At 39.1% G+C, this 231,576-nt stretch overlaps 3 protein-coding genes and 1 pseudogene across 5 annotated transcripts; 1 reads left to right on the plus strand and 3 right to left on the minus strand.

The window, feature by feature from the left end:
• Positions 1-4,457: 4,457 nt before the first annotated feature.
• LOC134807195 (uncharacterized) lies at positions 4,458-111,219 on the minus strand. Its single transcript, XM_063781972.1, has 3 exons — positions 110,357-111,219; positions 94,300-95,702; positions 4,458-5,039 (listed from the first exon to the last, which is right to left on the minus strand). The coding sequence occupies exon 1, from the start codon at positions 111,079-111,081 to the stop codon at positions 110,764-110,766; it is 318 nt and encodes a 105-aa protein (XP_063638042.1). The 5' UTR covers positions 111,082-111,219; the 3' UTR covers positions 4,458-5,039; positions 94,300-95,702; positions 110,357-110,763.
• Positions 78,441-79,615, minus strand: LOC100615979 (FAS-associated factor 2-like; annotated as a pseudogene).
• Positions 110,903-176,038, plus strand: TNKS2 (tankyrase 2). Of its 3 annotated transcripts, none has more exons than XM_009458936.5 (27): positions 110,903-111,430; positions 123,706-123,930; positions 127,883-127,978; positions 130,016-130,052; positions 130,227-130,302; positions 130,684-130,778; positions 133,039-133,105; positions 137,749-137,935; positions 139,016-139,137; positions 141,655-141,746; positions 141,835-141,913; positions 144,587-144,758; positions 147,657-147,736; positions 151,312-151,457; positions 152,035-152,200; positions 152,921-153,140; positions 155,658-155,767; positions 156,491-156,679; positions 159,133-159,385; positions 160,262-160,344; positions 161,975-162,095; positions 165,803-165,900; positions 166,382-166,456; positions 168,198-168,303; positions 170,238-170,424; positions 172,763-172,919; positions 173,701-176,038. In XM_009458936.5, exons 1-27 carry the CDS (start codon positions 111,232-111,234, stop codon positions 173,761-173,763), a joined length of 3,501 nt encoding a protein of 1,166 aa, XP_009457211.1. In that variant the 5' UTR covers positions 110,903-111,231; the 3' UTR covers positions 173,764-176,038. The 3 variants fall into 3 exon arrangements, 2 of the variants coding, with proteins under 2 accessions (XP_009457211.1, XP_016774338.1); XM_016918849.4 differs by lacking the exon at positions 147,657-147,736 and adding an exon at positions 147,534-147,622 and having other exon boundaries at positions 110,927-111,430; XR_010146983.1 differs by lacking the exons at positions 147,657-147,736; positions 165,803-165,900 and adding an exon at positions 147,534-147,622 and having other exon boundaries at positions 110,927-111,430.
• A 42,590-nt stretch (positions 176,039-218,628) lies between these two features.
• On the minus strand, positions 218,629-220,505 carry FGFBP3 (fibroblast growth factor binding protein 3). The gene is made up of 2 exons (XM_016918851.4): positions 220,272-220,505; positions 218,629-219,921 (listed from the first exon to the last, which is right to left on the minus strand). The coding sequence occupies exon 2, from the start codon at positions 219,841-219,843 to the stop codon at positions 219,067-219,069; it is 777 nt and encodes a 258-aa protein (XP_016774340.1). The 5' UTR covers positions 219,844-219,921; positions 220,272-220,505; the 3' UTR covers positions 218,629-219,066.
• Between the last annotated feature and the right edge of the window lie 11,071 nt (positions 220,506-231,576).

Genomic DNA, 231,576 nt, shown 5'->3' on the forward strand with positions numbered 1-231,576 from the left:
GACCCAGTTCAACACCTGCTCATAGTCATTGCCAAGAAAGGATTCTTGAGCAAATGAATAAAGAAGTGAATGGATGAATGCCTATACTGCCTACACCCTGACCACCTTGATCTTGTTGCTCTGGGGCCAGATGAGTGGTTAGAATCTCTCATATTTCCTTACCCTCAAGGGAGGTGCCCCTGATTCTACTGTGGCTCTTCAGAAACTCTTCCCAGCATGAGGCCCTCACTCCAGACTCTTGACAGCTGAAAAAGAATTGTCCTAAGCAGTGAATCTCAAACTTTAGCATGTATCCGAATCACCTGGAGTGCTTTTTAAAACATAGACTTGGAGTACTTTTTTTTTGAGATGGAGTTTTGCTGTTGTTGCCCAGGCTGGAGTGCAGTGGTGCCATCTCGGCTCACCAAAACCTCCGCCTCCTGGGTTCAAGCAATTCTCCTACCTCAACCTCCCTAGTAGCTGGGATTACAGGCATCCATCACCTCATCCAGCTAATTTTTGTATTTTTAGTAGAGACAGGGTTTCACCATGTTGGCCAGTTGGTCTTGAACTCCTGACCTTAGGTGATCCACCCACCTCGGCCTCCGAAAGTGTGGGGATTACAGGCGTGAACCACTGCACCCAGCCCTGGAGTGCTTTTTAAAACATAGATTTCTGGGCCCACTCTGGAGTCTCTGGTTTAGTAGGTTTGGACCAAGAATTTGCATTTCTAACAATTTACTGGTCCTGGGAACACACCCTAAGAAACACTGTCCTGTTATTTTTTGACTGTTTAACAAAATCCATGAGGCTGTGGAGAGAAAGGGGGACATTGATACACTCTTGGTAGGAATGTAAATTAGTCCAGCCACTGTGGAGAGCAATTTAGAGATTTCTCAAAGAACTAAGAGTTGAACTACCATTTGACCCAGCAACACCGTTCCTAGATGTATATCGAAAGGAAAATATATTGTTCTACCAAAAGGACACATGCATTCATATGTTCATCACAGCACTATTTACAATAGCAAAAATTTGGAATCAACCCACGTATCCATCAAGAGTGACTGGATAACAAAAATGTGATACATGTACACCATGTACTACAGCCATACAAAAACAATGAAATCACGTCCTTTGCAGCAACATGGATGCAGCTAGAGGCCATTAACCTAAGTGAACTGAGGCAGAAATGGAAAAGCAAATACTGCATGTTTCACTTATAGGTGACAGCTAAACATTGGGTACTAATAAAGTGGTAACAGTGGACACTGGAGACTACTAGTGAAGAGAGGGGAGAGAGGGAGGGGAGCAAGGGCTGAAAAACTACCTGAAAAAAAACCATAGTAGTACTATGTCCACTACCTGCGTGATGGGTTCAGTCATATCCCAAACCTCAGCATCATGCAATATACCTTTGTAGGCCAGGCACGGTGGCTCATGCCTGTAATCCCAGCACTTTGGGAGGCCAAGGCAGGTGGATCACCTGAGTTCAGGAGTTCGAGACCAGCCTGGCCAACATTGTGAAACCCCCAAGACACAAAAATTAGCTGGGCGTAGTGGCATGCACCTGTAATCCCAGGTACTTGGGAGGCTGAGGCAGGAGAATCGCTTGAACCTGGGAGGTGGAGGTTGTAGTGAGCTGAGATCGTGCCACTGCACTCTAGCCTGGGCAACAGAGCAACACTCTGTCTCAAAAAACATAAAAAATTTTATATATATATATATACACATATATATGTGTACATATATATGTACACATATATGTGTACATATATACGTGTACATATATATGTATACACCTGGTTACAAAGGTATATATATACACCTTTGTAACAAACCTGCACGTGTACCCCCTAACTCTCAAATAAAAGTTAAAAACAAAGCACTGTTCTAAAGCATGGCTTTGATTGCATCATCCACTGCTTAAAAATCTCAGAGAGTTCCTTTTAAAAGTCCATGAACTAAAGCTACTAAATAAAGTCCTCACTCCTTAGTCTCAGGCCCTTCCAACACAGCCCAGTCCAACTTTCTAGCCTCATTTCCTGCCACTCCCCTCCATTCTCTCTAACCACACTGGGCTGCTTTCCCTTTTAGAGACTCTCCAGTGGCCCTGCCTCTGCACTGTTCCCCAGGCCTGCAGTGCTCTTTTCTCCCTCCCTCCTGATCAAGTCCTAGTCATCCTTGAAGACCTGATCCAAATGTCCTCCTCTGTGTCACTTTCTCCAAGTCCCTCCAGGCATGCTCTGTGGCCAGAACATACCGTACACAGCCTTGCTATCACCCTTGTGCGTTGGCATTGTCTGTTACATGTCTATTATGTTACTAGATTGTCTTTGCCCCTCCAGCCATGACCATGCTATTTATTTTCATTTGATGCTCCAAGCCCAGCACAAGGCTTGCCAAAAGGGGCAATTTAGCACACATATGATAAATAAGTGAATTCCAGACTGTGGTTGCCCCAGTTGATATCTGTTGCCTGCTCCACACGTTTACTGTATTAATCAACTATTGCTATAATAATGGTGCACAGCAAAACACACACACACACACATCCAATCTCCAACAATGAACATTTATTTTTCTCACTCAGCTAGGGCAGCTCTGCTTCAGGCAGCAATTTGGCTGAGCCTTGGTTCCAAATTGCAAGTTGGGTTCAGGTTTGCTCTACACACATTTCCTCATTCTGGAGCTGGGAGCTACATGTGTGCACACTGCACACATTAGATCTGCTAACATTCCACTAGCCAAAGCAAGTCACATGGCCAAGATCAATATCAGTGGAGCAGGGAATATACCCTGTCCTCCACAGTGTCAACAAAGCCGTGGCAAGGCATATAGAGGTATAATATTATAACAGGGAGCCAATCAAGAATTGGGAAGGAATCATTGGAAATAATAATCTAACCTACAAAATGTACCTTTTCCCATTTTGGGGTCGTCACTCATCTTTGTTCATTCTGCTCAGATGACATCATAGAACCTGCTGACTCCCCAGGGCACAACCTGAAGCCAGTAAACTCATTCTTGTCTTACTCCTTCATCCTTGAAGTTTCATCTACCATATGCCTAAAGCTGGAAACCCAGAAGGAATAGACCTAGCCATTGTATTTTTTATTTTTTTATTTTTATTTCTGCTCCCACTCTATTGGGATCAGCCATTGTATTTTTAAAAACATCATTTGCAAAGTCACTATATTCATTAGTGGAAACTCTCATTGTTAGAGAAATACCACTCCACTCTGTTATGGTGAAAACACAATTTCTGTTCTTTCACAAAATGCTACAGGCTGTGAAATTTCTCTTTACCCACCCAACCTCTCTATTCATAACCACACCTTCCTTGCACTAGAGGCCTATTCACTATGATTTTAGCTTTGCCTAATCTAAATGCTGACAAGCCACTCTCCCTAAACCAGTAAGTAGAGGGGGACCAGTAGGGATCTCAGATGATTTCCATGGAGGTGGGAGAGAAAGCAGCAAGCCCCTCCCCACCCCCTACATACATGTTCTATTGCTAAGGATTACATCACACTATAGGTCTTTTCCAGGACAGGGCAATGCCCTCTAAAAGTTTGCTGTGACTTGTCTCTGTGAGTTGTTTAGAGACAGGTAGCAGCACGTAGCACACCTCCAGCTTGTAAACCTCTCCTCTCCCCCTACTCAGTCTTCCCATCTGCTTTTAGAAACCAGCCAAGACATCATCCAGTATCCACACAGATTTCCAGAGAACAGACGGCAGATTCTATGTCAAAGCAGACAACACACGTGACATAGTCAAAAGATCCTAGCACATAGTCAAAAGATCCTAGCAGTTAGGAGATGGGGGTTCTGGCCCTGCCACTAACTGTGGTGACCTGCGGTAGGCCCCTTCACCTTTCCGCACCTCTGTTCCCTTTCTGAGCTCCTTTTTCTCTGTTTCAGCCCATTGTTTGACTCCTTCATAACTTAATAGAGTTTGTAATCATTTGATTTATGGATTTTTCTTTTTACTTGCTCTTAGTCTGTGCTCCCCACTAGAGTGTAAGCCCCTTTGGGTGATCTGATTATCCCATTGAATACCCAGCACTTGGTACATTGTCATCAGTCAGTAAATATCCATTTAAATTAATGAATGAATAAATTGATATCAAATGATCTAGTTTTAATATTCTATAACTTTTCATCTATTAAAGCAAAAACAAGTGAACATATATGAAAGAAAAATTAGCTTGCTTCGGTAGTTCCCAGGAACGAAATGGGGCAATGGATGACTAAGTGAACATTTCCTGTTCATCAGCCTCCTTCTTATAACACTTCGTTAGGATCGTAGGGAACAATTTATTATTTTTATATGTCTAACATAACCTGAGTAATTGTGAGCACAGAAATTGGAAAGTCTTTATCTTTCTGGCATTTTCTCGTCCTTCCTAGCATTTCTTTCCTGATTTGATAAATCGTTTTAATCAACACTTACGTACATGGTCTAGTCTACTCACCAAGTCTAGGCTAGTTTCTCCATTTCCATTATGCATTTGTTCCTTGGAATTTTTGCATTACTTCTACCCAATCTTGCCATTAACCCCAGAGAATTTAAGATCAAATTGAAACTTAAAAGTACAAAAATGTTCAATAGAGTCCTTCAGACCAGTCCAATTTTTGTGTTAGCAGAAACCATCTGGGCAAAGTCACTATAATGAATGCCATTAGCCACTGTTTCTCAATGTAATATTAATATTTAATTAAGACTATGCTGATGGTTGGTCAATGACCCTAGTCTCCATCCTCGTGCCTCTCCACAGCCATTGAACTTCCACCCAATCAGGCCATCCCAAGCTAGTGGACCAATCGCAGATCATTGCAGCTTATTTCTCCCACATACACACACTCTTTTATTTGGTGGGTTTGGCCAGAATTTTCATCCTCTCTTTGCTTATTTGTGTCCAAGCAGCTAAGATGATGTATCTGGTATTTGCTGTTCATAGTTGCTCCTGACAGAGAAGTGAAGAGCTGCGTTTCCTTGAAATGTCTTTTCCAGAAAGATATAGATTTGATCCTCTGTTCTGGCCTTCTGAGAACTTCTGGCTAGGGCAAAAACATTTATGTGATTTCAGATGTTTATGGCAAAAGTTAAACCAAACAACCGATGCTTTTGTTTAGAGTTTTGCCCTATGTGGTCAAACTGCCATGCCTAAGCTTCTTTCCCATTTTCCTTCATTCTTCCTTCATCCTACTCAGATCAAACCATGCCTTGTTCTTCCTACAAGCTTGGTGCTTTCCTGAATCCTTGCCTCCTGAATAGTCAGCCCTGAAGGTTCAATACACCTGTTGTCTCCTCCATAAAACTGTCTTAGATCACCCTAAATGGAAGTAATCTGAACCCCCATGGCACTCTTACTTCTCTTATAGGACTTTTCTTTCTCTACCTTGCCTTATAGTTTTTTATAAAATTGTTTGTCTCCTACATGAACAATAAATTACTTGTACATAGGAACTATCTCTTCTTCATCTTTCTCTCTTACAAAGTGATCAGTATTATTGTTTGGTTGGATGATGTATTAGTTAGTTCTTATACTGCTAATAAAGATATACCAGAGACTGGGTAATTTATAAAGGAAAGAGGTGTAATTGACTCACAGTTCCACAGCACTAGGGAGGCCTCACAATCATGATGGAAGGTGAAGGAGGAGCAAAGTCACATCTTAACACTACAGCAGGCAAGAGAGTGCGTGCAGGGGAACGCCCCTTTATAAAACCATCAGGGCCGGGAAAGATGGCTCACACCTGTAATCCCAGAACTCTGGGAGGTCCAGGTGGGTGGATCATTCGAGGTCAGGAGTTCGAAACCAGCCTGGCCAACATGGTGAAACCCCCTCTCTACTAAAACTACAAAAATTAGCTGGGTGTGGTGGTGGGCGCCTGCAACCCCAGCTACTCGGGAGGCTGGGGCAGGAGAATTGCTTGAGCCCACGAGGCAGAGGTTGCAGGCAGTGAGCAGAGATCGCACCATTGCACTCCAGCCTGGGCAACAGAGCGAGACTCTGTTGGAAAACACACACACACACACACACACACACACACACACTTCAGATCTCGAGAGACTTATTCACCGTCTCAAGAACAGCACAGGAAAGACCCACCCCCATAACTCAATTGCCTCCCACTGGGTCCCTCCCATGACACATGGGAATTATGAGAGCTACAATGCAAGATGAAATTTGGATGGAGACACAGCCAAACCATATCAGATAAATAAAATGTCTCTAGCTTGTGATATGAGACATCTGTTATACATTTGAAACTCAATACATATTATTAATAATAGACAACTTTATTATCCTTTTCTAACTCCAATGTCAGCAGGGAGCTGGAAAGCTAGTCAATGAACTAGAGAAGAACATAGAGAGAGTTGTTTGTCTCTGTGTACATTCAGGTGTCCAGGTATATTACAGGTTTATGGCAGGAATATTCATTCCACACTGAGCCAAGTAAGTGATAAACTGTCTACAAATAGAGGGCACCAGCACCTCCTACTGGAAGAAGGTAGGACATGCAGGTACTGATAGAGAAGTTTTATTGGAAAAGGTAAAGGATACAAGGTCATTTTCATCCTTGTTTGGTTGACTTGTACTTGTACTTGTTTGTTCAGGTATAACCCATGAGTTTGGGACACAGCGAGTGAGCATATATAGAACAGAATAGAGGTGGGATGTTTCCAGGTGCCTGGTTAAGCCTGGAAAAACATTACCCAAGATAGTCCATGAACGTATAACGAGACCTAAGAGCTGAAAGCACAGCCAAGGGAGTATTCTGCATTGGGATTGGAAAAGATGACAACATTCAAAGAACTAAAGGTCTGAGGAAAAGCTATATTGGTGATATGAGCAGCAAAGTTGGTAATCTTGGGAGTCACAAGCAGAGAAACAAGTAAGGTATGGATCAGTCAGGTAATTTTGGAAAAGTGCTTAGAGAAGAAAGTAAGATACAACCCAAGACCTCCAAGAACTCATTCACCAAGTCTTTTGTTATACTCAATGAAACTCTGTTTCCACACTCCATTCATCACTTCAGGAAGCCAAATTACTGCTTCATTTACTCATTCAAAAATATCTAAATAAAAAATATTATTGAGAGATATATCAAATATTTTATTTTAAAAAGATGCATGCTATTTCTGGTTAGTTTTTTTAAAAGTCAATTCTTCCCCTATATGCAAGCAAAATTCAATTGGATTTTTTTTTATTTTGGCCAAATAAAGTTTAAACATATATAAAAGAATCAACAAGAAACATCAGCTGCAAAATTTTTTAAATAGAACTGTTGCGAGAAGGTTCTACTCTGTTAGCCATGAAATCATACTATAAAGCTGACATAAGTTAATGTGGTCTTAGCACAGAAATTATCACAGATCAATTAAACAGAGTAAATAATCCAGCAATGTACACCAAGCTCTAAAACATTTAGTATATAATAAAGAAAGCATCACAAACAAGTGGGAAACATGAATTATCAAATACATGGCAGTTTAGAAATTAACTATTTGGGGAAAAGTCAGCCTTGAGCCTCAGCTCATGCACAGATAAATTCTATATGGATCACAAAAAGATGTAGAATTCAAACTTTTAAAACATAGGTGATTATGCCATATTGCTGGCTGGGAAATGATTTTCTAAACATAACAATGGGAAAAAACATAAAGACTTAGATGTAAGATCCAAAATTATGAAACTACTAGAAGAAAACATAGGGGAAACATTTCATGAAATTAGACTGGGCAAGAATTTTTTTAATAAGACCTGAAAAGCACAGGCAAGGAAAGCAAAAATAGACAAATAAGATCCATCAAACTAAAGACTTTCTGCACAGCAAATGAAACAATAAAGTGAAGAGACAACCTACAGAATGGGAGAAAGTATTTGCAAACTATGCATCTGACAAGGGATTAATATCCAGAATATATAAGGAACTTGAGCAACTCCATAGCAGAAAAAAAAAACCCAAATAATCTCATTTTAAAATGAGCAAAAGACCTGAAAATATATTTCTCAAAAGAAAACATACAAATGGCCAACAGATCTGTGAAAATATGCTCAAAACCACAAATCCATCAGAGAAATGCAAATTAAAACTGCCGTGAGACATTACCTCACCCCAATTAGAATGGCTATTATCAAAGACAAAAAAAAAAAACTAACAAGGATGCAGAGAAAAGAAAACTCTTACACACTGTGGGTAGAAATGAAAATTAGTGCAGCCATTATGGAAACAAATATGGAGATTACCCAAAAAATTAAAAATAGAACTACCATACATCCAGCAATTCTATTACTCAGTATATTTCCAAGGGAAATGAAATCAGTATATCGCAATAACTCCTGCACACCCATGTTTATTCCAATGTTATTCCCAAAAGTGAAGATATGAAATAAACCTAAATGCCCATCTACAGATGAATGGATACAGAAAATGTGGTGTATGTATATATATAATGGAATATTATTTAGCCATAAAAAAGGATGAAATCCTGTCATTTGTGGCAACATGGATGAACCTAGAGGCCATTGTGTTAAGTAAAATAAGCCAGGCACAGAAAAACAAAAACTGCATGATTTCACTCATATGTGAAATCTTAAAAAGTTGATTCCTTAAAAGTAAAAGGTAGGATAGTAGTTACCAGAGGCTGGGGAAGGGAAGAGAGAGGGATGATGGGGGAGGCTGGTCAATGGGTACAAGGTTATAGTTAGATAGAATACATTTTTGTGTTCTATTATACATCAGGAAGACAATAGCAAATAACAATGCAGTATATATTTCAAGATAGCTAGAAGAAAATATTTTGAGTATTGTCGCCACAAAAAAATGATAAATGTCTAAGGTGATAGATATGGTAACTACCTACCCTGATTTAATCATTATATTATGTATACATGCATTGAAACATCATATTGTATCCCATAAATATGTAAAATTATGTCATTATATATTTAAAAATTAAATTTTAAAAATTATAATGAATATATTTGTTTCCATTTAATTTTTTAATTACTATACTTCAAAATAATGTCATTGATAAAACTAAATCACAAGCTGGAAAAGTATTTGAAACAACAATATTCTTTTTAAAACTTTTTAGAATTTTGCTAACTCTTCATTCTGGTCTGAAACAATATTCTTTTTTTCTTTTCTTTCAGAAGACAAGGCCGTGGCTATGTTGCCCAAGCCGGTCTCCAACTCCTGGCCTTAAACGATCCTCCTGCCTTGGCCTCCCAATGTGCTGGGATTACAGGCACGAGCCACTGTGCCCAGCCCTGAAACAATATTCTTGATACATAAAGAACTTCTGTAAGTCAGTAAGAAAAACACTAACAATGTAAATATTAAAGGACATAAAATAGCTAATGTACAAAAAGTAGAAATGTTACAGTTAATAAACAGGAGAAATGCTTAACCTCACTAATAATAATGAAATGCAAATCAAAATAATAATGAAATATGTTTTAATAGTTATGTTTTTCAAATAACATTCTGTACTAGCAAAGTATTTAGGAAGAGATGCTCTCACATTCCACTGGCAAGAATATAGAACCTTTCTGGTCAGAAATCTGAAGACAAGTAGCATTTTAAAATGTTTTCATCCAGACTGGGAACAGGTGCCTTTGACATCCCAGATGCTCGGGCCTGGCTGGGGCAAGGTGCACTTACCATCCCTGAGCCAGTCTAGCTGCACAGTGGGGAAGTGTGAGATGCTGCAGAAGCTACCGCATAGCCCACAGCCTGACATTCCAGAACCTTGGGACACTCTGGAGCATCCACAGGGAAAAGATGTATGCCAAGAACTCAGCCTCGGCCTGCTCAAATACACACCATTCTGAGTTTCTATGAAGGTGGTTATGTCCAAGATTGCCCAGGACAATTCATTCCAATAAGGAGGAAAGAGTATGAGGGTTCGAGGAGCAGGGCCAGGGTAGTGTTCTGACCAGGATGGGTAGCATGGTGGGGAAGAGCATGGGCTGCCTCTGTTCAAGTTCTAGCCCTGCCTCTCACTCAGCTGCGTGACCCCTGGCAAGTTACTAATCCACAGCTGTGCTTCAGTTTTCTTGCCTATAAAACAGAGGTCAATACTGGTGACTTTAGTCAGAGTATCAAGTACAAGATGCCCTTTTCTGGCACAGATGGGAAATACTTGATAAATGTTCATCTTTTATTATTTTATTATTATCATTGCTCGCTTTCCGGTTCTGGAGTTGGGGAGACCTTTCCTCATTGAACAATCAAATATGCGCCTGCCAGGCAGAGACCACAAGCACTGCTGGGCTGCCATCAACCTTGTCTGGTAGCCTTCTTCTCCTACTCAGATACCTTAGAGACAAAACTTCTTGAAGCCCAGGGCCATGAAGTTTTCCTACTGCTGCAGGAACTCAGGCAAGCAGCCAGAGTCCCAGGCCTCTGCTGAGGCTGCGTAAGGCCCTAGTGAGGACAGCGCTGATTTGAGAACCAATGAGTAAATGCAGACAGCGGCCAACCTCCTTTCCCACCAGAAACCTGGGGGTCCATGACAGCTCATCCCAGCCAGGCCCTTGTGGAACCAACAGAGGATGGCTTAGCTCCAGGCCAAGTCATAGGCCATGGGCCAGGCCCAGCTCTCCTGGGGCAATTGGACCCCAAGAGGCTCTGCCTAAGACTGGGTCTTGCTGCATTCTGCCAGGGGCAGGCTTGTGTGGGGGCATGTTGTCCAGGAGCCCATGATAGCTTTCATATGTGAGGCTCCTTGTAGGAACAAAACAATTACCAACCTCTTGGCCCTATTGATGAGGGCACTAAGAATCTCTGTTCACAGCCTCCCCAAAACAATGGTGGCCCACAGGCCCACAATGATTTCTAGCTCTTGTAGAGACCCAGACAAATTGGGCATCTGGCTGTATGGGAGGGGAAGGCTGTACACATAGCTGTGGCTATGCTGCTGGAAAGATAGCGCTTGATCCAGGACAGATAATGGTCCTCTAGAAGCCCCCCACTCTCATCAAGTGAGCATCTGTCCTCGGGGCAGCTCCTTCTTCAGGCAAAGAGAAGTGACTGATTTAGGTTCTGCTCATTCTCCTCTCCTTGCTGCCCTGGTGCCCCTGGGACCATGGACCCTTAGAATAATGCCCAAACCCCTGGTCCCCAAGGCCAGGGAGAAAGCAGCACCTGCCCCCAAACCTGGGCTTAGGGCTTGAGCCACTAGGGCTTCCCAAGGAAGACATTTGCAAATGCCTAGATCCGAGAAGTCAGATGACTGAGAAAGGAATCCAAGAAGACAGGCCATCAACTTAGAGATTTATGGACTATGTTGAAATGAACTGAATTGTGTCCCCCTAAAATTCATATGTTGGTGCCCTAACTCCTGTATGATGGTATTTGGAGATGGGACCTTTGGAAGTTACTTAGGTTTAGATGAAGTCGTGAGACAGGTTTAGATGAAGTATTGAGAATGGGGCCCTCATGATGGGATGAGTGCCTTTATAAGAACAGACACCAGGAGGTTACTCTCTGCCTCCCTCTCTCCCCTGCCCCATCATGTGAGGGCACAGTGAGAAGCCAGGAAGAGGGTCCTCATCAGAACCTGACACCGTGGCACCCTAATTAATCCTCAGGCTTCTAGCCTCTAGAATTGTGAGAAAAATGTCTACTCTTTGAGTTGCCCGGTCTATGGTATTTTGTTATGGCAGCCTGAGCAGGAAAAGACACTGGTGCTCATAAACAGAAAACAGAGGTTCCAACACCACAAACAGGGCAAAAGAAAGCAGGACCTGAAAACAATGAGAGTCAGACATGGGGCGACAAGGCAGACCCGCTGAGTGTACAGCGTGGATGGTTCAAGGCAAAGCTCATGGAGCCAGACTCCAGCCCCAACATCTCCATTGGAAATGTTAGAATTCTTCTGCCAGCCCTGGCTGCCAGAGTCCTCAAGGGGCAGCTCCTCTGGACAAGAAGGATCCCAATAGCCACTCTTGGGAAAACAGCATTCAATTTGCAATACTGACTAGGTACCAATATATGCCAGGAGCCATGCCAGGCATTGGGGTACAGCTGTGAATAAGACCAGCCTAATCTCTGTCCTCACAGAGCTTCCCACATAGCAGGAATTACAGATATTACAGTAGAAATTACAGATGCACTAAGCATTGCAGAAAACTTCTGTTAGTGAATAGAATTTGAAAAATAGACATCAGACTTAGCAGCTATCCAACCCTAGGCTCACAAGAGGTAACAAAAGGCTATTTTGAAAAAGCTTGGGAATCCTTCATAACAGAGACTGCATGGTGGTAATTTACCCTAGATGTCCTCCAAGCTGCTCAATAATCCATTTCGATTTTATCATCCATGAACATCTAAATCCCTCCTGAACTTTACCTCTTTACTGTTCCATTCTATTTTACCATTGCTGACTTAACACTTCTCTTGAATTCATTCATGGAGTCTCAAGCTTTTTCTTTCTATGAGGGGGAGTTCTTATCCCATCAATGTATTCTCTCCCAGAACGTGCTCCTTTCCCTTCAGCACTTAGTTCTCCCCTGGACTTTTCCCAGCCCAATTATGTCATTCCTGAGATGGATGCTCATAAATGCCAGCAACCCTAGTTTTGTTGCCAGTGCCCATTGCCAGGATCTGCCCACGTATTCCCTCTGGCCAAGAGCAACCCCTTCTCTGCCTGCCCCTGCAGGCCGAGGAAGGCCACGGCCCCAGTGCCTGCCCCTTTGCAGAATGGACCCTTCTCATTCACAGCGTCTTACTTGTGCCCAGGTTTTGTAGCTTGCAGAGTTCTTTCATAGACAATTTCTCATTTGATACAAAAATCTTGAGAAGCAGGCAAGGTAGACATGAGTTTTCTCATGATTTAAAAAATAGAAGTTCAAAATTAATTAATTTATTAAATAAGTTGCCCAATGTCATAAAACTAGTAGTGGCAGATGCAGGAATTCAACTTGGGTCTCCTGAGTTGTACCTGCCCAACCACCCCCTTTCTTTAACCCCAAGGCTGCATGCTCTATCTCTTAATATCTGCCGCAGATCTCTTCCTTGTCTTGGTGCAAACCTTGGATTCAGAACACTGGAAGCTCCAGGTAAATAGCACTTCCTCCAGAGTCTCAGTCCCTGGGACCCACACCTGGGAGGCTGACCTTCCCCCACACTCTTCTCTACCTGGCCCCTCGCTTCCCAAGGGGGCAAGGGTGATCAGGCCATTTCTAACTCGCTACTGTTCCTCTGAATAGTGGCATCTCAGTGTTAAGTCCCAATTTCTGCCCAGCACTAAGCCATGCTTCTAACAATGCTCAATAAATGTTTGGCAAATTGATAGAAAATCTGCTGTCTGCGTATTTTCTGACTCACTGCCTCACATTGCCCTCTAACTCATGTATTCTTTAAGACTTGATTTTAGGCCAAATTTCTGACAAGCAATACCAACTCTTCCAATTTAGAGACTCCAATATGACCTATTTCTTGCTATAATCAGCATTCTTTTCAAAGGGTACTTACATGTGCACCAAATACTGGAACCCCCGCTTTATCCAATAGTGTGATCAAGGCTATGATGGAGCTAAAGGGATCCAAAGCTGCTTAATCCAAATGGATTGAGGGTGGAAGAGAAGAAAGATGGGGCAGGTAGGCTTCCAAGAAGAAAGTGCCTGAGCCGGTTCTTAAAAGTGAGTAGAACTAACCAAGATGGAGGAGAGGGGAGAACATTCTAGGCAGGAAATGTGGCACATGAAAAGACACAGAGTGTTAGAGATGATGGTGTGTTGAGGAACTACGAGTTCCTCACAGTTGAGCATGGCTGGAGGGCAGGTCGGGATAGGATGGAGAAGCGAGGTCTGGAGAAGGGCATGGACCAGGTAAGGAAAGGCCATGTGGGCCATGCTGAGGTGATCAGACTTCACACTGAAGGAGATGGGCAGCCCTTGCAGAATGTTAATGTGATAGAATCAGATTTGTGCAAACACTCTGGCTGCATAAGAACAGATCACACGGGAGCCAAATCTATTGAGAGGGTGCTGCTTTAACCTGCATAAGAAATAACTAACAGAAAATCAAATGATGTACAGAAGCTTAGAATGTCAATGCTGAAAGGGGCCTTGCAGATGGGTCATCTTATCCAAATGCTCCATTTTAGAAATGAAGTAAGGTGGTCAGAGAGGGAGGCCAAGAATTAAGTGCTACTCTGCTGCCATAAATGCCCATACCTGGCCCATTTATTAGTCCTCTCTCCCATCTGTGGATTTGCTTGCTAGGGCTGCCACAACAAAATACCACAGACTGAGTGCCTTAACCAACAGAAATTTATTTTCTCATAATTCTGGAGGCTAGAAGTCCAAGATCAAGGTTTTGGCAGGTTTAGCTTCTTCTGAACCCTCTCTCCTCGTCCTGAGAATTGGCTGCCTTCCGGTTGTGTGCTCACATGGTCATCCTTTGGCTGTGTGGGTCTGTTTTCTAATCCCCTCTTCTTACAAGTGCACCAGTCATATTGCATTAGGGCCCATCCTAAAAACCTGGTTCTAACTCTACTCTTCTAATTCTTCTAATGATTCTAACTCTTTAAAGGCCTTATCTCCAAGTACAGTCATATTCTGAGCTACTGAGGTTTAGAGCTTCAACATATTAATCAGGAGACGGGGAACAGAGTTCAGCCCCTGAATAACAGGAAAGTGTATTCACAGGTGCACAGGGCAGAGGAACATGACTCTAGCCATTTGGGAGTTAAAGGATGAATTCTCAAGCAGAAAGAGGAAGCAATGGTAATCCAGGCAGAGGGAAGAAATGAGCAGCGTCCCTCCTGGAACATTGATCATATGACAAATTTCCTTGGGTCACTGAACACACATCGAGGGCAGAACCTCACATCCAAGCTGATATCAACCCACTGTGTTCCTGCCCTGTCACACAACACAGTTTGCAAGATACCTCCTCAACGGGTCACCTTTAGCTTATTATTTACCACACAGCCAGGGGGAACCAGAAGTGAGGCCTCTTCCAGGTCACTAAGGAATGTGCTGTCTCATCATAGCGCTGACCCATGAGAGAGTCCCACCACTAAATTAGCACTCTGTGACTGTCCCCCTTGCTGGAATACTCTGCAGTCATTATGCTGTGATAATCCCAAATCACAGAAATGCTCACAATACAGTGTTAAATGAAGAGACACAATTCAAAGGTACATTATAACTTTCATGCTGTCAAAGAAAGGACTGGGAAACATTTCAAGAAGATGTCAATAACAATGGTTTATGAGAGTAATATGTAGTTTTCCAAATTTTTTTATTACACTTTAAGTTCTGGGATACATGTGTAGAATGTGCAGGTTTGTTACATAGGTATACACGTGCCATGGTTGTTTGCTGCACTCATCAACCCATCATCTACATTAGGTATTTCTCCTAATGCTATCCCTCCCCTAGGCCCCCATCCCCCAATAGGCCTCAGTGTATGATGTTCCCCATCCCTGTGTCCATGTGTTCTCATTGTTCAACTCCCACTTATGAGTGAGAACATGTGGTGTTTGGTTTTCTGTTCCTGTGTTAGTATGCTGAGAATGATGGTTTCTAGCTTCATCCATGTCCCTGCAAAGGACATGAACTCATCCTTTTTTATGGCTGCATATATTCCATGGTGTATATGTGCCACATTTTCTTTATCCAGTCTATCATTGATGGACATTTGAGTTGGTTCCAAGTCTTCGCTATTGTGAATAGTGCTGCAATAAACAATTGTGTGCATGTGTCTTTATAGTAGAATGATTTATAATCCTTTGGGTATACGCCCAGTAATGGGATGGCTGGGTCAAAACAGTATTTCTGGTTCTAGATCCTTGAGGAATCGCCATACTGTCTTCCACGGTGTTTGAACTAATTTACACTCCCACCAATAGTATAAAAGCATTCCTATTTCTCCACATTCTCTTCAGCATCTGTTGTTTCCTGACTTTTAACCAATCGCCATTCTAACTGGCGTGAGGTGGTATCTCATTGTGGTTTTGATTTATATTTCTCTAATGACCAGTGATGATAAGCCATTTTTCATATGTTTGTTGGCTGCATAAATGTCTTCTTCTGAAAAGTGTCTGTTCATATCCTTCACTTATTTTTTGATGGGGTTTTTTTTCTTGCAAATTTGTTTAAGTTCCTTGTAGATTCTAGATATTAGGTCTTTGTCAGATGTATAGATTGTAAAAATTTTCTCCCATTCTGTAGGTTGCCTGTTCACTCTGATGATAGTTTCTTTTGCTGTGCAGAAGCTCTTTAGTTTAATTAGATCCCATTTGTCAATTTTGACTTTTGTTGTCATTGCTTTTGGTGTTTTAGTCATGAACTCTTTGCCCATGCCTATGTCCTGAACTAGGTTTTCTTCTAGGGTTTTTATGGTTTTAGGTCTTACTTTTAAGTCTTCAATCCATCTTGAGTTAATTTTTGTATAAGGTGTAAGGAAGGGGTCCAGTTTCAATTTTCTGCATATGGCTAGCCAGTTTTCCCAGCACCATTTATTAAATAGGGAATCCTTTCCCCATTGTTTGTTTTTGTCAGGTTTGTCAAAGATTTGTCAAAAAGGTTTGTTTTGTCAGGTTTGTCAAAGGTTGTAGATGTGTGGCGTTATTTCTGAGGCTTCTGTTCTGTTCCATTGGTCTATATGTCTGTTTTGGTACCAGTACCATGCTGATTTGGTTACTAGATTTTCAAATTTTAATAAAATGATTTGGAAAAATATATGCTTAACAAAATTTGCAAACCTCTATCTGCAACAGAGTCACTTTTTTGCCCTACCCTTTGTTTCCTAGTACAGTGAAACCCTGGGTATTTTAACTCTAATGAGATTCGCTACCACGACAAAACATGTCCTCTATTCCATAATTATCAAGTTAAAAAAAAACCACCAGTTGCTGACTTTTAAAACTAGAATTCAAGGCAAGTTTTATAATATTCATTTTTGTTTACCTATCTATAAAATAAACTTATTCTAGACTATTAAAAAAAGAGACAAGCACATAGAAAAAAAGAAAATCACCTAACTTGCTACTTTACCTATGAATAAATCATAGACATTTCCCCATATCATTATTATTCTTACACATCATTGTTATTACTGTGTATTATTCTATTGTATAGATATATCTTAATATATTTAATGAAGTCTCTTTTGATGTAGATATAGGTGAATTTTTTTCTTTCAGTCAGAAATTAGACTGTAATGAAATGGAATGAGAAAGCATAAACCCATTTTTTTATAGGATAAATTTCTAGCAGTGAAAATGCAGTTAAACACATTGAAGATTTAGGATATATATTGCCTAATTATCTTCCAGAAATGTTGTACCTTCCAGAATTACTGTGAAAATAATTTACCAGCCCATAATTGCCATGATTTCTCTGGAACTTCCTAATAGATATGAATTATGTTGCTAATTCACTAGTTATCTGGTAGTCTTTTGTAATTATAGGGTTCATATTTTAGTCAACAGTTCCCCAATTTTATCTCCAGGAACAGCTAGGTAGATGCCATATGCTCAAATGATTTACTTACATCTAAATCGTCCTTATGTTCAAGAACACTTTTTCTGCATATCACCATTAGCCCTACTCCATCTGGGTTGGCAGTTACCAAAGTCAAAGTGTCCAGCCTCTTTTCTGAGGTGCCATTGCTAGAGTGTGTCAGAGGCACTAGACAATAATCATGTGTGAAAACACAACACTGAAAGGAAGGAAAATAAAGGTTAAGGCTTTAAAAAATATTAATAATCATAAGGAATCAGCCTAAAATGTAGTACTATCTTTATTAACTAATTAGGAAGCAGTAGGTTTATTTCAGTAATAAGAAAATGTCTTCAGTGTTTGGAACATATATTAATCAGGGTCCACTCAGGAAAATGGAGCCCATGCCAGGTGGTTCCATGGAGGTAAGTTAATTTAGAGAACCAGTTAAAAATGTTTTGGAAAAGTTGAGAGGCCAAACAAAGGAAAATGAGATAATTCAGGGATTCACAACAGCAGGAGGTTGCTACAACCATATTATCAAAATCCAGAAGCCAGGGCAACAGGACAGAAACTAGAAACTCAAGACACCCTCTGAATCAGAGAAATAGGAAATGGAATACTCTGATTTCTCTTTTTCTATTTTTCTCCAACTTCCCCACTGGGTTCCCCATGGATAAAACATAGACAGAAGCCAGTTGGCAAAGAAGCTTAGGAAATGCGGTGTACAGGGCAGCCCTCTTGGAATTTAGAGCAGAACAGAGGAAGTATTAGGTTGGTGCAAAAGTAATTGAGGTTTTTGCCATTGCTTTTAATGGCAAAAAATGCAAGAGTTCAAAGCTGCTCAGCCAAGAGCTAGAATTTGCCATGAGGAGAGCACTCCTTCTCAGCTCATGGAAGAGAGCCCAGTACCTTGGTCTCTCCAGATATTCAAATTTCTTATCCTTAAACTCTAGTCTTCCCATGAATGGGTCCCCCACACCAGACCCAAGCCCACTTGAACTTCCCACTCTTAATCTCAGTTTGCACTTTGACCAATGGTACTCACATTTCATCAACGGTACTGACATTTCATCATCTTTGTCCTTGGAGGCCAATCCAGATGCTGAGCAGCTTTGAACTCTGTGTGTCTCTTCAAAGGCTCTGGACTCTGTGCCCATGTCCAGACCTCTGACCTTTGCCTAACCCCAGGGATCTGTCTGCACTCCCCTATTGCAGCAGTTCTTTCCTCACAAAATCAATGGAACCAGAAATAGAAGTCTGAGTGCATTAAAGTTATAATAGTAGTAGCTAATGTCATGACTAAAACTCATGTATATCTATCAAATATAGGATGGAATAAGGAGAGGAGGCAGAATGATATGAGCAAAATCCTCATCTGATGCAGGAGGTTAACAGATAACATTTAAAACTGATAAATCAAGATGGAGATATATGTGTATATTAATTAGGATCTGGAAGTAAGTGACAGAACTAAAACCAGAAACAATTAAAAAGAAATAAGACAATCACCTTTGGGCATTGATGCTGCCAGAAAAAAGGATGGAACAAGGGTCTGTTGCATTTTATTATAAGTCCTCCATATTCTTTTTTTTTTAATCATCATAGATTCTGTGCTCAGTTTTTACACTCGCAGATCCCTCTACCTGGAATACTCTGCTCAGATATCTGCATGATTCATTCTCTCAGTTCTTCCTTTGGGTCTTTGCCCAAATATCACCTACTCAGTGGGGCCTTTCTTGAGCAGTCTATTTAAAATAGCAAATTCTCCCTCTGCTTTATTTCTCTAGATATCACTTATCATATTTTAACATCTATAAAATTTCCTTATTCATTTTAGTTCTTTTCTGTCCAGCCCAATTACAGAGTAATCTTCACGAGGTCAGGGGTTTTGTCTGTTTTCTTCACTGGTAAATGCCCAGTGGCTGAGCAATGACTGGCACTATTAACTGACTGTGTGAACAAATGGCACGTGTAAATTACTAGGTGCAAAAGATTGTAATGACCAACAAATGTTTTCAAAAAACTCTCACTTCTTTTTGCTTGTTTGTTTTGTTGTTTTACTTTGAGGTCATTCTTGGAGGATTAACTGTGCCTGAAGTTTTCTAAGTGGATTACTCTTGTGTCCCTTTTTGTCATTCAGAGATTCCTTTCAGTTCATCCTGTTGAAGCATCAGGCTGGTCAAGTGCAAGGAACTGATGTGACTGGGGAAAAGGAAAAGAGGTTTCCTGGTGGCACACTTTCTTACCCGTGAGGATACACTTTTCCCAAAAGGGTATAATCCAAGAAAGGAATGAGGTCAAGCTCCAGAGTAATGACATAATCAAAAGAGCATAATGAGTGTTGGGTCTTATTTGTTTGTTTCCTTAAACATTTCAATTATTTAAGTCTTAAAAACTAAATAATTAAAGGTTAGACAGCCTTGTTGACGTATGGGTCTTTTAGATAAGGGAGTCTAAAAACTGCACCTTTCAAAGACCTTATTAAGTCCATTGTAGTCAATGTGCTCTTAGCCCATTTCTTTTGAAAATACAAGTAATTCCTCATACCAGAATCCAGATAGTAGCAGCATCAAAAACAGGCCCTCTCTTCTGTCCCTTCAGAAGACTTCACCTTCTACTTTCCTGGTGAGTCCTCTCACTACCATGATTAAGTTGAGTAGAGGAGCCTGGAGTGCAGAGTTGACACACCAGTCTGGGTTCAAGACTGTGACCGTTAATTTTACGTGTCAGCTTGACTGGCCATGGGGTGCTGCCTTTTATGTATTTTATCATTTTAAACATATTTTTATAGTATCCTTTAGCTCACTGATCTCAAATATGTGGGTTACTCATTCCATTTGGTCTGTTAACTCTCCCTCTGGGAGTATTTCTTCCTTATGGGTTTGTATTTTTTACTGTGAGCGTATTTCCAGGAGGGATTTGGTCAGGGGGCAAGTGGGAGGTAGGTAGGAGGGACCTGTGTTATAGAAGAGTTGCTACAGAGAGGTTTGGTATTTGCTTCCACAAGTTGCACTGGGTTGTTACCTATGTTTATGTTATTTCTTAGCTTGAGAATTCTAGGACTACTTGGGTAAATATAAATGTGAATTCCGCTCACACAAGACACAAGCTGGGTCTCTGATTTCTCTAAGGCGGAGAGATGTTTTGGATCACTTCCCTGAGTAAGCAAACAAACTGCTTCTAGTTCTATTTTACCTACAGTGCAGCCATTTAAGTGTTCTAGCTCTCAGAACTAGTTTCCTGTCTTACAAGGGTCCAAGCCCACACCTCCTGTCCTCAAATGAAAACAGACATTCAATCCCTAGCTACTAGTCTCATGGGTCTACTTCCAGATTCATATCTTCCTGAGCCACTGTGGCATCGGCTCATGAAGTTACACAGCTGGCTTCACATTTCCTCATTGCTTTTTGCACCAAGAGAGTTCTCCCACTTCGTTGTAAGTTTAAAATTTAAATTTTTTGTTGTAATACTTTGTCTTATATTTATATGTGTTGGAAGTGATGAAAGAAGATAATATGGTGGTATTTCAGTCAGCCATGTCACCAGAACCCAGGATAAATTTTTTAAATATATTTTCCTATATGGAAAACATACATTATCTTGGCAAAATTCTTATTCTTATTTTTTCATTTCCCAAATTATTGTGGTTTATTTCCTCAGGTGAAATTCCTTTGTTAAGAGTAAGTACTAGATCCCAAATTGGGCACATGCTATACAATTTTATAAGCTATCTCTTTGTATATGGCTTTTATCCTGAAATATTAGACCATTATCATTTCCTGTATCATTAACAATGTATCAAAAAACTAATACTTATGACCTGCATTTTATTACACTGCGGTATCATCATTTATTTAGCAGTCCCTCTACATTAAACATGGGTATATTTTTCAGTGTTTCATATAAATAATACTATTTGGCCGGTGCAAAACCACAATTACTTTTGCACCAAACTAATATGATTATCTTCACACTTAAATATTTATCTACACTTTTTAATGTTTTCTTAAGACATATTCATAGCAATGTCTTTACTGGAGATTGCATTAACTCATTTAAGCCATTGAATGTACTACATGGCAAATGATTGTTTAAATTGTATCACTGCCAAGAACCTAACCAGCTAATGTGCTAGCAGGAAGAGAATGATTAGCAATTACCCTCCAGTAAACCACAATGTCATAAGATTATTGTTTGTTTTACTAAAAGTTGTCACATGATTACAGGTCATTAGGAGCCAATGATAATGAAAACCCTATACGGGTTTCATAAGTGTGTTTAAATTTCACAAGCTTTGTATATTCCACCAAAAAGCCAAATGCTTGCAAATGTTCTCCCAATCTTACTTCTCAAAGACTGCTCTTCATTTTCCTCCCCTCATTTCTGAATGTCTTCAAAGACCCATATCAAATGCTGTTTCTTTCAGGAACTTACCTATCCAGGAGAATAAAACATAAGTCTCACCTCTCCTCTGTTCCCCCAGCACTTACAGTACTCTTACGATGTTGAATAGAAACACTCTCTGCTCTGTCTTACGGTAGTCATGCTGACACTCAACTATATGCTTTGAGGACAGACTCTTGGTCTGATCCATCTTCACATTCCCCAAAACACCTAGAACTCTAACTCTGTCTTCAGCATAGAAAGGACTCTTTTAGTTCTTTTAGACTTTAATACACAAATGGTAACACTCCTAACTACACAAATCAATTTCATTAACAACTAACCAACAATATATATTTATACTATTCAAGTGTAAAAAACGGCTGGGCGCAGTGGCTCATGCCTATTATCCTAGCACTTTGGGAGGCCAAGGTGGGAGGCTTGCTTGAGGCCAAGAGTTCAAGGCCAATCTGGCCAACATAGCAAAACCCTCTAACTGTCTCTAAAAAAATTTTTTTTAATTAAAATTTAGTTTTTACTCATTTTCACTTAATTTTTATAATATAATACATATTATATATAATAATTTTCATAAATAATAATTTACCTAATTTTACCCAATTTTTTGAGGAAGTGTGTCTCTTGGAATGTAAATATTACCTTGATAAAAAGCCACTAAGTACTCCAATTTGAGAGATGAAAACCTAAATAAATCAATATAATTCAAGCAGAAATAAAGTAAAATTCAGAAATTCAGTTAATCTGGTTTTTGCATCTAACATTGTAACTAATGTTATTACACATGATGGCTGAGAATAAGCCTAATGATAATGACAAATAGCAAAGTCAAGTGATTTTTCCCGTTTTTGAATTTAGTTTTTTCTCTTGGAATTTTTACTTATAGTAATAATCCTTAACTGTTTCAGGAATGAGTCTGACCACCAAATGACTATCTTATATTTTTTTCACTGTTAACAATAAGTTTATCATGGCCTGATGGATGGATAGGCGATAAAGCAAATACAGCAATATGTTAACTATATCATTTAAATCAGGGTTGGCAAACTTTTTCTGTAAAGGGTCAGATTGTTAAGTACTTTAATCTTTGCGGTCTCTGTGGAAACTACTCAAGCCTGCTATTGTAGTGCAAAAGCAGCCAGAGACAATATCTGAATTAACGAGAAAGGTCATGTTCTAGTAAAACTTTATTTACAAAAACAGGCAAGTGGGCCAGGCACGGTGGCTCACGCCTGTACTCCCAGCACTTTGGGAGGCCGAGGTGGGCAGATCACGAGGTCAGGAGATCGAGACCACCCTGGCTAACACGTTGAAACCCGTCTCTACTAAAAACACAAAAAATTAGCGGGGCGTGGTGGCAGGCGCCTGTAGTCCCAGCTACTCAGGAGGCTGAGGCAGGAGAATGGCGTGAACCCGGGAGGCAGAGCTTGCAGTGAGCCGAGATTGCGCCACTGCACTCCAGCCTGGGCGACAGAGCAAGACTCTGTCTCAAAAACAAACAAACAAATAAACAAACAGGCAAGCAACTAGATTTGGCCCACAGGCCAAGTTAGGGTTTGCCAACCCCTAATCTAAATGGTGGGTATACAGATGCCCACTGTAAATTATTTCAACGTTTCTATATGCTTTAAAGCTTTCAGAATAAAATGTTGAAAACCATATGTCTATGACTTATCCAAAGGTTTTTAACTATTATGCAAAGGTTTAAATATTAAAAGCTTATAAATTGTCCCCAAGTTTTTGTTTTTGTATATGCTCTTTGTTATAGCTAGTAAAAGTTAAATATCTAATTTTCTGAAGTCTTTGGTTTTGATCAGGAATGACTGATCCAAAAATGGCTAGTCCTTGGCAATAGTAAGATAAAAATATTCCTCTCTGCTTTTCTCCACCGGAGTTACACAATGGTTTTCTACTTAATTGTGACCTTTCCATTTCTGCCAGGAAAGGGGAGATGGATGTTTGTTGTACTATTATTTTATAAATAGCATATGTACCTTTTTCCAGGCTTTCTTTTTAACATTCTGTTATTTAAAACTGACACTACCTAAAGTTGAGAGCAGTGACTTTTCAAATTAAGTTATTTCCTTTTGACTATTTCCATCTACATGGTACCTAATTTGACATATTTTCACTTTCTTCACAATATGGGCTTTTTAAACAACTTTTTTTCTGGAAACTGTGACATGATTACTTTAAAAATCAAACAGAATCTAAATTTGCATGTGTTCCTAATATCAGCTCTACTAGACACAGCAAGATGACAACCAGGCCATAAGACACCCTTTGGGATCTGTGTAGAGTTTGTGAATTGAAGCAGAAAAACATTCTAGTTTCATACTCACTGGCTTAGTTAATGATCCAAACCAAACATTAGGAGACAATCGTAGTGTCTTTGTTCCTGGCAGAATTTTTGTTCAGGCCTGTGAAATCTTTCTGGCCTTATGGCCAAACCATACCTTATAGAAAACAAAAAATAGGATCAGGGAGAAAAACAGTATATCATTAAGGATTATTATAAGATCATTTCAGCCACCACAATCACAAGTTCTTCTGTTGTGATTCTCAGTCCTCCTGGATGTTGAACGCTGCCTGCCTGCCAAAACCGAGGGTCCCCACAGAGGCTTCCTGACACTTGGCTTTTTTATTAGAAACACTCTGGGTAAGACCCAGTGAATCTCCCCAGAGGATCTGGCCCTCTTCCTATGCAGTCCTTCTGGAGAGTTACCATTTTAAATAAAGAAACTGAAACAAAGAGAAAATAGATCACCACACTGCTTCCCCCGCTGCCGGGTGAATCCCTGCTTCTGAACTCTTTTGTCTCTGTCCCATCACCACTGCCTATCACTGCTTCCTGATAAGAAAGCTATCTTACAAATGCCTACTTTGAGAAATGGTGCAAAGACTACAAACTCTAAAGTCAAATAGATTAGGGTTCAGCTCTCACAGCTGCCACTTACTGGTTATGAATTTGAGTCACGTTTCTTAATCCTACTGAAGTAGGCTGATAATGACTCCAACAATATGTCCACATCCTAATCCCTGGAACCTGTGAATGTTACCGTATGTAGTAAATTTTTGCAGGTGTGAGTTCTTAAGGATCTTGGTCTGAGTGGATTATCCTGATTACCCAGATGGGACCTAAATGCCATTACAAGTGACCTCATAAGAAAGACAGAAGGAGAATAGGCACCACACACACACAGGAGAAGGCAGTATGAAGATGGAGGCAGAGATTGCAGTGATGCGGCCATAAGCCAAAGAATGCAACAGCCCCCAGAAGCCGGAAGAGGCAAGGAAAGGATGCTCCCCTGGAACCTCCAAAAGGAACAGCCCTGCTGACACCCTGAGGTCTGACTTCTGACCTCCAAAACTGTAAGAGAATAAATGTCTATTGTTTTAAACCATCAAGTTTGTGGTAATTTGTTACAGCACCCACAGGAAACTAATACACCTGCTAAGCCTCCGTTTCCTCATCTGTTAAACTGAGATAATAATATATGCCTTGCTAGGTTGTTGTCATAACAAAAATTAACAAATGCAAAATATTAGCTCAATGTCTGGCACATAGTAGGCATACAGTACATAGCAGCAGCTATTATTTTTATTAGTATTATGTTCACTATTTTTAATATGGATAAAAGAGTATGGGCAGCTTATCCTAAACCCAGTACTGCTCCTTTAAAAATCAGTCAAACCAAACACCAAGTGGTATAATCTTCAACTAGGGAGAACTGCATATTTATTTATAGTTTGTATCAAAATAGTGCCTTTCATCAAAAAACTGACTTCTATTCTGTTGCCATATTATTATGAAATGCTCCATCTATTCATGCCAATAATTAAATAAGCCATGTTGCATTTTTCCAAGTATTTAATTGTATGTTTCACCATAAACTACATGTTTAAAATGGAAAATAAACATTTCCAGCTGTTTTGTGGACAACACATCTAAATTTGAACTGCTGAATTCTGGAAAACCACAGATCTTTTAAGTATGCTACAATTATTTCTTAAAGCAATGTCAACTCTTGCTTATTCAGGAGTTGAACATTCAGCTGAGGTGCAATTAGGGGAGAGTGGGAGTTTTATGTGATGGAAGATTGCCTCCCCAAACACAGAAGTGCAGTATGTAGGAGGTCAATCATTCATTTAACAAATGATTATTTAGTCATTGTGCTGGGCATTGGAGGATGCAAAGGTGACTAAGATAGAGCCTTTACCTTGAAGGCACTCACGGGACAGTGAAGGACATAGAAATATAAAAGCAGATAGATGAAAATTCAGAATGATAATAGTGAAGCTAACATTTACCAAGTATCTATTATGTGCCACGCACTATATAACCCTTTACATGCATTTTCTCATTTAATCTTCACAACCACCCTGTGAAGTGGGGTTTTGGTAAGGTTAGGTTGCCCAAGGTAACACAGCTAGTTTAAGAACAGCCTAATTCCTGGGTCCTCACTTTTAACCATTGCTGCAGAGGCATAAACCATTTAACATGATAATACAGAAAAGGAAGAAAGTTACTGTGCCTGGGGGAAGTGGGAGGGTTCCATCCAGAAATACAGTTGACTTGGATCAAGGATGAATGGAATTTAGGAGGACTTTGTTTTTAAAGGTGAAAAATACGCCAAAAGGCACTCCAGAAGGAGACAAGTGCCTGTGCAAAGGTGAGGCATCAGGAAAGGGCCATGTATTCAGGGCAACCGGAGTGCCATGAGTCTGGAGTGGTCAGGAGTATTATACTGGACACAAAGAAGAACCTCAAGTTACTAAAGCCTTTTGGGGGTGATATGGTTAGGCTTTGTGTCCCCACCCAAATCTCATCTTGAATTGTAATCCCCATAATCCTCACAGGTCAAAGTAGGGACCCGGTGAGAGATGATTGGATCATGGGGGCAGTTTCCCCCATGCTGTTCTCCTGATAGTGAGTGAGTTCTTCCAAGATCTGATGGTTTTATAAGCATCTGGCATTTCCCCTGCTTGCACTTCTCTCTCATGCCACCACGTGAAGAAGGTCTTTGCTTCCCCTTCGCCTTCCACCATGATTGTAAGTTTCCTGAGGCCTCCCCAGGGATGTGGAACTATGAGTCAATTAAACCTCTTTCTTTTATAAATTCCCCAGTCTCGAGTATTTCTTTACAGCAGTGTAAGAATGGACTAACACAGGGAGACACAGGATTAGATTTGCATTTTAGAAAGATGCTTGGGGATCCATGCAGGGGATGGGCTACACAAAAAACCAAGCCTGGAGGCTGGGGTTTCTAGTCTGATATGGGAATCAGATTACTACTCACTTATCTACTCCCATTGGAATAATTTAAAAATACAAAAGAAAACATGTTATATTACTGCTGGAAACAATGGAAGGCAACCATTCACATAGCAAAAGGCATTGTAGCAAAAGACATGCCTGATCTTACTGGTTAGTCAGCTTCATGTAAAAATGTCTGAAACAAATTTTAAGGTCATCTGGGACCCTCACTATGTTAATATTAGACAAAACAGTATTTATGCCAAAAAGAATTTTTAAATGAGAAAGGGGGTCATGTTAGATAGATAAAAAGGAGCCATACCGAAAATACAGTATGAATTATCATGCACCAAATAACATAGCATCAAAATAGATAAAGCCAAAGTTGCTAGCAATAAAGAGAAAAGTGAAAAATTAGAACTATAATAGGCTTTAACATACCCCTGTTTTCAGAATAGATCTAATTAACAAAAGCAAACATAGTTTATAAAAGTATAATTAAAACTTTGTGTTAATAAATATATATATCACACTTTGTATCTCATGAACTTTAAACTATATCACATCCTAGTGAACAAGAAAATCATAAGTTCTAAAAACTAAAAATTGTACAGTTTACATTTCCTAACCACAATACAATTAATAAACTAGCAATTAATTTTTTAAAATGAACAAAAAATAAACAATTTGGGGTTATAAAACACCATCTTAAGTAGATTGGAAAAGAAAAAGAGTATAAAACTGCAGTTAAAAATTCTTTAGGAAATAAGTAAAACATTAGTTATCTAAACTTTTCCTCAGAAAAGTACTCAGAAGGAAATGTGAAGTCTCAAGTATTTATAATTAAACAAACAAAAAAATAAAAATAAGTTAAATACACATCATTTCAAGGAGCCATAAAAAGAGCCACAAGATAAGCTCAAGGTAAATATGAGGAAAGAAAAAATACAGCAGCTGACAGCAGAAATAAAACAATTTAAAGTATTAAATAGTTTAAGAGATGGTTCTTTTTTCTTTTTCTTTTTCTTTTTCTTTTTTTTTTTTTTGAGACTGTCTCGCTCTATCGTCCAGCCTGGAGTGCAGTGGCACAATCCTGGCTCACTGTAACCTCTGCATCCCAGGTTCAAGCTATTCTTGTGCCTCGGCCTCCGAAGTAGCTGGGATTACAGGCGCCTGCCATCATGCCTGGCTAATTTTTGTATTTTTAGTAGAGACAGGGTTTCACCATGTTGGCCAGGCTGGTCTCGAACTCCTGACCTCAAGTGATCTGTCCGCCTCAGCCTCCCAAAGTGCTGAGATTACAGACATGAGCCACCATGCCCATCCAAGATGGTTTATTTTTAAAGAAGACCAATAAAACTTACCTCTGGTAAGTCTAATCAAGGTAAGGAGAATCTATACAAACATACAATATAAGAAATGAGAAAGGAGACACAAACGTAGATAAATTTTTAAAGTCTCTATTAACAAAACAATTCTGGAAATATGTATACTACAAAATCTTCTATGAAAAGGTGATAAACTTCATAGAATAATAACCAAAGAGAGAAATTTTTAAATGTGTCAAAATATATTCCCCCAATGATACCAGGTTACAGTCCCATGTGGTTTCACAGATTTTTTTTTCTTTCAAATCTTAAAGAGGAATACATAATTTATATGCTAAAGAGTACAGAGAAAGAAGAAATTTTTACCAATTCATTTTACCAGATGGTATAAACTTGATGTTAAAACCTAAATAAAAGTGAAAATATATAATTATTTAAGATATAAATAGAGATTTTAGATCTTACATAAAATTTGAAAATTGTAACACAGAAGTATATTTTTGGAAAATTTTCTTTCATAATTCAATTAACACAAATCACCATGTAAACAAACTAAAAACCTAAAAGTCATCTCAGTAAACATATAAAAAGCATTTGATATAACCCAACATTCATTCCTGCTAAAATACTCAGCAAACTAAGAATAGAAGGGAACTTCTTCAACACAATAAAAAATATCTATGAAACCTGCAACTAATATCAAACTTAATGGTAAAAGCCTAAATGTTTGCCACCTAAGATCAGGAACAAGACAAGAATGTTCACTCTTACCACTTTTATTTACCCTTGTACTGGAAATTCTAGCCAGTGCAATAGGCAAGAAAAAGAAATAAAAAGCATTCTGATTGGAAAAGAAGAAGTAAAACTGTCTTTATCCACAAATGGTATGTTTGTCTGTAAAAATCTGATGGAATCTACCAAAAAGCTACTAGAATGAATAAGTGAGTCTAAATGTTACAAGATACAAGATCAATACATAAAAATCAATTTTATTTCTGGACATACTAGCAATGAAAAATCAGAATTGAAATTTTAGAAACAATATTATTTATAATAGCACCAAAAAATGAAATATTTGAAGAACAAATCTGTGGATGTAGAGGACAAATAATGTCAAGGGCCTGTGTAGTGAAAACTATGAAACATTGAAAAAAAATTAAAGAACAAAATACATGGAGAGATATACCATGTTCCTAGATTGGAAGAGTTAATATTATTAAGATGCCAATTATCCCCAAATTGGTCTATAGATTCAATGCAATCCCAATCAATTTTCCAGAAGTTTTTTTAGAAATCAACAAGCTAATTCTAAAATTCACATGGAAATGCAAAGAACCTAGAACAGCCAAAACAACTTTGAAAAATAACAAAGTTAGAGGACTAACACTGATTTCAAGACTTATTAAAGAACTATGGGCCAGGCCCAGTGGTTCACACCTGTAATCCCAACACTTTGGGAGGTTGAGGTGGGTGGGTTGCTTGAGCCCAGGAGTTCAAGACCAGCCTGGGCAACATGGCAAAACCCCACCTCTACTAAAAAAAAAAAAAATTACACACATTAGCTGGGCATGGTGGCCCATGCCTTTAGTGCCAGCTACCTGAGAGGCTGAGGTGGGAGAATCACCTGAGCCCAGGAGATGGAGGTTGCAGCGACCCGAGATCATGCCATTGCACTCCAGCCTGGGCGACAGAGCCAGACCCTGTCTAAAAAAAAAAGAAAGAAAGAAAGTTTTGGCCTAGTGAGGATACTAAAATAAACCCCTATTCCAACTGATGTTGTGCCACTCACTGGTCTTTCCACACTGGGGTTTGTGGGAGGATCACCAGACAAGAGGTCAGTCCAGCACCTTCCGAGTTCTGGCTCTGCCACTTAGCAGTTGCTTCAAGCAGGCACTTACTTTCTGAACTTTGGTTTTCTCTTCATAAAATGTGAAGGTTGTGCTACATATGTCCATACCAAGACTTGTATATGAATGTTCATAGCAACTTTACTGGTAATAGCTAAAAACTGGAAAAAACTCAAATGTCCATCAACAGGTGAATGGATAAACAAAAGCGATATATCCATACAATGTAATATTAGCAAAAAAGGAATAAACTATCAATACATACAACAGCATGGAAAAATCTCAAAATAATTATGCTACATGAAAGAAGGCCGTATTTGTTCATTCTCACACTGCTATAAAGAAATACCTGAGACTGGGTAATTTATAAAGAAAAGAGGTTTAATTGGTTCACAGTTCTACAGGCTGCACACAAAGCATAGCGGCTTCAGCTTCTAGGGAGGCCTCAGGAAGCTTCCAATCATGACGGAAGCAGCCATGCCTTACATGACTGACCAGGAGGAGGAGAGAGAAAGGAGGGGAGATGCCACACACTTTTAAATGACCAGCTCACACAAGAACTCACTCACTAACTCAAGAACAGCCCCAAAGGGAAAACCCACCCCCATGATCCAATCACCTCCCACCAGGCCCCACCTCCAACACTGGGGATTACAATTCCACATGAGATTTGGGTAGAGACAGATACAAACCACATCAGAGGCAGACCCCCCAAAAACCTTATGCTGTATGATTACATTTATAGAAAATTCTAAAAAATTGAAAACTACGATGACAGAAAGCAAAACAATGGTTGCCTGGGGGTGAGACATGGGGAAGAATGTGAGGAGAGAAAGATTATAACTATCGTCAATAATAATTTAATTCTATATTTTACAATAACTTAAAAAGTGTAATTGGATTATTTGTAATGCAATGGATAAATGCTTGAGGGGATAGATACCCCAGTCTCCATGATGTGCTTATCTCACATTGCATGCCTGTATCAAAACATCTCATCTGCCCCATAAATATGTACACCTATGTATTCATAGAAATTCAAAATTTAAGAAAAGAAATTCAAAATAAAAAAATTTAAAGGATGAAGAAATATTTGGACCTGATAATGTTATTGATTTCACAATTATATACATATGTCAAACCCCATCAGATTTTACAGTTTAAATAGATGCAGTTTAGTTTATGTCAATTGTACCTCAATAAAGCTGTTTTGTAAATCCTAAATAAAACATTAGAAATTTTGCTGGGTATGGCATCTCATGCTTGTAATCCCAGCACTTTGGGAGGCCACAGCAAGAGGACTGCTTGAGCCCAGGAGGTCAAGACCAGCCCGGGCAACAGAGTGAGATCTCATCTCTATGCAAAAAGAATTTTTTAATATTTTTAAAAGATTATATAATACAGAAAATATATTAATATGATCAATTATGTTAATTAATTGAAATAAAAATATTTCACTTAACATTTTTAATTCTAAAAGAAGAATATTTCATAAAATGATTTTAAAAAGGTATCTCAAACTGATATTCAGAATGGTATTAATGGTAAGACACTAGATGGTTTTAAGACACTAGATGGTTTCCCATTAAAGCCAAGAATGTTCACTATTACCACAGGCTTGGGTTTTTCAAAAATTAATCTGACATTTCTAGCTAGTTGAATTAAATAAATAACAAATAAATATTTAAAAGGAGCCGATAGAAATGTCATTATTTATAGATGAACTGATTTTCTACTAGAATAGATTAAAATAAGTCCAGTGAAAGACTAGTGAAAGAAACTCCAGGAGGTAGGTGGTTTGCTGCAAAATGTATGCTAAAATAATGGTTTTCATATATACCAGTAATCACAGAAACATAAAATACTTAAGAATACATTTAAAATAAATATGCAGATCTAATATGAAGAAAACTACAAGTCTTTACTGAGGGGCATAATTGAGACTTAGGAAAACTGGAAAGATAGTCCATGTTTCTGGAAAGGGAAGGCTCAGTGCTGAATTTCAATTCTCTAGAAATTAATCCAAACAGCACAATGACAACTAAAATGCCAACAGGATTTCTCTTCAATTTGAGTTGATTCAAAATTTCATCTACATGAATAAACATACATAAAAAAGCAGCAGTATTGAGAAAAAAATCAATGTGGGGAAAGGTATCCAACAAACTAATAAAATGTACTAAGAAGCCACCATAATGTAAATATTAGGCTGGAATTTGGGTAATCATAGGCAGATTCAAGGAACAGAATTTAATATCCAGGAAAATCCTCGGGTATTATAATAGTAGCATTTCAAATCAACTGGTGTTCTAAGCACAAACCAAAATAAATCAAAATGTAAAATATAAAAATTTTAACAATATAAAAACCTTTAAACTTCTTTATAACAGAAAATATCACAAACAAAAAAGAAAAGGCAAACCTGGGGGGGGGGAGGAAAATATAATGTATATGACAGGAAAAGGGCTGGCTACTCATATATAAAAAGGTCTTTAACAAAATAATGTGCCTCATTAGGAAAACATGCAAAATAATTAACTGTGCATTAAATACAAATGATGACTAGACAAAGAATAAACATAGCATTACTATTAATCTAAGCAGTGTATATTAAAATAATGGGACTAAGATTTTGTTGAGACAAAGAGACTTTTATCTGTCAAATAGGCAAACCTATAAAAGCATAATAATACTAAGTATTTGCAAAAGTGGCTTTTTGTTGCATTTAGCCAATGGGTGGCACCAACAAGACAGGAAGTGGGAGATATTGAAATTTTTTATTTCCCACTTGAGATATAGTTTGCCATACCTGTGGTCCTCTACCTAAAGTCACAGTTCCTGTTAAATGGCCCCTTCCTCACAGTAACAACTCTCACCAGGTTCCAGTGAAAACTCCCTTGCCCTGCTTATTTAAGCCCAGGGGACTAGGATGCTAAAAGCTTCCTGCAATATCTAGACCCTGGATGTTTTCACACCTGCTGGTTCCCCTAACCCCTGTTCCACACCTCTGTAAATGGCCCCTCCATTAAACTCCCTTTAATGATCCTTGCAGTGTGATTTCCTGACAGGACCCTGACTGATACACAGCCAACCATATGAATGTATTGTTTAAATCTCTTTAAATCTCTCTCTGTCTCTCTCTCTTCTCTCTCTCTCTCACTCTGTGTGTGTGTATAAATATAAATGTAGACTTAGACACAGATACAGACACACAGAAAAAAATCAGAATGTATATAGACCAAAATGTGTGAGAATAGATAACTTTTAAATACACACTCACACACACACACACATATACATATATATATCAATTCAAGAAATGATAAAGGATATAAAAAGGAATTAGTCAAAAATAATGCTATTTCTCAGCTTCTTGTACAAAAAGGCAATTTAGACCATCATTATACACAAACTACTTAAAAATTGCATATAAGTGATAAAATCACACAGAACTAAATACACACACACATGAATACTGGCAAAACTGGTAAAATCTGAGTTAGGTCACTGGATTTTATCAATATTAATTTCCTGGTTGTAATATTGTACTAACAGTGTTGTAAGGTATTAACCATTGGGAAAAACTGGGTGAAGGGTTCACATGATCTCTCTGTATTATTTCTTACAATTGCATGTAAATCTACAATTATCTCCAAATAAAAAGTTATTTATTTATGTATTTATTTTTTGACAGAGTCTTACTCTGTTGCCCAGGCTGGAGTGCAGTGACACAATCTTGGTTCACTGCAACCTCCACCTCCCAGGTTCAAGCGATTCTCCCACCTCAGCTTTCCAAGTAGCTGGGATTACAGGCATCCGCCACCTTGCCTGTCTTATTTTTGTATTTTTAATAGAGACGGGGTTTCGCCATGTTGGCCAAGCTGGTCTCGAGCTCCTAGCCTCAAGTGATCCACCCACCTCGGCCTCCCAAAGTGCTAGGATTACAGGCATGAGCTACTGTGTCTGGCCCAAATAAAATGTTTGTTTGTTTTTGAGACAGAGTCTTGCTCTGTGGTTCAGGCTGGAGTGCAGTGGCACAATCTCAGCTCACTGCAACCTCTACCTCCAGGGTTCAAGTGATTCTCTTGCCTTAGCCTCCAAGTAGCTGGGATTACAGGCATGTGCCACCATGCCCGGCTAATTTTTGTATTTTGAGTAGCGATGGGGTTTCACCACATTGGCCAGGCTGGTCTCAAACTCCTGACCTCAAGTGATCAGCCCACTTCGGCCTCCCAAAGTGCTGGGATTACAGGAATGAGCCACTGTGCCCAGTCGAAACGTTTTTTTAAATTGCATATGAAAAAATTAAACCTTAGAGGAATAAAATATACATTAACATTTACCCAATCTCTAAAAAGGAATTTATAAGCTCCAGAGGAAAATGGAGAGGGGAAGGTTTGAAAAAGATGGATCAATTTGACATTTTAAAAGTTTAATTTCTACTGGCCACAAACAAGACTGAATAAACATGTATACAAAAAAAACAAAGGAAATAATTACAATGAGACCAACAAAAAGTTCAGATTATTAATATATAAAGGACAATGGCCAATAAGAAAAGGACATTAGGCCAGGCACAGTGGCTCACGCCTGTAATCCCAGCACTTTGGGTGGGCGGATCACGAGGTAAGGAGATAGAGACCATCCTGGCCAACATGGTGAAACCCCATCTCTACTAAAAATACAAAAATTAGCTGGGTGTGGTGGCGCGCCCCTGTAATCCCAGCTACTCAGGAGGCTGAGGCAGGAGAATTGCTTGAACCAGGGAGGCAGAGGTTGTAGTGAGCGGAGATCACGCCACTGCACTCCAGCCTGGGCGACACAACGAGACTGCATCTCAAAAAAAAAAAGAAAAGAAAAGAAAAAGAAAAGAAAGAAAAGAATATGAATGGAAAGTTCATAAAAGAGGTGACAATTTTTTCCTCTTTTCAAAACTTTGAAGCCTTATCTCTCCCAGTTCCTCCTCAAACCTGCACCTATTTCTTCTACTCAGAACGCTTATTCCTTCCCACTCCAACATTATTCCAAACCTCCACAAGCTCACCAACTCTCACTTTTTCTACTCAACTTCACAGGCAAATATTCCACATGGCAGAATCCCAGCCTGAACTCCACCATCAATGTGTGTGCCCCTAAACAATTGATGTTGCTGAAGGAAACCACACAGCTGTGCAGACTGGTGTCCCTTTAAATTATTGACCAGAAATTTCAATAGGGTACTCTACATTGCCCCACAAATCCCACTACATTCCCCTAATAAACTTGCTTTTCTACTCTTAAAGACGATAATTTCATTTGCAAGCATGTCTACAAACTCGATCCACTTCCTCAACTCTCATTCACTTTTTAATCTATTAATCTATACCCACATCTCCCGTCTGTCCCTTTTACTCACCCATGCTAGAAAAACTTTTCCTACTAAGGTTGTCAAATCCCATAGACACTTTCAATCCTTGTCTTACTAAGCCTCTCAAACAACTGCATCCTCATATCAAAACACTCTTCTGATTTCCATGAAACTTCAGTCTCCTTAGTTTCTTCCTTGCCTTCCTGCTTGCTTTATCTCATCCTCCTGTTTCCCTTCTCTTTCCAACCTCTGAAGAATGGAACTATCCCAGGTCCTCATTCAAGACTCTTCTCGCTCTATACTAGATGATCTCATTCATTCTCACTAATTCATCAATTGTATGTTACTAACTCCCAGATTTTTACCTCCAAATCAGGTTTCTCTCCCAGCCTCAAGATACATGTCACCAACTGCCTTCTTGACATCTCCACTTGGGTGGCTTATAAGCTTCTCACATCTAATATGTACAAAACAGAGCTCATTATTTCTACACCTGCCCCATCCAAGCCTGGTGTTGCTATCTTCCACATCTCAATAAATGACACCTCCATCAAATTAGTTGTCAAACCAGAAAACTGGAAGTCATCATTGAGATTTCCCTCTTTCTTACTCCCCATAACTAACCCATCACAGTTTTTGCTGATTCTACCTCCAAAATATACCTTAAACCCAAACTCACTCCAAGCCATCTTTGCTTCCCTTATCAACTACCGTCAGCCTTGTGACTGATCTTCTCACTTCCACTCTTCCCCTCCCCAATCCATTCATCACACAGGTGCCAGAAAAATATTTTTGAAATGTGAATCTGACCAACACTCTTCAGTGTCTTCCTATTAAAATTAGCATAAAAATCCGGAATCCTCACCATTACACTATATCATCTAGCTCCTTGTACATTTTTGAGCTCATCTCACACCTCCCAGACCTCCTATTTTCCTCCAGCCAAACTACTTTTCTTTCAAGTCCTCAAACATACAAATTCTTTCCATTTCAGGAAGTTCATGTTTTTCTCTTTACTGAACCACTTTCCATGAGTCTTAGCCTGTCTATTTATCCTTCTGTTCTTAATTTAAATGGCACTCCCTCAAAGAGAATTTCCCTGGCCACCACCACCCCCAATCTAAGTTAGATCTCACTATAATATCATCTTGTACTTTGCCCTCATAGAATTTGCCTTGGTTCATACTATATACCAGGGGTCCCTAACCCCCTGTTAGCAATGGAGGAGCACAGCAGGAGGTGAGTGGCAGGTGAGCCAGCATTAACACCTGAGCTCCACCTCCTGTCAGATCAGCAGCAGCATTAGATTCTCGTAGGAGCACCAGTCCTATTGTAAACTGCGCATGCGAGGTATCCAGGTTGTGCACTCCTTATGAGAGTCTAACTAAGGCTTGATTATCTGAGGCGGGACAATTTCATCCTGAAATCATTTCCCCTACCCATGGAAAAATTGTCTTCCATGAAACCAGTCCCTGGTGCAAAAAGGTTGGGGACCACTACTATGTACCTATTTATGTGATTATTTCTAGTGTATTTTCCCACTAGGGTTATGTCATACAATGCATGAGGGCAGGTGCCAGGGAATATTTGTTTGGCTCATCACTTTTAGACCCAGCACTCTGCCAGCACCTGGCACATGATCTTGTGTGGAGTTGTGTGTTTTCAATGACTGCATTAATGAACAAGATTCAGCTCAAGCTTCATTTCTATAACTCTTTTCTCCACCACCCTTGCTGCCTCTCCACCCTGGTAGATCTCAGTACTTGCTTCTTTATTCCCCGCTGGATACTGTACCTCTATCTCACACCTGACAAACAGTGCCATTGAACTTCTTGGGGTTCTTAGACAAGCCAATACTCTGTGTCCCTTCTGGACCTTCATACATGCTGTTCCTTCTACCTGAACACTCTTCCTTTCTTATATTCCCACTCCCTCCCTTTACCTAACTACTCCCTACTCGTCTTTTGTGTCTCAATTTAGACATCACTTCCTCCAGGAAATCTCCTCAATATCTCCCTCCATTCCAGGTTAGATCTGCATTGTAATTGTCCATTTGGTTAACTACATTCCCCTCTAGACTGTGACCTCAGGACCTGTGTATTTCTTGACTACCACTGTATCTTCAGAACCTAGCATAGAATTTGTCACATAGTAGGTGGTCAAAAAATAGTTGTTGACTCAGTGAATTGATACATGCTTAACAGTTGTATGTTGTTGAAAGAGGAAACTTACTAGACTATGTAGCATTCCAGTCCTAAATGCTTTCCTCATTTAGCCAAATGTTCCAACTCACATGGCCAGGGTCAATTAAAATTAGAGAATTAATTAAGAACCCACTTGAATAGTTCTCTCTCTAGGAAGGTGAGGGTAGATCTGCTTCTACCTTCTCAAACCAACACTTTACAATGTGGAAAAGAATTAGAAATAGAACATTATTTTTTGTTTGTTTGAGATGGAGTCTCTCTCTGTCATCCAGGTCGGAGTGCAGTGGTGCAATATTGGCTCACTGCAACCTCCACCTCCTGAGTTCAAGCAATTCTCCTGCCTCAGCCTCCTGAGTATCTGGGAATACAGGTGCACACCACCACGCACAGCTAATTTTTGTATTTTTAGTTGAGATGGTGTTTCACCATGTTAGTCAGGCTGGTCTCAAACTCCTGACCTCAGGTAATCCACCAGCCTCGGCCTCCCAAAGTGTTGGGATTACAGGCATAAGCCACCGCGCCCAGCCCACGAATAGAAAATTCTGCAATAACCCTCTACTGGCCCTGGAATCATACTTTGCTGCTGAAAATATTACCAAATTAACTCCATCTCCCACTATGGAATGGAAATGAAAAAAACAGATTCTCTAACTTGGCTTCAAGGATAGTGCCAAAGCTGTCTATGTTAACAACATTTCAGGCAAAAAGAAGTGGTTATGTAAGATAAGAGTGCCCAGTTTTCCATAAAATCAATTACCTTTTTCAGAAGAGCAACCTTGAAACTATCCAGAAATCGATTGATTAGATAATGCACATTCAGCAACTGCAAAGTCCATAGAAGGCTTAAATCACCAAGTGAAAACCAGTAAAGAGGTACCCTAAGAACAGAGTGCATGAGGTGGGAATGACTAAACATGTGCTGAGACAAACTCAGTCATCAATGGTATGGCATATGCTATTTTTTAATAACTATGTTGCAGTCATTATAGGAGATTGGCTCACTTGGCAACCATCTCTACCTTTTCTTCCTAGGCTTCTAGAAGCTAGAAATGCTAAATAATCACTCACCCATCTCTCTTGCAACTAATGATAGCTAAATAAATAGTTTTGTCTGAATAAGACACTGGGAAAGTATTTCCTGATAAATAAGGCAGATGTAACTAGCACTACCCCTTCCCTAGATCATAGATAAAAAGTCTGCAACAGCAGCAGCCATCTTGCAACCATGAGGCACCAAACCAATATGCAGAGGATGAATTGATAGAAGGAGCCTGGCAATTTGATGGTATCATGGAGTTTTTACACCTACCCTGAACTTCCTACATTCAGATTTTTTATTGTATAAGGAAAATAAATGCTTCTCTGTATATGCCACTATTCTTGCAGCTAAAAATATGTAAACGTAGTATTATGTCCACAGCAGTGCTACTCAAACTATGGTCTGCAAGCTAGTAATATCAACATCGACATACCTGCGAGCTGTTAGAAAGGCAAATTCTCACCTTTTCAATTCCCTACCTCCATCCCTACTGTTGGCCACGTTTTATTCCCTGCCTTCCAACCTTGCCTTTCTCTTCCAATTTTCATGATGTCATTTCTTAAATATTTCTCTTCTAACCTTCTTCCTTTCTGCCCATATTTTGATTGTCCAAACCACTGAGCCAGAAAAGGGAAATATTATAATAGGTGTGCATGATGACTTGCTGGTAAGAATAGAGTGCTTAAAATATTATGTGGACATTGCCACATACCTAATATGAACTCAAATTTTTAAAATAGGAAACCAAACTGTTTATTTTTCTCTCCCAATCTACTCCTCCCCTACTGTTTAATTTCAATTGATGGTATCTTAATTCTCCCAATTGCTTAAGTGAAAAACTTGGAGTTTCCCATGACTCCTCTCTCCTTCCCACACCCTACATCTAATCCATTAGCAAATTCTATTTGTTTCACTTTCATAACATACTCCAAATATCAAATATTTCTCACCCCCTCCACCACTACTGCCTTGATCTCAGCCAGCATTATCTATTGCTTGGGCCACTGTAATAGTTTCCTATTTGGTTTCTCTGCTTCCATCCCTGCCTCCCTACAATCTATTTTCCAGAGAACAACTAAAGTGATCTTTTTAAAAATATAAACCTCATGATATCACTCCTTTACTCAAAACTTTCCAATCTCTTTTAGTAGAATAAAATACAAACTTCCTAACATAATCTACAAGGCCTGGCATGATCTGGCCTCTGGTTATCTCATCACCATCAGCATTTGTATCACCCTCCAACTTGCTCACCCTACTTTAAGCATTGCCGGCCTTGTTGTTTCTCAAGCATGCCAATCACATCTCTCTTATTGTTCCTTCTGCCTGGAGCAGTCGCCCTCCAGACACATTTCCCCTCATTTGTTCAGGTCTCTACTCAATGATCACCCTATCAGAGGAGACTTTCCTGAGTGCTTTATCTAAAAAAACATGTCGCTCATCATATGCTGACTCTCACCTTCCCTTACATTACTGAATACATTACTGCTTGACTTTATATTCAACATTTATATTAAATATATAGTATAAATGTTTATTGTCCCCAGCACAAATACAACAAACATAAATTATTATTTACCAGTACATTCCTAGCATTTTTTAAAAGTGCCTGACACGCAAGAGGAGCTCAATAATTGTATTTGCTGAATTAATAAACTTCTGGTAGACCTCTGCCCAAACTTGAGTTATACTATGTTACCATTCTTTGCCATTTCCTCTACGTTTTCCAAGTTAATGGTTATGGCAAATTTTGTTCAACACTTAAGCCCCACTTAAATGACAATAAAATTCTGATTTGTTCAAGTAAGCATAGAGCCATTGATCTAACTCAGTCCCAAGCAATGAATCATGACTGGTTTAAACCAATCATGGTAATCTCATTCCATTTTGCCATCAATTGTTGTACAATAGACATGTGATCTGATTTCATCAAATGCGGTGTAAGGGGAAGTTTACTAAAGGATTTCCTTTCTGAAATAAAAAGAGAGTCTTGGAAGTAACTACTGTTTTGTACCTGTCTCTTCTTTTCTTCTTGGAATGCAGATGTGATGATATAATGTCCAGGGCTGTGGCTGCTATCTTGCAACAATGAAGTGACATGTATTGAGGCAGGCAAATAGGATCTGGTGACACGGAACTTAAGGCTAATTTGTCCTAACTTCTTAAAAGAGAAAGCACCAAGGTGTGGCGGCAGGAAATATAAGGCCAATTCACGCTGACTTCACAAAGCTGGATCAAAAAGAAAACCCCTGGGTCTGGCAGCAGAAAACCTAAGGCCAATTAACACAAACTTCCTAAAGCTAAACCAAAAGGGAAAAACCCCATTTTCCCTAGCTGAGTAGCAAAGGATCAAGGCTACTCTCCCTGCAACCTTCCCCCTTCCACCATACCTCAGATGGAAAGGGAGAGTGCCTTGGACTGGCCACCAAGCAGGGACCATCCCTTTACTGCATAGGGTGCCAATTCACCTCACCCTTCAATTAGCCATAGACCAAATCCTTCATACAGATCAGGGGTAGCTGAGAAGAACCTCAAATGGGGTACTTAAAACCCAGAAAACTTTGTAACTGGGTGTATTAGTCTGTTTGCATGCTGCTGATAAAGACATACCCAAGACTGGATAATTCATAAAGCAAAAGAGGTTTAATGAACTCACAGTTCCACATGGCTGAGGAGGCCTCACAATCATGGTGAAAGGTGAAAGGCTAAAGGCACGTCTTACATGGTGGCAGACAAGAGAGAGGTGAGAGCCAAGTGAGGGGGTTTCCCCTTATAAAACCACCAAATCCCATGAGACTTAATCACTACCACAAGAACAGTATGGGGGAAACTGTCCCCATGAGTCAATTATCTCCCACCAGGTCCCTCCTACAACACACAGGAATTATGGGAGCTACAATTCAAGATGAGATCTGGGTGGGGACACAGCCAAACCATATCACTGGGCCTTTGAGCTGCTTGCCCAGGCCCACTCCCACCCTGCGGAATGCTTTCTCACTTTAATAAATTCCTGCTTTCACTGCTTCTTTCCTGCGTTTCATTCCTCTGCTACTTTGTTTGTGTGTTTTGTTAAATTATTTATTCAAAATGCCAAGGACCTGGACAATTCTTCATTGAGACCCTCCACTGGGAACAGCATGAAGACTAAAAATCAACCCAGAGAGGATAGCAGAGTAGAAAGATAGAAAGACCCTGGTCCTTGATTACATCATTGAGCAATTAAATAAATCTGGAACTGCCCATTTCCAGACTTCCTATTAAGTAATAATAAATGTTCTTATGGTTTAAGCTATTGTTAGTTTAGATTTCCCTTTATTTGAAGCCAAATGATATCCTAACTAATTCAATTATTTTATTTATAAATGTATTTGTGAGGACAAATGTGTTTTTCCTTATGTAGAACATTCTGGGTATAAAAAGGGAGGGAAGAAGAAAAAGAAAAAGGAGAAGAGAAAGGAAGCAACAAACCCAACTAATTTGTGGATGAAATAACCCTGGAGGCAGAGTGAATTACAGGAAGGATAAGGAAACAAAAAAAAATTAATCAGTATTTTCCTTGCTCATCATCTAGTCTCATCCCCCTCCAATCTTCCTTTATCTGATCTTTTCACTAATGTAGAAGTATCATAAACTAAACCACTGCTCTTATAAATATACCACACTCTGGGTAACCATATGCACAGAGTCAAAATTTTTTTTAATTAAAAAATGAATAAATAAATAAATCTACCACACACTGTAAAATCTTTAATGGATTCTCATTACCATCACAGAATATTCATCTAGTTAACATTCAAAGGCTAAAATCCAATTACACCAATCCACTGAATTTATCTCCCACTATTTTTTAATCTAAACCCTCCAGTTCAAACAAAAACAAACCAATAAGGAAAAAGTTCTCCTTATTGCCCTCTTATTTCTTATTTCCTCTAAGTCATGAATCTCTCTATTTCCAGTGTTGGATGCCTCAATAGAGGAAATAAATGCTTAAGAAAATAAGCCAAGGGGGAGTGGGTGGTGGAATTCAACTATAATAGACTCATCCAAAATTTTACAACCAGAAAATCTGCAATAAACTGTTTTAATTTCATCATGCATGCAATTTTTATGTTTTACAATATTACAATTATTTTATTTTGAATTACATAAGACATATGTACCTCATAAATTTTTTTCCAAAGGTTAAGTCAGGCCCTAACCATTCAGAATGCATGTCTTCTTTCCTCCTAATCTTCAGAGATCCCAAGCCAAAATCCAATCTTCTCCAAGAAACATTTTCAGACCACAGTAGGGTCTTTTTTTATTTGAATTATTTATTTGAATTTTAATATTTTATATGGGTTATAGCTTATCTCTCTAATAGGACTAAAAGTTTGCTATTCACAAGCAAGACTACAATGAATATTTGTTGAATGGAAAGAGTACAGAACCCTGACCTGCCGGTTTACATGACCAATGTGCAGATGAATGTTTGAATATAAATGTTTAATGTTTCAAGAATTATCAGCAATCTATTGGGCCAAAGATACATTTCAGCTTAAGCTATACAGTAAGACCCTATAGTCAGCATCAATAAATAAACAAATCCTCTTTTTTGAAGTTCTGCAGGAGTTCACCAATTTTGACCAATTACACCTTGCAAAGTCTTTACCTAACAGGCAAGGGAAGATGCAAGAATTCATTTGGTCAGACATCAACCATCCCCACCTACTCTCTTACCTCCCCCTATACCCAGCACCACTACCACCTCATCACCAACTCAAAAATATGTGTTTTATTTTTTTTAACTTTTATTTTAGGTTCAGGGGTACACGTGCAGGTTACATAGGTAAATTGCACGGCATGGGGGTTGGTGTACAGATTATTTCATCAACCAGATAATAAGTATAGCACTTGATAGGTAGTTTTTCAATCCTCACCCTCCTGCTACCTTCCAATTTCAAGTAGACCCCAGTATCTGTTGTTCCCTTGGGACAGTATGTACTCAATGTTTAGCTCCCACTTAGAAGTGAAAACAATCAGCAGTTGGTTTTCTGTTCCTGTGTAAGTTCACTTAGCTCCATCCATGTTGCTGCAAGGGACATGATCCCATTCTTTCTTATGGCTGCATAATATTTCATGGTATATATGTACTACATTTTCTAATGCTATCCCTCCCCCCTCCCCCTACCCTACAACAGGCCCCAGTGTGTGATGTTGCCCTTCCCGTGTCCAAGTGTTCTCATTGTTCAATTCCCACCTATGAGTGAGAACATGCAGTGTTTGGTTTTCTGTCCTTGGGATAGTTTGCTGAGAATGATGGTTTCCAGCTTTATCCATGTCCCTACAAAGGACATGAACTCATCATTTTTATGGCTGCATAGTATTCCATGGTGTATATGTGCCACATTTTCTTAATCCAGTCTATCATTGATGGACATTTGGGTTGGTTCCAAGTCTTTGCTATTGTGAATAGTGCTGCAGTAAACATACGTGTGCATATATCTTTATAGCAGCATGATTTATAATCCTTTGGGTATATACCCAGTAATGGGATTGCTGGGTCAAATGATATTTCTAGTTCTAGAACCCTGAGGAATCGCCACACTGTCTTCCACAATGCTCGAACTAGTTTACAGTCCCAACAGTGTAAAAGTGTTCCTATTTCTCCACAGCCTCTCCAGCACCTGTTGCTTCCTGACTTTTTAATGATTGCCATTCTAACTGGTGTGAGATGGTATCTCATTGTGGTTTTGATTTGCATTACTCTGATGGCCAGTGATGATGAGCATTTTTTCATGTGTGTGTTGGCTGCATAAATGTCTTCTTTTGAGAAGTGTCTGTTCATATCCTTTGCCCATTTGTTGATGGGTTTTTTTTCTCGTAAATTTGTTTGAGTTCATTGTAGATTCTGGATATTAGCCCTTTGCCAGATGAGTAGATTGCAAAAATGTTCTCCCATTCTGTAGGTTGCCTGTTCACTCTGATGGTAGTTTCTTTTGCTGTGCAGAAGCTCTTTAGTTTAATTAGATCCCATTTGTCAATTTTGTCTTTTGTTACCATTGCTTTTGCTGTTTTAGACATGAAGTCCTTGCCCATGCCTATGTCCTGAATGGTATTGCCTAGGTTTTCTTCTGGGGTTTTTATGGTTTTAGGTCTAACATGTAAGTCTTTAATCCATCTTGAATTAATTTTTGTATAAGGTGTAAGGAAGGGATCCAGTTTCAGCTTTCTACATATGTCTAGCCAGTTTTCCCAGCACCATTTATTAAATAGGGAATCCTTTCTCCATTTCTTGTTTTTGTCAGGTTTATCAAAGATCTGATTGTAGATGTGTGGTATTATTTCTGAGGGCTCTGTTCTGTTCCATTGGTCTATATCTCTGTTTTGGTACCAGTACCATGCTGTTTTGGTTACTGTAGCCTTGTAGTATAGTTTGAAGTCAGGTAGTGTGATGCCTCCAGCTTTGTTCTTTTGGCTTAGGATTGACTTGGCAATGTGGGCACTTTTTTGGTTCCATATGAACTTTAAAGTAGTTTTTTCCAATTCGTTGGTAGCTTGATGGGGATGGCATTGAATCTATAAATTATTTGGGGCAGTATGGCCATTTTCATGATATTGATTCTTCCTATCAATGAGCATGGAATGTTCTTCCATTTGTTCGTGTCCTCTTTTATTTCGTTGAGCAATGGTTTGTAGTTCTTGAAGAGGTCCTTCACATCCCTTGTAAGTTGGATTCCTAGGTATTTTATTCTCTTTGAAGCAATTGTGAATGGGAGTTCACTCACGATTTGGTTCTTTGTTTGTCTGTTATTGGTGTATAAGAATGTTTGTGATTTTTGCACATTGATTTTGTATCCTGAGACTTTGCTGAAATTGCTTATCAGCTTAAGGAGATTTTGGGCTAAGACCATGGGGTTTTCTAAATATACAGTCATGTCATCTGCAAACAGGGACAATTTGACTTCCTCTTTTCCTAATCGAATACCCTTTATTTCTTTCTCCTGCCTGATTGCCCTGGCCAAAACTTCCAACACTATGTTGAATAGGAGTGGTGAGAGAGGGCATCCCTGTCTTGTGCCAGTTTTCAAAGGGAATGCTTCCAGTTTTTGCCCATTCAGTATGATATTGGCTGTGGGTTTGTCATAAATAGCTCTATTGTTTTGAGATACATCCCATCAATACCTAATTTATTGAGAGTTTTTAGCATGAAGGGTTGTTGAATTTTGTCAAAGGCCTTTTCTGCATCTATTGAGATAATCATATGGTTTTTGTCTTTGGTTCTGTTTATATGCTGGATTATGTTTATTGATTTGTGTATGTTGAACCAGCCTTGCATCCCAGGGATGAAGCCCACTTGATCATGGTGGATAAGCTTTTTGATGTGCTGCCGGATTTGGTTTGCCAGTATTTTATTGAGGATTTTTGCATTGATGTTCATCAGGGATATTGGTCTAAAATTCTCTTTTTTTGTTGTGTCTCTGCCCGGCTTTGGTATCAGGATGATGCTGGCCTCATCAAATGAGTTAGGGAGGATTCCCTCTTTTTCTATTGATTGGAATAGTTTCAGAAGGAATAGTACCAGCTCCTACTTGTACCTCTGGTAGAATTCAGCTGTGAATCCATCTGGTCCTGGACTCTTTTTGGTTGGTAAGCTATTAATTATTGCCTCAATTTCAGAGCCCGTTATTGGTGTATTCAGAGATTCAACTTCTTCCTGGTTTAGTCTTGGGAGGGTGTATGTGTCCAGGAATTTATCCATTTCTTCTAGATTTTCTAGTTTATTTGCATAGAGGTGTTTATAGTATTCTCTGATGGTAGTTTGTATTTCTGTGGGATCGGTGGTGATATCCCCTTTATCATTTTTTATTACGTCTATTTGATTCTTCTCTCTTTACTTCTTTATTAGTCTTGCTAGCGTTCTATCAATTTTGTTGATCTTTTCAAAAAACCAGCTCCTGGATTCACTGATTTTTTGAAGGGTTTCTTGTGTCTCTATCTCCTTCAGTTCTGCTCTGATCTTAGTTATTTCTTGCCTTCTGCTAGCTTTTGAATGTGTTTGCTCTTGCTTCTCTAGTTCTTTTAATTGTGATGGTAGGGTGTCAATTTTAGATCTTTCCTGCTTTCTCTTGTGGGCATTTAGTTCTATAAATTTCCCTCTACACACTGCTTTAAATGTGTCCCAGAGATTCTGGTATGTTGTGTCTTTGTTCTCGTTGGTTTCAAAGAACATCTTTATTTCTGCCTTCATTTCGTTATGTACCCAGTAGTCATTCAGGAGCAGGTTGTTCAGTTTCCATGTAGTTGAGCGGTTTTGAGTGAGTTTCTTGATCCTGAGTTCTAGTTTGATTGCACTGTGGTCTGAGAGACAGTTTGTTATAATTTCTGTTATTTTACATTTGCTGAGGAGTGCTTTACTTCCAACTATGTGGTCAATTTTGGAATAAGTGCGATGTGGTGCTGAGAAGAATGTATATTCTGTTGATTTGGGGTGGAGAGTTCTATAGATGTCTATTAGGTCCGCTTGGTGCAGAGCTGAGTTCAATTCCTGGATATCCTTGTTAACTTTCTGTCTCGTTGATCTGTCTAATGTTGACAGTGGGGTGTTAAAGTCTGATGTGGAGCATTCTTTCATATACTTGTTAGTCACATGTATGTCTTCTTTTCAAAAGTGTCTGTTTGTGTCTTTTGCTCACTTTTTTACGGGATTGTTTGTTTTTAATTGTTAACATGTTTAAGTTCCCTATGGATTCTGGATATAAGAGCTTTGTCAGATACATAGTTTGAAAACATAGTCTCCCATTCTGAAGGTTGTCTGTTTACCCTTTTGGTAGCTTCCTTTGCTGTGCAGAAGCTCTTTAGTTTAATTAAGTCTCATTTGTCAATTTTTGCTTTTGTTATGATTGCTTTTGTCATCTGTGTCACGAAATCTTTGCCAGGTCCTATGTTCAGATTGCCTAGGTTGCCTTCCAGGGTTTTAGAGTTTTGGATTTTACATTAAAGTCTTTAATCCAACTTGAGTTGATTTTTGTATATGGTGTAAGGAAGTGGTCGAATTTCAATATTCTGCATATGCTAGCCAGTTATCCCAGCACCATTTCTTGAATAGAGGAAGTCCTTTCCTCATTGCTTATTTTTGTCGACTTTGTCAGAGATCAGATGGTGGCAGATGTGCAGCATTACTTCTGGGCTCTCTATTCTGTTCCATTGGTCTATATGTCAGTTTTTATACCAGTACCATGCTCTTTTGGTTACTATAGCCTTGTAGTATATTTTCAAGTGGATAAAATTATGTCTCCAGCTTTGTTCTTCTTGCTTAGGATCACCTTAGCTATTCGGGCTCTTTTTTGGTTCCATACAAATTTTAAAATAGTTTTTTCTAATTCTATAATGCATCATTAGTAGTTTGATAGGAATAGCATTGAATCTGTAAATTGCTTTGGACAGTATGATGAATTTAACAATATTGATTCTTTCAATTCATGAGATGGAATGTTTTTCCATTTGTTTGTGTCATCTCTGATTTCTTTGAGCAGTGTTTTGTAAGTCTCATTGCACACATCTTTCACCTCCCTGGTTAGCTGAATTCCTAGGTATTTTACTCTTTTTGCAGCTATTGTGAATGGGATTGCATTCTTGACTTGGCTTTCAGCTTGGATGTTGTTGGTGTACAGGAATGCTACTGCTTTTGTACACTGATTTTTTATCCTGTAACTTTGCTGAAGTTGTTTATCAGATCAAGAAGCTTCTGGACAGAGACTATGGTGTTTTCTAAGTATAGAATCTTATCATCTGCAAACAGGGATAGTTTGCTTTTCTCTCTTCTTATTCGGATGCCCTTTATTTCTTTCTCTTGCCTGAACACTCTGGTTAGGACTTCCAATACCATGTTGAATAGGAGTGGTGAGAGAGGGCATCCTTGTCTTGTGCCAGCTTTCAAGGAGAATGCTTCCAGCTTTTGCCAATTCAATATGATGTTGGTTGTGAGTCTGTCATAGATGGCTCTTATTATTTTGAAGTATGTTCCTTCAATGCCTAGTTTGTTGAGGATTTTTAACATAAAGGATGTTGAATTGTATTGAAAGCCTTTTCCGCAGCTATTGAGATGATAACGTGGTTTTTGTTTTTAGTTCTGTTTACATGATGAATCACATTTATTGATTTGCATACGTTGAAACAACCTTGCATCCCAGGGATGAAGCATACTTGATTGTGGTGAGTTAGCTTTTTGATGTGCTACTGGGTTTAGTTTGCTAGTATTTTGTTGAGGATTTTTGCATCTCAGTTCATCAAGGATATTGGCCTGAAGTTTTCTGTTTTTGCTGTATCTCTCCCAGGTTTTGGTATCAGGATGATGCTGACTTCATAGAATTAGTTAGGGAGGAGTTCCTCCTCCTCAATTTCTTGGAGTAGTTTCAGTAGGAATGGTACTAGCTCTTCTTTATACACGTGGTAGAATCTGGCTGCGAGTCCATCTGGTCCTGGTTTTTTTCTGGTTGGTAGGCTTATTACTGATTCAATTTTGGAACTTATTATTGGTCTGTTCAGGAATTCCATTTCTTCCTGGTTCAATCTTAGGAGGCTGTAGGTTTCCAGGAATTTATCTATTTCTTCTAAGATTTCTAGTTTGTGTGCATAGAGGTGTTTGTAATAGTCTCTGAGGGTTTTTTGTATTTCCGCGGGGTTGATGGTAATGTCACCTTTGTCATTTCTGATTGTGTTTATTTGGTGCTTCTCTCTTTTTTCTTTATTAGTCTAGCTAGCAGTCTATCAATCTTATTTATTCTTTCAAAAACCAACTCCTGGATTAATTGATCTTTTGTATGGTTTTTGGTTTCTCAATTTCCTTCAGTTCAAGTCAGATTTTGGTTATTCCTTGTCTTCTGCTAGCTTTGGGGTTGGTTTGGTCTTTTTTCTCTAGTTCCTCTAGATGTAATGTTAGGTTGTTAATTTGAGATTTTTCTAACATTTAGGGGGGAGTGTAGAGATGGGTTTTCATCAAGTTGCCCAGGCTGGTTTCTAACTCCTTTGCTTAAGCAATCCACCCACCTCTGCCTCCCAAAGTGCTAGGATCACAGGTGTGAGCAACCATGCCCAGTCATGTCTCAAATTTTTTGATGTGGGCATTCAGCACTAAAATCTTCTGTCTTAACACTGCTTTAGCTGTGTTCCAGAGATGCTGGTTTGTTGTGTCTTTATTCTCATTAGTTTCAAAGAAATTCTTGATTTCTGCCTTAATTTCATTGTTTACCACAAAGTAGCAGGTTGTTTAATTTCCATGTAATTGTATGGTTTTGAGCACTTTTCTTAGTGTTTATTTCTATCTTTATTGCACTGTTGTCCAAGAGTGTGGTTAGTATGATTTCAGGATTTTTAATTTGCTGAGGATTGTTTCACGTCCTATTGTGTGGTCAATTTTAGAGTATGTGCCATGTGCATATGAGAAAGATATATATTCTGTTGTTTTGTGTTAGAGTTCTATAGATGTCCATTAGGTACACTTGGTCAAGTGTAGAGTTTAGGTCCTGAATATCTTTGTTAATTTCTCCTCACTGATCTGTCTAATACTGTCAGTGGAGTGTTGAAGTCTCCCACTATTGTTGTGTAGTTATCTAAGTTTCTTCATGGGTCTCTAAGAACTTGCCTTATGAACCTAGGTGCTCCTCTTTTGGGTGCATTTATACATAGGATAGTTAGGTCTTCTTGGTGAATTGAACTCCTTAACATTATGTAATGCCCTTCTTTGTCTTTTTTATCTTTGTTGGTTTAAAGTCTGTTTTGTCTGAAATTAGAATAGCCACCTCTGCTTTCTTCTGTTTTCTGTTTGCTTGGTAGATTTTCCTCCATTCTTCTACTTTAAACCTATGGGTGTCATTGCATGTGAGGTGGGGCTCTCAAAAACAGCATCCTGTTGAGTCTTGCTTTCTTATCCAACTTGCCATTCTGTGCCTTTTAATTGGGCCACTTAGCCTATTTGCATTCAAGGTTAATATTGACATATGCGGAGTTGATTCTGTCATCATGTTGTTAGCTGGTCATTATTCACACTTGTTTAGGTGGTTGCTTTACAATGTCAGTGGTCTATGTACTTAAGTGTGTTTTTTAGTGGCTGGTAACTGTCTTTCCTTTCCATATTTAGCACTCCCTTCGGGACCTCTTACAAGGCAGGTCTCATGTTAGTGAATTCCTTTAGGATTCACTTGTCTGAAAAGAATCTTATTTCTCCTTCACTTATGAAGCTTAGCTTGGCTAGATATGAATTTCTTGGTTGGAATTTATTTTCTTTAAGAATACTGAATACAGGCCACGATCTCAACTGGCTTGTAGGGTTTCTGCTGAAAGAACAACAGTTAACCTGGTTGGGTACTCTTTGTAGGTGACCTGCCCCTTCTCTCTAGCTGCCTTTAACATTTTTTCATTCATTTTGACCTTGGAGAATCTGACTACTGTGTGTCTTGTGGATGGTTATCTTGTGTCTTCTTACAGGAGTTCTCTGCATTTTCTGAAATTGAATGTTGGCCTCTCTAGTGAAGTGGGAACACTTTTCATAGATGATATCCTCAAATATGTTTTCCAAGTTGCTGGCTTTCTGCCTCTCTTTCAGGTACGACAATGAGTTCTAGATTTGGTCTCTTTACACAATCCCATATTTCTAAGAGGTTTTGTTCATTTTTCTTTAATCTTTTTTCTTTATTTTTGTCTCAATGAATTGTTTCAGAGAACTAGTCTCTGAGCTCTGAGGTTCTTTCATCAGCTTGGTCAATTCTGCTGTTAATACTTGTAATTGTATTCTGAAATTCTTGCAGTGAGTTTTTTAGCTCTATCAGATCAGTTTGGTTCTCTCTTAAAATGGTCATTTCATCTTTTATCTCCTGTGTCATTTATTGTATTCTTCAGAATCCTTGGATGGGGTTTTGACTTTCTCCTGAATCTCAATAATTTTCATTCCTGTCCATAGTCTGATTTCTACTTCTGTCATTTCTGCCATTTCAGCCTGGTTAAGAAGCATTGCTGGGGAACTAGTACAGTCATTAGGAAGTAAGAAGACACTGGTTTTTGAGTTATAAGAGTTCTTGCACTGGTTTTTTCTCATCTACATGGGCTGATGTTCCTTCAGTCTTTTAAGTTGCTGCCTTTTGGGTGAGTTTTTGTTTTGTTTTGTTTTGTTTTTACCTTTGAAACAGTTAACCCCCTGGGGGTTAATTGTGGTATAAGGTGGGTTCAGTCAACTGGCTTCATTTCTGGAAGATTTTAGGGGGCCAAGTCTCAGGTCAGCATTCTAGGGTTGTGTGCTATAACTCTGGAGGGCTGCTATTGGGCCCTGGCTTTGTTCTCTGGCCCCTCAACGGTAGAAATCTGCTGCACTAGAGGGACCAATGTGTTCCTGGACTGCTGGCAACAATAACCCCAATGGGTGGTACCAGCCAAAGCACTTCATAAGGTTGGTGACAGCAGGATCTGTGCTCATTCACATGTGCCAGCAGCACCAGCAGAATGGCAGGGTGCACACTTGTCAGCTGGGGTGGAGCTCTGGTAGGCATGGGGCTGCCAGCCTCTTTACATGCACTCACAGCAACAGCAATGGCAGTGTGAGTCAGGAACAGGACCACTGGCATCCATGTGTGTGTTCACATTGGTGGTGGTGTTGGTGCCAAGGCAGGGTGCTGGCCTGCACAGGACTGCCAGCCTCTATGCACTCATTCATGCCAGCAGCAATGGCAGCATTGGTTGGAAGATGGGGCCACACTGGCTTCTGAGTGCATGTTCACACTGGCAATAGCAGTGCAGCAGTGGATATGTGAGGTCCACTCACAACAGCAGCAGTGGTGCAGTGGGATGCAAGCACACCTGTGCTGGCAGGGGAGGGGAGGCAAGGTCCACTCACACACACACACCGGCAAAGCAGTTGGGGGTGCGGCCATAGGCAAGTTCATGACAGCAAAGTGGCACAGGGGAGGCTGCGGTTGGGGGAGGGCACGGGTGGGTTGATGTGCATCAGTGGGGGCTGCTCTGCTGGAGCTCTCTGATGGTCAGATGTGATCTGCCAGTGCAGGTGCTATGATGTGGGCTCCCAGGAGTCACCCTAGTTGTGCATCCGAGGCTGAACTGCGAGCAAATATAGCCAGACTGGAGTCCCAGAAGTGGGCAGCAGACAGGAGGGTTCTCAGATTGAACTGACCTTGTCTCATGAGCAAAACCGCCCCACTCTATTCAGGTCTGACAGTTCCCCTAAGACTTAAGTCCCCTAGGGGAGCATAGCAAACCCTGGGGGATGGGCATCCCTGGCCATACCCCACTGCAGACGTTTCCTCACCAAACCCTCTGGGCTCTGCACAGTCTGGAGTCCTGCTCCTACCACCTCTCTAAGCAGCTCTCCCTGCCAGCTCAAGTGTCCGTGGGGGTCGTGGGGTCTCTTGCTGCCAGGATTCCAGAGGTTCAGGACAAGAGCGAGCCACTCCTCACTCCCCCTTCAGCCTAGTGTCTGTGTCTGTCTCAATGCCCTCCCCCCAGATATCTGCTTGGAGTGTACTGGTCTTCCTGATGTTTCAGTCCCTCAGTGACACATGTTCCGCCTGGCTGTGTCTAGTCAACCATCTTGCTGAGGATCAAAAATATGTGTTTTAAATCAGAATGTAGTTTGGCAACCAACAGCACTCATGCCATATCAAAATTCATTGCCAACAAATCCCTACCTTCCTGCTGACTATGACAGTCTGCTACCCACCTCAGTGACAAAAACTGGCAGCCAGCATGCTCCTTCCCCTACTTTGGTGTTAGTGGGCTATCCTTCTCCCTCCCTATTTGGAAATCACTAAGGCCTAAGACCCTTTCTGTGAGCTGCCTCTAACATGCCAAAGGGAAGGGAGTAGGAACTTTGGCACCCTAATTTTAAAAGAATGCTAGCCCATGATGTAAAAGGAAGCTATATTCTTCTCCAAATGTGGACACTGCCTGTTTCCTTTACTGCCGTTATTAGCTGATGTCTTTGGCAGAGAACATATTGAGTAAGTTTTTCCAGGATGGGTTTGTAACATTGGAAATATAACATCTAAATATAACAAACTTCTGATTGTTTCTCAGTTTGCACCCACACATTTACCAAGACACCTCATTTTTTGAAAAAGTTTTTAACAAGGCAAGAGCCAAATTTATACTCCCTTCTTTTCCTTCCCAATGGCAAGTCATTCCAATATTTATTTTTCTTTTTCTTTTTTATCTATTCTTTCCCTTCTTCTTAATTAAAAGAAGATGTTTTTTGTCACCCGTAAACACTGCAATTCCTCATTTTCCCTTTTCTGTAGGCTGGCCTCATTTTTCCTGCCCTCTACCTGAACAATAGAATTTTTTAAAAAAACATTAAACTGAATTGTTAGTAATTTATAATTGAGATTTTAAGTTTAGCATATAAAAACTGAATATGAATAGGATTTGACTCAACAGGTTATTTCTTTATAAATCTAAATATAGATGTGTTTAATGTTCATTATAAATGGCTTTTAAAAAGGCAAGTGACAATACTGGAAAAAATAAAGTGCTTTTAAGAAGAAATGTAAACATTTTTCTTAGGAAACTCATTTTGGAAGTTTGCATGCTGTCATTATGCCAATATCACATTATAATAAACAATAAAAATGAACTACTATAAACTCTCTTCTCCTGGAATCAATGGTATGAATTTAATAGGCAATCCAGAGCTCCAGCTTCAACTTTAATCAATTCCAAAGTCAAATTTCTGATTATCATATGCTCTACTTAATGAGTAACTAACTGGAGAGTAAGACCTTAGTTTGATTGCAGCATGTTATGTACAAATCAGACCACTAGTTTTTCTATTTTTACCACAGTTAAAGAGTAACAAATATGTCTTAAAAGACCCTGGAAAAGTACCACAAAGCTGGAAGAACTGAAAAAAAAGTAATGCTTCTAAGCACAAGTTATTTTTAGATTCTAGGTTTCATTTTTCCATACGATCTCAGAATATAATACAAAATACCAAGCTACAAAAACAATAAATAATTTCCACCATCAGTATTACTTAAGCCTTGGTTGTCTTGTGTGAGAACTAGGTCACACAGATTCAAGCATAACCAAGACTTTTTTAATCTGTTCCCTAAGAATGCCTCAAGATTTTAAGTCCCAATTTTGCCACTAAAGAGCTATGTGACATTAGGAACACAATTAGCTTTTCTGGGTCTCAGTTTTCTTATTTGTAAAGCAGAGATAATTCTTCTTACAGGGCTGTTGTGAGGATTAAATGAGAGAATATATATGAAATATCTAATTCAGTGCCTAGATTCCAGTGAATTTCCTTCAAACCCCTTTCCCACACTCCCCATCGCTAAATTTCCATGCTTAATATTATGTGCCAACAGGGATGTGAGTATTCCTTCCATTCCTCAACAGCAATGAGTTGAACATTGATTTGTGTTGATAGATGTTCTTGAAAAATACACTGTTTTGTATGCATATAATTTTAATTGATATAAATAGTATTGTGTAATGTATCGCATTTAACTTCTTATTCTATTTCTTATTTGGTTTGGGGCTTGGTGTTCTTTGTTTCTTATTGTGGTTTGGGAAAAAAATAGAAAATCTGTTATAAATTAGTCCCTCACAGCTCTTTTTCAAAAGCAAATTCAAAAGTGAGATTTTATAGGTCAGATATGTCCAAAATCAAATGCCAATGAGTTAAATTCATATCTTTTTGCTTGTAAGTATTCTTGCAAAACACATGGTTTTGCATAAAGGTAAAGATAGTTTTAATTTACTTAAATAGCATTGTGCTATATATCGTTCTATTTATCTTTTCTCCCTTCTGCACTATGCTTTGAAGTTCATCTATATTGTCAGATGTGTATCTATTTAGCTGCTTCTCATTTTTTCCCTTATTCTCATAGTATACAATCTCCAAATTATACCTAGCCACTTTTCTAGTGATGGGCACTCAGGAGGGCATTCATCCATCTACCACCATAAAGAATGCTGAAATGAACATTCTTATGTGAGTTCCCACACAGGCAGCCAAAGCTATGAGGAAAGGTGTATACACAAAGGGCCTTGTTATGAGATTGCTGACTCAGCCATGAACAGAGATTCTAGATAGAGAATCAAACCAGTTAGAGCAATGAGCTTAGAGATACAATCTTCATTTTTGTTTTGTTTTGCTTTAATAACAAAATCACGAAAATTGTAAATATTACTTTTAAAAAGCTTGGCTGCATCATAGTTAAATAGTGTTTAGAAAAAGTTCCACCTACCTGTTTTAATAAAGCTGTTTTTTGGATTTGTTTGTTGGTTTTTTTTTTTAAGATAAAACTACTACATCAAAAGCCATCTCTAGTGCAAAAAATTAACAAACCAAAATTTTTTAGTTTAGAATAAAAGTTTCAAGAGTTAACTTTTGGAAAGCCAAAGTTATCCCCTAAAAAATACTAACATGATTTTTATTTTTGCTGTATAAAGTTTGCTGATAGTGAAAAGAAAATCCATTCTTTAGTTAAAGATCTTTTAACTCATTCCTAAAATTCTAGAACAATTCATGATCTTATAAAGATAACGGAACATAAGAAAAATTATGTGCTATTAAAAATAACTATCCTGGAGAGGAAAAAGGCTTTCGGTTCAAAAATGGTGATGTAGAAGCAAGGTGGCTTCACTCCCCACGGCAGAAAACAAAAAACAAATGTACAGCACCGAGATTATCATCAGCAATATCCCAGAACTCAGATGGAAAGACGAGACAGTTCCCAAGGCCACAGAGAAGTGAAACAACTCTGAGCAGATGGTGAGGAAATCAGACTTCCACAGCCACAAAGCCCATCCCTCCATTTTGTCTGACATCCAGCGCATAGAAAATTTTTCCTATTTCAGAATAGGGATAGCATTAGGAGGAACATCTAATGTAAATGACGAGTTAATGGGTGCAGCACACCAACATGGCACATGTATACATATGTAACAAACCTGCATGTTGTGCACATGTACCCTAGAACTTAAAGTATAATAATAAAAAATAATAATTAATAAATAAGTAAATAAAAATTTTCTCCAGGGTGCGCGGGCTCACGTCTGTAATCCCAACATGTTGGGAGGCCTAGGCAGGCGGATCGCTTGAGGCCAGGAGTTCCAGACCAGTCTGGCCAACATGGTGAAACCTCATCTCTACTAAAAATATAAAAATTAAGCTGTGTGTGGTGGTGCACGCCTGTAATCCCAGCTACACAGGAGGCTGAAGGAGGAGAATTGCTAGAACCCGGGAGGCGGAGGCTGCAGGGAGCCGAGATCGCGCCACTGCACTGAAGCCTGCGCAACAGGGCCAGACACTGTCAAAAAAAAAAAAAAAAAAAAAAAAGGAAAAGAAAAGAAAGAAAGGAAAATTTCCTGCCAACTCATGGTTTCTACACTGCAAAAAGTGAGCTCAAGTGGACAACCAGCTTCCCCATCAACTCGGTTTCCCTGGCAGGAGGCCCGTCCCTGCCTTAACGCACAGGAAGCATTGCAATTGCCTGAAGGAAGAAATATCCCTGAGGACAGACAGTAAAAGGTGGAGATGGGAATGCTATGCCCGGTCCTGAAAACTATGCTCTGTAATTTAGCTGAAGGAGGCGTCAAATTTAGAGTGGCCGGCCATTCAACAGCACCATGCCGTAGGAGGTACGTTCCACAGGTCCCCAGGGCACAAACCCCTGGCCGGCATTCCTACACTGCCGGGATATCCCTCTCTGATACCTCCCCGATTCTGGACCGTCATTGTTCCCATCATTTACTAGAGCTGAGGTGAACCTGGGCTTAAGGTGCCACCTAGAGCTGCAAAGGCGGCAGTGACCTAGTGGTAAAGAATCTCTACTCAGCCAGATGCAGCGGCTCATGCCTGTAATCCTAGCACTTTGAGAGGCTGAGGCAGGATTATCGCTTGAACCTGAGTGTGAGACGAGCCTGAGCAGAAACCCAACTCTAGGAAAAATGTCTAAAAATTATTCAGGCATGGTGGTGTATGCCTGTAAGTCTCAGTTACTCGGGGGAATGAGACAGGAGCATTGCTTGAGCCTAGAAGTTCAAGCCTGCAGTGAACTATGATCACCACTGCACCCTAGCCTGGGTGATAGAGCAAGGCCCTGCCTCGAAGAGAAAAAGAAAGAGAAGGAGAAGGAAGAAGAAAGAAGAAGAAAAGAAAAAGAAAAAGAATCTCTAAGCAGGTGTACCCAATAAAAACCAAAACAAGTCAAACAGAGAAGATTGGAATAAATAATTAATCCTTTGATGCAAAAACATGGATGTACACCCACAAGAAATAGGGAACCATGATCTCTGCAAATGAACAAAGAAAGGAACTAGTGACTGCCCCTAGCAAGACAGCAATCTGTGAACTCTCTGACCAGGAATTCAAAATGACAGTTTTAAGGAGACTTGGCTAGCTCTAAAATAACACAGAAATCAATTCAGAAATTTATCAGAGAAATTTAACAAAGAGATTGAAATAATTTTAAAAATCAAACAGAAATCTTGGAACTGAGACATACATTTGCTGAATTGAAAAATCCATTAGAGATTCTCAACCCCAGAATGGATCAAGCAGAGAAAAGAATCAGTAAGCTCAGAGACCAGCTATTTGAAAATACATAGTCAAAGGAGAAAAAAAGAATAAAAGGGAAAGGCCACTTACAAGATAGAGAAAATTACCTCAAAAGACCAAATCTAAGAAGTATTGGTGTTCAAGAGGGAGTTGAGCAAGAGCAAGGGGTAAAAAGCTTATTCAAGAAATAGAAAACTTCCCAAAACTTAAAAAGAAAAAAAATGTCCGGATACAGGAAGGTCAGAGAAAACCAAACACATTCATCCCAAATAATACTACCCCAAGGTATATAATAACCAAACTCTGAAAGGTCAAGGATAAAAGAGGGGATCCTAAAAGCAGCAAAAGAGAAGAAGCAAATAACATATAAATGAGCTCCAATTCATCAGGCGACAGACTTCTCAACAAAAACAATGCAGGCCAGGAGAGAGTGCAATGACATTTTCAAAGTCCTGAAAGAACAAAACTGCCATTCAGTAATACTGTATCCCCAAAGGTATACTTCAAATATGAAGGAGAGAGGATGAATATTTAAGGTAATGGTTGTCCCAAGTACATTGATTTGATCTTTACAAATTTATGAATATATTATCATATGTGCCCCAAGACTCTGTATATCTATTAAGCATCAATAAAAAAAAAATTCTTTCAGGGCCAGGTGCAGTGGCTCACACCTGTAATCCAGCATTTTGGGAGGCCGAGGTGGGCAGATCACCTGAGGTCAGGAGTTCGAGATCAGCCTGACCAACATGGTGAAACCCCATCTTTACTAAAAATACAAAAAATTAGCCGGGCATGGTGTCAGGCGCCTGTAACCCCAGCCACTAGGGAGGCTGAGGCAGGAGAATCACTTGAACCCAGGAGGCAGAGGTTGCAGTGAGCTGAGATCACACCACTGCACTCCAGCCTGGGCACAACAGAGCAAGACTCCATCTCAAAAAAAAAAATAATAATTGTTTCAAAAGACAAAAGTAATAATTTTTTAAAAGAAAATAAATAATAAAAGTAATTATTTCTTAGAAAACCTCACAGTTACATGTATTGACTCCATTATAGTTATATTTATCCTTGATGGTGAACATATTAGTTAACACATTTATATATACATTATATATAATATGTGGATATATGGATATATCCCAAAATTACTATGCATTCAAACAACAATCAGGCTATTTCTAGGAATAAGGCAATAACAAATCAAAAATATTGCATTTCTATAACCAATATATTTTGAAAATGAAAAACTAATGCATAAACAAAAACACAAATGCAGTATTTCTTAAAGTAACAAATTTTTACGTATTTAAATATATGCCATTATATACACAGAATGGATAAAATTTAAAAGACTGACCATATCGAGTGTTGAAGATAATGCAGATCATACACTGCTGATTAGAAACATGTAATGGTAGGCAGGGCTCGGTGGCTCACGCCTGTAATCCCAGCACTTTGGGAGGCCAAGGCGGGCAGATCACGAGGCCAGGAAATCGAGACCATCCTGGCTAACATGGTGAAACCCCGTCTCTACTAAAAATACAAAAAAAAAATTAGCTGGGTGTGGTAGCCGGCGCCTGTAGTCCCAGCTACTGGGGAGGCTGAGGCCGGAGAATGGCTGAACCCGGGAGGCGGAGCTTGCAGTGAGCCGAGATCGCGCCACTCACTGCACTCCAGACCCGGCGGAAGAGGGACACTCCGTCTCAAAAAAAAAAAAAAGAAAAGAGACATATAATGGTACAACCACTTTGAAAAACTGGCAGTTTCTGATAGTATTAACCCTACAACACAGCAATTCTACTTTTAGGCATCTATCCAAGAAAAATGAAAATATAGGTCTATATGAAGACTTGCGCACAAATCTTCATAGGAGTTTTATTTATAATAGCAAAAACTGGACACAACCCACATTTTGATCCACAGGAGGATGGATAAACAAATTTTGCCCAGCATAATGTCTGTGAGATTCATCCATGTTGTGAGTATCAGTAGTTCATTCCTTTTTCTTGCTGAGTGGTATTCCATGGTAGTATTCCATGTAAATACAATGGCTCAAGTGATCCTTCCTCCTTGGCCCCTCAAGTAGCTGGGACTACAGGTGTCCAGCTAATTTTATTTTTTTTGTGGAGATGATGATTGCTATTCCATGTAAATACAGTGGACTACCACTTAGCAAGAAAAAGAATGAACTACCGATGCTCACAACATGGATGAATCTCACAGACATTTTGCTGTGAATGTCAAAAGAAGCCAGACACAATTGCTTGGCACAGTGGTTCACACGTGAAATCCTAGCACTTTGGGAGGCCAAGGTGGGCAGATTACTTGAGTTCAGGAGTTCGAGACCAGCCTGGGCAACATAACAAGACCTCATCTCTACAAAAAATATATATATAAAATTAGCTGGACCTCATCACTACAAAAAACATAAAATTAGCTGGACACCTGTAGTCCCAGATACTTGGGAGGCTAAGGAGGGAGGATCACTTGAGCCCAGAAAGTCGAGGCTGCAGTGAGCCATTTTTGTGCCACTGCACTCAGCCTGTGTGACAAAGTGAGGCCCTGTCTCAAAAACAACAGTGAAAAAAAGAAGCCAGGCACAGAAAAGTACATGTTATATATTTATTTGAAATTCAGGAATAGGCAAAAGAAATCTATGGTGGTTACCTTGGGTTGGGGACAGCAGGGAGATTAACTGAGAAGAGGTATGAGAGAATTTTCTAGGATAATAGAAATGTTTTTATCTTAATTTGGGTGGTGTTCACACAGGGATATATAGAGGTAGACTCATCAAACTGTACACTTAAGATTGGTGCATTTTACTTTTATATAAACTAAGCCTCAATAAAGAACTGAAAAAAATTTAAACATACATTTGTGCCTGAACACATGCACACATACACACACACACATATCCATCCTGAGGATTTCCTTTTGAAGAAGCGGTACGATTTTTTTAAACTATTTTCTTTATATAAAAGTAAAAGTAGATACTTGGGCTTCCAATATAACTGATGTCTAATCTTTCTCAAAGAAAAGCAATTGAATTGCTTCAAGGGAATTATCACCAAGAATTCAACATCTCAGTGTCAAAGATTCCCATTCACAATGTATTCCTGTTGTCTTCAAAAGCCAATGCTCTTTATATTCTTCTATCCAAAATCAATGGGGTTAAAATTCCCAGAATCTATGAAAAAAATTTTCAAACTAGCATTCAAGTAGTCTAGAGGCAGTTCGGCAATTTCAGAGGGAAAAAATGCTAAAAGTATTTTGTTTACGTACATTTGACAAATTTGAAGTTTGGTTTATTCTTTTCACAGAAATCCCACTACAGTTTTAAAGGCCAATCTGGTTTTTTTTTAAGTTTTCATATATGCTACAAGGACTATACTAATCTTAGATAAAAATTAAGTAAATGAAGTTCATCAAAACTAACTTTTTGGAGGGCGGAGCCAAGATAGCCGAATAGGAACAGCTCCGATCTACAGCTCCCAGCATGAGCGACGCAGAAGACAGGTGATTTCTGCATTTCCATCTGAGGTACCGGGTTCATCTCACTAGGGAGTGCCAGACAGTGGGCGCAGGTCAGTGGGTGCGCGCACCGTGCGCGAGCCGAAGCAGGGCGAGGCATTGCCTCACTCGGGAAGTGCAAGGGGCCAGGGAGTTCCCTTTCCTAGTCAAAGAAAGGGGTGACAGACGGCACCTGGAAAATTGGGTCACTCCCACCCGAATACTGCGCTTTTCCGACGGGCTTAAAAAATGGTGCGCTAGGAGATTATATCCTGCACTGGCTTGGAGGGTCCTACGCCCATGGAGTCTCACTGATTGCTAGCACAGCAGTCTGAGATCAAACTGCAAGGCGGCAGCGAGGCTGGGGGAGGGGCGCCCGCCATTGCCCAGGCTTCCTTAGGTAAACAAAGCAGCCGGGAAGCTCGAACTGGGTGGAGCTCAAGGAGGCCTGCCTGCCTCTGTAGGCTCCACCTCTGGGGGCAGGGCACAGACAAACAAAAAGACAGCAGTAACCTCTGCAGACTTAAATGTCCCTGTCTGACAGCTTTGAAGAGAGCAGTGGAGATCTGAGAACGGGCAGACTGCCTCCTCAAATGGGTCCCTGACCCCTGACCCCCGAGCAGCCTAACTGGGAGGCACCCCCCAGCAGGGGCAGACTGACACCTCACATGGCCGGGTACTCCAACAGACCTGCAGTTGAGGGTCCTGTCTGTTAGAAGGAAAACTAACAAACAGAAAGGACATCCACACCAAAAACCCATCTGTACATCACCATCATCAAAGACCAAAAGTAGATAAAACCACAAAGATGGGGAAAAAACAGAGCAGAAAAACTGGAAACTCTAAAAAGCAGAGCGCCTCTCCTCCTCCAAAGGAACGCAGTTCCTCACCAGCAACGGAACAAAGCTGGACAGGGAATGACTTTGACGAGCTGAGAGAAGAAGGCTTCAGAAGATCAAATTACTCCGAGCTACAGGAGGACATTCAAACCAAAGGCAAAGAAGTTGAAAACTTTGAAAAAAATTTAGAAGAATGTATAACTAGAATAACCAATACAGAGAAGTGCTTAAAGGAGCTGATGGAGCTGAAAACCAAGGCTCGAGAACTACGTGAAGAATGCAGAAGCCTCAGGAGCCAATGCAATCAACTGGAAGAAAGGGTATCAGCAATGAAAGATGAAATGAATGAAATGAAGCAAGAAGGGAAGTTTAGAGAAAAAAGAATAAAAAGAAACGAGCAAAGCCTCCAAGAAATATGGGACTATGTGAAAAGACCAAATCTACGTCTGATTGGTGTACCTGAAAGCGACGGGGAGAATGGAACCAAGTTGGAAAACACTCTGCAGGATATTATCCAGGAGAACTTCCCCAATCTAGCAAGGCAGGCCAACATTCAGATTCAGGAAATACAGAGAACGCCACAAAGATACTACTCGAGAAGAGCAACTCCAAGACACATAATTGTCAGATTGACCAAAGTTGAAATGAAGGAAAAAATGTTAAGGGCAGCCAGAGAGAAAGGTTGGGTTACCCACAAAGGGAAGCCCATCAGACTAACAGCTGATCTCTCGGCAGAAACTCTACAAGCCAGAAGAGAGTGGGGGCCAATATTCAACATTCTTAAAGAAAAGAATTTTCAACCCAGAATTTCATATCCAGCCAAACTAAGCTTCCTAAGTGAAGGAGAAATAAAATATTTTACAGACAAGCAAATGCTGAGAGATACTGTCACCACCAGGCCTGCCCTAAAAGAGCTCCTGCAGGAAGCACTAAACATGGAAAGGCACAACCAGTACCAGCCGCTGCAAAATCATGCCAAAATGTAAAGACCATCGAGACTAGGAAGAAACTGCATCAACTAACGAGCAAAATAACCAGCTAACATCATAATGACAGGATCAAATTCACACATAACAATATTAACTTTAAATGTAAATGGACTAAATGCTCCTATTAAAAGACACAGACTGGGATAAAGAGTCAAGACCCATCAGTGTGCTCTATTCAGGAAACCCATCTCACATGCAGAGACACACATAGGCTCAAAATAAAAAGATGGAGGAAGATCTACCAAGCAAATGGAAAACAAAAAAAGGCAGGGGTTGCAATCCTAGTCTCTGGTAAAACAGACTTTAAACCAACAAAGATCAAAAGAGACAAAGAAGGCCATTACATAATGGTAAAGGGATCAATTCAACAAGAAGAGCTAACTATCCTAAATATATATGCACCCAATACAGGAGCATCCAGATTCACAAAGCAAGTCCTGAGTGACCTACAAAGAGACTTAGATTACCACACAATAACAATGGGAGACTTTAATACCCCACTGTCAACATTAGACAGATCAACAAGACAGAAAGTCAACAAGGATACCCAGGAATTGAACTCAGCTCTGCACCAAGCGGATCTAATAGACATCTACAGAACTCTCCACCCCAAATCAACAGAATATACATTCTTCTCAGCACCACGCCACCCCTATTCCAAAATTGACCACATACTTGGAAGTAAAGCTCTAGTCAGCAAATGTAAAAGAACAGAAATTATAACAAACTGTCTCTCAGACCACAGTGCAATCAAACTAGAACTCAGGATTAAGAATCTCACTCAAAACCACTCAACTACATGGAAACTGAACAACCTGCTCCTGAATGACTACTGGGTACACAACGAAATGAAGGCAGAAATAAAGATGTTCTTTGAAACCAACGAGAACAAAGATACAACATACCAGAATCTCTGGGATGCATTCAAAGCAGTGTGTAGAGGGAAATGTATAGCACTAAATGCCCACAAGAGAAAGCAGGAAAGATCCAAAATTGACACCCTAACATCACAATTAAAAGAACTAGAAAAGCAAGAGCAAACACATTCAAAAGCTAGCAGAAGGCAAGAAATAACTAAAATCAGAGCAGAACTGAAGAAAATAGAGACACAAAAAACCCTTCAAAAAATTAATGAATCCAGGAGCTGGTTTTTTGAAAGGATCAACAAAATTGATAGACCGCTGGCAAGACTAATAAAGAAAAAAAGAGAGAAGAATCAAATAGACGTAATAAAAAATGATAAAGGGGATATCACCACCGATCCCACAGAAATACAAACTACCATCAGAGAATACTACAAACACCTCTACGCAAATAAACTAGAAAATCTAGAAGAAATGGATAAATTCCTCGACACATACACTCTCCCCAGACTAAACCAGGAAGAAGTTGAATCTCTGAATAGACCAATAACAGGATCTGAAATTGTGGCAATAATCAATAGCTTACCAACCAAAAAGAGTCCAGGACCAGATGGATTCACAGTTGAATTCTACCAGAGGTACAAGGAGGAACTGGTACCATTCCTTCTGAAACTATTCCAATCAATAGAAAAAGAGGGAATCCTCCCTAACTCATTTGATGAGGCCAGCTTCATCCTGATACCAAAGCCGGGCAGAGACACAACCAAAAAAGAGAATTTTAGACCAATATCCTTGATGAACATTGATGCAAAAATCCTCAATAAAATACTGGCAAACCGAATCCAGCAGCACATCAAAAAGCTTATCCACCATGATCAAGTGGGCTTCATCCCTGGGATGCAAGGCTGGTTCAATATACGCAAATCAATAAATGTAATCCAGCATATAAATAGAACCAAAGGCAAAAGCCACATGATTATCTCAATAGATGCAGAAAAGGCCTTTGACAAAATTCAACAACCCTTCATGCTAAAAACTCTCAATAAATTAGGTATTGATGGGATGTATTTCAAAATAATAAGAGCTATCTATGACAAACCCACAGCCAATATCATACTGAATGGGCAAAAACTGGAAGCATTCCCTTTGAAAACTGGCACAAGACAGGGATGCCCTCTCTCACCACTCCTATTCAACATAGTGTTGGAAGTTCTGGCCAGGGCAATTAGGCAGGAGAAGGAAATAAAGGGTATTCAATTAGGAAAAGAGGAAGTCAAATTGTCCCTGTTTGCAGACGACATGATTGTATATCTAGAAAACCCCATCGTCTCAGCCCAAAATCTCCTTAAGCTGATAAGCAATTTCAGCAAAGTCTCAGGATACAAAATCAATGTACAAAAGTCACAAGCATTCTTATACACCAACAACAGACAGAGAGCCAAATCATGAGTAAACTCCCATTCACAATTGTTTCAAAGAGAATAAAATACCTAGGAATCCAACTTACAAGGGACGTGAAGGACCTCTTCAAGGAGAACTACAAACCACTGCTCAACGAAATAAAAGAGGATACAAACAAATGGAAGAACATTCCATGCTCATGGGTAGGAAGAATCAATATCATGAAAATGGCCATACTGCCCAAGGTAATTTACAGATTCAATGCCATCCCCATCAAGCTACCAATGACTTTCTTCACAGAATTGGAAAAAACTACTTTAAAGTTCATATGGAACCAAAAAAGAGCCCGCATCACCAAGTCAATCCTAAGCCAAAAGATCGAAGCTGGAGGCATCACACTACCTGACTTCAAACTATACTACAAGGCTACAGTAACCAACACAGCATGGTACTGGTACCAAAGCAGAGATATAGATGATATAGATCAATGGAACAGAACAGAGCCCTCAGAAATAACACCGTATATCTACAACTATCTGATCTTTGACAAACCTGAGAAAAACAAGCAATGGGGAAAGGATTCCCTATTTAATAAATGGTGCTGGGAAAACTGGCTAGCCATATGTAGAAAGCTGAAACTGGATCCCTTCCTTACACCTTATACAAAAATCAATTCAAGATGGATTAAAGACTTAAACATTAGACCTAAAACCATAAAAACCCTAGAAGAAAACCTAGGCATTACCATTCAGGACATAGGCATGGGCAAGGACTTCATGTCTAAAACACCAAAAGCAATGGCAACAAAAGACAAAATTGACAAATGGGATCTAATTAAACTAAAGAGCTTCTGCACAGCAAAAGAAACTACCATCAGAGTGAACAGGCAACCTACAAAATGGGAGAAAATTTTCGCAACCTACTCATCTGACAAAGGGCTAATATCCAGAATCTACAATGAACTCAAACAAATTTACAAGAAAAAAACAAACAACCCCATCAAAAAGTGGGTGAAGGATGTGAACAGACACTTCTCAAAAGAAGACATTTATGCAGCCAAAAAACACATGAAAAAATGCTCACCATCACTGGCCATCAGAGAAATGCAAATCAAAACCACAGTGAGATACCATCTCACACCAGTTAGAATGGCAATCATTAAAAAGTCGGGAAACAACAGGTGCTGGAGAGGATGTGGAGAAATAGGAACACTTTTACACTGTTGGTGGGACTGTAAACTAGTTCAACCATTGTGGAAGACAGTGTGGCGATTCCTCAGGGATCTAGAACTAGAAATACCATTTGACCCAGCCATCCCATTACTGGGTATATACCCAATGGACTATAAATCATGCTGCTATAAAGACACATGCACACGTATATTTATTGCGGCATTATTCGCAATAGCAAAGACTTGGAACCAACCCAAATGTCCAACCATGATAGACTGGATTAAGAAAATGTGGCACATATACACCATGGAATACTATGCAGCCATAAAAAATGATGAGTTCACGTCCTTTGTAGGGACATGGATGAAATTGGAAATCATCATTCTCAGTAAACTATCACAAGAACAAAAAACCAAACACCGCATATTCTCACTCATAGGTGGGAATTGAACAATGAGAACAACACATGGACACAGGAAGGGGAACATCACACTCTGGGGACTGTTGTGGGGTGGGGGGAGGGGGGAGGGATAGCACTGGGAGATATACCTAATGCTAGATGACGAGTTAGTGGGTGCAGCGCACCAGCATGGCACATGTATACATATGTAACTAACCTGCACATTGTGCACATGTACCCTAAAACTTAAAGTATAATAATAATAAATTTTTAAAAAACTAACTTTTTAAACATGACATGGCATTAATTTTTATGTTTGTAAAATGTGCAATTTTTTCTATTATATTGAGTAATATCCCTGATTTGAAAACATACATTGAAGCTCAACAGTGGTTCATTAAGGTATAAAAATAGTGATTAAAATTATAACAAAAATATTACCATTATGAATTGTATCACAAATCTATAGTGTGAGTACAGAACTAGAATTGGTTCAGGTACATCTGAGTGTAATTTTTCCATACAGAAGCTTTAAAAGACAAGTTCCATAAGTATGATGATTGGCATCTGAAGATAGAATTTTTGAGAACTGATGAGCCATTTGCTCTTAGTCTCCAGAACATTATCTCTTATGAAAATTCATCAAATGGTTTATGACTTTGAAATACTAGGGTCATTTTCAGTTAAAGCACCATGATCTCTCCAGTAACCAAATATGCACAAGATAATGCTTTCCAGTCTTAAATTGAGGAATCTTGATTACAAAAGGCACAAAAGAGACCGAATTACAGAAACATCATTCAAAGTTTCATTCCTTACAGTAAAAACAGGTATAAGTTATAGTATTGGTAAGAAGTTTGTAGTAATAGCCATAATCAATGAAATTGATGTTTTTCTTCTAGAAAGCATAATGAGCTATTAGCAAAATTTGTCAAATAACACTATTGAACTCTGAGTATCTGAAATATAGCTATGTGGAAGGTAATTACTATCACATATCTGTGCTAGAATGTACTTCATTCTACATAGTTGCTCAAAACCACTGAAATGATGAGTCACCTCTGTCTTAGTTCATTTTCTGTGCTTATAACAAAATACTTGAAACGGGGTAATTTATAGAGAAAAGGAATTTGTTTCTTAAGTTCTGGAGGCTGAGAAGTCCAAGGTCAAGGGGCCACATCTGGTGAGAGCTTTCTTGCTGGTGGGAATCCTGTACAGAGCCCAGTGGTGGTACAGGAGATCACATGGTAAGGAGACTGAACATGTTAATGCGCTATACTCAGGTCTCTCTTCCTCTTTTTATAAAGCCACCAGTTCCATTCCCATGATAACCTATTAATCCATTAACCCTCTAATCCATTAATCCATAAATGGATTAATCCATTCATAAGAGCAGAGCCCTCAAGGTTCAATTGCCCCTTAAATATCCTACCTCTCAATACTGCCACATTGGGGATTAAATATCAACATGAGTTTTGGAAGTGACAAATATTCAAGCCATGGCAACCTCTTAACATTATATATATTATATAGATTAGTGGCCCCCAACCTTTTTGGCACCAGGGGTCAGTTTCACGGAAGACAATTTTTCCACGGATGGGGATGGGGGGATGGTTTCGGGATGAAACTCTTCCACCTCAGATCATCAGGCATTAGATTCTCATAAGGAGCATGCAACCTAGATCCCTTGCATGCACAGTTTGCAATAGGGTTCGCACTCCTATGAGAATCTGATGCTGCCAATGATCTGAAAGGAAGCAAATCTCAACTGGTAATGCTCACTTACCAGCTGCTCACCTCCTGTTGTGCAACCCAGTTCCTAACAGACCACTGACTTGTACCATTCCACAGCATAGAGATTGGGGACCCTGATATAGGAAGGACCTCATGACTTTATGTGTTTACCACTGAAAATGCATGCTACAGAGGAAGAGAACATGTTTAACATCTATTTTGTGTCCATCTGTGATGTGAAATGGAAACTGTATCAATAATTTGGTAGTGATAGAATACTAGCTATGGATAGAGCAAAAGCATATTTTAAAACTACAACCAAACACTGCAACAGAATATCAAGAAACATTTCTTAGATGCACACACAAGCAGAGTGTTATTAGACATTCAAATATTTGAAACATTTGAAATATCAGCATCTGAACAAGAAGAGAACCAAATGTGCTGCGCAGAGAAAAATCTCTCCACAATTTCTGGATTAATATGCAACTCAAAAGTCCAAAACTATCTGACAAAGCCTTCAAATATTTGCTCTTTTAATGACTTACAATTATGAATTAGCATTTTCTAATTTAGAAGAACATAAAAGGTAAGAAAAAGTCTGCATTTAAAACCTGACCTACAGTTCAGGGCATCCATCATCAAACCTGTTAAAAGTTAGAGAAACACATTAATGATAAGCCATAATGACAGAATTTTACTAGGTGTCTCTGGGTATCACTAAATCACAACTGACTCCAACAAACCAAAAAAAGAGAGTTGCTCTCTCCCTGGGCACAAGTCATTGGAGTGGATTTTGTTACTCTACAGTTTTTATAAATAAGAAAAGTGTAATTCGGGTAAGTAAAATAAGCAAAGTCATAAGATTATACACACCAGAAGCATACCTAACTCACGTCTTCACAGTTCTAATTCAGACTCTTTGCTTTATACCATTCCTTCTCATAATCAGAGCCTGTAGTGTACTTTTGATATATTGCAAGGCTCTAGTTATTTAAACCATCAACTTAAAGGAATACTTATTCTAGAACTCTTACTGAGCTGATGGCTACCAACTAACTAAACTTCCTACACCACAACTAGGCATGGTTGTTCAGCTTACATTAAAAAACAAAACAAAACCAACTTCCTGCTATCCTACCAAATTGTCTTCTTTCTGCCACCTAGAGAGAGCATTCAATACAGTCCAAAGCAAGGCATATTTGAGTCCAGCGCTCTCTTTATTCTAATGGCACTCTATTCCTCCCTAAACCAAAGTACCAATTTCTTTCCCTACCCCACAACCTACACTCCCTCCCCAGTTCCAGACCTGGACACAAGACAAGGAGCATCCAAATACTGGATCTTTTTTTTAATACCTCTCCTTTTTTTTTTTTTTTTTTAGAATTAGTTGAAATTTTATTAACATGTTGTCCATAATTAGTTCACGAAAATGAATGAATTTTACCTTGTGAACATTATTAAAATACTTTCCAAATGCAAATTATGACGTGTGCCCCAAACTTTATAAATGTCCTGTTAAGATGGATTACCTCTTCTTAAGCCTTAAACCAACATTGAAGTTTAAGTTGAACTGAGGGTTCATATTCATTCTATTTGCCAGCCTTCAAAAGTCAATAGAACTATTTCCACTAGATGGCTGTCTTTACCAAGAACTGTAAGAGCTATGCCAACTTGCAGCAGTTTGCAAGTTTTAAAGCTTACCTTTTACAGAGGCAAGCATATATGCAGCCATTTAATAGCCTCACTCCTACAAAATGTTCATGTATTACTTTATTTGTTCACCCCCACATTGCAAAAAGTCAATATGATAAAAATGTAATGTGTTCTAGAAAATAATGAGAGAAATTTTATTTGTTTCAGGCTGAAAATTTTCTAAAAGATGTAAGGAATTTTGCCCTGGAGACTGAAAGACATATATAAAAATTATCTCAGTGTAATTGTTTATATTTTCAGATCAAAAGTTACTTGTTGGTTATAAAAATTGTGTTCTTTAATATTTAAGAAAAGAGATTGGCTATCACTACTTATATTTGGAATTTGTTTCACACCTTTCTCTAGGTCATAAAGGGATTTTAAAGTTAAAATATGATACATTGAATAGAATTTGTTATAAGCTACAATTTCTACTGTATCAAGGAAATTGTTTCTTCCACTCACATGTTTTGTTATTTCCTTAGTATTTGATTCCTTGTTATTTGATTAGTACAAAAATTCAGCACCAAGTTCAGAGAGGATTGGTTGGGTGGTTGGTTGTTTTTCAGTAAACTTTTTATTGAGGTATAACAAAACTAAAGAAAAGTGCACAAATTGTAAGCATATAGCTTGACTGATGTTCGCAAAGTGAAATTAACATAAACGTTTTTGTGCAATTGTATATTTTACCTTTTTAAATTTTATTTGCTATTTGTTTAGTTACATCCAAGTAACCAGCATCTAGATCAAGAACTAGAACACTACCAGCCGCCCAGACGTTCCTAATCACCTCACCGAAGTGGTGACCATTATTCTGACATCTAATACCACAGAGATGGCTTTCGCCTGTTTTGAAGTTTATATGACTCATCCCACTTGTTTGGCTTTTCATTGTGTTGATGAGAATCATCTACTTTGTTTTCACTGCTATGTATCACAACTTACTTATTCATGATCATTTGTGTGGTGTCCAGTTTGGAGCTATTATGAATAGTGCTGTTATGAAGTTTCTATATATACACTGAATCAATATGTGTATGCATTTCTTTGAGTGAGCATATACTTAGAAGTGGAATTGCTGGGTCATGACATTTGCATATGTTCAGCTTTAGTAAATACTGCCAATTTTCTGAAGTAGTTGTACCAATCCACACTCCCACAAGCAGGATACGAACTCCACTATTCCATTTCCTCCTCAGCACTTGGTATTGTCAGTCCTTTAAACAGTAGCCATTCTGGTGGGTATATAGTGATATCTCATTATAGTTTTAAATTGCTTTTCCCTGAAAACTAATGAAATTGTTTATATGCTTATTGGTTAAGAATGTTCCAATCTTTTCTTCATTTTGTATAATATTTTCAGGCTAGGTACAATGGCTCATGCCTATAATCCCAACACTTTGGGAGACCAAGCTGAGAGGATTGCTTGAGCTCAGAAGTTTGAGGCTGAAGTGAGCTATAATTGCACCACTTCCCTCCAGCCTGGGCCATAGGGCAAGACCCTGTTTCCAAAAAAAAACACCTATTTTCTATCTTTTCTTTTCTTTTTTTTTTTTTTTTTTTTTTTTTTTTTTTTGAGACGGAGTCTCGCTCTGTCGCCCAGGCTGGAGTGCAGTGGCGCGATCTCGGCTCACTGCAAGCTCCGCCTCCCGGGTTCACGCCATTCTCCTGCCTCAGCCTCCCGAGTAGCTGGGACTACAGGCGCCCGCTACCACGCCCGGCTAATTTTTTTTTGTATTTTTAGTAGAGACGGGGTTTCACCGTGTTAGCCAGGATGGTCTCGATCTCCTGACCTCGTGATCCACCCGCCTCGGCCTCCCAAAGTGCTGGGATTACAGGCGTGAGCCACCGCGCCCGGCCTCTTTTCTTTATTAATTTGTGTGAGTCAGTGGTAAGATATAAATATATTATAATTATCTTCTACTCTGGGGCTTGACCAGTTATGGTCTTAACATTATCTTTGATGAGTAAAGTTCAGTTTATTAATTTTATCTTTTATGGTTAGCACATTCTTTAGGTCCTCTTTTTAAAATCTTTGCCCAGATAGTCATCAGACTATCCAAAGTCAGTGTGAAGGAACAAATTCTAAAAGCAGCAAGAGAGAGGCAACTAATCACCTATAAAGAAAATCCCGGCTGGGTGAGGTGGCTCACACCTGTAATCCCAACACTTTGGGAGGCAGACGCAGGCAGAGGCAGGTGGATCACCTGAGGTCAGGAGTTCGAGAGCAGCCTGGCCAACATGGTGAAACTCCGTCTCTACTAAAAATACAAAAATTAGCCAGGCATGGTGGTGCGGCCTGTAATCCTAGCTACTAGGGAGGCTGAGGCAGGAGAATTACTTGAACTCAGGAGGTGAAGGTTGCAGTGAGCCGAGATCACACCACTGCAGTCTGGGCTACAGAGCAAGACTCCATCTCAAAAAAAAAAAGAAAATCTCATCAGACTAGCAACTTCTCAGCAGAAATCTTATAAGCTAGAAGAGATTAGGGTCCTATTTTCAGTTCTCTTAAAGAAAAGAACTGCTGGCAATTAGCCAGGCATGGTGGTGTGCACCCGTAATCCCAGCTACTTGAGAGGCTAAGGCAGGAGACTTGCTTGAGCCCAGGAGGCGGAGATTGCAGTGAGCCAAGATCACACCACTGCACTCCAGCCTGGGCGACAGAGTAAGACTCCATCTCCAAAAAAAGGAACTGCTGGCCAAGAATTTTTTATCCTACTAAACTAAGCTTTATAAATAAAGAATAACTAAAGTATTTCCCAGACAAGTCAATGCTAAGGAAATCCATCAACACTAGACCAGTTGTACAAAAAATGTTCAAAGGAGTTCTAAACATGGAAATGAAAAGGCAATACTCATCATCATAAAAGCACACAAACGTATAAAGCTCACGGGTCTTATAAAGCAATTTCACAATTGAGACTACAAAGCAACTAGGTAACAATTAACATCATAATGGGAAAAAAATTCATATATCAATATTAACCTTGAATGTAAATGGACTAAATGCTCCACTTAAAAGACATACACTGGAAGAGTGGATAAAAAATAAAATCCAACCAAATACTGCTTACAAGAAACCCACCTAATGGGTAAAGATATTTACAAACTCAAATTAAAGGAGTGGAAAAAGACATTCCACACAAACAGAAAACAAAGAAAGCAGTAGTGGCTATACTCACATCAGATAAAACAGACTTTAAACCAACAACAGGAAAAAAAGACAAAGAAGGTCATTATAAAATGATAAAAGAATTCAACAAGAAAATGTAACAATTCTAAATATATATGCACCCAACACCAAAGTACCCAGATTCATAAAACAAATACTACTAGACATAAGAAAAGAGATAGACAGCAATACAATAATAGTGGGGAATTTCAACACCCCACTGACAGCACTGACAAGGAAGTTTGTAGCTTGCCTACATCAAAAAGACAGGAAGATCTCAAATTAACAACCAAATGTTGCACCTCAAGGAACTAGAAAAACAAGAACAAACCACACCGAAATCTAGCCTAAGAAAAGAAATAACAAAGATCAGAGAAATTGAGACCAGAAAAACAAAGGATCAACAAAAAGTTGGTTATTTGAAAAGGTAAACAGGCTGATATACTCCTTGCTAGGTTAATCAAGAAAAAAATAGAGAAGATTCAAATAACCACAATCAGAAATTATAAAGGAGACATTACAATGGACACTACAGAAATACAGAAGATCATCAGAGACTACTATTAGCACCCCTATGTGCACAAACTAGAAAACCTAGAGAAAACGGACAAATTCCTGTAAACATACAACTTCTCAAGATTGAACCAGGAAGACATAGAAATCTTGAGCAGACAAATGGCAAGGAGTTAAATTGAATCAGTAATTTTTTAAAAATCTCCTGACAACAATAACAAAAATCCAGGACAAGAGGGATTCACAGCCAAATTTTGCCAGATGTACAAAGAACTAGTACCAATCCTACTGAAACTGTTCCAAATGCTGAGGAGGGAATCCTCCCTTACTCATTCTACAAAGCCAGTATCACCCTGATAACAAAGCCAGGCAAGGACACAACAAAAAAAGAAAACTATAGGCCAATATCCCTGATAAACATAGACGCAAAATCCTCAACAAAATACTAGCAAACCAACAGCACATCAAAAAGAACATCATGATGGGTTTTATTCCAAGGATGCAAGGATGGTTCAACATACACAAATCAATAAATGGGATACACCACACTAACAGAATTAAAAACAAAAATCACATGATCATCTCAACAGATGCAGAAAAAGCATTTGATAAAATTCATTATTTCTTCATGATAAAAGCCCTCAACAAACTAGGCATCAAAGGAACATATGTCAAAATAATAAAAGCCGTATATGACAAACCCACAGCCAACATCACACTGAATATAGAAAAGCTAAAAGCATTCTCCCTAAGAACTGGAACATGACAAGGATGCCCACTTTTACCACTCCTATTCAACATGGTAGTGGAATCCTACCTACGGAAAGAAATAAAAGGCATCCAAATTAGAAAGAGGAAGTCAAAGTATCTCTGTTCACTGATGATATGATCTTATCTCTAGAAAAATCCTAACACTCCTCCAAAGAGTTTTAAATTTGATTAATGACTTCAGTCAAATTTCAGGATACAAAATCAAGATACAAAAATCAGCAGCATGTCTATCCACCAATAAAATCAAGCTGAGAACCAAATTAAGAACTCAATCCCTTTTACAGTAGCTAGAAAAATAAAATAAAATACCTAGAAATACATTTAACCAAGGGGGTAAAAGATCTTTATGAGAAGAACTACAAAACACTGATGAAAGAAATTGTAGGTGACACAAACAAATGGAAAAACATCCCATGCTTGTGAATTGGAAAAATCAATATTGTTAAAATGATCATACTATCCAAAACAATCTACATATTAAATGCAATTCCTATCAAATTACCAATGTCATTTGTCATGGAATTAGGGAAAAAAAAATCCTAAAATTCCAACGGAATGCAAAAAGAGCCTGAATAGCCAAAGAAATCCTAAGCAAAGAGAACAAAGCTAGAATAAAGCATCACCTTACCTGACTTGAAATTATACTATGACGCTATATTAACCAAAACACCATGACATTGGTATAAAATAGACACATAGATCAATGGAACAGAACAGAGACCAGGAATAAACTACATCTACAACAGACAAAGTCAACAAAAACATGCACTGCGAAAAAGACACACTTTTCAATAAATGATTCTGGGAACATTGAATAACCATATGCAGAAGAAGGAAACTGGACTCATATCTCTCACCATATGTAAAAATTAACTCAAGATAGATTAAAGACTTAAATATAAGACCTGAAACTATAAAAATCCTAGAAGAACACCTCAGAAAAACTCTTCTAAATGTTGGCCTAGGCAAAGAATTTCTGACTGTCATCAAAAACAAATACAACAAAAACAGATATAGACACATGGGACTTAATTGAACTAAAAGCTTCCATATAGCAAAAGAAATAATTAACAGAGTAAACACGCAACCTACAGAATGGGAAAAAAAATGTTTGTAAACTATGCATCTGACGAAGGGCTAATATCTAGAATCTACAAGGAAATCAAACTCAACAAGAAAAAAATAGATAACCCCATTAAAAATGGGCAAAAGACATGAACAGATATTTTTCAAAAGAAGATTTACAAGCAGCCCACAAACAGGTAAAAAGGCTCAACATCACTAGTCATCATTGAAACGCAAATTAAAACTACAATGAGATACCATCTTACATCAGTCAGAATAGTTATTATTAAAGAGTCAAAAAACAGATATCAGTGAGAATGTGACAAAAAGGGAATGCATATACATTGTTGGTGAGAATGTAAATTGGTACAATCTCTATGGAAAATAGTATGGAGATTTCTCAAATAACTGAAAATAGAACTACCATTCAAACCAGCAATACCACTAGATGTCTACCCAAATGAAAAGAAATCATTATATCAAAAAGACACCTGCACTCATATGTTTACTGCAGCACCATTCACAATAACAAAGTCATGAAATAAGTCTAAGTGTTCACCAATAGATGATTGGATAAAGAAAATGTGACATATATATACCATGGAATACTATGCAACCATAAAAATAATGAAATCATGTATTTTGCATCAACATGGATGGAGCTGGAGGCCATTATTCTAAATAAAATAACTCAGAAACAGAAAGTCAAATATAGCATGTTCTCACGTCTAAGTGGGAGTTAAACAGAAGGTATACATGGACATCAGAGGGCAATAATAGACATTGGAGACTCCAAAGGGTGAGAGGGGCCAGGTACGGTGGCTCACGCCTATAATCCCAGCACTTTGGGAGGCCAAGGCGGTCAGATTGCTTGAGGCCAGTAGTTTGAGACCAGCCTGGCCAACATGGTGAAACCCCACCTCTACTAAAAATACAAAAATTAGCTGGGCATGGTGGCAGATGCCTATAATCCCAGCTTCTTGGGAGGCTGAGGCAGAGAATCACTTGACCCCAGGAGGCAGAGGTTGAAATGAGCCAAGATCATGCCATTGCACTCCAGCCTGGGTGACAGAGTAAGACTCTTGTCTCAAAATAAATAAATAAATAAATTTTTTTAAAGGTGAGAGAGTGGCAGAGGGGGTAAAGGTTGAAAAATTACCTACTGGGTACAATGTTCACTATTCAGGTCATGGGTACACTAAAAGCCTAAAGTTCACCACTACACAATATATCCATGTTACAAAACTGCACTTATACCCCCTAAATCTATGGAAATAATTTTAGAAAATCATTGCCTATTCCAATTTCATGAATATATTCATCTGTGCCTTCTTCTTGGAACTTTTTTTCAGCCCCCTTGGTCATTGCAAAACAGAAACAAAATTATTCATAAATTGTGGCAGTTCAAGGAACATCTCTGCTGTGTACTTTCTCTTCCCTCTCCTCTCCAGAGGTGGGAGAAGCAAGTCCTCAGAAGATGCTGCAAGTAGCTGGTTGGTGGAAGTTTTTCACTTTATTTTCCATAAAACCAAGAATCAATGAGAACTAGTGGGAATGTCCCCCTCCCCAGTTGGGACAATGGATGAGTTGAAGGGGAAGAGTCTCTGTTTACTGGATGGTGCATGTGCAGAGGCCATCGAGAAAAGCTGAGCTTGCTGAGTTCGTACGTTCATTGCTAACCTTGTGTACGCACAAACAGGTTGTGATGTCTTGCAGGCAACATGGCTTCTGATCCTTCCTTTGGATGCAGCAGTCTTTTAAAAAATATATTGTATAATAATAATACGAATTTCTCTCTCATTTTTTTTTTCTGTTTTGTTTGTTTGTGTGTTTTTCTGTTTCGTTTAGGGATGGGAGTAGGAGGGGAGAGGAAGAAAAAATGTCATTTGTCTATTAGATCCTAAACAAACAGAACTCCTGTATGGCTGAGTCCAACCTCCTGCAGCATAGGGAAATTGGGCAGCACTTGCCTGGAAAAATTGGCTTCAATTGGAAGCTTTTCAGGGCTTTTTTTCAAGGAGAATAAGAAGTCATGGATTATTGTTAGAGACTGTGAAAAGTGGAATCATCTCTCTACTTGAGAATCACTGTGTAATTTGAAGATAATCTTGACATTTTCAGGGTCATCGGGGAAATTTCAGGGGCAGGCATTCCAACTTCCTTTCATTTTCCTCATGTAAATTCTGCTACCATCTCTTCTCTGCCAGCTTTTGCTCTTGCACCTCCTCCTCCTTCTGCTGCTTAAGCTCCCACTCCTCCCATTTCTTCGTTTCTTTCTCCTGGTCAGCCCTGGGAGAAGCCAGGTAGGCCTCATCCTGCTTTTGTCTCAACACCTGGGTCTGGTTTCTTTCTTCCCTTTCCAGGCATTCTGACACCAGGTAAGTCTGGTTTGTATCCATGATAGATGTCAGTTGGTTAATGAGGTCATCCAGTTGAAGGAGGCCTTCTAGCCATCCCACCACAGTCATCCGCTGATCCTTCAGCATCACCATGGCCAGGAATGGATAGGTGTTCTCTCATAACGCCCGCAAGATCCTGTATCCCTCAGATTTGTTTGTAGAGCATGCCCAGAAGAGCATCCTAGAGAAAGAATTTTAGTGAAATAACTTTGGGTTCACAGACTGTGTTGCAACAAAACTTATCAGAGACCTGTTGATCATCTCCAAGAAGATAAACCAAAGAGCGAAGCTCCAGCTTGGCATCATTAAGTGCCTGGCTGTGTGTTCTGGGCTAGAAGACAAGGTGTGCCCTCCCATATTTCTATTCAAACGCTAGCATAAATGAAACAATGTACCCAACAGGGTCAGTGATCTGGCTGCGAAGGTCAAGCCATATAAAACAAAGGGCAAACCTAAATATATCAAGTATTGTGTAATAGGTAGACTGGAATGGAAGCATTATCAAGTAATAACCCCATCCAAGCAGACCCCTCGGTTGTGGTCTTGAGACAACATAGCTGTAGATCCTGTGGTCAGCTGTATTAACCTGCAGGGGTGGGGATGGAGGTGGGTTGAAAACACTCCATACACCATCTTGCTCATTCAAGCTGTCCTGTTCAGCAACCTGTATGTTCCAGTTATGCTGTTCCAAGGTATGGTGATGCTGATCCATAGATTCTATGCCAGTTAGATCCTAAAACTGCAGCAGCTTCTCTGTCTGCTCCTGTGTTAGATCCTGCTTCTCAGACATCGCCTCTATGCTCCTGCAGAGTTTTATTACTTAACCTTTTATATCTATATCTAATATGTCTGCAATTGCTTTTGAGTGAGAGCAGGGTAAAAATTCATTTTCATATGGATATCAAATTGTCCCAGCACCACTTATTGAAGACTTTCATTTCATTACTATACTACAGTTTCATATTTGTCATTAATCAGATAACTGCATATATTGTGGGTTTGTTTTTGGATTTTCTATTCTGTTGCATTGGTCTATTTGTCTATCCTCAGGCCCATGAGCTTTGTTATTTTAGCAATATAACAAGTCACGATATCTGGTAGTCTAAGTCCTCAGCCTTCTTCAGAATTGTCTTGACTGTTCTTGGTTCTTTGCATTTCTAGATGAATTTTAGGATAAATTTGTAAATTTCCACAGGAGGAACAAAAACAACTACTGGGACTGTTAACTAAAATTGAATTAACCAATAAATTCATTTGGAAAAAATTGTTTTGTGATGGATTGATTTAGCTAGGCAATACTGTATCTCCCAGAATTCTTTTCCCTGATGGTTTTTGGTTAGGGTGGACCATAGGAGGCCTTTCTTGCAAGAGATTTGGAGAGCAGAAGTAAAGTAGCAGCTATAATTTTTATGTTCACGTCAGAGCAGGCGTTGTTATAGCTCATGTACATTGTAGCTAATCTCTTGGCTTACCTTTGTCGGTGTGGAAACAACAGTCAGGTTGTAATTGCTCCAAATTACTCTGAATCCTCTTTCAACCCCTCCAACTCCTTAGCAAGTGGCACTAGTTTCTCCTGCTGGACACCCACATCACCAAGGTTAGAGGCAATGAGACTTAAGCTGATCCAGGTTCTGCCTCTGTTCTACCCCCTAATATCCTTCTTTCCTTCTCAACTGTCTGTCATACAGATTTCAAGGTCCAGCATTGGACACAGAGACAACAGCCTTATAGAGGCTGTTTTACCAGCTCCTATATTGTGCAAGGTTAAATTCCTATAACAAATCATACATACATATGCGTGTGTTTATATTTATGTATATATATATATATATAGTGTGTGTGCGCACATTGCATTTATGTGTGTACAGTCATGAGTTGCTTAATGATGACGATACATTCTAAGAAATGTGTCATTAAGCAATTTCTTCATTGTTTAAATATCATAGAGTGTACTTACGCAAACCTAGATGGTACAGCCTACTCCACAGCTAGGTTATATGGTATAGCCTATTGCTCCTAGGCGACAAAGCTGTACAGTATGTTACTGTACTGAATACTCCAGGGAATTGGTAACACAATGATATTTGTGTATGTAAACATATTTAAAGAGCATATGCTTGCTCTACGCTATTACCACTGCTACAGCACCACTAGGCAGCATAAAGTTTTCAGCTCCATTATAACATTGTATATGCAGTCTGTCATTGACCAAAACTTTGTTATGAGATGCGTAAGTGTATTTATTTGTTTATCTTATCTTAGTGGTTCTGCCTCTCTGATTGAAACCTGACTGATACAAACATCTTTACAATACTGGGTTTTCCAATTCTTGCTATATCCCTCTACTAATTTGGTTATCTTTAATTTATCTCAATAATAATTTGTAATTTTTTGACGTGATCTTGCCCATGTTTTATTATATTTATTCCTAGTTATTTGATGGTTTTGATGCAACTGTACATTTTATCTTTTTAATTTTCACTTGCAAATGTTTGTTTCTGGTATATAAAATACAAATTACTTTTTTTATTTTGATCACGTATCTCGCAGCCTTGCTTAAAGTCAGTTATTAATTTTAATAGCTCATGAACTCTTGATTTTCTACATACACACTCATGTCATCTGAGCTGATGTGAGCTTCCTTCTTCCTTTTCTTGCCTTTTTGGACTGGATAGGACCTCCAATAAAATGTTGAGTAGAAATGATGATAGAAGAGAACTTTGTCTCATTGCCCATCTCAAAGGGATGTCTTTAAATACTTTACTCTTCACTATTATATTTTCTTTAGGTTTTTCTGTAAATACTCCTTCTCAGATAAAAGAAATTCTTTCCATTCTTAGTTTGCTAAGAGTTTTTATCACAACTATTCTTTGCCTCATCAAATGCTTTTTCTGTATCCAATAAGTAGGTCATATGATTTTCTCATTTTTTCTGTTAATGTGATGAGTTACACTGATTAATTTTCAAATGTCAAACCAACCTCAACAAAAGCCAATTTGGTCATGATTATTGTATTTTTATACATTGATAAATTCAATTTGCTAACATTTTGTTTAGAATTCTTCCATTTCTGGTTTTGAAAGAGATTGGCGTATAATTTTCATTTCTTAAATGTCATTTTCAAACTTTGGTCCTAAGGTAATGCTAGCCTCTTAAAATTAGTTGGGAGTATTTTACCTTTTTATATTCTCTAAGGAAGTTGTGTAAGATTAGTGTTGCCTCTTCCTTAAATATTTGAAAGAATTCACCCATAAGGTTATCTGGGCCTGAATACTTCTTTATGGGAAGGTTTTAAATTACAGAAGCAACTTATTTAGTAGCTTTGAGTCTATACAACATTGGCAGGTTGTGTTTAATATCATCTTTTTATATTTCTCATGCCTACAAAATCTGTAGAAATGTCCATTTTTCATTTCTGATGTTGGAATTGTGTGCTTGCTTGCTCTCATTTGCTCATGCTATCTCCCTCTTTCTCTCTTTCCCTTTGATTTATTTGCTAGAGGCCTGTCAAATTTATTATTATTTTCCAAGATCCCACTTTTGGTTGTGTTGGTTCTCTCTATTGTGCACTTGTTTGCTATTGAATTAATTTCTTTTCTTACATTTATTATTTACTTCCTTCTACTTTTGTAGATTTATTTTGCTGGGTTTTTCCTAGGTTTCTTTTAGATAAATTTTTTTTTCTTTTTTTCTTTTTCTTTTTCCTTTTCTTTCTCTTTTTTTTTTTTTTTTTTTTTTTTTTTTTGAGACAGGGTCTCGCTCTGTTGCGCAGGCTGGAGTGCAGTGGTGTGACGTCAGCTCACTGCAAGCTCTGCCTCCCAGGTTCACGCCATTCTCCTGCCTCAGCCTCCCGACTAGCTGGGACTACAGGCACCCGCCACCAAGCCCTGCTAATTTTTTTGTATTTTTTAGTGGAGACGGGGTTTCACCATGTTAGCCAGGATGGTCTCAATCTCCTGACCTCGTGATCTAACCACCTCGGCCTCCCAAAGAGCTGGGATTACAGGCGTGAGCCACCACACCCGGCCAACCTTCCTTATTTTCTAATAGTATGCATTTTAAAACTGTAAAATTCTCTATAAGCACAGCTTTAGTAGAAGCTATGCGTTTTAATGTTATATTTTCGTTATTATTCAATTCAAAATACTATCTAGTTTCCAAGTTCTTATTTGAGCTCTAATGTATTTAGAATTATATTGCTTAATTTAATAACAGTTGAGGGTTTTCCAGTTAACTGTCATTGATGTCTAGCTGGATTTCACTGTTTCAGAGAACACAATCTGTATGGTTTTAAACCTTTGAAAACTTTATGTATACTTTATGGCTCAGCATATGGTCAATTTTAATAAATGTTCCACGTACACTTGAATTGAATGCATATTCTGTTGTTGTTGGCTGTAATGTTCTACATAGTGTGTTAGGTTAAATTTTGTTAATCATATTGTTCAGATCTTCTATATACTTGCTAATGTTTTGTCTGCTTGTTCTACCAGCTTTTGAGAGAGCTATGTGAAAGCATCCCACAATGACTGTGGATTTTCCTATTTCTCCTGGTTCTGTAAGATTTTTGCTTCATATACTTTAAAACCATTTACTGGGTGTATATAGGTATAAAATTGTTATATCTTTCTAAAGGATTCACCCTGTCTTACTCAGTTTGGGCAGCTATAACAAAATACCCTAGACTGAATGACTTAAACATTCAACATTTATTTCTCACAGCTTTGGATGTTAGGAGATCCAAGATCAAGGTACCAGCACATTCATTGTCTGTGAAGGCCTTCTTTCTTATTTGCATATGGCTGCTTTTTTTTTTATCCTCACATGGCAGAGACAGAGATCATCTCTCTCATGTCTCTTATTATAAGTGCACTAATCCCATCATGAGACTCCACTTTCCAACCTCATGAACTACCTCCCAAAGGCCCCACTTCCATATACCATCACAATGGGGATTAGGGCTTCGATAGAGGAATTTGAGGGGGGAACAGAAACATCCAATCTATAGCACACCTGTTCAAAATCATTAAATGTTTCTCTATTTCTAGTAATATTTCCTGCCTTAAAATGTTCTTGTTTATATTTATATAGCTACATTCATTTTCTTTTGACTGGAATTTGCATGATATACTTTTTAATCCATTTACTTTATACTGTCTATGTTCTTATATCAAGCTATGTTTCTTACAAGCAGCTATAGCAGAGTTTTGTTTCCTATCCAATTTCTGACAATCTTTTAATTGGATTGTTCAGTCCATTTACATTTAATACAATATAATAAGAAATATAAAATATCATTACTAATATGTCTACCATTTTACTACTTGTTATATATCTCACCCAACTGAGTTTTTTTCTCTCATTTCTTACTTTCCTTTGGATTTAATTAAATAATGCAATATTATTCTATTTTTCATCTATTAATTCCTTTTACTTTTTTAGTTGTTCTTTTGGTGATTAGCCTAAATATTGCAATTTATTACAGTCTATATTATTTTTCTAGGGCTGTCATAACAAATTACCTCAAACTAAGTGGCTTATAACAACAAAAATGTTAAAGTTCTGGAGACTAGAAGTCCAAAATCAAGATGTGAGCAGGTTTAGTTCCTTCTGAGGGCTCTGAGAAACAGCCTGTTCCATGCTTCTCTCCTAGCTTCTGATGACAGCCAGCAATCTTTGGCATTCCTTGGTGTGATGGTTAATAATGAGTGTCAACTCGATTGGATTAAAGGATGCAAAATACTGCTCCTGGTGTGTCTGTGTGGGTGTTGCCAAAGGAGATTAACATTTGAGTCAGTGGACTGGGAAAGGCAGACCCACCCTTAATCTGGGCAGGCACAATCTAATCAGCTGCCAGTGTGGCCAGAATAAAAAGCAGGCAGAAGAATGTAGAGATTAGACTGGCTTAGCCTCCCAGCCTACATCTTTCTCCTGTGCTGGATGCTTCCTGCCCTCAAACATCAGGCTCCAGGTTCTTGAGCTTTGGAACTCAGACTGGCTTCCTTTCTCCTCAGCTTGCAGACAGCCTGTTGTGGGACCTTGTGATCATGTGAGTAAATACTCCTTAATATACTCCTTTTTATATATACATCTATCCTATTAGTTCTGTCCCGCTAGAGAACCCTGACTAATACACTTGACTTGTAGGTGCATCACTCCAATCTAATCTCTGCCTCCATCTTCCCATGGTATTCTCTCTGTATCTCTTGTCCTCACATGGCTGTTTTCTACTCTATGGTGTCATTCTACTCCAGTATGCCCTCATCTCTAGTTTAATTACATTGGAAATGACCCTGTTTCCAAATAAGGTCACATTCTGAAGTACTGGGGTTAGGACTTCAACATACCTTTTGGGGAGGACACAATTTAACCATAACACAGCCTAAAAAAATTTTTTTACCACTTCCCTGACAATGCTAGTACTTTAGAACACTTTAACTCCATTTACCATATCTTGTCTTTTGTTTTGTTGTTATTGTATACTCAATTTTATATATTTTACATTTTTTAAATTTTTCCTTTTGTTTTCCTTTTTTTGAGACAGTGTCTTGCTCTGTTGCCCAGGCTGCTGGAGTGCAGTGGCACGATCATGAATCACTGCAGCCTCAAACTCCTGGGCTCAAGTGATCCTTCCATCTCAGCCTCCTGAGTAGCTAGAACTACAGGCATACACCACCATGCCCAATTAATTTTTGTAGAGATGGGTCTCACTATGTTGCCCAGGCAGGTTTTGAACTGGCCTTGAGAGATCATCTCACCTCATCCTCCCAAAGTGCTGGGATTACAAGCATAAGCCACCAGACCTGGTGAAATTCTGTATGTTTTAAATTTTAAACAGCATTACTATTGTTGCTTTATACAGTCAAAATACATTCATATATACCCATATATTTAACTCTTTCATTACTCTTCATTTTTTTTTTTTTTGCACTTTCTTTTTCCATCTTAGAACATTTTCTTTCCCAGTTTTTCCTAGTCTGCTGGGACCCCAGTTACATATATGTCAGACCTGTTCATTATGTCCCATTTGTCCCTGGTGAAATTCTTTTTTTTTTCTTAATCTATTTTCTCCATATTTTTCTCTATTTTCTTGAATACATTTATTATAGTCATATTAAAATATTTGTTGACAGCTATAATTCTGGATCACCTGTCTGATTTCTCTCCCCCTCTCTCTTGCTCTCTGCCTCTCTCTCTTTCTCTGTCATTTTGTCCTATTTCTTGGTATGCCTGATACTTTTTGATTGACAGTCAGATACTCTCTGAAAAATTACAGAAGTTTTGGATGATGAAGGAATCTCCAGAGAGGGCTCACCCTTTCCTCTGATAGGTAGGTAGAATTAGAACCAGCCACTTCAATTCAATCAGGAACTGAGCTAACTCAAAGTTAGGCTGCAGTTTTACTAAGGCTTTTTCCACCTCTTTATTTATTTATTTATTTATTTTAGAGACACTCTGTTGCCCAAGCTGGAGTGCGGTGGCACAATCCTAGCTCACTGAAGGCTCAGACTCCTAGGCTCAAGCAATCCTCCCACTTCAGGTTCCCAAGTGGCTAGGACTACAGGTGCATGCCACCATGTCCAGCTAAATTTTTTTATGCATATTTTGTAGAGACAGGGTCTCACTTCATTGCCCAGACTGGTCTCAAACTCCTGGCCTCAAGCACCTCAGCCTCCCAAATTGCTGGAATTACAGGTGTGAGCCACTGCACACAGCCTCTTTCTACCTTTGTATTACTACCACTCTAGAGCATAGCTGCTTAAGTTCCAACTAAAAGCCTGGGACTTCTCCAGGTTCCAGCCCCCATGTCACATTCTGAACTCTAATCCTTGACTCCTCAGCCATGTGCAACTGCCAGGAACTCCATTCTGCTTTGCCTGGCTTCTTAGGTTCCTGAATTTTACAGCTTCAGAATTCAGCAAAATGGAAAAAAAACAAAAACAAACAAAACAAAACCACCTTGCTGGGCATGGTGGCTCAATCCTGTAATCCCAGCATAAAGTGTGACGATTTCTTGAACTCAGGAGTTTGAGACCAGCCTGGGCAACATAAGGAGACCCCGTCTCTACAAAAAATAATAATGATAATAAAACAATTATTCAGGCATGGTGACATGTGCCTGTAGTCCCAGCTACTTAGGAGGCTGAATTGGGAGGATCACTTGAGTCCGGAGATTGAGGCTGCAGTGAGCTGTGATTGTGTCAATGCACTCCACCCTGGGCAACAGGGAAACCCTGTCTCAAAAAACAAACAAAAAAAATGGTCAATTGCTGGGCCCAGCTTTCTGTCCCTCCAGTCTACAATATGTATTTCTTCACACCCACAGGATTGACAAATGCTCTGATGGCTACTCTGCCTTCCAGCAAAAGCCCTTTCCCCAGGCCCTTTACTGGGTTTTCAGCGACATTCCTTGAGCCCAGAATTGTGAAACTCCCCATGGTAAAACATTGCTGCAGAATGTCCTTTCAGCTCTCCATGGTTCTCATCTCTCCAGAATCTTGACCTCTCAAGTTCTGCATTGCCTTAGCAGCTTCCCAATACCCATAAAGAGCTTTTGGGTTTTTTTAAATCCAATTTTTATACTTTTTCTTAAAGGGTGCATTTTTCTGCCATAAGTTACTCTGCCTGGCTAAAAGTAGAAGTCCTAACCACAGAGTTTAGATCTTCCCTTTCGATGAAGCTATTGATTATGTTCAGGAAGTTAGACTGCTAAATAAGAGAGTTTCTCGTTTTTTTCATCAGGTATATCATGGACTTTAAATCCAAACTGTATAGTAATTAGTGTGCCCTATGGGAAAACATGAATTTAAATTAACAAAAGAATATGTCATTGGACTACTTTATCAAGAAATGAATGAGAAAAATAAATATGCAAAATAAAAAACAAAACGTACAATTAATAAAATACATTGAAAACAAATTTTATTCAAGATTGAAGCAAAAATGTTAAATTTATTTTATGTTGGTATAGACGACTTAATCAAACTATAAAAGTGGAATTCTTTCCAAAAGTGGTATAGTTCAGTGAATTACTAGCAGAGGCTTTTTTTACCTCAGATGTACAGAATTGAGTTGATAATATTAATTTCTTAGCAAGCTATCATCATTTATCCATGTTAAACCCCACTTTTTAAATTTTTTAATGTAATTATTAGCTTTTTCCTTAATCTCAAATCCCTAGTTCTCAATTCAATTTCCTTTCATAAGCTCTATCTTTTATGTATTTTAATTGATACATAATCATTATACATATTTATGGGGTACATAGTGATTGTTTGTTTATTTGTTTGTTTGTTTTCAGCACAAGGTCTGGCTCTATCCCCCAGGCTGGAGTGCAGTGGCATGATCTTGGCCCATTGCAACCTCTGCCTCCCAGGCTCAAGCCATCCTCCCACCTCAGCCTCTGGAGTAGTTGGGACTAAGTAGTTGGGACTACATGCACGTGCCACCACACCTGGCTAATTTTTGCAGTTTTAATAGAGATGGAGTTTCACCATGTTGCCCAGGCTGGTCTCAAATTCCTGGGCTGAAGCAATCCGTCCACCTCAGCCTACAGTGATGTTTTGATACATACAAAGTATAGTGATCAGATCAGGGTAATTAGCATATCCATCATTTCAAACATTTATCATTTCTTTGTGCTGGGAACATTCAAGATCCTTCTTCTAGATATTTGAAACTATGTAATACATTATTGTTAACTATAGTCATCCTACAGTACCATAGAACACTAGAACTTTTTCCTCTTATCTAGCTAGTTTTATAGTTTTGGTCTCATATTTAAGTCTTTGTCATGCCAGACCCTTACTGACTTCAGTCAACAGAGACTGAAGAAGAGGCCCAGAGCCAGTGAACAAGACATAGGGCTTATTGAGAAGACTTATATACAGGGCAGTCCGGTGGCCATGGACTGGGCAGGAGAACCACAACTGCTTATAAAAAGCATGCAGTGTATATAGCATTTTCACGTAGCACCCTTCCCCTAGCAATCTCCACCTGGCAACCTTCATTTAACCCAAAACAAAGTACCTTGATCCCCTACGCTACCTGAGTTCCACAGGATATCCCAGAGGGTTCAGATGTTCCTCACAGATAAGGAATGAATCTGTGGGTTGGCTGTTCCCAGGTTCCTTAGCTCAGAAGTCTGAACATACATTCTTAAACCATAGGGTTATTCTTAAGGTATGCTTAAGTTATTGCTGCCAGGTGTACCTGCCATACAGTCTTTGATCCATTTGAGTTTATTTTTGTATAGAGTGAGTGGGGAGGGAGAGATAAACATTTAGGTCCAGGAAGCTTGTCCATAATGAAAGTATGGCAGGGGCCAGGAAGGAAGATTGTAAACAAATAATATTACCTTCCACATTATTATTGTTATTATTTACAAAATTTTCATATACCCATGGGTCTATTTGAGTTTTAAATTCTGTTCCAGGGTTGGGCTCAGTGGCTCACGCCTGTAATCCCACCACTTTGGGAGAACTAGGCAGGAGGATAGCTTGAGCTAAGCAGTTCGAGAACAGCCTGGGCAACATAGTGAGACCTTATCTCCACAAAAAAATTAGACAGGCATGGTGGCACGTGCCTATAGTCCCAGCTACTTGGGAGGCTGAAGTGGGAGACCACTTGAGCCTAGGAGGTTGAAGCTACAGTGAGCCAAGTTCGCATCACTGCACTCAAGCCTTAGCAACAGAGTGAGATCCTGTCTCAAAAAAATAAATAAGTAAATTCTGTTCCAACGGTCTAGTTTCCTGTTCCTCTGACAAAAACATAAGTTTTAATTATTATAACTCCATAATATACTTTCATGTCTTGTAGATTAGGCTCCTTTCTCTGCCCTTTTTTATAAAATTGACTTTCCTAATTTTTACTCCTTAATTATTCTATATAAATATTAGAAAAAGTTTGATTTCCTCAAAAATTCTAAAATTTTAATTAGAATTGCTTTTATTGATTAGTCAGGGGAGGACTGACATATCCACACAGTGATTTAAGACAATAAGAGACCATCTTACACTTACTATGTTATTAAATAATACTAAGTGCAGGTGGGGATACTAGAAAACTGTCTTATGGTTGGATGGAATGGTGCTGCCATTTTGGAGAACAGTATGGCAGTATTTAATAACATTAAATAGGCAGTATTTAATAGCATTAAATACGTGTAAATGTTATGATGTAGCACTTCCTCTAATGAGTTTTTACCCCAAAGAACAGTTGTAGAGATATACAAGGAGACATACACAAGATATTCATTGCAGTTGTTTGTGGTAACTAAGAGTTGGAGAAAACTTACATGTCCTTTTATAAAGTAATGGATAAGGAAACTATATAAGCATATGATCGAATATAATGCAACGATCAGAAGCTGCCATTAAGAAAAGCATGGTGGCAAGAAAGCAAAAATGAATCAGGTTTTAGAATTACATTTATCAAATAATTTAGGTGTGGTTACAGACATATGGAATTGACTAGAAGTAAATTGATCAGAACTCTATTAAGTTTTTGAAGGAATTATTTTGCCAAAAACAAAAACTAACAAATGGAGTCAACAACAGAATCTGGACTAAAAAAAATTTTTTTGACTAGTCTAGTCTTAAAATGACCTTCTTGTAATCCTAACACTTTGGGAGAAAGAGGTAGAAGAATTGCTTAAGGCCAAGAGTTCAAGACCAACCTGGACAACATAGTGAGACCCTGTCACAAAAAAGCAAACAACAACAACAACAAAAAACACAGGCCAGGCATGGTGGCTTACGTCTGTAATCCCAGCACTTTGGGAGGCCAGGGCGGGCGGATCACTTGAGGCCAGGAGTTTGAGACCAGCCTGGCCAACATGGCAAAACCCCATCTATACTAAAAATACAAAAATTAGCTGGCCATGGTGGCACATGCCTGTAATCCCAGCCACTTGGGAGGCTGAGGCACAAAATCCGGTTGAGCCCCAGAGGCGGAGGTTGCAGTTAGCCAAGATCACACCACTGCACTCCAGCCTGGGTGACAGAGGGAAACTCTGTCTCAAAAAACAAAACAAAACAAAAAAGTCAGGTTCTGAAATTTGCATAGCTGAAAGCAGGCTCAGAAAGCTGTGCAGTCTCCAAGGACATATTCCTCAACAACCTCTTCAGGTATGGCCATGAAAAATAGACAAGGAAGAACATCCGGCAGGAAAAACCCAAGAACCATGAAAAACAGTGGATAAGGGAATGCCTCAAAGGGAGTAGAACCCAGCTCTAATTACAAATTAGCCCACACCCCAGTTAAGAGGAATTCACAATGCATGCCTCAGAGGATTTTATCATTGTAATGAACCAGCAGTTACTATGTGTCTCCCATTATTTTTCTTTTCAAGTTAAGAATTCTTAATTGTAGCCATCTAGCCCTGTCCCTAATGAATGTATTAGGTATGTGGAAGTAAGAATGAGAATAGGTGCAAATAATTTATCTCTTTAGTTCATGGGTGGCTTGACCACAAGAAGCCACTTCTATGACTGAAATAACTGTGTATCACTAGGAAATCCTAGAACTTGAATTGGATGCACTGACTGATACTTTGAGCAGTCACTCTTAAGATAAGGTGTATCTTATGTGTGGGAAGAAGAGTAAAACCGATGCTATTTACCAGAAGAGTGAACTATGGCAGAAATTGGCCAGACATTCAGCAAACCTATTTTTTTTCTCCTAGACGCTCAGCTAGACCATATTTCCCAGCCTCTGTTTTGGTGAGGTGCAATTTTATGACTTTCAGCCTATGGAATGTGGAAAGAGTGATGATTATACACCACTTTCAGGCTTGGCTTGTAAAAATCCACCAATCATTCCTTCACTTTCTCTCCTCATAGTTGGCTGGATAGTGACACCTAAAACCACAGCAAAAGATGGCAGAGCTTCCACCAGCCTAGGTTCCTGAATGACTGCATGGAGTGTGCCCCAGCCCCTGCTGACAGTTGGACTTTATGTGAGTGGGAAATTGTTATTATGTTAAGCCACTGATATTTCAGGAGTTATAGCAGTTAGCTTAATACATGAATACACTTTAAACCAGAAATACCAGTTTTTAAAAGCTTTTCACCTAGAGGGAACATGTACAAACATTGGTTATGGTAGTTGGGGTTAACTTTGGTATTCATCACTTAAAAAGATAGGTAAATATAAAAACACCCCAGAGCCTAGGAAAAAAACAAAAACAAAACAAAACAAAAAGATAGGTAAATAAAAATGAAGCATCTGGAAGCAATGTACTAGATGAATGTACAATGAGACGGATAAACCTCAAGAACATAGTGTTGATCGAAAAAAGCAACGAGCAGAATTACAGATAGCAGTAGTACAATATCGTTGATGTAATTTTGAAAGAAAATGGGGAAAAAAACTATAGCACAATACCACTGATGTAAATTTAAACACATAAATACACAAAACAGTATTATATATTTTTCAAAGATACACACATATCCAAGGGTATATACCAAACATGTCAGGGAAGAAGAATGGGTCTGGGAGTCAATTGAATGGGAAAAAAAAGAAAAGAAAGGGGATATTGCAGAAACAATAGTGATAAAGTGCCATCAATTGAGGGCTATGACTGACTCAATTTTCTGTATCTACATGTGATAGATGCTGCAATATGCCACCCAGATTTCTTCTTCAGGAATGGAAGATTTGTTCCCCCAGCTGCTAAAGTGCTGCAGGAAGACACTCCTCAGCTCTCAGTCCTCTTTGGGGATTGCTGTGGCAAAAGAAAACTGGAGGTCCAAGATGATACCTCCTTCCAAGAGTAGCTCATATACAATGATTGAGAGGTGCCTGTTCTTGCTTCAGCTAGGGACAATTTTGAAGGGCCATCCCAGATCCAGAGCTTGTCATCAGGTTGATTAATTGATTACATTTCAACTTCTCCCTCTACCCAATTCTGCTTTCTTTCCCTCCCTTCCACAAGTGCTGATCCCAAGACCACTGCCTAATAAATGGCCTGCACACTAGTCTCCATCTCTTCTTCAACTGTATCTCCACCTCTTCTTCCTGAAGCAACATGCTGTGACACAAACGTTAATGTATGTTCGTGTATCTTAACCTTTGTTGCTCTATATTTCCTTTCTGCTCACCTCTATTTTTCAAGTTTATAGCAACATTTTGTGAAAATAAATAAATATGAAAGTTTTTACAAAGTATCATCAGAATGTATTTCTATATCAGCTTTAGCAATAACAAAACATGCTAGAATTTCTTCCAAGAACATAAAATAGCTAAAAGTACCCTAGCCATTGAAAATAAAAGATATCATCCTTGTTTATCAAGAAAACTTAAAGGAATACAAATGATGAAAAAATAAATAGACATGTAATCAGTTCCCATTAGGTAGCAAGTTAAATGCCAAACCAAAGCTTCCTCATTAAATCAGTTGTACAGTTGTGTTATTTCCAAACTCCTACAACATCACACATGAGTAGAAGTCACTTAGAAACCTCTTTAATTCCCTTAATACTTGTTCATTTAATCCACTTGCCTAGACTGTTGTTTTCTTGTGAGCCTTTGATGAGCTTTCAATCCTACAGGTTCCTATGTTTGACAAGTGTTTCCTACAACTAACAGTGTTATTAGCTTCCCAAGGCTGCTGTAACAAAGTGCCATAAACCTGGTGGTTTATAACAACAGAAATTCATTCTCTCACATTTATGGCAATGAAAAGTTCCAATCAAGGTGTCAGCAGGGCCATGCTCTGTCTGAAACACTTTATGGCAGAATTCTTCCTTGCCTATTCTAGCTTCTACTGGTTGCCAGCAATCCTCACATGAGTTTCTCCCTGTGTGCCCTCTCCTCTTCCTTTAATGTAATCACTAAATGCAGTGATTACATTTAGGGCCCACCCTAATCTGATATGACTTCATCTTAATATACATCTTAATTACGTTTGCAAAGATCTGATTTGCAAATAAGGTCCCATTCTGAGGTTCCAGGTGGATATGAATTTGGGAGGGACGCCATTCAACCCAGTAAAGTTTGCCCTCTGCTTCCCCAAAACTCACACCCATCCCAGGCACAAAATACATTCACCCCATCCCCATATCCTCAAAAGTCTTAACCCATTCCAGGATTAGCTCTAAATTCAAAATCTCCCCTAAACATCCACCAGTAAAGTTCCAAATATCATTATCTATATAATCTAAACCAAGTATGGGTGAAACTCTGGGTATGGTCCATCCCAGGGCAAAATTATTCTCCATCCACAGATTTGTGAAACTAGAAAACAAGTTCCCTGCTTCCAAAATACACTGATGGAACAGGCATAGGCCAGGCATTCCCATTCCTAAACTAAAAAATTGGAAGAAATGAAGGACTTACTTGTCTATAGCAAGTTCACAACGCAGCAGTGCAAATTCCCTCAGGTTTCAAAGCCTAAGAGTAATCCTTTGTGGCTTGATGCTATGTCCTCTGGGCTCTCTGAGGTAGGAACTCCTTTCTCTCTGACCTCTGCTTCATGGCTCTGCCCTCAAAAGTCATTCCTCCTTCATTTTGTCTTGTCTCTGTCCCTTTCAGTCCAGGCTGGCAGTGTTTCTGCTGGTATAAAATTCTCAAAAACCTTGTAAGTCTTTCATGAATGTCAAGGAGTCTTACATTGTTAGACATGAAGGTGCTCCATGGGTCCTTCCTGGATAACCCCATCTTTATTGCAGGCTGTTACTGAGATGGTTGACTGGATCCCTAAATCACACACCTAATGTCTATCGCAAACAGCTGTCCAGCTACACCTTAGCCCTTTTTTCATAGCATGCTATTTGGATAGCATAAGAATCTTCCAAATGATCAACTCTTGGTTTCTTTTTCCTTAACAGTGCATTTCTCAATGTATCTCTTTCTTCTCTCATTTTACTGTAAGCAGCAAAGAGAAATCTGGCTGCACCTTTCATACTTTGCCTGGAAATCTCCTAATCCAAATATCCAAGTTCTTCTTTCACAAGTTCTACTTTTCACCGAACAGTAGAGCATAATTCAGCCAAGTTTTCTGCCACTTTATGACAAGGATTGCCTTTTCTCTAGTGGCCAAGAATATGTTCCCCATTTATATCTGGGACTTCACCAGAAGCACCTTTATTGCTCATATTTCTAGAAACATTCTTTTAGTGGTAATATATATATATATGCCTTAACACAATAGAAGCTCTCTCCATAGCTCTCCTTCCTTCTTTCTGAGCCCTAACTAGAAGCCCCTTAAACTTCAGTATTTCTACCAACAGTCTCTTCAAGGCAACCCAGGCTTTTTCTGGCATGCACCTAAAAATTCTCCCAGCCTCTACCCACTACCCAGTTCCAAAGCCACTTCCACATTTTTAGGTATTTGCTACAGCAGCATCTCACTTCCCAGTACTATCATGTTTATTAGTTTCCCAGGGCTGCCATAACAAAAGACCACAAACTAGGTGGTTTATAACAACAGAAATTTATTCTCTCACAATTCTAGAAGCTTGAAGCGTATAATCAAGGTGTTGGCAAGGCTGCGCTCTCTCTGAAGGCTCTAGGAAAGGACACTTTCTTGCCTCTTCCAGCTTCTGGTGATTACCAGCAATCCTTAGTGTTCCTAGGCTTGAAGATGCGTCACTCCAATCTCTGTCTCCATCCTCCATGGCCACATTCTGAGGTGCTGGGTGGATATGAATATCCAACACATTTCAATCTGGTAGTCTTTTTCTGCCGCCTTCTTATTTCTGTTTTAACTCACTGTCTCCAAGTCCAAGCTGTTCAATTCCCTTTATAATGAAGAGAAAAATAAATGTTGCCAAGGGAAAGTATTCTGTTTAAAGTTAAGAAAACTACTTGTCAGAGTCAGTCCTATAGTTGCTTTAATTATATGTATAAGTACCCCTGGAGTTATTTGTTGTATGTTTGTTTGTTTGGGGTGTTTGCTGCAAGCACCCACTGGTTCCACACAATCTTTTCTGGATTCTGTTAGCTAGTATTCCATTCAGGAATTTTACACCTATGTTCATGAGTGAAATTGGCCTGTAATTTCTCTTTCTTGTTTCTTTCTTTGTCTGCTTTGGTTATACTAACTTCATAGACTTAGGGAGTATTTCCTCTTTTTCTAGTCTCTGGAAGTTTGAACAAGATTGGAATAATCTATTCAATGACAGTTCGGTAGAATTTTTCTGAATGATTCTTTGGGCGCATTGTTTACTTTGTGGAAAAAGTTTAAATTATTGATTGGTTTGACATTAGAAAATCCATAAACATAATTGATTATGTGAACAGAACAAAAAAAAAACACATCTCAGTAAGTGTAGAAAAAAGCATTTAGGCTGGACACGATGGCTCACGCCTGTAATCCCAGCACTTTGGGAGGCCAAGGCGGGCAGACCGCGAGGTCAGGAGGTCAAGAGCAGCCTGACCAACATGGTTAAACCTCATCTCTACTAAAAATACAAAAATTAGCCAGGCATGGTGGCACACACCTGTAATCCCAGCTACTCAGAAGGCTGAGGCAGGGGAGAATTGCTTGAACCCAGGAGGCGGAGGTTGCAGTGGGCCAAGATGGCGCCACTGCTCTCTCCAGCCTGGGTGACAGAGCAAGAATCCATCGTAAAAAAACACAAACAAACAAACAAAAACAAGAAAAAGAAGAAAAGCATTTAATAAAATTCAACATCTGATTATGCTTCAACATCTTTTCATAACTACTAAAACATTACCAAAGCTAATTTTTTTTAAAACATCATACCCGGGCATAGTGGCACATGCCTGTAGTCCCAGCTGCTAGGGAGGCTGAAATAGAAGGATCACTTAAGCCCAGGAGTTCAAAGCTGCAGTGAGCTATGATAGCACCACTACACTCCAGCTTGGGCAACAGAGTGAGGGTCTCGGTATAGCAAAAAGAAAACAGAAAAAAAAAAGAAAAACATCATTCTTAGTAGTGAAACTTAGCTGTCTTTTAAAAAACCAGAACATGACAAGCATGCCCAACATTAATACTTTTACTCAATATTATATTTGAGGTCTTAGCCAACCCAGCAAGGCCTAGGGTTGGAAAAGGATAAATTTTTTCCACATATTCACATTCACAGATGATAAGACTATCTAGAACACCCAAAACAATAGACAAATTATTGGAAACAATGAGAGAGTTTGGCAAAATGGTTCTTTCTCTCTCTCTATATATATATATGTACATATCAATAAAACAATCCCTTCCCTTCCATATATATAATCTCTACACCTCAGCAAAAATAATTCAAAAATATAATATTAAAGTCTTTATTATACAACTTTTCAAATATACACAAAAATTGGGAGAATAGCATAATGAACTCTCACATACCCATTACCCAGCTTCACTTCAACAATTATCAACACTTGGCCATTCTTCTTTCATCTCCCTTAACTTTTTTAATGAACAACTTAAAACTAAAAATAGTGACATTATGTCATATGAACTATTTTAAACAAATGTCATGTCACCTTACCAGTAAATGCATATGAGTTTCTAATAAAGGCCTTTTATTTTTATCATAATGAACATGATTTTAGCATATAACCTAATCCAATTAATGCTAACACCTTAATATCATCTACTATCCAGTACAAATTAAAATGTATCAAAGTGCTTCAAAAATATCTTTTTACACTGGTTTGATAAGCCATACTTTTTTTTTTTTTTACTATTATAGCAATAAAACAAGGATGTGTGAGACCTGTATGAAGGAAACTGTAAAACTTTACTGAAATTCTTTAAAGAAGAAAATAAATGAAGAGATATACCATGTTCAATGATGAGAGGACTCAATATCTTTAAAATCACAATAGTGAACTATAAATTCAGTGCAAGTCTCATCAGCATTCAAATGGGGTTTTCAAAGAACTTGAGCCTCTGATTCCAAAATTTATATGGAAGATCAAAATCTCAAGAAAAGCAAAGAAGAATATAGTGGAAGATTTACCCTAACAGGTAGGAAAACTTATTATAAAGCAATATTAAGATAGTATGGTGTAGGAGGAAGAATCTATAGATCAATCAGTGGAATGAAATAGAGTCTATATGGAAGCTTGATGTGGCACTGCAGCTTCCTTCTTAAATGAGAAAACACTTACTAGATGCTATGAGGACTATCTGTTATTCTCCTGGGGAAAAAATAAAAGAAATTGAATATCACACTATAACCCAAAATCAAGTCCATAAAGATTAAAAACTTAAATGTTAAAAGCAAAAATTTGAACTTTTAGAAGAAAATGTAATATCTTTACAACCTTGAGGTAAGGGAGAATTCATAAATAAACTTGATTAAAGGATGTACAAATTTAGCTATATTATAATTCAGACATCTTTTCACTGGGGAAGTGAAAAAACAAACTATAAACTTGGGGAAGATATTTTTCAACACATACAACTGATACAAGATTAATATCCAAAATAGATACAAAATGCCTACAAATCAGTAGCAAAAGATAAACAACATAACACAAAAATGGGCAAAAGAAAAATAAGCATTTTACTGCAAGGAAATACAAATAGACCATAAACATAAGAAAAGATATTGCTGCGTTTTGAATGTTATCTCATCCAAAATTCATGTTGAAACTTAATCCCTAATGCTGCAATATTAAGAGGTGTGGCATTTGGGAGGTGATTAAGTCATGATCTTAACCTCTTGAATGGTATTAGCACCTTATTAAAGAGCTCAAGATTGAAGGGACTGTTCTGCCTTTCCACCTTCACACAGTGCTCCTCTCCTCCGGAGGATGCAGCAACAAGGCACCATATTGGAAGCATAAAGCAGCCCTCAACAGACATCAATCTTTTTATTTTCTTATTTTTAGTTTTTGTGGATACATAGTAGGTGTATATATTTATGAGATACATGAGATATTTTGATACAGGCATGCAATGCGTAATAATCACATCATAGAAAATGGGGTATCTAACCTCTCAAGCATTTATCCTTTGTGTTACAAACAATCCAATTATACTTTTAGTTATTTTTAAATGTAAAATTAAATTATTATTAACTATAGTCACCCTGCTGTGCTACCAAATACTAGACCTTATTCATTCTTTTTTTCTGTACTCATTAACCAACCATCCCTTTCTCCTCCCCCGACTCCCCTCCCTCCACCAAATACCAATCTTGCCAACATCTTCTTGGACTTCCCAGCCAAGTCCAAGAACTGTGGGAAATAAATTTCTATTGTTTATAAATTGCCCAGTCTCTCAGGGATTTTGTTATAGCAGCACAAACAGGCTAATATACTTGACTTTATTTGCTTTCCTTTTTAAACCATATTCTTTTTTTTTTTTCTTTTTTTTGAGACAGAGATCTCACTCTGTCACCCAGGCTGGAGTGTAGTGGTGACATCATGGCTCACTGCAGCCTCAAACTCCTGGGCTCAGAAGATCCTCCCATCTCAGCCTCCTGAGTAGCTAGGACTATAGGCACACACCACCCCACTTGGGTGATGTTTATATTTTTTGTAAAGACTATCTCGCCCAGGCTCTGTATTAACCATTTTTAAGTACAGGCATGCCTCAGAGATATTGTAAGTTTGGTTCCAGATCACCACAATAGAGCAAATATTACAATAAAGGGAAATCACATGAATTTTTTGGTTTCCCAGTGCACATAAAAGTTATGTTTACATTATACTGCAGTCTATTAACTGTGCAATAGCATTATGTCTAAAAAAAAACCAATGTGCATACTTTAATTTAAAAATATTTTGGAGGAGGCAAGACAAGATAACTGAATAGATGCTTCCACTGATCATTCTCCCCACAAAAACACCAAATTCAACAACTATTTACAGAAAAAAGCACCTCCGTTAAGAACCAAAAATCAGGTGAGTGATCACAGTGCCTGGTTTTTAACTCCACATCTCTGAAAGAGGCACTGAAGAGGGTAGGAAAGACAGTCTTAAATTGCTGACACCACCCCTTCCCCATCTCTTGCACAGAGAGAGAATCTGTGTGCTTGGGGGTCAGGAAGAGCACAGCAATTGTAGGATGTTGTATTGGAACTAGTGCTGCCAACACTGTGCAGAACTCAGCTGACACTCACAGAGGCAGCACTGAGATGAGCCCTAGCCAGAGGGAAATCACCCATCCCAGGGGTCGGAACCTGAGTTTCTGCAAGCCTCACCTCCATGGGCTAAAGTGCCATGGGGTTCTAAGGAAACTTGAAAGGCAGTCTAGGCGACAAGGACTGCAACTCCTAGGCAAGTCATAGTGCTGTGCTGGGCTTGGAGCCAGTGGACATGGAGGGACATGCACCTAGTGAGGCACAGCCAAGGTAGCTAAGGGAATGCTTGCACCACCACTCCCCCTATCCCAGGCAGCATAGTTTGCAGTTTCAGAAGTGACCCCTTCCTTCTGTTTGAGGAGAGGAGAGGAAACAGTAAAGACAACTTTGTCTTGTGACTTGGATACCAGTTCAGTCTTAGTAAGATAGGGTACCAGGCAGAGTCCTAACGCATCTAGCTCCCAGACAGCATTTCTAGACACACCCTGGGAAGAAGGGAATCCACTGCCTTGAAGAGAAGGACTCAGGCCTGGCATGATTCACCACCTGCTGACTAAAGAGCCTTTGGGTCCTGAATAATCAGCAGCGGTAACCAGGTAGAACACACCATGGGCCTTGGGTGAGACTCTCAGATGTGCTGGCCTGCGGTGTGACCCAGCACATTCACAGCTGTGATGACAAAAAGGAGAGACTGCTTCTGCCTGCGAAAAGCAGAGGGAAGAGTAATAGGGACTTTGTCTTGCAGCTTAGATACCAGCTCAACCACAGTGGGGTAGAGCACCAGGTAGTAGGCCCATGGGATTCCTGATTCCAGGCCTTGGTTCTTGGCAGGTATTTTTAGACCTACCCTGGGACAGAAGGGAACCCACTTCCCTGAAGGGTGAGTCCCAGGCCTGGCAGCATTCACTATAGCTGACTGAAGAGCCTTTAGGCCTTAAGGGAACATCAATGGTAGTGTGGGAGTACTCCTCATGGGCCTGTGCTGGTGGTGACTGAGGGGAGAGACTCCTGTGCCTGGGGAAAGGAGAGGGAAGAATGGGAAAGACTATGTCTTGTGGTTTGGGTGCCAGCTCAGCTGCAGTAGAATAGAGCACCAGGTACATATCTCAGGTTTCCAACCCCAGACCCTGGCTCTTAGACAGCATTTCTGGACCCACCTAGGGTCCAGGGGAACTCGTTGCCCTGAAGGGAGGGACACAAGCCTAACTGGCTTTGCCACCTGCTGACTATAGAGCCCTAGGGCCTTGAGCAAACATAGGCAATAGCCAGTGAGTAGATACAGCAGGCCTTGGGTGAGATCCAGTGCTATGTTGGCTTCAGGTCTGACCTAGTGCAGTCCCAGCGGTGGTGATCACAGTGGTGCTTGTGTCACCCCTCCCCCAGCTCCAGGCAGCTCAGCACAGATACAGCAACTGTGTTTGTTTGGGAGGAAGTAAAAAAACAAGAGTGTCTGCGTGATAATCCAGAGAATTCTTCCAGATTTTATCCGAGACCACCAACATTGTCCCTCTGTGAATATGCAAGAACCACAGTGTTACTGGGCTTGCGGTCCCCCCTAATGCAGATATGGCTGCAGTGACCAAAAACTTAGATCACAATACTCGAGTCTCTTTGAATACCTGGAAACCCTTCCAGGGGTGGGTACAAACAAGCCTACACTGCAAAGACTACAATAAATACCTAACTCTTCAGTGCTCAGAAACCGACAAACATTCACAAGAATCAAGGAAAACATGGCCTCACCAAACAAACTAAATAAGGCACCAGGGTCCAATCCCGGAAAGACAGAGATATGTAATCCTTCAGACAGAGAATTCAAAATAGTGTGTTGAAGAAACAAAGAAATTCAAGATAAATTCAACAGAAGGAATTCAGAATCCTATCAGATAAAATTAACAAATAAATTTAAATAATTAAAAAGAATCAAGCAGAAATTCTAGAGTTGAAAAATGCAATTGACATATTGTAGAATGAATCAGAGTCTCTTAACAGCAGAACTGATCAAGAAGAAGGAAGAATTAGTGAGCTTGGAGACAGGTTATTTGAAAATGCACAGCCAAAAGAGACAAAAAAGAAAAGAATAAAAAAGGATGAAGCACACCTACAAGACCTAGGACATAGCCTTAACAGGGCAAATCAAAGAGTTACTGAATTTAAAGAGGAGGTAGAGACAGAAATAAGGCTAGAAAGTTTTTTCAAAGGAATAATAGCAGAGGACTTTCCAAACCTAGAAAAAGATATCAATATTCAAGTATAAGATGATTATAGAACAACAAGCAGATTTAACACAAAGAAGACTCCTAAAGGGATTTAATAATCAAACTCCCAAAGGACAAGGATAAAGAAAGTATCCTAAAAGCAGAAGAAAAAAGAGAAAGAAAGAAAAGAAAAGAAAGAGTTCTAATATTCCTGGCAGCAGACTGTTCACTGGAAACCCTATAGGCCAGCAGAAAGTGGTATGACATATTTAAGGTGGTGAAGGAAAAAAACCATTTACTCTAGATTAGCATATCTGGCAAAAATATCCTTCAAACATGAAGGAGAAATAAAGACTTTCTTAGACAAACTAAAGCTGAGGGATTTCATCAACAACAGACTTGTCCTACAAGAAATGCTAAAGAAAGTTCCTCAATTTGGAAAAAAAAAAAAAAAAGGATGTTAATGAGCAAAATGAGCAATAAGAAATTACCTGAGGCCGCACACGGTGGCTCACACCTGTAATCCCAGCACTTTGGGAGACCGAGGTGAGTGGATCACCTGAGGTCAGGAGTTCGAGACCAGCCTGGCCAACATGGTGAAACCCCATCTCTACTTAAAATACAAAAATTAGCCGGGCGTGGTGGCAGGCGCCTGTAATCCCAGCTACTCGGGAGGCTGAGGCAGGAGAATTCCTTGAACCCGGGAGGCAGAGGTTGCAGTGAGCCGAGATCGCGCCATTGCACTCCAGCCTGGGGGACAAGAGCGAGACTTCGTCTGAAAAAAAAAAAAAAAAAAAAAAAAAAGAAATCGTCCAAAGTACAAAACTCACTGGTAATAGTAAGTACACAGAAAAACACAGAATATTATAACAGGGTCATTGTGATGTATAAATACTCATATCTTAAGTAGAAAGACTAAAAGATGAACTGATCAAAAATAATAACTACAACAACTTTACAAGACAGTACAATGAGGTATAAATAGGAACAACAAAAAATTTTTTTAAAAGGAGGAACAAAGTTAAAGTGTGGCGTTTTTCTTAGTTTTGTTTGTTTATGCAATCCATGTTAAGTTATCATCAGTTTAAAATAATGGGTTATAAGATATTATTTGCAAGCCTCATGGTAACCTTAAATCAAAAAACATACAATGAATACACAAAAAGTGAAAAGCAAGAAATTAAATCATACCACCAGAGAAAATCAGCTTCACTAAAAGCAAGATAGGAAGAAGGGAAGAAAAGGAGGAAAAGACCGGAAAACAAATAACAAAATGGCAGGAGTAAGTCCTTACTTGTCAATGACATTGATAGCAAATGGACTAAACTCTCCAATCAAAAAACATAGAGTGGTTGAATGGATTTAAAAAACAAAATTCAACAATTTGCCTATAAGAAACACACTTCACATATAAAGACACATACAGACTGAAAGATAGTTTTCAAGACAAAAACTATAAAAAGAGATAAAGAAGGTCATTTTATAACAATAAAGGGGTCAATTCATCAAGAGGATATAACAGTTGTAAATATATGTGCATCCAACACTGGAACACCCAGATATACAAAGCAGATATTAGAGAGATAGATACCAATACAATAATAGCTGAAGACTTCAACACCCCCACTTTCAGCATTGCATAGATCATCCAAACAGAAAATCAACAAAGAAATATCAGACATAATGTGCACTATAGACCAAATGGAACTAATATGCATTGACAGAATATTTTATCTAATGGCTGCAGAATATACATTCTTTTCCTCAGCAAATGGATCATTCTAAAGGATAGACCATATCTTAGGCCACAAAACAAGTCTTAAAACATTCAGAAATTGAAATAATAGCAACTGTCTTCTCTAACCACAATGGAATAAAACTAGAAATCAGTAACAAGAGGAATTTTGGAAACTATACAAACACATGGAAATTGAACACTATGCAACTGAATGAACAGTGGGCCAATGAGGAGATTAGGAAGGAAATTGAAAAATGTCTTGCAACAAATGATAATGGAAATACAACATACCAAAAATAATGGAATAAAACAAAAGCAGTATTAAGAAAAATATAAACCTGTAAGCACCTACATCAAAAAAGTAGAAAAACTTCCAATAAACAACTTAATGATGCATCTTAAAGAACTATAAAAGCAAGGGCAAACCAAACCTGAAGTTAGAAGAAGAAAAGAAACAATAAAGATCAGAGCAGCACTAAGTGAAATTGAAATGAAGAAAGCAACACAAAAGATCAATGAAACAAAATGTTGATTTTTTTGAAAAGATAAACAAAATTGACAAATCTTTAGCCGACTAAGAAAAAAAGAGAGAAGATTCAAATAAAATCAGCAGTGAAAAATGAGACATTACAATTAATACCACAGAAATTCAAAGGATCGCGGCCAGGTGCGGTGGCTCACACCTGTAATCCCAGCACTTTGGGAGGCCGAGGCGGGTGGATCACGTGGTCAGGAGATCGAGACCATCCTGGCCAACACGGTGAAACCCCGTCTCTACTAAAAATACAAAAATTAGCCAGACGTGGTGGTGGGCGCCTGTAGTCCCAGCTACTCGGGAGGCTGAGACAGGAGAATGGCGTGAACCCGGGGAGACGGAGCTTGCGGTGAGCTGAGTTCGCACCACTACACTCCAGCCTGGCAACAGAGTGAAACTCCATCTCAAAAAATAAAAAAAAAAATTAAAAAAAAAAAGAAATTCAAAGGAACATTAAAGGCTACTATGAGCAACTATATGCCAATAAATTGGAAAACCTAGAAGAAATGGATAAATTTCTAAACACATAAAACCTATCAATATTGAATCATAAAGAAATCCAAAACCTGAACAGAACAATAACAAGTAATGAAATCAAAGCCATAATAAAAAATCCTCCAGCAAAGAAAAGCCTGGGATCTGGTGGCTTCACTGCTAAATTTTACCAAACATTTAAAGAAGAACTGATCCCAATCCTACTCAAACTATTCCAAAAAACAGAGAAGGGAATACTTCCGAACTCATTCTACAAGGCCAGTATTATCCTGATACCAAAAAGAAAAACACATCAAAAAAAGAAAACTACAGACCAATATCCCTGATGAACATTGATGCAAAAATCCTCAACAAAATTACTAGTAAACCGAATTCAACAAGACGTTAAAAGCTCATTCATCATGACCAAGTGGGATTTATCCCAGGGATGAAAGAATGGTTCAACATACACAAATCAATGTGATACATCATATCAACAGAATGAAGGACAAAAAGCATATGATCATTTCAACTGATGCTGAAAAAGCATTTGGTAACATTCAACATCCTTTTATGATAAAAAACCATCAAAAAACTGGACATAGAAGTTACATACCTCAACATAATAAAAGCCATATACAACAGACCCACAGCTGACATCATAGTGAATAGGGAAAAACTGAGAGACCTTCCTCTAAGATCTGGAACACTGCAAAGATGTCCACTTTCACCACTGTTATTCAACATAGTACTGGAAGTCCTAGGTAGAACAATAAGACAAGAGAAAGAAATAAAGAGTATCCAAACCGGAATAGAAGAAGTCAAATAATCCTTGTTTACAGATTATATGATCTTATATTTTGAAAACTCTAAAGACTACCAAAAAGCTTTTAGAACATATAAACAAATTCAGTAATGCTGGCTGGCTGCAGTTGCTCATGTCTATAATCTGAACATTTTAGAGGCCAAAACAGAAGGATTGCTTGAGCCCAGGAGTTCAGAATCAGCATAGGGAGACTCCATCTCAAAAAAAAAAAAAAAAAAAAAAAAATAGCTGGGCATGATGGTGCATGCCTGTGGTCCCAGCTACTCAGGAGGCTGAGGTGGAAGGATTGCTTCGGCCCAGGAGATTGAGGCTGCAGTGAGCCCTGATCATACCACTGCGCTACAGCCTGGATGACACAGTTAGACCCTGTTTCAAAAAAAACAAAACAAAACTCAGTAAAGTTACAGGATACAAAATCAACATACAAAAATCAGAAGCATTTATATATGCCAGCAGTGAACAATCTGAAAAAGAATTCAAGAAAGTAATCCCATTAACCCATTTATAATAGCTACAAATAAAATTAAATACCTAGGAATTAACCAAAGAAGTGAAAGATCTCTACAATGAAAACTAAAAAACATTGATGAAAAAAAATTTTTCAAATTTATACAGATCCACAAAATACCCATAATAGCCAAAGCTATCCTGAGCAAAAAGAATAAGACTGGAGAAATCACATTACCTGACTTATCAAAACAGCATGGTAGTGGTATAAAAACAGACACATAGACCTATGGAACAGAATAAAGAACCCAGAAATAAATCCATACATCTATAGTGAACTCATTTTTGACTAAGGTGCCAAGAACACATATTGAGGAAAGGACACCATCTTCAATAAATGTGCTGGGAAAACTGAATATCCATATGCAGAAGAGTGAAACTAGACCCCTATCTCTCACCATATACAAAAGTCAAGTCAAAATGGATTAAAGATTTAAATCTAACACCTGAAACTATCAAACTACTAAAAGAAAACACTGGAGAAACTCTCCAGGTCATTGGACTGGGCAAAGATTTCTTGAGTAATACCCCAGAAGCACAAACAGCCCAAGCCAAAAATGGACAAATGGGATCACATCAAGTTAAAAAGCTTCTGCACAACAAAGGAAACAATCAACAATGTGGAAAGACAATCCACAGAATGGGAGAAAATATTTACAAATGATTCATCTGACAAAAGATTAATAACCAGAATATATAAAGAGCTCAAACAACTCAAAAGGAAAAAAAAAGTCTAATAATCTGATTTAAAAATGGGTGAAAGATCTGAATAGACATTTCTCAAAAGAAGACATACAAATGGCAAATAGAAGAGGGCGCGGTGGGTCATGCCTGTAATCCCAGCACTTTGGGAGGCTGAGGTGGGCACAACACTTGAGGTCACGAGTTCAAGACCAGACTGGCCAACATGGTGAAACCCCATCTCTACTAAAAATACAAAAATTAGCCAGTCATGCTGGCAGGCGCCTGTAATCCCAGCTTCTCGGGAGGCTGAGACACAAGAATCGCTTGAACCCGGGAGGCAGAGGTTGCAGGGAGCCGGGATCGTGCCATTGCACTCCATCCTGGGCGACAGAGTGAGACTCTATCTCAAAAAAACAAAAACAACAACAAAAAAAACCCAAATGGCAAATAGACATGTGAAAAGGTTCTTGACATCATTGATCATCAGAGAAATGTAAAAAACATTTTCTTTGCTCATCCAAAACTACAGTGAGATATCATCTCATCTCAGCTAAACTGGCTTTTATCCAAAAGACAGGCAATAACAAATGCCAACAAGGATATGGAGAAAAGGGAACCCTTGTACACTTTTAGTGGGAATGTAAATTAGTACAACCACTATGAAGAACAGTTTGAAGGTTCCTCAAAGAACTAAAAATAGAGTTGTCATATGATCCAGCAATCCCACTGCTAGGTATATACCCTAATGAAAGCAAATCAGTATATTGAGGAGATATCTGCACTCCCATGCTTATTGCAGCACTGTCCACAATAGCCAAAATTTGGAAACAACCTAAGTGTACATCAGCAGATGAATGGATAAAGAAAACATGGTGCATATACACAATGGAGTACTATTCAGCCATAAAAATGTATGAGAGCTTATCATTTGCAATAACATAGATGGAAATGGAGATCATTATGTTAAGTGAAATAAACCAGGCAGAAAAAGACAAACTTTTCATATTCTCACTTATGTGGGAGCTAAAAATTAAAACAATTGAACACATGGAGATAGTAGAATGATGGTTACCAGAGGCTGAGAAGTGAAGTGGGTGGGGGATGTTTAATGGGTACAAAAAATAATTAGAAAGAATGAATAAAACCTATTATTTGATAACACAACAGAGTGACTATAGTCAATAATAATCTAATTGTACATTTAAAAATAACTAAAATAGTATAATTGTTTGTAATGCAAAAGATAAATGTTTGAAATGACTGATACCCCATTTACCCTGATATGATTATTAGGCATTGAGTGATAGTATCAAAATATCTCATATACCCAATAAATATATACACCTGTGATGTACCCAAAAAATTAAAAATTCAAACAATTTTAAAAATTAAAAATAGATATTTTGTTGCTAAAAAATGCTAACAGTCATCTGAACCTTCAGCAACTTGTCATCTTTTTGCAGTTGGAGGGTCTTGCCGCAATGATATCGAGGGCTGCTAACTGATAATGGTTGCTGAAGGCTGGGGTGGCTGTAGCAATTTCTTAAGAGAAGCTAAAATGAAATTTGCCACATCGATTGACTGTTCCTTTCACAAAAGATTTCTCTGTAGCATACAATGCTGTTTGATAGCATTTTACCCACAGAGCTTTCAAAATCAGAGTCTATTTGGGTGTTGAAACTTAATGGCAAAACAAACAAAAAAATAGAGCCTATCTCTCAAGCTCTGCTCCTGCTTTATCACCTATGTTTAAGTAACATTCTAAATTCTTTGTTGTCATTTCAAAAATTTTTACAGCATCTTCACCAGGAGTAGGTTCCATCTGAAAAAAATTTTTTTTTGCTCCATAAGAAGTAACTCCTCATCCATTCAAGCTGGTTTTTCTGTTTGTTTTCAGAGGGTCTCTGTCACCCAAGCTGTAGAGGAGTGCAGTGACATGATCACAGCTCACCACAGCCTCAAATTCCTAGATCCCTCACATGTGCAGTTCACAATAGGGTTTGCGCTCCTGTGAAAATCTAATGCTGCTGCTGATCTGACAGGAGGTGGAGCTCAGGCGGTAATGCTCACTCCCCGCCCATCCCCACCCTGCCTCCATCCCCCGCCCCGCACCTTCTCTGCTCACCTCACGCTGTGCGTCCTTGTTCCTTACAGGCTAGGGACCAGTACCGGTCCAAGGGCCGGGGGTTGGGGACCCCTGTTCTAGTTAACTTGCTGCAGCTCCTACATCAGTATTTGCTGCTTCACCTTACACTTCTATATTATGAAGACAGATTCTTTCCTTAAACTTCATGAACCAACCTCTGCTAGCTTTTAACTTGTCTTCTGCAACTTCCTCAGGTCTCTCAGCCTTCACAAAATTGAAGACAGTTAGGGCTTTGCTCTGGATTCAGCTTTGGCTTAAAGAAATCTTGTGGCTGGTTTGATCTTCTATCCAGACCACTCAAACGTTCTTCGTATCAGCAGTAAGTCTGTTTCACTTTCTTATCATTCATGTGTTCACTGGAGTAGCACTTTTAATTTCCTTCAAAAACTTCTCATTTGCATTCACAACTTGGCTGTTTGGTGCAAGGGGGCCTGTCTCAGCTTTCAACATGCCTTCTGCACTAAGATGAATCATTTCTAGCTTTTGATTTAAAGTGAGAGATACGCAACTTTTCCTTTCACTTGAACACCTAGAAAACCATTGTAGAGTTCTTAATTGGCCTAATTTCAATATTATTGTGTTTAAGGGAACAGATAGGCCCCAGGAGAGGGAGAGAGATGGCAGAGTAGCCTGTCAGTGGGGCAGTCAGAACATATACATTTATTGATTGATTGCTGTCTTCTATGGGTGTGGTTTGTGGTGCCTCAAAACAATTACAACAGTGATTTCAACTTATCACTGATCATAGATCACCATAGCAGATTTATGGGAAGAAAAATGATAAACGCAATCATATTGGTAGTGTTCTAGTCCTAGGTTCGTTCATGCATGTTCATGTTATTGATAAGCACCATAACTTCAATTTCATATGTATAAAAATGCTCAAAGTGTACATCCTCTTTTAGCACTGTAGTGAGTCAACACTCCCCAACAAAAACTGGATTTCCTGAAAAACAGGTTAAGGTAGGAGGTTGGGGGGGGATGCTTTTCAGAATGGCAAAGGTCAACATGTATCATCTTCTGTAAGTAAAATGTATGTATAGGCATACCTTTCTTTCAGTTTAAGACAAGGGGGTGTAGTGGGGAATTATCGTGTAAAACTACACCAGTATCTTAAGCATGAAAATCAATTATATGCTTTTCTTTGGTTTGTTGGTCAAAGAAAAAGATTATAACTCAGAAAACTTTCTTGGAGATGCGTATGCTCAGTGTATCCAAACTTTAGGCATGTCGGGTACAATATTGATTTACAAAAAGTTCCTCTAATCAATCCTGAGCTAATAACTTACTGTGGAAAGAGTAATTGATGAGAGCCATCCCTCCAATTGGAGTCAACTTTCATGACTGTTCGGATTTCCTTTATTTTGGGGGCAGTTCATCCAAACTTCTATTAAACGGCAACTAGTTCACTTTTGAGAAGTGGTTTACAAGAAACAACAACAACAACAAAGCAGTTGCGGAGGAAAGAAAAGGGACAAAGTTAAAAAAACGGAAAAGAAATCTCCCAGGAGAAAGGGATGTGGAAGCTGAAAACACGGACAATTTCCACAGTAAGACTTCCAAAAGAATGTGCAAGATCCGAGCAAAACTTTCAAGGGCTCTTTTTCAGTGTAATGGTAGTGAGAAAGTTCAGCCTGGAAAGCCCAGGGCTTAAAACAACAACAACAAAAAACACAATATGCAGGATCGTTCGGCTTCAGCAGAACCCACCGCAAAGATGGCGGTAGGACGAAGCCCCTTCTCCCGCCGCCGAAGCCTCTCGCCTCACATTTCCCACAAACCCTTCGCGCCGCCTCGCTAGCCGAAACCTGCCCAGCCGGTGCCCGGCCACTGCGCACGCGCGGGACGACGTCACGTGCGCTCCCGGGGCTGGACGGAGCTGGCAGGAGGGGCCTTGCCAGCTTCCGCCGCCGCGTCGTTTCAGGACCCGGACGGCGGATTCGCGCTGCCTCCGTCGCCGCGGGGCAGCCGGGGGGCAGGGAGCCCAGCGAGGGGCGCGCGTGGGCGCGGCCATGGGACTGCGCCGGATCCGGTGACAGCAGGGAGCCAAGCGGCCCGGGCCCTGAGCGCGTCTTCTCCGGGGGGCCTCGCCCTCCTGCTCGCGGGGCCGGGGCTCCTGCTCCCGTTGCTGGCGCTGTTGCTGGCTGTGGCGGCGGCCAGGATCATGTCGGGTCGCCGCTGCGCCGGCGGGGGAGCGGCCTGCGCGAGCGCGGCGGCCGAGGCCGTGGAGCCGGCCGCCCGAGAGCTGTTCGAGGCGTGCCGCAACGGGGACGTGGAACGAGTCAAGAGGCTGGTGACGCCTGAGAAGGTGAACAGCCGCGACACGGCGGGCAGGAAATCCACCCCGCTGCACTTCGCCGCAGGTAACCGGGGCCAGCGTCCCCTCGCCTCGCTCCAGACCCCACCTGCGCAGCCGGGGCCCACAGGTCTGAAACCAGTGCTCCTCCGCCCCCCGACCTTTCTCCAGGACTCTGGTCCTGGTGATCTCGCTCTCTTCCAGTGGGGACTAAGGAGATTAGGGGTAGGGTGAGCGTGCCACACTCACTGGAAGTTTTTTGTTTTGTCTTGGTTTGGTTTTTTTGCCAGGTGTGGGGGGTGGTTTGGGGTTTTGGCTTTGTTTTGTTTTACAGTATCAACAATACTTGTACCAACTTCCGGTCTTGTTACCCTAGAAGGCCTCTACACACAAGAAAGAGTAGGGGACGTAGTTGATAGACCTTATGATTTAAAAGGTCAGTTACCTCCAAAATTTTTCGTTCTTGCAAGTTCCATTTGGGTTAAGGTCTTGAAGGACTTTGTAAAATACAAGGATGTAATTTAGGAGGAGTAGCTTAATAGGACGTTGACACATTAGCGTTAATTGGTTTATCAGAATAGCCAATCATTACCAAGTTTCTGGAGTGACTAGAACGGGAAATAGGCAAGTTTGGGAGAACTGAAACCTGACTTAGGCTGGGTGCGGGAAGCCTTAGACACACACACATACAAGTTGGGCTGGAAAGTGGTAGTATAAGAGAAAAGATAGTGCAAGTCCTTTAGCTTGAATCTAGAATTTAAGTTGGGACTAACCTTGCTTCATTCTGAAATTTAGATCCTTTGAATTACATTATTTTAATATTTATTAGGTTCACTTTATGATTTAAGCATATTAAATTTAGTCGAAAAATTTAAAAGAGCCATAGATGGGATATTCAGCGTATTCCCATAAAGCATGCATGCTTTTCACTTGTAGGAAAGATGATGACTGTTTCTAACTTCAGGTGAGTCATGCGTGATTGAAAATGGGAGTACCTCCTCTTACCTCTGACAATCCTGGTTTTTTGTTTTGTGTATTTCATGATTGTTTAAAACAATTTTTTGAAAAATCGAGGAATACCTTTTAAAGTACTCCTGTTCTTTTGGGGCTAGATTGATGAAGAGAAAAGGAGCAGTGAGAAATATTTCCTCTTTCACAGATACTACTTTTACGCTTTCTACCAATTGGAGATTTGTTCGCTTTAACCTGTTCCAGATTTTAAATGTAAATACTACCAGGAGGTATGCTTTTTTGATCAATTGCACCTTTGTTGGATTTCCATTGGGGAGTCTTTTAAAAAGAAGAAAGTTTAGGGAACCCAGGTGGGAGAACTAGAAACGGTTTGTGGGCAATGGAAAGAGAAGGAAGAATACTTAGGTCAAACACACCTAGTTAGCCTTTTTGCCCGAAATTTCGGTGGTAAGTGCTGCCGTTCTTCAGCTAATTTAGGTTGTCCTGTTTGACCATGTAGTCAACATTTAAACAACTCATTTGGCAAACTGTCACGATCAACTGATACATAAGCCAAAGGGTAGGGTTACTTAGATTCTGTTCACTTGATCTGTGGGATAAAAATAACCAAGAAAGATCTTAGTTGCTACCTTTCAAGAATTTGGTGTATTAGTGAGTTCATATCTGAAAATAGTAATATTTAGAGGTGTAAGATTATGTTATTAGATCCTCAGTGACCTTGTTCCTTCTCTGCCTTCCCACCTTCAGTTCTGTCCCAACGTTTCAAAGCATATTTTTTACATAGGTTTCATTTTGTTCAAGTTTGGAAGACTTAATATTTTGGAAACCAACCCACCCCTCACAACTTACCCAAATTATCAGGTATAGGTTATCAGATTAAGAGTTAAAGGTATAAAAAGGGAGTAATAAAAATTATGAAGTGGGGGTTCTTCATTCAACCAGAGCTTTTGAAGTCCTGCACTTCAATCATATGAGAAACTTTTTTAAAAATTGGGTTTGTAAATTTAACCTGAATTTTAGGTTCATCAGAGAGAAGCTTTTTAAGTGCATCCAGCTACCTTTTCACTTAATATATGGAGAATGCACTTTATAATCTGTTGTAGGTAGTGAGTTATCAGTCATATTAATGTGCCTGCAAGCATACTGTTGGAAGTTCAACACAGGTGGTGGTATTATGTAACTGCCTGATCAAGCAGTTTCTTGTGTTTGTACTTCAGTCATAGAGTGAGCTATTGGAGGTGATGGGGGACATCATTATTTTAAAATTTTTTTAGCTGATTAAACTTTGGAGATTTTATTAGGGGAGGCATGTTTTTGTCTTTTTGTTTTGATTCCCAAGTAATATTAGGACTGAGAGATTCGTGCAGACCACAGAAAATGAAAATTAGTTTAGAAAACATTTGCTTTAATTTCATCCCCAAAAGTTAGTTCAATTAAAAGAATAATCCGTTGCTAGCACCAAGAGAGTTAAATACTGTTAATGAAGAAGATAGTCAGCATAAACAGGAATTTTCCTTCTACTAGGTGTTTTTTTATTACTGAACTAGATTGCATACTTTTCATCTAGATAAATATTATTTAAGAAGTAATTCCTTAGGAGAAAAATGACTCTGTAAATTGTTTCCTTTTCAGTCCGCCTGCCACTGCCCCCCACCATACACAGATATACACAAGACAGGAATTTTTCTTTTTTTTTTTTGAGATGGAGTCTAGTTCTGTCTCCCAGGCTGGAGTGCAGCGGCACGATCTCAGCTCACTGCAACCCCCACCTTCCGGGTTCAACCGATTCTCCTGTCTCAGCCTCCTAAGTAGCTGGGATTACAGGTGCGCACTGCCACGCCCGGCAAATTTTTGTATTTTTAGTAGAGACAGGGTTTCAACATGTTGGTCAGGCTGGTCTCAAACTCCTGATCTCGTGATCCGCCTGCCTTGGCCTCCCAAAGTGCTGGGATTACAGGCGTGAGCCACTGCGCCCGGCCAGGAATGATTTTTTTCCAACACAGCAGAATTTGTAGAGGCAAGTTGGTGGTAGGGTGGCTGTTGCTCTAATTTTACTAAAAGCAAAAGTATCTGAAATTCTTGACAGTTAATGCCCTAGAAAACAGCAAATTTCAGTAAAGAAGACTCTGCTTCTGTGAACTTATTTCTAAAAAGTAAAGGAGGTGACACAAACTTGGGGAGAAAGTTATCTTGATGCCCATCATAGAAATGAAAGAAATATGTGGCATTCCTTACAATCTTAGAACTCTTGGAGTGGAGGTAGGAGCTTGCATTGTAGAGTCCTAGCTAAACAAGGTAACACTTATTTTATATTTATAGTATGTTATGTTACTGTTAGTATGAGTATGCTACTGAACCACATACATAGGACCAGTTAGACCGGACTTGGATTATTATATTCAATTGTGTGAATCAAATATAAGAGGGGATTTTTTTATTCAGAGGAGGAAAGTGGAATCAGAGCATCCAGAATTTATTGCACAAGCATAGATACGAAAATTAGTGCTGCTTATTCTAGAGATGAAAGAAGACTATACCATGTTATCGTCTTCACATATGTGGAAGAATCACAAAGAGTGAGTGGATATTACTTGTGTGGCTTTGGGAGTCGAAACTAAGGCCAGCAGGTGGAAGGTTACAAGGGGTCAGACAACCTTTAACAATATTTAGCGATCGAACTGTCTGGAAGTATCCAAGCAGTGGCTGGATTGGCATTTTTCAGAGATGTTGTAGAGAGGATTTCAGCCTAGTTCGACCAACAGGTTATAATCTCACTAGTACAAGAAAGTGGGATGATTCCTCCAATTGAAGGCTTTAGCTGCTCAGCTACCAAAGATATACTAGCTTTTGTGATTGCCATTCATATCTTTTCCCAAAATGATAACCATTGGAGACCTCCAATAACCTCTCAGTAACATTTTCTTCTTTGGCTGTAGGCCAACATCATAGTTATAAGAGATGCACAAAATTTATCCAACACTCTTCACCTAGAACTACAGTTATAGATTGTTGTTTTCAGGATTGGTTTTTGCTATGGGAGATAAATCATACATCAGCAGGAAACCCTAGTGTCAAATAAAGATCAGTCTATTTAGGAATTCATCATCTTTCTTGACTTATCAAATCTCCCAATGTATTATCAAGACTTTGAGCTATAACTTTGCCCTCAGCTCTTGCTGGATTTGGAGGTAGACAGTTGACTTCAATAACAAGAGTTTGGAGTACTCCTTTCAGTGTACCCCCATTCAGATGGTCAAAATTTCATCACCGTAGAAGCCATGGCGTTCTTTTCCAAGTTTCTACTAATCTGGCCAGACAGTATGTCTATCCCAAGTTGAGATGGGCAAAGTCCTCTCCCTTGTATTCTTCGTTCTTAAGAAGTATATGTGGGAAATAATTTTCTGGATCTTAGCAAACTAAAGTTAATAGTAAATGAGACCCGGGCACAGTGCCACAGGCTGTAATCCCAGCACTCTGGGAGGCAAAGGCAGGAGTATCACCTGAGCTCAAGAGTTCAAGACCAGCCTGGGCAACAATGGTGACACCTCATCTCTACAAAAAAATAGAAAAATGAGCCGGGCATGGTGGCACAGAACTGACACTCTGGGAGGCAAAGACAGGAGTATCACTTGAGCTTAAGAGTTCAAGAGCAGCCTGGGCAACATGGCGAAACCCCATCTCTACAAAAAAATAGAAAAAGTAGCCAGGCATGGTGGCGCAGGCCTGTAGTCCTAGCTACTTGGGAGGCTAAGGTTAGAGGATTACTTGAGCCAAGGCTGCAGTGAGCCGAGATTGCGCCATTGCACTCTAGGCTGGGCAACAGAGGGAAACCTTGTAACACAAAATAGTAAATGAGAAGTTTAAAATGACATTCCTCAGAAAAAATGTGTCACTGAGAGTCCTGGCTAAAGGTTGCTTGAAAGCTGAAGGCTGTTTGATTATACCTTCCAATCTCCCAGACTACAGGAGCTTTGTTTTGTGGCATTTGTTGACATTTTTCCAGAACTTTGCCTTTGGACAAAACCCTGTGTGATAGCCTACCTTTAGATATTGCAAGACATCACCATCTCATATGGGACCAATTGTGTTATCAGTGATTAATCCCACCTTTGGACTATGAAAGACAGGAGGGGGATAGCATTTAGTTAAACTTCCTAAGAGTCTTAAGTTGGTTTCTCTGTAGGAACTTGACTGCCTCACAGCTTTTGGGAGACCATTCAGATGAAAGCATGTTTCCAGTGTAGCAGCAAAATGTGATATTATTAACAATAGTCATAGTTAGCAAGCAGTACCTGGAGTTGCTGAAACTGATGGCATCTAGATAAGCAATAAATTTGACAAGAGGCTGCTTTTCTCTGTTTTCACAAATCATTAACACCATATTCTTTGTGAGGATCCTTTCCTATTCCAGCAGAGTATTAGACATGCATTAAACAAATGTTTGTCAAGTCCTGCTATATGCCAGACACTGACCTTGTCCCTGAGTAAACTGAAATGAACAGGACACAATACCTGCCATTAACTGACACATGGTTAATGTGGTCAACAAGTATACTTTACAGATAGGCCTGCTTTGCTTCACTGTAAGTACTATATAGTAGATTCATACTCTGTGTATGGTTTCATCAGAATTTTCACAAGTAGAACAGTGTTTGAAGTTGAGTGCTGTTCCATAATTACAAAATAAACTACAGTGTGTCCTGAGCAGCCATGACTACCAACTTTATTTAGGCTTCTGGTTCCTCATAAAGAGATCCTTAGAATATGGAGATTTACATTGACTCTGATGATATGCCTATTCATGTTCTACCTGGCCAGTGAGAACATGATCAGAATATACCCTGCAGAGCATTTTTTCTTCCAGAAACTGGTGCTTAACAGAAGTACTTTGAACTATTCTTGAGACCATAACAATAGAGATTTTATCAAGGATTACTCCTCAGTTTGGGAAGTATGGTTTTTTGGGGGTTGGGGGGGTGAGGCACAGAGTTTCACTCTTGTCGCCCAGGCTGGAGTGCAGTGGTGCGATCTTGGCTCACTTCAACCTCCACCTCCCAGGTTCAAGCAATTCTCCTGCCTCCTGCTTCAGCCTCCCGAGTAGCTGGGATTACAGGTATGTACCACCACGCCTGGCTAATTTTTATATTTTTAGTAGAAACGGGGTTTCACCATGTTGGCTATGGTGGTCTCGAACTCCTGACCTCAGGTGATCCACCCACCTCTGTCTCCCAAAGTGCTGGGATTACAGGTGTGAGCCACAGTGCCCAGCCAGGAAGTATCTTCAATCTAAAGATTTCGCCAAACTCCAAGCAGCTTTTTTTTTTTTTTTTTTTAAACATAGCTACCTATTGACTGCCTCCAAATAATTTCCTTTAAGTGCCCAAGATGTGGCTTCAAACATTAAAATCTCAGACTATTCATCTACTGTCTCAGCATAGCAGATTACATTCACTCACATATTGTAGTCCTTACAGTGTGACTGTAAAATCATACCTCTACTATCAGTCACCAGACTGGTTTCAGACATCTTAATGACTAGGGAATCATGTTGATACAGACATTGACACAGAAGTCTGTGTCTTGGAATGTTGGTAACTATGTGGATGTAATCACTTTACCCATTCTACCCATATCGATCGCCTCAGCTAAAACTTCAGTTTCAGTTATGTCTTTCTCTTTAACTCTGATTTCATGCAACCCTCTTCTCTTTCCAGCCTTATTTTGACAGAAGGCTACTACTTGACCTTCCTTTAGATCACCAATCCTTTGGGACAGATATCTTCCCAGTTGACACTGTCTCTCATAACAGCTAGTTATTTTACTCCAGCTATTTCTGTGCACATCTAACTCTCCTTTCTGGGGGAGTTAGCCTGTGAGTCACCATTTTGATTACTTCAGATATGCTTATTACTGCTGAAGAATAGTAATCCTTATTCTAAAATGCTTGGGTACATCAAATAACTTTATAGAGGTAGCTTTACAGGTTTTTCTTTATTTTGATTCTTTTTCTCTTACTCTCCAATTTAAGAAGCCTTTTTCTAAAAGCACTTCCTGCAGGTGGGTGCTAAGTGGTTGGGATAGCAGAACCATAGATTAGGGCAACTGTAGAAAACCTACTTGGGGAGGACAGTGTGATCAGCAATGCCCAGGAAGTGATCAGAAAGGAAGGCTGAAGTCAGGGCTAATGACAGCAAGAGCTGACCTTCCCCTCTGACATTTTCCTACTTGGCTTCTGCAATGCCATTCTTTCTTAGCTTTACTTCTCAGACTCCTTTTCATATACTGTGATACATTAATTCAGCAAATGTCAACAAATTGCTCTGTACCATGTACTCTAAAGGATGCTGGAGAAGTAGTGATGAATTAAGATGCACATGGCTCTTGTCCTTCATGGAACTAAGAGTCTAGAAAATGCCGGGCGCAGTGGCTCATGCCTGTAATCCCAGCACTTCGGGAGGCCGAGGCGAGCGGATCACGAGGTCAGGAGATCGAGACCATCCTGGCTAACATGGTGAAAACCCCCCCTTTACTAAAAATACAAAAAAAATTAGCCAGGCGTGGTGGCGGGCACCTGTAGCCCCAGCTACTCTGGAGGCTGAAGCAGGAGAATGGCATGAACCCAGGAGGCGGAGCTTGCAGTGAGCTGAGATTGGGCCACTGCACTTCAGCCTGGGGGACAGAGCGAGACTCTGTCTCAAAAAAAAAAAGAGTCTAGAAAATAAGTAAAGCAGTAATTACAAATTTTAATAAGTGACAAATACTGCTATGAACAGCAAAGACAAAAATCCCTGTTGTATGGAGCTTGCATTCTAGTGAAGGAGGTGGGAGATAGACCAACTAAATGGTGTGAAGATAGGAAAAAATGTGGATGGGCAGAAGGGACTATTTTAGATGGGATGATCAGGGATAGCCTTCTTAAGGTGGTGACATTTAAACAAACCAGGTAATGAGTAGAAGTGAGGATGCTTTGTGCAAGGGAAGAGCATTCCAAGCAGAAGGGTGGCATGTACCAAGTCGCTGACATACTTGACAAACTGAAAGAAAGTATATTATAGTTGGGAAAGGGAAGAATCGTGTGAAATGAAATTAGAGAAGAAGTTGAGGGCCAGTTCATGAAGGAGCTTTTAAGGCCATAGTAGAGTGTTTGAATTTTATTCTGAGAGCATCAGTGGGAAGCCAAGGAATTATTTTAAACAGGGCTGTGATATTATTATTTTTAAAAGGTCACTAGAGACAAGTGGAAATGAGAGACCTATTTAGGGGAGACATTGCAGGAGCTTATGCTGGAGGTGATAGTGGTTGGAGTAAGGTAATGTCAGTGGAAATAGAAGTTGGAAACGTGTTGAGTTTGAGATACCTTTAAAATATCCAGAAGGAAATATGTTAAGTAAACATTCTGGAATTTGGGTGAAAAGTGTAGACTGGAGATTTAAATCTGAGGGTTGTGTATCTAGGTGGTATTTAAAGCCATGGGATCAGATAAGATTATCTAAAAAGAGGTTAGAGAACTGAGTCTTGAGGAATCCCAATATTTAGAAATTAGGTAGAGGAAGCAATAAGCCCTCAGTGAGATATGACATGTCTAAAACTTGGACTCTTCATCTTCTGCCACAAACCTATTTTCATCTGCAGCCTTGCCCCCATTGCTGTTGATGGCAACTTCACTCTTCCATTACTGAGGCCAAAAACCTTGGCAGTAGTGTGTATAGTAGTAAGATTGGAAACAACCTAACTATGTATGAGAATGGAACTAGTTACATTTTGATACTCCCAATCAAGAAAATATATAAAATACTGATAGGAGTTGATTTCTGGGATATTATTAATAATAGATGTTTTTTAAGAAAGGAAGATGTAAACACTATCTTTAAAGATATATATTAGCAGATGTTTGCTTGCATGTATATAAAATAACTTCAACGTATGTGAAAAAAAGTGGTAACCAGAAGGAAGGGAACTGGGAAGCTGGGAATAGGGGTGGGAGGAAGGCTTCACCAGCCATGTGAGTATTACCTATGGTGTTCACATGAACCATGTGGGTATACTATCCTAACCAAATCAGTCTTAATCTTAGCCCTTATCATCTGTCACCTAGACTATGGCACATAGCATTCTAAAACCTTAAGGACCTATCTACTGCCTGTCTCTGCATTTGATTCATTTATTCACGCAATTGCCAAGGTGATCTTTCTTTAAAGAAAAAAAAAGGCAAATAGTCACTGCCCTAAACACATCATTCTGTAACTAATGATGTGTTGTAGCAGTATTTTTCAAACTGTTTCTAAGAGGTGCTCAGGGATACAGGAATATTTTCTTTTGGGTCTTTGTGAGGGGAAGAAGGAGGATTCAACCAGAATAGTTTTTATTTTATTCAATTAATTTGCAGTTCTATGAATGCCAACTATGTACTAGGCATTGGGTATTTAGCAGTAAACATGACCTGCACTTATTATAATCTTAAATAAGATCTAATTGAAATCTGACTGGGCCCAGTGCGGTGGCTCGTGCCTGTAATCCCCGCACTTTGGGAGGCTGAGGATTACTTGAGGTCAGAAGTTCGAGACCAGCCTGGCCAACATGGCAATACCCCATGTCTACTAAAAATACAAAAAAATTAGCCAGGCATGGTGGCGCACACCTGTAGTCCCAGCTACTCAGGAAGCTAAGGCAGGAGAATCGCTTAAGCCTGGGAGGCAGAGGTTGCAGTGAGCCGAGATCACGCCATTGCACTCCAGCCTGGGTGACAGAGTGAGACTCTGTCTCAAAAAACAAAACAAAACCAAAAAAAACCCTGCTATCTGAAAACCGTTTGAAAAACACTAATTTATGGGACAAAGGCCAGGTGCTGCCTTAGCCTAACATACTCCTTTCATTGTTGTTGTTTTGTTTTGTTTTTTTGAGACGGAGTCTCACTCTGTCTCCCAGGCTGGAGTGCAGTGGCCCGGTCTCGGCTCAATGCAAGCTCTGCCTCCCGGGTTCATGCCATTATCCTGCCTCAACCACCCAAGTAGCTGGGACTACAGGCACCTGCCACAACGCCCAGCTGGTTTTTTTTTTTTTTGTATTTTTAGTAGAGACAGGGTTTCACCATGTCAGCCAGGATGGTCTCAATCTCCTGACCTCGTGATCCACCCACCTCAGCCTCCCAAAGTGCTGGGATTACAGGCATGAGCCACCGCGCCCAGCCAGCCTGACATACTCCTGATCTAGCATCTGCCCACTTTGGCATTCTGTGTCCTGGCTGTTATGGAGCATTTGTTTATTCTTTTCTTTTTTCTTTTCTTTCCTTTCTTTCTCTCTTTTCTTTTCTTTTTTTTTTTTTTTTTTTTTTTGAGATGGAGTCTCACTCTGTCACCCCCAGGCTGGAGTGCAGTGACGTGATCTCGGCTCACTGCAACCTACACCTGCCGGGTTCAAGCAATTCTGTCTCAGCTTCCCATGTAGCTGGGATTACAGGTACGCGCCACCACGCCCAGCTAATTTTTTGTATTTTTAGTAGAGACTGGGTTTCACCATGCTGGCCAGGCTGGTCTCGAACTCCTGACCTCATGATCTGCCCACCTGGGCCTCCCAAAGTGCTGGGATTGCTGGCGTGAGCCACTGCGCCCAGCCCAAGCATTTATTCTTTCATACCTCCATGTCTGTGTACGTTTTGTTTCTTCTGCTTGGACTGCAGGACCCTTCCTTGCTTATCTCCTTTCCCTCACCTCTCCCTCCTCATTTTCCTAATCATCCCTTATTTTTCTGTATGCTTTCAGCTCAGGTGTCATCACTGGAATTGCCTTAGGTAAGTCTTTTCCGTTCTCTGCTTTCCCCTAGTTTAGGAGTTCCCTTCTTTGAGCTCTAGTAGCACTTTATATATACATAGCAATTATATTGTATTGAAATTTAAAATCTTCATATCTTAAATTATGAGCTCTTTGAGAGGAGGAAGAATCAAAGATACAAAGATACTCATCTTTGTGACCACAGAGCCCAGCAATGTTAAAACAAAACAAAAATAGTTAATCTTTTAAACTATCTTTAGCTCTTCCATCAGCTGCAACCAGGCCAACCCCAGGCATCGACCTTAGAAAGACTGTACCATTACTTTCTTATCTGTTCTCATTGCTGGTCATCTTGGAAGAACTACAGTCAGACTTGGTGGCTTTAAGAATAGAATAGAGGGCTGGGCGCAGTGGCTCACGCCTGTAATCCCAGCACTTTGGGAGACCAAGGCGGGCGGATCATGAGGTCAGGAGATCGAGACCATCCTGGCTAACATGGTGAAATCCCGTCTGTACTAAAAAATACAAAAAATTAGCCAGGCATGGTGGTGGGTGCCTGTAGTCCCAGCTACTCTGGAGGCTGAGGCAGGAGAATGGCATGAACCCGGGAGGCGGAGCTTGCAGTGAGCCGAGATTGTGCCACGCACTCCAGCCTGGGCGACAGAGCGACACTCCGTCTCAAAAAAAAAAAAAAAAGAATAGAATGGAGAAAATTTCAGAAGAGTGAGCAGTTCCTTTCTCTCTACCCAAACACATTGTAGACCACTCCATCTGCTTTAACATATGCCTGAAAGCCTTGTCATTTCAAAGCTAGGTTTAAAAAGGTTTTAAGTACTAATATATGGGAATGATAAGAGATTGAAACTCATTGGTGCTAGATCTGTAAACCAGTATAAATAAATTACCAGACTTTTTTTGTTTTATTTGATTTGGGGGCAGTTGAGCAGAACTGTGGAATGTTGGTACCTAAAGGAGGCCTCCTACATGGAAAGAAGTTATATATGCGTTTTGCAAGTGGCAAAGTAGGGACTCCTTTGAAGACACTGGATTTCATACTTTTGCCTGAGGTTATCTCTCTGTGTCTCACTACATAGACAAATATTAGCTGTGAGCGGATCTTTTTTTGTTGCTTCTCGTAGTCCCCCAGTTTAGCAGAAACATTCTGTGAGATAGATGTGGGAAAGGAATTCTAGCAAGAGTTTTGTCACTGTATCATAAGGTTGTGATTTACATATTTAAGTTTTATACTTTGAACATCTGAAAATGTATACATACTAAATATGCAGAACTCTATTGTAGAGTGAGAAACATTTGAACTTTGAGCTTTCAGTCACTTATTTTGTATTCTTTCTTTGAGGTTAGTAGTAGTAGTACCACCCAAGGCGCTGCTTAGGTACCACTGCTGCTTAGTGGAGAGTCCCTCTGGCTTTATCATTAAGGTTAGTTATTGATATATTTCTGATCACCTTTCCATTAATTAGTTCTTGAATTGTTGAGTCTGTTATTAATTTTCCACCTGAAACATTTTAGTATGGATGGTACTTATCTAATTTGATATCTTTTCCTTGTTGAACTTACGTGTGGACAATTTGTTTTCATCTAGGTTTTGGGCGGAAAGACGTAGTTGAATATTTGCTTCAGAATGGTGCAAATGTCCAAGCACGTGATGATGGGGGCCTTATTCCTCTTCATAATGCATGCTCTTTTGGTCATGCTGAAGTAGTCAATCTCCTTTTGCGACATGGTGCAGACCCCAATGCTCGAGATAATTGGAATTATACTCCTCTCCATGAAGCTGCAATTAAAGGAAAGATTGATGTTTGCATTGGTAAGACTGTTTACTTTTCCGACTTTTACTAATGTTGTAACTATTCTGAATCTGAACTGAATTAATCTGTTCATATCATCAAATTATGTCAAGCTGAATTTAAATATTTAAGAACATCCCATGATTTAATCAACTACTATTTACTGAGTGTCTTTTTGTGTGTAGTACTGAGCCTAAATTTCTTTGGAGAATGGACTACAAAGTGCCTATTATACTTGCATTCTCTTGGGAGAGAAAATACACAAAGAGCCAGATAAAGGCATGGTGGAAGGGAACAGAGAGTGTTAAGAGGATAATGAGCACAGTGACTTGGCAGGATCAAGTCAAGGCCCTACTTCCTGGAGTCTTTCCGTGAGAAAGGGAAAGTCTTTCCAGTGGGGAAAGGGTTAAAAAGGTAGGTGGGGATTTCTCTATAAAAAGCTTTAAATACCAGGTTAAGGAGCTTAATATTAGTATGTGCAGGCAGTGTAGAATATTTAATATTTTTTGAGGAAGGGAACACTGTGATAAGAGTACATAGTATGCAATCATGCTCCACGTAACTCCATTTCAAAATGGATGACATACATAAGGGTGGTCCATAAGATGATAATGGAGCTGAAAAATTCCTGTCACCTACTGACTTCGTAGCAGTCCTAACTTCATAGCACGAGGCATTACTCAGGTGTTTATGGTGATGCTGGGTTAACAAACCTAGTGCACTGCCAGTCATATAAACGTATAGCATATAAAATTATGTACACTACATAATACTTGATAATAACCAACTTTGTTACTGGTTTATATATTTACTATACTTTTTATTGTGATTTTAGAGTATACTCAGCAATTAAAAAAAAAAAAGTTAACTGTAAAACAGCCTCAGGCAGGTTCTTTAGGACGTGTTCCAGAAGAAGACATTATTATAGGAGATGACAGCTCCCTGTATGTTATTGCCCCTAAAGACCTTCCAGTGGGACAAGATGTGGAGGTGGAAGACAGTGATATTGATGATCTTGAGCCTATGTAGGCCTAGCTAATATGTGTGTCTGTATCTTAGTTTTTAACAGAAAAGTTGTAAAAAAAAAATTTTTTTGAATAGAGAAAAGCTTATAGAATAAAGACATAAAATATTTTCGTATAGCTGTACATAGTGTTTGTGTTTTAAGCTGTTATTACAAAAGTCAAAAAGCCTTTAAAAATTTAAAAATTTCTAATGTGAAAAGGTTACAGTAAGCTAAAGTTAATTATTGAAGAAAGAAAAATATTTTAAAAATAAACTTACATAGCTAAGTGTGCAGTGTTTATGTAGAGTCTACAGTAATGTATTATAATATACTAGGCCTTCACATTCACTCATCACTCACTCACTGACTCACTCAGGGAAACTTCCAATCCTGCAAGCTCCATTCATGGTAAATGTCCTATACAGATATACCATTTCTTATCTTTTATACTATATTTAGACATACTTAGTTACAGATGTACTTACCATTGTATTACAGTTGCCTGCAGTATTCGGTACAGTAACATGCTGTTCAGGTTTGTAGCCTAGGAGGAGTAGGCTATACCATGTAGCCTAGGTGTTTGGTAGACTGTACCAGCTAGGTTTGTGTAAGCATACTCTGGTGTCGGCACAATGACGGACTCACCTACCAATGCATTTCTCAGAATATATCCCTGTCATTAAGTGACACATGACTGTATTTTATGAAGAGTAATCTGGTAGGGGACTGGGTAGGATGGATGGCATCAAGGATACCAGTTAGGAAACTGTAAAGTAACCTAGGTGAGAAATGATGCTACTGAATTATAGGGTTATAGGAGAGAAATGGCAGGATAAGTAAGAAAAATATACAGTATGTGAGAAGGCTTTTTGAGAATTTGTATTAACCTGGTATTTACTTTTGTGAGACAAACAGATTCAAGGATTTTGGACTCATTGCCACCTTAACTCCATTATTTCCTGATGTAAAACAGGGACAGTTGAAATCCTTAACAGATAGAAAGCCAGTTCAGTGCACTAGAGAAAGTCCAGGTGTTCTATGCTAGACTTAAGTTGGACCTCATGGTCCCCAGCATCCCAAATCACTATTTATGTCAACTTCACCAGCTTAGTTTAAATGAGGTCATTTATAAAGATGTGAAATGGATTTCCTAGTTACCTCTGCCCAATTCTCCTTTTCTGTATGTTGTCTTAAATTGTTCCTGCCCTACATTCAAATACATCATTTTTACCACATAACCCAACTCTGGTACCTCAGAATCTTAGACATATAATTAATTAGTTTGAATAATGTAGAGTTTTCCAAATATAGTTATAATCTGCACTATCCAATATGGTAGCTAAGGGCTTGCAATGTCTGAATTGAGAGGTACTCTAAGGGGAAAAAGCATGCCACATTTCAGAGACTTAGTACAAAAAAAAAGTAAAATATCTAATTTTATATTGATTATAATATAAATGTAAATATTGAATTTTTGGATGTATTAGGTGAAATCTGTTCAAATTAATTTGAACTGTTTCTTTTTTTCATGTAGTTACTAGAAAATGTTAAATTATTTATGTGGCTCACATTTTATTTCTGTTGAACAGCACTGGTATATATAGGAGTAGAGCAGAATGGAAATTCACCCTATCAAAGAACAGGAGCTGAGCTTCCTTTCTGCACATATTTGCCTGTCTTCCTCCAGCTCCTTATTTAGAGAGTATACTGGAATAGCTTCATAATAATACAAATAATAATACAGTACAGAGCAAAACACAAGACTTTCTCTTTTTTTTTTTTTTTTTTTTTTGAGACAGAGTCTTGCACTGTCGCCTAGGCTGGAGTGCAGTGGCGTGATCTCCGCTCACTGCAAGCTCCACCTCCCGGGTTCACGCCATTCTCCTGCCTCAGCCTCTCGAGTAGCTAGGACTACAGGCGCCCGCCACCATGCCCAGCTAGTTTTTTTGTATTTTTAGTAGAGACGGGGTTTCACCATGTTAGCCAGGATGGTCTCGATCTCCTGACCTCATGATCTGCCCGCCTCGGCCTCCCAAAGTGCTGAGATTACAGGCGTGAGCCACCACACCCAGCCAAGACTTCCCTTTTTATGTGCCTTGAATTATAATGTAGTAGTTTTGATTTGGGGTAGGTTGGCCCTACTAAGGGTATTTGGATTTTAACTTAAAATTCTGTGTAATTAACCTGAAAAAACTAACTACTCAGCTAGCAACCCTTATTTATATATCCCTCAGTTAACATTTTTCCAAAGAAAAATTGTCCTTGTAAGGAGTAATTTGCACCTCGGTTTCAATGTACCTACTCCACTCCTTAGACTCTTTACCTTGCACCTTACAAGTGCATTGTATTATGGTATCAATAGTGGACAAATACAAGCAGGCTCCTGTTAATTATTCAGCTTTCCTGAAGAATAGAAAGATAATGACTGATGACCTTACAGAATTTATTGAAAGCATAAGGAAGCTATTCAGTTTTTTGTGTTTTTTAAAAAAGAATTTACCTGTGTTTCTTTTTTTTTTTTTTTTTTTTTTCTTAAAAATCCTACATATCTCTGTTCCCAGGCTATCTATAGCTTTAGACATTTTATTTCTGTCATGATGAACAGTCTTTCTAGCATAAGCAGTGTTCTTTTGGAATGAGAAAACAAGCTTTTAAGCACACTTGCCTTTTCCCTTACACACTCTTATCTATCCTTAGTCACTTGTCACCAGCTATATAAATAGCAAAGGAAAATCTACATTGAACTGAGGGGGAACTTATTTAATGTGTCTTTAATGCATTAAGTAATAGAATACTTTATGTATTATTTTTATATTTAAAATGTAACATTCCCATTCTGACAAGATATGAAAGGTCTTTAAACAACTTTGAGACTTTGCTGGACCAGACTTCTTGAGAAAATGATTTACTAAAATCAAGTTGTTAAGATTACCATTGAACTTCAAAATAGTGTTGCTATTTTGCAGTGCTGTTACAGCATGGAGCTGAGCCAACCATCCGAAATACAGATGGAAGGACAGCATTGGATTTAGCAGATCCATCTGCCAAAGCAGTGCTTACTGGTAAGTCTGTATACTCTGGTTATTCCAGGAAGCCTGTAAAGAACAACCTTGCCAGGTAGGAAATTTGCCTCCTATGATTAATGACCTCAGCTAGATTTTTAAAATAGTGTCAGTTCAGTAGCTATCGTTTTCTACGTCTAGATAGCTGACATTTGATTCTCCTCTAAGAAAAATAAAGCTTTCTTTTTATTTTCTAATTGCTGTTTAAGTATGTCATTGTTGCCTTATTGGGGGTGAGGGTGAATTGTATGTTGCTTTAGTATATTCAGGACATTTTAAAAATACCCCTGAGTTTTTCAGATAACTTATGCCTGCCCTTTACATGCAGGTTGAGTATTTCTAACCCAAACTTCAAAACACTTCTGGTCTTAAGCATTTCAGATAAGGGATATTCAAGCTGTACTATTTTTTTTAATGTATTTTAATTTTGATGGAATCCTTTCAAAAAACACTGGCCATTCCGTTAACTTTTCAGAAGAGGATTCTAGGCACACTCATTTCAGTACCATGAAGCAAATGCTAGTTGTACTCTGCTGTTACATATTTATGTCCTTGGAACCTATTGCTATGCATAAGGCTATAGTTTAGATTGACAAGCTTTCCTGAGTTGTATCCACTTCACATATTATCTCCCTTGTCAGTGTGCTTTCCTCTTAGCAACTCAGCCATGTTGTTTACCAGATTCTTACCTACCTTGTGATGACTAGAATCATACCTAATCTAAAGTCAAGAGCCAAAGGGGCTTTGCTGTGAGCTTTGTGCCTGGATTTTGTGATATTTCTTCTACCATTGCTGAGAAAATTTAGACTTCTTCATGAGAAGACTTCTTCATGAAAAGACTTCTAGAAGTGTGCACTGTTATTGTGACTATCAATCAGTGTTCATTTTCTCCTTCACTAGTCCATGTTATTCCATGCTTTTATTTTTGTTTTTTAAATCTTGGGCCTCAAAAGAAGCATTGCCTTGGCAGTCAGTATGCAATTCACATTGTGGGTTTGGATGTCATTCAGCAAATCATATTAATTCAAATTTTGTTGGTTTTATAGTTTTGTTTGTATTCATTTGTAAAAGTAAAGCCTTTAATAAAGAAAAATAAAGAGTTCATAGTTAATCCTTTTTTATATTTGTATATATTTAAAGTAGCATTAAATAAACATGATATTTGTGTCAAAAAATCTAGGTTCATAAAGATGTTAATGATTATGTTTAATCAGTGATGCTATAGATTCTTTTGTCATTTCTATAATGTTGGTATATTGAGTTTTGTTTGTTTTGTTTAGGGTTTTGCTTTTGGGGTGTGTATGTGTGTGCATGTGTGTGTATCAAGGTCTCACTCTGTCGCCCAGGCTGGAGTGCAGTGGCACAGTGACAGCTTACTGCAGCCTCAACCTATCCAGGCTCAGGTGATCCTCCAACCTCAGTCTCCTAAGTAGCTGGGATTGCAGGCGTGCCTCACCACACCCAGCCAATTTTTGTATTTTTTGTAGAGAGAGGGTTTCACCATGTTCCCCAGGCTAGTCTCTAACTCTTGGGCTCAAGCGATCCGCCCACCTCAGCCTCCCAAAGTGCTGGGATTACAGACATGAGCCAATACACCCGGACATTTTTAGGTTTGGAACAAAGTTGTAGATACATTTTGTTTCTCTGTTATAAAAATAACATACTCATTTTAGGAAATTTGAAGGGAAAAAGGGAAAGGTCACCAATAACTTATGACCCAAGATAAACTTTGTTAATATTTTGGTATATTTTCTTTTGGGCTTTCCTGTTCCTGAGCATATTGATTTTATATAGTTGAGGTTGCCTTTCATTATATAAAATAGAATCTTTTTTTTTAATCCCATAGCAAAGGTATTTCATGTTTGCTCTTCATGCAAATATTTTTAAACTACACAATATTCTGTTAATGAACTATTTTCCATTTATTGGAAATTTGTTTCCAAATTTATCTACTTTATAATTCATTGGGCATCTTTTTGCATAAAACTCATTAATTTTTCTTTTTAATTTCTATACTTTTTTTTTTCTAATTCACAGGTGAATATAAGAAAGATGAACTCTTAGAAAGTGCCAGGTACGTACTAATGTTATAAATATGTGACAGGAATACTTCACCATTAACTTTTTCTTTTTTTTTTTTTTACAGTAAGCAAACTTTAAAAAGAATTTTTTTTTAATGATTACAGTACTTATCTTGAGGAACATCTGATGAGGAATGCAAATTACTAATACTTTTTTTGTATTCTAGGAGTGGCAATGAAGAAAAAATGATGGCTCTACTCACACCATTAAATGTCAACTGCCACGCAAGTGATGGCAGAAAGGTACTTCCTTTTGCAACTGAGTTTGTGCTTATCTCCTGGTAACATGAAGATAAAGATGTGTTTATCTTATGATAAATTGAAACATATTTGAAGAGAGTGCTGATGTTTTAAGTGTTTCAGTATTTTCAGTATTTCAAATTCTTAAGCCTAGTAAAACTTTATTGATGATAAACAGTTATTTGCTTCCTATATGCAATAGTGAATTTATAAACTTGTATACTATGCCTTCAATATATATGTTGGATTTTGTAAAACCAAATTGATAACTACTTAGCGAAGTTATAATTGGATTTTCTGGTTTTATATTTGGGTTTTTTCCCTCTCACACATTTTATTCAACCATTATTTGAATTTCATTAATATATTCGATTAATATTTCAGTCAACTCCATTGCATTTGGCGGCAGGATATAACAGAGTAAAGATTGTACAGCTGTTACTGCAACATGGAGCTGATGTCCATGCTAAAGATAAAGGGTAAGCATTTGAACAAAAACAAGGACTTTTTAAATGTTACCCTCTTCTTAAAACAATCTTTGTAACCTTAGAAAAATAATATTTTTTACTAAATAACATTAATATATATTGAGCTTTTACAATGTACAGGTTGCTCTGAGGGCGCAGGAAATTATAAAACCTTAAGCCCACAGCTCATAGAAGGTTTACATTACACTTCAGAGGGCATGAAAAGATACCTAAGAATACAATGAGGTCTCTACCAAGTGTTGAGTCATAGAGAGGGATAGCACTGCAGGAGTTCCCAGGAGGGAACTCTCAGTGATGGTTGACTGGAGTGGTTGGGAAATCCCTCAGAATGAGGTGTGACTTGACCTGGACTGTAAAGTCAAGTCTCAATTCAAGAAAGCAGAGTTTGCGGGACATTAGTCTGTAAGACAATTGGGATAAGTGGGGGCTGCTACAGCAAACGTTAAAGCACATTTAAAAAACAGTGACTAGACTAGCTTTGCTGGAGCAGATGATTCACACAGGAGACAAATGAAGTTTAGGATTAGAGAAATAGGTAAGAACCAGGTTTTGGAGGACTGGGTATTTAGCCTAAGTAATTCAGAGTTCACCCTGTGATCTGAAACAAAGGGGATGATTATTCTAAAAGAAGTTATAGGAGGTGCGTTTGAAAGCAATGTGTTGGCTACATTGGAGAGAGAGGAGACTAGAAGCAAAAGCAGCAATTAGGAAAGTGAGCATTCTAGAGGTTTAAGCATAATCAGGATCCATAATAATGGTGGCAGAAGAAATGAAAATGAAGGCATAGATGCAAGAGATATTGCAGTGTAAGAATGGATAAGATTTGTTGAATGGATACAATGAGCGAGGAATAAAAGGAAAACTACATTTCAAGTTCTGAATGAGTTAGATCCAGTGATACACATACGAAATACAGGAGGCAAAATTGTTTGGAGGGAAAATGTTGAATTGACTTCTAGAACTCTTAGTTTTTTTATTTGTTTGTTGTGTTTTTTATTTTATTTTATTTTTTTTAGACGGAGTCTTGCTCTGTCGCCCAGGCTGGAGTGCAGTGGCGCGATCGTGGTTCACTGCAACCTCCACCTCCCGGGTTCAAGTGATTCTCCTGCCTCAGGCTTCTGAGTAGCTGGGATTACAGGTGCACACCACCACGCCTGGCTAATTTTCATATTTTTAGTAGAGACAAGGTTTTGCCGTGTTGGCCAGGCTCAAACTCCTGACCTCAGGTGATCCACCTGGCTCGGCCTCCCAAAGTGCTCAGATTACAGGCATGAGCCACCACGCCTGGCCTAGAACTCTCAGTTTAATGGGGTGATACAGGAACATAGTGGTAGCATCTAGTAGGTAGTTAGGAACAAAATTGGTGCTCAGGCAAGTGAAGAATCATATATTCAGAAATAGTAAGGAAAGCCATGAACCTTTAAAGAGAGGACTCATAGAACTAAAGACTAAATCACAGGTGACCATCCCTTACCAGAGTTTGGCATGATGGTGGCTATGGCAACATATTAGTGAGTTATCCCAAACGAGAAGGAAAAGCTTCAAGATAGAAGTCAAGATTTTAAAGTTTCACCGTATCTTCCCATAGAGAAAGTTCTTCCTCCATTCCCATCATGGAAGAATTGGGTTTCAGCTTATTAAGGATCTCAAAAAAGTTTTAAAAATGAGCCAGTATTTGAGCTAAGTCTGGAAAAGACGTGTAGAAATGAGCCAGAACAAAGGAGGGAGGGAAATCTATACCCAGGGAACAGTATGTGTAGAGGCATACAGGGAATTATAAGTTTAATATACCATTATTGAAGGGTAAGCCTAGAGAGGGAGCCAGATAATTGCGTGTGCCACGTTAATAAGTTGGAACCATCTCTTGAAAGCACAGAGTTATGGTGAAACTTACCTTTTAGAAAAATCTGCCTTTTAGACTTACCTTTTAGAAAAATCTGCCTCAGCTTGGAGCATAAAGTGGGGTGGGAGCTATTTCAATAATGCAGGGGAGAAATAACATAGGCCCAAACTAAGGCAGTGGCAGTAGCAGTGAAGTATAAAGGAACATGGATTTGAAAGAGACTTGGGAGTTCAAATTCTTAGGACTTAGGGTTCAAATGGATGTTACTAAATTTTGAACATTTTTATTAGAACATCACATCCATTTGCTATTTAAGTATAAGTAATTAAATAAATTTTAATTTATAAATTTCCCTAGGCCTAAGAAATCTATACTGAAACAGGATTTTTCCCCCCCTTCTCATTGTAGTGATCTGGTACCATTACACAATGCCTGTTCTTATGGTCATTATGAAGTAACTGAACTTTTGGTCAAGGTTAGTGCTCTTGTACTCTCCTAATTACTTTCTAGAGTTATATAAAATAACTTGAAATACATTAGTATGTCTGGGTTTCTTTTTATTTTCTGTGTTCTTAGTGCTTAAAACAGTAGAAGTATTTATAAGCATTATAAAATATAGGTGACTGATAGCTCAGCATTTGACTGCTTTGAGATTTTTGAGATACCATATGTTTTGTTTTGTTTTGTTTTGTTTTTTTGAGACAAGGTCTCACTCTTGCCCAGGCCGGAGTGCAGTGGTGCGATCTTGGCTCACTGCAACCTCCACCTCCAGGGTTCAAAGGATTCTCCTGCCACAGCCTCCTGAGTAGATGGGATTTCAGACAGGCGCCATCACGCCCAGCTAAGTTTTGTTAGAGATGGAGTTTCACCATGTTGGCCAGGCTGGTCTTGAACTCCTGACCTCAAGTGATCCACCTGCCTCGGCCTCCCAAAGTGCTGGGATTACAGCCATGAGCCACCATGCCCAGCCTGGATACCATATGTTTTTAAATGTAAAGTAGCACTGTCATCTTGCTACACATCATCTTGTGACGCATCATCTGAAATCCCATCTACTCAGGAGGCTGTGGCAGGAGAATCGTCTGAACCCTGGAGATGGAGGTTACAGTGAGCCAAGATTGCACCACTGCACTCCAGCGCGGGCAAGAGTGAGACCTTGTCTCAAAAAAAAAAAAAAAAAATCATGTAGAATAGCAGATGAAGTGATTCCATAATTTATAGCTAAAGGTGAAGTTTCAAAACTTTAAGAAGCAGTTTTTAGTGAATCATATTTTGTTAAAACCACCAGATATAATAGCAAGATTTGCCAGTTGTACTTCGAGTTGGAGCTGGCCGATTTGGTAAGGTTCACTTCTTCCAGTATGCTCAACAGCTGTTTAACAAACAGGTTCCCAAGACTAGGAAGAAACTTTTTTTTTTTGTTTTTTTGGTTTTTTGGTTTTTTTTTTTTTTTGAGACGGAGTCTTGCTTTGTCTCCCAGCCTGGAGTGCAGTGGCACAATCTCAGCTCACTGCAACCTCTGCCTCCTGGGTTCAAGCGATTCTCCTGCCTCAGTCTCCCAAGTACCTGGGATTACAGGTATGTGCCACCATGCCCAGCTAATTTTCTATTTTTAGTAGATACAGAGTTTCACCATGTTGGCCAGGCTGGTCTTGAACTCCAGACCTCAAGTGATCTGCCTGCCTCAGCCTCCCAAAGTGCTGAGATTACAGACGTGAGCCACCACACCCAGTCCAAAACTTCCTATTTTGATCCCTTTTAGATGAGAGTAGAAGATATATATTATCTTTGGAAGTGGATCCCAGGATGTTACCTATACCTTTTAACTTCTGTTACCCTGCACCCATTCTACTCCTTCAGCACTTTTCCCCACTTTCAGCAGCTGTTACGGGAAGAGAAAGAGGACACTTGTTTCCAGTGCCTCTTTGGTTCCTTTCGGGCCTGAGTCTTATGAAATACGTTTTCCCATAGAAACAACTTTATAATAATAATTAGATACTCTGAGTAGCATATTAAACTTATAATGTGGCTGTAATGTTATACATTTGTAACAGTAATGCTTTTGCTTCTTGTAAAACTGAATCTTGACTCCAGCAGAACATTTGAAAGTTGCTATGGATAAGAATGAAACATCAAACAGATTGCACTTGGACTTAAAGACAACTGAGTGGTATTTTCCTAAGACCTAGTATTTTACTAAATAAGAATGAAAGGCTGACTAGAGGTCATACCTACAGAGGGAGTTAGCTAACGTGAGGATGTAAGTAGTTACCAGGATAGTAAAGTTAAGCAAAGTCAGGAGAAAGCAAGTAGATAGGGATTGAGAATGCAGATTCTGAGCAGTGCTGAGTCAATTGGCAACACTTGCCTAAATAGTTTGGCTACCAGAAGCTGGCATTTAACAGCAAACACCCAGTGACTGCTTTCCATGACCAGGGCATTTGCTAGCCATGGAAGGCACTAAGACACGATCCCTGGACAAAGCATTCAAATAATGAAGGTCTGGCTCTAACAGGCACAAGAATAACAGGGAATTCTCTTAACATTCTTCCTCATAATCTCTGAATACTAGGAAGCAAGTAGACAGATCTGGCTAGAATGGAGGGAAAAATTATGTCAGATAGATTCATAATTAATTGAACCACTGTGCAGAGTGTTGACTGATATTTCTTTGCTTGGAAGGGACTGTTGGAACCTCCAGTAGGGCCTGAAGTTTCTATCTTTATCTTTATTGTGGTGCACACTTTTATGGTTGACTTGATAAAAAATTAGAAGGAATGCTTATCCAGTTTGCAGACTAACATGAAGCTGGGAAGGATAACTAATATTCAAGTTGATAGAATCAAGGCTCAAAACCATCTCACCAGGCTCTAAGCTTTGGGTGAAGCCAGTAAGATTAATGGGGCTCAGCAAGGACACTTAAGTTCACGAAATAAGTCGCACAAGAACAAGATGGGAGAGGAGAAAATACTTTGGTGTTTACTTCTTGTTTAAACAATAATACAGAGTTTTTAAATGACCCATTAACTCAATTTAAGTATAAATTATAATGTGACAACTTAAGCTGTCATAATTTTGGGCCAATAGTAGAATAGTATTGCAAGCAATATAATCATGGATGCACTGTACTCTGCACACCCAAACCACACTGGAATCTGTGATTTTAGGCTCTCGGTTTGGTTTGGTTTGGTTGTTTTTGTTTTGTTTTTTTTTGGTCGGGGGGAGAGGGTCTCACTCTGCCACCCAGGTTGGAGTGCAGTGGCACAATCATGGCTCATTGCAGCCACAACCTTCCCGGGCTCAGGTGATCCTCCCACCTCAGCCTCCCAAGTAGCTAAAATTACAGCTGTGGTGCCACCACACATGTTAATCTTTTTATTTTTTGTAGAGATAGGGTTTCACCATGTTGCCCAGTTTGGTCTTGAACTCCTAAGCTCAAGCGATCCACCCACCTCAGCCTCCCAAAGTGCTGGAATTATAGGCATAAGCCACTGCCTCTGGCCTCAATTATTTTTTAATGAATTTTTTTAACTAAAGTATATTTAGTTGAGGGCCACCACGATAATAAGTGGAAACCATCTGATATGAAAGATGAGTGCCCTTTATGATGTCTTTTGCTCCAAAGGCAAATAGATGAAAGTTAAAAGTGCATATTTTAACTTAATATAGAAGAAAGCTTTGTAACAACAGAAGTTCTCTAGTAATTATAAAAAGCCATGTTAGCTGCAAATTAGCTCCCCATTGTCAAAAATACTGAAAGAGTAAGAAGCTGGTTCACCTTAGTTGAATGCTGTAGAAGGAAATTTGTGTTTGATTGGTTAAACTAGTTTGACTTCAGTGGTCCATACTTAGCCAACTCCAGTACTTGGAAATGGCTAAAATTAAAAAGCCTAACAATACAAAGTGTTAGCAAGGATATGTAGCAACTGGAACTCAAACGTTGCCACGTAGCAGTGGAACTCAAATGTTGCTGGTGGCTGGCTGCATAAAGTGCGATAGCCACATTAGAAGACTCTTTGACAGTTTCTAATAAAGTTAAACATATATCTACCATGACAGCATATGTTCATAAAGAAATGTTTATGATAGCTGATTTGTAACACAGGTTGAGTATCCATTATCTGAAATGCTTGGGACCAGAAGTGTTTTAGATTTCAGATATTTTTTGGATTTGAGAATATTTGCATATATACTACATAATGAGAAATCTTGAGGATGGAACCCAAGTCTGCACATGAAATTCACTTACGTTTCATATACACCTTATACACATAGCCTGAAGATAATTTTATATAACATTTTTAATAATTTTGTGCACGAATTAAGTTTGTGTGCATAAGGTTAGGTGTGGAATTTTCCACTTGTGTCGTCATGTCGGTATTCAAAAGTTTTGGATTTTGGAGTATTTTGCATTTCAGGTTTTCAGTTGAGAGATACTCAACCAGCCAACTAGAAACAGTCCAAATCTGCATTAACAGGATGATAAATAAGCAAATTATGATATATGTATACTGTGAAATACTCCTCAACAATGAAAATGAACTACTTGTGCAACAACATGAATGAATCTCAGCAACATTATATGTATGAAAGAATCTAGACGAAGTACATACGTTAGAAATTTATATTCTTCTATTTTTATGAAATTGAAGAACAGATATATCTAATATGTGGCCAGAATGGGGGCAGGAATTGTCTATAAAAGGAGCATGAGGAAACATTCTGGGGTAATGAAAGTGTCTTGTATCTTGATTTGGGTGATGGTATCACAGATATATACATTTGTCAGAATTCATCAAAGTTGTATGTTTCACTGTATGTCAGCTATACCGCAAGAGGAGCATTCATTCTTGGAAGAGATGCAGGTTAAATCTAAAGCTTCGTTCGTAACTGTTCTTAAAAGTAGAAAAGTTAAGTAGACCCTTGTTGGTAGGGCTAGCAATCAGCTACTGTTTTTTCCATTGGGAAAAATGTATACTCATTCTGAAATAATTGGCTCAAAAAGTGAACTTTGGGAACATAACCTGGTTTAGCCTGTATGATGTTAAATTACACAGTACGAATAATTCTGAATTCTTTTAAAAATTGAACATTAAATATATGCTTTTTGCTCTCCAGCATGGTGCCTGTGTAAATGCAATGGACTTGTGGCAATTCACTCCTCTTCATGAGGCAGCTTCTAAGAACAGGGTTGAAGTATGTTCTCTTCTCTTAAGTTATGGTGCAGACCCAACACTGCTCAATTGTCACAATAAAAGTGCTATAGACTTGGCTCCCACACCACAGTTAAAAGAAAGATTAGCATGTGAGTATAAAATTATGAATGTTCAGGTAGGATATTATATCAATAAACTGGACATTTTTTCTTTCCTGTTTGTTTTTAGAAATGTTTAAATAATAGAATGTTTTTCTTAACCATGGGCATCCACTGTTGTTTAGCATATTTAATAATTTGGAAGTTTCTACTTAAGATGCTATGAAAAGAAAATATGTTTGTATTAATTTTTTCAAGTCAAGTTATATGCTTTTTATATGTGCTGTATTAGACTTATTAGATGGTATGCCTTTGAAATGAAAGCATTTGTTTTGTTTTCATCTTTGATATGATTTTTCTGTTTAATCTGTGAAGCTTATGAATTTGTGAAGTTAAAGCTTCATAAGATTGCCATCTTGTAAACAGTCTCCAGATCTTAACGTCTGATATTGTTGGCACCTGGGCCAAGTTCGGTTTTCTGTCTATAGCTGAAGTAGATGTAGTGAGAAATAACCACCTAGTTTGGATATGGTATTAGTGCATACAAGTAAGCAACTTATATTGGATTTATATTATCCTGCAATAATAAAGAATGATTGGTAGTTCCACAAGTCTGATGAGTAAAAGAGAATCTTAAGGAAAACCTCTTTTATTTTTTCATCATCATAGGTGGCTTTTGCAAATATCCAACTTGTCTAGTTCCCAGTTCCCTGATGGTTTGAGCAAAGCTGTCTGCTATAGCCACGATGTCAGTGTAGAGATCACTATTTCTTTACAGAGAAAAATTTTGTGCTTGAAATATTCTAAAACCTCTCCAGTCTAGGAAGATATTGTAGTACTCCAGATATCCCAAAATGAATTACGAATTAAAACAGACCATGAATCTGCCGTAGGCTAAACCTATGTATACTCTTGAGGCCATATGTCTATACAGTTGCACCGTAACTTAGGGGAACTGGAGTACCACTGTCTGTTTTCAGGGGTTAAATTTGGAGAATATCTTTAGAGCCTCAATCTGGCTATTTTGGAAGATTATTTTGAAAATAATTTCAAGGAAAATACTAGATGTCTTTTAGATAAGCCTTTTCAATTTGATCTCGTTATACATGTAAATGCTTTTTCTTCATCTAGATGAATTTAAAGGCCACTCGTTGCTGCAAGCTGCACGAGAAGCTGATGTTACTCGAATCAAAAAACATCTCTCTCTGGAAATGGTGAATTTCAAGCATCCTCAAACACATGAAACAGCATTGGTAATGTTTCAGATTTAAGTTTTTAAAATACAATAACCAAGAACATGCTAAACTAATCATAATATCCTACTTTTAGAACTAGCATTTTTTTGAGTCTATAGTTTTAAAAAACTACTGCCTATACAAATATTTTTTAAAAATTTAAACAGTACCAAAAAATAGACAACCTCACCCTGCAGAAGCCAATGCTATGATCAGTTCCAGAATCCTCAGAAAAAAAAAATTATTCATATTCTGACATGTATTATATGTAATGCTTTTATTATCATAAGTGATACATATAGTTTGCCTTTTTAGGGGTTATAAAAATGAATGCTTAGGTTAGAAAATTTGGAACCCAATGAAAATAATGAAAAATAAAATAAATACCACCATCCAGATGAAAACACTTGGTGTAGTCCCTTCCTTCTTCAAAATTAGATCTAGAATGTGAATAAAGTATTTTAGAGGTTACTTCCCTGATAGAGGTAATAATAACTGTGGAACTATGACAAAGTAGATGTAAGTAGAGAAGTCTAAGGAAAAACAGGAAAGATCTTGGAAGCTAATAGGGATACATGATAAAAGATAAGAGAGGGAATGGTAAAATCAGGGGCTACCTTAAAATTGAAAGGTAGAAAAAAAGAAACTTAAAGGTAGAAATTTAAAAGGAAGAAAGTAAATCCTGTTGCGTGAGTTGCAGAATGTGCTTCAGGTGAGAGAAGATAAGTAAGTTAATGTGTGTAGAAGCAGATTTAACTGATGGTAGCCTTACTTACCTAATATCTTTTATGAGAAGTTTTTTTCCTTATGCCATAATGTAAACTATGAAATTTATGTAGAAACCTACCTATAAAGCATTTTGGACCTTTTTACTGCTTGTAAGAAACTTCTAAATTTAAAAAAAAAATAGCAAAGCTGTAGACTAATAAGAAATGCTAGTACAAAATTAAAACCACAACAGCATTAAAACTGTACAAAGAAACATGGAAAGACTGACATGGAAAATTCTGGTCATAACTACTGTTAAGCAACTCGTTTTTGTAATTAACCTTAAAACACACTAGGAGTTGTGTTGGTGCGTAGTTATGGTGCAGTAGCAGTTTCTTACAGGTTCCCAGAGATTTACAGGCCCTGCTCCAAGATGGTGCAGAGGAGTAGGGTGTAATTTGAGGTGGATGTGATTTTTAAAAAAAGTCTTTAAAAAACCATGTCTGGTCTCTGCACTCTCATGATAGGTGTCCTGGGATGATTACCCTTAACCTACCAAAGGAACTATGTTCTCCAATTAGAATTGGTTTTATTTAGGGTAAAGGAATGATTTTGGTGACAGCAACATCAAAGAATGGATCTGCAGCAAAGTCATGAGGATCTGATAAGCTTTATGATTGATTAACAACAGGTTAAAATCAAAGAACAGATTTCATGTGTACTGTGTTTTTAGATGTATAGAGCAACTTAGCTGAAAAATTACCCAGAACTTTTATTCTATAGGTTTTCAGGTTTCAGTTTTAATTTAACATATATACATTGATTTAGTCATGTATCATTCAGACATTATTGAACACCTGTTGTGCAGATATTAGGCTTAGGCTTATAACTGGCAAGTCTCTACTTCCTGTCTCCTTTCCTCCTGGATACATCATAGATAGAGATGCTGCAGCCTCAAACTCCAGATTATATCATTTTCCACCACTGATTTTGCAGAGGTAATGCATGCTCCTTATTCTGCCGAAGCAACTAGTTGAGAGAGATATAAATACTGCTCAGCTGATCAGCTGTATCAGTGCTATTACCAAACAGAATCCAGAGCTGATGAGTGTTCTGTTATTTCCCTTTTTTTGTTTTTTGAGATGGAGTCTTGCTCTGTCGCCCACGCTAGAGTGCAGTGGCATGATCTCAGCTCACTGCAACCTCCACCTCCCAGGTTCAAGTGATTCTCCTGTCTCAGCCTCCCGAGTAGCTGGGATTACAGGCACGTTCCACCACGACTGGCTAATTTTTGTATTTTTAGTAGAGAGGGGGTTTCACCATGTTGGCCAGGCTGGTCTTGAACTCCTGACCTCAGGTGACCCGCCTGCCTCAGCCTCCCAAAGTGCTGGGATTACAGGCATGAGCCACTGTGCCCGGCTATATTCTGTTATTTCTTCATGTAAAGAAACCTCAACCTTTGCCAAGGGTGTTTTCTTAACCTTTAAAATATTGCATGAACACAATGCTACTTGGAAACAGTTTTGAAAAGAATATTGGTCACATTAAGGTTTTCATCACACCAGTGCTAGCTTTTTCAAAGATACAGGACAACTGTAAAGTTTGATTGGAATATTTAATAATAGATATTATCTGATAGGTAGGATTTTCAGGTTCTGTCAGAATTTGGTAATTGTTGTAATTCAATCAAAAGTCAAGAGCAAAGTTGCGTCAAAAGTAAAACAAAAAGATTAAATAACTACTTGATTGTTCTTGATTGGAAACACGAATGTTCTTAAAATCAATTATGTATAGTCCTTGATTAATGCTGCAATTTAAATTATTTAGCATTGTGCTGCTGCATCTCCATATCCCAAAAGAAAGCAAATATGTGAACTGTTGCTAAGAAAAGGAGCAAACATCAATGAAAAGACTAAAGAGTAAGTATACATTTAATGATTAAATATTATTGAGATTTTACTCTTTTGGAAAATATATTCACTGTCTGGCTGATTTTTTCTCTCTAAGATTCTTGACTCCTCTGCACGTGGCATCTGAGAAAGCTCATAATGATGTTGTTGAAGTAGTGGTGAAACATGAAGCAAAGGTATACTTCCTTTTTGGTAATCTTTGGTAATCCAATGAGTTATTTTTTATTTAGCAGGTGAAATGCCTGACTTCCTAAACTATTTACTTTCTCATAAGTATTACTTTTTTTTTCCTTATAATCTATGCTTAAGAATTGTCCTGCAGGTAACCTTTTCTATATCTAATTTTTGCTAGAACATCTATGGGTTTATTCAGATACACATTATTCCTGTATGTCCTCCCTCCTCCATTCCTTTTAACCACAGCCCACAGGTTAAAGTTATTCTTAAGGACTTTTCTGACCTATCATCTTTTCTAATCGTCTTTTCTCACCCATATCTTCTAATTCTTGGTTGTCATGATAACTTCTGTTATTTACCCCAACCACCGTTTTTGTTTTTGTTTTACCCTCTTATTTCTGTAACTAAGCCAAAGGACTTGAACGGAAGGAAATATATTATTTAAATAATTTGACTAAAAACATAATAGCTCCCCATGTTGGTAAGTTACTGTTCTTTAGTTGGCATTTGTGCACAAAGCATTTTATTCACCAAATATGCTTTCATCAAGGCTAGAAATCATCTCTTACCCAGAAACTTTTAAAAGTACTACTCAGTAAAAGATATACATAGCATCTCAGATTGGAAGAGATGACAGTAGTCACCTAATTCAGCAGTTTTTACAGTTTTTAGCCACAGATCCTTGCCTCCTTCAAACAAAATCTTTAGTTGAAATTCAGTATACTCTATAACAGAGAAAGAATAGATGTGCTGTAGATGAAGGGAGAGGAATAGACGCTCTTCTCCTTGGATGGCCCCTGAAGCGCTTCCATAAATGAAATTTGCAGAATAGTTTATTCTTACTGTCCTTTCTTGAGTTTCCATTCATTCAAGGAACGATTTAGAGTTCTCCAATTTCTTTTTGTGTTGCCTCTCTGTGTCTTAATTTCTCTTTGATTTGGGGGAATTCTTGATAATGTATAATCTTGATCTTTCCTATTGTAACGTATTGAATAAAATAAAGTTTATTTCTGCTTGACTGCTTGGCATATCTTGTCTCTCTGTTCTATATCTGTTTGTTGATTGCTGTTTTCATACTTGTGGTACATTACTTGAAGAATATCTGGATACATATTGAATTAGAGTTGTGACACTCAATGAAACAATCTTGACTAGGGTGACCAACCATTCAGTTTTGTCCAGGACTTCAGGTTTTTTGGGAACACAGGACTTTCAGTGCTAAAACCAGGAAAGTCCTAGGCAAAGCAGAACAAGTGGTCACCCTAATCCTAACACAAAGTGGTACCCAAATAGTTTTGTTTTTTTTTAAGTGGGTATTTTTCACATTTCAGCGAGTTAGGGTATGTGAATAAATAGTTTGATTGTCCTAAGCATTTTAAATCCATTTTTCAGGCCCTGTAAGCATGGAGACAGCTATTCATACTCTAGTTTTAGGTTCATTGAGGTCTTGATTATATTCACATTCACATATTATCTGATTCCATGAATATGAATTGGTCAGTGTCTCAAAACACACTAGTGTCCACAGGATTGATTACTGAGGAACTTAATTTCTTAGCTATGTTGAAGAATTATTTCCATAGCAGGGAGGTAGGGATAACGTTGGTGGAGTCTTACAGGTGATTTTTTTTAATTGTGAAAAATTTCAAAGATATAACCAAGTAGAAAGAATTTTGCAGAAAATACCTGCCTACCACTTAGATTCTATTACTAACATTTTACTCTAGTGTTTTATTACATATCTTTCCATTTTTTCCTCCATCCACCAATATATCTTATTTTTTCACACATTTCAAAGTAATCTGCAGACTATTCCTCCTAAATACTTCCACATGCACATCAACTAGAGTTTAATCTTTGTTTACAGTTTTTCTTTAGATGTAAAATGTGCAGTGAAATGCAGAGATCTTAAATGGATATTTGCTGAATTTTGACTAGTATATACACCTATGTAACCAAAACTCCTGTAGAGATATAGAACATTATCTCATGGCAGAAGTAATGCGCAGTCCCAGGCCGTCTCCACTTTGACAGATAACCATTTTATTTTTTCTGACATAAAAGTGCGTTCTAGGCCTTGACATACATGGAATCATACAAAATGTACGCTTTTGTGTAAGGCTTTTCCCACATTGTATAATGTTTTAGAGATTCATCCATGTATCAGTAGTTTGTTCCTTTTTATTGCTGAGTATTCCACTATGTGACTATTCCATAGTATGTGTATCTATATATTTTAGGTAATAAATAAGGGAGAAGATTAAGCCTATAGAAATAAGCATTTTAATGCTAATTTATCTCTGGCTTTGTTACTATTGTCTATCTCGGGGTTAAGCTTTACATTTCTACACTTTAGAGATCCATAAAAATAGATGAGTTCAACTTTCTTAGGCAGTGTCTGGCTCTAAATATCTGTGAATGCTTTAATGATAAACACAACTACTATTCAGCATCTTGCATTTAACCCAAAATTGAGTCTTCCTTCTGATAGTAGCCTTCATGACTTGGTAAATTTATTCTCTAGATTTGAGCAAAAATACTTGCTTTGGCATTGGATAATAGGCCTCATAAAAGAATTGAGACTTAAAAGTAGTAAAAAGTGTTAAATACATGATTGTATGGTTTTAAATTTTGCATTGCGGGCTAATTTCAATTTTTTCTGCTTTGTTAAGGTTAATGCTCTGGATAATCTTGGTCAGACTTCTCTACACAGAGCTGCATATTGTGGTCATCTACAAACCTGCCGCCTACTCCTGAGCTACGGGTGTGATCCTAACATTATATCCCTTCAGGGCTTTACTGCTTTACAGATGGGAAATGAAAATGTACAGCAACTCCTCCAAGGTATTACATGCTTCCATGAAATTGATTTTTTTAAATTAACCTTTAAAATTTTTTCACATATCAGGTGTTATAGGTAGGAGTTGGTAATAAGAAAAATTGAGAATTTTTGTTTATTTCTTCTTAGGTTATTATACTTTTAATCAGCTGAATATCCTCAGTCCCCAAATGTCATTAAGTGATAATTATGATTTTTGTTCCAGTAGCATTTTCTGCCCAGTTTCTTAAGTTAAATAGATGGCTTTCAAGTTTTTATCAAGAAAGTTTTAAGAGTAAGATAAAATGGTTGCTATTTATTTTTAAAGAAAGGAATTTTTAGATCCTACATATTCAAGGCAGGTAGAATTTGTATAAGGTAGCCAACTATTTGGCTTATTGAAACATTTAGCAACTGAATACACTCATATTCATTACGTCTTAGAAGATTTAGATCAAATATCTACACACTTGGCATAGATGAAACATCTCAGCCCAGATATCTGGTCCCATAAATTATAAAGTATTTTTGTCTACATCTCTACTTTTATTAGAATTTGATGCAGTAGCTTTGACATCTGAAAGCTCAGATGAGAAAAATGTAATAGATTAAGCTTTTCTGTCTTTAACAGTAAATCCTTGATGATCTTTATGCCTTTGTTCTGGGAACCACGTTTTGAGAAACACTGCTTGAACAGATGAAAGCAGATTGATACAACCTCCTGGAATCTACCAAAACTGTGAACTTACAAGACTGTTTTCAAGATCCCCATTACTTCCCCCATACATCACACATTGATTTCATTGTCAATTTTTGGGATAATAACACTGGTCCTATTCAGTTGGCTAGTGATAGAATGTAAAGTCTTGTCAATTTTATGCTAAGTACCATTACATATAGCTTTTTACTTGCCTTTCCAACTAGTTTCTTACAATAAATTATTGAAGTGGAATTTCCAGGTCAAAGGGTAGCATATAATTGTCAAATTATCTTCTGTTAATAGAAAGCTGGTATTTAGCATTTTACAGTCAGAATATATGAAAGCACCTATTTTCTGTCAGCACTAGATGTTACAATTCTTAATATTTTCCTTGAGTGAATACGCATGTGTGAATTACAGAAGTAATAGATTTTAATGCTAACTATAAAAGTCTCATCAGTGTAGCTCTCCATTTCCTCTCTGCCTACTAGCAGATGGAAAAAAAATGATATTTAATCTGCATTTCTGATTATGAGTAAGTTTGAACATAATTTTAATGTGTTTATTGCCCATTTCTCTTTTTTTTCTTTTTTCTTTTCTTTTTTTTTCCAAGCAGGGTCTCGCACCGTCGCCCGGGCTGGAGTGCAATGGTGCGATCTCAGCTCACTGCAACCTCTGCCTCCTGGGTTCACATGGTTCTCCTGCCTCAGCCTCCCAAGTAGCTGGGATTACAGGTGCACACCACCGCACCCGGCTAACTTTCTGTATTTTTAGTAGAGACAGAGTTTCACTATGTTGGCCAGACTGGTCTCAAACTCCTGACCTTGTGATCCCCCTGCCTTGGCCTCCCAAAATGCTGGGATTACAGGCATGAGCCACCATGCCCGGCCTTTCTTTTTTTTTTTTTTTTTAATTTTTATTTTATTTTATTTATTTATTTTTGAGATGGAGTTTCACTCTTGTCACCCAGGCTGGAGTACAGTGCTGCGATCTTGGCTCACTGCAACCTCTGCCTCCCAGGTTCAAGTGATTCTCGTGCCTCACCCTCCTGAGTAGCTGAGAGTGCGCCTAATTTTTGTATTTTTAGTAGTTACGGGGTTTTACCAGGTTGCCGAGTCTGGTCTCCAACTCCTGACCTCAAGTAATCTGTCTGCCTCGGCCTCCCAAAGTGCTGGGATTACAGGCATGAGCCACCACGCCCAGCCAACCATGTCTCTTTTTTGTATGTGTGAATTTCTTGTTCATGTCTTTAGCTCATTTGTTGAAGTGTTTCAAAGTTCTCCTTTCATAAGAACACCGTGTGTGTGTGTGTGTGTGTGTGTGTGTGTGTGTGTGTGTAATTTTTTTTTTTTTTTTTTTTTTTTGGAGACGAAGTTTCACTCTTGTTGCCCAGGCTAGGGTGCAATGGCGTTATCTTGGCTCACTGTAGCCTCAAATATATTCTCTTAAAAGATGCATGTTACAGTTTGGTTTTTTCCCATTTTGTTCTTGTTTAATGCTGTTATTACCTGACATATTTTTCCAAATACCAATTTTCTTTTTTTGATGCTGCTTTTGATGTACTGTTCAAAGAAGCTTTTTTATTCCATGTTATGAAAATATTCCCCCGTTTTCTTCTAGTATTTTTAGGGTTTAATTTTTCATACTTACATCTTTAATCCATCTGGAGTTTACTTTGTTCTAAGGTGCAAGGTAGATGTTTTCCTTTTCTGACACTTTAAATGAGCTGTAAACTTAGAATTTCAGACCTGGAAATGATGTTACATTTCTACTAGTCTACCTTATGTCTTTAGAACTGAAAAAATCTGAGAACCAGGAAGTTCCAGTGACTTGTTCCAGTTCAGATAGCTAATTAATGACAGAACCACAGTTAGATTTCTGTTTGCTGTCTTAATTTAATACTTTTGCACCATTCCAATGGCTTGCTTATAGAGCAGGCCATCTTTAGTCATCTCCTTTATGTTCCTTTATATTGCTTACATCACATTTTATAATCATTATACACATTTACATATTTTGCTTATATGTGTTGTATTTCAAAGAGTTTTAAGAGAATCTTATTTTTCACTCCCCAACCCTCACCCCCCTTACTACCATGGAGATCTCGTACATAATCTACCAAATTGTAAAAGAACTTTGCTTTCTGATGAGATGCCTTCCATAAAGCTTGGTTCCATCTTCCAAATAGAGGTTAGTCACTCTTCTCTCTCTCTCTCTTTTTTAGAGGGTATCTCATTAGGTAATTCAGAGGCAGACAGACAATTGCTGGAAGCTGCAAAGGCTGGAGATGTCGAAACTGTAAAAGTAAGATACAGTGTTACGTTTCTGTTAACTTTGGGTTTTTATTTTGACATTGTTATTTAATCTGTACTGTTATAATGAAGAGCCTGGTTTATTTGTATGGGCCTTGCCTTAAAAGGTCAATAATACAATCTTAATTGTTCTCTACAAATGAGTAGCTTTAAGTACTGAAAGAAAAAGACTTCACTTTCACCTGCATCCCAGTGAATATTACATTCACAAATATAAATAAATTCGGGTAATACCAAATGGGTTTTGCTTGAAGAACCTATTCATTTGTCCCTTTAACAGAATAAAGTTTATCAAATTATTTTATATTACTGTTTACGTATGACACATAAAACAAGAAAGGGGAAAAACAGTGTATCACTTCTGTCTATAGATTTCTTCTGATTTCTTCATTTCTTTACCCCATCTACCTCTAGGGATCCAGGGCTTAGTATAATAATAAATACAATGTTGCCACTTCTCTTTCCCAGGGCTTGCAACTTCAGCTCTTACCTGTTTCTCCGACAAGAGTCTTCCCCAGAGTAACCCTTCTTACTGTTTTGACTCTTGCTGTAGAAATATGTATGTAAAACTGGGCCCAGTGGCTCACGCCTGTCGGTAATCCCAGCACTTTGTGAGGCTGAGGCGGGTGGATCACCTGAGGTTAGGAGTTTCAGACCAGCCTGGCCAACATGGCGAAACCCCGTCTCTACTAAAGACACAAAAATTAGCTGGGCGTAGTGGCATGCACCTGTAATCCCAGGTACTTGGGAGGCTGAGACAGTATAGACATCTCAGATAACTTCAGATTTGTTTTCTAAATTCATTTCTCACAGAAAAATGCAACTATCATGCAGTTTTATTATTTGACATGTTTTTATTTTGATCCTCATTATTCTCATTCCCTTAAGTAGGAGGCTAATAGGATATCGAAAGGAGGATTTTGTTTCTATTACTACTGACTTGTGGAAATACAAATTACTTCAGTTAAAAGGTTGTGAACTAATTTTTTTTTTCAGGAAACATGAAAATTAAGTTGAAAGCAATTAGCTGATTTTTTTTTTTTTTTTTTTTTTTTTTTTTTTGCTGTTTGTGGGAAGGGAGAGATACAGAATTGTAAATGCTCATTCTCTTACATATATTAAAGAACATAAAACTATATTTAGTAAACATGTTAAAGACTAAACTTTGTTTTTATAAAGATAGAGGGAGTCCAGAGGAGGGGATAGATAAAGAGGAGATGAAGTTGGGGGGCAGGAAATGGACTTAGGGAACTCAGTAATGCCATTGGATTCAGGAAAACCTGTGCTAGGCATCAGGCTTTCTTCCCTCCCCTCTGCTTTTAAAATCACTTGATGGACATTTATCTCCATCAGCCATTCTTCTTATCTACCTCCAGACAGATGGCTCTGTACGAATCACTGGGACAAGAACATCTGCGTATTACCTAATGAACACTTAACTGTTGTGCTCAGTTGTGTTTGTTCACTGATAATCCACCAGGCTGGATACTTTATTCGACACATGCTATTAGAAAACCTATCTCAGAGTGGACAAAATTAAACTGACAGGTAAAGAGTAGAATGGCCTGTGATAACTACCAAACCAAGCAGCACCTGGTACACGTGTTAAAAATAGTCATTTCTAGGAACCTGACTTGAGACCCACTGAAATACCATCTCTTGAATGGGGCCCTGAATCTGTATATCTAGCCAGATCTTATTTGGGAAGCACAGAAGAGCTTTTTACCAGGACAATGATTAAACCCCTTGAGGTAAACCCACTGATAGTAGGCTCCTTTATTTTATTGAGCTTAGGTTATCCCTGTTTTGGGAGTAGGTTAGTAAAAAGGGGGAAAGAGTTTTTACTAATATGGATATATTCTTTTTGTTTGTTTGTTTGTTTGTTTGTTTGAGATGGAGTTTCACTCTTGTTGCCCAGGCTGGAGTGCAATTGCACGATCTCGGCTCACAGCAACCTCCACCTCCCGGGTTCAAGCGATTCTCTTTCCTCAGCCTCCCGAGTAGCTGGCATTACAGGCGCCCGCCACCACGCCCAGATAATTTTTTGTATTTTTAGTAGAGACGGTTTCACCATGTTGGCCAGGCTGGTCTCGAACTCCTGACCTCAGGTGATCCACCCGCCTGGCCTCCCAAAGTGCTGGGATTATAGGCGTGAGCCACCGTGCCCGGCCTAAGATAGATATATTCTTTTGACTCTTTAAGCACTCTGATTTATTATCTATGTTGCTTTTCTTGCCCAAACTTTGATACTTTTCATAACTACACTTCCTCCTCTGAACCAAAGAGCACAGAAAATTGACTGTTTTCTTAATTCTCCCCAGGACTGTATAAACCATCAGCATTTTTTTTTTCCTTTTTTCTTTTTTGGAGATGGAGTCTGGGTTGGTCACCCACGCTGGAGTGTGATGGCACGATCTCAACTCACTGCAACCTCTGCCTCCCAGGTTCAAGCGATTCTCCTGCTTCACCCTCCCAAGTAGTAGAGACAGGGTTTTGCCATGTTGGCCAGGCTGGTCTCAAACTCCTGACCTCGAGTGATCTGCCCGCCTCAGCCTCCCAAAGTGCTGTGATTACAGGCATGAGCCACCGCGTTCAGCCTAACCATCAGCATTCTATTAGTTATTTCATTCCACATGGAGTGGTATGGTTACTGAACCACCAGCATCAGCATCACCCAAGAACTTGTTAGAAGTGGAGATTTTTAGGCTCCACACCAGTTACACTGAAAATTTGAGGGTTGGACCCAATGCACATTAAAGTTTGAGAACCACTGCTCTAAAGGAGTACTTTTCAAACTTTAATGTATTTCCATATTACCTAGGGATCTTGTTAAAGGGCAAATTCTGACTCAGTAGATAGAGATCTGAGATTCTGAATTCTTAATAAGCTCCTTGGTAATGCTGGTACTACCGTAATCTCATGTACCTCTATGTATATTTGCCACAAAATGCAAGTTACACTTGCTGATGATTGGCACTTAGTTTACCTGTATATATATATAGTAGCGGTAATGATAAAATTTACCCTTGAGCGTTAGAAAAAGTAGAATATAAAGGCATACGTGAGACCAGGCACGGTGGCTCACACTTGTAATCCTAGCATTTGGAAGGCCAAGGTGGGAGGATCCCTTGAGGCCAGGAGTTCGAGACCATCCTGGCCAACATGGTGAAACCCCGCCTCTACTAAAAATATAAAAATTAGCCAGGTGTCCTGGCATGTGCCTGTAGTCCCTGCTGCTCGGGAGGCTGAGGCAGGAGAATTGCTTGAACCCAGGAAACAGAGGTTGCAGTGAACTGAGATTGCGCCACTGCACCCCAGCCTGGGTAAGAGAGTGAGACTCTGTCTCAAGAAAATAATAAGACAAAAAAAAAAGGCATGGATGAGAGGACCAGAGGGATTCCCAGTAAATGACAAGGTGAAATAAGAATACTAAATAGTTTCTGAGAATACTGATTTAATGAGACAAGAAAATAAGTCAGACACTTTGAAAATTCCTACTAAATGACTTGAAACAAGAAATAACAATATGTAGATGTAGTATCATGTATGTTGTGTTTTGTCCTTCAGAAACTGTGTACTGTTCAGAGTGTCAACTGCAGAGACATTGAAGGGCGTCAGTCTACACCACTTCATTTTGCAGCTGGGTATAACAGAGTGTCCGTGGTGGAATATCTGCTACAGCATGGAGCTGATGTGCATGCTAAAGATAAAGGGTAAATGCCAATGATTGTTATGGACTCTCTTCCTTACTTTTACTTGACCTTTTTAGGAAAACCTGGAAATATAATATGTTTTATTTTTCAAGAAAGCCTGTTTCCTAACATTGGCCTAAATATTAAATAGAGCTTCTTAATTTCAATTAAGATTTTATATGGTTAGCATTCATATAAAGACTTTATTGGCATAATGCCTGGGAATTTTATAATGGCCAAGGAGATTATAACATTAGTGTGATATTGACTTTTAATGTAGTAAATTTTTCAGTTTCCATGGAGGGTTTTTTAATTCTTCCAGTTTATCTTGAAGTTATTTTTTATTAAAAATATACAATTCTAGACGTTGCATATATGGATGAATGTTATAGTCTCTGCATTTAAAACATTTTTTAAATGTTCTCCCCTGACTCACCAAAAAAGAACTTATTTCTGCCTTAAATAGATTTAGGTTCTACAAAGTATAATCAGTATAATTCCTTATGTAGTTCAAGAATTATCTTTCATCAGTTATATGTAATTATTTAAATTAAAACATATTCTTCTGTGGCATTATTGTTCATTTATTACTTTTCAGAGGCCTTGTACCTTTGCACAATGCATGTTCTTATGGACATTATGAAGTTGCAGAACTTCTTGTTAAACATGGAGCAGTAGTTAATGTAGCTGATTTATGGAAATTTACACCTTTACATGAAGCAGCAGCAAAAGGAAAATACGAAATTTGCAAACTTCTGCTCCAGGTATATTTAAATACTTAACTGTAAACAGTATGAATTACATAGCATATGTTTATGGTTTTCTAAATAATTCTAGTATAAACTTAAACTAGTAAGCGATGGGAAGCAATGTTACCTAATTCTGTACCTAGATTTTAGAATAAATATAATAAACATTTTATATTTTAATCCACAAGTATGTTTACTAGCACCTAGAGTTATTTTTGTCTAGAGCCAACTATCATGTGATAGTTCTCTTATTATTTTTAGTTTTTCTCTTTGGTACTTTTATATTCATCAAATATAAAAATATTTGATGAATTATTTACTTACAAGCCAGATTTATTTAGCATTGATAAAATGGATGATACTGGTTCAGTACAGATACCAGTGGATATTTTACAATAACAAGAATACAGAGATTTATACTTTGTTTAAATGTTCATGAAAAGTAAAAATAGTATAACATGCAAGTTAATTTTTAATGAAATATGACTTTATTTTGAATGTAGTTTAAAATTTTGACATTAATGCATTAAAAAAATCCAATAATATTTAACTGCCTCTGTATTCTTTTTATAATAATTCTTTGTATAAACATTAGTAACAGTGATGTTAACCTTCAAGGTAGAGTCTCAATATAAATTTAGTTTTTCTTTGATGTAGTTACACTGACTATTTTCTCATTGACCAAAGGCACATTTAAGCCATTTCCCCCTTTTTTTCTGTTTTTCACATGCCTAGCATGGTGCAGACCCTACAAAAAAAAACAGGGATGGAAATACTCCTTTGGATCTTGTTAAAGATGGAGATACAGATATTCAAGATCTGCTTAGGGGAGATGCAGCTTTGCTAGATGCTGCCAAGAAGGGTTGTTTAGCCAGAGTGAAGAAGTTGTCTTCTCCTGATAATGTAAATTGCCGCGATACCCAAGGCAGACATTCAACACCTTTACATTTAGCAGGTAAGTGAATGAAGTTTCACAGATTTAGGCTGGTAATATCTGAGATTCATTTTACCCAGGTAAAATATTTTCTGTAACGAAACTTTAAAAATTCAAATCAGGCCAAGCACGGTGGCTCACACTTGTAATCCCAACACTTTATGAGGCCAAGGCAGGAGGATTGCTTGAGCCCAGGAGTTTGAGAGCAGCCTGGGCAACATGGCAAAACCACACCTCTATAAAAAATTACAAAAATTAGCCAGGAGTGGTGGTGTGCACCTGTAGTCCCAGCTATTCAGGAGGCTGAGGTGGGAAGATTGAGCCCAGGAGGTCACGGATGCAATGAGCCTTGATTGTGCCACTGTACTCCAGAAACAAAGTGAGACCCTGTCTCAAAAAATAAATAAAAATTCAAATCAAGTATCTTCTAATGCCACCATTATACTCTTTAGTATATTTGTACAGGACAACTGTACTTGAAGCTATTAGCTGAGTTCGAGTTCACTTTATTACTAGTATGTTACATTCAGTAAGAACAATTGAAGTAGGCTCTGCCAGTCCCCATGTGCTTTGGGAATCATTATTCCAGGTAATCATTTTATTGGTATCACCTTTGGTAAACAAGTTTTGAAAAATATGCCTACTTGAGCCAGCCTTCCTTATAGGAAGCTAAAGCTTTCTATTTTTCCTGATGGTAGCTGCTAAGCACAAGCAGGGAAAAAAAAAATCTCAAGACTCTCAGAAGTTACATAAGCCTCTCACCAAAGTTATCTGTTGTTTTGGTTTGTGAGAGTTCTCATAACAAAATACCAAAGACCAGGTGGCTTAAACAACAGAAATTTGTTTTCTCACAGTTCTGGAGGCTAGGAGTCCAAGTTCAAGGTGTTGGCAGAGTTGGTTTCTTCTGAAACCCCCTCTTGGCTTGCAGCTGTCTACCTTCTCAGTGTGTCCTCCATTGGAACATGGTGTCTCTTTCTATATGTCCTAGTCTCTACTTTTAAGGAAACCAGTCAAATTAGATTAGAGCCCACCCTAATGGGCTCATTTTAACTTTTTTAGCTCTTTAAAGGCTCTGTCTCCAAATAGAGTCATATTCTAAGGTACTGGGGTTAGGGCTTCAACATAAGAATTTTGCAGGGTACAATTCATTTCGTGACATTTGTTTTAAGGTTTCACTCATAAAACTGGCACAGTGTACCTTTGTTTTCAGTGCAAATATACAATATATTGTGGTTTCAGTACAGCTTTTTCAGCTGCATTACAGATGTTAGGAAATCATTAAAATCACTGAGCTATAGCTAATACCTCAGTGGAGTTCCATCATAGACACAGTGGACTCATACAAGTTTGTCTAAATATACATGATTTAAACATGGTATAAAAAGCAAGAAAAAATAATGCAAAATTTCTGCCATTTCGTGTAATGTGGGAGACGGAAATGTATGATGTTCATTTCAGTCTTGTATTATAGCTTGGTGTTATACATGATTTTTACCTTTAAATTCTCACTCCATGTAAGTTGAGACCTCACTGTCCAAAGAAACCAATTACTCTATGTGTCTTTCAAGTATTTTGGAAGTGATAAGCCACAAATGCTAACATGGTGAGAAAAAGCTTTACTTCCACTGGCTATCAGGAGTTTCTAGTCCATGCAAGACAAAATATGACTTGACCTCTGATTGGAAGTTGTGCTGTGCATATTTATGTTAGCTTTTATATCTTTCTTGTAGCCTATCTAGAACACTTAACATTACTGTGTCCAAGTTGTCTTTGTAAGTCACAAATAATTTGTATGCATAAAATATTTCTGTCCACTTCTGCAGTGTTAAATACCATACCTTGAGACCTAGAAAGACTTTTAGATTAATGTAATATTTTATGGTAGTTTTATAATTGTATTCTTCTTTACTTGATCTTTTTAAATTCTTTTGCTTTAAATCCTTTAGCAAAAGGATAAAAACTATAATAGAAATAAGTTTTATTTCATGGCTTTAACAGCACCTAAGTTCCTCTACTAGACTTGCAGAGATGTGTACCTCTGAGTTCTCTCTAGCAAAAAAGCATGCTCTTGTGGCCTTCTGGGGAAGAGGACTCTGAGACCCACTCTGGTTTGACTTGTATGTGATTGCAGACCTTTGACTTGCAGCCTCTGAGACCCATGTACCTGAGTTCAAGAAGTGGTATGTAACACCCATGAAGGCAGAGACTTTGGTAGGAAGGTTTTCATAGGAAAGATACAAGCAAATCAGTCAATATAATTTTGGGAATCTACAAAGCTAATTGATAACACAAAAAGCTTCCAACTTGAGGCAAGGGGGAAATGTTTTCCAGAAGGTAAATTGTTAATAGAGTCCAATGAGCTATTTCAGATTTATACAAAATCTCTTTTTTTATGTTTTCAGTAATGTCTGTGCCTTATAAATACATATATATATGTATACATGTAATGACTTTTTTATGTTAACAAGTGGAAGTATTATGACATAGGACTAAAAAAGAAAAAACAAGTAAAGTAATTTTACTTCTTTTCTAAATTAGCTGGTTATAATAATTTAGAAGTTGCAGAGTATTTGTTACAACACGGAGCTGATGTGAATGCCCAAGACAAAGGAGGACTTATTCCTTTACATAATGCAGCATCTTACGGGGTAAGTTCTTCCGTGTTACCTTTAAAAATTTGTGGAATTTTAAAGTGAAAGTCAGTATTGCAGCTCAAATGGAATGTAGTTTGATGTTCTCATTTTACAGAGAAGTAAGTGGCAGAACTAAAGAAGTTAAATAACTTCCAAATTTCGGTTCTGAATCTGTTCTAAGCTTGCTGTGTGATATGTGGCGTATTGTTGTTTGTTTTATTATCTGCCTTAACACCTGTCTCTTATTTTCAGTGAGATGTTGGTGATTGTGTTTATTTGTTGGTACCCAGAAAATCCACTGGGGCACCAACGGGGTAGATGGAATCTGTACAGATTCAGATGCATTGTTCCTGACTTATCATAGTCCAATGTGACATTCAAAATTGACCATCTTCAATGGTATAGTTTGAATAATTGAGGAAGATTGCTGCTTTATAAATTGACATTTAGTAGTTATAACATTTGAATAAATTAGAAATTATTGAAGTCATATTAGTCTAGTTTCCTGCTAAATAGAATTCTTAACTCTTTTCTAGATAGTTTCTCAAGTTACTGAAATGTCCACTGTAATTTTTAATCAGCTACCCATAAGTTGTGATGTTGGGGAGAAAGAGTTTTTCTTTTCATTTCCAGAGTAAGTTTGAAAATGTGGAAGTAGGTACATAACTAGTTTCTTTTTAAGAAAGTAAAGTGTGACAAAATAATATTTCAGACTGTAACGGGTATTTTCTTTTACAGCATGTAGATGTAGCAGCTCTACTAATAAAGTATAATGCATGTGTCAATGCCACGGACAAATGGGCTTTCACACCTTTGCACGAAGCAGCCCAAAAGGGACGAACACAGCTTTGTGCTTTGTTGCTAGCCCATGGAGCTGACCCGACTCTTAAAAATCAGGAAGGACAAACACCTTTAGATTTAGTTTCAGTAAGTGATGGGCTTTTTGAAAAATCTCAGTGCTTTTCTGACTTGTTAAAATTCACTTGATGTTACTATAAAATGTCTTTATAGTCAATGTGAATGGCAAAATCTGGGTTTTAGCCTGATTTTAATGTAAGAGTTCTTTAGTATTAAAATATAATAGAATTATAAAGTAATATAATTATCCTTCTGTAGAATAGAATTATCAATCAGTTATTATATACTGAGTATTTTGGAAATAGGAAAAAGAAGTACATGATATAACTGCTTACGTTAGTTAGGAAACTAAACAGACCCAGGCCCTCAGAGAATGCTGTTACTTATAGTGCATACAGCGCAGATGGTACAGACCATGGGTCTTACACACGGCCCCAACTGGGAACATTGCCCCCAAGGTGCAGCCACAAAGCCTGCTGCCAGTAGAGATTCCTTTTCCTCCCACACTGCCTCATCCCAGAGTTCTTGTTGCTCACCCTACCTTAACTGTTCATGAAACAAGTCTATTATCCACTTTCCTGTGGAGGTCCTGTTTTCCTTCCCCTCTCTCCGGAGCATGGAGCAGGTGTAGGAGCTTCCTGAACCTTCCACCTCTGCTTTGGGCACTGAAGCAGATGCCTCTCTTGCCTCTACCACTGAGGACATTGACTAGAGCAGTGGAAAGAAAGGAGGAAGGAATTCTTTTTGAGATGAGAAGGAAGGGGAATCTTTTCTGCAGACTGCTTTCTACTGAGAAAGATTACATTGTTCCACATTACAATAAGAAACTGAGATAGTTCAGCTGCATTGGTGCTTAAGTAGGTTTTTCTCAGTCAGCTAACAACCCAGCCATATTTACAACATTATCTCTTCAGGGAAATATCTTTCTAGTTCCAAGTTACCTTAAAAGTGAACATTTGGAATTCATTCCACCCATATGTTAGTTGACCAGATACAATTAAGTTACAATGAAGCAAAATGCTGTAGAGAACATACAGGGGCTTTAGAGTCAGACAGACTGGGCCTAGAATTCCAGCTGCACGATTTAAGTTGTACAATCTTATGAACTGCCTAACCTCTAAACCTTAGTTACCTCATCTATAGATAGAGGTAAAATATATCTGGTTAGTATGAGAATTAAATGGGGTAATTTACTTAAAGTCTTTGGCATGGTATCAGCTACATAAAAAGCACTCAATAAATGGTACTATTATTACAAACAAATGTCATTTACAAACTGTGAGTGCAATGGGAATGCATAGACTGGGGGAAGAGAAAGGTGATGACTGGAATAGCCAGAACAAATGACTATGAAACAAGTACTGATTTATTCCTTGCTGAATATTAGTTGAACGTTGTGAAAGAAGAGTACATATTACAAATTAAACAAATTAATGTACCAATAAATGTGAGGACTTTTTTCCATTCTAGCAGATTTTTTTTAATTTTTATTTATTATTATTTTTTTGAGACGTAAGTCTCACTCTGTCACCCAGACTGTAGTGCAGTGGCACAATCTGGGCTCACTGCAACCTCCGCCTCCCAGGTTCAAATGATTCTGCTGCCTCAGCCTCCCGACTACCTGGAATTACAGGCATGCGCCACCACACCCAGCTAATAATTTTTGTATTTTCAGTAGAAATGGGGTTTCACCATGTTGGCCAGGCTGGCCTCAAACTCCTGACCTCAAGTGATCCACCCACCTCGGCCTCCCAAAGTGCTGGGATTACAGGCATAAGCCACTGCACCCGGCCCCATTCTAGCAGATTTGATTAAAATGATTATCTTTTCTACCCACCTCCTCTCCAAAAAACTTTCAGTTTTAAGGAACAAATACATTGCTGAATATTTTCCAGGAAATACAAACAATTCAGTTTGCTAAAGTTTTGTGTAGGTTGAATTACTTCTTTCAGAGTAACTACAATAGGACTAAAATCTCTTACCTTTTAAAATTGATATTTCTGTAATTCGTTGTGCTTCTCAGTCACAATATCAGAATTAGGGTTTTGTTCATGCTTTGCCATATTTAAATTATATTTTGACAATATGTGTTTTGGAAGAGATGTTCTCAGTTATGTCTTATATTTTAATAACAGTTTAGCTGGATACAGGTTGAATATCCCTTATCGGAAATGCTTAGAACCAGATGTGTTTTCGGCTTTTGGATTTTTTTTTCAGATTTTGAAATATTATACTCAAGCATTATACTTACTGTTGAGCATCCCCGATCCCAAAATCTGAAATCCAAAATGCTCCAATAAACATTTCCTTTGAGCTTCACGTCAACATTTTAAAATTTTCAGATTTGGGATGTTTGACCTGTATTAACCTGTTTGCTTCACTTTTTAAAATGAATAATCCTCCATTGTGATAGTCCTGGCACAAATTGCTGGGTTTTCTCATATTTTTAAATATATTTTATTAGGTATAATAGCATTTTAAAACTTGCTTATGGCAGATGTTGTCTCTGACACGTACCCTAGGCGGATGATGTCAGCGCTCTTCTGACAGCAGCCATGCCCCCATCTGCTCTGCCCTCTTGTTACAAGCCTCAAGTGCTCAATGGTGTGAGAAGCCCAGGAGCCACTGCAGATGCTCTCTCTTCAGGTCCATCTAGCCCATCAAGCCTTTCTGCAGCCAGCAGTCTTGACAACTTATCTGGGAGTTTTTCAGAACTGTCTTCAGTAGTTAGTTCAAGTGGAACAGAGGGTGCTTCCAGTTTGGAGAAAAAGGAGGGTGAGACGTTCTACAAAAATAACTTTCTAACTGGTATTGTAGCCCCGTATTTGTCATTTGGGATGCTAAAAAGTCATTTTTAACCTTAAATACAAGGTATTAGTATCAAATTAGTTAACATAGCCTTAAAAAGGTTTAACCTTGTATTGCTTTCTTCCTTCCAAGTTGACAGTTGAAGAGTCTTGTGCTACTAACCTACTATTTATTTATTTATTTTTGAGATGGAGTTTTGCTTTTGTCGCCCAGACTGGAGTGCAGTGGCGCGATCTCGGCTCACTGCAACCTCTGCCTCAAGGGTTTAAGCAATGCTCCTGCCTCAGCCTCCCGAGTAGCTGAAATTGCAGGCACCCACCACCATGCCCGGCTAATTTTTGTAGTTTTAGTAGAGATGGGATTTCACCATTTTGGCCAGACTGGTCTTGAACTCCTGACCTCAGGTGATCCACCCGCCTCGGCCTCCCAAAGTGCTGGGATTATAGGCGTGAGCCACCGCCCCCCACCCTTAATCTGCTCTTTAGATGTAAACCTTTTCTGTTAAAATTCATCCCACCTTATGCAACAGTGTGGAGCTTGTTTTCATAAACTTTTTTGTGAAGTAGCTTACATCCTGAAAGATAGGAAAACTGGTTTTAAAAATATAGATGCAATTTAAAACAAAGTTTAAAATAAAAATGAGAGTACTGAGACTGCCCCATTGATTAGCTTTTTTCTAATGTTGAAATTTTGTAGCTTTCTCTTGTTCAGTATTATATCCTAAGTGGCTATTAATATTATTTTCTTCATATATAGTAACATTACAAGACTTTATTGTTATAGTGATGAAATACATTATTCTGATGTGAAATTCCATTTGTTTTGGATTTTTTTATTTCCCAGTTCCAGGAGTAGATTTTAGCATAACTCAATTCGTAAGGAATCTTGGACTTGAGCACCTAATGGATATATTTGAGAGAGAACAGGTGAGTAGATAAATCATATTGTTTGGATTAGTGTTTTATGGAAACTCAAGGAAAATTTGGAACATACTTGAAATGAGCTGAACCATGTAAGCTATTGGGGGAGAATGTTTTTTAAGAAATGACATCAGTCAGCCTTCTAATTTGGCTTGACCTTGAAACTTCCATTTAGTTTATTCACACACAGTTGACTCGAGTAGTAATGGTAAAGTAGCTTTCTTGAATGGAAAGTTTAGCTTATTCAGTTCTTGAAGTAAGTTATCCTTGAGCACTGTCTATTCAGTTCTCTCTCAAGCCTGACACTTTTCTAGCTGCTATGGGAAGGTATATGAATATGCCAGCCATATCTGGGCTTTTCTAAGCAGTCTCAGTTTAAAGTACTCTGTCAGAATACATTTACTGATTTTTGTTGTTGTTCAGAAAATAATGTTACTGTAGATTTGCACTCTAAGGGACTTTCAGTGTAGTTATGGAATTAGAATAAGAACATATGGCCGGGTGCAGTGGCTCACGCCTGTAATCCCAGCACTTTGGGAGGCTGAGGTGGGTGGATCACTTGAGGTCAGGAATTCAAGACCAGCCTGGCCAAGATGGTGAAACCCCCGTCTCTACTAAAAATACAAAAAAATTAGCCAGGCATGGTGGCAGGCACCTATAATCCCACCTACTCGGGAGGCTGAGGCAAAGAATTGCTTGAACCCGGGAAGCAGAGGTTGCATTGAGCCAAGATCACACCACTGCACTCCAGCCTCGGCAACAGAGCAAGACTCTGTCTCAAAAAAACAAAAACAAACAAAAAAAAACCATATGAAAATTCAAGTTTTAGCATAGATTTTAGAAATTTGTAGAAGGGAGCCAGGCACGGTGGCTCATGCCTGTAATCCCAGCACTTTGGGAGGCTGAGGCGGGTGGATCACCTGAGGTCAGGAGTTCAAGACCAGCCTGGCCAATATAGTGAAACCCTTCCCTACTAAAAATACAAAAAATTAGCTGGGCGTGGTGGCGGGCACCTGTAATCCCAGCTACTCAGGAGGCTGAGGCAGGAGAATCGCTTGAACCCGGGAGGCAGAGGTTGCAGTGAGCTGAGATTGCACTTTTGCACTCCAGCCTTGGCAACGAGAGTGAAACTCCGTCTCAAAAATAAAAAAAACAGAAATTTGAAGAAGGAAAAGATTACCGTGAGCTAGGCTCATCAGGGAATGCTTCATGGAACGTGTGTAAGTAAAACAGGATTTTAAAGAATGGCTTCAATTTCATGAAGCCATAGTGTATTACTGTATTAAAGGTAAAAGGGTTACTTTGAACAGTGATGCAGAAGTACCACTTGGCATAGTCCAGACTCAGCAGGAACCATTGAAAGACATTATATAAATAGGGTTGGATGTAGAGTGATGGTAGAAAAGTATTATGGAAAAGATAAAATAGAATACCTGAATGTGGTTAATTTGAAAGCGCCTTTTTGTTTTGCATTTTAGTTCTGCTCAGGTTCTTATGCTAAATGGAAATAATATTTTTAGAAATTTTTAAAATAATCTGGAGTAAATGTGTGAATCTTACATATTATGAAAACACCAATATATGAATGTCCACCAAATAAGTAAGCATTCTAAGTAGTTTCCTCCTCTTTTGTAAGATCACTTTGGATGTATTAGTTGAGATGGGGCACAAGGAGCTGAAGGAGATTGGAATCAATGCTTATGGACATAGGCACAAACTAATTAAAGGAGTCGAGAGACTTATCTCCGGACAACAAGGTATTTTATTTTAATAATTGCTGTTGTCAGTTTAACAGTTTGCATAAAGGCAACCCTCAGTGTACTAAGTTATAATTTAAAAATATGTATGAGAGAATCTGTTTAATAGGAAGAATACTAATTTAGGATTCAGGAAACTGGGATTAAGTCTTAGCTGTGCTACTGACTTAAACTTACTGAGCTGCTGCTGTTAATGATGTGAACCTAAGTAAAATTTCTGGACCATTCAGAAATTTGGGAATTGTTTTAGCTCCTGAAAATAAGGAAGTTAGTTTGAGATTATTTTCTGAAGTTATTCTGGCTCTTAAATTGTATTATTTTAAAGGTCTGAAACTTAGGTATCACATTTCTTATGGTAATATAATAGATAATAACTAAGTGTTCAGGCTAACCCTTAAAGTACTATAGTAGGTCTCTTATGTAGATAAAATTTTAAGCGCTTGGGATGAAAATACTGGAAAGCAATAATGTTGCAACTGAGGAAATTGAACAAAACAAAGTTGAATAATATTTTTATTTCTCCTTAATGTTGGTGCTTAAGGAAAATGCAAATTGCATTTATTCAGCAGATGTTAACACTTTATACCAGGTCTGGGTATAAAAAGGTGAATTGTGGCCAAACGCGGTGGCTCACGCCTGTAATTCCAGCACTTTGGGAGGCCGATGCAGGTGGATCACGAGGTCAGGAGATCCAGACCATCCTGGCTAACATGGTGAAACCCCATCTCTACTAAAAATACAAAAAATTAGCCGGGCGTGGTGGTGGGCACCTGTAGTCCCAGCTATTCAGGAGGCCGAGGCAGGAGAATGGCGTGAACCCGGGAGGCGGAGCTTGCAGTGAGTGGAGATCACACCACTGCACTCCAGCCTGGGCGACAGAGCGAGACTCCATCTCAAAAAAAATAAATAAATAATATAAAAAAATAAAAAGGTTAATTGTTTTGGCTAGGCTCAGTGGCTCATGTCTGTAATCCCAGCACTTTGGGAGGCCGAGGCGGGCAGATCACGAGGTCAGGAGATTGAGAACATCCTGGCTAACATGGTGAAACCCCATCTGTACTAAAAATACAAAAAAAAATTAGCCAGGCGTGGTGGCGGGCACCTGTAGTCCCACTTACTCGGGAGGCTGAGGCAGGAGAATGGCGTGAACCCAGGAGGTGGAACTTGCAGTGAGTTGAGATCACGCCACTGCACTGCAGCCTGGTCGACAGAGCGAGACTCCGTCTCAAAAAATAAAAATAAAAAGGTGAATTGTTTTAAGTGTCAAAACCACATTTAACTTTATTGTTCAACTGAGGGAGTGATTTATCTTGGGGTCAAAAATATCCAATAATTGAACGTCCTGGCTGTACACCTGGGGTTAAAGAGAAACCTCCATCAGTAAAAATGAAGGTATTTTCAGGGAAGAATGTATGCTAGCCAGGATGGGGTCCACCTCTGAAGAAATAAGAGCACCTCTAAAAATGTAGATGATTCAAGCTAAGGAATACTTTAAACTGGTATTTTAGAATAAGCTCAATTAAAGGTAGATGTATTTTACTGCCTGATAAGGACTAGGATAAGATATTTAAAGTGCAATATGCTCTTGGCTGTTTCTAGTATAGAGGACAAATTTTTGTAAGATAAAGAGGAGGGAAAGTCCATGATTTCCTGAAATATTAGTATACAATATAATTAGCACTAAAAATGAGAAACTAGAACCCTCAGTTGTAGACCATCATTGTAACTCTACTGGAATAATACTGATCTGGTATGATAACAATTATGTTGGAGTACCAGGATAACAAGAGTCTTTTAGGAAAGAGGCAGAGTAGAAAAGGAAAGCAGGCAGTATTTGTATATTAAACATATCATAGCTATTAGGACTGCACTGAAAAGCTGAAAGGCTCAATGACAGAAATGGATACATTGCCTCCAAATGGCAGAAGTACTTCCATGCCACCTCTGGTCCTGTAGTCACTCTGATACATCCAGCTCCACTTGGATAGGAACATTCATTCCTATATGAAGAAGAAACGTCATGAGACAAAATGCTGTGTCTGATCTAGTATATCAGGGTTACTTTACTACATAAAGTTACCATCTTCTTTATGTTCATTCAAAGCCAATACTCTTTTTTTCCCCCAACCTGATGTTAGTCAACCAACGGGGATTCTGTACTTACACCTGATTTGCAAAGTGGAACTGGTAGCTGCCTGTGATGATCTTCTAACAATCTATCATGCTGACTTAACAGCCTTACCTATCATTCAATGCATCAAGTCAATAGATGACTAGTACCATACTGATCTTTCAGTATTGATAAATATCATCTTGTATATGTTGCAGATGCCTCAGTCAAGCATTTGTCACAGTCTTTATTCTGTAAAATACTCTCCATATGCTCTTCATAATCCTTAAAGATTATTGCAGTTCAGCCACTTCTGTAAGTGTTTATTAGCATTGGCATGTTGGTAGTAGTCCTGTTCTTCAGACCATAGCTTTGAACCAGAATAGTGCTCTTCATCTCCAGAGACAAACTTCCATGCACTAACCCAGCAGTAAAGGATTTGGCCCCTACATGGGAAAACAGCAGTGTTGGAGATATTGTTGTAGAGATTAAAGGAGAGAGTTGTGCTACAAATACACCAAAGGAATTAGAAAATTCTGTTTAAAATTCCATTTTAAAAGCTTTTATAAGAATAAAGATAGAAAAATAGATACGATTATCTTGATCATTGACATTTGGAAGACACACAAATTCATTGCTGAGGTAAACAATCTATTATGGGACAGAATATACATTCAATAGGTGGTAAACTGTGGATTTCTCATTCTAGGGTGATTTAAAATTACCTGAGGCTATGCAAGTTTCTGTCATAATTCTTCCTCATATTTACAAAGAAGAAAGAGATTAAATGTTGAAAGGGCTGCGTAGTTAGTAAAGAAAGTAATTTGAAGAAGAAAATGTGTTACAAACTCATTAAGAATAGGAGATAAGAGAAAGATTTTCTGAAATATTTCCATAAAACCCCTTATAACTTGTCAGGTCAAAAAGTAATAGTCTAAATGCAATGTGGTATGTGTACTGGTTTTGATCCTAGAACAAAAAAAAAGACATAAGTGGGGAAACTAGTGAAAAAATGACATCTATAATTTAGTTAATAAGTTTTGACAAATGTGCTATGGTTATATAAAATGGTAACATTAGGGGAAAGTGGGTGAAGGGTACATAGGAACTCTGTACTTTCATCGTTTCTAAATATCTAAATTATCACACTATGAAATGTTTTTAAAATTGATAGTAAGCGGCCGGGTACAGTGGCTCACACCTGTAATCCCAGCACTTTGGGAGGCTAAGGCAGGTGGATCACCTGAGGTCGGGAGTTCGAGACCAGCCTGACCAACATGGAGAAACTCCGTCTCTACTAAAAATACAAAATTAGCCAGTCGTGGTAGCGAATGCCTGTAATCTCAGCTACCCGGGATGCTAAGGCAGGAGAATCGCTTGAACCAAGGAGGCGGAGGTTGTGGTGAGCCAAGATCACACCAGCCTAGCCTGGGCAACAAGAGTGAAACTCTGTCTCAAAAAAAAAAAAAAAGTTTAAAAAAAAAGTTTAAAAAAAAAATTGGTAGTAAGAATCAGAAAAATTAGGTGGTTATTTTTGGTTTTGATGTTCATTGTTTATTGGCAATTTATTTTTCTACCTTCAAATTTTGTTTCATAGGTCTTAACCCATATTTAACTTTGAACACCTCTGGTAGTGGAACAATTCTTATAGATCTGTCTCCTGATGATAAAGAGTTTCAGTCTGTGGAGGAAGAGGTATGTTGATATAACTTCAATAGTAGGTTCGCCGTATATATTTAGTTCACTTTGTATCCTCTTGTTTCTTTTTCTTCCTTTAGTTTGCATTATATAATTTTCACCTATAAAATCTGTTTTCAAGCTGATTATCTAATATTACTAGAGTAATATTACTCTAGAAAATATTACTCATGAATTTATAAGACTCATATTCTTTGTTTTTTGTGTTTGTTTTTGTTTTTGTTTTTGTTTTAGTAGAGATGGGGTTTCGCCATGTTGCCCAGGCTGGTCTCGAACTCCTGAGCTCAGGCAGTCCACCTGCCTCGGCCTCCCAAAGTGGGGCACCATGCCCAGCCCTCATATTCTTTGAATAACAAAAATATTAAAACCTGTTTTGTATTCTCAAAAATAGAATCAGACGAGTCAAGAACCATGTTCCCCAAATCAGAAAATAACACAAATGCTAATGCACATATATTTCAAACCATTTTTCTGACAGATGCAAAGTACAGTTCGAGAGCACAGAGATGGAGGTCATGCAGGTGGAATCTTCAACAGATACAATATTCTCAAGGTAATAAATTAGTGAAAGTAAAGTTTTCTGAGACCATCGTTTTCAAAGCCTGAAGCCATAAGTAACTTTCATAAGAATCTAATCTGTCTAGCCTGGTAAGTCCTTGACTTGGCATCAGAGACTATTTTGGGAAAGAGGATACCCTTGGAAGGTTAATATTCTCCAAATCCCTGTGCTATTTTTAATAAAGGATAATAATTCAATTCTTGTTGAACATATTCAAGTTTATGGGTTATGCTTTATCTTGGGGTAATGCTAAATACTATAGGTTCAATACTTTATATAAAGTACTGTTAAAGTACTCTATTGTAACAAAGCTGAATTTTTTTTGTGGCGGATACCATCTTTATAGTCATACAATGCTTATTTTTTTATCCTGATTGACTACAGGTTTCTGAAAGTCCCCAAATATATTATCTTTTTATAAACTTTAATAGTACTCTCTTCATCTTTTCCAAAAAAATATATTTTAAAAATGTTTTGAGTCATTTAGTGACTGCTGTCTTACTGATTTCAGTTACTCTTCTTAGGAACTTTTTCAACATTATGTTTTTCTTGAACTATAGTAATCAAAACTGCACACCATACTTGATGCATAATGAATTCGTATTAACTACATTGATGCAGTATATTCCTAATAATTGTAAAAATAAGACAGAATTAAAATGTGACAAATGCCTTTCTAATACACAAATGCTAAACTGTGAACAGTATCAAATCTTTCAGCTGTATTGTATTACTGTTTCATAACATACTATGAGTATAATATGTAATCAGACAAATACATGCCTACTACAGGTACATTTCAGTCAAGTCCACTTTGTCTACAAGCATTAACAAAATGTATGGAGTTTTGTTAGGAGTGAGAGCAGGAGAGAGATTGTGTGTTTGATTTCTAAAGTAGTTGGATTTGAGAAAGATACAGTTTTCTTCCTCTAATAAAGGTATTTTCATGCGTTGTGTAATAAAAATTTTTTCAGTGATGAAACGGGTTTTTTGTTGTTGTTGTTGTTGTTCCTTTTTAATGCATAAATGAGATCTATTTGTGACAGTTACGGTCCTTGATTACATCTGTGGCAATATTTTGCATTATTTGAGCCAAGACTAAAACCATCAGCTTCCAGGTGTGCTCTAGGAACCAGCAGGGGGCTGTAGCACCTTTAAACACAGCTAAGAAACAACACTAGTATTGTGAATTTTGTTCCTAGAAATACTCCTAATGAGACTGATATCCACCTTAAAATCTTTTGCGGACAAAAATTTTCTGAATCAGAAGGTCGAGGGAGTAATTGTGTATGTGTTGAGGGGTGGGGGACGCTATTTCAAATATTCTTAATTTAAAACAGATTAATATGGAATTCAGACAAATACATTGGGGGAAAAAGGATACTCTTCTCTTTCTAGTACTTTATACAGAAAAAACTCGGCATGTCTGATTTGGAGGTGTTTTTGTAATAGTTTTAAGTTAATGAGAATGGAAGTGTTTTAATAAATTAACAGTATTCCTGACCTTCACATATGGCCTTTTTTTCTTTGAATTTGTTTAATCTCCAAAATGTAGCTATACTTCCAATTTTATGGTTGGGACAAAGTATTTTTAGTTGATTAAAATAACACATTTTATATTTCAGAGTACAGTTTTGCCTACCTTCTAGCTAAATGTATGTCCCATGTTTGGTTTAGATGAAGAAGTCAGTAAGTAATTCCTAAAGATTTGATTTTTCTGGTTTATTTTTTATAGATTCAGAAGGTTTGTAACAAGAAACTATGGGAAAGATACACTCACCGGAGAAAAGAAGTTTCTGAAGAAAACCACAACCATGCCAATGAACGAATGCTATTTCATGGTAAGATTCCTCCCCACCGACTCTACCACTGTCTTCCACATTAGGATAGTTTTTTTGTTCAGATATGAAATAATAATAAGACTGTATATTCTTTATGTCAGTATTTTAAGATAAACCTACTATTTCTGTAACTTTCACATTTATATTTTCAACTTCTTTTGAATTTGTGTATTTTATAATGGATTGTTTTTAAATAAGATTACCACAATAAAAAATAGAAATGAGAGTGTTGACTATCTTTTCCTTTTTTCTTTAAATAGTAAATTTTGCTTATGGTCTCTCTAGGAAATTTTGTGTTTTCCTTTTAACTAGTTGATTGAATTAAAAATAAGACCTGGGAATCACCTCAGAAGAAGGTGTACATCCTATTCTGATTTTGATTCTAAGTATCAAACCCACACAATTTGAAAAGAGCCATTGTTCTTGAACCTGTAGAGGTTTCTGATGACTGTAGAATTGAAACCATAGAATTGAGAATTGAAAGCACAATTACTTATTCTTCTTGGAATTTTCTACTTTTTTTGTATTATAAGCTGGCAGGTGTTGATTAGTCTTTCAAATTTTAGCAAGGTTAAACATATTAATGTAGTATTTATGAGGCCTTCAAGTACATTACCCATAGTAGTTCCAGTCTGTTTCTTCATTTGTCCTTGATTGCAAAAAAATTTTAGAGACCTGTAAAGTTCTCTAAAACACAGTAAATTTCATAATACCCTGGGAGAATGGCTGTAACAGAATGGATTCATGTGCAGAATCTAAACATGTTGCACTCCTTATTCCAAAACCCTAAATAATTATCATGATAATCTCTTGACACAGAGCATATTTATTTATCTGTTAATTGATGGTTATAATATGGTTTTTCTAATTTGTAATATAAATAATTTTGGTTTTCCCAAGTTAATTCAAAAAATGATTCTATTCATCTGTATTTCTGTAAAGTAGAATTCAGTATATTTTCCTGTCTGTCTGTGGAAAGGAAATGTGATCTTGATAAATGAATTAGCTGTGGTTTTTTGACTTTTTCCATCCCCCACTCTACTCCACTCCCAAGGAAAGAGGAGAGAGAAGTCAATGTGCAGGGGGTGAGGGAAAGCACCACATTTGCAGATAGAATCTTGTATCGTAATTAATGAAAGGCAGAAGTGGAAGGATAGAAGAGAAGAGGTATAAGAAAGAGAATAAGAATGTGAAAGTTGGGCCGGGTGCGGTGGCTCACGCCTGTAATCCCAACACTTTGGGAGGCCAAGGTGAGTGGATCACCTGAGGTCAGGAGTTTGAGACCAGCCTGACCAATATGTTGAAACCCTGTCTCTACTAAAAATACAAAAGTTAGCCAGGCATGGTGGTGTGCACCTATAGTCCCAGCTACTCAGGAGGCTGAGACAGGAGAATTGCTTGAACCCGGGAGGCAGAGGTTGCAGTGAGCCAAGATCATGCCACTGCACTCCAGCCTGGGCCACAGAGCGAGACTACATCTCAAAAAAATTAAAAAAAAAAAAGAATGTGAAGGTCTACTTGGGCCACTTGATATCTTCAAAAAAGCACATAGGCATAGGCATCATTCTAAGACCTAATTGCATTTAGCTTTGCTATCTAAAGTGAATTATGAGCCTCTTGGTTTTAGATTTTTATGGATTTGCAGTCTGGCATTTGGTAACTCTTACATTGATATTTCAAGTACTCTGTTTTTCTAGTTCAATCTGTGTCCTTATTTTAGCACATAAACCAGCACTCTGTTAGAAACATTAGTTGATGTTAGCAGTTCTTTATTCTAAAATAGCTGGCTGACAGTTAACTTGTTACCCTTTTTCGTTTTGGCTTTATTATGGTTGGGCTATATATTTAAGAATTCAGTTTCTAAGAAACTAGTTTTTTACTTTTTATTCTAAGATAAATTTTAAATTATTGTTACCCATCTATATGTGTTTCAGGGTCTCCTTTTGTGAATGCAATTATCCACAAAGGCTTTGATGAAAGGCATGCGTACATAGGTGGTATGTTTGGAGCTGGCATTTATTTTGCTGAAAACTCTTCCAAAAGCAATCAATATGTATATGGAATTGGAGGAGGTACTGGGTGTCCAGTTCACAAAGACAGATCTTGTTACATTTGCCACAGGTAAGAGATCACTTGTTCTCATTTATTTTGGTGGTAATCAGATAAGAACTAGTTGCATTTTTGAGGGCAAAGCATTATGTTGGACAGTCTTAGGAATGCAAGCTAGGCATGTTTTAGATTGCTTTTGGCCCTCTCACCAATTATAATAATAGCTAATATTTATTAAATGATCCGTATGGGCCAATTATAATTTAAGCACTTGACCTGTTTGACTAATTTAATCATTAGAATATCTGGTGCCTTAAAGCATACTGAGTAGAAAGTAACATTAGGCATGAAAGAGGCTTTATTGTAGCCCTTGAGTATTGTAGGACTCTGTGGACTCTAAAAATCTAGTATTCAAATGCTAAAATGGCATTATTTGTCAAATCTAATTATTTGATGGCAGTGCCTGAGCCTCTCTTCCACTGTGATACGACCTAATCCTCAATTTGCAATATTACTATAAGAACTTGAAATTAAAACATTGATCCTTTTTGAAAGGAAATAATAATCAAATAACTACTTTGCACTTTTTTTTTCCACTTTTAATTACCTGTTCTAACTCACTTGCTAAAAATCATTTAAGTAACTTGTCCCTAACTTATAAAATCCTTATAGGCAAAAAGTAATGCCACTTGAAAAATCCAGTAAGATTAATTCCTGAGATTTATTCAACAGTTAGGGCACTGCTTATTGAATATACAGAGCAGTAGTTTATCAAGCATTAGCATGCATTAGAGTCACCTAGGTGGCTTGTTTAAATCACAGGTTCTTAGGCTCCACCTTCTCAGTTGCTGATTTAGTAGATCTGGGATGGGACTCTAGAATTTGAGTTTCTACCAAGTTCCCAGATGTGACACTGTATTTCTGACCACTGATCTAGAAAAAAACCCCTAGAGCAGTACTTTGCACTTTGGCAGCACATTGGAATCACCCAGGGAATATTAAAAAACTATTAATGCCTGTGTCCCACCCTCACAGAATCTCTTTTAATTGGTCTGGGGCATGATCTGGATATTAGAATTTTTAAAAGCTTCCCAGTTGATTTCAAAGGGCTTCCGAGCTGAAGAATTGCAGTCATGGAGGGAAACAGGTTCTTTCTTTGTGTTTGTTTTGTTCTTACTGTTACCCCTCTAAATTTAGGCCTGCATAGGTAGTACACAGTAGGCCCTCCTATGTATGACGTCCCACTCACTTCTATTTTAGATCATAAATTAGGAGGCATGTAATTTCCTGTAAATTGAACACTGCTGTTTTTATTTGTCATATATGGTCTGAAGGCTAAATAGTTCTGATTATTAGTAATAAGCAACATTCTAATACCTCCCTCTTCTTTGGAAGATAGAACCATCAACTGGTCTACTGAAATCTCCTGTTATCTTCTAAAAAGAAACAATGACGTTAATACTAAAAGGTTGTTTGAAACTAAGAAAGGCTAGTCACATGCCTGAGAGGAGTGAGAGGGTAATCTACTGAAACTGGTGGTGAGGGGAGACCACCAGTTTACTTCCTATCTAAGGAAGTAACATTTCAGCTGAAGTCTGAAAATTGGGTATCAGCCAGGGGAAGAGTGGTAAAATAGATACCATTCCAATGGTGGAGAAAATTCTATGGATGGGGACCATTAATAAAGCAAGTTTGGCCTTTGTGAAGAAAAGAAAACTAATGTGCATGGGGCATAATGAACATAAAATGAGATTCAAGAAATTGGAGCCATTGTACAGAATTTGGATTTTCTCCCAAGTACAGTGACAGCCTCTAAAAGGTTTTAAGCAGAAAAGTGACTTGATCTAATTTTTGTTTGTTTTAATTACTTGGATGGGAAAGGTTTGGACAGGAATTACAGAAGAAACAGGAAGACTGGTTTAGAAAGCCATTGTGTCATAGTCCAGGTGAATATTTCAGTGATTTGACTTTAAATAGTGACAGTAGAATTAAGAAAAGTAAATGGATTTCAAATATATTTTGAAGGTAAAATCAACTGGAGTTAATTAGATATGTGTCCAGCTTTGCAAGCCACTTAATGGAAGTCCACTAAACCTTCTCATTCCCACTTGGCCAGTGACTTTTGTTTTTTGCTGAGATACAAACAAGGTGGTAGAGTCTGTATCTCTATAAGGTTATTACATTTTTCAGATTTTATAGTTAAAATAAGGACTAACTAAATTGACAAATTATTTCATTAATAAGAGTAATAGAAGACATTCTTAAAAAGTTCTTTTAGGGGTGAAATGATAAAAACAATTGTAAGTATTTATGTATAAATAATTTTTTAAAACTTATGCCATGTCCACACATTGTCATATTTATGTATCAAATTTGACTTCAGGGTGATCTTTTCCTTTTCGTTTTATAGGCAGCTGCTCTTTTGCCGGGTAACCTTGGGAAAGTCTTTCCTGCAGTTCAGTGCAATGAAAATGGCACATTCTCCTCCAGGTCATCACTCAGTCACTGGTAGGCCCAGTGTAAATGGCCTAGCATTAGCTGAATATGTTATTTACAGAGGAGAACAGGTAATGTAGTTTTATTTGTTCATCTTCAAAAATGCTAGGGAGGCATACTTTAACTTTTTATTAATCTGTTGAATTGACAAGACATATTGCCTTAACTGGATTTTTTAAAAATTTTATTTGGAGATAATTTCAGATTTGGAAAGTTACAAAAATAGTAAAGAGAATTGTCTTATAACCTTTACCTAGATTTCCTAAATGTTAATATTTTGTTCTCTTTTTTACTCTTACCATTCTCTCCTACTTTCCTTGTGTGTGTACCTATTTTTTTGTGAACTGTTTGAGAGTAAGTTGCAGGGCATGTCCCTTTACCATTAACTATTTCAATTGTAAATTTCCTAAAAACAAGAAGACTTTATTCAAATTTCGCCAATCATTCCGGATTTTTCTTAGCTCTTATAAATAATTGAAATCTTGTATTTAACAGCCTGTCCATAGCAAAGAAGTATATAATTGTGTTTTGCTCTCAGTGAGAGCCAAAAGTAGTTCTAGAGCAGTGTTGTGAACTGGGAGTAGGTATCGGAATCACCTCAGTTACTAAAATCAGACATGATTTTAGTCTTATCTGATACTTATGAACTTAGTATTCATCTTAGACTTGCTGATTGAAAATCTGAAGAACTGTACTCAGGGTAAAGATGTTTTGAGAAAATGTCCCTAGATGATTCTGATCTACAACAGTAATTTAGAACCTCCTCCCTAAGATTAGGAATACTTCCGGAAAGTCTGTTTATCTTTCAAGAAAATTTTTGTACCATTATTTGAATTTATCTTTCTCTTCCAGGCTTATCCTGAGTATTTAATTACTTACCAGATTATGAGGCCTGAAGGTATGGTTGATGGATAAATAGTTATTTTAAGAAACTAATTCCACTGAACCTAAAATCATCAAAGCAGCAGTGGCCTCTACGTTTTACTCCTTTGCTGAAAAAAAAATCATCTTGCCCACAGGCCTGTGGCAAAAGGATAAAAATGTGAACGAAGTTTAACATTCTGACTTGATAAAGCTTTAATAATGTACAGTGTTTTCTAAATATTTCCTGTTTTTTCAGCACTTTAACAGATGCCATTCCAGGTTAAACTGGGTTGTCTGTACTAAATTATAAACAGAGTTAACTTGAACCTTTTATATGTTATGCATTGATTCTAACAAACTGTAATGCCCTCAACAGAACTCATTTTACTAATACAATACTGTGTTCTTTAAAACACAGCATTTACACTGAATACAATTTCATTTGTAAAACTGTAAATAAGAGCTTTTGTACTAGCCCAATATTTATTTACATTGCTTTGTAATATAAATCTGTTTTAGAACTGCAGCGGTTTACAAAATTTTTTCATATGTATTGTTCATCTATACTTCATCTTACATCGTCATGATTGAGTGATCTTTACATTTGATTCCAGAGGCTATGTTCAGTTGTTAGTTGGGAAAGATTGAGTTATCAGATTTAATTTGCCGATGGGAGCCTTTATCTGTCATTAGAAATCTTTCTCATTTAAGAACTTATGAATATGCTGAAGATTTAATTTGTGATACCTTTGTATGTATGAGACACATTCCAAAGAGCTCTAACTATGATAGGTCCTGATTACTAAAGAAGCTTCTTTACTGGCCTCAATTTCTAGCTTTCATGTTGGAAAATTTTCTGAAGTCCTTCTGTGAAAATTAGAACAAAGTGCTCCTGTTTTTTAGAGAAACTAAATCTTGCTGTTGAACAATTATTGTGTTCTTTTCATGGAACATAAGTAGGATGTTACATTTCCAGGGTGGGAAGGGTAATCCTAAATCATTTCCCAATCTATTCTAATTACCTTAAATCTAAAGGGGAAAAAAAAAATCACAAACAGGACTGGGTAGTTTTTTATCCTAAGTATATTTTTTCCTGTTCTTTTTACTTGGTTTTATTGCTATATTTATAGCCAATCTATACATCATGGGTAAACTTAACCCAGTACTATAAAATGTAGTTGTCTCAGTCCCCTCCAGGCCTCCTGAATGGGCAAGTGCAGTGAAACAGGTGCTTCTTGCTCCTGGGTTTTCTCTCCATGATGTTATGCCCAATTGGAAATATGCTGTCAGTTTGTGCACCATATGGTGACCAGGCCTGTGCTCAGTTTGGCAGCTATAGAAGGAAATGCTGTCCCATAAAATGCCATTCCTATTTTCTAATATAAAACTCTTTTCCAGGAAGCATGCTTAAGCATCTTGTTACAGAGACATACATCCATTATGGCTTGGCAATCTCTTTTATTTGTTGACTCTAGCTCCCTTCAAAGTCGAGGAAAGATCTTTACTCACTTAATGACATTCCCCCATCACTGTCTGTACCAGTTCACCTTTATTTTATGTTTTATTCAGTCTGTAAATTAACTGGCCCTTTGCAGTAACTTGTACATAAAGTGCTAGAAAATCATGTTCCTTGTCCTGAGTAAGAGTTAATCAGAGTAAATGCATTTCTGGAGTTGTTTCTGTGATGTAAATTATGATCATTATTTAAGAAGTCAAATCCTGATCTTGAAGTGCTTTTTATACAGCTCTCTAATAATTACAAATATCCGAAAGTCATTTCTTGGAACACAAGTGGAGTATGCCAAATTTTATATGAATTTTTCAGATTATCTAAGCTTCCAGGTTTTATAATTAGAAGATAATGAGAGAATTAATGGGGTTTATATTTACATTATCTCTCAACTATGTAGCCCATATTACTCACCCTATGAGTGAATCTGGAATTGCTTTTCATGTGAAATCATTGTGGTCTATGAGTTTACAATACTGCAAACTGTGTTATTTTATCTAATCCATTGCTTAATGAGTGTGTTTTTCCATGAATGAATATACCGTGGTTCATATGTTAGCATGGCAGCATTTTCAGATAGCTTTTTGTTTGTTGGGAAGTTGGGGTTTTGGGGGGAGGGGGAGTATTAGTACGTTGCATGAAATAGCTTACTTTATAATGATGGAATTGCTTTTTCTTTTGTCTTGTGATTTTTTTTTTGAAGTGAAATTTAACTTTTTGTGCAAGTAGTACTATTATACCCATCTTCAGTGTCTTACTTGTACTGTATCACATTCCATACCCTCATTTAATTCTTAATAAAACTGTTCACTTGTTTTTCTGGGTAGCATGGTAATTACTGGAATAGTATAAATGTGTTGAATGGTCTTTGAGAAAATGAATTAAGATTACAATAAACCACAATTGCAGGAAAACAATGTAGTTCTGATTCTAATAGTGATAAAGAATGCAGTTTGAAGTTTGAAATATTGAATATTGTAGCTGTACTTGCTCATTAAAATGAAAGTAGCTGTGAGATGCTTTCAACATTTAGTCTATTCAGCACAACTGATAAACCTTAAAGCTCATTCCTGGGAAATTAATCTTCTTAACTTATAAAAAGGAATATATTTTTATTTCTGTGTCATATGAAAACATTCTTAATAAGTTTCCAAATCTCAAAGTTAGTGGTATTTATTGCTATTAAACGAAAGAGTAATCGCATATGTATATTAGACTTCAGTATGTTAAGTTTCCTTGTGTGTGAGCAATTCCCTGATTTCCATAATAAGAGAATGATGGTGCAAATAATTCTTAAGTCTTTTGGCTTTGAAATACATTTCAGCAGCTCTGTGTTCCTGCTTCATTTAGGGTAATATGGAAGTATTTGCTGCTATTTCAAGTATGCATGCCAGTCTCAGGTGTTTATTGTGATCCAGTTGTTTGCAGGTTGATGAGGCAAGAAAGCATGCAGATTTCCCAGAGCTCTTATAGTCAGTACTCCTGACTGTGCCTTTACCTGCTGTCCTATTACAGGACTAGAGTGACAAAGGAAGCAAGTAGTGGTGGTACTCATTTTTCACCAGGAGAACTGTCAGACTTCTATAAAATTAAATTGTAATATGCCTTTCCCTGTCTCCTGTGTCTCCACACCTCCTGCCCTTTTGTGCTGACTAGTTTAGACAGGCTATGACCTAAAATACTTACTGCTCTTCACATAAAGCCATTATTATTAGAAGTGATGTCTCCACCTTGTCACCCACCCACAGCTGTCATTTCCGTAACACAAATATATACAGAGCCCCTCAAAGCAGTATGCCCACATACTACAAAGCAGCACTATACAAAGGTGTGATCTGCCGATGGGATTGGTCTGCAAACTGATATTGTTACCAGCCCATGGAGATATGAATACAAAAAGTAAGGGTAAACTTTTAAAAACTTTTATAGCAAGACATTGCTGTAATTTATTTTTCTTATTTTTAATTGAAATATTGGCCTGCAATGGATTGGAAACTTAGAAAGAAACTGATCCTTCACAGATAATTTGAAAGGTTTCACATCTGCTTTGTATACCAGTAGACTTAGCACCTAGCATATCTGGCACATAGGGTTCCTCAGTAAATTTTTTGTTGGGTGAATAAATAGTGATTAAGTGATTGGGCTGTAAGGTCAGATGTATATGGATTTTAATTTTTATTCTACCCCTCACCATCTTTGTGATCTTGAACAAATTATGTAGCTTTTAAGATTTTTATAACACTTTATAAGGTTGTTGAAAGTAATAAATGATTTTCTATCTGTGCTACTAAGCATTGTACTTGCCAGTAACTGGTTATTATAATTAATATTTCCCTGAATATTCCAGAATTAATGGCTTGAGTTTTCCCACTTGTCACGGAAACATAGAGCATAGAATTTTAAAACTGCAAGATGTATTAGCCACTAATTCCTTTATTCTAATGAAATCTTAAGAAGCTCAAAATATAAAGTATATAAATCCCTAACCCACAGGAATCTGTTTAAAAATTACTGATATGAGCACACAGACAGACATACCCATAATCCAGTCTGCATCATATTTGTCTAGAAAAAAGCCTCACTCAGATGAACTCATCAAAAATCCAAAACAGTGTATTGTAAGCACAAATCAGTAGAGACAATCTTGGAGGATTAGCACCTCCCACAAAGTAGTAAAGTAAATATTGTTTAAAATGATTGGGTTGAGGGTGGGAATAAAAGAAATCATTAAAACCATTAAGATGACGCTGTGAAGAAGGCAGAGTCTTCGAAAAAGTAAGTCTTTAGAACTATATATAATTAGAAATTAAAAACTCAAACAGATTAAACTACAGACTGGGCATATCTGAAGATAGAATTGGGGAACTAGAAGATACAGTGGAAAACACAGATTGTAGCACAGAGAGAAGAGATGGGAAATACAGAGGGCTAGGAGACAGAATAGAATGAGGAGATACAACATAAAGAATAGGGGAGGGAAGAGACTTGAAAAATACCCAAGAATTCATAGAGAATATGAATCTTTAAAGAAGCAGCAGCTTAAGAAACACCTAGGAGGATGAATAAAAGCAAGTCTGCTACTAGACATAGTGAAACTGCAGAGCATCAAAAGACAAGAAAAAAAATATTTACTAGAAAAGACAAAGGATTAATACACTGACAGCAGATCAGTGGCAGCAACAGAAGCCAGAAGATAAAATAACTTAGAAGTGCTGAGGAAACTACTGTTAGCCTAGAATTCTATACACAGATAAACTAGTACTTAAAAAAGAGGATGAAAAATGCATCTGCTCTTTTGCTGAGAGATCTAGTAGATTGTTCTTTAGCAAAGAAAGCAGTTGAATCCAAAAGAGCAGGATGCAAGAAGCATAGTGCACAAAGAAATCGGCAAACATGTCAGTAAAAAGGCTGAAATAATATAACCGATAAGGAATAATATTCAAGACCAATCTGTATGATTTGCTACTATTTGTATACGTAGGAAAAAGTACAACATGCATTTGCTTGTTTATGAATAAAATTCCTTCAGGATACACGTGAACTGTTGGAAGGAAACCTCAGTGCCACTGGGATCAGATGTGAAAGAGACTAAACTGTATATCCTTTTATTCCTTTTGAATTTTATAACAGGACTATTTAAAGCACTATAATAAGCATTGTCTGCAATACACAAGTAATAGATTTGAGATTTTTAAAACAAGGTGGAATGAAAGTACTAGTTGACAATAGTATGGGAAATAGAAGCTTTAAGACGCTGATGAAATTTAGACTTTAAGTCAAGTATGCATATTAAATTTTCAAAGATAATCACTAAAAGAGTAGAAATCGAAGTGTAAAGATTGAAGAAAGGTAATACAAATGAACCAGTCGAATAAAAATAAGAATAGCAGGTGACTCATGCACTTTTTTCCCCCAAAAATATGTCAAAGAATCAGGTGAACAGGAAATATCTGTAAAAGGTTAAGAGTATCCTGGACGCACCTGAAGAAGAAAAATAAAGCAGGAGAACCAGAGATGAAGAATAGAATTAGTGCTGTCGTAACTGAGATAGTGTGATATTGATATAGGTGTAGAGTCTTTGACCAGTTGAACAGAGTTTATAAGGGCTTTTTATATACCAGAGTAGCATTATAGATCCTGAGGAAAGGAGGAACTATTCAATAAATTGTAATGGGACAGCTGGTAATCCACATGGAAAAATACATATCTGGATATATACACAAAAATAAATTTCACATAGATTTTATATAGGACATATATGAATAGCAAAATATTTTAAAAGTTTAAAAGAAAATATAAGAAACTGTTTATGACTTTGAGATAAGGAAGAACTTTTTTTTCTTTTTTTGAGACGGAGTCTCGCTCTGTCGCCCAGGCTGGAGTGTAGTGATGCGATCTCGGCTCACTGCAAGCTCCACCTCCTAGGTTCATGCCATTCAAGGAGGAACTTTTTAAGTGACCTTCAAACAACACTGACCCTAAAAGGTTGGTAAATTTGACTGTATTAAGTTTAAAAGCATCTGTTAATCCAAAGGCCACTAAGAAGAAAGTAAAGAGACAAGTCATAAAGTGTGAGAAAATATTTGCAGCACATAAAGGGCAAATAATTTATATTCAGGATATACTAAAAACTACAAGAAAAAAATGAAAAACGCGGGGCGGGGGGCGCGTGTGAACAAGCGTTTCTCAAAGTGGGAAACTCAATAAACATCAAAAAATGCTTAGCCTCATTAGTAATCAAGGAAATTCAAACTAGGTACCATAAGGTACCATTTTATACCTGCTAGAACTGACAAAAGTAAAAAACTTAGCAATGCAAGTGTTCGGATCTGGATCCCATACATTGCTGTTGGTGTGAGTGCTTTTGAAATCCATTTGGCATTACTGGTAAAATGAGAAATTCCTCCGACATCTAGGTGTGGAGAGAAACCCTTGCTCAGCGGCTCCACGAGTTATACGAAGGAACACGACACTGATCACAATGTTTATATAATGACTATCTTCTCTTTCCACTCTTCACAGTTCTCCAGCCTCCTTTTTGCCCCAGAAATCTAATCTTGATGGGCTACATGGACAGATTCCCTGTTCTCTGGCTTTCCCCTTTTAACCCAAGGGGAGTATCAGCCGGATGTTGGAGGGTGATTAGGAAGAGAGTGAAATTCAAACATGTATTTCCCAGCTCCCATCCTGATCAGTCTCAGGACAACCTTGGCACTATTGACGTTTTGGGAAGATAATTACTTGTTGGGGCTATTCTGTGCATTGTCGGATGTTTAGTGGCATCTCTGATCTCTAATCACTAAATGCAAATAGTACAGCTGCCCCTTGTGACAACCAAAAGTATCCCAGACATTGCCAAATGTCCCCTGGAGGACAAAATCGCCCTGGGTGAGAATCCCTGGGTTAGCTGTCCCCTTCACTAAAAGGTCACCCCTCCTTACAGAGTGGCCTTCCTTCTTACACAACTTTGGAGATAGAAGCAGTAAATGTAAAAACTAGCGATTTAAGGGAATAAAATAGGTAAGATAATCAAGAAAACTCAGAAATCTACAATATAAAAAAGTTTTGATAGAGAAGTAGCCACAAATACAAACAAAAATGTTTAAAAATTTTAAAGACCGCTTTGCTCAACTCCATACAAATAAATTTGGGAACTGAGATAATACCTAGGGTAATATTCTAGTAAAACACAAATGACTAAAACTAACCCAAGAAAAGAGAGCAAGTCTAAACAAACCAGATGCCAAAAAAGAAAGAAAGAATTCTGTCAAAGAGCTATCCCCAAACAATTCCCAGACCCAGGGAGTTTCATGGTAGAGTCTTACAAAACATTAAGGAATAGATAACTCCAATGTTATTTAAACTGTTCTAAGAGTGTAGACAGTTTCCAGTTTTTTAATAAATACATATAGAATTAATATCAAACTTCAACAAGGTGAGAGAAAAAGGAGTGGACATTAATGCACAAAATGTTAAATAATTGCAAGCAAAATCTAGCACAACATTAACAGAATAATACCAGTAGGAATATAGATAAACTGCAAATGGATATGAGTGAACTTTCGGGTGATGGAAATGTTAAAGCTGTTTTTTAAAACTAATACATAATGACCAGTTGGACTTTATACCAAAAATGCAAGGCTGGTTCACCCCTAGAAAATAATATAGGCCGGGTACAGCGACTCACGCCTGTAATCCCAGCACTTTGGGAGGCTGAGGTGGGTGGACCACAAGGTCAGGAGTTCAAGACCAGCCTGGCCAACATGGTGAAACCCCATTTCTACTAAAAATTAAAAAAAAAATTAGCCAGACATGGTGGCGCATGCCTGTAATCCCAGCTACTTGGGAGGCTGAGGCAGAAGAATCACTTGAACTCAGGTGGCGGAGGTTGCAGTGAGCCGAGATTGCGCCATTGCACTTCAACCTGGGTGACAGAGTGAGACTCTGTCTCAAAAAAAAAAAAATAATAATATAATTCACCTTATCAGTAGCTGACAGGGCAAAAATTAGACAACAATCCCCCTGAATTCTGAAAGGCATTTGATAAAGGCATCTAAATTTGATATATATATATATATGTGTGTGCTTATATATATGTGTGTGTGTGTATATATATAGTGTGTGTGTACTCTATATATAGTGTGTGTGTGTGTGAGTCTGTGTATACAAGAATATATATATATACACACACACAAAATAGATACTTCAGACGTAATATTTATACAGTTGCTCCTTGATTTACCATGGGGCTAGGTCCAAATAATCCATTGTGAATCGAAAATATTGTATGTCAAACATGCATTTAATGCTAGTGATATGATGGTTCATCTTAGAATTTCTTGACTTAAGAATGGCACAAAAGCATTATTCAATAGAAATTATAATGAGTTAGGATTAATGATTTAGTAGAAATCGTAATCCCATTGTAAGTGGTAAGGAGCTCTTTGACTTACAATAGGGTTACATCCCAGTAAACCCATCAGTAAAGAAGAAAAATCATTAAGTCTAAACATTGTTAAGTCAGGAACAAACTTTACCATGCAACACACCTAGACAAGGAGCATTTTGTTTTGATTCACCATTCTTGTGAGCTCTTTGATCTGGTGTTTTCTTGGCCTTGTACCAATTGGACCTTTGTGCTGCTGGAAAAGACAGATGTCTACCTCTTGCCTCCTTCCCCTAACACTCTCCCAGTGGTTCTGCCAGAGTGCCCAGAATGTCCACTTTTTAAGCAGTTCTTTGGGTTCAGGTGGTGATAACATGCACAGATGTCATCTAGAGGGGCTCGTTAAACCCTCCGTTAACTGTCCTAAGAAGGTGGAGCACCTGTCAGGCAAATTTGAATGGAGAAAAACCCTGGCGTGAGAAGACAAAGATGTGGGAATTGCTTGGTAGACTCAGGTTCTGGTCTTACTTCTAGCAGTTGGGTGAATTGAACAAGTTGCTCAACTTTTCTGGCCATCACTACCCTCTTCTGAAATCCAAGGGAGTATAGCTGACCCAAGTCCTTATTCCTAACAAAATCTTATGCTGAAAACCAATGTGTAAAATAGGTGAAGGCTGAAAAGGATAGGAGAGCTGTGAGGAGCCCAGTGACAGATTCCAGGAATCCACCAGGACTTAGCAAGTCAGATTGTGCAGAGCACATGAGGCTTCATTTCAATTTCTACCTTCTTGATTTATCTTTCTTCTCCCCATATCATAGTTCAAGAGAGGAAATGCAAATAAAAATTGCAAACCCCAAAATTATACACATCATAGAAACAGATGTGACCTCTACAAGTTCTTCCAACTCTCAGTCTGTGAGTTTACGAGAATCCCAGACTGACGTTAAATTGTTTTCTAGCTGGATGATAACAAATTTAAAAGAATGATTACAATACAAAAAATTAGCCGGGTGTGGTGGCGGGCACCTGTAGTCCCAGCTACCGGGAGGCTGAGGCAAGAGAATGGCATGAACCCGGGAGGTGGAGCTTGCAGTGAGCCGAGATCGCGCCACTGCACTCCAGCCTGGGCGACAGAGCGAGACTCCGTCTCAAAAAAAAAAAAGAATGATTACAACTGTACCACACTAGAGTATGATTAGAAAATTCCCCTTTAGATTGAAGTAACACTATACTGACCTGCAAGTATCTTTAAGATATATTGTCAAGAGAAAAATAAAGCAAAATGTCTTGTATACTACCATTTGTAAGAAAAAGAAGAGGAGGAGGAGGAGGAGGAGGGGAGGGGGAGGGAAGGGGGAGGGGGGAGAAGGGAGAAGGAGAGGAGGAGGAGGAAGAGGAGGAAAGAAGAAAAAAGAAGGAACAGAACAAGAAGAGAAAGGGCCAGGGCAGTGGCTCATTCCTATAATCCCAACACTTTGGAAAACCAAGGCAGGAGAATCACATGAGCCCAGGAGTTCAAGATCGGCCTGGGCAACATAAATGAGACTCCATCTCTACAAAAAATTTAAAACAAAAATTAGCCAGGCATGGTGGTGTTCACCTGTAGCCTCAGCTACTAGAGGTGGGCCTGAGGTGAGAGGGTCACTTGAGCCCTGAAGGCTGCAGTGAGCTGTGACCACACCACTGCATTCCAGCCTGGGCAACAGAGCAACACCCTGTCTCAAAGAAAAAGAAGAAGAAAAAAAAAACTCATGTATATTTGATTATGCATAGAATCTCTGAGAAAAGGCCAGGCACGGTGGCTCACACCTGTAATTCCAGCACTTTTGGAAGGCCAAGGCGGGTGGATCATGAGGTCAGGAGTTCGAGACCAGCTTGGCCAATATGGTGAACCTCCATCTCTACTAAAAATACAAAAATTAGCTGGGCGTGATGGTGCGCACCTGTAGTCCCAGCTACTCGGGAGGCTGAGAGGCAGAAGAATTGCTTGAACCCAGGAGGTGGAGGTTGCAGTGAGCCGAGATTGCACCACTGCATTCTAGCCTGGGTGACACAGTGAGACTCCACCTCAAAAAAAAAAAAAAAAAAAGAATCTCTGAGAAAATACACAGGAAACTGATAATCTGGTTGCTTCTATGAAGGAAACGGCATGGCAGGGGATGGGATGGAAGGGAGGCTTGCTTTTCACTCTATTGCCTTTTGAATTCTGTACTGTGTGCATTTCACTTTTTAAAATTACACTTTGGTTTCCCCCTTCATTCCCTTTGACCAGCAATTTCACTTCTGGGAATTGATCCTACATATTTGCTCACACAGAAATATTACATGATCATATAGTTGTTCGCGGAAACATTTTTTTATTTTTCTTTCTTTTTTTTTTTTTGGTAATGTTTGCAACATTGTCAATGTTCATCAACAGGATACTGGTAAAATAGAAGGTGGCACATTCACAAGATGGAATTCCTTGCATTTGTAAAGTTGTAAAGAAGGCTGAGGATGTGTTCTATGTGCTAGTGTGAAAAGATCCGCAAGATACATTGAGTGAAAGGGAGATGGCCCAGCATGGTGGCTCATGCCTGTAATCCCAGCACTTTGGGAGGCCAATGTGGGAGGATTGCTTGAAGTCAGGAGTCAAGACCAGCCTAGCCAACATAGGGAGACCCTGTCTCAAAAAAAAAATTGTTTTAATTAGCTGGATATGGTGGCAGGCACCTATAGTCCCATCTGCTCAGGAGGCTGAGGTGGGAGGATCACTTGTACTCAGGAGTTTGAGGCTGCAGCAAGCTATGATCACACCACTGCACTTCAGCCTGGGCAAGAGAGTGAGACTCTGTCTCAAAAAAAAAAGAAAGAAAAGAAAATAGAAGATGCAGATGGTGGATATAATATGAATTTTAAAGGTGAGGTTAAAATATATACATATAATTATATGTGCTCATATATGTATTAAAATTTCTGGCAGGATATACTAGAAACAAACAACAGTATTTACTAAATGTTGGAAAATTGGGTGTAAATGGGGAATAGGGATAGAAGAGAGACTTTACTGAATACCTGTTTATACTTTAATATTTTTGAACTATGAAAGCAATACGTATTCAAAAATTAAATAATTTTTATTTTAAAACCAACAAATACATTAAAATTACACTTTGGCTTCCCCTCCCACCAAGCACTGCCATTAGGATTTTGCTTCAGGACCAGAAAAACAAAACAAAACAAAACAAACACTCTTCTAAAGAAACCAGCCCTTGGGCCTCCCTTTGTCCTTTCAAATAGTGACTTGCAGAAATTCCAATTCAGCAACATTTCTCCCCTCTGGCTTCAGAACTGTTGCATGCTAACTTTTTATTCCCCTCTCCCCTACCTACTCCTTTTTCCCAGTTCTCGTTAATCGTCCCTGGGCCTCCTCCTTAAACACTACCGTAGCCACCAGAACTCTCTGATTTATAGCACAATGTTGTGCTTAGAATTATAGAAAAACAAAAGCACAGCTCTGAACATGGGTGTCCCAATGGCACCTCAGCCTTAACCAACTTCTGCCTCTATTGCAAGCTCTTAATTGGCCTCACCTCTCACTTTCCTCATACAATTGACATTCCAGCATCCTTCAGGGGATAAAGAATTGCCTTTCACATGGACTCTGTCTTCTCACACTCAAGGCCAGCTGAGTCTGCCCCCAACCCTTGCTAAAATCCCCTGGTTGCTCATCACGTGTTTATCTTGTCTCCTCCAGTTACTCTCAAGCTTGGCTCAAACCAGTTCTCAGGGCCTCTAGTCCCCCCTGAAACCTAGTGGTGGATCTAAACAGGCTGCCATTCACTGCTTTAATCCATGAACTCCAAGGGCATTATTGGATTCATTTAATACAAATGTCCCTGGCATTAGGCTGAATGCTGGGAAGACAGTCATGAACAAGACTGACAACATGGTTCCTGTCTGCATGGGCCAGCAGCCTTAGAGAGAAGGCAACAAGGAGTCAAATACTGCGGCTCTCAACTCTGGCCGCATATTAGAAATTCTTGGGAATACTCTAAGTCCATGCTGGACTGATTGAATCAAAATCTCTGGGAGTGAGGCCCAAGCAACAGTATTTTTTAAATTCTAATGGCTGGCTGTCATTAGAATCTTTAAGAGAATGGATTTACAGGCAACCTCCTATTTAATGATACAATCTAAATGATTCCTGGGCAATAGTCCTTAATTGAATCATAAAAATTGAATTTATTTCCTATGAGTATAAGGCTAGGAACTAGGGTACTGAAAACCCATTTCATACCACAAACAACAAAGACAAAAATTTAACCTTGAAAGTAAAAGATGACAAACCCAAATACATACTTTAAGAAATATCCAGTGGCAGGAATACATTCCTGCCAATATTAGAACATGGCATAGTCCATGAGACAGGATGAACTACCTTGATGGTAAGATTCCTAGAGAATAAGAAGGTATTTTCCAACCTATTTCACACACTGGGTTTTGGATTTCTTGGCTTCACTCCATCCCTTAGAGGTTCTATGAAATTTCAACTACATATAGAACCTTCTACCACCCCAGTCATCCCTTGCCCCTATGCTGGGGTGTTACTTCATTTAACAGGACCCAAGAGTATGTGGTGTGATGATGTGACTCAGTCAATGGGCCTCCCAGTACAGAGTGTCACTCCTTCCACACTCTCTCTGGTTGTCACTGAAGATTTGAAAAGGCAGCTGCAAGAGATTTTTCTCTAAGCCTTATTTGTGAGTGGGGCAGTGTTAATGCTATTAACATTATCTCCATTTGGGCCAAATCAAACCGAATGAGAAAAACAGAGAGGAAACAGCGTCAGGACAATGAAATTCATAAAACTTGGAAATATTTAGCCCCCCATTTCCTCATCTGTAAAATGGGCATCATTATAGATTTATGTATATAAAACATAGGTTTGCTATGAAAATTAATGGTGATCTTTGGATAAATTGATCTACAATACTACATGATAGACAATATTTAATATTATTTATTTATTTTAATATCTAAAAAGGAGGGCTGGGAAATGCTGCTTTATGATTTTATGATTTGTAGATTTACAAGTTGCCCCTACAGAGGAATTCAATTTACACTCCCACCAGTAGTATATAAGAGTACAATTTTTTAGCACCTCCAACAGAGTATCATTCTTTAAAAAAAAAAATTGTTGGCCAGGAGTGGCGGCTCATGCCTGTAATCCCAGCACTTTGGGAGGCCGAGGCCAGTGGATCACCTGAGGTCGGGAGTTCGAGACCAGCCTGGACAACGTGGTAAAACCCCGTCTCTACTAAAAATACAAATATTAGCCGGACGTGGTGGCGGGCACCTGTAATCCCAGCTACTCGGAAGGCTGAGGCAGGAGAATCGCTTGAACTTGGGAGGCAGAGGTTGCAGTGAGCCAACATCATGCCATTGCACTCCAGCCTTGGCGACAAGAGAGAAACTCCGCCTCAAAAAAAAAAATTGTTAATTTGACAGATAAAATTGATACTAAGTTGTTTTAACCTTCATTAATTTCATTAATTCTAAGGTCGAATATCTTTATTGTCATAATTTTGGTCTATTTTGTATTTATGGTTTTTTTGTTTGTTTGTGTTTTTTAGATGGAGTCTCTCTCTGTTGCCCAGGCTGGAGTGCAGTGGCGTGATCTTGGCTCACTGCAACCTCCACCTCCCGGGTTCAAGCGATTCTTCTGCCTCAGCCTCCCGAGTAGCTGGGACTACAGGTGCACACCACCCCGCCTGGCTAATTTTTTATATTTTTAGTAGAGACAGGGTTTCACTATATTGGCCAGGATGGTCTCGAACTCCTGACCTTGTGATCCACTGACTCAGCCTCCCAAAGTACTGGGACTACAAGCGTGAGCCACTGCACTTGGCCGTATTTATGTATTTTTTACATATCAAATTAAAATTTTTTTATTTAATCATATCTCTTAATTTTCATGTTCTTCTATATGTCCTCATCTTGAGATCATATAAATATTCATCTTCATCATACCCTAGCTCTATTTTTCTTTAAATATTTGACTCCTAGATCTATTTGGAATTTATTTTAGAATATGAGTGAAGTAAAGATTTGACTTAATTTTAATTTTTCCCTAAATCTTTTGTATTAGAACCACTTATTATATTATTTATTCTTCTCCCATTCATTTGAAATACCATTTTTTATTGTTCCAATAATTGTCACTGTTTCTTCTTGTAATAATAACACATATTTTAATTATTATTATAACTTAATAATATATAAAGGATCCTCCTGCTTCAGCCTCCTGAGTAGCTGGGACTGCAGACAGAGCATCACCTGTAATGCAAATTCAGGGAAGGAGTCTTAACACTGCATCTTGTTTACATGGTACACACTTTTTATGCCTGTTGTCCCCTAAAGTAAAACCCATTACTTTGGCTAATGCAACCTAAATTGAGATATTTTATTCTATATGATGGAACACTATGCACCCATTAAAAATAACCTTCCCTAGGCCAGGCATGGTAGCTCACACCTGTAATCCCAGGACTTTGGGAGGCCAAGGCAGAAGGAAAGCTTGAGGCCAGGAGTTCTAGACAAGCCTGGGCAACATAACCAGACCCTGTCTCTAGCAACAAACAAAAAATTAGTCAGGCATGCTGATGATGCTCTGTCTATAGTCCCAGCTACACAGGAGGCTGAAGCAGGAGGACACTTTAAGGCCAGGAGTTTGAGGCTATAGTGAGCTATGATCGCACTACCATACTCCAGCCTGCGAGACAGAGCCAGACCCTGACCCTTAAAAAAAAAAAAAAAAAAAACGCTAGGCATGGTGGCTCACATCTGTAATCCCAGAACTTTGGGAGGCTGAGGTGGGAGGGTGGCTTGAGCCCAGGAGGAGTTCAAGACCAGCCTGGGTAACATGGCAAGACCTTATCTCTATTATAAAAAGAAATATAGGCCAGGCGCAGTGGCTCACATCTGTAATTCCAGGTGTGATTTAAGTCAAATCCTTACTTCACTCATATTCTAAAATAAATTCCAAATAGATTTTGGGAGGCCAAGGAGGGTGGATCACTTGAGTCCAAGAGTTAGAGACCAGCCTGGGCAACATGGCAAGACCCCATCTCTACCAAAAAATATAAAAATTAGCCAGGCATGGTGGTGTGTGCCTCAGGTCCCAGCACTCAGAAGGCTGAGGTGAGAGAATTTCTTGAGCCTGGGGGGCAGAGGTTGCAGTAAACCATGATAATGCCACTGCACTCCAGCCTGAGTGACAGAGGGAGACATTGTCTCAAGAAGAAAAAAAGAAATATATATATATATAATATACATTATATAATATATAGTAAATATATAATATACAGTAATATATTAATTGTATAACCTTTTCCAAATAAGTTTTTTGTTTTTTTTGAGTCTCGCTCTGTCACCCAGGCTGGAGTGCAGTGGCTGGATCTCAGCTCACTGCAACTTCTGCCTCCCAGGTTCAAGTGATTCTCTTGCCTCAGCCTCCCAAGTAGCCGGTATTACAGACATGCGTCACCATGCCCAGCTAATTTTTGTATTTTTAGTAGAGACAAGGTTTCACCATGTTGGCCAGGCTGGTCTCAAACTCCCGACTTCAGATGATCCACCTGCCTTGGCCTCCCAAAGTGCTGGGATTACCGCGCCCAGCAGAAGAAATTTATTAAAATGTATTGGATATAATATTAAAAGATTTAGGATAAACAATATGATCCCACTTTGTTAAAGCAAAAATAACAAATCACCTGTCTACATGCATAGAAAACAGATTATCAATAAATTAATACACCAAAATGTTAATGGCAAGCTATCTCTAAGTAATGGGATGATGGGTGATTTTTACTTTGCTGTATTTTTCATCATTTTCCAAATTTTCTACAATAAATATGTGTTACCATTATAATCAGAACAATCAGTAATCATTATGACTTAAATGGATATTTTAAGGTCCACTCCAGTCCTGGTTAGGGTAGTTGGATTGTCAATCTCACCCCAAAGACGAGACGGCTCTTTCTCTCCATGAGAGCAAGGATGGGCATCCAGCCCTGAAAAGGGATGCATTCACCACTTCAGTTCAGTTCTTTTGATTGGGAGCCACTGCCATTAGATGTTAAATGCCAAATAACATCATCTGGAATCACATGGTGACCCTTTGTGTTGCCAGCTGGAAGAGGGGTGTGTGGCATCACCTCCCACTTACCCTCTCCAAACCCCACCCAGAAGGGCTGGGAAGACACAGAGATAGTGTGGTACTTCAGGGTGGTATGCTAATGCAGGCCTCTAATCCTATCAGGAACGCTTAGGGTGTTAATCTGACCATCTTTCACAGCTCATAAATCTACTGAAGCAAAGCCAAGCTGCCAGACACCATCAAGCAAAACTCCTTCTGAGGCTGGCAGTTGGAGTAAAGCAGCCGGGATCATGCCACAATAAAGTCCAATAAAGAGCTTTGTATGTGGGGGACTGGAGAGCAGCTTCTCACATTTGGATACAATAGAACAAAACAGTGGGAAATGTGAATGTCTGATTAGTCAGACTGGTGGTCTCCCCCATGCCCCCCCGCCCACTGAGCCATAGATCCTCATTCATTCACAATTCTTTACACGCAGATGGATCTATCTTGCTCCCAAACAATCGCCGGCACAGACTCCCATCGGATTAGTTTGCTTAATCCCTGTGTGTAAATACAGATCAACTGTATTCACTTCCATTGGAATCTGCTAGCCTTTTTATATTAAAACCTATTTAACTTCAGTCAAATCACTCCTGCCTAGATCCATTCTCTCTTTATTCGGTGGTCAGAATGGAAACATTCTTCTCTTTCAGGAACAGAGCATTCCCCTAGAAGAGTTCCCACTGTTGACAAATAGGTGGGGTTTAAAACTGTCAACAGAAATCAGTGGCAACCTCCGGATTACAGCTTCATCCAGAGTCCATCTGTTCCTCAAATCAATCTGTTTAAAAATCGGCTGATTAGGGATTCTAAGTAAAAACATCCTTTGGAGCATCCATTTCAAGAGACATTGAGGCAGGCAGTTAGATTTTCATCAGCTTCCTCTTTGGTCCACACCTCTTGGAGGGCAAGTTGCAGCAGTTTTCTGCCTCTAGGGACAGAAATCTCCTCTGACCGAATCTGCAGGCTGGCAGGGGTGGGGAGGGAGTGGTGATTCCACATGGTCCAAGACTGGAAGTACCAGAAAAACTGAAGAAAGACCCACCCATTCTGCAGTTCTGTACAGGCAACCAATGACATTCCCACAGAGTGTGAGCAAAGACTCCTATTTCCTCAGGGCGGACTTACTGCATGCCAGGAGCCCAGCACATTTAGGAGTTTCCAAACACAGTGGAAAAAGGAATCAGAAAAGATCCTCCACTTACTGGCCTTGGGCCTTGGGCAAGTTTCTTTAACCCTTGAGCTCTAGTGTCCTCATCTGGAAAATGGATTTAATAATATCTTCTATGTGGGATTATCTGGCTCATAGTACAGGGATGTGATACATGCCAATTGCGATTTTTGATAGATAGTGTAGTTTGAAAAATAACTGTTATTGATACTATTATTAGTGGTGGTAAATTTCAAAAATAACTATGATTATTGATATTATTGTTGTTGCTGATAGTGCATTTGATAAATAACTATGTTGTGGTTATCATTATTGCTGGTAGTGCACTGTTAGCTATTGCTGCCTCCATATAATGATGAACAGACTTTAAAAGAACTGAGTAAAGACCATATAAGCCCATTCACTCACCTGGCGGGTGTTTTATTGAACACCTTCTATTTGCCAGGCATTATTCTAGACACTGGGGCTACATCAGTGGAATCCATCCTTGTGAAGTTTACCTTTTAGTTGGGGGAAGACTGACAATAAAAACAAGTAAGTAAATTATATTGAATTTAGAATGTGATTAGTGATATAGGGGAAAATAGAGCAGGGTGGGGAGGATTGGGAGTGAGCTGTGAGAGAAGGGGCTGGTGCAGCGGAATTTAACATGAGGTGGTTTGGAAGGCCTCACTGAGAAGGTGGCATCTGAACAACTGTAAAGGAAGTGGAGGAGTAGGCCGTGGGGAGTGTTGGGGGAAAAGCATTCTACGCACAGAACAGCAACTGCAGAAGCCCTCAGGGGATCCTGCCTGTGTGCTTGGAGAAGGCTGGAGTGGGATAGAGTGGGAAATCGTGTCACAGATGCAAAGATGGGTCACCCAGGATCAAGCTAGGCATTTTTAGCACTTTAGCTTTTTACTCTAAGTGAAATGGGGAGCCACTGCAGGGTTGTGAGCAAAAGCAGTGGCATAGTTTGACTTAAGCTTCAACAGGATCACTCTGGATCCTCTTTCCCGCTTGCAGACAGCTGCCTTCTCACTATGCCCTAACATGCTGTGAGGGGGGTCCACCCCTCATGATTGAAAGAAAGAAAAATTAATTCCTCGTCTATGTCAAGGGGCACAGTGAGAAGCAGTTGTCTGCAAGCCAGGAAAAAGTCCTCACCAGACCTCGGTCATGCTGGCACCCTGATCTTAAACTTGTTGTCTTGTTTTCAAGGTCACTAATCCCATCATGAGGGCCCCACCCTTATGACTTTATCTAAATCTAATTACCTCCTAAAGGCCCCATCTCCAAATACCATCACATTGACGGGTAGAGCGCCTGTAGTCCCAGCTACTCCGGAGGCTGAGGCAGAAGAATCACTTGAACCTGGGAGGCAGAGGTTGCAGTGAGCTGAGATTGTGCCACTGCACTCCAGCCTGGGCAACAAAGTGAGACTCTGTCTCAAAAAAAAAAAAAAAAAAAAGAATCCTTACACATGTATTTTTCCATAGTGGCTTTAGAATCAGTTTGTAAAATTTCACACTTCATCCCTCAAATAGGTTGACATGTTATTAGGTCATGAAAATTTTGTATATTAATTTAGGAAGAAATTAAGTTATATTATTAAATCTTTCTGTACAAGAATAGTATATAAGCAGCCTGGGGAACACAGTGAGACCTGGTCTCTACAAAAAATTTTTAAACAAAAATTAACCAAGTGTAGTGGCACGCACCTATAGTCCCAGCTACTGAGGAGGCTGAGGTGAGAGGATTGCTTGAGCCCAGGAGGTGGAGGTTGCAATGAGCCGAGATCTCACCACTGTACTCCAGCCTGGGCAACAGAGTGAGATCCTGTCTCAAAATAATAATAATAATAATAATAGTGTCTCTAAGTAACAATTCTTCTCATTGTTACATTTATTCTTAGGTATATATTTTTTGTTATTACTATAAATGGAATATTTTCTTCCATTACATCTTATAACTGCTTTTTATGTATAAATAGGAAAGCTATTAATTTTTATTTATTAATTTTATATGCACCCATCTTACTGAATTTTTTTATTGTTTGAGATGGTTTTTCAGTTGATTTTCTTGGGTTGTTCAGATAATATCTGAATTGGAAGTAAAAATAATTTTACTTTATCCTTTAAATTTTTTAAACTTTTTTTTTCTCTTGACTAATAACATCAGCTACTATTTGCAGAACAATGTTAAATAGTGATGGTGGGCAGTCTTATCTGGTTCTTGACTTTAAAGAAATGTTTCTAATGTTCTTCCCTTAAGCATGAGGCTGGCTTTTGGCTTATATATAAAGTTGACTTATATATTTCAGTTACCAAAAGTGATTCTTACCAGAATCGGCTGGGGAATCTTCAGGTTAAAAATAGTCTTCTGCAGCCAGGGCAACTAGTGAAACTCCATCTGTACCACAAAAAATATATATATTTTTTTAATAAGCTGGGGGCAGTGGCCTGCTCCTTTAGTCCCAGCTACTCGGGAGGCTAAGGCCGGAGTGTTGCTTGAGGCCAGGAGGAGTTCAAGACTGCAGTGAGCTATGATCCTGCCACTGCATTCCTGCCCAAGTGGCAGAGTGAGACCCTATCTCTAAAAAAAAAAAGGTTCCTGAGTGTTGCCCAGAGGGTCAGTTTCAGAAGGTCAGAGTGGGGCCCAGAAATCTATATTTTTCCTGAACTTCCTTGGTGGTTCAGATACAAGTAACATTCAGCCCAGACTTGAAGAATTCCAGTGGATAGAAAGCACTTTAGAGTCAGCTCTGGGCTCAAGAGGGCAGCTCTTTCCCCCCATGTCATTTACTCCCTCTGAGCCTCAGTTTCCCATGCTGCTAAAAGAGGGAGAATAATCACATATGCCCTGGCGACTGGAAGAGGGGCTAAGAGGCTCAGATGAGGTAATGTCTGTGAAAACATTTGGCAGATTAGAAACTGCATATAAATGTGAGGAGGTGTGACCTCACTGTGCCCAAGAGGAAAGATATTTGGAAAAGCCTGACTGATTTTCAGGGCTCGGCGACAGCTCCCAGCGAGACTTGGACAGCCTGCTTCAAAACCCACACTTACATTCCACGAAACACGCTCTGCTTCCTTGTCAACAGGCTTTGCGTCATGTTAGGTCAGCTTCCACTGCTCAGGGCTTTGTGCTGATCATGCATTACGGGTTGGCTTCAGAGGCATAGAAAAGTCCTCTCCGGCCACACCCCGTTCCCTGCCTGGTCCCCGTGGAGTCTCCGGCATTTCAGAGAGCTTTTGTGGCTTGAATCTAAGTCACAAAACTCCCCCTGCTAATCCCATGGGGTCACAGTTGGACCTAGTGCTTCAGGGGAGGACCAATAAGACAGAATCCATTTTGCATTTCCCTTCCTGCTTTCCTACGGAGAGATGTAAAGGTCCCTAGAGGTGAATATAATAAGATAGAGCCAACGTGGGGATGTTGCTCCCTGGGGCGCTGCTTGAGTGGTGTGACATCATGTTCTTAGTCTGAGCTTCAATGGATCTCTTAGAATGTCAGAGACCCGTCTTCTCCTAGAAAAGGAGTTCCTACCCTGTGGTCTGTGAGCTAATGAAAATGCAGGCTGCCTCAGCCTGGATTAAAAGAGGTTTTCTTTCCCGTTTCCCATTTAAAGACCCTGTAGGCTTGAAATTACCATTTAAAGCAGGAGATAAATTGCCAGAGGCCATTTCATGCCAAGGTACATTACAGAGCAGAATGTCAAAGTGTGCTTAGCCAGGAGACAGTGATGGGCAAATCCTGCTCTCTGAGAGCAGCAGGCATAAAATGTGGCCCCCGGGTAGAGGGAGGGCCCTTGCTTCCAGCCCCCATACCTTGTCTCCCTTCACCAGCAGGAATATTCTTTCTTTTGTGGCCTCTTGTTTAGGCTGTTCTTGACCTTTCATAATTAAAATACTCTGAATTTTGGCAGGCCTTGCGCTTTTTTTTAATAAAGAGGGGGAAGCCATTTGAAGATAGAAACAAAATTGCTTGGATGGTTGCCTGTGAAGTTACAATTATAGCAATGACTGAAGATGGAGAACAGGAATTGAGAGAAGAGGGATTTTTTTCCCCTAGCTGTCAAAATGCTGGATTTTATGTCCTTCTGTGAGAGCCTGCCATTATAAATTTTAGACCCTAACTCATCAACAGTGAGTGCTAAAAGACATTCTTGAGGAAGGCCTGGTTTTTGGATACATCTAAATTTTTATTAGCTTTTGTTCCAGTATCAGTAAACATTCCTGAGTGCTTACTAGAGGCAGGGCAGTGAGAAGCAGAAGGACGAATCAAAGAACAATTATATCCTAGCACCTGTACCATGCCTGCTGGCCAAGTGTTTTCCTTGAGAAAACCTAAAAACCTTAGCTTCCCTCCCTTTGCCTTAGTAATTCCCCAAATTTTGCTGTTCATTGGAATCACCTGGAATGTTTTTTGGAAAATTCTGATCCCAGACTCTCACGCTAGACATTATGATTTGATTGTGGGGAGTTTTTTAAAGCTCCCCAGGTGATTCCAACGTCCAGCAGTGTTGGAGACCCACTGGCCTAACTTCCGCTCTTTCTTCAGGTTTCAGTTTAGCATTTCTTCCTTCAGGAAACCTGCCGGAATTCTCCTTCTTCCCCCGTCTTCACACAGCTGTGACCCCGAACCCGTGGAGTATCGCTCCTTGAGGGGCTCCTGCAGCACCTGGTACTTGGCCTTGGTGATATGGGCCACTTGACTCAACACTCTTCCTCTGGTTGAATGGGACATCCCTGAAGGCAGGACCAATGGCCCGCTCATTCTCCAGAGCCTGGCTCATCATGAGCCCTTGAAGTACTAATTGAAGGAGTAAATTCACATTCTCCTTGGACATTTCCTTTCACTCTTTCTGTGCATGCTAATTTACTTTCTCTAGTAATAATAAATGTCATTTTGTTTTGCATGCTGCTATGGTTTGAATGTTTGTCCCCTCTGAAATTCATGTTAAAACTTAATCCCCAATATAACCATATTAAGAGGTGGATTAGGGTCAGAAGCGCTCTGCCCTCATGAATGGATTAATCCATTGATGGATGAATAGATTAGTGGGTTATCACAGGAGTGGGTTAGTTATCATGAGAGTAAGTCTGTTATGAAAGCCAGTTTGGGTCTCAGTGCACCCCCACCCCCCTTGCCCTATGATGCCTTATGCCATGTGATGATGCCGCATGGGACCCACACTGGAAGCCAACCAGACGCAGTTGCCAGATCTTGGTCTTTTCAGCCTCCAGAACTGTAGGAAATAAATCTCTGTTCTTTATAAATTACCCAGTCTTGGGTTTTCTGTTATAGCAACATAAAATGGACTGACGCCCACTTAATCACACTGTCTCTAATTTTTATGGTCATTGAGTCATGTAATAAAAGTGAAGCATTTACACTCTTTTAATTTAATGTATTTATTCTTTTGAAACAGAGTCTTGCTCTGTTGCCCAGGCTGGAGTGCAGTGGGGCAATCTCAGCTTACTGCAACCTCCACCTCCTAGGCACAAACGATTCTCATTCCTCATCCTCCTCAGTAGCTAGAATTACAGGTGAGCGCCACCACACCGAGCTAATTTTTGTATTTTTAGTAGAGACAGGGTTTTCCCACATTGGCCGGGCTGGTCTAGACCTCCTGACCTCAAACCATCTATCCACCTGGCCTCCCAAAGTGCTGGGATTACAGGCGTCAGCCACTGCCCCTGGCCTCTTTTATGCTTTATTTTATTTATTTTATTTATTTATTTATTTATTTATTTTGAGATGGAGTTTCGCTCTAGTTACCAGGCTGGAGTGCAATGGCACCATCTCTACTCAGTGCAATCTCTGCCTCCCAGGTTCAAGCGATTCTCCTGCGTCAGCCTCCTGAGTAGCCGGGGTTACAGGGGCATGCCACCACACCCAGCTAATTTTTGTATTTTTAGTAGAGATGGGGTTTCATCACACTGGTCAGGCTGGTCTCGCCCACCTAATCCGCCCGCCTCGGTGATCCGCCCACCTCGGCCTCCCAAAGTGCTGGGATGACAGGTGAGCCACCGCACCTGGCCTCTTTTTTATTTTTTATATATTTTATAAGATTTTTAAAAAATAGTGCCAGCTGAAGCTGTCAAATAAAAAATCCCACAATGTGGTTAATCTCAAGAGAAGGTTAAATGATTAGACTTCGTTCTGGAGCATTATTTGTGAAAACATGTATTTTCCTTTAGGTCTCCATAGACCTAAAACCTGATTTTCTCCCTATTATTAAAAAGGTTTATATTTTGTAAAATATGCTTCATAAATTAGACAAAGGCAAATCAATGAAAGTGTCTCCTTTTTGTTTGGTTAATGCGGATTTAATGAAAGGGCACACACACATTTCTGAAGTTGTAGCTCACTTTATTGCCAAAATTCAGACAAAGAAACAAATCTGCAAACAGAGGGGCCCCTGTAACATCATCGAAGGGGTCAGATTACAAGGCTGGGAGACAGGGGCCTTCAGAGCCACGGTAATTGTCCCCACGTTCCGGGCCCCTGCGATGCCCACAGACTTCTTAATGTCTCTCTTTGTAACACCCCAGGGCCGCGTGAATAGCGGGGAAGGTAACGTGACTGTGGAGCTCAGGGCCGGCCCGGGAGGGGCGCGGGCCTGGCCAGTGGGAAGGTCGGACGCCGAGGGGCGAAATCACCCCACCGGCATCAGACCACCGCCTCCATTCAGCGGAGGAATGTGGGCGGGCAGAGGACGCGCAGTCCCCTCGCCCGGCGTTAACCCTGTGCGCGCCCGGAGCTTCGCCCGGAGCATCGCAGCATCGCGCAGCGCCCGGAGCCCGGAGCCCTCACAGCTCCACCGGTGCCCGGAGCATCTATCTCCCCGCGGGCGGTGCTGCCACTCGCCACGTTCACATTCCTCCACGTGCACGCGTGACTCTTTTGGTGTTATTTTTAAAAATCTCACTATTTAATCGCCATGTTTACCTTCCCCAGAACCACATAGTCTCATCGCAATTCAAATAATTTAGAAAACATTTTAAGATAATCGTGGGGCCCACGAAGCCAGTGCAACGTAGGTGGCTTCCCTTGCTGGAAGTCACCGCACCGAGGCCAGAAGAAGGTAGCCAGCGCCCAGGCAAGCGCTTAAAACTGCAGCCTCCTCCACACCTTTGCACGTGGGGAAACCGAAGCAGAACCCTGTCTCTTTCACTTTTCTTCCCTTCGATAAGACTTTTTTATATTTGTAAGTGGAGGCGCGATCCAGTTAGCTTTTCTCCAAACTTTTAACGTAGAAAATATGCAAATCTACAAAAAAGTTGAACGTGTAGTGCAGTAATACAATTAACACCTGTAGATTCTTCACCTAAATTCACTTCTTAGCATTTTGCCCTATTCGCTCTATCCTTTGTCTGTATAGAGAGATTCCTCTCTCCTGCATTATTTGAAAGGAAATTGCAGACCTCATGACAATTTGCCCCAAAATAATTCACATGCAGCAACTAGGAATAAGTACATTTTCTTATGTACCAACAACACCATTTATCACACCTAAGAAAATCAACGCTAATTTAATATCTCCTAAAATATAGTCCTCATTTAAATTTTCTTATTTTTCCCAAAATGCCTTTTAACTAAAATTTTTTTTTTAATCCAGAATATGTTAAAGATTCATGGATTGCATTTCGTTATGTTATTTGCTTTTTATGATAATTTTGTTTTAAATTTTAATTATTTTCAGCCTGTATAGCATATTTCTGGAATTTAAATTTGGGGGCTGTAGTTATTCTAGAACTGTGTCTAGTTAGCACATTTAAAAACCAGGCTTTTGAGGGAAATTATTTGTTGCTGAGCTTCTGGTACACACAAAAAAATGTAGGTTTCCTAAGCAGACCAAATTTGCTTCCCTGGTCGGGGGTCTGATGCAACAAAACCCCCTTTCCCAGGATTTCTCTTCCAGAGTCAAATGTCCCATAAATAAAGACATTTAGTCTTTTCATTTTTTCTTACCTCCCGTTTAGATCTTGATGATTTTCTGCTGCTTTACAACAGCCCTGCCCAAACCCAAATTAAAACATTCTCTTTTCTTCTTCTTCTTCTTTTTTTTTTTGAGATGGAGTCTTGCTCTGTCGCCCAGGCTGGAGTGCAGTGGCGCGATCTCAGCTCACTGCAACCTCCGCCTCCCAGGTTCAAGCCATTCTCCTGCCTCAGCCTCCTGAGTAGCTGGGCCTACAGGTGCACCCGCCACCAAGCCCGGCTAATTTTTGTATTTTTAGTAGAGATGGGGTTTCACCGTGTTAGCCAGGATGGTCTCGATCTCCTGACCTCATGATCCGCCAGCCTCGGCCTCCCAAAGTGCTGGGATTACAGGCGTGAGCCACCGCGCCCAGCCTAACCATTCTCTTTTCTCTTGTTAGATGACAATTAAAAACATTTTTAGGTTGGGCGTGGTAGCTCACGCTGTAATCTCAGCACTTTGGGAGGCCGAGGCGGGTGGATCACTTAAGGTCAGGAGTTTGAAACCAGCCTGGCAACATGGTGAAACTCCATCTCTACTAAAAATACAAAAATTAGCCGGGCGTGGTGGTGGGTGCCTGTAATCCCATCTACTTGGGAGGCTGAGGCAGGGGACACTTGAACCCAGGAGGCGAATGTTGTGGTGAGCTGAGATTGCACCACAGCACTCCAGCCTGGGCAACAGAGCGAGACTCCCTCTCAAAAATAAAAATAAAAAAAATTTAAATCTTCACAAGCCCTGTTGCTCTTCTTATCCCATATGTGGACCTCGGAATTCTTTCCCTCTAACCCCATTGCCTTTTTCTCCACGCCTATCTATAACAAATGTCTATCAAGTGCTAGCTATACAGCAAACACTATATTAAGTGCTTTATACATATGTCATCCTCAGAACAGTCTTATAAAGTTAGCATCATTAGTATTACTTCCATTTTAAAGATGAGAAAATTGAGACTTAGGATAAGTAATTTGTCTCCTAAGTGTGACATGGCAAGACATCACTGGGACTTGAACGTTGGTTATCTGACTCCATAGACTACATTCTCAGTGGTCCCCAACCTTATTGGCACCAGGGACCGGTTTTGTGGAAGACAATGAAACTAACTGTCCCATCTCAGATCATCAAGCACTAGTTAATTTCTCATAAGGAGCACTCAGCCTAGATCCCTCGCATGCACATTTCACAACAGTTCTCATTCCTATGAGAATCTAAGCCTCCGCTGCTCTGACAGGAGGTGGAGCTCAGGCGGTAATGCCCACTCGCTGGCCACTCACCTCCTGCTGTGCGGCCCAGTTCCTAACAGGCCAAGCTCAACCCGGAGGTTGGGGATCCCTGCTCAGTACGACATACTACCTTTGAGACTTTTAGCTTCTCCAGAGCCCTCCCTTTATTTAATACGTGAAGAGCCTGTAAAATTGGGAGGTATTTCCATACATCAGATTACTTTGCTGTGCCACTATTTTCATAAGTCGTTTGGTAGAAAGTGGTGACACTCATGTGCCTATATTAAGCACGAGGCCAATATTTTCACTAAATGTCATTTAGGAAACCCATATCAGCTACTACCTCACTGAGGCATAGAACACCACTGGTGACACTCTAGGGAGTCAGAAAATATTAAATCATCCCCCAAGCCAGTAGTTCTCAGATGTCTAGAATTCCAAGACTAATAAAACCTTCTAAGACATTTTGGGGAAAGACATAAGGTTGCCACTTTGATACTTTGCCAAGTGAAGACATTAAACTTTTCAAACTACCATCTATAATACTAGCATCATCATTTTATTAAAAAAAAAAAAAAAGGATATTTTAAACCCACCTGCCTCCACCCCTGCAAAAAAAAAAAAAGGACATAATCACAGAATAAAGAATAATCCTTAATCTGATCAATTCAGTGCTACCAAAATTCACTATATTGTCCTTGTTTTTCTCATTTTGTGGTAGACAGGTCTAAGCATCATCATGAACTGACTTTGGGTCTGCCCATAGAGGCTGGCACCATCATCTTACAAAGAAGGTGATGATTCATCAGGCACATCTTTATGTTAGCCAGAGTTACCGTGATGGAGTCTGCAGGCAAAGATGGAAGGGATTAGGCCCCTCTGTCTAACAAAAGCATGGAGAGTGGCTCCTCCTCATTAAGGCAGAAGCTCTGATGCATGTGGAAGGCTATGAATTTGGGACTGGTAGAAAGGCATTCTGGCTGAGCAGAAACAACGGATTAACAGAGACTAAAGGACTGAAGTATTTGGTGGAGGATGTTCAAGGTCTATGGCCTGATGATGAGACAGCTATGCTGTATTGGAAAGACCTTGGTTCAAGTTTCAGCTCTGTTTTGTGTCCTTGGAGAAGTCACTGAATGTCTCTGAACCTCTTTTCTCATTCACAAAATGCCATCACATGAGGTAGATAAGAAGAGGATGTACAAAAAATGCTTTGTAAATTTAAAAAAATGATAGGAATTATTATTGTTGAGTTTTTTTGTTTTTTTGTTTTTTCAAGACAGCATCTGGCTCTGTCACCTAGGCTGATGTTCAGTGGCATGATCATAGTTCACTTCAGCCTTTAACTCTTAGGCTCAAGTGATCCTGCCAAGTAGCTATGACTACAGGCACATGTCACTACACTTGGCTAATTTTTAAAATTTTTTTATTTCTTTAGAGACAGGATCTCCCTATGTTGCCCAAGCTGGTCTTGAACTCCTGGCCTCAAGTGATCCTCCACTCCTTGGCCTCCCAAAGTGCAGGGATTACAGGTGTGAGTCACCATGCCTGGCTGTTTCTTCCTTGTTTGTTTTGTTCTGTTTTGTTTGTTTTGTTCTGTTTTGTTTGGTTTTGCTTTTATGATAAAGATTAAAACAAGTATATGTGTTACAATTCTGGAGGCACAAGGATTTCATTTTGGAGCACTATTTAGATTTCATACAAGTTGGAAAACAAAGCAGTGGCCTTTGGAGATTTCATTCTTAGGCATGTGGATAGAATACAGCTCCTCTCTGTTTTAAGTCAGTGCCAGTTCCAGGCTTCCTGGCCCTATCTAAGGGGTTGGTGCCTGGGAAAAGGCTGCAGTAAAGGTCAGAGGTGACCTTGCACAAGGGTAATGAGTCAGTGTGTGTGCATCCTTCATGCTCATGACAGTAGCACAAGCTCTTAAGAGGAGCAGTACTACCCTTATGGCCAGATGAGAAGGGCCACTGCCTGAGCATGCTCTGGAGAGGGTCCTGCATATCACAAACACATTTACAAAAAAAATATTAAAGAGCACAAAAGTTCGCCCGTCATTTGGGAGGGCTTGGGTCTGCCAGTACAACACGACCTGGCCATACTGTTTAGTCCCCAGGGAAATGCTTCTCCATATTTCTTGTCCAATGTTCTCAAAACAAAAGGGACTGCAGGTGACTGCTCCCGATGTTGGCAACTGAATTACACCAGAGCATGATGAACTTGGTCGGCAGAAATCCTTGGGAATGAGAAAGGGTAAACTTGTCATGTCCTTCCTCTCTGATACTAGGAATGCAGTAGATTCTTGCATTACAACTTTTATTATTTTTTTATTTTTTGAGATGGAGTCTCATTCTGTGGCCCAGGCTGGAGTGCAGTGGTGCCATCTTGGCTGACTGCAACCTCTGCCTCCAGGATTCAAGTGATTCTCCTGCCTCAGCCTCCCAAGTAGCTGGGATTACAGGTGCGTGCCCCCATGCCTGGCTAATTTATATATATATATGTGTATATATATACACACACACACACACACACACATATATATATACGCACACACATATATGTATATATACACATATATACATATATACGTATATATGTACATATAATATATACATATATGTACATATAATATATACATATATGTACATATAATATATACATATATGTATATATAATATGTACATATATACATGTATATATAATATATACATATATGTATATATATGTACATATATACATGTATATATAATATATACATATATACATGTATATATAATATATACATATATCTACGTATATATAATATATATACACATATTTTATATATATATATATATTTTTTTTTTGAGACAGAGTCTCCCTCTCTCGCCCAGGCTGGAGTGCAGTGGCATGATCTCGGCTCACTGCAAGCTCCGCCTCCCGGGTTCACGCCGTTCTCCTGCCTCAGCCTCCCGAGTAGCTGGGATTACAGGCGCCCACCACCACGCCCGGCTAATTTTGTTTTTGTATTTTTAGTAGAGACGGGATTTCACCATGTTAGCCAGGATGGTCTCGATCTCCTGACCTCGTGATCCGCCGGCCTCAGCCTCCCAAAATGCTGGGATTACAGGTGTGAGCCACTGCACCCGGCCAATTTTTATATTTTTAGTAGAGACGAGGTTTCACCGTGTTGGCCAAGCTGGTCTTGAACTCCAGACCTCAAGTGATCCACCTGCCTCGGCCTCCCAAAGTGCTGGGATTACAGGTGTGAACCACTGCACCCAGCTTGGCAGAAAGTTTAATATTTCATTTTCCATCAAAATTCCTTCAGATGGAGAAACTAGACATTTTTATATGCTAAGCACAAAGCCGAAGTTCTGCAGCTACTCTCATGTTTCACAACTATCTTCATGATTAGCTTTGGCCAGTGAAGAGACTTGTGAAAGGACACATTTAGGTTCTCTATTAAAGGAAAATGACTATCACTTGTGCATAAAAGGAGCACATGAATCACTGGAACTGCAAAAAAAAAAAAAAAAGCTGAATAAACAGCAATTGACAGTATTCCACAATAACAACTAAAAGCCAATATAAAAAACATTGATATAATATTCCTAAAATAATAATAAATGTTCAATACTTAGCCAAACACAATGGCACTTTTCATGGTATTAACAGCACAATATTTACAGAAATAATGGGAAATTTCTAGATTTAGTAAAAATGGTTTAAAAAGCTAAAACTAGAACAGCCAAACATGGAAGATAGTTAAGAAATAATAAAAGATTACCATGTGGATGAAGAAGTCAAAATGAAACTATTAATTTAATGGACAACAAAGTAGGAGAAAAAAACATATAATTTTATTTATTTTTGTTTAACTTTTATTTTAGGTTTGCCGGTACATGTGCAGGTTCGTTATATAGGTAAACTTGTGTCATAAGGGCTTGTTGTGTGGATTATTTAGTCACCCAGGTGCTAAGCCTAGTACCCAATAGTTCTGCTCCCCTTCCTCCCCCCACTCTCCACCCTCAAAAAGGCCTCAGTTTCTGTTGTTCCCCTATTTGTGTTCATGTGTTCTCATCGCTCAGCTCCCATTTATAAGTGAGAACATGTGGTTTTGCTTTTCTGTTCCTTGTGGGCGAAAGATTACCTAGGTGCCGAGGCAAAAGACTGAAGGCACAAACTGTTTCAGTATAATAAAGAAAATAGTTAGAATAAAAATAGTCATAATACAAATTAGATATAGAGATGATCATGGATAATTATCAATCATTATCATAAGCATTATTAATCATTAGTTTTTAATATTACTCTTTGTTGTATTACTAATATAACCTAGGAATAACCGGCGGGTATAGGGTCAGGTGCTGAAGGGACATCGTGAGAAGTGACCTAGAAGGCAAGAGGTGAGCCCTCTGTCACGCCCGCATAAGGGCCGCTTGAAGGCTCCTTGGTCAAGCGGTAATGCCAGTGTCTGGGAAGACACCCATTACTTAGCCGACCGCGAAAGGGAGTCTCGTTTCCTTGGAGGAGTCAGGGAACATTCTGCTCCACCCGCTTCTTGTGGAAGGCTGGATATTATCCAGGCCTGCCCGCAGTCATCCGGAGGCCTAAACCCCTCCCTGTGGTGCTGTGCTTCAATGCGCACGCTCCTGGTCCACTTTCATGTTCCTCCTGTACTCCCGGTTCCTCTTTGAAGTTCGTAGTAGATGGCGGTCGAAGAAATAGTGAAAGTCTTAAAGTCTTTGATCTTTCTTATAAGTGCATAGAAGAAAATGCTGACGTATGCTGCCTTCTCTCTCTCCTTCAGCTACATAAAAGGGAAAGCACTCCTGTCCTATGATCATGTGACTTGCTTCACCTTCTCAATCACTTAGAAGATTCATCCTCCTTACGCTGCCCCCTTTGTCTTATATACAATAAATATCAGCACGCCCAGCCGTTCGGGGCCACTACCGGTCTCCACATCTTGGTGGTAGTGGTCCCCGGGGCCCAGCTGTTTTCTCTTTATCTCTTTGTCTTATGTCTTTATTTATTACAATCTCTCGTCTCTGCACACGGGGAGAACACCTGCTGAGCCCCATAGAGCTGGACCCTACAGTTCCTGCGTTAGTTCACTAGAATAATGGCCTCCAGCTCCATCCATGTCCCTGAAAAAGACATGATCTCATTCTTTTTATGGCTGTATAGTATTCCATGGTGTATATGTACCACATTTTCTTTGTTTAATCTGTCATTGATGGGCATTTAGGTTGAAAATCATACATATAATTTTAGAAAGTGATACTCAGTTCAACTAGTTTGTAACAAGAACAAAAGGCATGTTGAACAACTAACACTTATTCTTTGTATGTTGAACTGGCAGAAGAAAACAAGAAAATCAAAATTGGTGTTTCATTAGTTTCATGCCTATGGTAAAAAGTACAGGTTTTGACTCAAAACCTGTTGCCTAAAGAATTGAAAAAAGAAGCAAACCTTTTAGTTGTAGGCACTGATTTAGAACATTGCTGAGGGCAGGCTTATAATGGTGCTAACACCTTTGGTAAAGAGAAAAATGTACATCCAGACTTTTGGCCAAAAATCCAGAAGCATTCTTTGTGCTCTACACTAGCACTGTCCAACAGAAATATAATGCAAGCCACACATGTAATTTTAAATTTTCTTTTCATTTTTTTTTTGAAACAGGATCTCATTGGAGTACAGTGGCTTGATCATGGCTCACTGCAACCTCAACCTACCTGGATTAGGTGATCCTCCCACCTTGGCCTCTCAAGTAGCTGAGGCTACAGGCATGAACAGCCATGCCCAGCTAATTTTTGTATTTTTTGTAGAGATAGGGTTTTATCATGTTGGCCAGGCTGGTCTCAAACTCCTGGGCTCAAGCAATCCACCCATCTTGCCTCCTAAAGTGCTAGGATTACAGGCATGGGTCACCACGCCCAACCTTAAATTTTCAAGTAGTTACACTAAAAACACATAAACAGGTGAGATTAACAATTTATTTTATTAAATCTAATATATCTAAAATATTACCACTTCAACATGCAATCAATATTTTTAAATTTTTGGCAGCGCGTGGTGGCTCACGCCTGTAATCCCAGCACTTTGGGAGGCCGAGGTGGACAGATCACTTGAGGTCAGGAGTTTGAGATCAGCCTGACCATCATGGTGAAACCTCATCTCTACTAAAAATACAAAAGTTAGCTGGGCATGGTGGAGCGTGCCTATAATCCCAGTTACTCGGGAGGCTGAGGTAGGAGAATCGCTTGAAGCTGGGAGGCAGAGGTTGCAGTGAGCTGAGATTGCACCATTGCACGACAGCCTGGGCAACAGAGTGAGACTCCATCTTAAGAGAGATATATATATATACACATATATACACACACATATATATAAGAGCATACATATATATACATATATTATATTTTAATATTTTTTAATTAATGAGATAGTTTACATTCCTCTTTTGAAACCTAGTGTGTATTTTATGTTTGCAGCACATCTCGTTTCATACTATCCACATTTCCAATGCTCAATACCTCATGTGTCTAGTGGCTGCCCTATTGGACAGCACAGTGCATAGTCTGAATTTATTTCAGGAGACATGGCCTCAGCTGTGTCAATAGCCATGCAATTCTTTGGGATAATTCAAAGGTTGCATGCAATATTTTCTGGATCTGGCTGGGGATGTCACATCTTGATGAAATATGTATCAAAACTGACCTTACAGCCACTTTCATGCACACAACGTTAGTGCCTTTTAAATGCTGCTAAAGCACCCCTTCCGCCTTGTGAAGTTACAATGAGAAGAGAGCCATCTATAAGGATGCAGGCCCTCATGAGACACTGAATCTGCCAGTGCCTTGATCTTGGACTTCCCAGGCACCAGAACTGTTGAACAAATCCTGGCAGAATTTAAGTTCAGAGCTGTGGAATGCCACCCCAACAAGCATCTGAAAATTCCAAAGCAATGGAGACTGTTCAGAAACCGCAGAAGGCAAAGGAGATTCTGACCAATGAAGAGAGTTGTGCCCACTATCATCACCGGTGAAGGAGCCAGATATTGATGCCAGTCCTGCAGTGGGAAGCTGATACGATTTGGCTCTGTGTTCTCATCCAAATCTCATCTTGAATTGTACTCCTCTAATTCCCACTTGTTGTGGGAGGGACCTGGTGAGAGATAATTTGAATCATGGAGGCAGTTTCCCCTATTGTTCTTGTGGTAGCGAATAAGTCTCACGAGATCTGATGGGTTTATCAGGGGTTTCCGCTTTTGCATCTTCCTCATTTTCTCTTGCTGCTGCCGTGTAAGAAGTGCCTTTTGCCTCCCGCCATGATTCTGAGGCCTCCCCAGCCATATGGAACTGTAAGTCCAATTAAACCTCTTTTTCTTCCCAGTCTCTGGTATGTCTTTATCAGCAGCATGAAAACAGAGTAATACAGAAGCTTGCAGTGAGCAGAGATTGTGCCACTGCACTCCAGCCTGGGCGACAGAGCAAGATTCCATTTCAAAAGAAAAAAGAAGAAGGAGGAGGAGGAGAAAGGAGAGTAAATAGCTGCCTCTGAATGCTGATAACTATTTTTATCCTGTAAAATAGCCAAGGAATACCTACCCATTATTAAGCATCAACTTTGACATCTCACCCTTGTGGGGATTCCACACTGGCAGTGTTTCTTTCACCTCTCTCTGCACATCTTAAAATCAAGGCACAAGGGCCTTATCCCTGTCTTGATTCGGAGGATAATCTTTCTCATTGTAATCATTGTGCATGGGAACAAAGAACATATGGATCAAAGGTTTGGGGTCTTCAGCCCTACCACGATCACATGACCACCCAGCTCAAAGGCAGCAACTATCAACTGAAGTGTTGTTTCCAAGCTTCCGGTCTTTTACAGAGAGTCCCCGTGGCTACCTAGAAACAGCCCCCCAAGGCCATTTACGTTGTTTTTCACTGTATTGTCAATGTTTCTTTGGGAGAGTCTGTACTTAGCCATTTTATGTTGTACGCCTTAATGAAAGCATTCTTTTTTTTCCTCTCAGTCTCTGAAACATACAACTTTGCATCCCTCCAGCCTCCCAATTTACCTAGGTTTTCCATTGGAACGTTAGAGTCAGGTTGCCTAGTTCTCACACTCTCAAAATCCTATTGGTATTGTTTTATTGTAACCATATTTAATTGTATACATTCATCCAGAGGGAATTGACACTTATTTAAACACTAAGGTTTCTTATCTAATAATCATCATAATAAATCCATATGTTTTCATTTATTTGAATCTTTTTTTCTGCTCTCAGAAGTATTTCTGTGTTCTTCATATACCTCATGCATATTTCTTGTTGAGTGATTCAGTATATTTTAGCTTGTGTGGCTATTATTAATGATATATTTCATTATATTTTAAACTACTTGTCTGTATATGACAACCGCTCAGTAATTTTAATATGGCCAAAGTAGGCATCTTGCTTTAAAAGGGAGAGGAGGACTGTGGCCTGCTTTCATGGCTGCTTTTAAATTTTATAATGGGGAAAAGTTTGAATGTGGTGAACCAGAGGTCACAAGAGGGACAAAACTCGGGGTAAGTTCACCAAAGCCCTGCAGCTGTAAGCATTACAGCTTCTTTAGTCAGGAACGAAAGAAAATTGTTCTTTGAAGTTATAAGAAAGCCATGGACCTGGGAGGTCAGCTGTGGTCCCCTCGCCTGCGAGACCACATATGAACTCCTAGACAGATGCAGTCTCATCTCCTTTCAAGTCCTTCACATGGAAGGAGGTCTTACAAGCCCACATGCTTCCACATTAGGGATAGGAGTACTGTGTATAGCTCTCATCATCAGACAATTCTCTCTTCTATAACTACAGATTTCTTGCTTCTTCTTTTTTTTTTTTTTTTTTTTTCACCCAGGCTGGAGTGCAGTGGCGTGATCTTGGCTCACTGCAAGCTCCACCTCCCGAGTTCACGCCATTCTCCCACCTCATCCTCCCACGTAGCTGGGAGTACAGGTGTCCACCACCACGCCAGGCTAATTTTTTATATTTTTAGTAGAGATGGGGTTTCATCGTGTTAGCCAGGATGGTCTTGATCTCCTGACCTCATGATCCGCCCGCCTCGGTCTCCCAAAGTGCTGGGATTACAGGCTTGAGCCACCGCACCCAGCTGCTTCTTTCTTTTTATGCTGCCCCCAGCTGAGATGGAGAGTTGCTGATCACCATTTTGCATATGTGCTCTTTAAGACTGAAAATTACCTTTAGATGTCTTTATTGGTATACTAAAGGAAATTGGAGCCCTAACGATGTATTTATTACATGCTTACAACATGCCAGACATTGAGCTTTACCTGAGCATCTCTTTTAATCCTCTCAACAACTCGACGTTACAGATAAGAAAACTGAGGCTCAAAAAGATGAAATGAATTGTCCAAGGTCACAGAGCTGGGTAGTGGTAATACCAAGATTTGAACTCATGCATGTTGGTCTCCATCACGCATACTCTTAGTAGAATTTGCCTATAATCATTTTTATGATAATGGGAGGAAAAAACACCCAAATCATGCCCCAGCCAAACCAAAGCTTTAGTCTGTTTTTAATCATTTGTGGTAGCTATGGGGAGTGCGCTGGGGAGTACACTGCTCAAATCTCCCTTTGAGCGAGTGCCTCTGTGAGGAGTGTAGCTAGCTGACCATGTCCGGCAGCAGCAACTTCAGAATCCACCACAGTATTCTCACCAAGAGCATAGTCTCTTTGGGACACTCCCAGCCAATGACTGTGCTCATGGGAGATCTAGAACCAGGTCATTCCTGTCCAATGAGCCCTGTCCAATGTGAGCCTCCTCCAATGAGCAGTCTCTGTTCTGGGTGTCCCCACTAGCACAGCTGAGATTTTCTGAGCTGCACAGAGCTAAGTTTCTTCCTACCCTATCCTCCTTCCTCCTACTTGTCCTGCACCTGACTCAGGTTCTCTCCCTCTTCCCTTTCCCCCCTACAGTCATTTCCCCCTGTACCTCCTGCCAGCTGATTCCTAGAGGGCCCACTGCGATATACCTTTCCTCAAAGACATTACATCTTTGTGGCTTTCCTATGAATACTCTTCAGAGTTTCTATATTTCTCTTTGCCCTAGAATGGGACATAATGCTATAGTCTGACCAGAAATGAGCAGCAGTGATACTGGTCCAGTGTCATATTCATGCTATGGGCCATGGGCACACCCTCTGGTCCAGTCCTCAACAGATCAGCCAAGCCTGTACATACTCAGTTGTAAAGTATTCATTTGTCATCTGAGTTGCACTGTTAATATTCTTCACTTATTACTCCTGTTCCCTTCCCTGGACAGGACACAGAGAACAGGGTCTCATATGTCTATATTTCTGTCAATCCTGAATAACCAACATTACTTTTATTAATGTATTTTATTGAGCCTGAGACTCTATCAGTTATAATACATGCCATTTTTAATGTAGCACTAAGAAGTAAAAAGATATTGGCCGAGTGTGGTGGCTCACACCTGTAATCCCAGCACTTTGGGAGGCCAAGGCAGGCAGATCACTTGAGGTCAGGAGTTTAAGACCAGCCTGGCCAACATGGCAAAATCCCATCTCTCCTAAAAATACAAAAATTAACCAAGCATGGTGGCGTATGCCTGAAGTCCCAGCTACTTGGGAGGCTAAGGCACAAGAATCACTTGAACCCGGGAGGCCGAGGTTGCAGTGAGTCGAGATTGCGCCATTGCACTCCAGCCTGGGTGAGCAAGTGAGACTCTGTATCAAAACAAAAAACAAAGACACTACCAATTAAACGATGACATGCCATTGATTATAAGATGACCTCAGATGTAAATGTGAGGGAGGAAACATGCGCCGAATAGTCTTTGTTCCTACAGATCCACTCTCCACCCTTCTCCATCTACCCTGCTCTGGGCCCAGAAGGCTGACCACTAAGCACTGTAGCACCCAGATGCCCTTGTCTCTGGCTTCTAATCAGGTTCAGTCCATGGAAAGGGGAAACAGAAGGTCGGAGGGTAGCTGGAGAGAGAGCTTAAGGTATTTATTCTCTTGGGTCCCTCCCTATAGACCAAGGTTTTGACAATGGTTGCATTTTAGGTACCTAAGACTATAGTTCCTGTTGAGAGACCCTTTCCCCCACAGTTCTGAGTTCGATCTCTCTCTCTTTCTCTGGGTTCTGGAAGCCACTCCTGCCCTTCCTGCTTTGGGTCCAGGGCTGATAATATCATCTCCCTATTACAGTCCGAGGTGTCCCACTGTGACTTATTAGCCCCTGAATTAGTTTCCTAGGGCTGCCTTAACAAAGTACCACAATCCACATGGCTTAAACCAAGGGAAATTTATCCTCTCACAGTTCTGCAGGTTAGAAGCCTGGAATCAAGCTGCCAGCAAGGCCATGCTCTCTCTGCATGAAGACTAGGGAAGACTCCTTCCTAAGACTATTCTGGTCCTGGTGGTTGCTGGCAATTTGTGGCATTAATCAGCTTGTAGATACATAATTGCAGTATCTGCCTCCTTCTTCACATGGCCTTCCCCCTCTGTGTCTCTTCTCTTCTTATAAGGACTCCAGTCAAAAATGGATTTGGGGCTTACCCTGCTTTAGTATGACCTGATCTTAATTAATTACAAAGACCCTATTTCAATATAAGGTCACATTTTGGGGTTCTGAGAAGGATGTGGATCTTTGGAGGCCTATTCACCCCAGTACAGTCCTTTATTCTATACTCTTGTAAATAGTTTCTTCATTAAACTCCAGTTACCCCCTTCTGAGTGTGCAGTATGGGGACACTGATGATACAAAGTATACCTTAGAATCAATAAATACAGTATTTTTGACTAACAGGAACTGCACTAGAATCTTATATTAGTTAAGGTAAATGATAATCTCAGAATACAGGGGCTTAAATAAGAAATACAGTTGAATCTCACTATTTGCAGTAGTGATGTTCTGTAAAGTCAGTGTGAACACTGACTTAGCAAATACAGAACCACTGCTCCTGGGGAATATACAGGATTAGGTTCCTATGAGCCTTTGGTCACAATATTTTTCATCAACCATTCAATCACAATTTGTTTTATGGGTTTTTCTGTTTAAGGACACCTTACTTAATATATACTGTTGACTCGTTAACGTTAAACACTGTGACTCATGCCTGTGACTCATGCCTGAAGGAAGTTTAGCAACACATGTATTTTCTCTTTAAAGCACATCACAGTTTCCTGTGCTTAGGAATACAAGATAACACTTTAGCACTATGTTTGGGGGCCATTTTAAACTGAGAAATTACTAACAAAGAGCACAAAAGTGCAAAAAATGTGGCTCTAAATAAACCATGATAAAGAGACTTATTTACAGTACTAGAGCTGAAGCAAAAAGGCAGAGTGATGCCTTCTTTGACCTCAGCTGGGAACAAGCATGTTGGATGACAAATTTTTCACCACTCTCTGCAGGTGTGTATCCACCAATGATTGCAAAGGCACAATGAGTATTGCTTTTGGAGTCACCAATAAATTTTAGCAAGTAGGGAAAATCACAAATACAGAATCCACAAATAATGAGTATTTATTGTACATTTTGCTTTTCTCTCGTATAAAGGTCTAGCCTATGCAGAGTGGTGAGGCAGTTTTCCACCAGGTTGTTCAGGAACTCAGATTCCTTCCATCTTGTTACACTGTCATCCTCTAGGGTAATGTATTCCTCTGCGTGGTTAAAGTTGAATTGCAAGAGCATCTAAGTCCCACCTCTCAGAGAGGAGAAAGGAGAGAAAGTTCAAGGCAAGCAATATCTTTTAAAGCACATTGAAATTGAAGTTGCATTTGGAAAAAATTTGGTCATTTTTATCACACCTCTCTGCAAGAAAGGCTAGAAAATGTATCTGGCTAGGTGGCATGCACTCAGGGAAAAAAAGGTAAGACTAGATTTGGGGTGAATAACTGGCAGCTTACCACCAAGAGCCGTGAAGAAACTCTCATCCTGAAACGCCTGCAATGCTGTATCGTAGAAAGCCTGGGGAGAGCTGGCTTCTGTTCTAGCTCTGCCACTACCTTCTCTAATATGTGCATTTAATGCTCTATATTTATCTCTAAGTAATGCTTTAGCTACAATAGACAAATTTTGATATGTCCTATGTTCCTTTAGTGCAAAAGTCTTTTTTTTCTTTTTTCTTTTTTTTTTCTTTTTGAGACGGTGTCTTACTCTTTCACCCAGGCTGGAGCACAGTGGCGTGATCTCGGCTCACTGCAAGCTCCGCCTCCCAGGTTCATGCCATTCTCCTGCCTCAGCCTCCCGAGAAACTGGGACTACAGGCGACCGCCACCAAGCCTGGCTAATTTTTTGTATTTTTAGTAGAGATGGGGTTTCACCGTGTTAGCCAGGATGGTCTCGATCTCCTGACCTCGTGATCCGCCGGCCTCGGCCTCCCAAAGTGCTGGGATTACAGGCGTGAGCCACCGCGCCTAGCAAAAGTTGTTTTTTTTTTTTCTTAAATTTTTTGTAGATACAGGGTTTTGCCGTGTTGTCTAGGCTGGTCTCGAATTCCCAGGCTCAAGCGATCTGCCCGCCCTGGCCTTCCAAAGTGCTGGAATTACAGACATGAGCCACCGTGCCAGGCCAACATTTTATATTCTTTTTTTTTTTTTTTTTGAAACGGAGTTTCACTCTTGTCGCCCAGGCTGGAGTGCAGTGGCACTATCTCAGCTCACTGCAACCTCCACCTCCCCGGTTCAAGTGATTCTCCTGCCTCAGCCTCCTGAGTAGCTGGGACTACAGGCCCCCATCACCACGTCCAGCTAATTTTTATATTTTTGGTAGAGACGGGATTTCACCACTTGGCCAGGCTGGTCTCAAACTCCTGAGCTCAGGTGATCTGCCCGTCTCGGCCTCCCAAAGTGGTGGGATTACAGGCGTGAGCCACGAGCCACCGCGCCCGGCCACTTTCTTTTTTTTTTTTTTTTTTTTTTTTTTGTCGCAGTCTCGCTCTGTTGCCCAGGCTGGAATGCAATGGCGTGATCTTGGCTCACCACAACCTCTGCCTCCCAGGTTCAAGCGATTCTCCTGCCTCAGCCTCCCAAGTAGCTGGGATTACAGGCATGCACCACCGTGCCCAGCTAATTTTGTATTTTTGGTAAAGTTGGGGTTTCTCCATGTTGGTCACGCTGGTTTAGAACTTCTGACCTCAGGTGATTCGCCTGCCTCAGCCTCCCAAAGTGCTGGGATTACAGGCGAATTTTTATATTTTAAGTACAGACAGTGTTTCACCTTGTTGGCCAGGCTGGTCTCAAACTCTTGTCCTCAAGAGATCCGCCTGCCTCAGCTTCCCAAAGGCTGGGATTACAGGTGTGAGCCACCGCACCCGGCCTGACATTTTATATTCTATTTTCTTTTCTTTTCTTTTTTTTTTTTTTTTTTTGAGACGAAGTCTCCTCTGTTGCCCAGGCTGGAGTGTAGTGGTGCCATCTTGGTTCACTGCAACCTCCGCCTCCCCAGTTCAAGCTATTCTCCTGGCTCAGCCTCCTGAGTAGCTGGGATTATGGGCACGCGCCACCATGCCTGGCTAATTTTTGTATTTTTAGTAGAGATGGGGTTTCACCATGTTGGTCAGGCTGGTCTCGAACTCCTGACCTCATGATCTGCCCGCCTTGGCCTCCCAAAGTGCTGAGAGTACAGGCACGAGCCAGTGCACCCGGCCTGTATTCTATTTTCTTTTGTCCTTTTTTTTTTTTTTAATGCACTAAATGGATTTCATGACCTCGTTGGCTGGGTATCTCATTTTGAAAACACTATAGTATTTCAAAGAAAAGTGGCATCTCATAGCAAACAATGAAATCCTACCTAAAGAAGAGAATCTTAAAACTTCTAGGCAGAAGAATCATTTTTCAGTGCAAAATATTTTCTGATTTCCCTTATGACTTCCTCTCTGACCCATGGGTTATCTAGAAGTATGTTGATTTCTAAATATTTGGAAAACTTCCAAATCTCTTTCTTTCATTGATTCCTAACTTAAATCCTTTATGGTCAGAGAACATACTTTGTATTATTTAAATTATTTTAAATATGTTACAATTCATTTTATGGTCCAGAATATGGCCTATATTGGTGAATGTCCCGTGCATATTTGAAAATGTGTAGTCTGCTGTTCTGCTGTTATAGGATACAGTATTCCAGAAAGGTCAATTAGGTCAAGTTTGTTGATAGTATCGTTCAGGTCTTTTATATTCTTACCGATTTTCTATCTTCTTTTTCTATTTATTACTGAAAGAGAAATGTTGAAGTCTCCACATAAAATAGCGAATTTATCTATTCCTCCTTTCGATTCTATTGGTTTTTGCTTCATGTATTTTGTTGCACTGTTAGGTACACTCACATTTAGGATTGTTGTCTTTTTTGTGAGTTGATCCTTCTCTCGTTATATAATGTCCCTCTTTATCCTTTTCCTTTGTTTTGGAGTTTACGTTGTTGGATGTAGCCACTTGTGGTAAGCAGAATAATGCTCCCACCTCCCCCCCCCCCCCCCCGCCCCCACTTCTCCCACCCCTGCCCGGTGTTGACATCTTAATCCCCAGAACCTGTGAATATATTGGGATAAATTGCATTAGATTTCAATGGGAAATTAAGGTTACAGATAGAATTAAGTCGGCTAACCAACTGATCTTGAGATTGAAAAATTATCCTGGATTATTTGAATGGGCCCCGTGTATTTATAAGCGTCTTTTTAAGTAAAAAAAGAACGAGGCAAGAAAGAGGGAGTCAGAGAAGGAGATGTGATGATAAAAGCAGAGGTTGGAGCCGGGCGCGGTGGCTGACGCCTGTAATCCCAGCACTTTGGGAGGCCAAGGCGGGCGGATCACGAGGTCAGGAGATCGAGACCATCCTGGCTAACATGGTGAAACCTTGTCTCTACTAAAAAAATTAAAAATACAAAAAATTAGCCGGGCGTGGTGGCAGGCGCCTGTAGTCCCAGCTACTCGGGAGGCTGAGACAGGAGAATGGCGTGAACCTGGGAGGTGGAGCTTGCAGTGAGCCGAGATCGCACCACTGTACTCCAGCCTGGGCGACTGAGCAAAACTCCGTCTGAAAAAAAAAAAACAAACAGAGGTTGGAATGAGATGATAGTTGGCTTCGAAGATGGAAGAAAACCAAGGGCCAAGGAATGTGGACAGCTCTAGAAGCTGGAAAGGGCAAGGAAATTGATTCTTCCCTAGAGCCTCCATTGTTCATTTCTACTCCGGTTGGCCTGACTCCCTGCTGCTTCTAGCTTGACCTTTTCTGGGACTCTTGTTTTGGCCTTGAACCTTGTCCTGTTGAATAGCAAGATTGGAACTTACCCAGGGTTTTCTTTCAATCAGCAGAATGTGGAAAACTAAGATACATCTTTCAGGTGATAGTGTACCCACCATGCTTACAAGCAATTCACAGGCCCTGCGCATAATCAAAGAAAGGGGAATACACAGAGGTGAGAATACCAGGAGGTAGGGATCATGTAAGTAAATATATTATATACTTATAGTCTGCCACCATATGTAACTTGTAGAATTGAGAATAATAAAGTAATGATTTACTCTTATTTGAAGAATTAGAATTTAACTGATTATGAACAAATTTTGTGTTGAGATCATAGGTGTTTAGGGTGCAAGGACTATGAAGTTGTTGTTTTAATATAGTATGCAATGGTATGCTTCAAATGGAGGACCAAAATATTCAGAATAAAGCGATCTCACCTTGTTAAGGGAATGACCATGAGGATTTAACTTCAAGTTCCCAAATAAGTGGTTGCAACACACACACACATATATACATACACACACATTTTTATATATAATGGAAAAACATATATATATATATATATATAAATATATATATATATATATATATATAGTTGCCCCTCCACATCCGTGGGCTCTGCATCCACAGATTCAACAATGGATGGGAGGAAGGTGGGGAGGAAGGGAAAAAGAAAGAGAACCAGGGTGCAAATCAAATAGAACAATGATAAGGCCAGGTGGCTGCCAGTTTGTGACTCTGGCTTTATGTCAACTTCTTAGTTTCTGTCTTTTCCCAGCAATTCAAGATGTGTTTAAGAACTTAATTCAAGGTGTACTTGGAAGTAGATCAAATGCAGGTAGAATTTCCATTGCCTTGCCACTTCTTTAAATCTAACCATACAGTTTTTATTGAGCACCTAACATACACACACAGTCTCTCATTACATCACACTAAAAATGAAATATATTAATAATTAGTTACATGAAACAGAGAGATACAACTTCCATAATGGTCAAAATGACTCTGAGATACATACTTACATTTTAGCTGTTTTAAAAAAAATAATCAGATATAAAGAGAATCACTGTTTACTGGAGCACTCAACATCTATAATTCCTTCTAAATGCAGAAGGTTAATGGGAAAGTTCCAGAACATTAGTCACCATTTCGTTAAAAAGTAGCACTTCTAGTGGCACACCCCTGTAGTCCCGGCTACTCCGGAGGCTGAGGCAGAGGATCACTTGAGACTGGAATGTCAGGGCCGCAGTGAGCCATAATTGCACCACTGCTCCAGTTTGGATGACACAAGACCCTGTCTCAAAAATAAAAATAAAGTAGCACTTCTAAGCCAAGTGCAGCTGTGCATGCTTGTAGTCCCAGCTACTCCTACTCCTAGCTATTCTGGAGGCTAAGATGTGAGGATCCCTTGAGGCCAGGAGTTGGAGACTGCAGTGCCTATTATTACACCTGTGACTAGCCACCGCACTCCAGCCTGGGCAAGCCAGACCCCGTCAGGGAAAAAAAAAAAAAAAAAAGTAGCTCTTCTAAAAGAATGGAAAGGAAATCATTCTGCAAAACTTTCCTTGGAGCCAGTTTTGACCTGTGAGGCTTCTGTCCCTATAGAGGTTATCTATGACACCCACCACGCTGCATCCAAGTTTATACCAATTCAGAAATGGAAAAAAAGTCTGCAGTCTTGTTAGCTGATTAAGTGAGAAGACATTGATTCAACCTGGCTCAGGTTGGCAATTGCTCATGGCTGCATTTAATAGAAATGTTAAACAATAAACATTGCATCCCCCTCCCCACATGGGACTCACATCACTTTAGACACTCTATCTCCCCCTTATTCTCAGCCTCTCTCTGCATCGATTTCTCTCCCCAGTCTCCAGTTTTTGCACATTTAAGGTACGCCTATTTCTGTTTCCATTATTTTTCCTGCTCTTAATCAGGACTGAGACTTTTCAAAATTTTTAACTTCTCTGCTATCCCAGAGATTCTCCATACCCCTTACACTCTCATCCCAAGCATCTCACCCTTACCCTTGCCCCCACCCCCATTCGAGAACCTGGACTTCTCCCCAATCTCTATCACAGTACCCCCCGGTCTAAGACGCCCTTAGCTTTCCCTTCCCCACGCCTCCCCCATCAACCCTCCCTAAGCCGGCAGGCAGTCTCAGCCGTTCCAGAAATTGACAAAGAAGTTGCAGAGGGAGTGCCACTTCTCAGCGCAGTAGGTCTCCGTGAGCTCCGCGTTCCCGTCCAGCCCGTCGGGGTCGGGCCCGGTCCCCATGGGTCGCTCCTCGTTGGGGACCAAGGCCGCCTTCCTCTTGCCCTCGATGGTCTTCCTCTCTGAGGGGTTTTCTTTGGGCGGTGCGCTTTGGGGAGGCGGGGTCCCAGCGGCTGGGCCGGGCGCACGCTCCCGGGTCCGCCCCCGGTTCCGGGCCCGGGGCTTGGACTCCCCCGCGAATCCCGCGACGGTGGGGCGTGCGGGCGGGGACGCGCGGGGCACTAGCCGCAGCTCGGCGCCGTGGCCCTTCTTGCCCGCGCACAAGCGGGCCTGGAGCGGCGCGGGGTCGTGACAGGGCCTCCGCTTCTTGCGCAGCCCTCCCAGCACCTGCTTCCAGAAGTGCGCGCGGCGAGCGGCGTAGGCTGCGCAGCGCTCCGGATGCCCGCGGTAGGCGCACTGGTGGCGCGCCCCGTCCGGGCTCTGGCAGCGCAGCGCTAGCTCGCTGCCCGCTGCGGCCTCCGGGGCGGGCAGCAGGAGCTGCCAGCTGCACGTGTGCTGCTCGGGGCTGAGGAAGCGACCCGAGGAGCCGCCAGTGGGCCCGGGGACCGGCTCCGCCACGTTGCTAGCCGCCCCTTTCTCCCTCCGAGCAGCCGCGAGGAGGCAACCACTCAGCAGCAGCAGCAGCGACGGCGACAGCGACGCTCGCAGCCTCGGAGGACTCATGCTCCGCGGTTTCCGCGCTCCGCTGTTCTCAGACCACGTTTGTCGGGGCTGGACCAGGCAAAGAGCATTCCCCAGGACCTGCGGACAGAGGCAGAGACTGCCACCAACTGAGCCACGCGCAGCGCTTCGCCCAGACACATGCACCTGCGAACTACTCTTCCGCAGACTTTCTAGAAGCTGCAGCCTGCGAGGAGACCCTCTGAGGAGCTTTCCTGGGGAAACTGCTTACTGTCTAAATAATCACTTTCAAACCGTGTATGCATTGACATTTTCTTCCCCTTGCAAATACGATAGCAAAACGATGCGTGATAATTGCCCCCTCTACCCCTTCCTTCATTTTCTTCCTTCTCCAACCTGCAATAAACTATCTACAAAATCATTTCAGATGATTCCTTGGAAACATGCACTTTACTACACTTTGAACTTACCGAGTTCTGGGAGAGGCGCCAAAGCCTTATTAGGGTAGAGGGAACGACTGCACGGGGGAGTAGTCTGTTTTAGCCGGCTCCCTGTGAATGAACGTGGTATCAATGGAACAGAAGAGGCCTACCCTTCTTCGCCCCTCCCCGATTTCTCTCACACTGGGAGACTTATCACCGCCGCGCTTCTCTCTCTCTCTCCCTCTCTCTCTCTGTCTCTCCAGATGGATGATGGAAGCGGTCCTGTAGTATGAAATACAAACCTTGTATTTTGCTTCCAATGTTTAAAATAATCAGGCAAAATTAACCAAGTTTTTCTTCTTTCATGTACTTAACCATCCAAAAAATAAAAATTAAACAAAAGATCTAAGTTTTAAAAGTTAAATAAAATGAAAAAAAACAAACTTCAGTATTCTAAACTAGGCATTTTTTACACAATTATATCATTTACATTCTATTTCTCATATTCTGAGTTCTACATTTTTACCTATTATTTCCAATAGCCTTTCTTAAGACTCTCAATCTTAATAATTGTTACTACTAATAAAAATATAATATCCTAGTTTATTAACATACAATAGTGCCCAGCAGTTCACCCAGGAGTGGACATTTGGGCTTTTTATTATTTTTAGGTATTAGAAATCAGTTATAAGGGTCCTCCAAAAATTAGAAGTTTAAAAAAATTATTTGTATTATAGTAGTTGAACGGTAAGATTACCAATTGAAATGGTATAATAGTTAAGAATGTGAGACCAGCCTGGCCTGGTGAAATCCCGTCTCTAATAAAAATACAAAAATTAGCCAGGCGTGGTGGCAGATGCCTGTAATCCCAGCTACTCAGGAGGCTGAGGCAGGAGAATCACTTGAACCCGGGACAGAGCGAGACTGCCTCTCAAAAAAAAAAAAAAAAAAGAGAGAGAATGAATGTGTTCTTGAATCTTGAAAATGTTACATTTAAGCAAAGCTGCTTTTTCTGGAGGGGGGGATTGTGTGTGTGTGCGGGGGTTGGTTTGTTTGTTTGTTTGTTTGTTTTGAGACGGGGGCTCACTCTGTCACCCAGGCTGGAGCGCAGTGGTGCTATCTCGGCTCACTGCAACCTCTGCCTTCCCGGTTCAAGCGATTCACCTGCCTCAGCCTCCCCAGTAGCTGGAATTACAGGCGCCTGCCACAACACCCAGCTAATTTTTAGTGGAGAAGGGGTTTCACCATGTTGCCCAGTCTGGTATCGAACTCCTGACCTGAGATGAGCCACCTGCCTCAGCCTCTCAAAGTGCTGACCAAGCAAAGCTGTTTTTTCTTTCTTTTTTTTTTTTTTTTGCTCTTTTTAAAAATTTTATTTAGAAGCCTACTTGTAGAAGTTAGCATAATTTTACAGATTATTAGAAAAATTCAATTATTTTCTCTCTGCAAACAGTTATAATAGGTTAGGAATAATAGATTAGAAATGTACTACATTGCAAAACAGTGGCCTATAACTATCTGTACATTTACTGTGCACCTTAAGGAAAAGAATTTGACAGTGTGCTATACTTACACTGCAGGTAACATATTTTTATTCTATCACACAAAACTGACCAGTGGTAGTGCTTGAATTTATAAATGGCCATTAAACAGAATATTTAAACTGAGATGTATATTTAGCATGCTAAAAAGTGAAAAAAATTTCAACTGAAGTTCTGTGGCTCATCAGTTCAAATGTTTCATGGCATTTTTTTCTTTAAATGAAAAATTTTGATATTGTAAAACAAATAATTTTACATAATAAATGCAAAAGGATAAAATTTTCTAAATTTTTAGAAAGAATATTTCCATTCATTTTGTCATGGGTTTTGTGTGGCTCCTCTTAATATATTAATGATATTAATAAGACACTGGTCCTATACCACTTTCAGAGTCCATCTTCAATTAAAAACTGTAACAAAAATAAACAGTATGTAAAGAGTAACACAAAGTAAATTAAATATACTAAATTCACACAACAGGTAGAATAAAATGAAACCAAATTACATAATGGCAGGTTATACATTTTAAAGACTCTCTTTCCACTTAGTCAAATAAGAAAGACATTGAAATGTTAACTTACTGATTTCTGTGGGGTTTTCCCCACTGGTTCAAATGCGAAAATTTGATATAAATCTAATATTTTATTTCTGTACATTTAACATGATTCAGTATAATCTGCAGTCTCATGTATAGCTTGTCAATAATGCCATCATCACTGTATGTCGAACAAAAAACCTCACTGCTTACTAGAAATGCTAAACACTGGAAAAAATGGAATTTTATACATTTGTTTTCTTAAATTTTGACAGATATTCTTCAAAAAATTAAAACTGCCTTCCACAAAATTTTGTGTGTATATGGCACAAGTTGACAGCCAAAAAGTGTGAATTCCATCAAAAAGGCACTGTTAACAATACTCAGAATAATCTGACAAGGTCTACATCAATGTCTGAGTAAAGAATAGGTAAATAGACAAACCCTTATAAAAGACAGCATTATTGTTTAAATATACTATAGTTATATAAAAAGAAATAAAGTGACACACAGAAATGACCCTTAGCAAAGCTGTTTTAAAACTTCAGAATATTCCATCATCTTTTAAAAATGTTCTCATTAATAAATGTGATTTTTTTTAATTGCAGAAGTTTATACCTCTGACTGTAATTTTTTTACACAAGTAAATATTTTACTTAAATACTTCCTCAAGATATCAGGAATTCTTATTATATTTCCTAATGTCCTCTTGCATATAGCATTTTCTATTACTGAACTCCTGTTAGTATTATATTTGAACAATTATAGTTTTGTTACTACTATAAAAACCAAAATACTTTAGAATTAGAAGAATATGTTTAAATATATAGTAGTATATATTAAATATATAGCAATGTATATTGACTTCAGAAAGGAAGTTTTTAACACTCTGGTAAAATCAGAGAAACTAGATAACTTGTCCAGGTTCACACATCATTTAGTGATAAAACCACTTACATCTTTCAGTGATCAGTGATCTTTATGTTTTGTCTTTGTATTTTACTATTAGTTATGTTTTAATTATACCAATTCAGGCTGGGCATGGTGGCTCACACCTGTAATCCCAGCACTTTGGGAAGCCAAGGCGGGTGGATCACCTGAGGTCAGGAGTTCGAGACAAGCCTGGCCAACATGGCAAAACCCCATCTCTACTAAAAATACAAAAATTAGCTGGGCATGGTAGTGCACGCCTGTAATCCCAGCTACTCGGGAGGCTGAGGCAGGAGAATCACTTGAATCCGGGAGGCAGAGATTGCAGTGAGCCGAGGTCACACCACTGCACTCCAGCCTGGGCAACAGAGCAAGACTCTTTCTCAAAAAAACAAAAAACATAAAAATAAAAAAAAGAATTACACCAATTCAACTTATAATGAAAACCAATTTGTACCTATGAAGATTAGAAACATTAACAAGTTTCAAAAATAAGAGTAGCTAATTAATACATTTCACACTTGGAAGCCCTTTCTTTCCCAGAAAACTGTCTTTGTATGTGTGAAGCATGGATGAGTAATCCCAGGCTTTTGTCTGTTGCCTTGGCATTACTTTTTGTTAACAACTACTGAACCGAATTGGTACCATTTTTAATGAAAGAATGACATCTTGTGGCATAATGCTCTAATTGCAATAAAAAAATTTATTATCTGAAAGCTGTAATTAAGAGATACTCCAGAGACCATGCTTCGCTGTCACAAACACTGTTCCCAGAGTAAAAAGTAAGGGCACATAGACATATTATGCAATATCAGAAAAGGGGAGTTATTTTTTAAAAAACTGTGGCATAATATGCATAACATAAAATTTGTTGTTTTAACTATTTTTAGGTGTACTCTTCAGTGACATTAAAAAGATTCACACTGTTCTGCAACCATTATAGCTATCCATCTCCAGAACTTTTTTTCGTCCTCCAAAACTGAAAGTCTGTACCCATTCCTCCCTTCCCCCAGCCCCTGGCAACCATCATTCTACTTTCTGTCTCTGTGAATTTGACCACTCTAGATATCTTATGGTAAGTGTAATCCTACAGTATTTGTCCTTTGTGATTGGCTTATTTCACTTAACACAATGTCTTCAAGGTTTATCTGTGTTATAGCATGTATCTGAATTTATTTCATTTTTAAGTCTGAATAATATTCCATTGTATGTATATGCCACATTTTGTTTACCCATTTAGGTTGTTTCCATACCTTGGCTATTGTAAATAATGCTGCAATTAACATGAAAGTGCAGATATCTTTATGAGGTGATCATTTCATTTTCTTTGGATATATGCCCAGAAGAGGAATTGCTGGGTCATATAGTAGTTGATTTTTAATTTCTTTACAAATCTCCATACTGTTTTCCATAATGGCTGTAGCAATCTACATTCTCACCAAGAGTGTACAACCTTTTCCCCACATCCTTGCCAACATTTATCTTTTGACTTTTTGGTAATAGCCATCCTAACGGGTGTGAGGTAGTATCTCATAGTGGTTTTGATTTACAATTCCCTGATGATTAATGGTGTTGAGCACCCTTTCATATACCTGTTGGTGATTTTCATGTTTTCTTTGGAAAAATGTGTATTCAGGTCTTTTTGCCCATTTTTAAATCAGGTTATTTGTTTTTCTACCATTGAGTTGTATGAGTGCTTTATAAATTTTGGACAGTAACCCCTTATTTGATATATGGTTCACAGATATTTTTTCCCAATCTGTAGCTGCCACTTATTTGTTGATTGTTTCCTTGGCTGTGCAGAAGCTTTTTAGTTTCATGTAGTACCATTTATTTATTGTCGCTTTTGTGGCTTGAGCTTTTGGTGTGATGTCCAAAACTCATTGCCAAGGTCCATATCCAGGGGATTTTCCCCTATGTTCTCTTCTGGGAGTTTGATAGTTCCTGGTCTTACAATTAGGTTCTTTATCCATTTTGAGTTGATGTTTTTGTATAGTGTAAGATAATGATCAAATTTCATTCTTTTGCATACGGAAATCCAGTTTTCCCAGCACTATTGAGACTACCCTTATCCCATTGTGTCTCTTATCAAAAATTAGTTGACCATATATGTTTGAATTTATTTCTTCTCTATTCTGTTCCATTGTTCTATGTGTCCGTTTTTATGCCAGTACCATTACTGTTTTGATTACTAAAGCTTTATAATATAATTTTTTTTGAGACAGGGTCTCGCTCTGTTGCCCAGGCTGGAAGGCAGTGGCATGATCATGGCTCACTGCAGCCTCAAACTCTGGGCTCAAGCAATCCTCCCACATCAGCCTCCTGAGTAGCTGGGACTACAGACATGTGCCACCAGACCTGGATAATTTTTTCTACTTTTCATAGAGACATAGTGTCACTATGTTGCCCAGGCTTGTCTCAAACTCCTGGGCTAAAGCAATCCTCCTGCCTCAGCCTCCAAAAGTGCTGGGATTATATACTTCAATATAATTTAAAATCAGGAAGTGTAATGCCTCCAACTTTGTTTTACTTTCTCAGAATTGTTTTGGTAATTCATGGTCTTTTATGTTTCCATACAAATTTTAGGATTGCTTTTTCCATTTCTGTGAAGAATGGCACTGGGATTTTTGTAGGGATTGTGTTGAATCTGCATACTGCTTTGGGTAGTATGGATATTTTAACAATATTAATGTTTCTAATCCATGAGCATGGGGTAGCTTTCCATTTATTTGTGTCTTCTTCAATTTCTTTCATGAATGTTTTACAGTTTTCAGTGTAATTTTTACACCTCAGTCAGTTAAATTTATTCATAAGTATTTTATTTTATTTTACTTTTTCATCCTATCATAAATGGGATTGTTTTCTTGCATTCTTTTTCTGTTAGGTCATTATGTGTATAAAAATGCTACTGATTTTGGTATGTTCATTTTGTATCCTGAAACTCTACTCAATTCATTTAGTGGTTCTAATAGGTTTTTGTGAAATCTTTAAAGTTTTTAAAAATAAGATAATGTCATCTGTAATAGAGATAATTTTACTTCTTTTATAATTTGGACGCTTTTTATTTTTCTTGTCTGATTGCTCGTGGTAGTACTTCTAGTACCGTGTTACATAGAAGTGGTGAGACTGGGCATCCTTGCCTTTGTCTTTTACTACATCTTAGGGGAAAAGCTTTCAGTATTTCCCCATTGATTATATGAAGAACTAATATTATATGTTAGCTGTGGGTTTTTCATAAATGGCTTTTATTATGTTGAGGACCTTTCCTTCTATACCTAAATTATTGTGAGTTTTTATCAAGAAAAAATGTTGGACTTTATTGAATGCTTTTCCCAAATCAATTGAGATGATCATGTGGTTTTTAATCTTTCATTCTGTTAAATCTATCACATCGATTGATATGCATATGTTACACTTATCCTAGCCAGACTTGCATGGCTAGGATAATTCTCATTTGGTCATGATGTATGATCTTTTTTATGTATTGTTAAATTCAGCTTGCTAATATCATATTGAAAATTTTTGCATTAATATTCATCAGAGAGATTGTCCTATAGTTTTCTTTTCTTGTGATATCTTTCACTTAGGTATCAAAGTGAAGATGGCCTCATAAAGTTTATTTGGAAATATTCCCTCTAGCTTTATTTTTTGGAAGAGTTGTATTAAGAAGCATTGGTATTAATTCTTCTTTGAAAGTTTGGTAGAATTCAGTGTGAAGCCATCTGGTCCTGGGCTTGGCTTTTCTTTGTTGGGCAGTTTTTTGTTTTTTTGTTGGTTTTTTGTTTTTTTGGTTTTTTTTTTTGAGACAGAGTTTCGCTGCTGTTGCTCAGGCTGGAGTGCAATGGCGCAATCTCGGCTCACTGCAACGTCCGCCTCCCAGGTTCAAGCGATTCTCCTGTCTCAGCCTCCCGAGTAGCTGGGATTACAGGCATGCGCCACCACCCCGGCTAATTTTGTATTTTTAGTAGAGACGGGGTTTCTCCATGTTGATCAGACTGGTCTTGAAGTCCCGACCTCAGGTAATCCACCCGCCTTGGCTTCCCAAAGTGCTGGAATTACAGGCATGAGCAACTGTGCCCGGCGTTTCTTGGTTTTTTTCAGATGGAGTCTTGCTCTGTCGTCCAGGCCGGAGTGCACTGGCTCACTGCATTGGCTCATTTGGCTCACTGCAAACTCCGCTTCCCAGGTTCAAGCAATTCTTGTGCCTCAGCCTCCTAAGTAGCTGGAATTACAGGCACCCACCACCAGGCCCAGCTAATTTTTGTATTTTTAGTAGAGATGGGGTTTCATCATGTTGGCCAGGCTGGTCTCGAATTCCTCACCTCAGGTGATCTGCCCGCCTTGGCCTCCCAGAGTGTTGGGATTACAGGCATGAGCCACTGCTCCCAGTTTTTTATTACTACTTCAATCTCTTTATTTGTTATTAGTCGGCTCATGCCTTCTATTTCTTCCTGACTCAATCTTGGTAGGTTGTATTTTTCTAGGAATTTATCCATTTTTTCTAGGTTATCCAATTTATTGGCATATACTTGTTCATAATAGTCCCTTATAATCTTGTTTTTTATTTCTAAGACATCTGTTGTAATTTCTTCACTTTGATTTTTTGAGTCTTCTCTTTATCTCTTACATGATTTATCAATTTTATTTATTTGTTCAAAAAACCAACTCAGTTCTATTCTTTCTACGGTTTTTCTGTTCTCTATTTGTTTTATTTCGGTTCTGATTTTCATTGTTTCCTCCCTTCTGTTAATTTTGGGTTTAGTTTATGCTTCTTTTTCTAGTTCCTTGAGGCATAATGTTAAACTATATGGGATTTTCTTTTTTAATGCAGGCATTTGTTGCTATAAACTTCTCTCAGAACTGCTTTTGCTGCAGATGTGTTATGTTTCCATTGTTATTTGCCTCAAGATTTTTGTGAATTTACCTTTTGATTTCTTCTTTGATCCATCGATTGTTCAAGAGCATGTTGCTTAATTTCTACATACTTGTGAATTTTTAAAGATTCCTTCTGTTATTGATTTCTAGTTTAATACCTCTATGGTCTGAAAAAATACTAGATATGACCTTATAAGCTTGTTAAGACTAGTTTTGTGGCTTAACATATGCTCTATCCTGGAGAATGTTCCATGTACACTAGAGAAAAAATGTGTATTCTGCTGCTGTTGGGTGGAAAGTTCTCTGTATATCTGTTAGGTTCATTCAGCCAAAAGTGCAATTCAAGTCCAGTATTTCCTTATTAATTTTCTGTTCAGTTGCTCTATCAGTTGTTGAAAGTGGGATATCGAAGTCTCCTACTATTATTGTATTGCTGTCTGTTTCACCCTTTATGTTCATTAATATTTGCTTTATGTATTTAAGTATTCCAATGTTAGGTTCATATATATTTACACTCATTGTGTCCTCTTGATGGATTGACCTGTTTATCATTAAATAATGAACATCTTTGTCTCTTGTGACAGGATTTGACTCAAAGTCTATTTTATCAGATGTAAGTATAGCAAGCTCTGCTTTTTTTTTTTTTTTTTTTTGACACAGGGTCTCATTCCATTTTCCAGGCTGGAGTGCAGTGGCACAAACATTGCTTACCACAGCCTTGACCTCTTGGGCTCAAGTAATCCCCCTGCCTCAGCCACCTGAGTAGCTGGAACTACAGGTGCATGCCACCGTGCTTGGCTAATTTTTAAATTTTTGTGTAGCAATGAGGTCTCCCTACATTGCCCAGGCTGGTCTCCAACTCCTGGGCTCAAGCGAGCCTCCTACCTTGGCCTTCCAAAATGCTGGGATTGCAGGTGTGAGCCACCATGCCTGGCCTCCCTGCTGTCTTTTGGTTACCATTTGCATATAATACCTTCTTTCTTCTCTACTTTCAGCCTGTGGGTATCCTTAAAGCTTAATTCGTCTCCTGTAGATAGCATATAGTTGGGTCTTGTTTTAAAAATCTATTTAGCAACTCAATGTCTTTTGACTGGGGAATTTAGTCCAATTACATTCAAGATTATTATTAAAGGAAGGACTTACTATTTTTACTTTGTTATTTTATATCTGGTTGTTTTTTAGCATCTTTGTTTATCTCTGGTTGTTTTGTAGCACCTTTATTTGTTTTTTAATTAAAAAAATTTGATAATCCTCTGTAGTACTAAGCTTTGTTTTCTTTCTCTTTATTGTTTGCATAACTGCTATGGTTATCATGTGGCTTACGTAAAACATCTTATAGTTATAGTCAACTGTTTTTAGCTGATAACATCTGTTACATGCAAAAACTCTAGACTTTTCTCCTCTACATACTGTTTTTTTTCTTTCTTTCTTTCTTTTTTTAAGAGACAAGGTCTTGCTACATTGTCTAGACTGAACTTGAACTTCTAGGCTCAAGTGATCCTCCCACCACAGCCTCCTGAGTAGCTGAGTTTACAGGCATATGCCATGCCCAGCTACACAATTTGTGTTTTTGATGTCACAATTTACACCTTTTTATATTGTATATTATTTAACAACTTATTGTAGCTTTTGTTATTTTTTTGACCATTTTGACATTTGACCTTTATACTAGAGATATGTATGCTTTACATATCACCAGTACAGTACTGGAGTATTCTAGGTTTATCTATATATTTATCTCTACTAGTGAGTTTTATATTTTCATTTGTATTCATAATAATTATTATCATCATTTTGTTTATACTAGAACTCCATGGCTGTGCATGGTGGCTCATACCTATAATCTCAACACTTTGGGAGGCCAAGACAGGAGGATCACTGGAGTCCAGGAGTTTGAGACCAGCCTAAGCAAGATGGCAAGACTCCATCTCTATAATAAATAAATACATAAATAAATATTAGCTGGGCACAGTGGTACATGCCTATAGTTCCATCTACTTGGGAGGAATTCAAAGTGGCAGTGAATCATGATTGTGCCACTGAATTCCAGCAACAAAGCAAGACCCTGTCAAAAAAAGAAAGAAAGAAAAGAAGGAAGGAAGGAAGGATGGAAGGAAGGAAGGAAGGAAGGGAAGGAAGAAAGGAAGAAAGCAAGAAAGGCTAGCACTTTGGGAGGCCGAGGCAGGTGGATCACCTGGAGTCAGGAGTTTGAGACCAGCCTGGGCAACATGGTGAAACCCTGTCTCTACTAAAAATGCAAAAATTAGCCAGGTGTGGTGGCAGTTGCCTGTAATCCCAGCTACTCAGGAGGCTGAGGCAGGAGAATTGCTTGAACCCAGGAGGCGGAGGTTGCAGTGAGCCAAGATTGTGCCATTGCACTCCAGCCTGGGGGACAAGAACAAGACTTCAAAGAAAAAAAAAAAGGAAAGAAAGAAACTTCCATTAGGCATTTCTTGTAGGGCAGACCTAGTAGTGATGAGTTTCTTCAGCTTTTGCTTGTTTGGGAAAAACTTTATTTCTTCTTCATTTCTGAAGACCAGCTTTGCTGGGTATGGTATTCTTGGCTGACAGGTTTTTTTGTTTTTGTTTTTGTTTTTGTTTTCCTTTCAGCACTTTGAATATATAATCTTATTCTTTCCTGGCCTATAAGATTTCTCCTGAGAAATCTATTGGTAGTCTAATGGAGATTCCCGTATATGTGACTTGACACTTTTCTCTTGCTGCTTTTAAAATTCTTTATTTTTCTTTAAATTTTGACAGTTTGATTATCATGTGCCTTGGTGAGGATGTCTTTGGGCTGTATTTATTGGGGGATCTTTCAGTTTTATGAATCTGCCTCTCTATATCTGTCCCAAGACTTGAAAGGTTTTTTTAGCAATAATTTCACTAAATAAGCTTTTTCATTATCACTTCTCCTTCCTTAACTCCTATAATGTGAATATTTGTTCACTTAATGGTGTACATTTAGTTATTATTATAAATAATAATAACTAAAATAGTTAATCATAATAGTTAATATTTATTTAATACTTAGTCTTTACTTTTCATTGAAACAGGGTCTCCTTCTGTCACCCAGGCTAGAGTAGAGTAGCATGATCATGGCTTACTGTTGCCTCAAGTTCCTGGGCTCAAGGGATCCTCCCACCTTAGCCTCCTGAGTAGCCAATATTATAGGCACATGCCACCAACAGCTGGCTTTTTTTTTTTTTTTTTGAGACGGAATCTTGCTCCGTCACCCAGGCTGGAGTGCAGTGGCACGATCTTGGCTCACTGCAAGCTCTGCCTCCCAGGTTCACGCCATTCTCCTGCCTCAGCCTCCCGTGTAGCTGGGACTACAGGTGCCCACCACCATGCCCGGTTAATTTTTTGTATTTTTCATAGAGACTGGGTTTCACTGTGTTAGCCAGGATGGTCTCCATCTCCTGACCTCATGATCTGCCCGCCTTGGCCTCCCAAAGTGCTGGGATTACAG

This window comes from Pan troglodytes, chromosome 8 (genome assembly GCF_028858775.2).
Source record: "Pan troglodytes isolate AG18354 chromosome 8, NHGRI_mPanTro3-v2.0_pri, whole genome shotgun sequence".
Classification (NCBI taxonomy): Eukaryota; Metazoa; Chordata; class Mammalia; order Primates; family Hominidae; genus Pan; species Pan troglodytes.

What these genes read in the sequence shown, in the direction of transcription:
- TNKS2 (XM_016918849.4), top strand. Translation starts at nt 111,232, where the DNA reads ATGTCGGGTCGCCGCTGCGCCGGCGGGGGAGCGGCCTGCGCGAGCGCG. An exon ending in GTTAAAAGAAAGATTAGCAT is followed by an intron (nt 137,936 to 139,015) that starts GTGAGTATAAAA and finishes TTCTTCATCTAG; the next exon opens with ATGAATTTAAAGGCCACTCG. An exon ending in AACACCTTTACATTTAGCAG is followed by an intron (nt 153,141 to 155,657) that starts GTAAGTGAATGA and finishes TTTCTAAATTAG; the next exon opens with CTGGTTATAATAATTTAGAA.
- FGFBP3 (XM_016918851.4), bottom strand. Translation starts at nt 219,843, where the DNA reads ATGAGTCCTCCGAGGCTGCGAGCGTCGCTGTCGCCGTCGCTGCTGCTG.
- LOC134807195 (XM_063781972.1), bottom strand. Translation starts at nt 111,081, where the DNA reads ATGGCCGCGCCCACGCGCGCCCCTCGCTGGGCTCCCTGCCCCCCGGCT.